We start from the raw sequence: 271,880 nt of genomic DNA, 5'->3' as shown, positions 1-271,880 counted from the left end.
CTCTCAGCATCCTGTTCTTAGCCCAGAAACTGTGTTTTTTTATAGAAGACCAAAATGATTGTGATGGATGGGAGAGCTCAAGCACCTCAAAATCCGTGTCCATCAAAGCTCGCTCATATCACTTCTCTTCTGGGTTTGCTCTCTTTTTTCATATTAGATAATATTAAAGGCTTTTTTTTTTGTCTCTAACAAAAGAATGAAATAAAAACAAACTTGGACAGGCAAAACCTGAGTTATCTAGAGCTTTATTACTCAGAAATGACTTTAAATGCCACCTCAGGAGTGAGCCCCTTCTACCCATGGAGACACCCCAGTTGTTTTGACTGTGGCTCTAGTGATGAATCCTATGTGCCTACAGTTCTAATTATTTATAAATATCATACATCTACTTCTAAAACTCTTACCTGGGTTGTATCAGGTGTCATCCAAGAAAGCTTTGACCCAGAGGCAAAACCGATTGCTCAGAATGAGTAGGGTTGTGGGAAAGAGGGGTCATCCACATCAAAGTCTGTTACTGTTCCTCAGCACTGAAAAAAATCCAGTGTGCATGCAGAGAAAAACAGTAAATCTGCAATAAAAAATGCACTTTTCAGATGGGCAGCTGCTTAATGCAGTGATTTTTGATTTTTTTTTTTTTTAAGATGCATGTGGAAGTAGTTTTGGTACAGCCCAGCAGGGATTAAAGGGTTAAAAATAGATAATTTATTTTCATGTAGAACAGCATGTCTTACAGGAATCAATTGCATCCAGGTTTTCTGAATATTTTTGCAATGCAATAATTCTTTTAAATTAGTTGGCAAATACATGAAGGGGGTTCCAAATGAAGGCACAAAAATTTATGAAATTGGTTGAGAACTGTAACCAGTTGTTTTTGTTTTTCAAAGAGAAGCAGATGAAAATGAGCATTAGTACATAGTAGTTGGAGGAATGTCTTAAAAAAGAATTAATTGTAGTTTCCCTTAGTCCTTTTAGGGCTTTCACTGAGCTACTGTATTTTGAGGCATTAATTATTTGTATTCATAAGAGTTAATTATTAAAAAAAATAGATGTAATTTGTGTTGGTGTCTTTAAGAACTTTTATGCCAATAGGCGGCACACAATGGCCCAACTTCTAAAATGGCAACCCCAAACTACAGATTTCTGTGTCCCCTGAAGTCTCCTCACACCTGATGCTGGGGCAGAGGAGGTTCATGGGGTGTTGCAGGTGTCCAGCAGCACCCAGTGGGACACACACTGGAGCCTGAGGAAACAACTTCAGTGGAAGCTGCTCTTGGAGCAGTGTGACAGCAGCCTGTGTCAAAAGCTGTGGAGGCCAGTCCTTCCTATGCGAAGCTCTGGAGTCGTTCCATGTTGGAGAAGGAAGGGTAAGAAAGGTAAGCTCAGAGATCCTGATCCTGCCATTCTGTGTTAATTTGTGGGGGGAATAAAAAAAAAACCTCTAAACTTTCCTTTTTTAGGTTAGAAGACATGTAGAAGAATAGTTTTACTCCTTTTTGGATTATCCAACAAAAGCAGCAATATCCAGAAAAGAGCAATTCCTTCTTTGCCTGAAGGCCTGTTTGTGGTGTTCTAGGCAACCACCCCCTTTTTGTGGTGCAGCACGCTGGTGTGAGGCCAGAGCTCACTGGTTTTACAAGGTGTGGTTGTGCAAGGCTTTGCGTGTGCGCAAATACACACCACGCAAGGTAAGGGCCTTCCTAATGAACAGACTTTCAAAGCTCTGCTTCCCTTAGAGCAAATAATTCTTTTGATTGCCTGAGCAGCAGAAGAGGCTTCAACATCTTTAAGATCATAGGAACATAGAGTGGTTTGGGCTGGAAGGGACCTTAAAGATTGCCTAGCTCCAACCCCCCTGCCATGGGCAAGGACACCTCCCAACAGACCAGGTTGCTCAAAGCCCCATCCAGCCTGGCTCCCACCTTGAGTTCATACCCTGTGTCCTCATCATTGGTGTGGAATGGTTCATGGTTTGACAGCTTCCCTGTAGAAGTGTAAAGACCACAGCAGAGGGAATGGCTGCATCTATTCATAGAATTTACAGAATCACAAGGTTGGAAGAGACCTTAAAGATCATCGAGTCCAACCCAGCCCCAACTCCTCAACTAAACCATGGCACCAAGTGCCACATCCAGGGAGGGTGACTCCACAGCCTCCCTGGGCAGACCATTCCAGAGCTTTGTCACTCTTTCTGTGAAAAACTTTCTATGCTGTATATGTATTTTAAATTCTGCTTTGGTCCTATTCTGAGTAAATCTTGACCTTTATTTTGAAACCCTATTTTTTAATTCAGATTTCCTTCTGTAAAAGACCATCAAAAGCTGAAAGATTACTGTCCCACAGTACAAGAGGAGGGATGCTGTTAGGTTTGCCAAACAACTATCACAAATATGCAGGAAATACAACATAAATTCATTTTTCTTCAAATGTTTTCTGCAGTCAAGATCCCAGGCTATTAGATTAACTCCAGGGACTATAAAACAATAACTTGAACTACAAGTCCCAGGACAGTAGCCAGGTTTCATGTGGTCTTCAGGGATGGGAACAAATAAACCCCACCAAAAATAATAACTTCCTTTCACCATTGAACATAGCGAACTCCACATGTCAGCTGGATTTCAGGGTCTATTAAGCAGTAAGAGAGGTCAATTCTTCTATCTAGAAGGTCATGAAATTGATGACCATTAAAACTTGATTCTTATCCAAATCCATTTGTAAAATTAATTTGCATACTTTCAAGGACATAAATTACTCTATAGGGACCTAGACTTGGAGGAAAACGTACGTTTCCTCCTTTCAGTCCTCAAAATGCTAAGACCACTGAGTATTGAAAAATATTAAAAGCTTCAGCCAATCTCCTGACTGAAGCTTGAGTCTACTTCTCAAACAGGAGCCAAACAGGGTTTCTGATGTTACAGACAGAATATACCTTTATTCCATATCATCGAATTGTATGAAAACCTAAAAGATTGTCCTTTGAACTTTGACTTCTGTCATTAAAATTTCCTTTGGTGTAACACCTGTCTTCTTTCACAGCCTGCTGTAGGCATACTTCTATTAACTGAGCCTTCTGCTGTATGTACCTATATTTTTTGTCATGATAAATTTTTTTCAAGTGGAAAATACTATGGAAAAGAATGAAAAGCAGATACTTTTTCTAAGCTTTTAGACATCCAGGTATTTTTTCCTAAATATGAAGCAATATATCTTACAGGAGACTCCATAGGGTATGGGTTTTCCAATAAGTTAAGATAGTCATTAAAATAAAAAACACAAATATTTTAGTAAGTGTTCTGTTTCCACTTTCAGTTCCTGAAAAAGACTTGGATAAATTGGCAGGGCATTTCTCTTCCCCAAGTCTCTTTTGTGCTCCAGCATGCACTCAGAATTAGTTCCTTTCCTCTAAAGAATAAAACCATCAATCTCTATGTCCTGCCACTTCAAATTCAAGCTGAATACTGAAGAGAAAAAAAAAATAGTGATTGGCAGAGCTTGGAGAGGGAGCCAGGAGTGCCAGCTCATCCAGCAGAAAATTTCATGTGAAACTATTCCTAGTCCAAGAAAACCAGACCAAAACTCTCACTTTAACATCCATCATTGATGGAAACAAAAGCTGTCGTGTATCTGAGTATGTTCCAACTTAATGAAGGGACAAGGAAAAAAAGAGGAACCCCCAGCTGTGACAGCACATATGAACAACATCTCTTCATGAGGGAAATAAAGCACCAAATTAAAATTTATGGCTTCCCAGTAGCATTACATACCCTGGGAACAGTGAATGTTTTGTTCCTTCCCAAAATGACAAGTGTTAAGATCATAAAATCAAACTCAACTGGAGTAGCAAATTGATTCTAGACAATCTAGTTCTTGCAGGCTATGTCATGCCGAGTGGAGTTGATGGTTGGTTGCCTAGGGTAGCAAAATATTAGGAATAACAGTATTTAGTGGCTGTTCCTCATGAGCATGCCTCCAAGAGGGGAGGAGGTGTGTTCATGTGTTACTGTGCTTAGCACAGCAGAAACCCTAGAACTGAGTCAGTCCTTAGTGTTGCCTTTCTAGCCAACTTTCCAAACAGCAATGAACTAATAGCATTTCCAAAGGTTAACATTTCTGTAACTTTGCCAAATGGTAGGGTCATGCCCTGTTTTTCTGCTTAATACAACTTCCCTCACTTTTTTTCTCATGACCTTTTCCCCACTATTTGCCACCATCCATTTTGGCCCTTTCCCATATTGCTACAGACCTCTAACATACTTCAATATTTGTGTTTTGCTCTGTCTGCAAGGAAGGGCTGCAGAGCTGCTCTAGCAGTAACTACTCTGCCTAAGCTGTAGCTGCTAACCATGCAACAAACAAGGCAAGGCTTTTCACGAGTATGGTGTTTTAATCTTTTTCCCTTGGATGTTATACAATATTTCTGATACAGCTGATGTGATTTCTCTGAGGCCCTAAAGAGATTTTGGCTTCTGTGCCTCTGTGCCATCTCCAGTCACAATAAAGCTGTTCAGTAGCACAAAATGCACTGAGGACAGATCAGGTATTTACTAAGTAGAGATGCCACTCTTAACAAAAAAAAAAAAAAAAAACCAACAAAAAAACCAAAAAAAAAACCAAAAAAAACCCAACCAAACAGACAAACAAAAAAAAAGACAGAAGAGATGATCCCTGCACAAAGATGTCACTCTTCTGTGAAGGACTCAGAAGAGATTGCCAATATTTACTGTACCCTTGTGTGGTTTGTTGGGCTCTATTATTCCCCAGTTCTCAAAGAAACTGATCTTCAGAACTAAATCCACTGTGACCATATTCTCTAGTTAGATGTCCAACTTGTTTGCATTTTTTAGAGCAAGGTGCATTTTTTGTAGCTCAACAGCCTCTGCAGGTGGCACAGCAGAACTCACACAGTGAGCAGGGGATGGCCCACAAGCTTTGTCCAGACTCTCATCTGCAGCCAGCAAACAGCTAAACATGCAGGGCTGAGGCTTACAGAAGAGACCTCTACTAACAGTTTTGCCATAGCAAGAGCTCACCCTGGGCAAGGGCTTTGTCCTCTCCAGACCCTTGGCTTTCTCACACTGTTTATTTCATGACATGATGGTCCTGCACGTGGTGTTTCCTGCACAGAAATGTACCAGGTGCAGGATTAATGAGTGACTGAGACAGTAACACCCAATCTCACATGCTCCTTAGGTGACATCCAAATTCCTGTAACTATCCAATTAACAACAGAAATTTCCTCCAGGACCTGGCCCTGTGTTGCATTCCATGGACATACTTCCATAGCAAATGTATGCCAGTACTGCCTGAAACTGCCTTCAGCTTGAAGTCCTGCTTGGACTGTTGGGGAAGGCAGGGAAAGGTCTGAGTAGTTTTTTCAATGAGGAGAGGGGTTTTTTCCTCCACTTCTTGCTCATGCAGTAATGACTGAACTTTGCTTCCTTTATTCTTGTGAATAAAATGTTTCAAAATACATAATCCCACCAAATTGCAGGCAACTGAAACACTAGGAAATCTGGAATCAGGAGGTGGCAGCTTCTTCAGGTTAGGGACTGAAAGTGAGGTTTCAACCTAAGCCTTTTCACCATGCTGGTCTCTGTTCTCACCCTAGGTTTTAATGTAAATCATTGCCTGAATCAGTTGCATGAAGCCAACATGAAGTGGCGCAATAGGAGAAGGAGATGTTGGCAAAGAAAAGGGTATTTTGGCTATCCCAATGGTAGGGTTGTCCACGGAAAATGCAGGAGAGGCAAAGGAATAGTACAGCATGATCATCTATAGGTGCTAATGGGTGGAGGGATCAAAAGGGAGAAACAAACTGAGAGGCTCAAGGTGCTGGGTGTGGTGTGAGGAGGGACTGTGACACAGCTGGCAGAGGATGTGCCTCTGAGACCAGGGGGATGTGTCAGAGGAAGGAGGTCCCTGCCCAGCTCCTCCAGGGCCATCCCAGCTGACCTGCTGGCCCCAATCCCACCTGGTGATGCTCCCAGCCCGGCCCCCCTCTGCACATCAGCTCCTCACCAAGGACAACAATCTTCCAGTTGCTTTTCAAACTCAGACTTGGGACTTGTATTTTAGCTTGAAGATAAACATTTTGAAAGCTGTCTTCTTTTCTCACAGTGCCGGCACAAGTTGTTTTTATTATCTTAGGAAAGCTTTTCTTGCCCAGGCCAATTTGTTCACTGTTTGTCTTGTGGAGCTGGCCTATAAACCAGCTTTTAGGGATTTATTTTATGACATTATCAAGAAAGCAATCTTTGAAAAAAACTAAATCACTTACAACAACACATTTTTCTTCTTTGCAAATGGCTTCATAGAAGCCAAATTATCCAAGCTGACCACCCAAACCTACTGGACAATGCTTACTCCAGATGAAAATGTTTAAGTTTAGTAATGTTTTAATCCTAAAATGTTTTAAGTGATGATTTAGGCAAGAAAAGAAAGTTCTTCCTGTAGGGGAGAAACAAGACTGTTGTTCAGAATTGCAAATTTTGGAGTCAGCAAAGCATGATAAATGCAGGGATATATAAGTCCTGCTCTTTGATAGACTTGTGTTGTTTTACAAACAGACACACACACACAAGCATGTACTCTTATTTAAAGAAAGAAAGCAATGGGCAGACAGAAAAGCAGAGAACATTCAACCCCCACATTTTATGACTGTTTTTTTCTGTACAGACTGAACCATGTGAGTGTTGATTGTTGACTTTTTTAAGAGATTACCTTTGAAAATTTTGACATTCACAATAAATGTGCTACTCATTTAGATTAATTCCGTTATCCTGAACTGTAACAAATATTTAATTTTCTTTTTTTTTCTCTGACATGTTTCTGTGTAATCCTTTTTTGACCTAATGCCAGTATTTTTCAGATGACTGTAATTTTACTGCTTTCCTACAGACAAAGGAAAAAGGCATGTCTTTCCCAAGTGCTCCTCAAAAAGTAAAGCAGGACTGTTGTAAGTAGAGGAGACTTCAATATTTACATTTTATCACTATTTGAAAGGAAATTTGATGGAGGAGAGAGTTCTGCTTTTAGTCAGAACATCCTTATATGTCTCATTTCTGAAGCACCTCTTCTGCACTAAGAAAATGCTGCCAGACTCTTAAAATACTACTCCTCAATCCAGAAAATTAAAGAAACCCATCAGAAATCTGGCTCTTTTCAGGGATCCATACATTTACTGTCATTATCATCTAGAGCCCCCCACCCATTTTCCTTGAGATGGTCTTAGATTTGTGACTGCTGATGCAACTGCCCTTAAAATCTCCACTCCCTCTCAGTTCCTGCATGTTTTGATCATCACTGATGATCACAGTCAGAAAGTAGAAGGTATTGACTCTATCAGCTCTGATTTTATATTCCACACCATGGGAATACCCAGGAGATCCTTGATCTCAGACTGTCCACGAATGCTTACAGCACACCAGCATGGGTTGTATTTGCACTGAGTTTAAACATTTCCTTCCCTAGGACAACAATTATAGTGCTATTTCCCATTCTGTGGTAAGTTAAAGCTGTGAATAACAATAGAGAGGTCTAACCACCCCCCTGCTGTCCAAGCAATCCTTGACCAACCTGGCAGCTTTAGGGAACAATGCAATTCTGCTCTCAGATGTTCTTGTGTCCCTGCCCTGGGAGAGCATTTCTCCACCTCTGCTCTGGGGACTACTCCTTTCTGCAAGACTTCAGAGAATGGTTTCTGAGATAATTCTAAAACAAAGCAACTCCCTACTACCTCCCCCATCCCAAAACTGCCCAAACTCTCACACCATGCTGTCACTACTTTCAAAGGGCAGCCTAATCTTCAGTTGGTTATTCATGAAAATTGCTACATTAAGACTGCTCGAACAGTCTGCAGCTTAATCCTCAAAAAAGCTAGTGGAACTTTGGATTAAGGAGCATGGGGAAACACTTCTTTGGAAGAGTCTGTTCACTATTTCATTTATTTGTGAAGACACAGAATACCTGCCTAATGTGTTGTCTGTACTCTTTAGAGTCAATGACAGATTGCAGTATCAGGCTTCCATCTTCCACCAGGTGCTTAATACTCATGAATGAAGCATACTAGATGCTACTGCTACTACTAATAAAACCAGCAGTTTAATATTAATTTACCGCACTCTTTTTGTCTAGTGGACACCACCTCAGATGTTGCTGAAGCCCTTACTACCACTGTTGCAGTAGGCCAGGTTGGCCTTTCCGACATAAATATCACTTCTGGAATATCTCAGCTACCATGTAGCCTCCAGTCAAATGCAAGTCTTCTGATTTCCTCACAGCTCCCCTTTAAAGAGAAGAGGTGGTTGTTGCTATGGACAGAAGTTCACATTACAGCTTTGTGGCTGCAGAAAGCCAAGACTGCACCTAACAGCTCCATCAGCCTGTGGAAATTGCTGTGCTGCTCCCAGTTAGTCTAGTCTGAGCACACTGTGGTGGATTTTGAATAAGGGGTAGGGTGAAAGAGAAGAGGGAGAGAAAGAGACTAAAGTGAGGGAGAGGAAAGAAGAGGGAGGGAATGAGGGTTGTCCAGGGTCCTGGGGGTGCCTTTTTATAGACAGTATTTTCCCGCCATGACCCTAAATTTATTGCATTTAATGCAAATTAGTTATTGTGAGCAGTCAGTTCTTTCTGACCTTTTTGGAAATGAGCCAGAGTACTCTGGGGGGGCAGATGTGTTCTTGATCCACTTCTACTGGATCTACCTTTGGTTGACAGTCCATGCCTACTTCTCAGTCTCATTCTCATGCTTGCACTCCACTGTGCTGTGCTTATTTCCAAGAGCCAGAACAAGAGCATTTGTCCCAGCAGAGTGCCGCCCTTCCTCTGTATGCCACCCTTGTCCAGACACATCCTGTTTTTTCTCACAGGCATGGTTATTACCAACAATTCTTGGCTGGCTCCATAACTATCTGGCTATCAGTGTTTGAGACATACAGATTGGCCCCTTATCTTCTGGCTTCCACAGCTGCCTTTTATCTAAGTGAATTATTTGCACTGCAGACACACCCAGCTGCCTCTGAGCACTCAAAAACGCTGCATATGAGGCTGGCCCAGAAGGATTCAGGACAGCACTGTAAGCAGAAGATGTCAAACACAAATGTGTGCAGAGGACTCAAACTGGTGCCCTGACTGCTGACAGCTCTGGTGCCTCTTTCATCACCAGGGACACAGCACTACTCCAAAGCCCTGCTGTGAAAGGCAAATGGAGGGCATGGGGAAGAGGCAACAGGGAGTTGTTGCTCCAGAAAGGAGGAGGCCAGGTTTTAGAGCTTAAAATAGATAGATAGATAGATAGATAGATAGATAGATAGATAGATAGATAGATAGATAGATAGATAGATAGATAGATAGATAGAGATAGACAGATACTTATTAGATACTTAATCTGATTTCAATTTTTTGGAAAAGGGAACCGGAAGACTGCCCTACCCACAAGCAGTGAGGGATTCAGGAGAGTCTCTTACCTGTACTAGGATACAATATTTTGTAACTGCAGGCCCATGCAAGGGTCTGAATGCCTCTCAGTAACCCCCCAGCTAACCCCAGCAGTTTGGTTATTAGGTATTAGACAGCTGGAGTTAAACACAGGGGCCCTGGTATCTGCTGTGGCTTCTGCACTCTGTGAGCACCAACATTTGCTGAAACAGAGTTAGGACCATTCCTGTAATTTTTTTGGACTCTATTCTTGTAGTTTGATGTTGAGATAACCCGTGCTTTAGTGAAGTGAATGTTGCACATTTTACCCTGTTCCATGCAGCCCAGCTGCCACCTCACTCTGCCAGTGGCTTGGTGGTTTAAAGCCACCATTTAGCATAACAAAATGAATTAACGTAGGCTTGAGTTTTGGCCAGATAAACATGATGCATTTTTAAGGTATGATTTTGTTTTGGCCAATGGTTAATGACATGTTTAAAAATGTGATATTATTTTGCATTAGAAAACGTTTTTATGCATCATAAACAACTAATTTAACTGAGTTTTAATTATATTTACTGCATGCTGCACAACTTTGGTTCTAAGAAAGAAATAATAAAAAGGTGCACTCTGAACACTGAGAGGCATGGAACCTGGCACTCTAACAACCACATGACAGGGAGAGTAAAATTAAATGTTAATCAGTGCCACCTAAGTATGCAGTTAACCACACATACCCATGAACATTTTTTTCTCCAATAACACATATATCAAGAAGAAAAATGTCCTAGTCTTGGGCACAGCTGGCAGCACTGCTTTGTTCTCTGCTGTAAATATCACATTTTGAGCTGATCATAAAAGTGCCAAATTTTTCCCATCTGAGAGGAAATTTTTCATATGAGGACTTTACCTCAGGGTGCTACTGATGGTTGTTTATAGTCAATGAATTTAAGAGTATGGTTTAAGTTCAGTGAAGGAGGTAGTGAAAACTGTTTGTTTCTTAGCAAAACAACAGCACTGGATTTAATTTCTTTTTAAAACAGAAGGAAAGAAGCATCTTGTCCTGATGGCAATATGAAGTGCTGCCACAGCACCCTCCAGACTGTTGCAGCAGAGTCAAGGCTGAGCAGAAGTGCTCTTTTCCCAATAGTCTGGCTCTTCCAGTTCCTCAAGACACTGCTAATAGTCTCCAGCTCAGACTGGGAAAGGATTTCAACTTGTACTTTTAAACAAAACATTCATATTAATGTTTTGACCACTAAGAGGTACCTGGAGCAGTGAGGACCCTGACCTCACTTAGGCCATAGAAAGCCATTTGTTTTGTAAAGTGCTGCATCCTTTGAAGCTGTGCCCACCTCTTGGGCCCAGGGCTGCAGGGCACCCTGCCCATGCAGCTGGTGGATGGGTGATGCATCCTTCATCTGCTTTGAGCAGTGGCCAAGGTGAGCAGAGGTTTCCCTTCACGGACAGTGATGGCCATGAGAGGATGCTCAGCATGTGCAGTGTAATGGTGCTGGCAGAGCTCTGCAGCATGATGGCAAGCAGCTTGGGGGAAATGCCATTTTTTACTCAGCATATTCTTTGCAAAATTACAGTTTGTTTGTGCTGTAAGTGTTTAGGAAATGTGTCTGGAAAGTACATGTGAGGGATGCTTCTGGAATTAAAGTGAGTACTTGTTTGACATAAGTGGGAAACATGAAAGGCTCAGCTCAGTCAAACGTGCAGCATCAGACCTTGGATCAGGGAGGAAGGGCTGATGTTCCGGTTGCTCCTTGACAAAATTACCCCAAGACTTCTCTCCTTTCCCTGCCCTTTCATGGGTGCCCTTTTGGGCTCCCAGCTGAAGACTTTGCTGACTGCAGCTGGAGCTTGAGGAAACGCAATAGACAGGAAAGTAAGAGTCTATTTATCCCTGGCAAAGCCTGCCTTTTTCTAGTTTCGATGGAAAAGAAGACGAAAGTCTACGGAGCACTTGAGTGAACAACAAATGGCACAAGAACAAATGCAGTGAAAGGGAATGCCAAGGTTGTCATCCCCCATCAGCAGTTTGGATGGGTTTGCTGCTCGGAGCAGCACGGGGGAGGCTGTGGGCCCTGGTGCAGGAAGCAGGTGGTTTGCTTTACCCAGAGCCATGCGTAATGGCCAGCGAGCTGCGCTGCACGCCAGCCAAGCTCCAGCAGATGGGCTGCAGTTTGCTCCTCTCAAGGATATTTTTCATGTTATGTGTGGAAAAGAGCAGTAACCCTTGTTTGTTATATGAGGCCTTGTAGGATTTTATTTGGAAGAAAGCCATTTTTGAGATTAAAAAAAAAAGCCATTAAAAATGTGAGTCACTGTAATCACTTTTAAAGTGCTCTGACAGGGCCTTTTGCAAAGACTTCACTATTAAAGGAAACTTTTTTTAAATGAAAAACTCTACCACAAATTATCTCAGGCTAATTGAGGTGATATTAGGGATCTTTTCATTTGAAAATTCAAAGAAAAACCACCCCAAACACCTCAGAGCACTGGATCCAAGCTATTTGCTGTGTAAAGCTGCCAGCAAAATAGCTGCATCTGTTCTGTGGCTTAACATGACACCTTGGGCTGTAAAAGCACCACAATATTCCCTCCACTGCAAAGGTATTTCAACTCCTATATCCCCCAAAGGGCTGGGGGACACTCATTCCTTGTTCAGAGAGAGGCAGGACCTGAAGCACAGGGTCCACCCAGGAGCTGGACCCTGTGGGGTGCCCTGGGAACCTCAGTGTGGGGAGATCCACAGGCTGAGTAAATTAATGGCTGATCACCTGAATGGTGATCCAAAGATGCCAGGGCTGGTATGCACATCCCACTACTCTTTGGGGTTTGGATGTCCCAGTCAGCATTGCCAGATGCTTGTGTCTTCTTGGAGGGAAGATGCCCAAAGTGCTGCTTTCAGAACACAGGCTCACTGTGAGGCTGTGAGCAGTGAGGGACAGAAAGAGCAGAAACCTTTTTGTCATATATTAGCATCTGTCAAATATCAGCATCTTTTCTCTCTGGTGCACCCTCACCATCCTTGAGAAGAGACCAGCTGACCTGGGCAGGGTCTCCCCACATTGAGGCACTCCTCCCAGTGTGGTATTTACTTACCACACCTCAAACAGTCACTGAATTAGTCACCCTCCTCCCAAATCTGGACTGAGCTCTCAAATCTCTCAGGTGCTGAAGAAAGGGCAGCTCTGTGATGTTGCTTGTTACCACTGCCAGGTACCACCATACCTGTGTCAGACCCTGGGCCAGAGGCTTTCAAAGCCTCTTGTTGTGCTGGACTTCCTGGAGACCTCTGGGCAGGGGCAACTACTCCTTGGGCCACCACCAACCTCAGCAATGAGTCAGAAATCAAATCACTGAAAAGAAGTGAGGTGGCTGCATCTCTGGGCATGCAAAACAGCCAACAATAAATTACAGTGTCAAAACAAAGCATAGGCACCTCCCTGGAGAGGTAGCAGGGCTGCAGCTGTGGGAAGTGGGGAAGCCAGGCATCCAACCATGGCATGCTGGGTCTCATCCTGTTCTGTGCTACTTCTTCAGTGCTGCTATGATCTGATTTTGACTTTGTGTTTGGCCAAATGCAGACGCTGGAAAAATGGAGAGAAAGCAGAAAACAACCACAGAAAATAATTTGAGGGCTGACAGAAATATCTGATGGTGAGAGACTTAGAAGGCTTGTCTCTAGCTTAGTGAAAAATCCATCATACTGTATTTTGCTAGAGGGACTTACTGAGTGCTTTAAACCACTGGCAAAAGGCAAATAGCTGCAAACTAAACAAGTTAAAATAGACATAAGGCAGAGTTTAAAAGCAAACAATGACTCATCACTAGTAAAAATTACTAATGGCATTGGTGGTTCCTCTGCTTTGACTAGTAGGAGAGGATGGGCTGTTTTCTTTTGTAGATGGGTCAAAGGGTTCACACAAGTGCTTGGAGGAGGTTGCCTGACTTGAACTGTAAAGGAGGCCAGGCCAGATGACATAAAGCTGCCTTCTTATATCAACAACCTTTGTTATTCCCAGTGCTGAATCAAGTCCTGCATCCACGCACCCGGAATCCCGGCAGCATTGTCGGGACGTGCTGTTTGTTCACTGTTAAATATTGTCAGCAAAAATAAACACATGGGTAACTGCAATGCTTGGTCATAGTAAATGATATTCCTCAGCCCTTTTGCATTGTAAAGCACAGAACAGCAGTTCTTGAAAAATCAATAGAAGGTCTAGCAGTTGTTGTATTCTATTGCTGTACAAGGTGTTACCAGCCACGACCTTCAGTGACAGGTAAAAGCTGCTTAATTGGCAGCCTCTGTGCCATGCAAGCATTCTCTCCTACTCTTGGCTGAGGGCATTGGAGAGCATTAAACAGCATAAGGCTCTGCACCATGCTATTGAAACTCAAGAAAAACTTTAATTTTTTTTTTTTTAATGGAGAGAAAACTCCTGATCTTGTGCTCATGTTGCTCTGGACTTATGCCCACAAGCTATCAGATGGAAGACAAATGACAGTGCTGTTATTTCAAGCAGTTTAATGATTCTGGCAAAAGACCTGGCAGCAGACTCCAAAGATTTCATCTAGGCAAGGCAATGCCTATTCCAAGAGTGGAAATCTTCAACTGGAGAGCTGGCAAGTGCATGTTTGTGCTGGAGGCTTAAATCAATCATTTCTATTTTTCCCAAAGTGATTTAGCAAAGTACAGAAATTGGCTCCTTCATCAATGGCCACAGGCCACCTTTCACATTTAAGGTATTAGTGCCATGGACTAGAGTGATATATTGACTCCATGTAAAGCAGTCAGTGTTAGCACCACCTGTTTAATCATTCCTTTACAGTAGCTGTAGTTTGAAAACTGTCAACAAGTGCCCTGTTGACACTGTCAAAAAGGAGCCCAGGAGACCACTGTACATTACTGGTCCCCTGGAGTAATTGCTCTGTGTTCATGCAAAACTTTCCTGCCACCACAACACATTTCTAAGTCTGCTGCCCAACAGCATCCCTCTCATTGCTACCTTGGGAACTGACAGATTCCCCTGGGACTGATGCCTGAATCCATTAGCAAGCAAAATACTGTTGGAGATTTGTACTATGAAATGCACTTTGAAAGTCTTGGACAAGCTTTAGGGGCCTAACTGCAAAACTGGGATTTAGATTAAATAAAAACCCTACTCAGCAGCCACCTAATCCTTTACTTAGGTCTGGAGATTCTTGAGATTCTGTGGATACCAAAACTGTCCATGCTTACTCTGTGGTAAGCAGGAAGCAAAGGGAATGTAATCTAAGACTGCAGGTTTACACAACTTCCTTGCTGAGCACTCTCTAGAAACACTTCTCAGGTGATGGGAATATTCTGGCAGTACTGTATCTTCTCATCTGAGCAATCCTGTGTTGTATGGACATCACACAGTCTAATTTCCCTAAAGGGAAGACCCAACTAGAGCTCTGCATGAAAGACAGTACATGCCCAAGAGGCATTGATATGATGCTCAAGGCATCCCATTTAGCATGTCTCAATGTGTTTATGTGCAGCCTCAGGGGCCAGATTGGCTACATGTGCTCTGAACAGATTTAGCACATGGCAAGAGGACAAGGATCCTTCCTACATGGTCAGGAGTCCTTAATATGTAGTGATGTATTTGCCAGTGCTGCCTCCTTTGATGTCATAACTAAAGGGTTACATCAGCCAGGTGCTTGGGTGGTGCCTCTACAAATTCCCCAGCTTCAAAAGGCTGAAGCATCTCCCATCTGCCAAGGGAATTTTGTATTTCCTCCCTGCTTCTCTAGGCAGAGAACAATCATCCTTCACTCCCAAACTGGTGGGAAATAAATAAAAAAGCAAAACCCAAACTAAAACCACAACAAAATTATATTAAATCACTATTTATTCACTGATGTCCCTGACTCTAGCCCAGAACCCAAAAACTCAGGATTTCTCAAACTCCTGAGAATGGAGACCACTAAACATTTCTTTATATTTTGTTCCTGAAATGGCCTTGGTTTGTAAATCTTCCAGCTTGGCTCTCCAGTAATAATTATGGTCCTTAGCCTCTATCTCCTTTAAGTTAGTTGCTAACACAGTCCAGCTGATTTCTGCAGAAGGAATGAACAAACAAATTTGAACAAGAAAAATGTCAAGCCTCAGAGGACACTAACAAAAGGGCACACTGACAGACAGGTCAGTCTAATCATCTGCACCCCAGTGTTATAAAAGGGAGATTTTTCTCTGCAAGCAACCATTGATCCTGTATAAAGAGGCCTGGAAGGAGATATTGCATGACTGAGAACAGTTTGAGTATAGAAGTCCATCCTTCCAGCATTGTTTACACACCTTATTGCAAACAGTCACTGAAAATAAAAAAATTAGCCCTCAGAATCCTTTATAGTCAGACACGTGTCCAGGCTTTTAGCTGACCTTGGGACACGGCTGATTGCCACAAGCTGCTATCCTAGCCCCACCTGGGGCCATTCATCACTCCATATACACAAGCCAATGAGTCTGGCACTTAAGAGACTTTCAGGAAGCTCTTAGCTGCTTTTGGGGCATGGTGATATAAGAAGAGTGATCTTAGCAGAATGCTTGGCATATAGAGAATCTCCTCAGAAGGAGAGAAATAATATTATGGTTCCCCCGAAGCAAGAAAGGTCTCACTCCCTCTCCCCCTTTTCACATCTGTCCCATCACATGTTCCAGTCTGGTTGGGTCAGCTCAGAGAGCCATCCCAGCAAGGAGAAGGGTGCAGATGCTTTCTACAGGATGGGTGAGCTGAACTGGCCCCAGGAAGCCACAGGACCTCACAGCTGGGAAAAGAGGATGAGCCTTTTGGCAGTGCTGATCCATTCAAGCAGCTTGCCAGGTGCATGAAACCACAGATTCAAAGCACAGAAACTCAAACTCTTATAAAGTTTGTCCTCTTTCCTTTGGTTTTAGGTGACCAGTGCCCTTTCATGCAAAATGTGAGTCTGCCAAAAGCTGGGCTGGAGTGAGTAGCAGGCAACCAGCCTACCAGGTGAACACCAGGCCTCTCCCAGGGGCAAACAGACAAATCCAGTCCAAACTTTGTTGTTTGCCAGCTGAAACTGTTGGTAAATGAATCCTGATATTTTACAGTAAAAATTAAACAGTCTTGCTCTGCTCCAGAGCTCCCATTTCCAGGCCCCTGGCCAGTTAATACTTCATCTCTTGCTGCAGCGTGACCAGCAGTGGAACAAGCACTAAATGAGTCCTGCTGGTCCCGGTCTGTCACAAATCCCAAGCTGGAGCCTGAGGCACCACGTGAGACACTTCCTGCCTACCACACCTTCTCCTGGTTTGATTTCTGCAGATCCCATGGAGGATCTGTTCAGGAAAATTCAGACTGCAGGCACAAGTTTTGCAGCTTATCTGGCCCACATTTTTGATGTCAGGAAAAGCACTGCAAAAAAAGAACTCGTTATTAAGGAGAAGGGCCCCAGAGATGTTGTTTTATTCCAGTGCAAAGGCTTTTCTTTTAGCAGGCATTTGTCTGTGGTGTTTGCAACCTAAGTATGGCAAGCAGAATCTGAAAACAACATTGGTTAGAAACTGATTCTTGAAACAAGTCATGTCCGTTTCTTGGCAGAGCAGTAACAAATTCTCATAACTGAGTTTTTCCAATCCTGTAATACATTAATTAGTTGGAATATGTTAACATCTCAAGGTTCATATCAAATCACAACTTTCAATTGCACATAATTTCTACCAGTGTTTTGGTCCACAAATTATTTTGAAATACACTAGAGATAAAATAAAACACTTTAACTCTTAAAATTTTTTAATAAACCCATAGGAAGAAAAAAAAACATTGTTCAAGAAGAAATCCAGTAATTTAAAATAAATAACTTTTGCCCCAGATTTTTACATTTGATTTATTGCTTTAAAGAGAAAATCCTACACCTGGTAGGTAACCTCTATTACCTCCTGCAGCCCTCCTGAGCCATGAAAACAGATTTCAGAAAGATGCCCAAGGCCATTAACTTAAAAAAAAGCAACAATACCAAATCCTTTCACCCATTTGTTTCCCAGGTCACAGAATGAAAACCTGTAGGCCTCTTATTTCTATCTTTAGCACATACTCTCACTTGAGACTTAGAAAGCAGCTTAAATTTGACTTGCAAAAGAAAGACAGGCATGTCCTTACTCCCTGGAGAAAGCATGTAAAAGTCATGTGCTTTTTTTATTTCAATCTTTAGAAACTTGAACTCAAGATGCTAGGCAGGAAAGGAAGGCCAAGCCAAGCAGGTGGTACCATAAGGTGCAGACACAGAGTCTTGTCCTGTGTCAGCTGGAAAAGCCCCATATTGAAAAGCAGCTTCACAAGTCCCCAAGTGCCATAGTTCCTGGGACATTGCTGCACACGAAATCCTGCAGCTCTGTGTGTGCTTTGCAGCATTTGGAATGAAACTGCCTTATGGATCTTCAGCTTAAAATTAAATAAACAATTACTTGGGGAAAAAAAATAGACCTGAAACAAAGTACACACAGTCTATGGCCCCTACCCATTACTGTCCCTACCCATAACTGCAGCTTAATTCAATCCTATAACAAGACATGAACATTTTTCAAGAGCACTTTCATTTGTTTATGCAGAGGATGTGACCAAAACCCCTGTGCTGGCTGAGGTGGATCAATGGTACCACACAGGGATAAGTGCACCCATGAGGAATTCCTTGAAGAAGCTTTTTTGATGGGATACTGGGACAGAGAGACAGCAAGATGTTCCAAATCTGAGCACAAAGCCTGTACTGTCATTGTTCCCATCACTGCTGGCTCTTCAAATCAGTGTGGAGACACAACCATTTAATGAAGAGAAAATTGCACAATTATGTTGACTCTTTGTGGTCCTGGTTTTTTACAGCCTTTCCTCATGCAGAATTACCAGTGGTAACAGGAGTTGCCCTACTTTTTTAGAGGTATTTTTCCAAGACATACCAAGAGAGGGACCCTGGCTACCCCACTTCCTCTGAAGAACCGTGCATTTTCTTCGCTAAAACCTTCTTGTGCTGAAAACAAAAGCTAAAACTCAGGCCAGACTATGCTAAAAGATCATAGAGCCCAGCCCAGTGCACAGGACTCCTCTGGGAGGATGTAAAATGTCAAGTACAGTGCCCTAATCCTGCCTGGGCTGGGCACCTCAAATGTGTCCCTGTGCCCACGTGCCTGTGTTCATGGCAAACACTGTCTTCCCACTGCTCACACAAGTACTGATTGCCTTGGAGGGTAAGAGAATTTATCTGATGGTAGGAGATAATCAGGATTGTTCTACACCCAATACAAAATTATTTTTGTTTTTTAGTAGACACAATTCTGTTTGTGTCTACTGCATAGATACTTACAGTTTTGACTCCTGAACAGGAAGAAAAGGGTTTAAAAGGGATTATATATATAGCAGAATACTTTGAAATCACTTACAAAAATTCTAATTTCTCACATTTGTCTTTAAACATTTACACAGATCTGAGGAGTTCCAAAGGGGAATTTTTATAATCCCGTTCTGTGCTCATTGCATTTAAAAGCAATTAAAACTCTAAAAATGTCCTCAAGAGGCATTGATACTAGGAGATTATTCCATTTCATTAATGGTGATTTGGTTTTTGTTAAGGCTTCCTTTATCTTTAGGACACATTTGGTACAATCATGGGACAAATTAATTAGGATTAAATAATACTATGTCTCATCAACATACAGGACTTCAATGTATACTTTAATATGTTCAATAAAAAGGTGCTACTGATCCTTGTTCCAGTGGTGTTCCTCCTGTTAATTGGCATGTAAAGTGCTTTCTTCTTTCAGCTTTGACTTTTCACCAAGTCATCTTCCTTATTCAGTGTGCCATAGCATGAACAATGAGAATCTGGTTGTATTTTGCCAGTCAGATTTTCTCCTAAGGAAATGTGGTGAGAGAAGGAAAAACAACAACTTTGTGAAGAATTTTAATAAAACAAATTCCCCACCAATCCATCATTTAAACATTCTTTGCTCCACTAATCATTGTTTTCATTTGACTGGTTGTAACAATAGCTTGGAAAAATCCTGAAAAATTCTTTGAAAAATCTGTTGGGAACAGGAATAGAAATCAAGTGAACAGTACATTTATTAAATATGACTAGAGCATATTTGTGACTCAATTCTCCTAGGTCATCCCATTATCTGAAACCTCATTTAAACAGAGACAGAAAAAAGCCCTACTTACCAGGAATATGTCCACAGTCAATAAAAGGGATTTGTAAATGCTCCTCTTTTTTATTTCTTGCAATTATAATCACACCAAGGAAAGACAGGAGACACCTGCAAAATAACAGTGGCATAGTATCATTAGAAACAGTTCACTGTATCTGAGATGAGAATTTCTTTCCATGTTTCTTTTTCAAGGACTTCCAAACCCAAGTTGCTGAGTTTATAAAGAAACACTTCTTCCTGCCAGCTCTGTAAATTTATTTTGGGCTTCTTTCAGTCTAGTTTTGCCTCCTGAAGCTTTATTATCAGTTCCAAAGACTCCACAGCCAAAATTACACTTCCAGCAATATATACCTAATCAGATGCCTGTGGGTGTGAGACCTCAATGTTTGAATCCCTGAGCAAATCTTCCCAGAGCATCCAAGTTAGCGTTCTAGCATGTGCAGTTTCATTAACAACTCAGTCTGGCTGTGGACAGTCAACATCTCTGTTGTTTTTCTTGTTTGATTGCGTGTCTCGGGGGCAGGCTGTAAGCCAGGAGCAGTGAAAAACTGCTATGGCTGGACACATCTTCTCTCTGCTGTGTGTTGGACACACAACCCCTAACTCCTTGCTGCCAAATACATGGTTGCTCTTTTCCATTTTTTGTGTCCTTTCCAGCAGTCAGACAAGATAGTGGCTGTGTGCACCTACTCCAGCCCAACTGCAGAAGATGAAGATGTTTGTAGCTATCAGCCCCATTTATTTGACAGCACTGTATGCAAGACACCTCCAGCAGTTCCAGGAGATCTTTTAAACATTTTGTGCCCATTATTATAACGGTCACCTCTCCCAAAAGTTGTTGTGGTGCTGATACCCAGGTTTCTGCTCTCACAACACCTAGGCCATTCTTCAAAAATACATTTAGCATGCTCTGAATTTTTCTGCAGGCACACTGTGTCTTTCTTGATATAGGCAGATGGGGGAGAGTTATTACAGTACTGCCTTGTAGGCAAGCAGCTCATATAATTGCCCATGCCTAGGGGCGGGAAAAAACAGCCAGACACACCAGGGGAAGGCAACATGGGAGGAGATGTCTCACAGCTGTAAAAGCACCCCCTGTAATTTGATATTTGGTGGAGAGCAGTGACTTCTCCTTCCTGCTGAAGGAACAGATGATGCTGGTTTTTCATTCCATCATGAGATTAGTAGTTCACAAGTGTCTCACATTTTTACATATTTGGATTCAAAGCCAGGCCTCCAAACTCCCAAAGCACAGACATCAATCTTTCCTTTAATGTTTTTTTTTATCCTACTATAATGGCTATTCCATAATACTTTAATAACAAGGCGGTTTCTGCTTACTGAGAAAAGAAGAGATTGCAGAAGGCAAAGCTGTTTCAGTACAAACCTTAGTGCAGATTTTAGGCTGATACACTCACCCGAACAGAAACATGAACACGCTCAGTAAAGCTGCACTTTGGAATTCCCGATAAAATATGACCCCTGGAATGTGACAGAAACAAGAATTGCAGATCTTGACTGGCTTCCAAGTGATATGAATTACAGCTGGGAGGGTCAGGAGAAGTGTCATGCTTAAACGGAGCAAAAAAAATCCCAAATAAGGTATTAATACACATTGTGATGTGTTCACTTTGTGTCCTATATTCCATAAGCTAGGCTTTCTCAAGATACTGCATAGGACTGGAGAAGATTTAGTCAATCAGGCTGGAACACATGCTGGGTTAGTAATTGCACAGATGCATGTATCTTTTGCATTGTCAGCAACAATTTCTGTGCAGGTCAAACTCGAGGTCTTACTCACAAGCAGTGACATACCAATACAGCTGAGAGGTTCTTCATGGACTTCGTTAAGCTACTCCAGCAGAGCATGTGGACATCTTAACTCCAATTGGGAACAGATTTTCAATAACTAACTGTGTCCCTGAGGTTTACTCCAAGTGAAGGGCTCCAGCAGCCAAGTTTGCCAAATCTTTCTGGCTGAAGGGATCGCTAGCTCTTTCTGCTCGCCCCGCTTCCAGGAATTAGTACCTCTGTAGTGGAGGTGACAGAACCAGATGTGTCTCTGGATCTCAGCTGCCCCTATTAACAGCCAAGTATATTAGCTTAAAACCACTGATGAGCAGAGCTTTGCTTAGAAATGCCAGTGGGACCCAGTGCAGCTGAAGTGTGACTGTGTCTTCAAAGGCTGTAACTAGGGATGGGGGAATCCTGACAGCGGGTACCTTCTACAAGCACCCCAGCAAGATTCAGCAGAGGTTGCTTTTCTAAGCCCTACACTGGTTTAACTAACCTGGTGCAAATGCATGTGTATCCACTCTCAAAGCTATTAAGCCATTCCTGAATAGGTACTTGATCTTATAAGGAGGCACCTGGCCAAATTCCCCATATGGTCACAGGAACACAACCCCCTTTTGGCACAAGTTTCTTCTCGGTCACAAAGTGTAGGTCTCTTCTAACACAGGTGTTGAGGCAATCTGTGCGTGAAGCTAACTCCCCTTCTCATTAATGGCAGCTCTGCATGAGAAACTCCTGCACAGCAATGACAGGAAAGCCCCCAGCGTGTGTTAAAATGAGTCATAAATGTTCTAACAACATGATCATTTTGGCTCATTGCTGATACAGCATCTTAGTCGTCCTCCCAGCTCATGTTCTTGCACTGCACACCATTTCCAAGATTTGCAGTCCCTCTTTAACAATGCTGAGTTCAAAGTTCTCACCCAGAATAAAATGTTAAATGCTTAAAAAGTTTTTGTAGTCATTTTATTTCCTTCACTTAACCCAGAATTCCACCTTCTGAAATGGAATATACGCTAACTACTATGAAGCACAGCTGGTTGTCATTTGAGTAGTTTGCCAGGCTGTTAAAATTACTCTACCAGTTCGTATAGGGAGAGACTGGTGTGCACATGGTAAATGCATTTACTGGATGTCAGTATGAGGCTAGGATAAATGCAGGTACTTCTAGTAAGCCAGTAAGGTACAGTGAATCACACATAATCTATTTTGGAAAGGTTAGAATTTGATTATTTTTATAGAATTATAGAATGATTTGGGTTGGGATGAACCTTAAAGATGATCTAGCTCTAACACTCTAAACACCTATGACTTAGGAAAAAATTATTTCTGTGAAGACAAATATGACGGGTTTGGGGTTCTATTCACAGGGTTCCTGTTCTTGAAAACCTGATGTTTAAAAAATCTTTCTGTAGAGGAAGAAGGTCAGAAACAAACCTGAAATGATGGCACTGGTGGTGAAGAACACAAAATTAATGGGGACAACTGCTGTTGCTTCATACAGATGCATTGCTTGATTCAAGAACCTGAAAGATAAGCATTATTGTATCTCATGCCTACAGGAGATCCCTTGCACTTTAAGTCAGGTTAGGCCACTTCTTGTCAGTTTAACAATAAGTGTGACCATTTCTTACCACAATAGCAAGTAGCCCTGGACAGCATACAGATACTGAATTTACTTTCTGGTTTTGACTCTGCAGAGTCAAAATGAATAGGTGAAAGCAAAAAGGTTGGCATGGATTCTTCTGGCCACAGGCTTTCAATGGACATATTTTTGAAGCATTGCTGGAAAAATTTTTTCTGCCACAGATAAGGGAGGAATGCTGGGGTATTATTGCTTATGATCTGCATTGGTTCTTGGAAGCAGTGCTGCCTGCAAGCAGCCAGGGACAAGTTGCTCTACTTCAAACAGGTTGTGTAAGGGTACATTGGCATCACGGACATGAACATGTGAGCTCTGGTAGGAACTGTTTCACTTTGCTGAAGTCCACATTGCTGCTACTGCTCACTCCAGCTTGACAGAAACACCTATTTGTATGTTTATCCATGCAATCACATCCAGAAACATTCTGTCCTGCAGGGAAAGTCCAGGAAGGTGGCTTCAAGCTCCTTGGGTTGGAAACTCTCAGCCCTGCTCTTCAGAAAAGCAACATGACCTCTCACCAGAACCATGAGCAAGAGTGTGCAGGACCACAGGAGCATGCATTGCACAGAGAGCTGCAGGACTGAGACACTGGCCAGGGAGCAGCCTGCACAGTCTGCAAAAAGGCAAAGTCATTAACCCACTTGTACAGAGACCACAGCTATCACCATTCACCCATAGAGTGATGAATCATGAGCTGACATCATGGATGCACCTGTAGATATTCTGCTATGTGAATGGTCATTTCAGAGAGAAAAATCAGGAGTCTGCAGACTATATTCAAGCCTGTAAAAAGAACCACACTTGAACATTTCTCTGGTGCAATATATGCGCACAGTAAAAATCCAAGCTTGGATCTGTTTTAGCCATTAAAATAATTGCGTGGTTATTTTAGCAACTGTTGAACAGTCTCCATGGTGCTTTAAAAATAAAGAAATCCTACATATCCACAGGATAGTCAGGATTTTGAAGTCATTGAAAACACCTCATTATTTTCTCCCATTTGCAACAAACTTGGTCACAGGGACTAAATCAGTGATAGCAAGGCCCGGTGTTGGATCCAGGAGATTGTTGGAGCACAGGCTGTTCTCAGCTAATGAATGACAGTCATATAAAATAAGAGAGCAAACAAATAAAATGAAAAATTTAGACTGACAGCACTGTCCCTGTTAGAAAATCCAAAAGAGTAGAGAGAAAGGGATGCTGAGCCCAGGGAATGAAATGGGCACGTTTCACTTCTGCTTTAATTTTGGCCAGCAAAAGAAAGAAAGAAAAAAAAAAAGAAAAAAGATGGAGAGGTTAATTCAGCAGCTTCTTATTTACCAAGCTCTTATTTCCTATTGTAAATGCCCTGAGCTGTTCTCCCAGAGAAGACAAGCTGGATGTAAATCACTTTATAATCTGTTACCAGGGAGTTCCTGAGTCAGCCATGGAGAGTCAGTGCATAATAATGCATGGACTTTCTGATTCCACATGGGAATGGTATGTTCTGCCATGAAAAAGCTGGGCTGGCTTTTCTACTGGAAAATAATCATGCAAGGAACTACTCAGGCTCACACTGGAGCAGTCTAGATGAGATTACTGAAGGCTGCTATCAGCACCAGAAGCAGAGGGACAGGCAGAAAGGGAACAGCCTCTGTTCAGCTGCAAGACATATTTTACCATGCTGCCACCCCCAGCAATCTGCACAGGCAGCATAAACCAATCACTTCACAGAGCAGGGGCCTGCAGGGGGAACTTGAAAGGTACAGTCAGGCAGGATAGCAAAGTGCAACATGCAGATTTAACAGAGGCAGGGAGAAAGTTGGGGTACACTCCCTTCTCCAGTCTGACTAGGGCCATAAAGCTGGGGAACAGACATGGATAATGAGAATAATCACGGTCATTTGATTATTCAGCAATAAAGATTTCTAAAAGTAACCCCCAAACGACTACATAAGCATAAATTTCACTTAGTGTGTTAAGACCTGTGCCAAAACTAGACAAGCAAATTTGGGAAGACCTTGTTGAAGGTGATAATGAGAGGAGGTGGTGTCCATAACAATCAATTACAAACTAAGAAATAAAGTTTAAATAAACAATTCAACCAGCTGGAGGCAATTTTTGCATCTGTCAGGGTTCTGCCAAAATTTGTTGCCTTAATTTGCAACTTGTATCTGGAATCATTATCAGTACCAAATAAAACTGACATATAAAACATGTATGAAGGTTAGTAGGTAAATAGAATCTCACTTACTTGATTTGGAAAGCACAAGAAGTTGCCATTAAAACACTCATGATATAGAAAATGGAGGAGGTTAGCTGCATTTTCCCCTTCACAGAAAGTGCTATCATGCTGGACACAGCCTTAACAGCAATGACAGTCAGGGATGCTGGAAGGGAAGGGAAGAGATTAGCAGGGCAGGACTCAGATTAGCACTTCAGTGCATCGCTGAGGGAGGACAAGGATCCAGGTCAGAGCCACAGGACTGATCACTTAAAATAAGACTGATGAAGGACTTGGGCACCTAAAACAAGTGTATGATTTGATAAATGCTTGCTAAGCTACTGTCTAAGCTCAGTGGCCTTAGATCTAAGTACACTTTGTGTTTTGCCTTTAAGTCTTTTTAGCTCACTGAACTCCCAGTTGAAGGTGGTACAACAGCCTCCACATCTTCCACACATACTTTATTTAGCTCCACATAGTTTATGTAGCTAATTTGGAGCCCATATTACAGTATTCAGGAGACATCTGAGAGGTCTGGCTATCTGTTCAAAGCAGTTAGGATGCCTCTTTATAGCAGCCTGCATGTGTCACTGGTAGCCTCAAATAACTCATCATCCTCAGGATTTCTCCTCTGAAACAGGAGCTGGACAAAGTTGACTTCTGGGAACACATCCCAAAGCACCTAACTCTCCCCATGCATTATATATATGAAGAGCAGACAAACAACACAGGGGTCTGCACTCAAGAGCCAGGCTCTTGAGACCATTTACTGGATTTATCCCACAGAAAGAGTATTTCAGCAGTGTATTGTCAATCCATTTAATCACTATCATTGTATCACCACAAACAAATTTCAGACAGCAAGCAATGGGTTTTATACATGTCACCAGTTCAGAGAGGTTTTGCAAGAGAAATCTTTCAGAAAAGGGGCTGAGAGTTTAGCTAAGAGTTACTTTAGATTTCCTTTTGGAGCTCTTGGTTTGTGGAAGCTAACCCAAGAAGTCTGAGATTCCTGCAAATAAAATGTAACAAATTCAAAAAACCCTGAAAAATTCAAGAGTCAGGCTGCAGAGATGACCTTTGAAGAAAGGTAATTAATTGTCAGGAGCAGCATCCCCCAGCTGAGATCCAGTTCCACCCTGGTGCAGAGCTGAGGAGTGTTGGATTTCAGTGGTCTGATTCATCCTCCTGTAACATTCAGATTGGCAAGAAGACCTGTGCTGTGCAAAAGGTTCAGGCCAAAGGTTGGGAGAAAAGGAGGGGGAAGAAGAATGAATGCAGGTTTGAGGGTTTGCTTGCAAGCATTTTTCTTATATAAAGTCCAAAAGTTCAGAGGGAGTTTAAGAGTGGCATACATCCTGTGATGATCCTGTTCACCACCATGAAATTCACTGTTCTCATGACAACCTTTCCCCCCAGCACTTCACTTCTCTCTCTGTAATGGAAACAGGTGAAGTGCTTTAACAAACACAGCTGTAAAACTGAGCAGAGGTCAAACACTGGCCTGCAGTAGTGCAAATGCTGTGATACAAAGTCAAGAAATACACTCAAGCCCCAACAAGACATCAACATAAAACTGAGATTTGAACTCTAACATGGGGAAGTTATTATTTTAAAAGAACATTTGCAGGAAAAAAATTAGTATTTTGAATTGTCATGCTAAGGGTAAAGATTGCTAATTTTTTTTTTCTGATGAAAGACCAGTTTCCACACCTTAAAATATTAACAAAACAGAAATGAAAGCACCAGGAGGTTTGGTTGGTTGGTTGGTTTCTATTCTTTGAGAAGTGAAATTATATTTTTCATTAAAGTAACTCCAAAACAAGTTTCAAACAAACAGGAGTTGTTTTCTCTGTCAGAATGACCTCCCCTCAAAGCTAGTGTGACAAATGATGTCACTTTCCAGCTGAAATCCCACTATAATCTGAAATGTTTTCCCCAAACTTATGATAACTGAGTGTATACATGAGGTAAAATGATTCTCACCAAATGAATTTGCAGAATTGTACTAAGCAAAACTTCATCAGATTTTGTGATCACCTCTGTATTTTCTTGATGGTGAAAGTAGCTTGCATATGCAGTGAAACACAAGGCTGCCCTCTCTGTAAAGAAACCTTTCCACATTTAATTTACATCATGGAGTATGAACACTGCACCAGGACTGTATCACCTTCCATGAGCACTCACCCCCTCAGCAGGCAGGACCTTGCAAGGGCAGTGCCTGTGTCACAGCTGGCAGCAAAGTAATGGACAATTTTTCAGTCTCTCCATCACTTCACTCAGCAGAAAGGTCAGAGACCAGAGTGGTCCAAGTGTAGATTTGTGGGGACTGCCAGGCTCCAGGACAGCTGCAGGAACCAGAGTCAGATGCAGTTCTGAGTCTCATGCTCAAGGGAAATGTCAGTATTTCAGAAGGTCCCGTGAGCCAGGATTTGCTTGTTTGTGTCTTTTTTAACAGAGCAGAAACAATGACACATTTTCCCTCAGGTTGCATAAGCTCACAAAAACCTCAGCACCCCCAGCTGAAAATGTATTTTTGGTTGGTTGCAGGCAGAGCAGCAGACTCTGCAGTTAGTGCCTGCCAGGGCACAGGTTTGCAGCCCTGCTGCCGCTCTGCGTGTCCCTCGTGTCCCTTTGCCACCAGGGCTGGCAGGACACAGGGCAGAGGCAGCAGGGCTGGCCAGACCCACTGCCCAGCTCCCCCAGGGCGTGCTCGGGGCAGCATCATGGTGGGCCAGCCCACAACTGCAGCAGTGATGTGGAGGAACACATCTGGAAATCTTCAGGCTTCCAGTTATGCAGGAGGAGGAGCTGGACCCAGTCCAGGACTGGCTGGACCTTTGCTCAGGAGTGCACAGTGCTCCACACTCCTCATAGCCATGCTGGGAGCTGCAGAGCAGCTCAGGAGAGCTTTGCCAAAGATCCAAGGCTCTGTGCTAGGAGCTGGTGGATAGCTACACTCATCTCTGCTAGGAGCTGGGGATAGCCACACTCATCTGTGCTAAGAGCTGGTGGATAGCCACTCTCAGCTGTGCCAGGAGCTGGGGCTAGCCACACTCAGCTGTGCTAGGAGCTGGGGATAGCCAGTCTCAGCTGTGCCTGGAGCTGGGGATGGCCACACTCATCTCTGCTAGGAGCTGGGGATAGCCACACTCAGCTGTGTAAGAGCTGGGGATAGCCACACTCAGCTGTGTAAGAGCTGGGGATAGCCACACTCAGCTGTGCTAGGAGCTGGGGATAGCCACACTCATCTGTGCTAGGAGCTGGGGATAGCCACACTCAGCTGTGCCTGGAGCTGGGGATAGCCACACTCATCTGTGCCTGGAGCTGAGGATGGCCACTCTCAGCTGTGCCAGGAGCTAGGGATAGCCACTCTCATCTGTGCCTGGAGCTGAGGATGGCCACTCTCAGCTGTGCCAGGAGCTAGGGATAGCCACTCTCATCTGTGCCTGGAGCTGGGGATAGCCACTCTCAGCTGTGCCTGGAGCTGGGGATAGCCACACTCAGCTGTGCTAGGAGCTGGGGATGGCCACACTCAGCTGTGCTAAGAGCTGGGGATAGCCACACTCAGCTGTGCCAGGAGCTGGGGATAGCCACACTCACACTTCCCTCCTCCAAACCAACAGCAGTTAGACCTAAGCCTCTGGGGGCTCTTCCATCTCTTCCTCATGCAGGGAGCAAGGAAATCCTGCAATGCTTCTGCAGAGCTACAGATCCTAATACTCCTAGGGCCTGGAAACCGACATAGGAAGACTGTCCCCAAAAAGTTGTTCTGGAAGTCTGAGTTTTTAGCTCAGTAAGAAACCACTCAGGGTTTTTACCCTGAAGGAAGGGAGTTAATAAATCTGTGAGGGTTTTTACATTCAGTTAAATCCAAATTTTGTACCTGGCAAACTTTAGTGAAATTCTATTTTATCAAAAACCCTCATGGTCATCTCCATTAGAAATGCAAGTCTTTGCAGACTGCAAGTCTTTGCACCCACTGAAATCAGAGAAAAAATAATTTGACTTCAATGGCACCTTCACTTCAACCAAAGACTTGTGTCCCAAGAGGGTTTCATGGAGAAATGACAAGACAAGGACAGGAGAATTTGTCACATGGAGAGGTGAAAATCCTAGATATAACCCTACAAGCATAGGAGATTTAGAGATGAACTCCTGCCATGTCTCAAAATGGATTCAAGTTTAACTTTATCGAAAGATGCCAATAAAATTATCTCCTCTATCTTCCCTGGTTATTGATTGTGGTGACAATGATAGAAAACAAACTTCAGTAGTCCACTGGGTTCTTGTTCTTCTTCAGGAAAGGTTGTAAAATATGAAATGTTGCATATGCAAATAGTCATAGATAATTAGAAGTTGTAGTACAGTCACAGCATATCACTGCACTTGTTTACAGAGCACTTAGAAGGTCTTCAGCTGCTCTGTTTTAGAGAACTGATTTTCACAGCCTGCTCTCCAAAGCAAAGTTTTGAGTAGTTCACTTTCCCAGGATATAAAAAACCTAAAGTTTTATTTAAAACAAGTTTCAGAATATCATTACACATAGCATATTAATATGAGGGTATCTGTGAAAAGAAATAGTCCCAGCAATAAGTGTAGAAACTATGTTTAAAAATCAGCTTTTCTCTTCAGAAAGAGACCACAGTAAAATCATGTGAAATGATTTCAATGACTCTTCTTCAAGCACACTGCTTTGAATCTTAAGTGTCTGGAGAGATGGAGTGACAAGGAATTATCACGTAACAGACAGGAACATTAAAGTGAATAATATGTTCTTACCCAGTAGAGCTACCATCATTAACAAAACCATGATGTGTTTCACAGCCTTTCTTTTGTAAAAATAGAGGAGAATGCAGAATATTAGAATTTCTAAAATCTGAAAATAAAAGAAAAGAAAGTTAGAGCTTTGAAACTATGTAACGAATGCTTCATTCAAAGTCTTTGAGATGTCACACTCATTTTTGCTGCTCTGTATGTTCAAAGCAAAGAATGCCTTTATAAAATATCTTCTGCTAAAAAACCCGATTGACAGTTCCCTGAGCTATCAAACAACTGTTGTCATTTATCTTTCCTGTTATAGCAAAAGTTAAACTTTGAGCATTTTTTATATCTTCAGTTTTTTGTTACCTCAGTCCAACTCCCTGGTAGTTGCAGGTAGTGGCAGGTAGTGCCAAGCAGCACCAGCTTTGACTGAACCAGGTCATCATAGCTGGCTCTGTCCATCACCCTTCTCTTGGTCCTCATCATTTCATCATCTCTTCTCTTGCTAAAGCTACAATAAAGCTCTACTGTCATCTCCTCCTGCTTAAAAGCAAACCAACCCACCAAGAAGACACATCTGAACGGAAACAGCCAAGCAAAATGATCAAAAGGCCACTGGAGTCCCTGATGACAGCTCTGGAAGGGGTGCACGGGTCTGTGTGCATGGCCACCCCTACCTCCTGGGGAACCCCAAGAGCAGCCATGGTGTATGGCCAGAGATGGCAGTCCCATGGCCAAACCCAGGGAGATAAATGATGTTTGCTTTTCAGGGCTGCTGTTTAAGTTTACTCAGCTCGTCAAGTCTCACATGCTAAGCTGGAAATCCAAACAATTAGTTCTCAGTGCTGCCCAGCAGCCTAACTATTCTTCTGTGGTTCTCTGCCACTTGGTGACCGACCTACAGGTCATCTTTAATCAGAAGACAAGGGAGAGTCTGTGACAATTAAGTTACACTGCAAGCAGAGTCCATGGCTCCTAACAGGGGCTCACACAGCTGGGGTGCCCCAGATTAAAATTGTTTTCTGAGAACTACCCAAAACAGACCTTAGGTTCATCCCTGATAGTGTGATGTGGTAGTGATAAATATGAAGTCCAGGAATGGGAAGGACATAGATTATATCAGCTTCACATACTCTGTTTAGAGGAAATGAAGGAACTTTATCTGCTTACAATCATCTTTGTTATTGCAACTAATCTCTACTGAGGTCTCCTCAAGCCCACATTTCATCAACATTTTTTAATAATCATGTTTTCCATGTTTCTAAGCTCTACCAGAAGGCACCAAAACAAAATACCACGTTGGCTGCCTCAAATGCTTTTCTGGCATATAGAGGATGGTCTTCTAGGCACTTCAAAAGAAAAGCAGAAGTGTTTTGAACCTGATTTTGCAGAGATTAAATATTAACAACCCAATTCTTACTATGCTTCTGTTTAGGGAAACCTAAGAGCTTCATCTATGATTTATGTCTTCTGTAGAGATTCCAAGTGCACATAAGCAAAAGAGAAAAAAACAAGCTAGGGTAGTCATTCTTGCTCAGACATAATTATGCTACTGCAGAGTCTCAGAAGGTGACTCAAAGTTGTCTTGTGGGAATTAGAGGCTACTCCTGCAGAATATACCAGTGGAGTGCCACATGGGGATGGTTTACCACCCACAGAGAGCATTTGGTACCATTGGAACTTTGTATTTCTCAGCAGACCACACTTTGGGGCTACTTTTAGAAAGATCATTGGACTGTGTTATACTTCTGTACTGTCTCCTAATTGTATATTTAGACTGGAAATTCTGCAGCTTCTGCTGTACTTTTTTATATCTCAACAGCCAACCTGTGCTAGGCATTTTACAACCAATTTTGAAGAGCTTGTTCCCTGCCCAAAGAGGATGTTTACAGCAGGGTTTGCTTGATCTTCCAGGAGCATACCAGGGTAATCAGGCTGATATCTCAGTCTCTTGTGGAGCCTTTTGCTTGTCCCCTTTCTTTGGTCAGAGGAAGCTCAACAAAGAAGAATGCACGGAACAGAAGGAACACATAAAGTTTTAAACATTATTGAGTCAAGATTTGCTGTGTATTTGCTCTGTCCTTCCCTACAATCTATGCTATACATGCAGATTTATATGCTGGCTGAGGTAGGGAAAAGAAATAAAAGAGAAAAAGTTCAGAGGTTTCTGAACCTACTATCTCCTCACAATGTCTCCTAAGAAGAATATAGCACAGTCTTCCTACACATTCAATTGTATTCTTGAAAACTTGTCTTGAAATTAAGTTCAAAAAGTCCTCAGGTGGGGAAAAGCCCTCTTCCAGGAACCTGTTGTTTTCAAGAAAATGTGAATGGTATATCACACAGAATTTTCTGGTGTCACTCAGTGTGGATAGGGAGTTTTCTCTCTCCACCATTTCTACATAAACGGGTGAATCAACAATTTAAAATCAGTCTCTAAAATGTCAGGCTCCTTTATCATCTATAAGTGGAACTGCATGGTAGAGGGTGATATTCAGTAGAAAAGAAAGAGCATTGATATCCCTATTTTGAACTCCCTCCTCTTACTCTGCTGATTGCATGGACTTCTTGAAGCTCTAATAGATGCTGAAGCTATCCTTACCGAGTACCCCAAAACTCTTGGGTATTGCCTTCAAAAGCCTCTCTACTGCCTGATTAAAAGTACATGTTGTGAGTTATACAGCATGAATATTAATTTTTTGCACTGAACTGAATCAGCATCTTCCAGGATCTTTTAAAGGGCACAAAAAATTGAAAGAGAGTTTAAAATGCACAGCAAATTAAAAGAGAGAATCAATGTGTTTTATGGTAGCATGTGATTTGTGCTTAATCAGTAGTTAATGGATAGTTAGATGCATGTAAAGTCTGCAAGTTGGCTAAAAGATTAAGGTCAAACTGCCTACTCAGTGGCTTCCTAACTGAGATTCCTACTAAGAAAAGCCTGGGCACTAAGACTCTAATTTGAGTGAGTCCTTATTCTGGGAAATAGTAACTGCTTCTGAAGCTCCTGTATTGCATTTTTACCTTCAGCTGGAGGAAAACATTTTCAGCTTTCCAGAGGAAAAGAGGGACAGAAATTCATCCTATTCACTCTGGTCTTGTTCCTGATGGTAATTAAATACATCAAAGAAGATATATGGTGTTTGAAGTTTGTTTAAAGATACTTTAACCAAAATGGTATTTTTGTATTTGAATTCTATCTCATGTTCAGATTAACCTAAGTGGCAGTGAAGTAGGGCATCCCTTTATATCTCAGCTCCATACAAAACTCCTTTCAGCCAGGCTTAACAACATGGGAATAAAACAGAGTGATATGAAAGACAAAACGTAGAACCAAGAACATAGATAGCCTAATTTTTAAAAGCACAATTCCACCACATTCCAGAAAAGCCCTGAAACCTATATGTACAGGCAGACAAGGTGGCATGAACACATATACAGGAAATTTAAACAGTACCAATATTCAGGTTTTCCCGGAAGTTCCCCAAATATCAAAATCTTTCCACTCTTGTTAATCCTGCACAATTGTGACTTTCCCCTGACATGAAGTTAAAAGTTATCTTTTGTCGCTGCACATTTTCAGTTTGGATTCAGTAGGATGATGAGGGACTTTCTCTCCTTTGAAAGTCACACAATTTATCTTCAGGAGCAGTTTTTCTACCACTAATTCATATTGCTATAAAAAGCCCAGTAACTCCAGCTTTTCTGAGTAAGGGAGTAGCATGAACCAGATACTCACTGAATATACCAAAAAAGGCCAGCTCACTAAGTAATTCTGCACTTGTCTTGCTGTGAGCTCTTGCAGTACATTTGGAGCAAATGTGACCAACAAATATATCCCTGTTATTGTCAGCGTTCCTCCTTTAAAGAAAAGGACACGTTACTTTGGCAATACAGTGCTTGGCAATCATGGTTATACTTGACTTCCATCTGATTAGGAAATAGTTTCTAGAAGAAAATTTAAGTCAATTGAAACAGATCTATACTTAGTCAATTGGATTGCCCTGCGTTTGTGGTCTTATCTAATCTAATTTTTACTAAAGGCTCAAAGAATTTTGGAAATGTGAAAAAAAGTTGTCAGTAAAGCCATGTGAATTAGGGTTCCAACTCAACAATGCAATTTCAAGTGTATCACAAAGGAGAATTAATCCTTTGTATTTCCCCAAGGCACAAAGTGCATCACACAAACTTAGCCTAAACTGAAAGGACAAGTTTCCTACTGGTGCAGTCAGCTAGATGACTAACCAGTGTAAATAAACATGACTGTGCCAGTCACTGTGGCCACAGAGATCTGCACAAGCCACCAACCTGCCCTTGAAGCATCAGGTGCAACACACATGTGCCACTCCAGTGCTCAAGTGAAGCTGTCATAGGGCCAAGATTCTGGCTGCTCCCTGTTGCATTTGCAGATCTATGAACTGTTTTATAAAAGGATGATTTGTAATAGACTGTTCAGCCACTAGGCTGCCAGGGCCCCATTTCAAGGTCGAACTTGCATTATTATGCTTTTAATAAAAATCTGCAAGTTCTGCCTTGTGGACATCTGCCTGTGACAAACACAGATGTTCGCTGAAGTATCAAGATAGAAGTGAGATAATCCTAAGACCATAAACTGTATTGGATTAAGGAAGATATTAGCTAATCAATTTTTTTTTCAAGTAATCTTTAAAATTCTTGGTAAACCTATAAATCGGTGAGGAATGCAGGGCTCAGGAATACAAAACAAAGCACATCCGGAGGGTTTTGTTGGCACTGCTATCTCAAACAGCTCCCTTGGAAAAGCAGAACTGTGTTATATTTATGTGCTTGCAAAACCATCACCATATTTCCCATCATACAGCTCATTCTTATGGAATGTAGCAACATTGTTAAATCCATCTTGCAAAGTCAAACTCACAGAAATAAAATAAATCAGCTGAACACCAGTTAAAGCAACACACAGTGTTTAAGGCCATAAGGGAAACATGATCAGTGAAGGGAGGGGGGATTTTGAATTTAGCAGCTGAGCTGGCAAACTTGGATTCCAAACCTAAATAAATCGTATATAGTATTCCTGGAACGATACTGAACAGATCTCTCCAACACATTCATGAGAACAGCTGTCCTCACTACAGTTTGGACAATCAAGCCTAGATTTTAGGAACCCACAGAAATATCAGGTGCCCTGCATCAGGTGCACTGTCCCAGTTGAGGTGGCTTGGTGTAGAGCCCAAACCCTGAAACCTTCTTTTCTCTCACTATTGCTGCCTTCAAGGGGAGCAGTCGTGATATGCAAAAAAATCTTGGACACAGGCAAACAGTTGACAGACTTTAACAGTGAAGACCACATTTCCCAGCTGAACACTTGAGAATATGATTATTTGTTTTTTGAAGTGATAAAACTAAAACCAAAGGGAAGTTATCACTTTAAATTGAGCTTGAATTTTTGTGTAATAGCTATGCAGTAGGAAAAAATATCTTATATTTGAATAAGTAACTCAATAACTTCCTTGATTTTATTAATTCTGTGTTGAACTCATAAAGATAATACTAAAGACAACCTCAGAGGCAAAAATAGAAAATGAAAATAAATTTGAGCAATAAGGGCACATAAGGAATGAGTTATGGTTGTAAGAGGATTTGGGAATACAGTCTTTTCCTCATGCATTGAAGATTCTCTTCCTTTTTATCACTTTTTCCCAATTTTGAAAGTATCTGCCTTGAAACACTTGCTTGGGAAGTGGGAGTGTGAAGGTGGGGGGCTGTGTGAGAGTTACAGCTTGCTAAGCATATGGCAGCACACATGTCTAAATTAGCAAATGCTTACTTACCCAATATATCAGCAGTCTTCATGGTCTTCTTTAGGAAAAAGACAGAAATAAATGCACTACCTAGAATAGATATATAAAGACTTTTATATATATACATATATTTGTTAGAATATCAAGTGCTATAGCAAAAACCTGCCTTGGGACAAATTTAAATATATCTCATGGGCATTGTTGTTGCACCATGCCATGATATAAACAGCCAGCAGTCCATTCCTGCAAGCCACCAAAACTCACTTTCTGTAAGATTTCAGATGTATCCAGCAGGCTCTTACGTGGTTGAAAAGATGCAATGCCCTTCTTATTTCCCACACAGGGACACTGCTTAAACTGGTCTGATTCAGTCATATGTGGAAATGTCAGGAAAACTGGGCACTGATCAACCTTACTGTTTCACTGCCCATTTGGCTACCAAGTCACTGTATGGACTTGCTCAAGGCAAATTGCATCATAGAGCAATAAAATTCTGCTTCTTTAGTCTTCAATGTATTAGAAGCTTATAAGCAAAGTAACAGCAGTACAATTGAGAAGAGGAAAGCCACTGCAAGAACTTAGTTCACTTAGTATGAACTAAGTGATCATGATGGCTGCAGACAGAGAGGGAGAAAACCCCACACATGTATGGGAGCACTCTCCATGGTCTTTCACAGTGACTTGCGCTGAGGAAGGAGAAAACTGTGAGTCCTAGAAATGATTTCTTGTTTTCTGAGAAACACTTTCTCTTGTGCAGCTCTTGCATCTGACCTCTGCCAGCTCCTAGTCCTGCCTCCTCAGGATGGGCAGCAGTGGGGGATGAGCAGCAGCAGTGGTTAGGGCACGTTTTGTGGTTAGCAGTGGTTAGGGCACGTTTTTAGCAGCTCAGTGTGGACATGTGCTGGAGAGGAAAGAAGGGCTTTGAACTTAGGTGGATGAGACTGGGAAGACATGGCTCTATCCCAGCATACAACATCTACCTCTAAAAAGAAGAAAAAGAGGCTGGATAAAAGAGATGAGTAAAGTCCTCTGTGAGAGGTGCATCAGCAATGTTAGATTCATTCAGAAACCTCAAAGGAAGGCTGCTCAGGAGGAACAGTGAAGGAACACACTTAAAAATTCATGGAATGCTGCTACTCTCTACTTCTCTACAGCTTGGTTTATTCTTGAAATAACAGTTCGACATTTTTACAACTATCTTTGCTTCTTTATCTCTATTGTTCTCATGGAAAACTTAATTCGTGGTTAGCTAGTACATGTACTCTAGAAAAATCTAGAGAGGTGCATACCAAGAGGTAAACAGAGAACTGGAATTCAGCATCAGGCCTCTGTTTTCCAGTCAGTAGAAAATCAGAGAGAGCAGAAGTCATAAAATTAAACTGTAGCAAGAGTGATGGGGATCTGTGCACACGAATAAGCACAATAAAAGGATCTTCAACTGAAAATGCCTCACTGAAATTAGGTTGCCTGATATGGTTTTCTTTATTCAATTTTAAAGGGATGACTTTGCTGGAGTGAAGACACTGATGGTATCCAGGCAACACTGGCAATAGAAGAGCTACCTAGGTTTAGAAAAAAGGGACAAAAACTGGTAAAGAAGCAGCAGCATCCAAGATAGTGCAGGAATTAATTACTGCTCTGTCTCCCTGCTCTCACAGCTTTTACAAATCCCACTTCAAACCACTCACCTAGATAGTCTCTGTCACAGCAAAGAGCTGCTGCTTAAAGCACAGATACCTCAGTGATTTTTTTGCTGTTCTGTTTGTTTGTTTGTTTGTTTTGAGTACTCCATGTCTGGACTCTCTGCCTTCAGCAGAGATCTAGTAAATGCAATTCCACTGTTGGCATCCAATTTGGGGTAAGATGAGTTATGCCCAAATGTCAGCTTACAGGGATCACAGCCTCTGAGGCTGGCAGTGGGCACAAGGAGTTGCTGGAATGCAGCCAGGCAATGAAACTTGTCCCTCTGCTTTAATAATGCATTCAAATGCAGCAAGCCCTGTCTCCAGAGATAGCTGGTACTGCACCAGAGATCATGAGCTTAACAGAATCTATGTATAATTAATACTCTATGAGGTAGAGCAATATGTAGAGGAATCTAAAAATAGGAGAGGTTTTAAGAACACATATTAGACCATCTGGGAGTAGAGAAAAAGCTGCAGTAGGAAGGGAGGCACAACACCAAGGTGAATGAGACCCAGGAGTTACTCTGAACACACAACACAGCTGTCTCTGGGGTAAGCTGCCAATGCTCCAGTTGCACTCAAGTGAAGAAGAAAAGGAAATGGGGTAAATAAAAGAGAATAAGCAGAGAACAGTTGCACAGACCTGATGAGATGCTAGAAGACATACATGACTGATCAGAAGCCTCACAAACTCTGGCTGTTACCTCCAGACCTAAACTTTAGGTAAGTTATGGTAGCATGGCCAAGAGACTGTGATATTTTAATTTGACTTTTGTTAGTTTTCTGGGGTCTAAGATCCCAGGTTTGACCTGGGATAGTCTTCCACATATATATCCTTCGAGGTAGGCTTGAATCAGATTAAAGCAAAGAATCCCAGAGCTGATTGTCTTGTTGCAGATGGGTCAAGAAGGAGGAGTACAAAAGGAGCCTTGGGAATGCAGGCTGGTGTTTGCCAGTTTTGCCTTCTGCTGGCTTTGCAGCCTTTTCTGGCTGGCAGGACAAATGACAGACATCAAAGTGCTCCCCAGGAGCCCAGTGAGAAATCCACAGCCCTCCCAGCTGCTCTGCTCCTCCTCCTGAGCTCCTTTGTGCTCCCACTCACAACCCTGGGTGCACTCAGTTGCTCAGGACATGAATTCCTCCCAAAGAGGCAGTTTAAGGCCAACACACACTCTCTGCTCTCCTCTCTGCAGGGTGGCCTCCAAGCTGATCCTGCTTTGAGCAGGAGCTTGGGTTAGGCACTTCCTGGGGTTCCTTCCAACCTGAGTTCTCCTAGGACTTGTGGACTCTTTGCAGGAGAGCAAGTGGGCATCCAGAGGCTAATAACCAGGCCTACCAGATATATGAATATAAGCCCTTACTGTATCCCAAATCCAGTTCTTAAATGCAGACCTACTGAAACTCCCCAGACTCTCCTCTCCTTTCCTACCCTCCCTCAAACCACATGTGAGGTGTCTTGCATCTTCCCACCTCTCCTCCTCTCTACCAGTGATGTTCTACCCCCACACTTTCCTCCTAGCCCACTTCCCCTTGATTTCACCCCATCACCACAGTGTAAGTTTAATTCCCTACCACTCAGCCCAAATTTTTCCTTTCCCATGCCAGAGTTCTTTTGCTCTTCCTTCACAGAAACTGTGCTTCCTCCTCCTCCATCACATTATACTGATGTGAGAAATAAATTATTGAACATTTTGTTTAAGTCTGTGAGTGAATAGACTGGGGAACTTGGGCAATTGCTGTGCTGCAAAGTATGAATACATCTTTGCAATGTTTTTTCTTTTTTGTTGTTTGCTTTCTTTTTTAAAAAAGAAACATAGAGACTGAGATCTGTGTCAAAGTGAGGAATAGTTTTCTTCTTGTTGTTTTTTCTTTGTTTTTTTTTTTTTTTAATTGGTTAGCAATAGAATACAACAATACAGAAACCCAGACAAAAGAATCGTGTCAAAGCTGGCAGTAGCTTGGGAACAAAACAAGCAATTTATCATTGTTCTGAAGCCTTGCTGGTTTTGAACCACTGGCTTTGGGAATGAACACATGGACAGCCCCAGGCCTGGATTATCAGCCTTCAAGACATCAAAGCAAAGCCTGGTCATCTGAGAAGACTTGTGTACTTTTGGGTGAATTAGAATAATTTTTTAGCTTTTTCACTAGTTATTAAGGTAAAACTTCCAAAAGTAGGCAGAGATCCAGCTCCCATTCCCAGTGACAATGGTAGCCTGCTAAATGAAGAGAAGGGCAGAAAATCTGTGAGATGATCTGTTAAGGATTAAAATCAGAGAACCAGCATCCTAAGGTAATCCTTGAGTTTGTTTCATGCCTTGAATGCATGCTTGTATTAATACCCATAATTTGAGAAATAAATAGGTACTGTAAAATGCTTGTATCTATACAAGAAAGCCTTTCTTAATGTTCATGAAACTCAACTGGAAAATATGATTTGCCACTACATCAAAATCATCATGATAAATAAAAACTGTTGGGTGGAAAAGGGAGGAAAGGGTTTGTTCAGGAACTTAATTGTTATCTAAAAATCTTCATCTTCTTATACATTAGCATAAACCAGGCTGGTTTACATTGATTATTGAATGAATATATTAATTATATATTGAATGATCGTATATTCACATATATTGAATAAATGTGTATTCATTGCAGCATGTGAGCTTCAGTGTAAATTGAAAAAAATGATAAAAAATTGAGGTTTTTTATGATATGCAATTAAGTGACTTGAGAAAGGGCTGTAATGGTGCTACACATAGCTCAGTCAGCTGCTCATTCTCTTAGGAGAGTGATCATTCACAATTATCTCCATATGTAGGTTTTCTCCAGCACAAATAGAAATAAAGAGCAGTGTGATGTGTGGGTTCTGCCACTAGCAGACAATGAATGGTGAGAATCCAGCTCACAAAATAACTCCTGTGTTTCCTAGACATGAAAGCTGCAGTTATGATTGGGTTGTGTTTGTTTCTTTAAGAAAGGGATAATACACAACAGAAATAAAAGATAGAAAACACATCCTGATTCATGGTATGTATTCTGTGTATTTTGTCCAATCCAGCCATAAAAAACTCAAGTGTGTGTGCATGATTTATTTTTCCTATGCAAAACTATTTCACTATAATTGACTATTGAGCTGTTTTCCTAATAGTCAAGCCATTTATGAATATGATCTTTTTACCTCTTGTTGTTACTGTCTAATTCTACACTAAATAGTTTTTGTAACAACTGTTCATAACAGTTATATACATATATAACTGTTTATAACAGTTAATAACAATATTATTATATTCTTTCTTTTCCTCTTTTCAAATCCCAGATGAGCTTTATGCACTATTTAAAAAGATTAGTGCTCTCCTTATAAATGCAAAGACTGCTTGCACTACTGTCTTCTCCAACAGTTTTCAAAAAAAATCCACAAAATTTCATATTTGCTTTAAATGTTAATTCTCTTAAGCTTAACAGATTCAGTCAGGCAAAGGCATTTAAATTCACCCATGCAGAAGAACACTTCACCAGTGGTCTGGATGGAATACCAAGAGAAGAGAACTAGATATAATTCAAAGATTATTGCACCTCTCTCAGTTTGAACAACAATATCTCACTTTGAGACCAAGCACTTACTCTGTATTATGCAACCTAAGGGTGTGCTTCCATCTAATCAAGCAGTTTAAGTTCACCCAGTTGATTTTGCCCTAAATCATTTGAGCAGTGCTCAAGTTATGAGGATGCAGTTGCTGGCAGTCACATTCCAAGATGTGACCTCAGAATATGCTTTTTATGAACAGACCCTCAGCCTGTCTTCCAAGCTGAAGTGGTTCAGGACCCTCCCAGTACTGAAAACTTGAAGATGCTGCAATCCATCCCCAAACAGAAGCTATTGTGGTCTGCCACAGAGTCAGGAAAATCTGGAGAGGCAATGAGTTACACAGTGCAATTCATTGCTGCAGCTCAAATGACACCTGGGAACAAATTCATTACATCTAACTGACTTCTAAAACCCATTCTTAGTTTATATGATGGAGATTAATGCTCCACTGAATACAAAGAAAGACATTACAGATACCTCTTGACAGCTGTCTTGCACACTGAACCTGTAACATTTCTAACATGATCAAAGATTAGTACTGGAAAAGTGGTGAACAAAACATGAAACATTTTTCCCCATCTGAGAAACTGCTCAAAAGAGAGACCATTAAAGTGAGCTTAATTCTGGAACCTGCATTATAGGACACATACATTGCAGAGAGAAGGAAAAACTCTGAATATCATTTTTCTTGCTTTTTCTAGACAAGTACAAATCAAGTATTTTAAAGAAGAGTTTAGTGAATATTTCCTAGATATCATTAGTGACAGAGTCCTCAGAATTCCAAGTTCTTGGGCCACAAAGATGTTACATTACAGTGAGTGGGAAAAATCCATTTCTACAAGAGTATCTGAGAATCTTCCCAAACTATCTCTTTCCTAGGACTGAAGCCCCCCATTGCTGTTTACAAGGAGCATATAAAAATGCAAAGGGATCTTAACAATGTCAGCCTGGGTGGAGCAAGTGTAAAACAACTCCCCACAGAATGGTGAACACTGCAGAGGAAATGGTCTCCAATGCCAATGACTTTTCCTCACCTTTCCCAACCCCAAGTCATTTCTGCAGACAAAAGCAAGATGATGAGCTAAAAACCACTGCAACCTAAAATTACCCAAGCTACGTGAAAAACATGAGTTTTACTTTTTAAGTATAGAAAGTTTCTTAATGATCACATCAAACATGTATTACTCCTCCACTTTTAAATTAAAAATTTACTAATTTCTCCTCTTGAAGAAAACAACTGCTGTCTTCTCAAACTATTTAAAACCCTGAACAGATGTAGAGCTTGCATCATTGCAACCACACACAGAAATACTTCCACTGTGTAAGAAGAAAAATATATTTTTTTTCTATCTCAAGTCTAAAAAAATATATATTTAAATCTCTTGGCACCATGCCAATTCATGATCTTTGGTGCTCTATTCTTTTTAAAATAAGACACTGGAACAATCCAGCTCAATAGAACGAGGCACAAAGTTTTCAGTATTTAATTGATACCGGGTTAAGTGCAAAATCCAGTTGGATGTAGTTAAATGTGGTGGCAGAGCATAATAGATGTTGGCTCCATCTATTTTAAGATGCTTCCCGTCTCAGAAGTCTGGAGATATATGATGGGTACAGCCCAAATCCATTCTGGGCAGAGACTCCAGTCTGCCTTCTCCTCCTCCAAACCCTGGTTTCCAAGCAAAGGAAACTCCCTGCAAACCCAGAGACCTGCAGAGAATCCCCTGGATGCCTGGACATACTGCAAAGCACATTTCTCCTCAGCACACCATATGTCCTGCATTTCCAATGGCACTGAGAGTCAGCCCTTACCATATGGGACATGTTGACACTGAATTTGGGAACAAAATGCTTCTCAGAAGGTTGGACTTGGGGTTCAGGTATGCATTTGGAGTTTGTTATTAAGTACTTAATTTGTTCATTTAAAAATAATTAATTTATGAAAGACATTCAACAATACCTCAAAAAAACCTGTGAGGTAGACTCTACAAAGGCCACTCCCACCACTTAAAAGTGGTCACAACTTAATGAGAAAACTATTTCTTGATCTTTTAAACTGGAAAACCTGCTGCCTAAACTACCCTTGGCCCAGTTGCTAGCAGATGATGCACACATGACTTGGGCAGTTCGTCATTGCCCTAAATGATGAACTCTTTTAAAATTGAAAGGATGCTCTCTCTCTGGCTTTAATTTCAGAAGACAGGAAAGTATCTTGTAGTAGGAAGTGTTACTGGGAAGTTATTGCTGTAATTGGCTGTCTGCATGATTTTGCTTGCTCTTCTTTAAGGGAATGTTAGCTAGACTAAATAAAATTTCAGATATTTCTATTGTTTGGGCTGTGAAATGGACACTGCCAGCTGATTTATGGGAATGGAATATAAGATATTAAAGTGCTTTCTGGAATCTTACAGAATAAGCGTTCTGGGACAGTTTAAAAAAATAAAATGGGTGAGAATTTTGGTAAGACATAACAGTTAGGAAAATAGTTTCTTGGTATTTATTGTAAGTGAGGGAAGTGTAGAATGAAGGAATCACCAGATGCAACACTTCTTCACTTTTTGCAAAAGCAAAGAAGGAATCAGCTCGGATAAAAATCAACCCTAAATGTGATCTCATCTTTTTCAGTTTAATAAATATTGGGATTTTTCTTCCTACTCACTGCTTTTTGCTTTTTCTTTCTAATTTTCTATAATTTTATTCAGCTTGGACAACAAATGAGATCAGCCAACGCTCTTTGATGTTCAGAGAAGTTCTGACAATGCCTACAATTTTTACAGATAACTACTGCCACCAAAATCACACTGGGATACATCATATTAAGTTACACTTTCATCTCAGGTAATATGTCATTCCTTTCTTTGAGAACTCTTTCCTACTATGATGAACTAACATGGTTTTATATCTGAAATTCTGCAATAGAATTAAGCATTGAAGGTTGCAGTAAATTGCCTGCAGTTTCCTTTTCCCTCTCTCTCTGCTAAATTGCACCTACATATTGTGAGCTGCTTCATTCCCTTACAGCTAAGCAGTCCACTGGGAAGGTATTTCATCTTTTCTACCTTCCCATGGAGAGTCACTCACTGCAGTGTCACTTCCAAGCATGTAACTGGTAGCTGGAGACCATGCAATGTAATCACTTGCCAATAGCAAGTAAATGAGCTCCAGCATATTCAGAACTGTTGAGATCTCTCAGTCCTGGATGATTCAGCTGTGGATGTGAAGTGACCAGGTTAAGGGATGTAGCTGCACCCTCTATTCCTGTTTTTACAGCTTCTGTGCAATATTGCCCTGTCTACCCTGCTTTACACTAGCACAACATAAGGACATATTTTCAAATGTGTGTTACTTTGTCAAAGAAACAGACATCTCATACCTGAGCACCTTAATAACAAAAACCCCTACATGAAGTAAAGAGTGAGATCCTGTCACTTCAGCTAAAGTCCAATTAATCTGTACATAAAGGAACAAATGAACATGTTTAATAATGTCCATAAATGTACTTAACATTTCTGGAAATTTCTAGGCCCTTTTTGTCACACACTGAAGAGTGTCAAGCAAGTTTGCCCACATCAACATGAATCATGGTGAACAGGCAGCAGAAACTACTTGGTGTGATGGTAACACAGAAAATGTGCTGTAGGTACTCAGGATCAGAGCACAGCTCTGAGCATGCAGCAGGATGCCAGTTCCCCTCTTTGGGAGCTTGCAGAACTGGCAACCCTTACAGCACTGGACAGGAGCTAGCAGAGCACAGTGACACAAAAGACAAAACCATGGAAAAAGAAATATATTAGAAGAGTCTTTGATTTAAGTAGACAGTTTTTGTCAAACTGTCAGCTCATGTAGTTATATGAATAATTTCTTTTCAAACCATGACATTAACATTTTCCTCTTGTGTTCCTGCTGCAGTTTCTGTGGTATCATTCCCCTAGCCAGAAGCAAGCAGCTAGAGTGAAGCACATACCTGAGCAAGAAATGGCAAATGGTCTCACCTATAACAGAAACAGATCCCAGTGGAGCCACCAGAGCGATGGGGGCGAGGGCATAGGCTGTGAAAGTGCCCAGCTCTGCCAGCCCCAGGAGGGCAATGCCACAGCACCACAGCTTGCTCCTGTAGCACGGCTTCGGCTCTGCCTGGCAAACCAGCCGGAGGTGAGCGCATTTCTAGAAAAGGAATTATCAGGAACAGGCATGAATAGAAAAACTTCCATTGTGTTCTTATGTCTGACAAAAGTGGCATAATTAGGGGGCTGTCAACTTCAAGTTCCAGGTGCATCAAGGTTTTCTTTTTAAACGTGACTTTGAGCTTGTTGCTGCAGAGCTTTGTGTTAACTCGGTGCTGCTTCAGATGCGCTTTCTTAGCCTGAAAAATGCTAAGTGAATACTAGCTAGTGCTTCCTAGGTATCACTGCACACATCTGCTCCTGTCTCAAAGCAAAGCTCAGCAGTTGTGCTCTGAATCTGGAAACACTCAAAGGCAGGAGACAGGGCAGAATCAGAACTGTGGCAACAAACCGGGACAGGGGGAACAGACAACAGGGTGTTCCTGTCTGTGAAACCTATCCTCACCACGAATATACTTTCAAAATGAAAAAGGTGGCACTTAGTCACACCTTCTGTAGGGAGGACTCTAAATTAATTAAATAGAATTTATGATTTGGCTACAGTCTCCTGTTTGACCTTAGAAGGAGATCAGAAGTAAAACATTATTTTCTAAAGAAAAAACAGTTGGCACAGGTATAACATATACTCAAGTAATACTTCATCAGCACTTCCTGTTACATGACGAAGGTATCATTGGCACAAGTTGTAATTGTTTTTTCTCTGGCTGTACAGCAAGAACATGTATATAGCAAGACAATTTGTCTTTGATCACACTGATCCTCTGAAACAGAGTCCAGGCAGTCTCCATCAAGAAAGTGTCATAACTGGGAATGATGCAATGTTTACCAAATTAATTCTGCAGATTATATTTTCCTTTTTCAAATTACTCTCCACCCTTTCTGCACATGGATCAAAAAAGGTGGAAATCAAATGATACAGTTATTACAGTACAAATGGTGGTAAAAGAAATTTTTTTTTTCTCCATCACTTGATATTTGATTTTAGAAGTCTCCCTGCAGAGCCCAGGGAGGTTGTAAAGGATTTTCCTCATACTCCCATTCTTCTCTGCAGGCTACTTGACAGAGCATGGGACAAACAGCAATGTCTGTAATAGCCCATAGTCTTCGTCAGTGCTCTTGTTGAGAAGATGTAGCACATTGTTGCAGCTTTGTGCTGTGGAACATGTTCAGGGGATGAAATTCTAGGAGAAAGTTTAGCCTTCCAAGAAGAAAAAGAGCAAAAGGAAATCAAACTTGTGCCACCCATCCAAAATGGATTTTCCATTTTTATAAACAAAGAAACAAAAAAAACCCAATAAAGATACAAATTAAATTAATAGTAAATAATACTAAATTATTATTCAAGAATACGAGTTTCTGCCAAAAATTAAATAGACAAATTCTTAACTGAATCCTGAGGGGTATTTTCACCCCAGATTCTTGTAGGATTAACTTTTGAAGACACAGTGAGATTGAAAAGGTGTGCAGCAAACACAGGAAGGTGAGCTCAGCAACTCCCCTACAGCCTTCTTTCTCCAGATGTCTGTCTTTGCACAGTGATGTGTGCAAATGGTATTTAGGTGGAGGCTGTTTACAACTCAGCTGAAATTGCAAATGATGAGCTGTTCTTTAGTAGACAACCTGCTAGAGGGAAGAGAAACAGGATAATGGACTACATGGTCAGAAAGGGACAGAACAAGAAAATTTAGCCTGCCCAGTTAATAGGATGTGAAAATAAATGTTGAGATTTAGGGAAAGTCGTTATTCATATTTAGAAGATATTGTTACTAAATGGAGAAAAACCCAATTTAAAGGATAAAAATAATCAGTTTAATTTTTCTGTCATATGGCAATGAGAACCATTGGGTTTCCCTAATCAACATTTAAAAAGATGATAGTTCAAATCCAGTAAGGGCTGTTATGATTACAAGTCAATGGAAGTATGCTTGTATGCCTTGGTACATCCCCTTGCAAAGCATCTACTTTGGCACCCAGTACCCTCAGCAGACAAAAGATATGAACTCTGAACAACCTCATTATTATGGCCAGACTTAATTTCCACTTCACCTTCACTTTTCTTCACTTCACCTTTACCTTTCCACTTCAACTTCAGAGGTTTTCCTAGAGCCTGTCCTAGCACTGTCACCACTTGTAGGTTGGAATTCCTGTTTGAAAGGCAGCAGTCATCTCAACTTGCCTACCTCCTCTGGCTAAACAGGTTTCTTTCTGTGGGATTCTCCAGCTAATGATGTTAAAATAGAAAGGAATCACGGAAGAACTGTGGTGGTTTGACAGGAAATATGTTTTCTGGGATGCTGTGGTCAGGCCAATGGGTGCTCAGATTTTAATATTGGCACCTAATGTGGCCATTGGGACATTGGATCTGCCTCTGAGCACACGGGGTTAAAGCAGGGCTCTGCCCTGGGAGGCTCTCTTGGGTTCCGGTCAGGGAAAGGTTCAGAGCTCCCCTGCCCGGCTGTGGGCTGGGCGGGGCAGGGGCAGCCATGGGGCCGGGTGAGGTAGGCCCAGGGGCAGCCATGGGGCCGGGTGAGGTAGGCCCAGGGGCAGCCATGGGGCCGGGTGAGGTAGGCCCAGGGGCAGCCATGGGGCCGGGTGAGGTAGGCCCAGGGGCAGCCATGGGGCCGGGTGAGGTAGGCCCAGGGGCAGCCATGGGGCCGGGTGAGGTAGGCCCAGGGGCAGCCATGGGGCCGGGTGAGGTAGGCCCAGGGGCAGCCATGCAGCCGGGTGAGGTAGGCCGGGCCCTGGACAGAAGGGAGGGGAAGGCCCCTGCAGGATGGAAGGGTGGAGGAGCACTGAGAGGCCCCTGCAGGATGGAAGGGTGGAGGAGCACTGAGAGGCATCGGACAGCCACCCCCCACCCCAGGAGAGACAGAGAGAGAGCCTGTGCCTGTGCTTGAGCCACCTTGAAATTTAATAGTGGACGGTGGAGAAGGAGAAGGGGAGGGGTGTGGCGAGAAGGTGCCCAGCTGGGCAGCCGTGGGAGTTCTGGACAGACAGAGCCTCAGATTTTTAACCCTTTTCTTGGATGATGGAAACTTTACAAATGCTGATCCTCCTGGAGCTGAATGAGAAGAGAGATAGAGATAAGAGGAAATGGGCCATGAGAGAAATAGAGAAGAACTCAGGTGGAAGAGATGATGGAGTAGCTTATGCTGGACTCTTTTTGTGTAGCCATGGACAGAGCCATGTTTCCTTGTGATACAGGGACTGCATTCTAGGGGGAGGCAATGCCTCAGGACCAAGAGGGTTTGGTGTGGGTACCCCCCAGCCCCAGGGGGTGAAAAATATGGGGGGGACAGATGTCCCAAAGTTGAGACTGTGCCTTTTTGGAGTGGGACGAAGCATCCTTAAAAGTCGACCCTAGAAGCAGCTCTGGTCCGTGTTCAGTGGTGAGAGCACTGGACATGAAAGGAAGAGGTCACCATTGGCACAAGAAGGACTCCTTCTCCTCTTGATGAACTGAGGATTGAGTGTTCTGAAGGGTGGTGCCGGACCGAGAGTCAATTATTTGGGGGATGTATTGGGAATTTGGTGGGGAGGAGGAGGAGATGTATTTGTGAAGTTTTCATTTTCCTTGTGTGTTTCTTTTTTTTTTCCCTTTCATTTGTAGTTTAGTTAATAATTTTTTTTTCCCAAGTGGGAGCCTGCTTTGCTTATTCCTGATCACATCTCACAGGAGAAACCAGGGAGAGGGTGTTCTCATAGGGGCACTGGCATTGTGCCAGTGTGAAACCATGACAAGAACCTTCTAGCTTTAATAAATCGGGTTACTATGAACAGAAACTTTCATATTCCACAACTTTCTGTTTCATTCTTTACAGAAAAAGCAAGAAGTAGCTTTATATGAGACCAGCACAACTTCTAAAATACTAGCTAGCAAAAATACTTCTTCTGAACAATTTACACAACAATGTCTTCTGTGCTTTAAAAACTTCTGTTAGAAGACCTCAAAATGCAACTAAGCCTACAAGATACAGACTATAATGAAAAATGTAACTTTCTACTGAGTATGTATTCTAATTATTAAAACAGAAAGTATTTTATAATTGACATCCTACAATGTTTTACCACAGTTGTAAGGACAACACCTTCCTTTACTTTTATGATTTAAATAGTGTTTACTCAGATTATTTTATCTTAATTGCAGAAGAAGAACTAAATTGGCCAAAGTTGTTTTGGGGTCCAATATTGTAAAAACCTGTATGTCTGTATGCATTTATGGAACAAGTCCTGAAGGAGATGACTCAGAAAGGTGCCCTCCTTGATCTGCTGCCTGTTAGCTCTCGTGGGTGACATGGTGACTGGCACCGTCTTGGCCACAGAGACCACGAAATAATCAAGCTTAGAATCCTTGTTGACAGGAGGAAAAGTACAGCAAAACCTCAGCTCTGGACATGAGGAGAGCAGACTTCAGGCTGTTCAGGGACCTAGTTAGAAAAGTCCCCTGGGAAAGGTTTCAGTAGTGCTGGGGTCTGCCAGTGCTGGTCACTTTTTAAACATCACCTCCTAAGGGCACAGGAGCAGCAATTCCCCAGTGTCAGAAGTCAAGCAGAAGGGTGGTTTGGTGTACAGGGATCTTCTTTTGGGTCTAAGGCAAAAAAGGAAGGTGTGTGCCCTGTGGAAGCAAGGTCAAGTGACCTGGAAGAATAAGAGATGCAGCTTGCCACTGTAGGGAAAAACTTGTGGCCAAAGCTCAACTTGAAGACAGACAGAAATGTGGAGGACAATAAAAATTGATTTTTCAGATATTTAATATCAAAAGGCAGCATAGAAATAACATCAGCCTGTTACAGGATGTGGATGGGCACCTCACAAACAGGGACATGGACAAGGCAGAGGTGTTTAATGCATCCTTTGCCTCTGGCTTCAACACAGATGATGGACCAAGGGGGTCTCAGTGGTCTGAGCTGGAGGACCATGGCTATCAGAATGATCAAATCCCAGGTGGTTCTGAACTTGTTCTGCTCCAGCTGGATCCCTACAAATCTATAGGGCCTGATGGGATTAATCCAAGAATCCTCAAAGAACTAGCTGATGTCATTGCAAAATCTCTCTTGATTTTGATCTCTCAGCTGACTGGAAGGTGGTGAACATTGTCCCAGTTTTCAAGAAGGGCAAGAAGGAGAACCCTGAAAAATTCCTGTCAGTCAGACAGGAATCAGAATTGAGACCTGTCAGTCTCAATTCAGTGCCACTAAAATAATGGAAAAGTTTATTTTGGGAGGTATTGAAAAACACCTTGATGTCAACACAGTCATTGGTCACAGCCAGCACAGCTTCATGAGGAGAAAGTTCTGCTTATCAAACCTGACTTCCTTCTGTAACAGGGTAACCCACCTCACTGATCTAGGAAAGCCAGTTAATGTAATCTTTTTGGACTTCAGCAAAGCTTTTGATACTGTCTCTTATAGTACCTTCCCTTAATCCCAGGTTCAGTGGGACCACAAGTGACTCACAGCTGGTGTTTCTTTCTGGCACATTGAAAGGAGGAGGACTTATGAATATTTCTTCTATTCCTGTATGACAATCACAGCACAGAACAGGTTGAGAGCTCCCAACAACTCCCAACTCCCAGCAATTATAGCAGGGCACTGCTAGATTATAGTTAATGAAAGAGAGAAGGTTTAATAAATGCAACAAAAGTTGCACTTTGAACTTCATCAAACCAAACTGCAATGTAAGTACTTGCTAAACATAAACAACTCTGAATAAAGAGAAACCATATCATACCTGTATATTCAAAGAGACACTGATGAGAAAATTTGAAGCAGCAGCAAGTAAAACTCCAAACAGCTGAGTCTGCAAATCACAAGGCAAAGAAATACAAAAATACTTATTAGTTTAAGAAGAACAATATAATGGTGGTTTTCTGATAGCACATCATGGCCCAATCCAAACCAAATTATTGTACTTCTCAGTCACTGAGTTCATGCTGCAGTGAGTAAAGTGGTAAGGAATACCTCTGCATAGTTGACTAGGGCTTAAGTAATAAACAAGTGGGAATGGAAAGGCATGCTGGTTTTGCTGTCCTTCAGTAGAAAACCTTCTTAAATCTCATGAAAGACAAAACTACACAGTTGAAAACCACAAACAGGGTTTTTCCCCCAAAAAAGGACCTAGTTTTCTACAATATCCAGAAGGAAAACCATCAGCAATCAAACCATTCCTACCAGAACACAATTATCTTACATGTTAACATATCCACTATTTGACAGGGCAGCCAGGAACGTAGGTGTCCTGAAAGTGTCTTTAATGTATTGTGTTATTTCATTAAAAAATTTCCTAATAAGACTGTCTAAATTTCACTAAGATTTGCAAGCTTTCTATGAAGCCAAGAAATTAAAAACACTCAAGCAGGATTCATTATTTTGGAAAGAAGTTGTTTAAAGATGCCATTTCAGCAAGGTCAAACAACATGTACTTGACAGAGCTCCCTGTCCACTGTCAAAATGTTCCAACACATTGCAAGCCATCCTAAGTGTATTAAAAACCCATTCAAGGTCACTTCTATAGTGCTGTGAGGATCCCCATTAGCTGGTAGAGAAGACAAACATAACCATCAGTTTTTATAAACAAGGTCATGGTAATATAACCCAGCATAACGACTGTTTCCAGGCTGTAAAGCAGCATCCAACTCTGTGCTTACAGCCTCATGTTTCATGATACTTACCCAAAAGGTCCCTGGGCAGCTCTGAACACGCAGCCCCAGAGACTGCTACCCTTCAACATTTATAAAGAGCAACATGATCTTCCAAAAGCACTTGGAGGGGGGATTGTTGTTGTGGTTAGATAGTTCCCAGACTAAGCAAAAGCATCCCCAAAAGTGTGAAGAAACAACAGCCTTATTACAAATCAAATATAATATTTAAGCCAAGCAGCAGAACCCAACTGTTTCCAGCCCCTCTGTTTCTGTAGTGGCTTGGAGCTGGCAGGAGAAGCCGACAACAGAACTGCTCTGAGAGAAGGGCTTGGCTGCCTGCCAGGTGTCACCAAGACATGACTGATGGGTCCAAAGGGATTCAGGGACAAGAAAGCAGCAAGGGAGTGCTGCTAACTATTACAGCATCAGTGCCATAGCTTGCATACAAGAAGCATCCAGTGAGAAGCATTACTCAAGATTTTAGCCCATAGCCTCTGATGCATGGCCACTGGAGGTCCTTCCCCTCTTGCATCCTCTCCCTGGGATCCTCCAGTGGGATCCAGCAGCATGTTCTGGGCTCTCACACACACACTGTGTTTTTCTTGCTCTGGGAACACCCCTCCCTGGAGCCTGGGACACCTCAGCACAGAGGTCCCTGCAGAGATCAGCACCCACTGTTACAGGGACACACAGCCTCCTTCCACTCTGGGGAAATGCTGCCACATGGACACCACCCTCTGCAGAAGCACAGGGGATGGGTTTTCCTTCCTTATGCCTTAATGCTGTAGCATCAAGTCCTGAGCACTGATCTTGCCCAAAGTTTGACCACTTCATCCTGCCCACACAGCAGCTTCAAAAAACAGCAACTAAATCAAAACTGTTTCTTGCTACCGAAGATTTGTACTTTTTAAATGACAACATGCTCCTTTGTGAGGAGGTGGAGAAGTGGCCTTGTCAGCCTTGTCATGAAGTGTTTAAGAAAAAGGAGACAGAAGGGAATAGAAAACAGAATCTGCCCCCTCATTTACCCCATCATTTTACTGCACTTACATTAGTAATTGTAACAAATCCCCACTACTCCCAGCTGAGAACTCAGTCTCTCTGTGGCTCTTGTTGTTCCAGAGGCTGATCCTATCGTTATGGCTGCATCTCTGGATGCAACCCCTTGCAGCTCCTTCCTCCCAGTATTCAGCTGGGGGTCACAAACCTTGCACAGGACTCAGTAGGCAACCAACACACCACAGAGAAAACACCATTGATGTGAAGCCAGACCACAAGAGGGTCTCCATCCAGCTCTTGAATGCAGCTGGTGAGCAGAGGATGAGGTCATGTGTTCCATTGGTCATCTAAAATAATGTGCTAAATCAGATCCATGTGTGGGTACTGATGATGACCTGAGTGTGTGCCTCTAGAGGCTGTGAATCAAATCTCCAGCAGTGGGTTTTCCAATGCCCTGCATCCTGGGTGTCCTCCCCAGAACAGCAACTGCTTTTGCACCACAGTGGTTGCTTCACCAGGTACCTGTGAGCTTGGCTCAGATATCACTGTGGGACGTGTAAGATTTCTATCACAATGACCTGCCTGTGTCTGAACAGAAACAATCTTACAAAGGTCAATTCTCTTCTTGGAAAAACACAGAATGGTTTGGGTTGGAAGGGAGCTTAAATATAATTTAATTCCAACCTCTCTGCCATGGGCAAGGACACCTTCTACCATGCTGGTCAAAGCCCCATCCAGCCTTGAACATTTCCAGGAATGGAGCATCCACAATTTCTCTGTGCAAACTGTTCCAGTGCCTCACCACCTCATTGTGAAAAGCTTCTTCCTTGTATCTAGTCTAAATCTACCAACTTTCAGCTTAAAATCCTTATCCTGTGACACTCCTCTGTGCCTAACTTAAGCAACCTCCTGGTCTGCACCCAAGGAAAAGCAATGCACGTGTACAGGCAGCAGGCCGGGCTCAAACCTCACCCCCATGGCTCAGGTCACCTTATGGCAATGACCACATGTTTCACCTGAGCATTGCTGTTGGCATATATACTGCAGGGCCTGCTCCAGGCTGACAGGGGCTCCTGAGCTCTGCTCAGCATGGGGATAGCACCATGCTTCCAAAGGCAGGGCTGGACACACCCCTGAAGATTGAGAGCAGAGCACAATGCCCTAAGGAGGTCAAACATCACATGGATCCATTCAGGGAGATGAGATGAAAGCACAGCAACACCCTGCTGCTACAGCATGGCAAAACTATCTCATGTGGGTTCATACCCACATGTGCTTATATTAAATTAAAAAATGGGGGGAAATGCAGTAAAGAGGAAAATTACATTGCAAACATCTCAAATCAGAGTGAATCAAATCAGCAGGCAATTTTTAATGAACCAGGGTTACCACATACAGCAGCACTCAGAGGAGAAAAAGCATATCTCAGGCTAGGAAAACCATTCATGAAAGACAACCTGCAACTGAAGACAGATCACAAAATTGTTGTACTGCCCTGAAAGCCACCAGAGCCCTTCTGTTCCCATCTTATCATGTGAAAGGCTTCATTATTTGTGCAGTGTCTGCCATTTAATGTCCTTCAGAGGCTAAAGGACTGGTGGAACAGCCAGTTTAATAAGTAATAAACATGATATTCTCTGAGTTTCCAGTTGTGATATCCAGTTGTGATATCATCCACAGCACTGCAGAGCTTCCCACACATAAGTCTCAAGACAAACCTCAGTTGGGGAATTCAGTTGCAGACACAACTTCAGAGCCATGGTACTGCTTCAGTCAACTAAGGACTTCTACAGGAAAGAGCTTTAAATATTCAAAACTGTTGGCATAAAATGTAAGTTTCTTCATCACTGAAACATCTGTCTGAGCATACAGGCCACTTTGTCAGACCCCAGATTTCAAACTGTTGACATATTCTTCCAGTGCTTCCAAATGCACGAGGCTTGTCAGAGAAACAACCTTAAGTTTTCCAGAAAGTAAAAAACAATATAGAAAATTATTTTACTTCACTTTAATATGTTTTGGAACGAGCCATTAAAGCCACCTACCCACTTTGAAGTCCTTCCTAGATAGCCCCTGAGCACACAGACCATGGACTGAGATTGTGGATCTGCCAGCATTTTACTTGGTAGCAAAGAGGCTTGAGGAATGCTTTCCTCTGGCCTGTTGTTCCCTCACTGCCCTGCTCGAGTTCCTGAAATAATGCATCTGTCACGGTCCGTCCTTACGAACGGGTGTCGTGGTGGTTCGTAGGGGTGACCTCAGGGTGCAAAAGAACCGGCACGGTACAAGGGGGTTTGCAGTAATAATCAAAACAAATGCACCTTTATTGAATGACCACAGCAAAATGCGACAGAGGGGTAAGGGAGAGAAAAAGATAGAGAAAGAGAGAGAAGAGAGAGAGAGGGGGATATAGCTACCAACATAGAGATGAAGTCCTTTGGTCCAGTCCAGTCAAGGATCCTCCTGTTACACTGGGGAGATCCCAAAATCTCTAGCTAACTCAGAGGTTTTTATTATTGAAAATTGTGAGGTGGGGGGGAAACAGATACACTAGGGAATAGCTGTAACAGGTAGTCTATGTTCTCAGCAGTAAATGAGAGCCATTGTTTTCTTGGTCCAGTGGTCACAACCTGCAGGCAAACATCTCGGTTTGGCCAGCTTGCCTCCCCCACACACCTCCCCCGGGCTGGGGGTTTCAGTCCCTGTCCTTGGAAGGAGGAGTGGGGCCTTTTCACATGGGAGTTTCATGTCTCAGTCCTTGATGGAAAGGCTTCTTACATCTCAGTCTGTCTGTCGCGGTGGTTGTAAAACAGGTGAGGGTCTGTGGGAGACCACCTGAACTCAGGAGAAGTCCAGCCAGGCCGAGAGGTGGGACCAAAGCTATTGTTGCAAAAAGGGCACGGTGCCCCTTCTTCTTCTCAGTGTAGCATACAGCAAAGACTCCTGTGAAAACAAGTAACTTAACCCAGTGCTTTCAGGTCTCAGGGCCTTTGGTGTGTGACTTTCTCCTTTAGAGCCAGAGATTCTAGACAGGGGGGGTCTTCTCTTCAGTGGTCCCCAAATGACGATCGTGAGGCAGATGAGGGAAAATTCAGACAGACTCACACCATCCAAAACATACCCCATTACCATTATGTTCTTTATCAGCCACATGCCAATGTTTAACACTAAAGGAGGGTCAAAATTCACAATTCAGAGCAAGGGCTTTAAACTGGTGACCCTGTGCAGTTTGTCAGGAGTGACACTCCCCTCTACAGGGGGTGCTGGGGTAAATGAGCTCAAGAAATGGCAAATTTGCCTCAAGCAAGGCACCGTCAGCACTCCCTGGCATTCCCACCCCAGCCACACGAGACTCCTGCACAAGCTGAGGTGTGGGGGAGGGAGGGTTGAACCATCAGCCAGGAGAAATCCATTTGTCACGTGGAGTGGCAGCACTATTTTGCTATTCCAAATAAGTGAGCAGCAGTGTGGCACTGGCTGGGTACGGTCCTGCTCCCAGCACTCAGGCAGGATCTGATGCTTGTTTACCAGAGAACCTTTTCACATCATTCTGACAGTATTTTAAAGTGACATTTTACATTCAAAGTCTCTATTTATTGTCAAAGTAAAATAAGGGGTTTATGGCAAATGAAAGCCAGGCTGAAATCTGTATCTTTGGCAATAATTCCACTAAGTTTATCACTTGCAGACTAAAATCTGCACTGGAGACTCAGTTATATGGTGAAATGCAATTTATCCATATTACATGTGTGTTTTCCTAAAGCACATTAAACTGCAGTTGCCAGGTCTGTGAAATGAAAACTTAGAAAAAGGAACATAATTTGCATGGACTAAAAGGTATATGCCATTATTTATGGAAACTTGCTATGCCTATAAATTGAACTGATGAGCAGAAAAAACCCCAAACACTTTAAATGTCTGTTGCCTGCTCACTCATCAAGGCTAGTTAAAGTGTTGCTCCTTTTTTATTGTTGATTCCTCTACGTATTTGTGATCTAAAGGTGTTCCCAACAAATTTAATGGTGTGTACTGTTTCAAAAGCTATGCACCATTTCCAATAACTGTGATTTTGTCAGACCTCAATGGATCTTAAAAAAAAAAAGAGAAAGGGGTGGAACATGTTCTAAACTTCCAATTATGAGTTAACTCTGAAGCAAGAGGAATTCAGAGTCCTTAACAAAAACCATATTTTTCAAAGAGCTACCATGTGGAATTGGGAGAGGCTTATCATTTAGCTATTATTATTCACAGAGCTCTGGCTGTACTCAGTACTTCACAGATGTATAAATAAAACAAGGTCCTTGTTCCAATGGTTTTCATAGTGCAATTAATATACTCAGATATCAGTTAAGGTCCATATGAAGTACTGAAGGACAGCTGAAATAAGAGTAAAAGGGCAATTACCAGTGTGGGAACCTGAAATGAAAATGCATTTGATTTTTTCATTGTGACATAAAGAAAAGGGGCATTGTTCAACATATGAGAAGGAGAGAGTTAAAAACATTTGGCATCATCATTGTTAGGAATAGAGAGAGGAGACTTGGTAACTACATTACCTCAGAAATTTAAAATTTATCTTTTTCCAGGAAAGTAACAAATTGCAAAGGCTGGAATGAGAGTCTGGTAAGTTATGAAAAGGTGGGGGAACTTCAGAGGATACAGCAGCTTCAGAAATGGGACTCTTTTATTTATTTATCTCTGGGTTTTAATCTCTTTCCTGAGATCCTAATTATATTCATCACTCTGATTATTTTAATTCATATACATAGCAGGTAGCAAACCAAGCTGGAGAATATGAATTGTGAAACAAAGTAACTAAAGTAACTTTTTATGTGCTTACTAAGGTTATATACAAACATATCCACCCACTGTATAGTTAACAAGCCTAGAATCATGGAGTTATTTAAGTTGAAAAAGACCTGTAAGATAATTCAGTCCAGCCATTAACCCAGTGCTGCCAAGTCCATCACCTAAACCCTAAGCACCACATCTACATGTCTTTTAAGCACCTTCAGGGATGGTGACTCAACCTCCTTCCTGGGCAGACTGTTCCAGTGTTTCAGAACCTTTTCTGGGAAGAAATTTTTCCTATTGTACTATTCAAACCTTCCCTGACACAACCTGAGGCCATTTCTTCTTGTTTTATCACTTGTTACTAGGGAGACAAGAATCACCCACCTCATCACAACCTACTTTCAGGTACTTTTAAGAGACCACTATGAGTAGCAAATTTTTTTTCCTTTTTGAAGAGTTAAAACTAAACCTGTCACTTCTACATTACAATTTCTTATTCTCAGGAATGAAATCTTAAAACTAGAAATAAATGAGAGAATGGAGAAGGGGCAGAATAGATTTTTACACTGTTTCCACGAGCAGCCTGTGATACTTTGGGACATTTTAGTTCCTAGGATATTTTGCTGCATAATCAAAGACCATTTCATGTTTTTAATAATGCCTGCTAGATTGAAAATAAAAACTTCTCCCATGACTGTATAAAAACATCAATCATAGCTGAAAACATCTTAATAAAAGATTTTCTCAAGTACCATCACATATCGTCTCCATGGCAACTACAGAAATTAAATACCAGGAAAAGCAAGAATAGGATTATAAACTTTTGCCAGTTTCCAGGTGACACAGGAGAAACAGGGAGGCAAAGTAGCACTGCCTGACCAGCTTCTCCCCCAGAATGGCCAGTTGGCTTGGGGATATGCTTCTATTGCTGCCTAGCAGCAGGCTTTCTGGATATCCCTGTCTGACCCAGGCTAACTCCTGGTCTACAAGGTAAGGTCCAAGCCTAGGAATATGAATCCCCAGAAGCTACAGTCTGGCTCACATTGAGAGGCTGTGCTGTTCCTATCACATGCTTAATGTGGCTCCATGGACCCCTAAACTGAGAGCTAAGGAGGAGACACAAGGCTTATGGCAAGCTGGAGGCAAGCTCAAAAGGGAGCTACCTGAACAATGAGTAAACAGAGCTGTTCAGTGTAACAGCAGGCAGGGCAGGGCACAAGGAGTACTCTCAGAGAGATGTCTCACTCTGCATGCACACACAACCTTGCTTGTACACACAAATGGGCCTCCAAGCCAAGCACTGAGAGCTCGCTCCCTCCTGTTATTGTAGTACAAGTCTTGCTAAAGTACAAATGAGCTATTTCTGACTCCACCTCAATCAGAAATAGAAAACCCTGAGAGAAAGGTAACCAGCTTAATACATTATTTAGCAAATCCTCAAAAGAATTTTTATATAAGAATCTCCCTTTACCAGTTGAGAGGAATGGCATGCCTCTTCCAAATGCACCTCTCCAGCATCACTTTCAAACAAAGGCAGGCTTGTCTCCCATCCTAACTCAAATAATCTTCTGTTAGCTGCAACTAACCCTTCCTTTGATCTTCACAGAAAAGGCTTCTCCATGTCACAACCTGAGTGCACATGCTCAGTTGTTGAAACAAAGTCACCCATGTCAGACAGGGGTAAACACAGGCAGGAAATCACAATGCTCCCAAGCCAGTGGCACTTCAGAAATATTCTAACAGGAATAACAACAGGGCAGGGAAAAAGAAAAGACCTGACTGCAATTAGAATGAAGTTGGATCCACCTGTTAAAAGAATTACTTGATTTTATGTCAGGGGAAGGAGCTGCCCTTCCAGTCTGCTGTTCCTGCAGAGGAGGGTTGCTCTTGCTTTCCTTCCTGCACCTCTCGCACTTGGCTCTCCTAGTTTGATTTCCAGAGTGTTAATCATTTACAGATAGTTCCTAATGCAAAAAAAATGAGTGGACTCCAGAAGGCAGAACCTTCTGCTTAGCAGCATTATTCATTTAAATATAAACAACTGCTAGATTATCAGTGGTGACCTAAAACAAGAGGTCCTGCACTGCCTGAAATATTCACACGTATATAGATGGGTGCATTCACATAAACACACAGCTGGATGCTTTTAATTTGCAGATACTTATGATAAAAAACCGTAAGATGAAAATCTTGGAATGAAAAAATAAACTCGAAAGAAATGGCCTCACATGCAAGTTTCTTGCAAGGGCCTGAGATATAGGTAGCAGGCTCATGTTTGCTCCACTGTCTCCCTGTGACACATTGCAGTTGTACATTTTGACATTTTACTGCAAACCAGTTTACTGGCAGTTTACAGGTTTAAAAAATAAAAAGTATTATTAGCATTTTGTAATTCATAGTGACTGCTGACATAAAGAGTAGGTGTTTAGTTCACAAAAATCCAAAGCATCTAGTTCATATCTGCCTTCTGCAAGAGGAAACTAAGACCAGTGTAGCTGAATGATCCCTTCTATGTACCTTTAACACCTTTTTATATGCTCTGTTGTACTTACAGAGATAACAAGGTGGTGATGCTTTTTCCCCTAGTTTTGAGCATTGTTGATGTTTCAGCAACTGTATCTTATGTGGATTCTCCAATACAGAACTTGCTGTCTCTTTTTTCTGCTATTTTAGCATTAGTATAGGATTTAATGATTATAGAGCTTCTTCTTGACAGGGATTACTATGGAAATGGGGTGAGGAAGATAAATTCCTTTTCAGGAATTGAAGAGATGAAGGAGAACTGAGTATCCTTTTCATGAGCCAGATGCTATTATCTCTCACATGCATGCTTTTTAAACCATGCACTGCTCTTCAGTTTGTCCTGGCAGCCTCAGATGTGTGGTTATCACAGCAGCCAGCAGCTCAGCCTCACACAGCTGGAGCCACTCTTCCAGCAAGATGGGGGAGAAAATTGGAAGGGTAAAAGTGCAAAAACTTGTGGGTTGAGATAGAGACAGTTTAATAAATAAAGCAAATGCTGCATGAGAAGCAAAGCAATGTCAGGAATTCATTCACTGCTTCCCATTGGTGTATAAGTGTTTAACCATTTCTACAGAAGCAAGGCTCTATCTTGAGTAATGGTTACCTAGGAGCACCAATGCCAAATGTCCCCTTTTTCCCTTCTTCCCCCTGCTTTATATGCTGAGGACAACCCCATATGGTATGGAATACTCCTCTGGTAACTTGGGGTCAACTGTCCCAGCTGTGTCCCCTTTCCTGCTTCTTGTGTCCCCTTCCCCTTCTTGCTTCCTGCTTCCCAGCCTACACATTGATGGGGCAGTATGAGGAACAGAGCCCACCTCAATGCTGTGCCAGCACTGCTCAGCAGTAACTAAACATCCTGATTGCTAGCAGTACTTTTTCATCATAACTCCAAAACACAGACCACACAAATTACTATGAAGAACATTAACTTTGGTGAAAAAAAGTACAATAGTCAAGAGATGGAGCTAGAGACTTGATCAGGTGAAAGCTGCTATTTGTTTGACAGAAGCTTCTGCAGACAGGAGGAGCTTTGCTCTTGGTCATCTTGACATGATGACTGAGTCATTGCTGCATGATAACAGACACAATGAAAACGTTCATGGTGCTTTAGTCACTGCTGAGAGCAAAAGACTGTTACTGAAAGAGAAACAAAGGAAAGAAAATAATGTGATAAGAAGTCAATAAATAAAAGAACCTTGAGACAATTACAAAGCAGAAAAAAATCCCCAAACCCACAACAATACCCCCAATAAAAATGGAAAAGAAACATTAAGAAATAGTAGGTTAGAATCATAAAGCAAAGTAAATGGAGTCACGATCTATTTACTCCCAAGCTGGAGCCCAAAAAATTAAACTAGGCTTTAACTGAGAATTAACTGTGTGGGTACAAGTCTGTTATGCACATAAACCCCATATTTTGGTTGTTTTTCACAGGAACATATTTACAGTGGAGATACCCTTGGCTGTTGAAGAAAAGGGCTTCAACTACAATCTGTGTCAGTGGGCAAAATTACTTTGTTTCCATTAGGATGACAGTCAAATCATCGAACATGTTAGCTAGGACTCAAGTGGAGGTTTCAGCTCCCATGAGGCTGATTTGGTTCTAGGGAATTAAATGGCAGCAAGAGGTAGACTTGTCCACAGAGGGACATGCACTTCTATGTTACTACCTCACCTCACCACCATGAAGTCCTGTCCAAGGAGCCAGTATTTGCTTTGCTCTGAGTCATTGTTTTTGTGTGTGGAGGGACTTCCTCCAAACCTTGCACTTCACCATAGACCTCTACATTACAGGCTGTTCTGCAAACCACAGCAGGATACAAAGGAAATATAGCCAGAGAGTGGCTGTGTGCCTCATCCAAGAGTTTAACAACTCTGTGACTTCTCACTATCATAGCTCCATAACCTCTCTTCATTTCCCCATTATGGGCAAAACAGTTCATATCACCAAATGGGGCCAAAGTTTCTAGCCTAGATGATGTAAATCAGCCATGAATGTCATCAAGGAGAGTGGAGCTATACCAGTATAACCTCAGTCCAAGCAGCACACACCTGTTCAGCTTGATGGCCACTATTTACTTTTGAGCACACTGCAAATATCCCTTCCTTAAGAGCTCTGCTCCAGGCCTGGTGTTGATTCACACACCACCTGGCTGTTCTTTGAAGCTGCTGGCTGCTTGTTTCAAAGTTCATATTAGTCAAAGCATGGGAAGCATATCTCCCCACTGCTCACATTAGTGAATGCCATTTTTTTGGGACAATCCATGGTGACATTATAAACATGAGCATAACAGTTTATACATGTCACCAAAACTCCAAATGAAATAATCACAGTCTTCAGTTGCCAGGTTAGTCAAAGGTCCCCACCTCCCTTATCACTGAAGTGCACAGTTGTTGTTTGTTCATCTTTATAAAGCCTTTTTTGGGTTTTTTTGATTCCTTCAAAGAGGACTTAATCAGATATGGCAGACTATGGAGACAAGCAAGGATAAGATTCGGACATTTTTTTATCAATGCCCAAAGCAGACTTCAGGACCATAGTAAAAGGATCATTCTTAAGCTCTGAAGAGCAATGCAGTCTTTGGATCACAAAATCTTAAAGGGCTGGTGTTACAGGTGAGATTTTACACGAAAGACAACTTTTATTTTAAAAATTATATCCATGAGTATTTTCCTGTCAATTTACCCAGACAAATTGCCTCATCAAGGAGTCAAATGAATGCTAAGGCAAATGGAGCACCAGAAGCACAGATTCAAGGCGGGAGCAACATTACTCCTTTGTGTGACAGCAATGTCCCAGATCCAAACAGCAACCTCGTGAAATCTCAGGAACAGACAGGTGTTGCATGAGCAGCCAGACTCTCACCCTACATCACTTTGCAACTCACAGACATGCTGTGAGACTCGAAAATCAACACAGTGGCCACAGCCAACTTAACTGAAAGTCATTACTTGTAGACTAGCCTAGAAGATGGGGACAGGAAGGGCAAAGCACTACACTGAGCCAGGCACGTCCAAAGGAGTGTAGGGATTCAGATTCAGGCCATGCCTGCTCTTTCCCACTCAATGCTGACTAAGGGAAGGGAAGGACTTGCCCTGCTCTGCTGGCTCCATAGTTTAAGCCCTCTAGTCAGTGCTAAGCTGGATATCAGACACAGCCCGCACTATGCACCCCATTTTTCTTCAACATTCCATTTTGAAGCAGTCTGAAGCAAAACTAAATTCTGCACTAGGTAGGATCTGTGTAATTAATGACTCAAGTTTCTTTGCATCTGTCTTCTGCACCCCACTTTCTGACAAATGACAATTGTATTGTAATGTTCCTTAGTGCCTAGAAATATCCTAATTAACATTATCACGCCTTTTAAAACAGATTAGTGTAATTACAAAGCTCCTGTTTAACTTGCAGTCACCTCAGTCATCAGTAAAAAAAAAAGAAAAAAATCAAATGCAAATGTTCTTTAATGTCCTCAGAAAAAAAATTAACACTCATTTTACCATAGCATTTGCTGGGACGGGAAGCATGGAGAACAGTCAGAGATTTGTGAAAAATAGCCCAATGAGAATCAGAAAACAGACACTCAGACAAGCTGTAGCTGGTGCTTAGCATGGCCCCAGCTCTGCCAGAGCATTCATTTCCAATGTCCTGCATAAGGTGTCCAGGAAGAGCTACCAAGACTTCTTCAAAATGAATTGTGAGCCATCAGCCTAAATAAAAGGGTTTTGCTCACCAGTTTCTGTTGTCTGTCAGGCAAGGAAACACTCCTGCAAGCAGCTCTGCCAGCAATGCTGAAGAGAAGAAAATGTCCAGAATAGATGGACTGTGAGCTCTCCCACCATCAGCATTTGCTTTGAGTGTGTGTGCCCCAAGCTCAGGATGTGGAGCTGGGTTGGTTTGCTGCTCTCTGCTGCCCAGCACCACGCTGGGCTTAGCAGGAAACTGCCACAGGCACATGGCTCTTTCCAGGCTTTGTAGGGGGAACCCAAGCAGGATACTAGAGGCCTGCCAATAGCACACACTAGGAAATTCTGCTCTGGGACCCTAAGAAGTGCCTGGTGGAAACCAGATAAGCAGGTCACTCCTCAAGCAGGCTGATAAAACTGCATACTGCCTCCAGTCTTTGGGCTACACCCCCATTGTCCCAGACCTGCTGCCCCATGTCCAGCCTCCTCTATATTCATAGGAATTCATGGTTTGCTCCCACTCTGCTTGCAGTGGTTGATGGAAAAAACCCCTATACTTCCCTATGGAATTTGAGAACTGGGATGATACAGACATGCTTATAGTGTTGTGGAAAAGGACAGGCAAGGGGTAATGCTTTCCCATATTTATTTCCCTTACCTTTGAGTCATGAGCAAGTTCCCAAGCAGCAGCTGATCTCCCTTTTTAAGCTGGAGGCTGCAGTCTATAAGCTGTTTGCTCATTTCCCATCAGAGATGTGATCTTTACATCTGCAGCTGATGTTCAGCACAGCAGAACAGATGTATGAGGTTAAAAAAAGATATGGGCAATATTTTCTAACCAGTGTTCAATTTTGCCCTCTTGTGTCAGCTTCTTGGTCACACTAAAGCTAATCAGAACACAACCCTCATCAGGTCAGACCTATAGCTCTGGCAGAGCCTGAGAGCTTGTGTGCAAGCTAGCCCAGGTGAGAGTCCTGCATTTATGAGCTAAAGCCACAAATTGTTTTCTAGCAGAAACTAGTTAAATGGGCATAAAACCATGGAAAGTTGCTGGATTCTTGACAGCAGAACAACACTGGAAAATCGTGCAATGCTTCTTGCTTCTAGCTGCAGTGGGCAGAAACTGAAATATAGGAGATTCCATCTGAACATAGGAAGAACTATTTTACTGTGAGGCTGACAGAGCACTGAAACAGGCTGCCCAGAGAGGTTGTAGAGTCTCCTTCTCTGGAATGACTCAAAAGCCTTTTGGACACAATTCTGAGTAATGTGCTCTAGTGGGCCCTGCTTGAGCAGGGAGGTTGAACCAGATGATCTCCAACCTTAGCCATTCTGTGATTCCTTCCAACCTCACCCATTCTATGGTCATGTGCTTCATTATAAGATTTAAGTTTTGAATTCCTCTATAAGAGATTAAAAAAGGTTGCATTTGAAAGGCTGAAGAAAGTCCTCTTCCTAAGTTTTGATTTATTAGGGCTGAAAATAACATACATTTCTGTAATACCTAAGAAATGGTATGCATTTTCTCCCAAACACATTTCCCAATAAGATAAAGGAAACTGAAACTGCATGAACTCTGAAATCTCACAGGTAAAGGACAACAGGATGACATGGAGTCAGTGTTTTGATACTCTTGTTTGCTTTCAGTGAAGAGTTTTAGAATAAAGAGCTGAAGGGATGGTGTTGAACAGGAAAAACTTCACTGCAGTCTTCACAGATGAGTATACCAGTAGAAAGCTGGGTGAGGACATTTGGCTCTACTTTCCCCATGCTCAGGGACTGGTTTACTGATTAACCTGTAAAAGGTAACATCTGCAGTGCATGAGGGAGCAGACTGGAGACTGAGGTATCCTACAGAGACAGAAAAAATAACAAAAAACCCCAGGAGGGTTTGCCTTCAACTTCAACAGACTTTCTCTTCCTTCCTGCAGAGGAAAGATGTCCTGATTGAAACCCACCTGTGCTGTGGCTATGCTGTCCTCTGACTCCCACCCACATTTCCTATGGACACCTTGACTTGCTTAGAGCTTTTCCTAATTGAAAGCCATGGTTGGAAATGCCATTGCTTAAGTATTTAAAATGTCCTGGTGATTGTTTGTAGGGATGTACCATGACAATATTTTTCTCTGGTGATGGTGCCAGCTGAAGAGACCCTCACTGTTTCTGGGGTGCTTTCTGAGCCAGGGCAAATGGAGAGAAAATCTTTTTCTCCATGGAGACAGCTTCCTGCCTTCCTGGCTTGGGTCCCTCATAGCACAGGTGAAGCAGTCCCATGGCATCAAAAGTACCAGCAGGCACTGGAAAAAATGGGACCACCTTGCTGAGGCTCAGTGGCACTAGACATCAAGCCCCGAGTTGAAGCACTGAAGATGTTTCTCTTGAACGGAATGAGATAAAAACCTCAATTGTAGCATTCCACACAAAATCTAGATTTCATCTATATGATAGAAGGCAGAGTATAAAAACCTCTACAAGAATCTGCTTAATCTGCGGGATTTCTTCTCACACCTGCTAGCAGCCACCACCGCTGGCTGATGAGACCCCACAGGGCATCAGGCACACACTCACCACCTGGCAGGCTCTGATGGACTCTGAGGGGACAAGAGGCCACAGGTCCATCTGAAGGAACTGTCAGCATTGTCAACCCCTAAATACAGAGCAGAAATTATTTATTCCTACAACCCACAACATAAGACAATCTTTCAAGGTGGCTGTCTGGGCAGCCAGTAATAACTCAGAGTCTATTAAGTGACAGGCAAAGAAGGAAAAAGAAGCAGAAGTGAAATAAATTTCTATCTCTGGCTCAGCTTCTGCACTTGAATAACTACACACAGTGTCTACATGCAACAGACATGTGAAATGCTGAGTTACAGAAGAGTTCTTATGGGGCTCTGAGTAACATGGTCGAGTGGAAGCTGTTCCTGCCCATGGCAGGGGGTTGGAACTAGCCAGCCTGCAAGGTCCCTTCCAACCCAAACTATACTATGATTCTATTTTATCTGAGCTCTCAGTGACTGTTCTCATCCAGATGTTTTGACCTACTCTGATAATACAAAGTCAAACCAAGATCAGTACTGTAGCTAATAATCTCAACTAATCCTGCAAATTGTTTTTGTCCATAAACAACAATATTGTAAATAAGTAAAAACCTATGAGAAGTCCTGAGGGAAATAAAAATGTATTACACTGAGGCAATTACATACACTTTCTATTAAGCAGACAAAGCCCACATGTTGTGGCTTCCTACACTCATTGCTCCAGCACACACAAAAATATTACGATATTAGTTTGCAGGAAATACTTCAGGTAACTAAGTACATATTTCATCAGATTTTACTGCCCCATTAAACACACTCATGTCCCAGAACACACCCTGCCTATACAGGGAGGGCTGTGGGAGCATGGCCTGGGTTTTGCTGATTTCAGAGATGCAGCTCCTCAGGCAGTATCAGCCAAGCTATATCAGCTGTGCTGAGGGCAAGGAGAAATGCTACCTCCACTGCTCTTCCCCATGGCCATGTGTGCCCCCTTCCACCCTTATGCCAACAGCTAGCATACAATCAGCCTGCTCAGGGACCTCTTGGAGAATAATCCCAATTAAATCAAAAGACAAAGAAACTAATTCCAACACAAAGCAGCATTATACTACACAGTCATATGGACACAGCCACTTAAAGTTTTCCAGGGAGCTGAGTGTTTACAGACATCACTGAAGGCCTAGTCCAGTGCCATGGATTTCCCTAAAGAATATATCAGATCTGCTGCTCCTGGGTGGATGTGTCTGATACCCATGTGGCACTAGGCAACCACAACTGGCAGCTGTGCCAAGTCCCTCATGTCTATGAGCTCTTGAAAGGGGATCTCACTCTTTCACCTCCTCATGGGGTTGAAGGGGCTGAAAAATACTCTCCCAAAAGTAATTCACCTCAGCTGTCCTGGGCTGCTCCCAGGCAGATCAGAGCCAGTGCAGTAATGGTCTCCTGTAGAGGGAGAAAACAAAGAGCTCCCTTTCAAACCAACAGGACAAAATTACCTCAAGAAAAGGGGAAGGGAAAGAGCCCCTGTGCAAAGACCTGAAAATGGGATGGTCCACTGAATCACAGGATAGCCACGAATGGGAGGAGGGAATTGTTTCTGAGGCTTCCAAAAATGTAAAATGTGAAAAAGGGGGTGGACAGAAGAATGTAACTGTTGGAAAAATTAGGGTTGGCATCAACACATGACCCATAGCTACCCATTACTGCTCCAAAGCTACAACTAAAGTAAATAAAAGAACAGAATATCAGTCTCACCCACAGACACCCAAGCAGCTCTAAAATACTATTAAAATACTATTACTATTATTAATACCCAGAAAACGACCACGTTTAAAAACAGCCATAGTCATGCAACAGCCCCAAGGAGTACAGGAGCAGGACTGGCAGGTTTTCCAAGCAAACAGAAACCCCCCACTTTGACATGCAGGTGGGTATCCCCATGCCAAGGGAATTCCCTGTTGCTGCCATCTTCTTGGCAGCTGGGCAAGCTCACAGCCTTGGGACCCCAATTCACAAACCCCACAGTAAAACCATTGGCTCCACATTCTTATCTCCCAGTAAGAGACCTCAGCTCTGGTCCTGAGAAGCACTGCCATCAGCCAGGATCCTGCTGCTCCAGGGACCTGTGCACAGGAATTCTCAGTTTTCCTTTGCTCTGAAAAATGCACCCTGCCAAATGGATATCCACCCAGCAGCAAATGCAGAATCCAGAGGGGACAGTTTCTGGGACCTTCTTCAGGCTATCACCTGCTACTGGGCTGCTCCTAGAAAAAGGGACCAGCTAGTTGCAAGCCTTTTATACACAATTTATATCAATACTTTCCATCATGACAAAGTGGTTTGCCTCTTATGTAGAGAAAGTCAAGAATGCTGGGTATCCTTCCATGCCTTCTAAACAAAAAGCAGAGAAAAGGTAAAGGGTTTAAGCAACCTCCAATTAATTTTTATTGGTAGCAGATGCTTCAAATTGCTAGCTCTTAGGGGCTGCTTCAGTCTCTCTTTTGCAGTTGCCTAAATCCATTGACAGCAGTGACAGAAACACAGATGACAAAAGCCAGTGCTGCTCTAGCAGAGAACAGAACAGCTCTGCCCAGTTCCTGCTCAGAAAGGACTGCTTGGAGAGGGAGCCAGGGCGGCACAGGCTGAACTATGGGGTGAGGAGGGAGCAGAGCCAGCAGCAAACAGGTGCTGGAATGGGTCTCTCCAGAGGACCCAGGAGAGAGGCTGAATTCAGTGCCCCTCTCCCCAAGCCCTGCTGCTGCTGGCACTTACCTTGTGTGTGCTGTACCAGGGCCCAGATAGGGGCCCGCTCCCAGATCCTGCTCCCCCAAAGGATTCATTCCAAGGTGCCTGGGATGATGTCCATGGCCCTGCCCTCAGGCCCCAGCCACTGGCCATGCCGTGCAATGTCACACCAGTGGGGAGGGGTGGCCCTGAGGAGAGGTGAACAGGACGTGGCACTCTCTTCCTGATGTGAGAAAGGCTCCTCACATCCTCTGCATGCAGATGTGTGCAGCCAGGGCTGCAATTGCTGGTGTGCACCAGGACACCCTTAGCTGGAGTAGTTGGAGCACAGGAGAGGAAGGGGACCTCGACAGAAGGTTTTGCTGCTCCTTCCCAGGGCATTCAGGTGCCTTTTTTTTGGTCTCTGACTTCCCCAATGCCCCACCCTCCTCTGAAGAGGCAGCCTGGGAATTTAACTCCTTCAAATCACTGCCTAAACCTAATGGTTAAGTATTAATTCCTCACTGCTAGATTGCAAAACTTAGAAGTTGTTGTTCCCAAAGGCAGATAGTCACTTACATAAATTCTTACTTATGTCCTGTATTTTTCTCTTCTAATTATTTCCTGAATAGTTTCTTTTCAGAGACTTCAGTCAATGGGTTAATTCTCAGTCTGTGGCTTTATTCTTTCATTCTTTTAGTTTTGATTTGATCATTTGTTTCTTCTGGGGAAAACAATGACTAAACAAGCTCATTAAAGGGAGTGTAAAGCAGGCAAGGTACAAGCTTGGCAGAATTACATAGGAGACAGAAGTAGGCCTCTCCAGAGAAGCACAGAAAGAAATATTAAGACAGCACATCTTCAGGCTGTTGACAATACAACTGCATGCAATCCAGAGAGCTCATCCTGTACCTTGGAGGAACCGACTTGCATTAATTCATTCCTTTGCTTAGCTGGGTTTGAAACCCAAAGTCCTGACAATTATTGCAGCAGACAAGGGTCAGTGGGCAATTATTCTGCTCCCTGCTATATTGGTTTTCTCCTACTCTTAAGAAGAACTGGCATTGATTTCTTAGTCCCAGTAGTGCTACCATCAGCAAGATGCATTGAGAGAGGACAAGTCAGCATGCAGGATAGCAGGCTGGGAGCTGAGCTTCCAGCAGGCAAGGAGATACAACCCCTAATAGAAATGAGCAGCAGCAAAGCTGACTGCCAGTATGATTAATTAGGTCAAAAATAGAAGAAACACACAATTACAGGAAAGAAACTGTAGCTAAATTAATACTTTCCAACTTGAACGCATAATATCTTAGCCACAAGGATTTATTTGAATCCGGACAGAAGGGGATTTAGAAAAGCCAGAAGTGGAAAGGTAATTCTTCAGTTAGATGATGGTATAACACCCCAAAATACAAAATCTTGTCTTATAGTAATAAATGTTTTGTTCATGCGTGTGGCCTAACTTGAAATACCAGTTTCTGTGATCACAGCTCCATTGAGTCCTTTGTAAATATTGGAATTAGCTGCAGCCATGTATATATAGGTATGATGGAAAAAAACAGCTACAGTATTTCATGGCTGTGTAAATTGCTGCAGATTATTTTTACAGTGTTGTGTAATTATTCTCTGCAGTCTAAGCTTACATTATAGAAAAAAATTCTAGGCAATCTTGGTTATGACTGCAAAATAACCAGTGCAGTGAAACTGGAGTGTAAACTGCTACAATGATATTTGCCCTGTCTAGAGAGAGTTGAAACAATAGCCCAGAGGGAAGTGTGAAAGGACCCATTCTTCTAACTGCAGTGCTAAACTAGAAGTCTGCTGACAATTTAAGTGTCAACATCAGCTACTTCAAGGCAAATCATTTGAGCAGAAACACCAGGCTAATGCTCTTATTTGTCATGCTCAATTTGCACTTGTTGTATAGCAGATCCTGGGATGAAGAGGAAAAGCAGCAGCGATTGTCAAAGGTTGCTGAGCTGAGGAAAGTTCTCCCATTCCTCACCCTTCTTCACACATTCACCTCTGCCCCAGCTCAAAATAGGGAGCAAAGAGGTTGATGCTCAGTCAGGCTGGAGAAATTGTCTTTGGTAGCCAAAAGACACAGTGGTCCCTATCAGCCTGCCAATGACTTTTTCAGTATGGTTCTCTGTTGCCAAAAATGCCCAGATTGGTAGGAGATTGAAAAGGAGTGTAAGGGGAGTGGGAGGAGAGGAGCAGCCCAAAATATCTCCTGGGGACAGTTGCTGTTGTTTTGCTTCATTCTTGTTGGTTCACTGCCTAAAATACAAATATGACTGTGGTTTTCTCTTGCATAAGAAAGCTATTGGAACAGGTTTTCTGTAATGCTGTCTACATGGAGCCCTTGTTGAAATGCTTTTAAAGTTGATCTAACAGTGACAGATCATTCTTCCACAGTTGGTTCCAGACATACCAACTCAGTCTAAACATGCCAGGGGCTCCTATGGCAACCTTTATTTATTGAAGATCTCTGATTGTCTTGCATATAAAACCATTATTCAGTTATTCTGATAATTTAACTTTACATTGTAAACCAGCCCTATTAAAATATTGAAGAATATTTTAAAAACTATTTCTGCTCAGTTACTACCCTCCACTAGGAAAAACAACTAAGTGTGTGCCAAAGTCCCTATATTTGTGCATTTCTATTTTCAGGCTAAAAGTGATGCTGAGGTGTTTTGCATAAAGGTATTAAGTCCTTAGGACTGGATCCTGAAATATCCTGAGGAAATGTCCCATGAAGTGGAAGCAGAAGATGGGATCTGCAAGATGTTTTAACTGAGAACATTACTCCCAGTTTTCAGTGGCACACAGCTGTGCTGGAAGTTTGTTCCCAAAGTCAAGTTCCATTTGAGGGCCCTTCAAATCAGGGGTGTATTCTTCCAGCTGGGCCAGCAGAATAGACTACAGCCACTTCAAAAACATGGAAATATAAGGCATTTTCAGTGGGTACTACAACACATTAGCAAGGTCACTTCACTGGGGATATGTGCAGAACACACCATGTACAAATCTCTGTCTGTGTATCTTTGGTTGTTGTATTTGTTGTACTGTGTGGTAGCTCAAAAAACTACCTCAAGAAAAGTATCTTCAGAAAGGTGACCTGACTGTCTGTTTTTACACATGGGCAAAGGCAATAGATGAGCAGATTTGTGTCTCTGTGGTGGCTGACCACATCAGTATCAGGACAGGACTGTTTCTCCCTGTGGGCAGCACCTCATTCCCTTGGAGTAGCACACAGCACAAGGCAGCACCTGTGAAGATGGAGTAGACACTTCTTGAGTTGATTTGCTGAGAAATCTCAAGGCTGGTTAAAGAGAGTAAGCTGCAGGTGTCAGTGTTTGACTCCTCTCATTCTATTGCCCGACATTTTTGGGTAGAAGAGAAGGGACTTCACAGCCTGGGAGATTACATCCACCTTCTCTTGTGCATCCCATCAAGTTTTTAACATCTTGGGATATTTCTGAGCAATGGAGATGCAAGAGACTGTTTTGGGTGTTCATTTCATGGATTCCCTCACTTGCATGCTGCATGGGCTAAGCATCAGTGGCTGTTAACAACAGATAATGTTCCTCTGTTTGGTCATGAGGATTTGGAGACTGTAATGGATGCTTTGTCAGCTTCAGGTTCAGATGATGTGGGACAGTGCCTGATCTGTGTGTGTGTGTCCCTGAACTCTGGCTTGTATGACATTGGGACCTCATAAACCAACAGAACAGGCAGGTTCCTAACCCTGGTTGCTTTAGCCTCTGGAAGTCGTCCATGAAGAGCTTGACCTGGTGCCCCTGCATTTGGGATATTCAATGCACTTGGGTGTCTGAAGAGGAAAGAAGAGGGCTTTTCATGTGTGTTTGCCCATGCCCCATCACTTCTCTGAGCTTACACTTTGCCATTTTAGATGAGCCGCAGTCTCAGCTGAGGAGTCCCTGTCCTTGACTACTCGGCTCTGGCCACAGTTACTGAGATTTCCCAGGACAGAAAATTAAAGAGTCAATGGTTTCTTTCTCTGCCAAATAGGTTTCCTTCTCTGCCAAATGGTTTCCTTCTCCCTTTGTCCAGGGTATTTAGGTGTTCCTGTGAGGACAGAGCCCTGGGTGATGGGAAGTTCAGTGTTGGGACAGATGGTTCCAGCAGGATGGTGCAGGAGAGAGTTGAAGACCTTGCTTTTACCCAGCTGCTAGTGCCAGATGAGTGCCAAAATGCTGAGCTTGAGCAGGATGATCAGACGTGTTTCTGAGTTAAATGTCTACAAGCAGGCTTTTGCTGGTCAATGTGTAAGTCTGTACCTGTGGGCTGGAGATCTGCCTGGAGTGGGTTGCAGGCAAGGAGTACTGTGTAATGGACAGTGCAGGACAATTCATGGAAGATGTGTACCAACAGTCAGTTGATTTTTATAAGCAGCTTTCATCTCCCTTCCCCCAGCATCTTTACAAGACCATGGTGCAAGTGTGTACTACTTCATATGCTAGCAATTACAGTCCTTTGGAAAGTTGCTTTCCATCTTGAAGTCTACAAATGTACAAAAAATAAAAGTTCTGGAATCAAGATGTATGTTAGAGACCTTGGAGAAGGCTTTTGTCCTTCCTTTCTGCATGGTGGATCAGTGAGAGATTTGTAGACTTTGGATGTTTTCATTTTTGCCTTCTAGACCCTACCAATTTAGGCTTAATCCTGATCCTTTTAAAATCAATGTCAAAGCTCCCACTGACTTCAAAAGAGACTGCCTCAGCTTTCAAATACTTTAAAGAATAATTTTAAGCAAACAAACCCAGAATGGACAAGAACTACATTTTCTCTCTCTATTAGGCATGCAACTTATTTTCTCTAATGTAAATGTTACCTGGAGAACTAAGCAGTGATGTGGTTTTTATTATTTCTTTAGGAGGCTACAGTACCCAAAGTATATTCCATACATACTTCTTCATTTAGGAGCCAAACATAGCTATGTAAAGTGAGCAGCTTGTTTACAGTAGGCTCTTATGTCTTGCTATCAAATTAGTGGCAAATCAGGACTGTAGTAAACAGAGGTCAAAGATCAAACACACAATTTCACATAAAATTCCAGACCATGTACACAAAATTTAAAATGCAAAATCTTCAAATCATAAGACCATCAACTGCTCTTAAAACTAATCAAAAGCAGGATAAGGACTGAAGGAAATGAAATTTAAACATGATTTTAATCCAACTTTTAATGGAACAGCTACATCATGGGTATCTTTTAACTATGACAGCTGATTCCATGCTACTTATTGCATAGCCTGAAACAAGGTTTTGCTAAATCCCTCTGGATATTCATACACACTGTTTTGTTTCTTTCTTTCCAATTTGAAATAAGGATAAAATAAATTTCAGAAGTGTTACCACCTAAGATTTTACAGCGGTTCTCTTCCTGCTAAAACCCATGGTAGTTTTGCATCACTTTCTTTTTAGTGCATTGTTTCTCTGTGTTCAGAAGAAGGAATGACAAGATGCCATGTTGTCCATTTTGTGACTGCATTTGAGCACAGTCAGGTGCCTTGGCTGATGGTCCCTGGGCTGATGGTCCTTTCCTTATCTGGGGGTCAGTGCTCACATACATGTCCCACAAGCGTTCCAGGACATGCCAGTCCCATACTAATGTGTTACAGTAAACCCCAGTCTGAAGTGGTCTGGGAGGAATGCTTCTCTGCAGCCAGCTAAGGGAAAGTAAGGATGCTGACTCCTTAAAACTGAAACATATTTGTTTAATGAAGATTTTGTTGCTGAATGCCACCAGATGTCAGCATACACTATATGATTAAAAGCAAGTGTCTAAGACCTCTGAGAAGTGAGCAGTTACAAAAATGCCTTTTGCCTCATGGAAATGATGAACCAGATCAGCTTTGCTGGGGCAAGAATTATGGCAGGGATTAGCTGGAAGAAATTGCCTGTGAGGTTTTGCTCAAATATCTGCTTACTTCTTCCGGCCTTGGAACGTGCCCATCTGCTCTGCCTTCAATCCTCCTCCCCATCCAGAGGTCTGTGAGAGGCCTGATTTGGTCCTGTCCTCAACATATAGCTTCATGGGGTTTCTTAGCATGGACCCAAAGGACCCAAAGACCTGCATCTTCCTCCAATCCAGGACAAGAGGGGAGAGGGGAATTTGCTGAGGATCCAGAATCCTGCTTTTCATATATGTAGTTAGGGAAGATACACCCCTACCCCAAATACTGCAGCAGTATCTGCTCTAGCTATGAATGAACATGAGAACTCACCAAGGAGTTGCGCACAGAGAGTGTTTTTCGATGACTTAGGGAAAAAATATGAACAGCGGGAAAATTGTGATGCAACTTTTTAATTCTCTGACATACTCCTTCCCACTCTGGAAAATGCCAGAAGGCCAAAACTGTTCTTTGGATGACCCAGTTTAATATCTGCTCAAATTTTCTACTTTAATATAGGTTTAATTATTTGAGGGTTGCATTTTTTCCTATTGAAACCAATGGCACAGCTCTTCAGAGTAAGGTAACCTGCTGCAAGGCTTCTTCCCTGCTTCTTATTACCTTGTGTCCTACAGCAGGACCTGTACTACAACCAAACATGCCAAATCCACACCCTGATGGCTTGATGATTTAAGTTCTGTACACGCATACACACACCTTGTGTGTATGTCTTCCTCTTCCTCCAGTCATATGCACCATTTAAAACAGCTAAAGCAACAAGGCCCCTTCAAAACAGCTTTCCCTAATGAGCATGTACAGAGCTGAAACCATTATTCCTAAGTTCTGCCCTAGGTCTGCCATTGTCCACACACATCCCAAGAAGTCACAAAACACTGGTCTATCAGAAAGTCCAAATAAGAAAGTCAGAACCCAAGGGACAACTGAGCAAAATGACATTCCTTTGGTGAGTCAAAAAGCCATACATCTGAGTTTCCCAAAACATGTCCTCTTTTTCTGTCTTGGAGTCTCAATTTAGTTTTGAGGATTTTACTGTATTTGGCTGACTTTCTGGGTGTACAGCAGCTTTATTTGAAGGTCCAGTACAACAGCTCCAAGTGCACTGGCACCCCTCCAGACTTCACAGCCGTGACTACTGTGCTGCAGCAGATAAATTCTGCTGGAGGCACGTGCTGTTGTCACCACACACCAACAGAGCAGATCCGATGCTTTGAGGCAACTTCAGAGGTTGCACATTCATAGAGAAGACACAAAAAGCACAGCGCTTCTGGACACTATCAACGCCATTGCCTGCTTGCTGTTCAGCTGCTTTGCTCCAGCTCAGCAAATGTGGTGTTTCCCAGGAGCACCAGATGTCCACACCAGAGGCACGTGTATGCAGATGGTCTGTGTAGCAAGCTCACTGCACGTGTGAATGCAGTAACACCCCTGAAACTCATGCAGTCCAAGGGCAAAAATCCATCAGCTCTTTCAGTTTGATCCATGGCATGAGCTGGATCAATCTGAGGATGGTCCTGCTTCAATAGAGTCTCAAAAGAAGGGCATGTCCTGCCTGTGTCTTATGTAAGTGGCCTGGCAGTAAGGGTAGGGGACAAGTAGTGGAGAGACTGCCTGGGGAGTGCCTGACTGCCTGGCTCTATCCATGGTTTAGGAAATCCCCCCTCTTTGGAGGGAATAAGGCAGGCACCTTGTTTCAAATCCCTGGAATATCCTTAAACAGGATTTGGGTGCCTACGTGCCTTTGAAGAGCTGACCTGTGCCTCAGAAACCTTATTCCACTGAATAGCCCACTGACTTCAGAGGAAGGAAACTGCATATTATAAAATCTGTATTCCAAAACCACACTGAAACCAGCCCTGGAGCCAGATACTTTATGTATTACAGCCTTGACAACGCTTACATATGGTGGCAGTGAACTGAAACAGAGTATGATAAGGTCTGATCTGGATTGAATCTGTTTTAAAAAATAGTGATTTAAAAATAAAAATTATGGTATTTTGGTAAATCCATAAAATCCCTGCAATATTAAACATAAAAAGTAAAATAACCTGAGGCAACCTCCGGGATAACTGGACTGAGAACACACTGGTTTCTTCCCTCCAAGAAATAAATTGTTAACATGAATATCACATATGTCTGTGAGTGTGCTGGAAGCAGGGGAAGAGCTGAACTATGTTTAATAACCAGTCAATTGATATCACAAACCTTGTATATACACAATATTCCTTGTTAAAATATTTGAAAAATTGGAAACAAGCTTTCTTCACATTACGAAGGACAAAACCCTTTTATGCCTCTGCATTTTAAATTAAGATCCAATAGGTTTATTTCCATAAGAGTTCTGTTTTCATAAATGAACTATTTTGTGTTCTAAGGACAGATAAGATATTCTGATTATAAACTAGCTTTTATAAATACCAAAGATCAAAGTCCCCCTTTTTTTTTTTTTTTGCTGTAACTACAGCAATACTCACTGTAGTGTTTTGGAAATGCTGCTTTCATCCTTGTAAAACCATTCAAGCAAGAAAAGAACATACAGATCTTCAGAGATGGAGATAACATTTGCAATTATTTGGAGAGAACAACAGTAAATAATAATAAATCAAGAACATGGTGATAGACTTCTTTTGCAGGGAACATCTTCAATGAGGTACATTGACACAGATGTTTCCTGAAAGAGCAAGTAGAGATCCCTGAAGCATTTGCTGCAGAAGTGCAGATGTTTGCTTTGGTGAGGAATACTATCACCCATGAAAGTAAACAGGATTTTGCAAGGGTATGTCCTGGGGGTGTATTACATTTTCTTCAGGGAAATGATGGATTTTAAGTACTTCATTGAAGAGGAACCTTACATTGTTAGTGGAGAAAAATACTTTTGACTGTGATGTGGGTTATTTTTTAGACACAGACCATTTTGTTAGAATATGTATTCAAGAAAATAGAATAGAAATAATATATATATATATATATATATAGAAAATACCTCCATCATGGACGTTTCATGAGTTTTAACTTTCTTTGGAGTAAGTATTTTCTTGCCAGAAATTTGGTTCCTTGTCTAGAGTCTGCAGAACATTCCTTTCTGTATTTATTATATTTTTTACGATATTATTATAATTTTAAGATTAATAGATTTTTTTAACCTTCGGCTGAATGACACTGTCCCTTTTTCAACTTAGAACATAAGGAACTGATCTTTCATTTGAAAATATATTTTTTATAATTAAAAAGCCATTGGTGATGCAGAGTTTACAGACTGTTTATGATCGTTTTGAACATGATGGAAAGAAAAATAAGAGCAGTTGAAATTGAAATCAAGCTATACCAGACAAGGAAACATATTATATAAGGAAAAGATTTAAATGATTTCAATCAAGAGTGGCTTATGTGTGTAGCACATGGAGAGGTTTTGGTGCTGCAGATCCTCCAATTCCTCATCCAGTCTTTGCACATGTGGAATAAATGGATTCCACCCAAATCTTGAGCCTGCAAGGTTTTCCTTTGCCCTGTAATATAATCTGCTAAGTGGAATAGGTTTTGTGAGTTTCTCTCAAAGGTTGGTGATCAAATCCCAGATGAACATGTGGGTGGGGAGAGACCATTTTCAGTCCATAGTAGAACAGGCTTTTCCAACTATTAGTAGAGTTTCATGCAGAAACCTACTCATCTCTTTATAAATCAAATGCAGCAATTCCTGTTATTTTAATAAGCACAACATGGAGTGTGCACAGATATCTCCACTTATTGCCATGGTTATATAGATCAGGTTTGTATCCACTGGTTTGCTAGCTCAGGACATGCTAACAGCAATGCATGACAGAAACCGTGGAGATTGCCTTTATAAATAGCTCAAATCCACACAGGAACTGTAAGCCAGAGGGAGTTCGTGGCTTTGACATTTTGAGGAGGTTTTATTTTTTTCCTTTTTTCCTAGAGGGTGATTTTAATGCTCTGAGAAATAGTATTTTGGAGTTTGCAGTGTATAACAGGCTTTCCATAACTCTTTACATTGAATGCAAGCTGTGTTTGTCATTTCTGTAAAGTCTTGTCTCAGCCCCTTGTCTTTTCTATTTTTATGCTATGTCAGGATGAATCTTTTGCATGTATACATCCCCCTTTTCCCCTCTATCCTGGGATATAGGAATGGCAAAGTAGAGATTATGCCCTTAAGCCTGAACACGGCTTCTGAGCCATCCTTTATAAATTACAGCATTATATGTAATCCCATCATTCTGGGATAGCATTTTTATTTAGCCTTGAGGTTGCTAATTTTGAAACTCCAAGTGTAGACAAAGACTACTGAAGAGAAGAAGAAAAAACCAATTCTAATTGCTAGTGAAAAGTATTGCACGGTTAGACAAGAAAACCCAGTAGCCAGGCAGGCACCAAGGCAGTGTCACAAGTCTTATTTTCCTAGTCAAAATATGGGTGTACATCCCTGGTGGCAAGAGGGAAGGGGATGTGGGGCACTCTGTCCTTCATCTGGCACTGCTGCATGGCAGGTTCTGCTGCAGCCTGCTGGGGAGGCTGCCTGGGGTGCTGCAGGGTGCAAGGATGGGGGTCGGGCACAGCCTGCTGGGTGGGATCTGACTGGATCTGTAGCGCTGCACAATCCTTCAGGTCTAAGTGGTCTAAAATAACCTTGAGCTATTTTTGTCTTGCATGTCGTCAGATGCAGATTTCCTACCATTAGCACTCATAGCAGTGGTAAAGCTGCTTGTAAAATGGAAATTTTTTTTTTGTAATCATGTTTTTTGTTTGTTTTTAAAATTAAACCTAATAAAAAGCAGAACTCAGTCTCAGGTTTCCAAATTAACATTTAAACACTGGCCAGGAAAGCACATCTTCCTACAAAAAAGAGAAAGAATAACGAAGAAAAGTAAATATCTAATTTGAAAAATGCCAAAGGAAAATATATTTGCCAGTCATTTTAGCTTTTGTAGATGACCCATCAGCCTCATGGGTTGCAAGTGTTCCCTGTGTGTGGTTTTAAATAGCATGTTGCAAGTATCAAGCTTTTGCAATAAATTGGTTCAATGCCAGTTGATCTATTATATGTTATCTGAAGTTGTAACTCCCAGAAAGAAAGGGGCACTTGGTGTTTGCAATTGTCAAAAATTTGCATTCTGGCAACACCAATTGAGACTCCACTGTACAAACATGGCAAAATGAGAATTATTTTCCCTAATAATGATTTTCACATGAAGCCCAAGAGCAACTTCTCTTTGCTCTGAGCAGTTTAATTCAGTGATCCAAGGCATTGAAAGCAGCTACTTCAGAATCATGTGAGCTCTCTGAGTGCAGTCTCATCATAAGCAGTTTTTTTGTTTAGGATTCCCCATGTGTAGCCCACTGTCTTGTGATGCATGCTTATTTTCCAGGACATGCTGATGCTGCTGAATTGTCAGAGAGAAATTCCTTCCTTTGCAAATGTAGTGTTGTCTTTGAAGTGGTTCAGTCTGTGCTGCTTCTCAGTAAAATTGTGTGTGATAATCACCACAAGAGAATTGAAAGGGAGGTGTTTTTAAACTAAGTACAGAAAGCTCCCAAAGAGATGGCTCGAATATTGTAGCCCTACAAGACCTAAACTCTTACTCACAATTTATGCTTCCTCTTTATTCAGTGGAGACTAATCATAGACAAAAACTTTGAATTTACTAGAGGTTTCATAGGCAAAGCTTTTTAGAAGAGGGGTGATTTTTCTTGTTTTGAGACTGTTAAAAAAGAAAGCATGATCTACTTTTTATAGGCTGTTAAAATCAGAAGCAAAACCACCAACCAAACAAAAAGCTTGTTGGCACTTAGAGGCAGCAAGCAGAGCATGCCTGCACCATGCCACTGGAATGATGCTGAGGCTGGGGCTCAGTCCTGTCCTGGCTGCAGCTGAGTCACCCACTGCCCAAGGAGCCACAAACTACACCAAGGTCAGCCCAGCCTGATGATGCTTGGCCTCCCCACAGCTGCCTGCCAGGTCTTGTTTATGGCAGGAAGTGACACTGTGGTAGTAGTCACCAGGAGTCTCCAGCAACATGTTCTAACATGATGTAATTTCCCAGTGAAAACTATCCCACTGATGCCTCTTTCCAGTTTCAAGACCAACAAACAACATTCATGTTGGGCTCAGTCCTAAGTGTTGCAAGAGTGTCCAAAGATGCCAGTGCAAGGAAGGTGCAAGCTCTTTTCTCATGTGCTTCAAATTCTATTTGATGCAACTGTAAAATGCCAGGTGAAACTTCACATCTGTTCTGCATCTGCATTAATTATGGCAGCTTTAAATGGATTCCATTAAGCCAGTGCACTTGTCACATTCAAGGTTGCAGCCTGCCTTTCTGGGGGCAGCTGTGGTTGCTGCCCTCCCCTCTGTAAGGACCCAAGGGAACATAAGCATCCCTGTCCTTCCAAGCAGGCAAACCCAAATCCTACTCTATGACTTAAGACAGTTAAAATTGTTGGCCTGAGCCAATCCCCAGGTCAGGCTCCAAAGCACATCTACCTGCATCCCCAGGAGCAAGCCACAGGGATGGAGGACATGAGCAGGTGCTGCTTCTTTTCCATCAACACAGCTGATCCTAAATAGGATGTCTGTCCCTGCAGAGGATGGGAAATTCACACTAAATACCCTCCAAGGGTGAGCAAAGCAAGGGAGAGCAGGGATCTTAGCTGCAACCTTCACCTAGGGAGTGAAGGCACTTACACATGTTACTTTATGATTTATAAGGTGTACACCAACACATACTGACATTCCCCCAACTCTTTAGCTTAGCTGGCCAGTGTGTTTAATGATTTCCCACAGGCAAAAGCAGATACTTCAAAATCACAGGATCTCAGCTTTACAAAAAATTGAACATTTACATGTGACAAAGAATCATCTGAGGACAGTATGGTGGGGGACAGAGAAGCCAAAGCAGGGGAGCATGGAAGGAACATGGAAAATCACCTAGATGTACTCAGCATCTTGCCATGTGGGTGCATTCTGCAGGAGGAAAAAGATATTACGGTAACAACAATAATAATACTTTGCAACAAGTATGGTGCAAGATTAAAGCAAGAACTGACCTCACCCTGTCCACAGGGAGACTAAGAGATTATCTGATCTGCTTGGTCTCATTTGTAATTTTTTTTTCCCTTACATAAAATTTAATTGACTACAACTGATTTAGACCTGAACAAATAAAAGCCAAAGTTGTTGCAATTACTTACTCCTCAAAAGAAAAACGAGAATCTAGAGTTAAGATCTTGGTTTAGGATTTTTTTCTCTCTCCTAGGTAATTGATAGGAAGCCCACATTTTGTGTCAGAACAATAGCACAGTAATATGACAATAAATATTTGTAGAACTGAGCCTTTTCATAAACCCCTTCCAAGCTAGGTGGCTCGCTGAACACATTCTCAGCACATAAGAGATTAATTTAGCCTTCCTTTTTCTTTTAGAGTTGGCAAGCAAAGGCACCACAGTCTGAAGTCCATACCTCTAGAGACAGCATGGTCTTGGAACACAACCATGATGTTAGCTGAAGAATTTAGGAAACATAAATTCCATAGCATTTGATACCACAACTCCTACATTTGGACTTCTTACACTTTGCAGCTAGGAGGGGCAATATATTTGTGTTTATGGTGGAAACACAGAAAACCTGGACTCAGAAAGGGGTGCTGTAAGAAAGGCTGGTGGTTGTATTTCAGCACTCTCCTACCCACAACTGCAAGTAAAATGCATCTCCTTTATACCTTATATGAATTCAGTGTCTCTTTGCCAGGCTGTAAGCATTGCTGCATCCTTGTGGGCCTTGCCTGATGCCCTGAGCTCGCTCCCTGCAGTGCTCACTGGCAGCAGGGAAAGCCAGGTGCAGGTATCCCCATCACCTGCAGTGCTGCTCTGCAGGGCTGTGGGCTCCACAGCCTCAGGTGATGTTTCCCCCTCCAATCCACTTTGATACTTCAGAGCTGACAGCAATGATCTCTCTTCAGCTGGTATCAGCAGGAGAGAAGGTAAATATACACAGAGTGAAAATCACTCACCTGCAAAATCTTAAGTGCTTGAATTAGATTTAAACACCTCTGCAGAGGAAAGAGTTTCCTCTGCAAATAGTGTCTCTCTTCAGGCAGCAAATACTGGTTTGACACCATCACATCTGACCACACAGCCACAGCTCACTTAGATCAGCCAGTCATATTGCCATGAGCTTGCTTCTCTCTAGAGGCACTTAACAGTCTTTACAGGACTAATTTTGTAATCAAACCCAGAGAAATTAATAGAAGGTAAAATATTTTCTCTATTTTGTCATAAAAGCATAATGACAAGGGAAAAATGTGCCACTGCTTGCAATATAGCTGGATTCAATACTGAGATTCTTTTAGGGCTTGATGGAAGCTTTATTTTAATCTAACAGCATCCTTGGAAAAGTGGGTGTTATTTGCTAAGTGGCTTTAAGTGGAATATTAATATTGAGATCTTTGTCTTGTTTGCAGAATTACCACCAATTTCTTATAGGTTGCAAAGGAGACAGTAGCAACTCATGTGTCCCACTGATCTTCTCGAAATTCATCTGTGTGCCTGCAGAGACATCATTAAAAATGCATGGTGCTGGAGGCTGCAGTGCCCAGGAACAAGCATGCACACCAAAGCCAGCAAAAGCTGCCTCTGAGTTAAGCCAGTGCATTGTATTTATTTTCTTTTATTGCTTACTCATTTACTAAGAGAGAGAACATTTGTCACTTGCTCAGTTTTTCCAGCGCTGCACCGTCTCTCCCTCTCTCTGCCGGTCTGTGTAGGACATACACGCTATCTCCTACACCCACTGAACTCCCAAGGTCTCTGAAATGCCTACGCCCTGCACAGCCACGAGAATGTTTTGGGGTTTTTTTTAAACTCTAGCAGATGCAGAGCCCCACCACACCAAGTGGGAGAGGCAGAGGACACCCAGTCCCCGGGGAGCGGAGGAAGCTGTAGGCAGTGCATCCTGCTCTGCAGAGAAAGCCTCCCGTGTCTCCCTCCTGCTGTTCTAAAAGCTGAGCTTGCCTTGATCTGTGGAAGGATATTTAAAATGCTGACACTATAAACAAGTCTGAGGGAGTCAAGATCAATAACACCACTAAAAGGAAGCTTCATCTCTTCATTCTTGCTGGGCAGCAGAGCAGCAAAGGTGAGAGCAGCAGCCGCTCCCTCCTCGCTGCTCAGGCAGAGGACAGGTGCCTGTCCCCTCCCCAGGGATGGCCTGTCTGCAGCAGCTCCTTCCAGGTCCCCTGCCCAAATCTCCTTCCACACCAGGGTACCCCTGGCCTGCTGCTCTCCTTTTGATCTTATGTTGGGATGACTGCAAAGCTGGCATTCAACAAAGATTTCTTGTGGTGGCCATCATGCCTCCCCACCAGGAGACAAAATCTCTCTTCAGAGACAAACCTCGTGCACACTCAGAGCCATGGAAAGGTCTGGGTCTCATGGATCTGTTCCCACTGCTTTCTCAGCAAGTCTCAGTGTTCTCCATGATGGGACCTCATATATTTATATTTACTTATGGCCCTACATTGTTTCATTTCCTGCTAGCTTCTCACTAACAGCCTGCTTTGATTTAACTCCATGCAAGCAGGATATTATCAGCCAGGAAAATCGAGAGGATCACGATATTGAGATACTGATATTTATGAAGCAAACAAAAGGCATCTATTTTTCCTCATTCTTTTCTCCTAGGTTTTCCAAATGCACCTTAACTTATAGCAGTAGTACAGTAAGGAAGAGTCTCAACATAAGGGAAGAACAAAGCCAGCCTACTGCCCCTTTCCAGTCTTTTAGGAAATGGCAATGTGAGAACTTCTGTGATCTTTCCTGGAGGTGAAAAGTTAAGCCTTAAGTCTTAGAGGAGTGCCCATTTATTACCTGATACTCTCAATGCCCACAGGATTTACAAAAATTGAACTGCAATTTTGATTCCTTCCTGCTTCAAAAATTGCCTTATTTTTGGAAAGAGGCATTCCTGCATTTATTTTGTCTTTATGTGATGGATTTTTCCCATCCTAAGTCTAGGACTTTGTGCTTGTCCTTATTGAATTTCACCTAATTGCTTTCAGACCATTTCTTAAATTTATCAAGATCATTTTAAATTCCTCTCCTGCCCCCCACAAAAGCTGCCAATGTGGTGGTCATGTGTGAATTTCACAAGTATGTTTGGTCTTCCATCATTCCAGTCATTATGAAAATGCAGGATGGTACCAAGCTTAGGACAGATTTCTATGAAGCCTCCTGTTTGTCAGGAAGTTATTAAGAACTGATTTCTGAGTACCTTTCTAATTACATTTTCTAAGTATTTGTGCACCCTTCCCAGTTTCAGCTAGGACAGACTGCTAAGTTTCTGCATGAGAACATTAGAAAAATATAAAAAATAGTACTAAAGTTGAGACACATCTACTTCCCCTTTTCCGTGATGTAGATTTCTTTTCAAAGAGGGATATACATTACTTTAACATGATCTGTTCTTGACAATTCCATGCTCCTGTTTCTTATGATATTTTTTTCTCTAGGTGCTCCTAAATATGTGCATTTATTTGAATAACTTTAAATCATTGCAAAGCTCTCTAAGTTGTAAATTTCCAGACCCTCTCTCCACCTCTCACCCTTTTTAAGGGCAGGTATTTTTATCTCTCTCAGCTCTGTCATATTGTCACCATTTGGATGTGACAATTTGGATGTCACAATGTAAATTGCTCCTGGTTATTGTTTGCTTTTGATAATTCTTTTTGTCTTCCAAGTTTTATTAAACTGTCCTGCATGAAATATCTAACTTATCACAATAAACCTCATACACATCCCCCCTGCTTTGTTCTAACACACTGTCCCTTTGTTACTATTAAAAGCACTGTGCATCCTTTTAAAATTTTGCATTTTTGTCTTTTTGGTAGGATTTCTTCACCTTCTACATCATCTTCATTCACTGCAACCTTTTTGGTTTGTTTGGATATTTTTTCAACTCTTGCAGTTGGCAACAGCTTTGGACCCTTCAGGTTTTTCCATAGTTCCCTTATCCTTATGGTTGCAGTTTCTATTCAGCTCCATAACATGCTCCTGTTTCTCCTTTTGTGATTTCCAGATGAAGAAGAGGTCTTAACACTCCTCCTGAGGGTAAGGAGGAGTAACCACAATTACTGAGGGTAAGGCACAGTAACCTCAATTTAAAAATTCAGCTGAATGGGGGGAGGATGGTGCTCTGAAGGATGGTCTGGCACTGCCCAGGAGTGAATCTATGTGTATTTGAACAGCTATGGCAAAGGAGTTGGGACAAAACCAGTTTGTAGGCCCAATAATATGTTTTAAAAGTAAAGTTGCATTTCAAGGTTCCCCCAGTGACCAGGCAGATGTGCAAGATGCTCCATAGCAATTTCTTTCCCATTGCCCTCATCAGGACAATGAAATGCTTTGGCTGCATCAGGGAACCGATCCAGTAGATACAAAAACATATTTTAGCAGAGGCTTTTCTTTGTATTTCTTGCTGATGTGGTCCAGAAGCAAACGACACAAAGCATGGAGCCAGTGGCACAGAGGCAGTGGTGGCACAGCTGGAGGCAGAGAACAGCAGGAACCTCTTAAATCCCCTGCCTGGTGGGACAGGCACTCCACCTGGCTCCCAAGGGGAGACCGACTTGCAGATCTGGAGAAAGCACCAGTGAAATGCCATGTAGAGCAGAACTGGTCAGGAATTTTTACTTAACTTATTTTTCCCCACAAAAAATTTACATTGTAAACTTTTGGCCAGAAACTTTCTTTTTTTGATGTTTTGTAACTAATTGAAATAGGATCGTTCATGGGGTTTTGGTTCAAAACCAGCTTTTTTCAATTGTAAATTAATTTATAAATTTAAAAATATGATAGCAACATCAGAGCTATTTCTAGATTATTATTCTGGCTGTGTAGATTAACAGAACTCTGTGGATTAATGGCTGCACCCTGAAAAAGAGAAGTGTGGTGCCTTTAGGATGGAATTTCTGTCTTCTTCCTTTCTCAAACACTAAATATTTATGCTTTTTTGAGGAGGAAATGTAGGATAGGCAGGACTGATTGCTGTGAGCCACAAAATATGCCAGGGTAAGCTGGATCAGAGTTCAGGAGCTAAACTTGACTTTTCTGGGCAGCGCCCTGATGAAATGGAAAACCTTCTGCTCTTCAGTGACTTTAAGATGAGCAGTAATAAAAACTTTAGCTTCAGGCAAAGCTGCCTAAACGTGCCACAGCAAAGAGGGGGACACAAACAAGAATTGATTAGCTGAGGGGAGTGACCAGTCAGTCAGTGATTTATCCTTGTAAAAAGAGGAATATAGACACACAGGGTAACTATTCTGCTTAACAGCATGCTAGATAGAGATAGGGAAGCTTTGCATGTGTCCTCAGCAGCATCCAATGGCTCAGTTAACTCCTGAGATATGTGACAGAGAAGTTATGGCAGGCTTTGGCCCTGCTGGAATGGGATGAATTTTAAGAAGTATAAAAGTCAAACAAGTTGCTGGTAGTTAAGATATGTTCCCAGGATGTAATCATGGAAAATTCCTTTCAAGAGCTGGTGTTTAGACCTCAGAAAATGCACAGCAAATTGCATTGTGATTTATTTGTCGGTGTCTTTATAGGCTGGGCGTTACTTTACCCCACAGCTGGAGTCAATTTTTAATATTTAAAAGTGGAAAGAAAGCAAAACCTAAACACATACAGATCTGTCTGTTTTAGATTGTGCTTTTCCCAAACATTACTGTTTAGAATTGAACCCTGAATAGATTTCTGCAGAGGCCAGCTGGCAACAGAGAATTAAAATAACTGGGACTGGGTAGACCATATAGAAAGACCTCCTAAACTGCCGTTAGCAGTTTCATAGGTATTCATAGTCACTGCAGAAATAAGTCTAATCTTTCCCTTTTCCTAATAAAGGACATAAGGGTCTATCTTTTTTCTTTTACCTTCATCTCTTTCTCACTCTTTTTGTCTTTCTCTTTTCCTGTCTCTTTCCTTCCCTCTTTCTTTCACTATTCCATTGCAAAGTGCTGTACCGAGTAGGTGTGGTACAGTGCATTCTTTAAATACAGCAGTTGTTGGTTACCATGAGAGCCTGTTGAAGAAACAGATAAATAGACTGAGAGAGATGATGATTTACATCACTCTTGAACCACACACATGCAAAGGAATTAATGGAGAAATAGATGACAAGAAATTTTCTGGTGCCCATCAGCTTTTACTCAGCTAATGAAGAAACAGCTGGAGTCAGAAACAGATCCTATTTCAAAGCCCATACTGTACCTACACTGGAAAATTCAGTCTCCTGTGGTTCATGCTCAAGCTTTGTTAGAAAGTTGTGCCTATCTTACTGCAGCATTAAATGAACTGACAGGCCAGTGCTTAAAGCATAGCTCCAAGGACCAGGATTTGGGAATTTTATTGCATGGTCTGCCAGCAAAGTGCCAAGTGATTTCAAAGCTTAGCACAAAAGTGAGTTACCATCATATGCAGATAATCATGGAATGACTAAGCCCCAGTAAGTGCCTGTACATGTGTTTATAACCTCAAAGGCTGCCACCAAAGACCAGGAAACAGCTCCACTTGGTCCACAGAGAAAGACAGTTAAGCTGGATCTGCTGTGGGCTGAGAGCAGAAGCACAGACACAGCTCAGCTGATGCACGTGAATTACCATCTCCTGTGTCTAAGTGCTGGGAAAAATCACTTTGCTTCTTCATCTGTCAACTACAAACTGCAATGGCATTGCCTGACTCACAAATGTACTGCTGCCATAGGCCTGGGTGAGGGCTCAGAGGCATTTGGAAATTTTTAGTTGCTGTATTATTACTGTGGATCTACTATACAAAAAACCAAAATTCACTAAGGCTATTCCCAACCTCCCTTGTTTCTCTTAGGGAGAGTTATCTGTGGAAGAGGCCACAGCTTCCAGATTCTCAGAGCCTCTCTGTGCTGTAGCAGAGTACACATGGAAACAAGACCATCCCAGCATGGCAAATCAGACGTCATGCACAATTTCAGTCTCCAAGTTGCTGGTGAGTGGCCCTGGCACCCCTGCAGAGAGCCATGGATATGTTTACCAACAAAAGGGCTCTGTAATATGCAACATATGGAGATAGAAAAAACAACTCTAATTGGGAAAGGCACAATCTCATTTGGTAACATTGTTGTACCTCTTAATAGTATTTTATTTATTCTCTCTTCCCTACTGAGTCATGGTGGATGCCAAAAGCCAGGACCACCAAGCAAATCTGGCTCCTTCCCCAAAATATGCCTTGCCTGAGCAGATTCACTCTGTGAAGGATTGCAGGGAGATGTTCTCCTTCAAAGATTTTTATATGATTGGAAGGGATGTTGTGAGATAGGCAAAGAATGCTTCCAGCTGAGAAAGGTTTTAGTTTCCTGCCTGTCTAGTCCAGAGCAAGAAACTTTTTGGCTGTCTTTGTGAAGCTGATGTCTGCAAACCACAAGGCATTTAGTTCAAACCTCAGCTGTGAAAATGTGCACAAAAGGAGCATTTTATTCAGCAGATGGGAGACATCTCTGTTTGAGGAAGGCAGCTAATTCAGGGTCTGGCCAGCAGCTGGCAGTCCTGGCAAATGATATATATTTTAAAATATCAATTCGTGGGATTTGACATCCCCATCATGAATTTTCACATCCCTTCTTTGAAGATCAGCGCAATTATGAAAGGTTTGCATTACAAACCTTTGAGGATGAGAAAGAATCCTCAGACCAACTCCTTGCTCTTAGGGGCATCTGGTCTGGACTGGTCAGGCTCTATCATGATGGGAATAGTTTATCTCTCAAAAATCTGTGGGAGGTGAGAAAGGTAGTACAGATTGCTGTAGTGGCTAATAGGAAACACCAGTGAGGAGGGCTCATTCCTCCATATCCTAGATTCTATGTGCATTCTTTGACAAGAAACACCTTACTCGCTCTAGAGGCTACCCTAGTCATAGAAAATATGCCAAGGAGTATTCCTGACAGAACTATACTTCATGGGAAAGTCTTTTGTTTCTACTCCTGCAAAGTTCCTGTTTGAAAAGTCTCTTATTCATTCAAGCTTTCACCAAATTAAACAAGCAAATCCCTGCCTGGATTCTGGGCAGTCTACACAAAAGCAGGGCCCCTCTCTTGGGTCTGTGATGCTGGGCCAGCCCAGAGAGCCGGGTCTGCCACGGGCTCTTGGCAGCTGGGATTTCTGCTTGGAGGAAGGGTCCAGATGGGGCTTCTGCTTGGAGGCAGGGTCCAGCTGGGATTTCTGCTTGGAGGCAGGGTCCAGATGGGGCTTCTGCTTGGAGGAAGGGTCCAGCTGGGGCTTCTGCTTGGAGGCAGGGTGGCTGTGCAGCGAGTGGCGCTGGCAGGCAGCCTTGGCCTGCAGGACAGAGAGGGGGTGCCAGGCAGCACATCCTGAGCCTGGACACCCAGGGACTCCAAAAAGGGAGAAGCTTGCAAGTTCTGCCTCAGAGAGGGTCTTGGCTCCCTGTGTCCAGGCAAGGATGCTGGGATCCCACAGAGCCTCAGGTGGAGCTGGCCAATTCCCAGCTGCACAGCCAGGACCTGGGAGGACTGAGACAAGCCCCAGTGATTCTGTCTACACAGGAAGATAGGAAGGTGGGACTATTGCAGCTCCTGAAAGTAACCAGGAAAGGCAAGGAAAAAAGTTTTTGGGCCAATTTGTTCCAAGACAGTGTTTTACAATTTTTTTTCCTCAGATTTTCTAGGTTTGGATTGCTTCTAGTGACACAACAAAACTCACATGCTAAAATGACTCGCAGTACTAAAATGAGGAATTTATTCCAAACTAAAGAGGCCACCTAAGAGAGATCATCCCCTTCCCTGGCATACACACAGACTTCTTATGAACTGCATCCCAGTGATATTTGCATGAGTTACGTGCTTGACTACGGAAAAGGAAATTAATAGACTTGGACTGGAGCTACCTTTTTTGTGAGAATGACACAAATATTGCCAAATTATTCCAAAATTTTCATGTCTATGCAGTAGTTCTCAAAATTGAAGAAATGAAAGAAAAACACTTTGTGGTGTGCAATGAGAGCACAGGAGATGGAAAAGTATACAACAAACAAGGAAAAATATATAAAAAATGAATTCAGACATAAATATAAAGGATTCTGTCTCTCTCAGGCCCCAACCCATTTGATTCACAGTGTGTGTGTGCCAACTCTTTTCATGTGCACTCTTTCAACTCTTTTTTTCTCTCTAGGGCAAGGGCAACACAGATGTAGAGCCTAAGAATAGGAGGATACTTTTACACCATGCAGCTGAATCTTGTGTGACACATAAAATCTCAGGAGCTGATCTCTGCATCATGTCTCAAACTTTTTGTTGAACACGTACCTATGGAGGCTTAACAACATAAACACCTCCCTAAATAAATTGCTCCAAAGTTAAATGCTCCCCAGTATCACAAATGTGTCTGCATGCATTTTCCTTGTTAGATATGTTTTTAAAATGGTGTGCCAAAGGAAAATATTTAAGGTAAGTTATCAAGTTTTGCTCAAGATTTAGATATAGCAATGTTCTCACCTCTCTGGTGTCTGAGAAGTTTTGACTTGGATACATTTCTGTAGAGAAAATATCAGAAAAATAAATATGGAACAGTTTTTTACTCTTGATGAAGAGCACAAGCAAAGGAGCTAGAAATGGATTTTGTAAGAACCTGAGTGGAGGCTCAGGGTCACTTTCCCCTCAGCTGTAAATAGTTGCCATGTGGTATAGGTGAGCCTTCCCAAAAAGCAGAAGACACCTCTATATAAGAGGCAGGGTCCCTGAAAATATGTCCTCATCAACAGAATGATTCAACAATATGCAGGGACAGGGCACTTCCAACAGCAGCAAAGAAATCAGCCTTCCCATTCCTGGCAAAATATGACTGAAGCACTTGGTGCTCTTGCTGAGTATGAAGCAAAGAGCATGAACCTTTAGAAACATCCTTTTGCTTTCCTGTGTCTGTTTTATGACACAAGTAAGGGGATGCCTAAGGGGTCTTAGCAACACTTTTATATTCCCTTTCAACAGTTTATTTTTAAATAGGGCCAAACAAGTGGTTGTCCATGTTTCAGTTATCAGGATTGGAAGCTATAAAGCACTGCAGCGCTTAAATTCCTGGATGAAATCTTGGCTGCACTTATTCATTGAGGCTTTTTCTATTTACTTCAACAGGGTGAGAACTGCACAGCTCTTACTTGCCTGAAACCACAGAGAGACTATCTGCACAGTTGGCTGCAGGAGGCTTTCACTGAGCTATTTCATGGGATTTGGGGATTGCTGCCTCATGAAAGGGATTCTTCATGGTTTCTCACTTGGTAGATCTGTGCTGTGTTTAAATTCTGCCATCAGATATGCAGGAATAAACTCCAAAGGGTGAGGTGTGAACATCTACCTCAGGGCAGAAATTGCTTCTTTTGATAAAAAAAATTCCACATGTTGTGTGGGAACTCCTGGACTTGTTGTTGGACACCCCCAAGCTGTGTCCTTCTTCTGTATTTGGGCAAAGAGCTGCCTACAGATGATTACTGCACCCTCCCACACCCCAGCAATACCTCCACAAAAGAGGTGTAGGCAGACCCTGCTGTGTCCAGGTACCTGGGGTGAATAATAAGGGACTGTGTCTGAGTCACATCACACAGCCTGGCCACCACTGCCTGTGGAGATGACTGGTGATGCTCCACTGCAGGGCTTCTTTTTGCTATTCTTTATTTAATGCTAACCCAATCTATGGGGCACATATATTCCAGGGACACTGCCTGTGAATGCAAATAGGATCTGCAAAGTGAGAGTTCCACTTTTCTGCATAGTGCTCCATTTTTTGAATTTATTGTCTTGCTGAATTACCAGTCATTGACAGTGTTTAAGAGCACCCAACTTATATATCAGATGCTCCAACAATACATCTCAAAATGTTTCACAAGGCAACAAGAATCTTTTTTATTTCTATAGCCCCTGGAATTTCCACATTTCCAATTTAGCTCACGGCTTTATATGATCTGATACAGGAGAAAAAGACAAAGAGAGAGGTCTTTGTCTGCTGCTGTAACCTAAGAGGACATCTGTGCTGTAACACACAGGAGAACCTGCAAGGAAGAGTTTGTGCAGCCAGGTCAGTGAAGAGAGAGCCAGCAGCTGTGTGGGCCCAGCCCCACACTCATGCACAGCTGCACTGAAACCGGCCTTGTCTTTGAGTAGGTGTAGAAAAAACTAAATTTCACCTACCTCCTTATGGCAGTGGGGGAGCCACAGAGGGTGATTCATAGGACCTAAATAAGGCAGTAAGCAGGCAGCTGCCTGGAGCTAGTCAATAGGAACATCAAGCACAGAAACACAAATGGAATTTAGCCCCAGTTGTCTAATATAAAAGATCTGCCAGGGACCAACTCACTGCTTGGGTGGTTCTTCTGATGGTAGTTTGTGGTTTCAGTTATTACTTTCAACAAAGGAATGAGGATAATAAAGATTTCTGAGTCTAATTTAATCTTGGGAGGCTTGTAAAAGTTATATTCTGTACCAGCTTTGTGTTAGGCACAATCCAGTGGCTTTTATTTGCCTTTATACCCTTGACTTCTGAAATATGCACAGTACGTAGAGATAGCAGATTCTACAAAAAAAAATACAAGGATGAAATTCACATTTATTCATTTATTCTGTGCTAAAACACCATATCAAAGGCCTGTCAGAAGAAAGTTTCTTGAAAACAAATCACCTCAGACAGAGCTGGATCAAAATTTTACTTTGCATTTAGAGTCAGACACTGAATCTAAAAAAAAAGGAAGAAAAAAAATCTGTACTCACATGACTAGCAAATAGGCCAGAACATTTTTTAGATAAATTATGCTCTTCTGTCAGCTATTGTGAAATGAGGAAAACCTACGCATGCTTGTAAATAGATCCCACTTAGATGGAAGGAGATCTCGAAATGCACTGTGACTCATACAGCATAAAGATGCAAGGATGGGTTGTACACTGCACAGGGCTGGAGTTTCTTTCAGCATTATATATTCACAGACATGTAGTTATACAGTGTTACAGAGGAGCATTGATAAGAGCCCTGAGGAAGGAGAGTGGCTGTTTACTGGGTGGATTTTGAGGAACAGAGATCCAATCATCATTTTACTTTCCTTCTCAGTAACTACTAATCAATCTGATAATTATTAACAAAATATTTTTAAAGCTCTGGATGGTCTAAATTTACAAAATAAGGAAGGAATATATATGGCCATCCTCAGAACACCATACTGCATATGAATCTGTTCACCAGTATAATATAGGACAGCTTTTCTTCTTCTGCTTCCTTATAGTTATGAATACTCAGAAATGAATTGCTTATAGGCTTAAGTGCATGCTAAGTGCTTTGCCCAGCTGCTGCTCTTCTTAAGTGCTTTGCTCCATCTCAGTTGACTTTGGGCTCAATTACTCATCTGTCTTCCCCATGATTTTGGCATTTAATCTCACAGTCAATGTCTACATGGCTCTGAAAGGGGATGGACTCAGCAGCCCCTGCATTCTGTATCACCTGGCTGCTACAGTGACCACTGGCCAGCCACTTCTGTTGGCTGCTGACCATGTGGATGTGTTTGGACTTGTATTCCAACATCTCCCAGAGCATTTGTGTGGCTTGAACCTCTGATCATGTCAAAAAGTGTAGGAGTAGGGGTGGCTGGCACAACCCTGCTGGATGGGAGTACCGATACTGCTGTTACAAGACAGTAGAAATGTAGTCCCAGACGCACAGATCTTATTTGAAGCTTGTTTGAGCTGGGAGACAGGAATTATTCATGACCTTCTGAGCATTTAGAGTATCAAATGAGTTCCACTTGTCAAATCCAAATATAACACTGATATATTTTATACATTTTTCACATTATTCCATAGTAATGAGAACTATAAACATCCTTTTTTAAGAACTGAAATATGAGATTTTTGGAACATGAATTTCTGGCAAATTTGGTAAGGAAGTTGCCTGGAGCACTGAATTTGGCCAATGAGTATATCTGCAGGCTTTTGAACCAGAATGGGGCAGCATCAGCAAAGATTACAGGGAAAAAACCAAAGAACTTTGCACACTTCTATCCTGGGAACCTGCTTTCAGCTCCATCCATCGATCAGGACATGCTTGAATGCTTCCTGTAACTGGGCTCCAAAGCAACACAAATCATTTGCTCCAAGGGAGGGAAGAAACTCCTGAGACCTCTGCAGCCTGAATCTTGAGCATCAAATGCTAACACCATTAATTCCTTCCAACTGAGTTAGCAAAGCCAGAGCTATGCAAACCCTTGTGCATGAGCAGCTCACACTGAACTCATTTCAGAATGCTGGGGCAAGTCTACTTGGAGGCCAGTAGTATTCACCAGGCAAGTCAGGCAGTGCCAATTATTCCCCATGCTGTGAATCAGAACACAGTCCTTATGTTACAGATTTCATGATCACAGCCCATGCTTGAAAAGGCTTAGAAATGCAAGGCACTGCTTACAGGCTCTGGCTCTGTGCAGGGTTTTGGTATGTGAAGAACACCTATTTTCATTGGAAGAGACTTGCCAGCAGCAACTGACAAATTCTGGCCCCCCTTAATTTTGTTTGCGTAAGGAAAATTTTAAATCTATTCTTTGACTTGGAAAATAACTGAGCATGAGTTTCTAATTCATCTTGCCCTTCAAGGAGACAAATTAATGAAGCCTGGTAATACATTAGTCCAACACTCTCTTTTCTCTTATTGACAAAAAAATATTTACATAAAAAGAGGTTAAAAAATGTTGTCTGCCCATTCAGCTGGTGCTTGCATTTCTTGAGTTACGAGGTGCATACATTGTGAGCCTGGAGGGATGCAGAATTCTGAGTGCATTTCAGTGCCTTCCACTCATTTTGCCATTGAGATATTTGCTGACAACCTAAAAGGGTGGAGGCACCTCTGCAGTTCTCTTTGGAAGCTTTTATGGTTTATTTTGTGTTTGTGTTGTATTCCAGGCACACAGCTGTAATTTTTCTACTGTTCTTTTGATATTATTACTGGCAGTGAGTTCATTTCCTTACCCAAACTGGTTGTGGCCTGTTTGTAGCCATCCCCTATGCTCACCACATTTCAGTGCCTGAAGAGACAACCCACAGTCTGCGCCTCTGTGCCTCCTGAGTGGAAAAGGGGAACACTCACCCAACAGCCCTACTTGCCCCTGTCACAGACAAGTGTCCTCTCTGGCCCCTGCAGGACTGTGCTGCCCAGGGACCATAGAGGTGGGCAGCAGAGATCCCACAATGTCCCTGCAGGGCAGGCAGGGCCACCAGCAGCTGCCACAGGGAGATCTGGCACAGCCACTAGCTGGGGACAAAAGTCACTTGTGTTTCCCCCAGGCCAGACATACCACTCATGGCCCATTGCTGGTGGACAGGGCTGCTGCCTCTGCCCAAGCCCATCCAGCAGGAGCAGCTCAGAGCCAGGGAAGCTGGCAAGGAGTCTCTGTCCTCTTTCACACCAGACCGTGTCACCCAGCTCGTGTTCCCAGACCTTTGCTGCGATTTCCGAGCCCCAAGGTCTGCGCGAGCTCCCCATGTGTCACCACTCGTGCGCTGGGGCCAGCTCGAGGAGGGGCTGGGTTTGGCTCCAGCCAGGGCCACAGCTGAGGCAGCCACACCCTGGCCTGCACCCAGCTGGCATGGAGCTGCTCCCCCAGTGTCCACAAGCACAGATCTGGCTGAGAGCCAGCATGCTCATACAGCCAGCCTGCTCTCTTACCTGGGCTGCTAGGAATGCCCGTGACAAGGTAGCTCACTCACCCAGGTTCCCCTGTTGCTTGCCATTTGGATTCTTGCCCCAGCATTTGACACACCCAAAGCTGTCAAACACTCAGGAGATATACTGGAAAAATAGAAGTAATTAAATTAGTTTAAGTTGGAGATTTTAAACAGATCAATCAAGGCCTTCACTGTCACTTTGTTTCTCCGTTGTCTGAGGCTGTGTGGGCTTCATATTCTGAGTCCTTTCTCTACTGTCCTTTCTTTTAAAGAAAGCCTAAGATTCTCACTCATACTTTCTTCTGCAGCTTTTAAAAAACCCCAAAACAGTAAACAAATTTAATGAGATTTGTGTTAAAATCAGTGTTGGCAGCACTGTCTCATTTGTTGAATTTTTCCATGACATGGAGTAACTTTGCTAACCCAGAATATGGAGAAAGATGTAGTTTATTCACAGAAGCACAGCCTGGTCACTAACTGCCCTTTATTCCAAGCTTTTATTATATTGTTAGATAAATTCCCTTGGCTGTCATATGGATGAGAAAAATGAACCTTTGCTTCATGGGTGCATAACTTCTTTGAGCAGATAAGCCACTAAGACCCATTGACATCATCCTGTCATAACCCCTCCAAACCTCTCCCACAGTCCTCACATCACATTTATAGTTGAGGAAAAGCTCTAAGCACCAGAGTTCCTCTGCACAGAGCTGAGCTCTCAGAAGAGCTACCACATTGATTTATACATATATATATATATATCCTGTATTTTCAACAGGAGGGTATCACATCCTCTAGAGAAGACAGCATTCAATGCTGAATATTCACTGTCAGCAACAGTACTTTTAAACTTTCTGTGAGGGGGAATTTTTTTTTAATTCCTCAGACTTTTCCTCGAGAAAGATAAATGAACTTGGTGTAAAATTTCCATATTTTAATAGCATCCATTTTATGTTCAGGCTCAGGACTTAGAATAATCAAGTTAGTTTCATTTTTGTTTATTGCTCATTTCTGCTCAATTTCCTCTCACTGCCTTTCCCACAGTAACCTAGCATGGCAGGGCTCACTCTGGCTGCAGATTCTACAGGAAAATGGTTAAATTGAGTTAAAATTTGTTTCACTAAAAATACACTCACAGTTCATACAAACCTATTTATTGATCCTCTTTTCGAATAGCTTTACCTGTGACCTAACTGAACTAGACTACAACCCTCAAAGCTTTAGATGATTTAGATTTTCCCAGATATTGCTTACTGTCTGTTTCTAATTCATATGTATGTTTCTGATCTATGACAACTGGCTGTTTTATTTTTAATATCATGGCTGCACATGAGCAATAAAGGGTGGCACTTCTTCAGAAACCCACAAACTAGCAATAAATTTCTTCAGTTACAAAGGAAAAGAGCAGAGCCTTACTGGCAAGGAGAAATCATCAAATCTGGGGGACAAAATTCAAAGTGAAGAAAAGGGTCTTCACATGGTTTGCAACACACATGCAAATATTTTTTGGCCACTCAAAAGTTTTTTGCATTTACCAGCCAAGTGCTACACAGCAAATTCCAGTTCCAGTGGTGCTAACAGAATAAGTCCAGCACTCCAAAGGTAGCCTAAAACTGGCTTAATGCAGCTGATTGCCTTCTGTGGTGGCATGACTGGCTGGGTAGATGAGGGGAGAGCAGTGGGTGTTGTCTTCCTCACCTTCATCAGGCCCTTGGCACTGCCTGCCATAACCCCCTCCTAGGCAAGCTCAGGAGCGTGTGCTGGGTGGGCAGAGGAGGTGGTTGGGCACTGCCTGGAGAGCAGAGCTCAGAGGCTGTGCTCAGACACAGGGCCTGGCTGGAGGCTGCAGCTCAGGGTGCTCCTGGGGTCAGTGCTGGGCCCAGCCTGTTCACCTCACTCACCATGACCTGGATGAAGGCACAGAGTGTCCCCTCAGCGGGTTTGCTGGTGGTTCCATAGTGAGAGGAGTGGCTGGTACCCCAGAGCCTTGTGCTGCTGTTCAGTGGCACCTGGACAGGCTGGAGAGAAGTTCAGGAAAGGCAAGTGCAGAGTCCTGCCCTGGGGAGGGATAAACAGGAAGGAATAAGCCCATGCACCAGCACAGACTGGGGCTGAGCTGCTGGAAACAGCTCTGTGGAGAAGGACCAGTGGGTCCTGTGGACAACAAAGTGTCCATGAGCCAGAAGTGTGTGTGCCTTGTGGCCAGCCTGGGGTGGCAGCAGGAGTGTGGCCAGCAGGCCAAGGGAGGTGATCCTGCCCCTCTACTCAGCCCTGGTGAGGCCACATCTGGGGAGCTGGGTCCAGTTCTGAACTCTCCAGTTCAAGAAATACAAGGAACTCCTGGAGCAGGTCCAGTGGAGGGCTGTGAAGAGATGGCTGGGAGGGGACCTTATAATTGCATCCAAGTATCTTAAGGGCAGGTATTAGGAGGATGGGAACAGATTCTTTTCAGCGGTGCCCAGTGACAGAACAAGGCACAGGCACAATATGAAATGCCAGTTGTTCTGTTCTGTCTAAATATGAGACAAAATATCATCACTGTGATAATACACTGTTCTAGGTAAGGGAAACAGAGGACACAGAGAACAGGCTGCCCAGAGAGGTTGTGGAGTCACCCTCTCTGGAGATATTCAAAACTCACCTGAAGTCAATCCAGTGCAGCCTGCTTTGGGTAAAGATGTTTTAGAAGGGAGGTTGGACTAGATGATCTCCAGAGATCCTTCCAACAGCAACCATAGGTTCCTTCCAACCCAAACCACTCTGTGATTGGAGAAGAACAGAGAAGGTCACATGGAGAGCTACGAAAATCTGCCTAAGTCTCTCTGGCTCTTAGAGAAGTAGAGGGCATTTCACAGGGAAAACTCTTTCACAAAAGGCAACCACAGATGAGAAGGTATTGTCCTGGGGCTAAACAGGTACCCAGAGGACAGCACAAGACTGTAAACCCCCATTGTGTGACCTTTTCCCAACTGAAGAGATGGTAAATAGCAGTGTCCTGCACAGTGGCACCGTGCCTGCCCAAGTGGAGTGAGACAAGCAGCTGGAGCACGATGGTGGCTGCAGCTGCTCTGGGTGGGCTCTGGAGGGGGAAGCTGAGCCTCAGCAGGTTCTGGGAGCTGCTGGCCATAAGCTCATGGCTAGGACCCCACCACCAAGACACACACCGAGCAGTTATTCTCTCTACAGAGTGGGGGGACATTACATTTTAAATTTCTAGCTCTGATCAAGGTTTATTCAGCAAGGTTGCAACTATATGAGAGTAAAGAGCAGTTCTATTCCAACAATCCCACTTTTTTTTTATCACATCTTGTCTGTAAAGGCAAAGTGTATTATAAATAATAGACTTCAGCTTTGGCAAGTTATTAGACCTAATGTTACACAATGCTCTGATGGTAGTGTTAGAAAATACCAATAAAGTGAAGACTAAGCTGCTGAGCAACCAACACATCACAGTGACACTGATTATCAAATCAGGCTGGCTTTATTAAGGCTCTGTCAGGCCGAGTGCTGAGTCTGGCACTGTTTGATATCTCCACTGGTGATCTGGAAGCATAAAATCATTGCTAATAAGATATTTGGTAACAGAAAAGTAAATAGTTGTGTGGGCTGGAAGTTATGCAAGACTGAGACTGTGCTCATTCTGTCTAAACACTCCTTAATACATTGTACACTGCTAAACAAGGAATGGAGACCAAATCTTTGAAGAGAGGAGGTATCCTAGTCTGGGGTGGGTGACTCAGAATTGCTCCCAGTAAAGAAATACCTTACCAGAAATTCCCTGTGCAATATTGAAGAGGAATTGATGGTGAGCAAAACTAACTGAAGTCTGACACAGAGTGTGGGCACCAAAACCATAATACTGTGTATCATCAACATTCTTTTTCTCAAGTTTTTTTGAAGGCTTCAGGAAAACTGAAGAGGATGCAAAGAAACATGAAAATATTGAAGGGCCAGGGAAAATGCTTAAAGTTGAGAGACTTAAAGAGATCAGCCTGATTTAAAAGAAAGAAAGAAAGAACTATTTTACAGGCATGTTAATGAAAGAAAATACACAGTCTGAAGGGGCACTTCTCATAGAAAAAAGCATAACAAGAACCATGAAGAGGAGATGAAGCCAAATGAATTCACACTGGAAATAAAGCACAGAGTCTTAGCAGTGAGAACAATTAACCAGTGGAAGCAAAAAAACTGGAAAGGAAGGATTTTCCATAATTTCTTCCTAATGTCCCCTGTTCAAGTCTGAATTTGCTTTTCTGCATGCTAAATTTTCGTTTATAAAAAAAAGCAGTTGGACTCAGACTCAGTGGGAAGTAATTGAAAATCTGGAGACAGACAAGAGGTCAGGCTCAACTGGCAGCCCCTTCCAGGCTTAGAAATCCCCTATGAACTGAGATGCTGTTCCCTATGAACAGCACCTATGAACTGAGCTGCTAAAAACTTTGTCTCAGCTCCTAACAAGTGTAATAAGAAGAGAGATGTTCTTGGAATGGATAACTTTAAGGGGTTTTTTCATCAGTAATACATATCACTTAATGGAATCTAAAATGAGGTGACAGATACCAACAAAAACATCACTGATTGAAATTGTTCAGATGTTTGTTATAAGCCTCTGCTGTTATATTTCTTTGTTTGTACATTTGCCAAAGGATTTCTTGGCATGCAAGAAGAGATTTTGTGCCTTTTTGTAAGAATGGGAAGAAAGCAGTGTTTTTATGTAGATGATGCAGACCATATTGATTGCAGTAGTCAATTTACTAGAGAAGCAAGTCCAAAATGCATGCCATGTAGTTGCTTAGGGATTATAGTCAGTTGTAATTTTTCTGCTAATTAAAGTTACTGTAGAAATAACAGTATTTCTATGTTGATTTTATTTCAAGAGCAATGAGATTGCATGTCTAGTGCACAGCTTTATTTGACAGAGAAGCTTGCATCTGTATTATATCACTGACAGCTAGAGCATTTGCATGCAGAATACTAGGGAAAGGTCATGATTACCTAGAGAAACATAAATGTGTATGCACTTACTGGCTTATTTGACTTGGAAGCTTATGCCTGGATATAGATGAGGAGTGTGTTGCCATAGGTAGGAATTTTTCTCAGAGAGGATTGTAATCAATTTGTAATTTTTAAAGAAAAGTATGAATGTATAGGCAATCTACAATTCTTGCCTTCAGCTGGCTTGCTGGTCTGTGTTGCATTATTTAAGCAGCAGCTGCCTGTGAAGATGCTGCTGATTCTGAAAGAGCAGGTTTTATGTCAACAGATTGAATAATAATACTGTGTTCAAGACTCTGCTTCCCACTCTGATCAGTCTGAATTCTTCAGGAAAAGAACATGTTCTTGTGTGTAGATACCATCTATGTCTCTCTTCTTTCAGTGGATAATAAAAAACATTTTCCCAAAGCTGGCTTCATCAGAAAATGTAGCAGCAATTGCACTGTAAGTCTCAAGCTCCAGAGAGGGGAAAAGTTCACCTCCCCTGGTAAAGCTCAGCACGCCTCTGAAATCATCCAGGCTCTCAGCTCTAACTGCCTTTCTCTCCCCCACATCACAAAAATAGCCTTTGAGTTCAAAATGATCACATACTCATCTTACATAAAATGTACAGGTTCCCAGAGAAGCTTGTGTCCTATTTGCTGAGGCATTTACAGAATTATTTCAATGCTTGCACATGATGGAAAAAAATCAGCACTTGTGTTAGAACTAAAGCAGAGGCTCATAATGATGAGAAACATAACATTAGAAATAATGATGGGAATTGCACTTTTACTGAGGGACCATTGAAAATACAAGTGAGCAAATGAAACCTAGTTGCAAAAGGAAGCTGGAGTTCCAGGTGTTATGCCTATATTGCCTAGCAAGCCTGGGCTTTCTTTGCTAGCCTGCCTGAGTTTCTGGTGTTGGATGTCCTGCAGGTCCACCTGCTCCCACTTTGCCTTCTGGAGTTAACTGAGTAGTTGTGCATTACCAACATCAAGGTGCAACTGCTCAGCTGGGGCAAGTGGCCACATGAGCACAGGATTTGCCACTGAATTAGTCTTCCAGCCTAGTGCCTTGCTTTAGGCATGACAGGGTTTCTCTGGCAAATATGTTCCTGGAGAGCACTCATGCCTGCAGCACTGCTGGTCATGAGGCTGTGGGAGGGTGCAGGAATCCCTTCACTGGAGCAGTCTTCTTCTCTGCCTGGTCTGGGTGGACTGCCAGGCTTAACTCTCAGGAAAATGCTCTGAAGAACCTTCCCCCATCAGAGGATTCCCTGTCTTCTTTCAGACCTTGTTTTTATTCACACAAATCTGTTTAAAACCAACTCTAAATCAGAAGTCATGTCAGCTTCCTGTTTCAAAAGAACTGAGATGTCCTAGGAGGTGGCAGTGCTAGTGCACTCACTGCATCTCAATGAGAGCCAGGCAGTGTGAGCCAGGCTGCTTGGGAATCACATTTTGTCCTCTGACACAGCCAGGACCCGTGTACTCAAGTCTTTTAGAGAGCCCAGCCCCAGAATGAAATCTCCTTGTTGGCTTTTCTGGAGACCAGGTGATTTTCCAGCTTCAATCCACACCCAATACTTTGAGAGGCAGTTGATTAGTCACAGAGAGGGAATAAACACTACTTACTATGTTGAAAAATCATCTTTTACCCTATATTGTCAAAAGAAAGAGGTTCCCAAGAACCAAATAGGAAATGTGATTTGCATTAAATGCAACCTATTAGTCCTCTTTAATTTAACTAGGAAAGACAGTATCCTGCTTTCAATGTTTCACTGTGGTTCAGATATTTATCCCAGTAAATCATAGCAGGGGGCTATTTAATCAGCAGAAACCAAGCTCAGAGTTTGCAAACAGACCTTAAAATAAAAAACATAGAAGTGGGTTAGACTGAGCAGGCAGCTTGGCATTCCTTAACACAGAGGCAATTTGTTTTCATAACTTCTGTAGCTACAGCCTCTCACCCCTCAGCAAATAAGCACCAATCAACCTGCAGGGAATCATTAGCTCAAAACAATTGCCAGCAGATTTCTTTCAGGTCTCGGGAGTGCTGAGAATTGCAAAGCTTATCATTATCATGCAGCATTCACTGCATCTTTAACCTTTCCAAAGGCAGCAGCAGAAAGCAACAGAGAGCCTTTCAAAAATCTTTTAATAGCTGCTTCCTCTGTATGTGTTTATAGTGACCATTGCTGTTGCAAAAAGCTTTCTAAAGTACTCCAGCCCTCCCTGGAGCAAAGGCTGGCTGGTGCTGGGCATTGTAATAGCAGCACATTGTTTCACAGGTGCAAAGTCATTCTAAAACCTTTCCTTTTCCTCCCTCTGGAGACCAGAGCTGGCTATAACTCTCCACATCAGCAGGCCAAGCCTGGTGTCATTCCTGCAGGTGTGGTTTCAGCACAGTGCAGGGGGATGGGAATGTGGGGCTGGGAATTGCACTGGCAGCTTGCTAAAGCTGAGTCTCTGCACTAGGGACTCTCTCATTAGAATCACCATGCTGGCTGAAGAGTAGCATTTTAATGACATTTGCAGATGTCACTCAAACCATGGGGGGCTTTACTAATTTAAACAGGGCATTTTGGCTACATGGCTTAGTGCACTTGATGCTCTGTGCCTTCCAAAGTGTGGTCCCTGAGAACATTTTTCCCTGGTGAACAAAAAAGTCCAAACCCTCCCTAGCAGCTGAGACTACTTAGTAAAACTGAGGATCAGGGACAGCAGGGACTAGTTAGTGGATTCTAATCTTCTGCTGTACTCTGGCTTCAAACTGAGTTGGAGAAGCTTAATACCATTTAATGCTTTAACTCCTAAAGAATTCACTAGAAGACAGAGCCCTCCACCCACCCCCTTACCTTAATATGCTTATTCATATCATGTGCTTATGTAGAGAGTAAAGCTGAAAATCTGCTCCCTAAAAGTAATGGAAATGTGATTTTTACACACTGTTATTCCCATGTAATTCAAGAACCAGGATCTCTGTGCAACATTTATGCTACCTGTGCCAAAAAGCATAAGTTCCTGGTCTCATAATTCCTCAGCTGATGGATCTGCAGATACAGCTTTTTTGGCACATGCTTTTTTTACACAGGACTGACAAAATCACCAGTATCCTTCATTCACAAAAGCAGTATCTTCAGACTGTAGGCCTTATAATTTGAAGCATCCTTACAGAAAGTCTGTGGTTCCACAAAGAGACTTCTGTTAAGGCCAAGAGATCCTGTTCTCATTTGTGATAATCAATACCTCCATCATTACAGTTGATGCCTTGAGAGGCTACCTAGAACAGAGGCTAGACAGTGTTAAAAGAATAAAGTAGATATTTATTTAAAGGCCTTCAAAGGTTTCACCTTGGGCAGTACAAGAGCCTGGCCCAGGCTACACCAAGATGGACACCAGATTATGAGTTTTCACACTTTTATAAGTTTTGGTCCATTTACATGTTGGGGTTAATTGTCCAGTTATAGCTTCAGGTTGTAAGTCCCATCCTCCCAGTTTGCTCTTCTCAATTTGCTGTTGTTGTTTTTTGGGCCTGAAGCTGCAACAGTGTCCTTGGTTCTCGGGCTGGAAAAGGGTTGTTTTGTCTAACTAAACTGTGAGGAGAATTGCTAGCGCTTTATATGAAGTTCAGGGTTATATACTAATGCAGTACAGAATCTGGATAATATGAAAGTTTAAACTTAAGGCATCACAGTGACACCTGTGAACAAAGCAACAGGAGGTCCATGATCTCTCTGCTCCACAACTCAGGCAACAGAAAACAACCCACCCATGCATTCAGTGGTGCAATGCAAGGTATGAAAATGCTCTTTTCATTCATTTCCATGCATGTTCATCCCAGCAGCTTCCTTGCCCAGCATTCCCAAACAGTGTGTCACAAGGTGACCAGTCCACTGCCTGTCCTCATGCAGTTGCAGGGAAAGAGACACAGAGCCTGATGCACTAGACCTGTTCACTGCTAACCTGACTTCCCAGCCATAGAGCAGTGGCAGAGGGTGAAAGGGTTAAAGTTTGCTTCTGTCTGAGCAACTTTTAAAATAATATCCTGGTCCCAACCATGCAGACATAAGGAAAGTGTACAGTTGTTTGTGGGTTAAGTGGAACACACTGTGCTGGAATTTAGACAGGCCCTCCTAGTTTCAGCCAGAAGCACCCAGACAGTTGCTGGCTTTGTGAAAATACTGCAGAGCTGACTTCCACCTCCCAGCCTGTTTTGTAGATATGACTAGTGGACATCAAGTTTTTGGGGAGGGCCCAAGAGACCACCCTTCTGTCTTGGTCAGTACAGATCAATCAGTAACTAATTCTGGCTTTTTATGAGTTTTTCATCCATACACTCCTTCACACTTTCCTGCTATTTTTTCTGTATTTTATTTCTAAAACATGACCTGTACCATGGAATTCTGCTTTAGGTTTGTTAAGTTTTTTTTACAGAGAATCAGAGCCCCTAACCCAAATCTTCTGGGGGGCTGTCACGAGAGCACAAGCAGCCCTAAGGGTCAGGGGTAGCACCCAGGGATGGAAAGTATCTTCAGAGGACCATCCAGCTGAGGCTGGGACTTATGGGATAATTAGAAGGACCACAGGTGGGAAAAGGGATGGACCATGGTTGTTTTGGAGAAATAAGCATGACTGCAGACAGGGATAAAAGGAGCTGGTTGCATGCAAACCTGTTGCTGGTCAGGATATTGTTGGGTGATGCCCTGCACCTGAGCAGCACAGTCTTTCTTGTCTTCCTATTAACCTCCATCTCTGTTTACCTGAAGGGGGAGGGACTCTTTTCCATATACATGAGTGTGCATTGACATCTAAGTGCCAGCAATTAGATTTGAACCACAAGTTACAAAGTCTCCTGTGCCTGGGGTGCCAACAACCCCAGCAAGGGAGGGAGTGTCCACACAACAATGTGTCATTGCTGGCTGTTGTCAGGCTGGACAAGCCAGCAGAAGGAAGTGGCCTGGAAGCCAAGTACCCAAGTGGCCATAAGCCTGGGCTGGATACATGCATATCTGTGAGGCCTGGAGTAACTGGCTACTGGCTATTGGAGGCACCAGGAGATCCAGGACAACTCTTGAAGAGACCATGGGCTCTCAGAGTCATGTGTGTGCAAGAACACGTGTGTGTGCAAGTGCTGGGCAGGAGGCAGCCGGAGACAAGAGGGTGCAAGGGTGAGTTGCTGGGTAGGCTTGGTGTCTGCCCTTCCTGGGGATCTGTGGTATACACAGGGGACTGGGGGGGACATGTGTGTGTCTGTGAGGGATGGACATGCTCCTGACCCTGGCCTACACTCTGCATATAAAACATCACCTGAGTAAGTAAATCGAAAAGCACCAGAGACTCTTCCTAGGAACTGAACTCAATCATAGTAACTGTAATGTAAGAATAATCCTCATCGTGCCCCGAGTCTGTGCCAACAAACACTCCTAAACAGTTTGAAGGCATGCTTTGGGATGTAGCTCAAGTTTAAGTTTGCGTGCAATCATCCTTTTTTGGAAGATAAGCAAACCTAAGGCCTCTCCTCTGCCAGCTAATTTCAGTGCCCAAAATTTAGCCTGCACACATTTAATTTAATGACAGAGCTGTAGGCACAGAACCACTGAGCATGGTGCCCCTGCACTAAAAACTTCTGGGTACCACCCTGCCTGAACTATGGTCACTGGCCCTTGTCCCTACCCAGCTCAATGCAGGATCAAACATTTGGTTACACCACCACACTCCAATAGGCATTGGCTCACACTTCTGCTCCCACTGAATCCCTCCATTCATTCCCCGGGTCTGGAAGGTTACACTTTTTCCTATACTACCCATCAGTTTTTCTTACTCAAGATCCATAAACACCCATGTACCCTGCTCACCTTGGAACTGCAAATCCTGTCTTTTCAAGTCCTCTACCCAGTAAACACTTGCAGCAAGTAGCCCATTAATGGGCTGATCACTGATCAGGTTGACCATGACTGTTATATTAGTTCTTTGAGCTGAAAGGCTTGAACTCTGCCCCAAGATAAGGAGCAAGAAGAGACTAGCAGGAGAGTAAGTTGTATTTCTTGTGGAAAGACAAGATACTTTTAACTTGCTTTTTCTCAGGTCTGATGTACTACAGAAAAATGAACAGAAACACCAAACTGTGGAGTGGAAAGGCTACACAGTGTTCCTCTTCACAATGCCACATCAGGCTTCAGTGATGCTCAGCCCCATCATGTGCCTGTTTCTCCTGAAAGATCTCAGTGATTCCCCTCAGTGTCTTCTCTGCCCCAATGTGTACCACTGAGCCACAGCTGTGGGGTGCCAACCATAGGTGATGGGGTGCAGAGGCTCCTCTTATCCAATCCTGCCTTCAGAGAACAGGGTGCTGCAGCCACACAACAGGTCCTCTATAGGTTCTGCTGGAGAGGACATCTTCACCATGTGAATCTCCCTCCTGCCTCCACCCTTCTAGATCTGCCACAATTAGTTTCTCAGAATTTTTCAATGGCAGTCTCTTTACTCCTGCTATAAATTTGAGTTGTTCCCTAGCAGATGGATTAAGTATTTGCTAGTAGGAGGTAGGTAAGAGTCAGCATTGCACAACAACCAGCTGGCCATCGTGACCCATATTTTACATTGTTAAGGGACTGGATTAATAAAAACAACAGGATGAATAAAATCAGCAAGTAAAGAGCACAGGGAAATGTCACTGCTTGTGTAAAAGGGAGCATGTCTCCCATCCCAAGTGATTGTGCTTTTTCTTAGGACTAGCATGAAAATCATTCCAGAGAGTCAGCAAAGGCTAAACCTTGCCAAACAAACATGGTCACTCCTCTTTTACTGACTTACAAAACCAGCTGATAAAGAGAATGAAGAAGCAGCCTACAGCCAGTCCAGAGAAAGCCTCAGTTACAAAATTACTTGAAAAATGAATGTAAGTTGGCTGGGAAATGAGCAGTGTCACAGAGATTGAACACAGGCTGTAAGTCCATAAACAAAGAGGAACAAAAGATAAACATGAACATAAAGAGCTGATGGGAGAATATCTGGGGCATGGATTGGGTGTGGGGAGGGGAGGAAAGGAGGACTAGAAATCTGCCCTAAGTCTGTTTTTATTTAATGTCTATTATGATCTGGAAGGAAGCAATAAACACCACATTCATTCAATTTATATTTGATGTAACAACTCCTATGAGTTAGAGAGGTGTTGTGTAAACTAATGGGGACAGACACAAACATAAAGAAAGTAAGACAGGCTGGAAATAACAAAACAACAGCCAAGTGGATGGGCACAAAGCAGTAGTCTGCAGGAGGAGGGTCAACCTCAAATGCAGACATGGAACTAGAGAAATGTGCTTAAAGAAGGGAGGCAGAAGGTCCTAATAACAGCAGAGACCAACAAACTGTGATCTTGTGGAGCAGACTCATCCCAAAGGAAGCAACGGGGTAAGTATCTGGACCTATTGATTTATGAGGAATTAAGTCAATGAGACGAGTTTGGCTGTACACAGCTGAGCAGGGAGCAGAGTGTGCTCAGGCGTTCGTGTTGAGACAATCTGCTGGAGGTGAGGAAATACCCTGGGGATGTCTATATATTTTGACAGTGTAAACATCACAAAGGAGGAGAAGGACTGATTTATGGGCTGAGGAGGAGCAAGGGTCAAAAAGAAGCTAAAAGAAATACAGGCTGATTCACGGTCAGGGTGAGGCATACTGCCCTGTGAAACAGCTACCTGAGGAGCGGCCTGACATTTCTTTCTCTGAATCCCTTAAAAGTAGATTGCACACAAACATATGAGAAAATAGTTTCCAGGAAACAGGTTTTTGTATTTGAGAGGAGAGACTGAATGGATGTAGAGGGCAATGGCAGCCTGGGTTTGTCTGCTAATGGGTCTTGTCTGTTGTAAAATCCTAAGTGAGCCTCTCTCTCTCCCCTAAACTGCCCTCACAGTAAAACTGCCTGTGAAGAAAAAAACCAAAACCAAACATAAAGCCAGGGGATAGCTGAAGCAAAAACAAGAGAAGAGAGAGGCCACAGAACTAAAGTGAATGGCCTTTCAGCAGGGAAAAAGATTCAGATCAGGGGCCCTAATACTTCACATCTTAGTGGCTGGATTATTCCACAGGTAAAAGAGAAACCTGAGCCCTCTGCTCCTTTCATCAGACTGAAGTTGAGCCCACACCTTCCAGCTGCCCAAAGACTGCCCTAACCACATAGCCTGGGAGAGGCTACCAAGGTTACCAATCCTCCCATCCCAGTGTCTTCCCCAGGAGACAGGAGGATGCTCAGAAAATCCAAAAAAAACATTCAGCAGAAGAAAAGGGTAGGGTGGCAGTGTGGACTGTGAACTTTAAAGCTGACTGCTCAGCACAATATGGATTTGTATGGCCCTGGAGGCAGGACTAGAAGCTAATGATTAAGAGGAACTTGGCTGGTAGACATGCAGATGGCTCAGGAATTTAGGCAACATGAGGCTTAAGAGGAAAGAGCAAGGAATTTTGAGGTGTAGTATTGGTTCCAGTGTAAGTTAATCTAGCACTAATTTCTTACAGGTTCATTGTTTTAAGATGTTAAGCCTCTCTCCTGTGCCAGATGAATGTCCAGAATATACTGGAAAATCAACCTTAATTTAGATAATTCTGTTCCCCAGAGAAGTAGCTACAATGCATTATCAAATGATATCTCATGCTTTGGGCTGAAGGGGAGAAAAAAAGAAATCTATTGAAAAACATGTTTCAAGCATGTGACACCAGGACTTGGCTTCCCAGCTGTCTGAAGAAGATAAGGACAAAAGTGAAAGTGAGGAGCATTTTAATAAATCACTGGTGAGGGAAACATTAGACTTGTCAGTAAGCTGTATTTCTTTACCTAGGTATTAGTCAGTGTTTTTGAAAAATCTCAGAAGCATATAAATAATTTTTTTAAACAAACAAAACCAATTACTCCTTACTACAGAAAGCTGTGAAGACACCTAAACTTCAGATCCTTCTGAGAAGGGAGAACTCTCACCATACAGAATCATAAAAGGTATTCAAACATGAGGTATTTCCACTTTGATTCTCTTTATTATACAGGCAGTCCATGAGTGAAATAGCCATTTCCAATTTTAATGCAAAGAATGGTTGGACAATATCTTCAGTAGGCAGGAGGTTAAGTGCCAGGGTCATGCTTTCCATAGATGGCTCCTGGAGGCATCAAATCACACAATAGCTAAGGCTGACAAGCACCCCTGGAGATCATCTAATCAGTCCCCTGCCCAAATCAGGGTCATGGGATGATGATCCTCTACCAGAGACTGAGACCTCACAACCTCTCTGGGCAGCTTGTAAAGGAAAGTCCTGCCCCATCTTCTTTACACTCCCTCCCTCGGGTATTTATACACGTGGATAAGGCTGCACGTCCAGGCTGAGCCACAGCTCTCACAGGCTGGTCTCGTATGTCACTGCTTGAGTCCCTCAGACATCTCAATGGCCCTTCACTGGACCAGCTCCATAATGTCCAAATCTCTCTGTACTGGGGACCCAGCAGTTCAGACAAACCTCACCAGTGCTTAGCTGAAGGGAAGGATCACCTTCCTCCTCCTCAGCCCGCTGGCAATGCTCTGCCTGGCGCAGCCCCAGCAGCTGTTGGCCTCTGTGCAGGGGCAGCGCTGGCCCAGGGCCACCCTCCCATCCAGCAGCCCCCCAGGGCCATTGCCCTCCCCTGCAGCTGCTCTGCAGGTGGCACCAGCCCCCAGCCCGTCCTGCTGCAGCCCACAGGTCTGGCACCAGGTTTAATCTCTTTGGAAATAAAGGGATCCTCTCAGTTCTGCACCCTTTACATGTGTGCTGTGGGACAGTCCCACTGATGAACATTTCTCTCTCGGCCCTGAGGACTGGGCAAGCAAAGAGGAGATTTCAGCTCCTCTTTGGAGGAAAGACTTTTTAATGGTAAGGAAAGTAAAGTGATGGAAAATCATGCACTCGTGAAAATTCTGTCACTGGAACTTAAACAAGTATCTAACAGGAAAATATTAGGCCTAGTTGATCCTGCTTTCAGGCAGAGGAGTGGATTTAATGAACTGTCAAGGCCTTTGCCATGGTTTTCTACTGCATCACTACACAAAAATAATGGCATTGATATTTGAAAAATCTTACCCTCTTATTCTAGGAATGGCACCTATCATCTCACACACTGTGAGACACAGATACTTATTCCAAAAAAGGCATTTTATGGTCTTCTCCTCTGCAGGATCATGTTGTTCTACAAACACTGACAAATTATCTTCCCAGTATTCCTGAAGTTGAGAAGAAAGTATTCTTCCATGTTTACTCATGGTCATTGAGTTAAAATTCCCAAAAGAAACCACAGACTCTAGCTTCTCATTTGAGATGCTCAAGAACAGATTTTTTTCAGCATCTAAAGCATATCTTCAAATTTCCCATAATCGTGAGTTTTCTGCATATCCCATATCAGATTCCAGTTGTCAGGGTTTCCAGAAAATCAGTTACCATCTGTGAAAAGTTGTTAAGTGACTAGCCCAGCATTACGTTTGGAATGAGGTGAAGTAGAATAACAACAAAATCCATAATAGCAACAAAATCCAATACCAAGAGAGCACTCAGTTTCCCAAACCACAGTACAATCCTTTCCTATTTTGAAGTCCTTGGCCATCACCCTCCAAATTCCACAGCTTCTGCAATAAGGTAACCATGATTCATCCCACAGCAGGTCCATCCTCTGCAGTGAGAGGAAAAAAAAGGCAAAGAAACCACTAATTTGTGGTCATGCAATTAGAAATTGGAAGATAATGTACACAGTGGACCTGAATTATTGCAGTTTTAGTTCTGGCATTCCTTAGCCTTGCTTGGCAATTATTATGGTCTTTTCTGAGTTGGCCTTGTTTTTTTGTTTTGGTTTTTTTTTTTTTTTTTTTTGTTTTGTTTTGTTTTTTTATCATTTCAAGGAGTTTCTTAAGCTTTTACAAAAGCAAACTGGAAAGACAAATTCTTCACATGGAACCAGCTGCTCCACAGCTGGGTAAACAGCGGAGCTGGAACTTTCATATCCTCATCACAGTTCAGCGGGTGAGAGGAGAGACAGGAGCAGTATAACTGCTGATACTGATACTCTGTTATCCTCACATGGTGTTAGCAGTTGCACGTCTTCAGACATGACTCGTGCATTCCAGAGGAAAAACATGGCACCTCTTTCCTTGAAAAAGGTAGTCCTTTCAGACAAATCTCCTGTTCTTACTCCAGCTTTCATCCCTCAGGTTTGCTTCATTTTATAGGTATACCAGCATATTGGCTTTCCTCCAGATATAAAAAACCCAAAGCAATGGTCTCCATAGATGTTAGGGCCAAATAACCCATAGTGGATTTGTAACTAGACAGGAAAGCTAAGTACCTTCTTTTTGTATCAGAGACATCATTCCTGTGCTGCTTTTCTAAATCTAAAATAAGACTGAAAGCATAGATCTCCATTCTGACCTTCTACAGGTTTTATATACTTCTAATAACCCTAAAGAGTTAATTTCAAATAAGTAACGGCACTATTATACATTTTTTAAAATTTATTTTAAAATGGCTGTTTTCCCATGTTAAAAATTCACAAATGTTGTAATACATATCTGTACATAAAGGCCCAACTCATTTCTTCTTTTTGGCAGTGTAAATCTCTTACCACAATCAAAGCCAACACAGAAGCACCAATAAAGCAATTAGATCTGAAGTACCTCTGGTTGTTTAATAACTTTAGACCTGTACATCAATGGGTCTCAGTCTTCTGGCTCTAAATAGCTAGATAACTAGAAGAAGTCTTATGCATTTCCCTGCAGAAGAAAAGAAGCTAAGATTGGAAGTATTGCATTTGGGATGTAGAAGCAAGAATCACAGGACCAATCAAGCAAAATAAATGATATTATTATTAGCATCATTTAGAAGCTGTGTGAAAGATGACAAGTTGAAAGGATGTGTTTAAACATGCCAAGCATGTTTGAGATATCTCAGGAGAATTTTATCCTCAGATACAAACTGATTAGATTTGTTATTTAGGGCTAGCTGGCCTACAGAGCAATTCAGTACACTCTAAGGCCAGAAGAAAGTATCAAATGAAAAAAAGACAAGTTTTTGTCTATTGATACTTTCAGCTCCAGTGATATATGTCATAAATCCATGTAACATCAGATGTTGACAATTTCTTTGTTTCTAGTGAGACTTCCTTAGACTAGTCTCATCCCTAAATGAGACTATTCTGAGGTAGGCTTTCAGCAAAGACCAGGGTTGGTGTAGCCCCTGAAGCAGCAGCAACAAGCAAAGGGATCAAAATCTGATGCCCTGATCCAGTTCAGTGCTATGGCAGAAACACCAGCCCTTGAATGGGAGCTAATGAAGCACATCTAATTGGTATTTGAATCACATCTCTGCCTCTTTTTACACCCTCAGCTGAGAAACTGAAATGCTCTACCTGCCACTATAAATTCTCAGGAAAATCTGCACTAATACTTAGGATTTTTTTATTTAATGTGATGAATGGTTGAGGCTGGCGAGTACCTCTGGGGAGCCTCCAGTCAATCCCCTGCCCAAACCAGGGTCATGTTGCCTGTGATTATGTTCAATCAGGTTTTGAATATCTCCACAACCTCTCTGGGCAGCCTGTGGCAACAGTTGACCACCCTTGCATTACATATTTTCTTATATTTTAGTAACTTTCCTGTGTTTCAGTTTTTTCCTACTTTCTCTAGTCCTGTCACCAAGAACCACTGTAAGATTCTGGCTGCATCTTTTATTCATCTCTTTACCCAGTCAGCCGTTTTATGCACAATCCCCTGGAGCCTTCTCTTTTCCAGACTGAGCAGCCCAAGTTCTCACAACTTCTCATATGCCAGATGCTCCAGTCCCCTAAACATCTCAATGGCCCTTCACTGGAGTCACCTGAGATACAACTATATCTCTTGCACTGGGAAGCGCAGACCTAGCAGACTGCAGTTCTTTGGAAGTCAGAAGATTCTTATTCTGCATCTATATGTACAGAAAATCAGAACTTTCCACTCTGGGAAATAATTTGCCACTTCCATGTATTTATTCTGTAACTCTTTCACAGGTAGAGTGTTGGAAGTTTTTCCAAAAAATACCTGATGAGATCTATTCCCTTGGAAAAGAGAAGGCCAAAGCCACATACCTGCCAGCTGCTCGTAGCAACTCTGAAGTTAGCTTTAGCATGCAGCCACAGCAGTGTGGTCAAAGTGGCACATGGCTCAGTAGAGAACATCAATTCAAGCACAGTTTGGGGGGAATGTCCAAATGTTGCCAACTTACCGTGAAGTCCAGCCTGGCCTGTCTCATACTATCATTATCCATGAGAACCAGGGAACAGCTAGAGTGAGACTGCCTCTCTGCATGTTAATTGGGCTATGTGAGCAGCTCCTCCATGTCTTCTTTCTCCTTGGGATGACCTGTGTTCTTGGGCCAGCCTCCAGGAAATCCCTGTGTCCTGAACAGAGAAACCTCACCACTGCCGTCCCTTCATCTTTGCCAGGTCGTGTCTCTGATACAAATCCACCCTGAATCTATAATCAACATAAAAGATACACAAAATGACTTTATTTAGTGATATTGGATCTGTAGATAAGAGTTTTCCTGGCTTAGTTGTTTGCCTTGTATTGCAACAAGACTACCTATCTAGAGAGTGTTTCTGTTACTAAAGGCATCACTGAGGAATGTTTAATTCTTAGCAGAACTCCAGTTCTTGTTTTACACAATCCAGATGATATAAATAAATAAACCATGAAACATTCAGGGAAGGCAAATCACCAGTCCATCAAAATACCTGATAAATTAGTTCAACAGACTGGACTACAGACATGTTCAGTGATTCATCATCACAAAGAGTAAATAAATTCCGATTAAGCAAAACTTGATTGAATCATGCTGAAGTTTGGCACTTAACAAAATAGATCAGTCTGAAGTCTTACTTTAGGAACACATAATCTCTTAAGATTTATGAGTGTTATTGCTGACCACATATGTTTCTATGTTCCTGTTTGCTATGTTGAGAAATGGATACTCAGAGTGTACAAAGGTTTGCCTGCTATTACATATTTTAATCTCCAAGAAACTCTTCTCCTTATTCGCCTTTTTAGGGTACAGAACAAACTTTTGCAATAGTAAACTTCCTGATTTCCTTCTCTGCCCCAGTAAAATTTCCCATTTCTTCCAGGTTGTTTTCCATTCCATCTGACCATTCAATTCGTTTTGCTAAAACAAATGTTGTGATATAGCCAAAATGCAAGAGCTGAACTAGGGCACTTAGTGTCACTGCATTAAAAGAGCTGAGAATTCTTTCCAATAGCTGGAACAATTTTCACACACTGAGCATTGTATTAATCTGTTGGTATCTGTAGATTAGGAACAACACATGCCTATGGATATCTTTTAAGCAACAAATTAAGCTACCTACTTTTTAGCAATAATTATCTTTGTTTAATGTTTATACTATGGCAATATCCAAGGTCACTGTCAGGGTGGAGATCCAGATGTGGTCTCCTGTGAGAATGGGAAGGTAAAGTCCTTTACAAAGCAAATTGAAAAATTATAACCACTTGAATGTCTGATGTCAAGTTCTCCTCTGGCGTAATACTAAAGCCCTCAAATATCTCTGCATTTGAGAATTTCTTTGTGCTATAAATATTGGCTAGGGATAGAGTTGGTATTATTAACCTTATTATACTAAGAGGTCTAATATGCAGAACAAGTTCCAGACTAACAGTGGTGAGTACTCTGTGTTCAGCCTTGGATGGCTATCATACTTTCCAGAATACTTAAAACAACAAATGGTGATGATTTTCCAGCCAACATCATGGATAGTGGGTCAACACTGTCAAAAGTTGATATTTATAATCTGAGTGTTATCACACAAGCAGCAAAATCTCATGTCCTTATCCAAGCAACTGCATGTATTTTCATCTGGAAACACTGATCTTCATCCATGCCCTTCATCCAGGTTTTACTAAAGGAAGTAGCACTGTGTTTGGAGGGCCCAAACATCAACATCCCAAGATGTCACACTTAGGGCTAGAATATGACTGAATTTTAAGTATGTTCAGTACAAGTCAAAGTATGCTCTACACAAATAGCCTCTATCGCTATAGGAAAAATAAAACAAACAAACAAACAAACAAACAACAACAACAACAACAACAAAACCCCCACACAACTGAAAAAAACACCCCCCCCAAAAAACCCCACAAAACCAAACAAACCACAGGAAGATTCATTTTGTATAAAAGTCTTGTCCTAAATTCTAAGTATTAGTGGTTACCATATAATCAGTGCTTACACACGTATATGTGGATGCCAACACAAAAATATTATTTTTCCTATTATGACCATACCCTGAAATAAGCCTGTCCATTGTTTCTTGTGAATTACAGAAGTAATATTCACTGAAGCAAACCTGCCTTTGGTGATGCCTATGCTCCAGCCCATCTGTAGGTCAGGAGGAACACTTTACAAGACAGCTTCTCCTGTCTGCTGGGGCTTGTTCAGACAGATGTTCTCTGACTACTCGTGTAGTCTCTGTGGTGCTAAGTTTAAATTTTAAACCCATTTAAATTAACCCAAACAATACTGCAAAGGGAGAGCCCAGTTGCATTTCCCCCACTACACCTGGGAAAAGACTGGCTGAAGTACATCTTATCATTGTTTTGTCTTAGCAACTGCAGAAAAACAATCTGCAGAGCATGCATTTATGGCAAGCACTCTCCAGAAAATACTTGCTCAAGATGACTTACAAAAGCAATGTCGCTTGACAGGGGGTTGCAGGAAATGAGAATGGGAGAACAAGGGACAGTGAAGCAGACCAGAAGGAAAGAAAAAGCCTGTGTGCCAGTGGCAAAGGCACTGCTGCTTCTCAAGCAGCTCTTATACCCAGGCACAGCAGCAATACATCTGCTCTACTTGTGGCAGATTGTGTGAGTCACAAATAGGATTTCACAGCCAGCAGCAAAGTTGTGAGCCATAAAACCCACTCCCTTCAATTACAGTGATCACCTCCCAGGGATATTGTAAGACCTGATCAACTGATATTTACAGAGTACTTTGAGATCCTGAGATAAAAGTCACTATAAAAGGCTACAGATTTTTCATAACGTTCACAGACCACCTGCTCAGACCAGAAGCATTCACTTTTAACATTGCTTGAGCCAGCTACCAATCTGATATCTCCACAGGAATTTCCTAAAACAGATGTGGCTGTCACATTTAATCTCTCTTTTACTAGGAACTCTAAAAAAAGAAACTCCTGGAAAAGGAAATAAAACAAACTGCATTAAAACTGATGGTGAGAAGAAGGCCCATAATTCTGTTCCCACAGCTCATGGATTCTCCATCTGTACCTTTCAGAAAGCTGCCATAGTGACTAACTCTGTGAGCTTCACAAATTAGACCTGACCTAGATTCAGTGAAGTCTTTGATCTGCAGCTGGTAAGTGTAATATTCTGACTGCAGTGACTTTCAGAATTGTTCCACAAAGCAGCAGCTTCAAAAGAAAAACAAATAAAACAAAATTCAGGTTTTCCTCACAACATGCTGGCCCTCACTTGACTGTTTACCAAATGAATCAGTCAGCAAACCAAATGGTGAAGTTTAAACCACTGCTGTTTTCTCATAATTCTATAGTATATGCTCTTGAAAAAAATTACTTCATTATTTCCTTTCACTCTTTATTATAGGAATAACAAACTCCAGGAGACTGAAGAAAAGCATGATTCTGGGAACCAGAGGGGGGTTATAATTAAGCATATTGTTAAGTGCTTTCTTGAATAGAGGTTAAAAATTTGAAGTTTAAAATCATGTTAGCTAAGGATAAAACAGTTCAGAGGCTTTTTTTATAAACTGATCTGAACCATATGAAACTCTTCAGAGCATGGATCTGGACTGGCATCCCTTCAGAATAAGGTTTCCCATGATGTTTTGGACTTTCTGCATTGTGTATAGAAACTGAGCACAGATGTCCCAACACGTTTCAGAAATTTTAAAACCTTTTGTTCCACGATAGCAATGGGAACAGTGGGAAACATTAATTACAGTCTTATTTGGTGATTCTTTTTTTTTTTATTTAATTGGCTTGTTCTTGCTTTAAATATGATCCAAAAATATCATAGTGAATCAAATCCAAAGGAAATAGTTTCTTTATCCTTTATCCAATAGTGAGAGGCCTCTTTATAACCAGAATCTTTTTGGAAGCATATAAGAATGTACATAGTCTCAATCAGATACTTAGGTAGGCAAGCCTGACCTTTAGGATAAATTACAGACCAAACTGCTTTTGAGATACATTTCAAGCAAAGTATTGCCATGGCAAAGTTACAGTAAATGACTCCAAGATAGACTGGTACTGCAAATAATTTGTTCATATTTCTAAAGAAGTGGAGGGCACCCATTCTAAACAATGGGACATAAGCATTATGCAGATTATGAAAAAGTTTTTAAATTCTTTTTTTGCTGTGTATGCAGTTGTTAAAGAATATAAGGTTAAGGCTGATTGTTTTTCAATAAACAGAATTTTAAAAACCCAAACCACTACCTCAATCCCAGTAGGGCTTGGTGCAGCACAAATCTTTCTCTTTGAGCTGTTACAAGAAAAAAAAAAAAAAAAAAAAAAGGGGTGAGGGGGAAAGAAAAAAAAAAGGTGCTGGAGGCAATAACAGAACAGAAATATATTTTGTTGGCAGCATATGATGGCCATATATCTTCCAGATAGTGTGCTACAAACATCTCAAGGGGAGATTGATTTACCTTTATCTCAGCTGGCAAACTCTGCACATGGTGGTTTATGAGGCAGTGGTGAATGGTTCACACAAACTGAGAGAAATTATTCACAGTGCCTGCTTTGGGAAGCTTCAGGAAGCCATTTAAGTGTGATGTGCTTTCACTTGCTCCTTTTTGGTGATGCTAGGCTGCATATAAATGGATATACCTGTACTGCCACTTTGGGACCACTCCTTTTCAGACCCACACTGCTATTTCCTTAGGCACCCAGGATCCTTAAGTTTCTTTGCACTTCAGAGGCAAACACTGCTCCTCTCTTGATGAAGCAACCAGCATGAATAAAGTAGATACTGAAGAATTGTGAACACCAGAGCCCTCAGGGCAACAACTAAATCCTTTACAAGTAGCACAAAGATAAAACAAAGGATCTGATATTGGGTGGCTTCATAAAAACAGACAATGGTAATATTTCATATTTAAGAAGCTGAGACCTTGTTTTAGAAGCCAGGAAACAGTAGCTTCTGAAGCTGTGCTCAGCTGCACAGATATTGGGATGCAGGAGGCTGGAGCCCCTGATGGTCCTCTGTGGTCAGAACTGGGCCTTAATTAAGTCAGCTCTCCAAAATCTTTCCAGTTAAATCTCTATGGCCTTATCTAAAGCTCCAATAAAGCTTTCTCTCAAGCCAGAATATGGCAATAGAGACCAGATATTGTATCATCAAGCTATTGTGTCATTGTTTGGGCAGTCAGGGAGGCACAGCAGTGGCAACTCACACATGGAAAGCAAAAAGCACATCTTCTGCCCTCTGCCTGTAGAAACAACCTTTTGGAGGTGCAGAGAATGCTGCCTTCCATTTCCTTTGCTTCTTTATTTTATCTCACTCATTGATCTAGCAGGTTTTCAGTTGCAAAAGAAATAATTTGGACAGATGAAGAGTAAGATTCTCTTACGCTCCTCTAATTTGTTTTAAGGTTAGTAAAGATGCTTATGATTCCAAGCTCTGCCTGGCCCCCTGCAGACTGGTCTCACACTCTGTGGATGTGCTGGCCATGAAATGATCAGTCTGCCCTTGCCAATCTCCCTAGTGATGAGGCTGGGCAGCAAAAGGCAAGGGCAGTGTGGCAGGTGTCATGCCTGGGTATGTGCTGTATGGGGTGACTAAATGGATGAAAAGATTTGGACACCCAGCAGAAACTCATCTAAGGAGTTCGGGTGGAGAGTTAATGGATTAAGAATTTGTGTTTGGCAGCAGAAGCAATCTCTTCTGGCTGTTACCAACACAATTTCAATGTTGTTCCTATTTATTTGAAAAACACAGGATTAGCTAAGAATCTCCTAGCACCAAACTCCCCCAAAAACGTGAGGAAGAAAGAAGGAGATAATACTGATCCACATGTAAGGCAATGGTAACAACATTGGAGCTGGCCCAGCATTGCAACACCTGGCCTGGAGGTTACAACCCTGTGTAAAGTATGGCATGGCCCTTTGCTGCTCAGTGCTGACAGTGAGAACAGTCTGTGAGGCTGGGTCACCCAGCTTGAGAGGCTACCTGCTTGCTGGTTTCATAATCAAAATCAGTTTTCCTCCCACACTGAAATAGCTGTAATCTAGGAGGGGCTTTCTCATATTCATGCTTTCTTTGAATACTATGTTTCCAAGTAAGAACTTGGATCCAAGTTCCAAATAAGTACGTTCGAAAAGCAAGCGAAATAACCTTCCAATGCTCCATGTCAGCTGACTGGCATAGCAGAACTAGGCATTTTAGTCACATTTTAGAACTAATAGCCATAACCTGCATCCAAGCAAGGTCCTCTTTCTCCCCACCTCCATTCAGACAAATATTAAAAAGCCCATGCCCATTGCTGTCTGCAACACGTGCCACTGTGAAAGTGACCATTGCACTGCATTTGGTCATTTTAACATCCAAAAATGCAGCTCTAATATCCCTTCTTTCCCATTGCTCATTGCAACTGGCAATGCTTACTGCTGCAGCTCAGCTGGAGTCTAGGGGTCTGTAGGTATGGCTCATCTCATCCATCTCAGACATCAGTTTCCAGTAGGGGACAGAAGGTTGAAATTCTACAACCTATCTAAAAGAAAACCACAATTATCTAATAATCTCTTTTTTTTTTCCCCTTGCATTCCATGATTCTGGGATGTAGTGCCTTAATTAAGGAAGACAATGCTCCCCACTGGGCTCGCAAAAGCAAATATTGCCACATGTCCCTCAGTCAAGAATCAGGTGGAGCAGACAGAAGTGACTAAAGAGGTCAACTCACAACAAAAGGCAGAATACCACAGTCATCACAGTAAAACTCCAATGCTCATGCAGTCACTGCACCACAAAATATCAGTATTTGCCACTCTGTTGAGGTGCTGTCAGACAAAATGAAATGTTTCATTCATGTTCAGTACATGGTTCAGTTTCTTCAGCTGACAGATGGTCTCTCTGTGGTCCACTGAGTTCCACTGTGTCACAGTCAAGGTCTGTTTTCAGACATGGCTATCACTGCCTTGTGAACTTAGAGCTTAGTAAAGTGACTCTCCTCCCTCCCCCATTTTATACTGCAAATGCCACAGAGCTTGTGCAAAGCCTTTGCCTCCTAAGAAAAGCAGGCATGTCAGTCAGGGCACTTACAGGGCAAGCAGACTCATAAACAAATGACACTTCTTTTCTGCCAGTGGTTATGAGGGTTTGAGGATGATGAAAAAAGCAGGGACAATCTCAGCTTTTGTTAGACTTCCAGTGAGAAAGGGCTGGCCACAGACTGACAGGAACCAAGCATCGTGAGGGTGGCTACCTAGCTGACATGGGGGAGGTAAGAACAAAGTTTGTTTGGAAGGATCCCTCTTCTGCAATGTTCTCTCTCAAATTTCTGTCAAATTGAGGCTGTACTCAGATTATTTGGATAAATATCCAGAAATGGATGTAGTCTTTATGAATTTGTTTAAATATATTTTCAACTTCATTCTTATACACTTGGCGATGCTCTGCAACAGTCCTTTTCTAGTATCTAGTGAGCATGATATGCAAAGCTATTTTTACTTCTTTTAAATACTGTGGCCAGTATTTACTCACTGGCCACAGTTAACAGTTGTGACAATAGAAATGCCCACACAGAAGGACCTCAGCCATCTTCGGAAAGAAAAACAGGTCTTACCTATTGATCTTAAACGAATACATTAAGACTCTGGGATTTTCCAATCTGTCTGGAACAAAAGGAAATAGTCAACAAGAATGTACATTTGAATCTGGCCCTGGGGACAGAGGGAAACCTTTCAGTAAATATGAAGTTCAGACTAAAGTTCTACCTTCAGTGTAATAGATGGTAGTGTCCTCAAGTTCAAAGTGAATCCACCACATCCACCATGCCAATAAAACTACTGACTTTGGTCCCATAACTTCCTTTAGACCCTATTGAGTATTTCATTAACACTTGTAGATTTAGTAGTTTTGGAGCAATTCCATTTCTTCCGAAGGTGACAATGCATCTCAGATGCAGTGTCGTGCCTGCAGGACAGAGTGCCACATGTCCCCAGCAGTGTTGGCTCACTGCAGTGGTGGCAGGGCAGCCAACAGGGACTGGGCAGGGGATGTTGTCTGAGGACATGGCTCCTCAGGCAGCAGCTTCCTACACTGAGTCAGTCAGGAGGACGGCAATAATTTCCACATTCCCTCACAGTTCAGGTCAGCACAAACCCCCTGCAGGGTGTATTGTCAAACACTGCAGTTGCTGTGTCTCCCCAGCCCTGAAGGGCACCTGTACCACACCGTGTTTTCACGCAGCACTGGCACCTTCTCATATTCCTTAAATAACGTGGTACCACGTGTACCAATTAAATAAGTCCTGTCTCTCTTTCTGACACTCTCAGTCAGAAACTATAACCACCAAACCCAAAGTTAGTTTAGTTTTTGTAACATTGCCCTAGGGTAATATGAATCACTCATTCATCTCCCCACTCCAACAGGCAATTCTTTCACATTTCCTTATGCTCCCAGCCCAGCCCCACCTCAGCACTGGTCTTGCATTCTCTACAGTCCAAGAAATGTCCACAAGACACTGTAAACAAAGTGTTGTTTTGTATTTATTTGGTGTATTACCAGTGCATCCCAAAATGTGCTCTTATCTGACACATCACAAGCTCATTTTGTGCAAAAATGACATACCTGATTTCTTTTGACATATCTTTTGCCTCAGATTACACCAGTTTTTTACAGCAATTTTTTCTGTATTTACTGCTGGGAAAGGCAAAAATATTAGGTCAGTAACAGTAACTCTTATATGTCCATGGAGCAGAGTGTGTCCTTTGCAAAAAAAAAAAAAAAATTAAAAAAAAAATCAGATGGATTTTGGATTACTAATTTGGGTGCTGGAATCATTTTAGCCTTATTGCCTTATTAGCAAAATGTTTGGACTGAGTCTATTAGCCCTAATTACAGGAGCAGTTATATGAGACCAGTGAGAGCTGTATCCCTATGTGTTTTTTAATGAGAAAATGCAACTTAGAAAAGTGACCAGCAATTTTTCCAAGATCAGAGATTGATAAATGAGTAATGAGACTGCCTATAACCTTTTTTCTCAGCCAAGTGACTTAGAAAGTGAGAACAATCCATAAAAGCTTGGAAATCCTCCAAATATATCTCCACTTAGTTTATTCTAAAGCAGCATTAGGGAAAAAATCTTTAATTTAAGTATAAGAGACAAAAGTAATTTATATTTTTACAAGTTTGCTGAGGATGTTTCAATATATTTAAAGCCCCCACCAGCCACCCAGGATAGCAGAGCTGTTGGAAAAGCATGGACATTGCTTGAATGCACTTCCAGCAGCAGCTCACTATTCCTTGTAATGTTACTGAGGAATGTGAGTTATTTTTGTTCTCCTAAGAGTGAGTGGGAAATGACAATAGAGAAGTTTCGTGATTTATCCAGGCCCTGGGGAACGTGGTGGGGCATCCAACTCAAAAATTTTGACGTGGTGGTTTCTCAGTCCTGTGTCCTGCTACCCCTTGCCCCAGGCATTAAAAGCCAGTATAATTAGAGCTCCCCAATGAGTAGCTCGCCAGCAGAGCTCTGAGAGGAGGCGGCTCTCACGAACGACCACAACAGCTACAGTGCCTCTGGGATGCAGGACAGCTGTCTCTCTGGGCATGAAACACCGCTGGTACAGGCAAAAGGGCAGGTGCCACTACATTTGCAAAGCCTCCTCCCTGCTACGTGCAGTCTCTGTCTCCTCCGTGCCACTCCCCAGCAGGGGAAGAGCTGGAGGGACCGGGCTGAGAGGCGCAGCACTTTCCCTGGCCAGGAGAGCAGCCTGGTGTCCGTAATTCCGTGTGGATTCAGCGTCCCCTGGGATGTCACCAGACACGCAGTGACGCATGCTGGGACACAGAGCCCTGACCCAGGGCATCTGTAGGAAAGGGAGGCAGGAGCCACTCACCAGCAGCAGAGCAAAGCAAAAACACACACCACCCGAGAAAAGGCGAGCAGAGAGACCATCTGTAGCATCCCTGAAGCACGGATCGTCGGAAGCATCTCCGGAGGGCTGAGGACGCTGTGGGTCCCCGCACACCGCCTTGGGAGTATCCCAGGAGGTGTGGAATGTGGCCACACAACGCACCAGCCTTGGTGGGATATGGTGGGGTGCCCACGACACCCCAGGTAGGAAAGCTGAGCAGGCTTTTGGAGACCTGGCCAGTGGCCTACACCAGGACTTATTTGCCCCATTTCATGTCTGTACTCAGTTTCCTAGGCTCTTAAAGGGCTGACCATTAATACTGGGGGTTCCTTGTAAATGAGGTTTACCTGTGGCTGGGCTTGGACGTTATAACCTCTCTTCCTCACCGAGGCTTTGAGGAACAAGCCGAAGGTGATGCATAGGGCTGGAGTGCTCAGGGCTCTGACAGGGCTGGGGGGGAAGCAAGAGAGGAGTCTTCATCCCCCTGTACACCCTCACCCTACAAAGCACTGACAGCAGTGCATCTCTGGGAGCCGGACTTCAGATGCGTGGGGTCACAAGGCAGCTGGCAGGAGACGATGTGGATTATCCCGGCACAAAGCACCTGTCTCGGAGCATCTGTACTCTGCTCAGCCGGCACTGCTCAGGGCGGGGTCAGGTGCGCAGGGATTGCCACGATCAGGCTTCCCCCCGAGAAACTCGGCCTCAGCCCGGGATCAGCAACAGAGGGGAGATTTCTTCCCTAGTCGCCTGCAGCGTGGGCAGGGACACTGCCATCGCTGCCCATGTAGCTGGACACTACTGCATGTGCGAGCACGAAAAGTGCACCCACCAAGAGCAGCAGCAGCGCAAGGTCAGCCCTCCCACCCCCGCCGCCCGAGGTGCCGCCGCTCACGATTTCCCCCCCGAAATGGCTGAAGGGATGTGTGAGGGGGTCGGGGTTCCCAGCAGGCGACTGAGGGGGTGGCGAGCGGCTGCAACACGCAGCTCCGCTCCCCTCACACCGAATTGCTCTGACTCTTGGTGTCCCCGTCTTTCCTGTTGTCAGTCTCGGCAGGGACCCTGCTCAGGCGCCACAGCGAGGACCCGCCGGTGCCATGGGCGGGCGGGATAGCGGCGCCCGCTGCCCCGGGCCCTTCCCGGCAGGGTGAGGGGGAGAGGGGCAGGGGCGGGCGACGCCCCTCGGCAGAAGGACCGCGGGTGCTCGGAGCCACTGCGGCCGTGGGTGGGCGTCCCCCGTCTCCCCTCGGGAGGTTGTGCCGCTCGGAGCCGGCGTGAAGCAGGATCGCGGCGGGGAGGAAACCCGAGTTTGCGGCGCCGCTGCCGCCGGTGCGCGGGGGCAAGAGCGAGCGGAGGCACCTCCGGCACACCGGCTCCGCCGGGCCGCCCCTCCGCAGCCCTGGTGGCCACCCACCCGGCCCGATCGCTGCCGGCGGGGTCGGGCCGGGGGTAGGTGGGAGCGGCGGGGGCGGGCGGCAGCCGCGGGGGTCGTCGCCATGACGAGCGGGCGTGCCGCCGCCTCCCGCCGCTGAGCGGGGCGGCCGCTGTCCCTTCAGCACCGCGCGGCCGGCGGGGCCGTCCTGCCCTGCCCTGCCCTGCCCTGCCCGGCACCGGCATTCCCCCGCTCCGGCATCCCCCGGCAGCAGCACCTCTCCGGCACCGGCATCCCCCGGCACCGGCATCCCCCAGCTCCGGCATCCCCCGGCAGCAGCACCACACCGGCACCGGCTTCCCCCGGCACCGGCAACCCCGGCAGCGAGGCGAGCCCTGGCGGCCCCCGCGGGCGGCGGCGATGGCGGGCGGGGGCCGGGGGCAGCAGGGCGCGCCGGCGGGGCGCCGCGGCCGCTGAGGCAGCAGGTAGGGCGGGCGCGGAGAGCCGCGGGGCCGGGCCGGGCGGGGCGGGCTCCCCGCGGGTCGGAGCGGAGCTCCGGCCCCTGAGGCGCGGCGTGGGACGGGACCCCGGGCTGCGGCGGGGGCTCCTTGTGTGGCGGGGCCGGGAGGGAATGAAAGGTCCGCGCGGCCCCGGTGGCACAAAGGCCGTGAGTAACGGGGGCTTGGTGGGAGCAACAGCCGCAGCCCAGGTGAAGGGCGAGGGGAGGGACAGGAGCCTGCCGCGGGAACAAAGGAGCCTCCCTCAAGGTCTTCATGGGGTGTGGGAGAAAAGAAAAGAGGGAAAAGGGGAGAAACGGGGGCAGAGGGAGAAAAAGGGAGGGAAAGTGAGTGAACAGAGAGAAAAGGGGGGCGAGGGAAAGGAGAGAAGGAGAGAGAGAGAGAAAAAGAAAAGAAAGAAGAGAAAAAGAAAAGAAAGAGGAGAAAAAGAAAAGAAAGAAAATGAAACATCAATAGGTGAACATGCTGTAGATTTGTTCATTTTGCCAACTTTCTGTGTAATTGTATCCTAGGTTTTCATTCCCTACCCACCTTTGGAAGGAGCTCACTATGACAGGGCAGAGTCTGAGGACATTATCTGAAGCGAATTTTGAAGACAATGAGATCAGCATCAACGTTGGAGGCTTTAAGAAAAAGATGAGATCCAACACATTATTAAGGTTCCCCGAGACCAGGCTGGGCAAATTGCTGAGCTGCCATTCAAAGGAGTCAATACTGGAGCTTTGTGATGACTATGATGACACCAAGAATGAATTTTATTTTGACAGGAACCCCGAGCTCTTTCCTTACGTGCTACATTTTTATAACACTGGCAAGCTCCATGTGATGGGTGAACTCTGTGTCTTTTCTTTCAGCCAGGAGATTGAATACTGGGGAATCAATGAATTCTTTATAGACTCCTGCTGCAGTTATAGCTACCATGGGAGGAAAATGGAGCCAGACCAAGAGAAATGGGAGGAACAAAGTGACCAGGAAAGTACGACATCTTCTTTTGATGAGATTTTGGCATTCTACAATGATGCCTCTAAATTTGACAAACAGCCCTTTGGAAACATCAGGAGGCAGCTCTGGCTTGCTTTGGATAATCCTGGGTACTCGGTTTTAAGCCGCATCTTCAGTGTCCTTTCCATAGTTGTGGTGTTGGGCTCCATTGTGACCATGTGCCTGAACAGCCTCCCAGACTTCCAGATTGTTGACAGCAACGGGAACACCGAGGAAGACCCTCGCTTTGAAATCGTGGAACATTTTGGTATTGCATGGTTCACTTTTGAACTGGTGGCAAGATTTGCAGTAGCTCCTGACTTTTTAAAATTTTTCAAGCATGCCCTGAATTTGATTGACCTAATGTCTATCCTTCCATTTTATATTACATTAATTGTCAACTTGGTGGTGGAAAGTAGTCCGACTTTAGCAAATTTAGGCAGAGTTGCACAAGTCCTGAGACTCATGAGGATTTTCCGCATATTAAAGCTTGCTAGACACTCCACTGGTCTCAGGTCTCTTGGAGCCACTCTGAAGTACAGCTACAGAGAGGTGGGGCTTCTTTTACTCTACCTCTCTGTTGGCATCTCCATTTTCTCAGTAGTGGCTTACACCATTGAGAAAGAAGACAATGAGGGGTTAGCCACCATCCCTGCCTGTTGGTGGTGGGCTACCGTTAGCATGACCACAGTTGGCTACGGGGACGTGGTGCCAGGGAGCACTGCTGGCAAGCTGACGGCCTCTGCATGCATCCTAGCTGGTATCCTAGTGGTAGTGCTTCCCATTACACTGATCTTTAATAAATTCTCCCACTTCTATAGGCGTCAGAAGCAGTTAGAGAGTGCCATGAGAAGCTGTGATTTTGGTGATGGCATGAAAGAAGTTCCATCTGTCAACTTGAGGGACTACTATGCTTATAAAGTTAAATCCCTTATGGCCAGTCTGACCAATATGAGCAGGAGTACCCCCAGTGAGCTGAGCCTGAATGATTCACTGCATTAGTGTACAAGTCTGACAGCAATTTGCATGAGAGCTATCAAGAGCTATGTTTATAAATGTTTTCCTATTTGTCTTTTTTTTTTCTAGAAGATAGTGTTGCTGACACTGCACTTTGCACTTGAGAAACTAAAGACATTTCTATTACAAGTTAACAGTTTGCACATTTTCATCCTGTTGCATAAGGGTACTAAATGCTGACTTTTCCATACAAATGTTACCACTTTCATGCCATTACTACTAGTGGTATAGTGATGATCTGTTGCTTTGTGCATTTTCTCATATGAGCAGAGAAATGAATGTACCCAAGTGGAATAAAAATTCTCAGCTGTGACATGAGTAATGAAAAAATCACCTATCACCTATACTGGTGTCTGTACTAGTATAAGACTTCCCATGCATTTTACAACAGTTTGAAACAGCCACCTGTGAGTCACTGACACGGGAACACTTCTACCTGTATTACTGACCAGTAATTCTGATCATCACTTGCCTGAAAACACCTCTGAGTTTGCTTATTCTTGAGTATGTGTGTTAAAATCTGTGTGTTCTTGTTCTAAAATGTTATGTATAATAATATTTTTCAGAATCTTCTGGGCATAGACCTTCCTCTGTTTCCAAGATTAGATCAATGCTGAGCCCTCTAAAAAAGGCCACCCCTCATTTTCAGATAGCTACATATTCAAAGACTACATTTCCACAAGTGAGTCTAGGAATGGAGGCCCATCTAGAGCTCTAGAATCCCATTTCCACAAGGGATCTGCTCACAGCTTGGTCCCAGTGCAGCTGCAAATGTGTTGTATCAGTGCATCAAAAAGGTTTTGAGATTAGACACATGAAGATGTGGGCTTTAAACAATTAGAAGCACCAATGAAAAACTTGGATTTGATTAATGAAGTGAAATATTCCCACATGAACAGTACAGGCAGCATTTTAGGAACTGACATTCATATACTGCAAAAAGACTAATTATAAAGATGCCATATGTGATGCTGAGATATAAAATCTAATTTTATCGATAAAGCTTGAAAGCAGGTGTTGATGACAGACAATTCCATTAAAATTTCTGCCAAGGAATCTCTAAGCAAAAAACCATTTTCACTCAGAAAGAAACTCTCAATTTACAGCTAAGGGAGAGTATAAGGGCCTAAGAAGGGAACAGATAAAGAGCTTAATACTGCACTATCTGTGGGTAGATCCTCCTACCCACTTCTGTGATGTAGTCAATTTTAATCCTTTCAAGGGCTGGCATGTACTTGTTTAAAAAAACAAAACAAAACACGAGAGAACAGATCATATGCGATTTCAAGAGTAATAATGAATCTGCATAGAGCTGGTTTTTGAGTGCTCAGTCTCCTCCCTTACGCAATTGTACGGAGATCAAACACTTGTAGTCAACAGGCAGAAGCCACTGCTGCCCTCTTTTTACATCTCTGCTAGAAAACAAACTACTGGCACTCAGTGGGCAGAACAGCATTTCTCTTCAGATCCTACTGCTTTTCCATCCCATTCATTACATATAATGTTCCAATTAATTTTTTTGTTAGTTTTACTTGTAAAGACTAGAGAGGTGCAGAAATTAAATTCAATCTAGTTAGAAGAAAAAATACTAAAGCTGAAATTGTCTTTTTGGAAGACTGTGTTTTTAAACCATGACAAAGGGTGGCTCAACCAACAAAATAAGGCAAATATGGTATGAATAGGTAATTGCCTTATTAAGGCTATTAGAGGTTGCAGCTTGGTCTGGATCCTTTGATGCCCTATCAGCTCCACTTAAAAAACAGAAAGCTGAGGATCACATTTCTGTTTGCCCAGTGATCTGTGACAGAATACACAGTGTGAAATAACTTACTCTCCCCCCCACCACCCTTTCTGTTGGACACCCTCCCCTCACATCAGTAGCTGATTTAGGCCATGAAGTGTGAGGGGAAAAGGTTATTTCCAACCTTACCAATTTTCAACACAGCCTGCACAAGTTATAAGTCAGTTGGCAAGCCATTGCTTGCTATCCCTGAGACTGAAAGTGTCATACACGTGGTCCTGAAGTTAGACCTAGATAACCTGAATTTGGTGACCAAACTTGAAACATTTTGCTAAGGTTTACACTTCTGCATAGGGCCGGTTCAATTCCATTTATGCAGACTCCCAGGCATAAATTCAGCATTGCTGTCCCCGATTCATACTGCGCATGTGTGAGCTGTGACACACCCACACCCAGCCACCTGGCACACGGAGCAGCGCGAGGTCACCCCTTGAACTGAAACACGGAGAAAGAAACAAGGGGAGGAAGAGGTGGGCATGGGCAGCACGTGCCCTCCAGTGGGGTTACATGCTGCAAGGGTTGCAAATTCTCTCACTGATGCAAAGGACACTGTAAACTCTGCTGGGTGGGGCCTTTGGAGAACTCAGCTCCAAGCAGTGGTTTTACCTGAATTTCATAAACAGTAGATTTACAGAGCTGAAAACCAGAGACTTTGAGAGCAGTTATTTGGTGAGACCTGTAGACTTGCCAAAGAGCCACAAATTCCCTCAGCTGTTGCTTGTTAAACATTGCAAAGGTTGGATTTAACTTTGCAACACATCATTTCAATAACCTATAGCTTATCTTATGTTCTAGATTTATTATTATTTGTAGGGCTGATGTTCCGTCATTTCTGCAAATATTGACTGGAACATGTTCAAATTGCATTTCACTAAAGAAAATGAAATACCCAAGGAATTCCAACTTTTATTGTACTGGTTGAAAGGAATTTTCATTATTGCATTTTTATATAAGTGCTTTTGATCAAAGACACTAAATAAATAAAGTACTGAAATTTAAGATGTTCTTATTATCATGGCAATTACTTTACACAGTGCACAGGAATTCCTTTCATAAACTTAACTGACCCCATGTTAAAAGTAGTCACATTTTTGCTCCCCCCTCCTCCTGAAGACCATTCCAGAGCTGTGCTGCTCTCCAAGGCTTGCACAACTTTTAGCACAATTTTATTAATGGCTGCTTTATACCAGTATTTTTTTTCTCTTTTGCCAACACTGTTCTTTAGCTTAAAAATTTCATTTTCCTCTTAGTGTATTTATAGACAGCAACCATATGGCCTTACATATGTATTTTCACAGGTTTATACCTCTCAAGCTTCCTTTTAGTTTTCTTTTTGCAAGTCCTGTTCTCCTGGCCACGCGAGGGGATGTAGCCCTTTTTTTGCATTACTCCTGCTTGGATTTATTAAGTTTGAGCATTGGACAGTACTGTACAGCAATTTTAATATTTGCTTATGATTAACAGAATTTTTTACTGAGCAGAATAATGATTTAAGAAACATTGCTGTCTTAGCTGCCCCCAAAATATCTAGGTAAGGAAGAACAGGGCACATCTTTCCTGCCATTTTATGAAGTAATGTCTATTCTAGGGCTCAGTGCAGTAAGTGCTGCAAAAACTTATCTCTCATTAAATAAAAGCTACAGGGAAATGTTTACATTACACTTTGAAGAAAAAATGCAATCTCTCCAAAGCTTCACAGGGGAGAAGAGACTTTTTGCACAGTCAGTACTTTTGCCAGACTTCCTCACTCACTGCTGTGTGAGAGCAGGGCATCTGCACTGCCACACACCACTGGGTCAGGACTGAAGGATGAGAGGACTCACTGACCACTTTCTCCAGAGCTGGTCAGGAATCTGCTCAGGATGGATGTGCAGTTTACTGAAGAACATTGCAGGAGCCTGTGCTCCTCCTGCCTGTGACAGTCACCTTTGTGGCACCAGTGAAAATGCCTACTCCCTTCCATCTGAGAGTTTTGTGTCTTTTAAATGAGAATTGTGGTAATATTTCAAATGAGGTAACTTGCTTTATTGCAAGGAATAAACTGTTAGAGAATCTGGATTTCTAGCACAAATCTAGGGTATTATAAGAGTCAGAGATGCCCTTGAGAAGCAAAATGTTACATTATGTTCCTGAGATATAAAATCTATATATAGATTGTGATTAAGCTTTTTATGTATGTTCAGATTTTGTATTATTGCCTGGTTTATTACTCATTTGCTTTCATCAGTTGCTAATTCTCTCTTTCCCTGCAGACTTTCCATTTTGAAAACAGACTGGTTTTTCCTTCCATGTTATATAGAGCATGGGCTACTTCACACTGCAAACTTAAAACCAAAAAACTTTGCATTTAGTTTTCCAAATTTAATACCTCCAGTATTTGTACCTTTTTGTATAGAACTTTACAAGACTGCAAGGAACTACTGTATCTGGTGCTCTTTGTACTGTGTGTCTTGTCCCAGTAGTGTGTAATGCACTAAATAACTCAGTTTTGTGCCACAAAATGGAAATTAAATGCATAAAAAATTATCTTTTACCAGAGATCTAGAACTGATTTAAGTTTCAGGACATTCTGAGTAAATATTATAATCAGAGAAGCCTGAGCCTCATTGTGCAAATAAGTTTTTTTAAACATGCACATCAGGCTCAATTTCTATTCTTAGAAATGCTCTTAATTGGTGGTTGTGGCGGGGAACCCACATTTTTCAGTTGAACAAACAGTACAAGCCTCTTGTTCTCTACCTGACAGATTAGGGACTAAACAACATACCACCAGCATTTGTAGGCACTAAATCAACTTGACACGACCTTTCATCTCTTCCAAAATAACCCCCATCCCTAGAGGCCCCAGCTGTGCACATATAAGCAGCAGAAAGCCCCTGGAGTAACTGCTCCTGCTGTGCTGGTTATCCATTTCCTCCCACAATACTCCTGACTTTAATCTACCTTTGATGGTGCTTTCAAACAACATTCAACCCAAGGCACCAGTCATATCCCTTGGTGAGGTGTTGTGCCAGAACTGTTCTTTTCTCATTATGTTATTCTTATTTTCTTTTCCAATTTATGCACCTGGCTTCCCATTAAGTTACATCAGAAATTAATTTGATCTCCTGTAACTAACTTTCAAGTTGCACACTATTCAGACAGGATAAAAGAATGTTCCCATCTGATTTCTGAAGCATTTTTTACTGATTCTGCCTTTTTACTGAAAAAAAAAAAATCGCTTCTCATCTGAGAATAATTTACAGGGTTAAAAATAGAGCAATGGGTAATACATTATTCAAAGCAACAGTTCTACAGAGCAATCATTGAAGCTGCTAAGAAACATAACTCTCATTAAAAATTGTGGATCTCTTCACCCCTCAGATATAAAATTATGGGTTGTCAAGTGGAGGAAGCAACCTCCAAACAGTCTAGAAAGTGTTTCCCAAGATCACATGACATTGCTGGCAAAGGTCTGGCTCTGGAATTTATTTGCCCTGCTGGAAATGAGGATGGAGAACCATCTCGCAGGTGTTGGGACTCACGCTGACCTCCCACTGCAGAAATTTGTTTGCCTGACATCGCCTCACCCTTTACACACAACCCTAAATCATGTAAGTCCTCACTTGGATAAACACATGAATTTGCCATAAGAGGCAGTGGCACAAATCCAGCATTTCAGCTTCACAGAAGTGCAAAGAAACATCAGCACCTCCCACTCTTGCTTTTTTTTTTTAAGGGTACTAATGGGCTCTGGCTTCTCACAAATCCCTGTTCAGATATAAACAGGGCTAAGTTTTTCAGGAATTGGACAGAGTGCTATAAATCTGACAATTCCTTCTATAGATCTAAAGCAGCCTAAGAGCTGTCCATTTTCAGATGCACGGTCCAACATCTGCTTGTGGATGTGCAGATGTTCTGTGTGGTGAAAAAGTCTGTGTACCTTTGAGCAGACAATTCCACTGATGACGCTGTTGACTTTCAAAGAAAACTCTTCATCTTACTTGGAAGATGAGTGGTACTCACATAGCAGCTCAGTTTCCTTGCCAGCAGCTGCTGTGCTGCCCATCCCAAGCCCTGTACCTCCTGCTTCACCCTCTCTGTCTGCCACAGCCTGATGTGGCTATTCCTGCAGCCTCCATGACATATGAGAAAAAGTGATGTGCTGGGGTTATAACACAGCCAAATGGGGCTTTGGAGTTCCTGAATTAGGAACATCATCCCCACTAACTTTCAGTAGAAATTATCCTTTCAAATTACTATGCTGTTTTTGAAATTCATGTTCCATCCCATTCTAGGAAATGTTCTGAATACTGACACCCTACCATAGCCCCCTTAAGGAACATCCATTTGATTACCATTAGGTAAATTCTAATTTATTTCCATTGTATCAGTGCCTAGGCATGTCAGACTATGAGCTAGCACCTCCCTGTGTTAGGTTTTCCAAGTATGGCAGAAGAGAAAATTGTGGTTAACTTTTGGGAAAAATCTACTCTCTACGTTATTTCATTCTTCTTTCCATACCAAGGTACACCTTCCTACTGCCACAGTTAGCATGATCATTTTTTAACATTTTGATCTCTTCCTATTGAGGGAAGAAGCCTTGGATGCATTTTTCTTTGGCGAGCTGGTTCTCAGCATTCCCTGTGGGAGCATGCTCTGAAGAAGACAGCTGAAAGCAGGGAAGAGGTGATGCCACTTGCAAGCACCTTCCAGAAGAGGGGCTTATCCCCATCCTACTCCCCTTATGTGTCTCCCCCTCTCTTGCAGGGTCATCTGAGAGGCAAGGCAGGCCCCACAACAGGGACCTCTCAACCAGCCAAAGTCAGGATGCAGCTCCTTCTCCAATCCTTCCTTCCTCAGCCTGGCAAGTGAACTACCAGGTCTGGAGGTTGATTTTTGCAAGGGACATCTCAGCTGCAGTACTGGAAATGCTTTATAATTAGAGGGAAATTTTGCTTATTCTTTTGATGGCAAAAATGCTTGGGCCTTCCTTATACATTGGTGAGGGCAGCCCCACTCCTGGCTCTCAAATTCCCCAGACTGGAACTGTACTGGTGCTCTCTCCAGTGCTACCAGTGCACTGCTGGAGAACACAAAGGATTCTGCCTCATGTGAGGCAGAGTAACACAGCACCGGCCCATCCACCAGTACACAAAAATACAAATATGCTTCCTCACACTCAGCAGGAGCCCCAGAGCACCAAAACAATTTAACATGCTGGGAAAGGAACAGAGGTGACAGGTGCATTTGATTTCCTTGGGAATCCCTTTAGATTCAGAGAAAGGTCAGTCTATACATACCAAGAATACAGAAGAAAAAGTCTTTGCTAGACAGTTAATGATACCTGAAACAAAACACCTGACAATTTTCCATCCTGAGAAAGCAGTATTATAAAGCAAAGTGCATCTTTTCATCTTGCCAGAGAAGATGAGAAGAAAGCCATAGGGAATGAAAAGTTAGTCTGTTTCAGTTCTGGGCTTTTAAAATAAAGCATTAATACAATGCAGCCCAGAAAAGAACAAACCTGAAGGGAAAACAAAGCTGCAACTGAACAGTGTTTCAATTCTTTCCTTGCAAAATGCACAGGGCAGTCATGTCTTGCATGGTCTCATTTAGAGATCTGGACCAAAAGTCAGAGCCCCCCTTCCAAAAGTTTCACCTTCAAATTTCTAAGCACAGCCAGGGGTGTTAGACATATCCTCACCTGGGTCAGCAGCATGGCACTCCAAACATGAGGTTGGCAGCTTGACAATACCGGGGAGGTAAGGCCATGCAGGTTCTGTCACTTGCTGTGATGAGGGAACACAGCAGCTGCCCATTCAGCCCTCGATCCACTGAGCAGGACAGAAGCTGGAAGACAGCTCAGAAATGCAGCACTAGTTCTTCTAAAAAAGCCTGAATGGTTACTCCTCATTCGAGAGCAAAGAGCTGAACTAAACAGTTCACATTAGTCAAACACTGTGCAAATAAGACTTTATCCTACTCTAGCTGAAAGATAGGACCAAACTGTTGAGGTTTTTGTGGAGGCAGTAACTGAAGACAAGTGCTATGAGATGTATAAACTTATGTCAGTTGATGGACTGAATAAATCAACACTAACTACACTTAAAAGGCTTCAAAATTATACCTATTCTTGGAATAAATTTGCATTAAAATTTGGGATGCAGGACTACTGTATTGCTGGTCCTATAATCCTAGACATCCTCAATTCCTTACTTTAATAATTACATATTTGGGGCTGTTTAAACATCTGCTTGTCAACAAAATTATAATTACACTAACTAGGAGAAACAGGCTTCTTGGGTTTGTTGAATCTAATAGAACACTGTTGCTATTGATTTTATCCACATTACATTGTGGAATGTAAACAGCCTCAAAAACAAATCTATTTTTATAAAAGCTGAGCAATCAGTGGTGGATGTGTTTCCTTAGCAGGAGAGAAACCCACATACCTATAGTGGGTTACCAAATTGCTTTTGGTGGTTTTAGAGTTTCTGATGGAATGAGAGACTCTTAGAATGAGTCAGAGAAATATTTCAGTTGTATTTATTGAAAATTTATTGAAATACTGAACCAGTACTCATCACATCAGAGAATTCTGTAAACTTTCTGAGGTAAATCGGATTTGGACTAAGCAATTGTATGTGCATATAAATTGGTGCAGTGCTGAACATTAATACAGTCACCCCATTATCTTCTGAACAGTCTCAAGTCCATTTTCTGTAAAGATCAACAAACAGGAAAAGCAAACCAAAATTTCTTCTGGATTTCAGGAAAAGTTATTTTATTAATTGTAATTACAAGTGAAGCATTTGACTTGTTTCTGCATTTTTAATACAAAACATTTCGAAAAATTCTAGTCTTTCAGCAGGAAAAAATGGTATATGACAAATAAATACGACTTACCTAGACTGAAATAACAGCTGCACTTTTAAAAGAATCTCATGCTTTTGGATATGGTTGCTATGAAAAATGGTACTACCACTTAATCCTTCCTCAAATAATCTCTGACCTCCATAATCTCTGGACTATGACACCTGTTTTCATGTGCGATGAGAGATCAAAAGGACACCTCTTGCTGTTAAGCCCATATACCCCACTGTACTGCAATAAAAATGAAATATCAATTGATGCATCACACAAGAGGTTTAGTGTCATATAAATCAACTCAAAAGCTTTTGGTATTCCTCTTTGATGTATTTGCTGCAAGGCTTTTTTTAACAGCAACCATGCAGGCCTTGGGAGCCAGGAGGAGTGCAAAGCAGCAGAAAGATCTGAATAGGGGAAAAGAAATAGTGCTAGAAACATCTGAGGGCCACAGCCACCTTCCCATGCATCAATCCTTCCAGTGACACCGAGGGAATGAAAGGAGGAATGTGGGGGTAGGGTGCTTGTTTCTGGGCACACCTGTATTCAGCAAAGGAACAGCTGTGGGAATTATCCTGGTCAGCTCCAAATACTGTCCAGAGGAGCAAAACAGGACTGGGAGGGCTGAGCTTTTCTCTGGGAGAAGCTAGGGAGAGATACTGCAATATCTGTCCTCAGAAGAAATATCCACAAGGAGAGAAAACCAGTTTTTAGTAAACAACATGTGGCTTAATTAATTTGACAGAGGAAAATATAAGCAGGTACATTAGCATGTGGCCATGTATATTTACAAATTTCATTTCTGTAGCTGTGATACCTAAAGAAAAAATTTTTAAGGATGCTGGGGTTTGCAGTGCCATGGTAAATGGTGAATGCCATTAATGTTTCCCCCCATTGTGACAGACAGAAAATCTGTATTTGAGCCCAGAATCAGATTACAGTTTAATTCCTTCCAGTGTCTTCTTGCTGCCTGGGCAGCTCCCTACTTAGTGCCCAGTTTATCCCCTCTGAATTTTCTGTGGCCTTTAGAAAGGCCTGTTTGCACCAAACAAGTACCAGCACCAGGCAATTTGCCAACAGCACGTGAAAAATTCCTGCTCCCACCATCACTTGTGGCAAAGCTAAAGCCAGCACCCACAGTAGGAACTTGGGAGGCTGAGGAATAGTGCTGATGCACTAAGAAAGGTCCTGGCACAGGGCATGGAGAGGTTGTTAGCTGAACTCTTCCACTGCACTGAGATCACTTCCTAAATATTTTTTGTACATCAATAAAAAATAGACACAAGGAACTTTATCTTTCCCAAGGGTCACGGGCCATGCTGCAGTCCAGCCAACCAAGTAAAGCAGCATCAAAAGCTGTTTGCCACCACAGCATGGCTTTGTCCCTGAGGTAACAGCTGGCTCCTCCAAGGCTTCCCAGAGCACAGGCCTTGATTTGAGCTCAGTGCTGCCCTGCTGGGGACCAACAGCTTCCAGTGTCACCCTGCTCTCAGAGCAGAGCGGGGCTCCCTGCCCTGGGTTGGTTCCTGGCGCTCTGCAGGATTCCCAGTGCCTGCAGCACGGCCCAGCAGGGAGAGGAGCAGGGGGACAGCAGCGGCTTCCAGCAGGGCACAACACTTACAGGACATCCTGAGCAGGGGCACAGCTCATCCAGCCCTCCAATAAAACCATCCCCATCCATGTCTGCCCAGAGCTCAAGCATGCAAAGTCTCTCCATGCACAGACAAATGATTGCCATCAGAAGCCTCTGTAACCCCAAAGAAAGGAGGAGAAAATGCCCCCATTTTGGTGACTTTGATTAGGTTCTTTTTCATTTTTATTTACTTGGCATTGTTATGGTATGTTTCCATTTATATAAAGCTTAAAAAAAATTAAAACTTCTATCTTTAAGCAGAAACAGGATGAATAAAACATGAACATCGAAGACAATAAACATTAATGGAAGAAAATCAGATGTGAAACATCAACACAGAGCAGTAAGTTGTACAGATGACTACCTGATTTGCTTTTTTCAGCCAACACATTTTTCCTCACATCCACAGTTAGCCTCATAAGCCACCTGGCCAGCTGCAGATGCCATATTCTTTTTCTTCTCTCCCCAAAGAAAACTTTTAAAAATTGTTTCTTTCACATTGTTTCTGTGACAAATACTACTCTTCTCCAATGCAGACGACTCTCTGAAGGCCTAGTGAAATGAAGTGTGAATCTGTCCTGAGGACTGTGTAGCAAATAATGGAAAAAAATATAAAGCATCTGTTGGTCTGGGACTAACAATTATTCTGAAAGATTTGCTCAGAATCTGAACATCCCATCCTTTCAAAGAAAGGAAAAACAGGACAGCTGAGACTTCAGTGATCTTTGAATAGAAAAAGAGAATAAAAGCTCTTGCTGACATTTGCATGTGCCCACTATGTCCAAAGGACACTTGGCTCAGGGGATGCTCCTAAAAAGTAATGCCCACATCCATTTTCCTGAGCAGGAGGAAGAGAAGGAGGAAAATATGGGGAATTTTCACATATGCTTTATAAACGCTAACAAATTAAACCAAATCAAAATGGATTAGAGCACACCATGTAAAAGATAGGCCCTTTCCAGAATGAATGCACTGAACAAAGAGGAGAAACACATTTTGTGAAAAAGTATTTCACAAATGCAACTTAATAACTTCACACTAAGTCATCAATGTAATTAGGCTTTCTCCAAAAAGCTTAAGCTATTAATTGGCTTATTAATATCCATTTGGCACAACACAATCATGAGAAACAACATGGGCTATGCAGGATGTGTCCAAGGCTTTCATTGTCAATAGTGGATATAACACTGCTGCATCACAGCCTGGCATGGAAATATCCCACAGCAAATTTCCCAGCCAGCTGCATGACACAGCCTCAAATTGCACCAGGGCAGGTCTTAATTTGGTATTGGGAAAAAATTCTTCACTGAAAAGATTGTCAGGCACTGGAACAGGCTGCCCAGGGAAGTGGTGGTGTCACTATCCCTGGAGGTATTGAAGACATGTGGATGCTGCACTTAGGGCCATGGTTTAGTGTGGGGTTTGCAGTGCTGGGTTCACACTGGACTCAATAATCTTAGATCTATTTCAAGCTAAATTATTTAACATGCATCACTGCCTTTGGAAACACAGAAAGAAATGTCACTGTAAACTGGACTCCAATTTAAGAATTTTCACGTATTTAAGAATGCAAAGAAATAAAGACTTTCTTACTTCATGAGGTCTTTCTGATGAGCTTTATAACCAGGTATACACTTAAGAAAAAGTAACCCTCATCATACCACACTGATAGAGCCATATGCAGAGCAAGTGCTTCACAGAAGTTGTACAGTACACATTCTGCTTGGAAGCACCAGTGCCTTTCTGTGGTGAGTCAGGCTATCTCATGTACCTGGGCAGGGATTCACTCACCATGAGCCGTATTTATATCTGAAAATTGAACACACTGAATGGAGAAGCAGCCCAAAGCCACTGTGCATGCTCATCAAAATACACTGTGCAATGCAGACAAGCTATTTTTTGCTGTAAATAAGTAGTAAATAATTACAATATCCAATAAATGTCAGATTAATTCAGATTAGCAGCAAATTTTTGTGACTTCAAACATACCGTGGTTCACTAAGGAGCATCAGTCATGAGTTCCTTTTACTGAAATGCATTTGTGGGCAAGTTATTAAGAGAATAATTTGAAAAAATCAGAAGAAACAGGCAATGGAATTATACTCCAGACATTAAATGCAGCCGCTTTTCTACTCAAGTCTATCCATTGCCTACTGGTTTTCTAGTATCATGAGAACAACAAAGGAACAACTCACACCCCTTATGTCCACTAGCACCTCCAAGTTTAAGAAGACAGCCAAGATATTTGGGTGATGCTCAGCTGTCTCAGAATTAGGCCTTCAGCAACATCCGATTGCAGAGAGAAGACTTCCACAGAGTACTGAGGATTTCTGGCCTGATCCATTTCCATGGGATCCTCAGACTTCTAATTCTTGCAGCACTGTTGTGATCTGGAAAAATCCTTTCCAGAGCTGACTTTGAGAGACGTGGGTTTCTGTGCTCACAGTGTTACAGAAAGGAAACAAAACATGAGGGATGACTACGGAAATGAACATTAATGATTATTATTAAGATCATTTTGCTTCAGTTAGAATGAACAAGTCAACAATTATACAGGAAAAATTAGCTTTTATTAAAAATGTTTAGTAATAAGCAATGATTTTCCAAAATTGTTTTAACTTACTAAACCTAAACATACAAAGTCAGAAGCAAACAAGAAATTGCTTGGTTAAAATCTTATTGAAGGTTAACTTGTCAGTAGTTCTATTAGATTTCCTGCAAGCCTTGCTTTTAAAATATCTTATTTATTGTTCTATTGGTTTTCTTTTACAGAGATGCTCATCCTCCAGTAGAGATGTGTAGTCAACAACATGGATGATTTGATTCATTTATATAAACAGAGGAAAGAAAAAATGAGTTGCATCCATCTCTGAGTACAATGTCGATGCTTGCAGAGGATTCAGAGGTCCACATGCCGGCTGCTGAAGCCCAAGGCAGCTCTTACACTGACTGCAGTTTGCACCATACCAGAATGGCAACATACCAATTTCATAGTAATTTATGAAAGTATTCTTTGGTCACAAACATCCTGTACCTACCCAGTTTACAGTGCATCAGATGCTACTTTTCACCCTTTTCAGTAGCTTGTTTTATTTGTTTTATTCATTCCATTCAGATTTTCCTCATACATGTATATTCCATTTCTGTGTGCATGCATGTGCACAAAGTCTGAGTTGTTTCTATGTGGACACATCAGGATAGAAAAAAAGGATGTCATTTACCTTCTGATAGCTATCAGATGTCAGACTGCAACAGCTCTAGTCTAAAACAGCCTTTTATTGGAGTCCCCACAGGATACACAGTTCATCTTTAGGGTACCACATTACTGAAGTTTTCAAAATACACAAAATAAGAAATTTGTGATCCTTTTATATTATTGTCTATTAGACTGTAAAGCCACATCACTCAAACTCAAAGTCTTATTTTTGGTGTGAAAAGTTTAAGATTGAGTAAGGGAAAATCTAGCTGCTGAGACTGCAAGTAAGAGTGTCTAGACAATGATACTTTGCTTAAAAGGCACACCAAGAAAAGGCAAGCTAGGTTCCTCTCCTGATGGTTTAAACCTGTTCTATATTTTCTCTTTTATATATATAGATATGAATATATATGTGTGTATATCTACACAAATCAATGTATGAACACACACCTTTGAGCTTTTGAGAACAGAAAGTTCAAGAAGTAGAAATTACTTTAAATAAATAAGAACCATAGTAATAGGGGGAAGTTGGTGCTGTTATTTTTTTCCTGCATTATGATTATAATCTAATGACACAGTGATATGTTTATACCATTTTTTACTTTACATCATTTAGTTGTATAAATGTGAGGCGTAGGACTACCAGGTGCATTTTATCTTGCCTAAAGTAATTTTTATGGATCTTCTGTGTTCTTACATTTTCACAAGGAATGGTCACTGCTCTAAGAAGTATGAAGAGAGTTGAGGATAAGGACGTTCTAATAATCACAATTAAGATTTATTTGCCTCTAGGGTTTACATGTCAGAGCATGGTGTGCATGCAAACACACAGAGAATGACAAGGACAGCGACGGCTGTATACGGCTCAAACCCAAGTACTGGTACCAGCATGGCTGCAGAATGCTGATCCTCTAAGAACTTTTTGTTTCCATTGGCATAAGCTTTGTGACATAATGCATCATTTCCAAAATTGGCACTATTCCATCTAAATGGTCCACATATGTTGACAATTAATGTTAAGAGGTATGAGATGATTACTAACTTCCAGAAAACATTTAACAGAAGATGCCCATACAGTAGTCACCATTAAAAGTTTAAGAGCCGAAGGCTGAATGTAAAGATCTTTTCAGCTGTATTGTTTAAAGAAGTATGACTACCACAGTGAAGTTATTTACATACAAGGCAATGATAGTAAAGATTTCAATACAGAACACAGCAGATTGTTTAGAGAGTGGATCACATTTTCTGCGAAGTCTGAAATATATCTTACAACGTTGTAAATTCTACCAATAGATATTCCACAACATAAACCAGACAAGAACTTATAAAAAGCTATTAAGAGCTTGGTCCTGCATTTCTGAGTCCCCAAAATCTACCAACAGAAGACTATAGGAATTTTGAATGTTTAGCAATTGCAGGACAAACCCCCAGAAAACTATTAAATGTTGCTTCTTTTCTGTACTTATTAAATATAAGTATTCAATTTATTTTCTTTGGTTTTTAAATTACTATCCCTTTGTAGCTACAATATGAAAACAAACAAACCCCAAAGCACTAATAATTCCCCTCTCCCCTCAAAACAGTGATTAAAAAAACCCCAAATTAAACAAAAAACATATCCAGAAAGTGTAGCTGTTACTTCATTATAAAACTACCGTGCAAAATAGAGGTTTATACTGGTCAGAATTGCAATAGCAATTGGAAGTTTACACTTAAGGAGTGACTGTAAGTATTGCTTCTCCTGAATAACAAAAATTAAAACTGATTAGGCACTTGTTTTCTTGTTTAATGACAGCTCACTTAGTGTGCGTACAAATGACAGAAATCCTCTCTCAAAGAATGCTCTGTAGTGTAACAACTGTACTGTACAACAGTCCCTGATTCAGGAGAGCAAAAAAACATGTGCCTATTACTTATTTTATTCCTAAATTTTACTGCTATGAGTGGACTGGATACATGTTCAAGTGCTGTCCTGAATCAGGATATGTGTTGAATTTGGAGTTTTAAAAGATATTACAGTGGTGAGCAGCTTTTCATTATACTACAATAGCAAGTTTATCTAATTTGACTCTGCTCTCCACAGTATTATTCTAATACTTCCCAACAGAAAACAGGCATAAAATAAATAAGATAACCAAAGATTACATAATAAATATGCTACTATGTGGGAGAAAAATATATTGTAATATAAGGCTCGGTAGTGTTGCACAATCAAGAAAACATTCCAGGTGCTCCAAAACACAACTCCCAATGTACAACACCAAGTTACCACTACCCACCTGAAAAAGATTGGGAAGTAACAGATTAAACTTCTATTACATTAAACATCTGAAAATGCAAACAAGTGGTAAAGTGTTTTGCTGCCTTTGCAGAACACCATATGAATATTCATGACTGCTGCAATTGTCACTGCTGATGAAGGAAAACTTAACAGATTGGATTTTTGAAAACTCTCATAATCAAATTCCTTCTGGATTACAAAGCTACCAGTGTCCACACTGACTCCTAGTATTATGTTTGAAAGGAAAACAAACTCAGAAATTTTGCTGCCTCCGTTTCTTTGCATCCATTGCATCTAGGATAGGTTGCCTCTTTGCAGTGTACCTCTGACGAAGCTCCTCAATTTCTCGTTCCATCATAGGGTCCAAAGCCTTTAGTCTCATCTGTAATTCTTCTAAACTCAGATTTTTTAACTGCAAAACAACAAAAACAATTCCACAAAAAATATTAGAAACCGTTTTCAACAAAAAAGAAAATCATTGCCTTTCATAAACCTTTAATTTACAGCTGCAGGGTTTTTACACACTTGGAGCGTATGTATACATATGGATATGACTGTTGATAAAGCCAAAAGCCTTACTGTGCTCCACAGTAAATAACAGCCTACGAAAGCAAACACACATAGTACATTTAATTGAAAATAAAAAAAAACCTTAGCAAACCTTGCAAATAAATCACAAATAAATACAAGACTGGAGTTTAACTCATTAGGCTGAAAAAAGCATGCCACAGAATACAAACATATATATATACACTCATATATATAACTTATATTGCATAATCAAGTACTTCTTATTGAACTTCATATAGAAGCCTGAAAAATACACTGCTGCTGTAAGTAATACTCTTGAGAGATATTTAGGGGTACTTTCTGATAAGAAGGACAAGGCATCTTCCTCGACAGACTGCTGTCAGAACTACTCAAAACAAATAATAGTGTTTTAAGTAATACATTAAATAATTTCCTGAATTCATGGGGGTTACCTTTGACCAAGTTATTTTCTCTCAAAAATATTTTCTCAGAATGTTTAACAGTCCATTACATTGCACTCATTTCAAGTGAGTGATCATACAACACATAAATGACTTCACTGCCTTACTTGCTGCTGCCAACAAAGGCTGGAGTCTTCTCAGATACTGGGGCATGTTGGGCACTATATATATATATATATATATATATATATATATATATCTATATATATATATATATATCTATATCTATATCTATATCTATATCTAAAATATGCTCCACCTGCTATTGCATGGAATCATCTGCATTTAAAATGTGTTCTTTGTCTGGCCTATGTGTTTTTTTCCTGATGTAATTTAGTGCCATTCTACATTTCTCTTTTGTTAGAATTGCCCATGTGCTATTCAGTCACATTATTCACCAGCATGAAAACAGTCAGCAAATTTAAAATAGCACATATAATTTCCTCTTACGAAAGGGATAATCTTTATTTTGTTTGCAAATGATCTGACATTGCAAACAAGCAAACAAGCACAGTACCTAACTCATGAGTAAAAAAACCCAAACTTTTCTGAATCAACTACCAATGAGTCAATGCTTCATTCATGAATCTAGGGCAGGCTTCTATCAACACAATCTGATCTGTTTTCCCTGAGGAATTAACTGCTACTTTTGATCTTTATTTTTATCAGCAATTGAGGCACATAAATTAGCAACACATACTGCTTGCTACATAGAGTCCAAATCCCAGCATTATGACTTCCACTAACAGACTACACTGCACATAGTAAACAAATAATTTAAAGTCATAATAAAGAGAGTGGGCATATCAGAAACGCGTAACAGAGCATATGGAAAAGATGCACATTCTCATGCAACATCATTTTAACCATAAGGTTCCTAATGAAGAAGGGGATTAAACCCCACATGTCAAAATATCTTCAAGGACTAAAGATCCCAAGATCTGTATGAGCCTTCAGACGTGCTCAGCAATGTTGGTCTTACAGAATCACAGAATATGCCAAGCTGGAAGGGACCCACAAGGATCATCTATGTCCAACTCCTGGCCCTGCACAGAACAGCCCCAAGAGTCCCATCAGGTGCCTGGGAACATTGTTCAAGTGGTTCTTTAACTCAGGCTCAGTACTGTGATCACTTCCCTGGGGAGCCCTTCCAGTGCCCAATCACCATCTGGGTGAAGAACCTTTTGAAATGTCCAACCTAAACCTCCCCTGACACAACTTCAGGCCATTCCCTCGAGTCTGTCACTGGGCACCACAAAGAGATTAGTGCCTGTTCCTCCTCTTTCACTCATGGGAAGTTGTAGATGGCAATGAGATCTCCCCTCAGTGTCCTCCAGGCTGAACAGACTAAGTGACTTCTGATGTTCTTCATATGGCTTCTTCCCCTCCAGACCCTTCACCACCTTCTTTGCTGCCCTCCTTATGACACTTTGTTTGCCCTTCCTTGCTTTCTTCCAAAGACTCTTCTTCTCCTTATGAAGGAAAGAGTTGCCTCCCAACGCATCAAATATCATCCATTTTATTGCACTCCTCCCATTTAACATATAAAAAAAAGATAGGGGAAAGGAATTCCTCACTCACCAAGAATTTTGCAGAAGAACACCTTTCCATTTTCAGAGGAAGAAAAGATTAAAACCCTGCACTATTCTCTTTAATTTTTAGCCCACTGATATACGTAGCTTGCATATGATGCACTTTTCCATGAAGATATTCTCTTAGAGGAGTTAAGTGTCAGAGACTTTAAGTATAATGGGAAGAGATGTCAGTGCCAACTCCACTGCTTAACTGATCCCAACAGAGCACAGATGAAAGGAGCAATAAACCCACGTGTGACAGAAATAATGTATTTAGCACGTGTGACAGGAATAATGCATTTGGGGCTCCACAGACCAGCAAATGCCTAAGGCAGACACTGAATAATCTTGTGTGTGTGTTTTGTGAGAACTGCCAGTGATGAAGTCCCTACCCACTCTTGGCCAGTCTGGACAGCCACTTATTCACTCTCAGTCACCACTGTAGACATCAAGCTTAAACGGCACAGAATAGACTCCAACTGATGTAATTACATAATTATTCTGCTCTGAAAAGCATTTTTTCATAAATTAGCAGAGAAGAATGTGGTGGGTGAGTTTTTATTTAAATTTCAATCAAGAAACTGAGCCAGGAAACAGAATTAACTACTCTTTAAAGATCACAGACAGCTGGGATGAATATTAAAATATAAAGAAAATTAGTTTTTTAAGCCAGAGACCAAGAAACTTTCAGAATTATCTCAGACATGTCTCCCAGGAGATCCAGATAGCCACAGTACTCATCTATATGAACAGCTGATACTCAGGACATTTAAAGGAAGGAAGTGGGAGAAAACAGAAGAGTAAGGAAGGTCTTACCTATCTGGCATCAAATGAGAAAACCACTTAATCAGCCACAGCTCAATCTGGGAAATTATGTGTGTGTGTCTGTGCACATACGTTTCCTTGACAGATTAAAAAATATATTTCTTTGACTTCTGTCTGTGCTATAGGTATTACCTCACAAACCCTAAAAGCCTGCAATAATCCAAACACTGAATGCAACAGCAAATATATCAAATAATATGTGTAGAAATATCTCAAACAAGATATTTCATTACTCCTATGTAATTTATTGCCCTGCATGAATAAATATTTTGGTTCAAATTCTTAAAGCAATAGGGCTCAGCATTCATTCACTTCCACTTGCAAACAGTTTCCAATTTAAACTGCCATAAATAATTCACCAAGTAGCTTGTAGCAGTAACTACTGGGGCTACTGGCATTAATGGGAGGGAGAGGGAAGCAGTCAGTAGCACAAGCTACAGGAATTCTGAAAGGATTTAAATTTTATTTCAGTAGCTTTTTAAAAGCTGTTAACTGTAACAAATTGTTACAATTACAATTGTAATCAGGATAGCATTTGTGTGACAATAACAGATAATTCCATTTCTGCCACTCCACGTAATGGACTGAATCATGTCCTTTCAGAGATCCAACACCCACAACCACACAAGAGACAGTAATTAGTGTCATGAAGGGCCACTTCCAAGACAGAGGTCTTAATGGAGTTTCTGGTAGCAGCATTTGCCTTCACTGGGACCCTTTATTTCACCAGATAATCACATTTGGGATTTGGGAAAGCAATAGTCCAAACTCCAACTTACAATGCCACACACAGACACAGCCTTTTAGAGCGAGTACACTTACCCAGTTTTCTAGAAGAAAGATTAGGTGTACAATGATAAAACTTTTCTCCTTAAAGATGTATTTGTTAACCTACTCATTAAAGAGATACAATGCATAAGGGAAGCAATTCAAACAAGGAAGTCAAACCATGCCAGAGCCATATGACATTAAATAATTTCTCCTCAAAGCTAATATATTCTCAAGACACAGTCATAGGCAAAGAAGCCTCACTGAAATTCCCTGCCTTGTTATGGCAAGGGAAATCAACTTTGCCTATGAAGAGACCAGACAACAGTCATCCTTATGGGACAAAAGCTCCCAGTGCTGCAAGCTGAGTGCCAGCAGCTCCTGCCTCCACCTTCTCCTCTCCCTGATCCGGGGGGAAATCCTGGTGGAAGGCAAACTTTCAGGAAGGAGTTCCATCGACCCAAGTTCCCAAGTGGCTGAAGTATCTTCCACCAGTACCAACCTAAGATGGGACAAATACAATAAAAGCATAACTAACCTTCTAACTGAACTACAATTTTCAGTTATTATCTTTGGAAAAGGCAACTCAGCCACACACTTGGGAGACCAGTAAGTCTGGGAACATAGTACACTTTATCTCAAACTTCCAGCAAATGGGACACTAATAATTTAATTCCTTCTTGTTCATTTTTCAACTTATTTGTAATAGGTTAGAGGCTTTTCCAGGAAAGGCCACATGTAGATGTTAAAAAGGAGCAGAACAGATAAGGAATCATTAGCAAGCTTTTTTTAATGTGACTGTCCTCATTACACTGGGATACAGTAAAAATCCAAAAGTTGAGGCAGCTCCAGGCATGAAGTGTTCCAGTTGCCATCAGAGCACAGGTCAGAGCTACAAGTGCTCCACAGACAGGCATGCTGCCCTTGTGGGAAGGTGGCAGGAGCCCCTGCTGATCACTCCAGGGGTTTAAAATAATCCAGCATGATCATGCAAGGTTTGCTGAGTACAAATTAACATGTCATCAGAAGAACACTTCTTGTTTTAGTGGGCTGACCCTGTCTGGATGCCAGGCACTCACTAAAGCTGCTCTGTCACTCCCACAACTGGACCTGTCACTCCCACACCTGAACAGGAGAGAGAAAATGTAACAAAGATTCACGAGCTGAGATAAGGTCTGGGAGAGACCACTCACCAAATTCTATCATGGTCCAAATAGAACTGAATCAGGGATACTAATTAAATTTACTTATAACAAAATCAGAGCAGGATAACAAGAAGTCAATTGGACTTCTGTTAAAACATCTTTCCTCAGTTAATCAGACTGTAGAAACACCTTCCCCCCACCCCTCCCTCCTTCCCAGCTGTATGTCCTTCCCCCACCAGTGGAGGGAGACAGGGAATGGACGTTTTGATCAGTATATCTCATGTTGCTTCTGCTGCTGCTCAGGTAGAGGTGTCCTTCTGCTGCTCCAGTGTGGAGTCCCTCCCATGGGAGACAGTCCTTCATAAACTTCCCCCATGTGGGTCCATCCCATGGGCATCAGCCTGCACAAACTGCTGCAATGTGAGTCACTCTTCCACAAGGTGTAGGCCTTCCAGGACAGGCTTCTCCAGCATCACAGGATCACAAGTCCTAGCAGGAAACCTGCTCCAGCATGGGCTCCTTTCTCCACAGGTCTGGAGGTCCCTACCAGGAGCCAGCTCCAGCACAGGCCTCCCACAGATTCACAGATCCCTTTCCAACATCCCCGTGCTCTCCACGGGCTGCAGGTGGATCTCTGCATTGCCACCTACCTCTGTGAACTGCAGGGGCACAGTCGCCTCACCAGAGGCTGCAGGGGAACCTCAGCTCCAGCGCCTGGAGCTGGAATCTCCTCCCTCACTTCTTCTCCCCTGACTTTGGTGTCTGCAGAGTTGTTGCTCCCACACAATCTTACTCTGCTCCTCTCTGGCCACAATTACCACTGGCAATACCTTTATTTTCCTTCTTAAATATGTTATCACAGAGGTGTTACCACCATTCCTGACTGGCTCGGCCTTGGCCAGCAGCAGGTCCAGAGCTGGCTGCCACTGGCTCTGCTGGATATGGGGGAAGCTTCTGGCAGCTTCTCACAGAAGCCACCCAGCTACCAAAACCTGGCCACACAAACACAATACACCTATGCCAAATCCATTCTTACTCTGGTCATTACTGGTTTCAGGTGACTGGTTTTTTTATGTGGCCTCAATGAGACACAAGGAACTTTTCTCTCACATAGTGATGCACTCACCTCCCAGAACCAAACTTCTGCAAGGGAAGTGCAACAAGTTTTACTTTTTTTGTCTTTTGGCCTAACTTCTCGCATCCCATATGGACTAGGTTTATTTGGATCACTATTTTCAGCAAACCAAAGAATAATTACTTGCAATCAATACTACTGCCTGCAGGAGGACCCACGCTGTATATTACATATTTTTTTTACAATCCTTGTCAAAATTCTGGCCAAAAGGGGCACTTGGAAAATAGGTGTGCATTCCTGTCTACAGACCTGAGTTCTGGGCAATAAGGTCAGAAGGAAGGACATAAAGTACAATCAAAAATGGACTCTCAGAAGTCGTGAAGTCAAAGAGTACAATGTAAGTCCTGACTACTGGATCCCACACATGTCCAGCATAGGAGCCAGAAGGATGGACCAAGGATCTGAGATACCTGGTGGTGTCTGCAGTCCATGGATTTAAGTGAGGGGGTCTGGAACTCAATAGCCACACTTGGCCAACTCATATCTGTAGCCATCCAAACTTTTCAGGAGGTGGAAGCCAAAGTTGTGGTGGATGTAGAACACTATAATCTTAATCCATTCTGGACAGCAAGAGAAGTAAATAAAACCTCTATGCCAATCATGTTTTCAATATGATAAAAGTAGATTCCATTATTAATTCCATAATGCATGAGTTACCATTGCAAACCTCCAGTCTATCAAAGTAAATTATGAAATACTGCTATTACGCTTGTGCACCAAAAACAAGCACATGCATTTTCAGGGTTTAAATTTTTAAGAAAACAGATATTCAACCAAAAAGTAATCTCTACCAAGTTTGTTGTGTTTACTTGAAAAAACAAATTCTTCCTAGCAACTGCTTAAATGAATCTTACATGCAACATGTTTATTAGGGGCCTTTGATTAAAAAATATGGATTATTAATACTATATTCTGAGTCATCTATTTTCCCATCTGCTAGCAATTCCTACAGTATGAATTATCAACAGAATGGCTAACAACTATTATTGCATCAATGGCAATTGCAAAAGGGGGTTGTCCACAGCACCTTCTAAGATTTAACCAGTGCATATCTTGGATTTTCTTGTGTGTTAGTGGTTTAAGATAACAGAAACTTTTCTGTCCAGCTATTCACTTCCCTCTGTCAAGTAGAGTTTTCTTTTCTCTAGTGGAATGAGCTCCACTTCAAACTCCTTTTGTTTACTGGTATAAAAAGTTAAACTTGAGTCAGAATCCAAAAGGTACAAGGTAGGCCTTTCTGCCCCATTTATCTCTACTACAAATTCACATCCAAAATCTGTCAATCTCAATAGTGAAAACATTGTCACACACTTGTGTGCAAGGAAATACTCCCCAGCTACTGCTGTCTGTTCAGCTGCTTCCAGGCAGCAACAGGAGGAGAACTACTTTATGTCTGCTTACCCAGCAAATCCTGCTGACCCTGCCTAAGCAGTGCCAGGTGAGGATGAGCTGTCTCAGGCACCCACTGGCCACACAGCAGAGCTCTGACTTGTTGCCATCCCCACCCCTGCTGTCACTGCAAATCAGTCTTGAGAAAAACTGGGATGGGGAATGGAACGAGGGCGTTTATTTCAGGGTGTCTGAAGAGCAAGAATGCTTGTTGCAATGCACAAAGTTATACAAATATAAAAAGGAAGTTATTTACTGTAACAATTTATAGGAGAGAAGGACTGACAACTGTCGAAAGCCAAAGTTCATTCCACAGGACTGCAGTAACCTTAAGCATCTTGGGGCGTAAAATAAGCACCCTAAGCATCCTCCTAACTGCACATATAAGAGAAAATTAAAGATAGAGAAGGTAATGTATTTTTAAAATGTTTTTCTAGGGATAAAATTGTATTTAACTTCTCCATTATTAATTCCTATTTTCACTAGCAGAATTCTCTCTGCTCTAACATTAAAGCTGAACGTAATTTTAGCAACACAAAGCTTAGTCAGTACCATCAATATTTTTCAGCTCTAGGAGACTTTTATCAGCTTCATAGAAAGTGACATTTCAATAGAAATCACCACTAGGAACAAAACAAACTTTTCTGCAGCATTAGTTCATACTGTCATTTGCATGTTTTTTTGAATAGCACTCAGGGCTCTCCTTTGAGCACTTTAAATACTGCCAGTACTAAAATTCAAAAATTATGAGCTGAGTCATTTATTTTCATTAAATTATCCTTAAAAATAGATTCCTAAAATAAGATGTTTTTAAGAGAAGGGAAGTGTCTTTTTATTTTCCCATTAATTTCTAAGTCATCAGGATGCAGATAAAATCTAAATATTTCTGCAATTAAAAAGGTTAAAAAGCTCAGGGGGAAAAAAAATCTAGTAGTCAAAAACTTCAATGAGCAATCCTGATTACTGGAACTGAAATCTAAGGAAAAGCACAGCTTATCATGAACAGCAGTGTAAAATTAGCAATAATGTCTACTGCAATATTACCCAGTTCCTGACAAAACAGTAAGGCAGTGTGCATTGATGCTTTAACATATCCTAAGCATTTCAAATATAGTTTATGTCAGTTTTACCTACTATAGCATGTGGTGTTCTTGGAGCTATTTAGGCATGTAGTTCTCACTAATACAAATAGAGCACCATGAAAGAGTCTGAACATGGGAAAATAAACTGAAGCAATGTATCTCAAAAACTCTGTAGCCAGTAAACATCCATTATAAGTATCTTCAAGGTCAAATCCTTAGTATCTCATGGAAAATGCAAAAAATAGATGTGTCTCTCTTTCCCATGCCATTTACAAAGGGTGTGTTGTTACACTACATGCTAGGGTCTACTGAGGCATGACACTTTAATTTGCTATCACCTTCTCTTTAGAATTTCATCATCCATCACAGATATTTTAAAAACTACTTTTAGAGTATCACAGGCAAAAATTCACAGTTTGGAATCCCTTAGAGAAAATCTTGGTGGCTTTTTATATCCTGTGATTTTCTATACCAGGAATCTCAAGCTTAATTGTACAGTTTGTCCTGAAGAATACTACAAATGTTTACAGAAGCTCCCAACAGAGTAAATAAGCTAAAGATGAGGAAAAACACTCCATCTGGATACTCACCATGCTGTTTAAACTTCATTACAAATATATCACACAGTGTTGATGGCAAAGTAGCTACTACACCTGATCTAAAACTATGCAGGATTCCCCCCCCCAGCCCCTTCAGCTTTTGCAAAAAAAAAAAAAAGAAAAAAAAAAAAAAAAAAGAGGAAGAAAAAAACCCAAAATAACACCCAAAACATCCTTTCAAATGTTTACCAAGCAAGGATATAAAGGTTTAAAAGGAAGAGTGACTCTTTATTTAAAGCCCGTAGCATAGCAAGTAAGTAGCATCAAAAAGTTAAAAGCATTTTATCTTTATTAATCTATAGCTCTCCAGGGCAAGTGCTTCTAAATAATCCTTCATCCTGAGCTCAGCTATCAGCAGGTATCTTACAGTGTCCTTGAAATATCACATTTCAGCTACTGCAGCTGTCATTCAGCTTCATAAACCCAAATGTTGCCCTCATATCCAAAAGCTTTTGCAAGTTAAGCCACTGCCTCCCTGACATCTGATTCTTCCATAAAAAGAGCATTAAAAAATATTCAGAAAAGAACAGTATTTTATTTTTGTAAAATTCTACTCGTCTACACATATGTGCATGCTGTATTAAGAACAAAGATATAAGCTACTAGGGATGAGAAACACTTGAAAAACCCCATTTGTTGAAGACACCAAAACATTGCAAAAATAAATTAAAAAATGAAAGATGCTCCTAGTTTTGCTAAAGTATTTTGTAAATACAAAAATATAGTGAAAAGTAAAGACATAAGTAACTTGAAGCAAAAGCCCTGAGGTTAAAAAAAGCTGTATTAAAAATCTAAAAATCATTGAATACATAATGATGTATTTTAAAGCTATTTTTCCTCAATAGTCCATTTAAGATTCTTTGTAAAAGAGAAAGAAAAATGGAAATTCATTTAATAGTGAGTTTTGACACACAATGCATGCACAGCAATAACCCTCAGACTGAGAAGAGCATTTAACCTGAAGAGCAATGTAAGAGGCTAAAAGAATTTTAAACATCAAACCTTAAGTGTCCTACTGAGGGATAATACATGAGAATCCCAATCTTCTGAGAAGCATAAAAGGTTGATAATCAAAACTAAACCAACAAAACTAAATATTCCTAACAGGAAAAGTCTGTTGGAAGAGACACTCAACCCCCAAACCCAAAATGTGCATGCGAATTTGTATCTTATTTTCTGGGAAACCTTGACTTAGCTATACTCTTTATAAGGAAAAAAAATCAGTTTAGTTTAGAACAGCTAATTCAGAAAGGACCAAGGAATAACAAATTATCTAAAATAAATGTAAAAATGATAGACATACTGTTTGCTGGGGTTTATTACATGCAGAAAGGTTTCTGGAAGTCATCCTATAGTCCAAAAACTCAGGGCAATTTATGAGCAACAAATGCCAGGTTCATTAATCACTGGAAGAAGGAAGAAAATACAGCAAAGGCAGCAAAAAACTCCAAAGAAAACTGAGGCATCAGTTGAAAGAGGCCTGCAAAACCTCAGAAATTGTGGAATCTGAACTTGCAGCAACTCAAAAAAGACTGGGCTAAGCAGAAAGATTTAACTGAGCTGTTAATCTCTGTTAGCAGGGAGGAGAAGAACCCTGCCTCAGGAAGGCCTGCAGGTTACCTTGGGAGAGGGATTGGAGGAGGATGAGAGCCAAGCACATCGAGCATGCTTAAACACCAACACAGAGCCCATGGATGCTGCACATAGGGACTGACTGCAGTGAACTGCAAGGGTAGAATCAATCCCCCAGCCTGTAGCATCTTTGCCAGACAGCACCAAGCTTTCTTTTCTGTACAACTTAAAAGATCAAAGAGAAGCACTGTTGGCTTTTAAAGAATGTGTTGAGACACATTTCCTCAAAAGTTCTTTATTCCTTCCTTAAACATTTTCTGGAAATCCTTTTTCCCCTGCCAGAACTACTTGACTACTATTTAATTTGGTGTGGTTCACAGTATTTAGCTTGATGTGGTTCACAGTTCTCCTACAAGATCTGGGTGCCCAGTAGCAGCATCCTGGCCCATGGTATACCAGATGAATGGTACTGTTCCACTCCTGCATGGCATTCAGCAGCTTCCTGAATCACAGGGGATGGAGATCTCATTTGCTGACACAAGTTTTAGTGTTATGAAAATTGATTTAAATTGTTCAGGCTTAAGAACTGAGCAGATTTTAAAAAATCTCTTTACACCAAAACAACAGTTTATTAACTGCTTCTGATGCTGCCTTCCACTGAAGTCCTATCTATAAATCATACCAATCAGGCACTACAGAGTTTCAGCTGGTTCCTTAAGGTGGATTTGGTTTTTCTTTTGTCAAAATGCACCAGCCCCATACTTGGAAAACACATAATAAATAAACACTATCAATGAACCTGATGAAATCCACTGCATGATGGGCTAAATCTAGCAGACATCTACTGGTTTGCTTTTAATCCAGACTAAATTAAATCTAAAATAAGTGAACAAATACAGAAAGGGATAATCTATGAATAACACCACTTAACTAGCAGCTTTTAAATAATATACAGGATCTCTTTTTTTACAAGCATGTAGTAGACCACTCTACTGCAAATAATATACAAAAAAAATCCCAAAAATACAGAACATGAAAATCACTGATAATCTGTCACGTCAGCACACATTAATCAAGAGTTCCATGTACCAACATACAACTAAAAGCAATGCTAAATTAAAAAAAACAGACCACTCATCTTAATGAACAAGAAATCCAGGGAATCCAGACACTGAACAGTACACTTAACCATAATCTAAATCTAGTCTCTAAAACACAATCCACCTTTGTGAGAAGTGTAGTGCTCACTCTCTATGAATTTAGAAACTACAGTTATTCACTAAGATTCAACGATTCAGTGGCATATTCATTTACTGAGTCCAGAACTGCCAAAATCATGTGCCAAAGAAATATTTTATTATCAAACATTTTGTCTGTGACTCAAGCATCAGTGTGATCAAGCCAACAATTAGCACAGCTCTTTCTTACCTTCACAGAACTCTCTCCTAGGAAGATCCAGAGAATATTTATCTATTTGCCTTCTCACAGACAACAGAGCAACACTAGTTTATTCAATTGGGTTTTTCATAATCTGCAGATAGAGTTTTGACTCACTATTTAAGGCTAACAGGTACTGTACAAGCTTTTGTGCCAATGCTGTTCATGAATCCCCATTCAAATTTAGAATGCTCACCACTCCCCTCCTGCACCTCTGGAGTGAATGATGATGATGACATAGTCCAAACTCAGGAATGGTACGAGCTCTGCAAACCCTCATCACGTGAAACACATCTCAGCTGAATATTTCTGGCCTCTCTGCTGGTATTCCAACCCATCTCTGGAATGATTATCTAGGGTTCAATTAAGGGCTCCATTTTCTAGGCTTAAAAATCCATTTTCTTTTTCCATAAAGAAAAAGAAAATAATCATAAAATCTTATCCATTGCAAAGTATATCAACATTGAAAACGCTGGTAATGTTCAAGTGCAGAACATTGGTAAACTTCTAGTGTCTGTAGCTTCTAGTTTAGAAACCTCTCAAGAAAAACTGTTGGGAATTCAATCCAGGATTTAGAATTGATTTTGTGTTTACAGATTGGAAACTGAAGTAGAAGCAAAGGCATCACCTATATTATTTCCAAACTTAACTATCAGGGCAGGAAATAATGTAAACTCCCATGCAGCACATTCCTAGACCACACAAAAAGCATAAGAAAAATGTGAGCTAGAAAAATGCATTCCTCCAATGCAAGGTGTCAGTACTCAAACAAAATCCATGCTCAATGCAGTCAGTTGCTATACAATTCACAGGCTCAGCTCTAAATAAAAGTATGATTAAAAGCCAAAAAAAGTGTATTTCAGTGTGCAGTGCTTTGACCATCTTCATAGCAGTGCCTTTCCAAAATAAAAGATGAAAATACAAACTCTGAGGTTATTAAATGCCCTCAAAATTTATTTAGAATACATCACTGGGGTTTCTGCTTACAGAACATCTATTCCTCTGTTTGAATAGTATCCTGCATTCAGAGATACAACACTGAAGATGGACAAAGTACAAATTTATAGGACTGGTCTTGTATTTAGAGTCATTGTTCAGTCTGTAAGAATAAAAAGAGGGTGAATAACTCCCTTATCACTGACAGATCTGATGGATATGCATGAGCTTAACCAGATGCAAGAAATATACGTGTCAAAAGACTGCCTATCTGTCCTGGACTTTAAATGTTAATTTAACAATGCACATGGGTTATTTCTTGTTCCAGTTATTGCACAAGTCTGGACATGAACACTAGGATTTACTGTGAAAAAAAACCCTACCCTCAGAAAGAAGTAAATATACAGCATACGTCATGGAATTGATACAAAAGAAATTCATCTTATGTGCCAGTAGGATGCAGGAATGGGAAAGGAAGGAATCATGAGTATCTTTACAACGTCTACATCCCATCACAAAGAGAAAAACTCAGATATTTTAAAACCTGACATTAACATATAGCAGCAAATGCTAAGAGCCTCAAAAATGTAATTATTTAAAGAATCCCCAGTACTAGTATCATCTCCCCTTGTCACCCAAAGAGAGAGATGTGTTTTCATTTGAAACTCAAATTATTTTCTGGGTGCATTCTATCAGTGACAGAGAAGTTGCTTTTGGCATTAAGCCACCATCTTCTGAAAAGCAGCCATGGTTTTGAATACAAACTGCCTTGTTGAACTACACCACATATTGAGTAGTGGACCCACTAACCAATTATTTTTTCTTGAAGAAACACAATGCCAGCTCAGGTCTGATGGAGGAAAAATGATACTTTTTCTGTTTAATGTCTAAAAAACTTGCATTCTTACAGTCTGAAATCAGAGTGCAATCCAAGTCTAGATGTCCCAACATCCTATCACCACAGAAATTCTGTTAGTAATTTAAGATTGCTATAGACATGAAGAAAGCAATGTCTTGTTGGGTTTTTTGACATCACTGAAAAGGTAAGGTTTTCATTATAATAGTCCTAACTTCATCTCACACACACACCTATGTGCATGAAGTTGAAAGTACAAATACTGTATAAACTATGAGAATTGACAATGCTGTAAAATCAAATACATTAGAGAAAGTGTAAAAAAAATTTTTGTCACAATAAATGTCAAATTCACCAAAGGCTCCATTAAAAGACACAAAATGCAAATAATGCATGCAAATAATGACTTCACAATATTTTTTTAAAATCCAAAACCTAGGAAGAGGTATTTTAAAATAGCAACATTACAAAGTTACATACAAAAAAATTTGTGGATCTGGCCCATCAGTTAATTTTGTAAAAGAAGTAACTGTGCTTCCATTTTCATTACTGATTCTGACTTTATACTGCATTTGCAGAAGTTTTAGATTCTTGCCCATTTCAATTTCAAACCATATTCCTCTTTCCTCCATCAGTATCTCTTATTGATTTAAATACAGTCTAAGAGAAAGATCCTGTTCTGTTCATTTTTAACATTAATGTCTCCAAATATCTTCCATTCTGGGAGTGTATTTATGCCATTTGATGGTCTGTATTACACAAGGAATCCTAGTAATTATGAACTAAATGCCTACCAATCTGGTTGGTGATGATGTTGTTAGAAAGCCAGTCACGATTACCAGATCCTGGCCATTAGAACAATAATAGCAAAGGAGTATTTTCAGCAATTTAACAGTTTCTCCTACTTCAACAAATGTATTCTATTTATACTTCCCTAAGTAGAACCACAGTGCATAATAAGTTGCCTAGAAGCAGCCACATTGCAAAACTATAAGGCTAATTAATTTATCACATTAATTTGCTTTATTATGCTGAAAATATTTCACCTCTTTCTCACCAATATATCATACAACATTTTGAAAGCAATATAATTTGAAAATTAACAGATTTAGTTTTAATGTTGCCATAACAACCATAGCAAATTGTGTAAGAAAATACCAAGCAATAAAGGATGAAATGCCATAGAAACAGATAAGAATAGAACAAGTTGTGTCAGTTCTAGCCTTAAGGAAAATTTTAGGCACAGAAAAGCTCATGGACAGAATTATGAAAAGGTGGAGAAACAGAAAAGGGCAGTTAATGTTGGAAAATTAAAAAATTAGTTGTATGGCATAGTGCCAGCGTCCTCCAACAGAGATTACATGCAGATTAGTTGAAACCTCTAAGAAAACTAAAGCACATTAGATAAAAATTCAGCACAGATTATGACAGAAACTTGTTTTACTTTTTGAGTTTTTTTTAATCTTCTGCTTATAACAATACTGCTGCAGTGTTGCACAATATAAATAGTCAAAAGCCCTCAAAACCTGAATACAGTAATAGCTAAATTGCTGCCAGTTTTACATGGTTTTCTAAAATTCCCTCCAGCAGAAGGAATTAACAATTGACTTAGGAAGTTATGAAGGAATTCAAATGTAGGACCTATTTTCCTGTAGGTCAACCCACTACTGCACTGAATAATGAATGTAAACATGAGATGATATCATTTCATCTCTGCTTCTCACCTTTCCAACGACCTTTCAGAGAAAACATCCTGGAGCCTGAATTTTGTTTAACATGGAAGTCATACAGGCTGGATAATATGACGTTCCTACCTATGAGCAAAACATCTTTAATGCATTTATTTCTCCTAAAATAAAAATGTTATACAGATATCTCTGTATCACAGCTAAAGTCAACACACAGAGCAGTCAAATGCAAAGTTTTGTGTACAAGAGAAGAAATAATATATTTACAGCTCTTTGTCTGAAGAATTAATAAAGCCAAAATCAAACCTTCCTCCAGTGAAACTTCATTTTGGATGGAGTACTGCCTTGTACTGAGAGCATAATCAAGGAAAACCACTTTCTTATTACACCTCTCTTGTTTCAAAGAAGGACAAAAAAGCAGATGGCATCAAAATGGAGCCCAAAGATGGTATATTTAAATTTGATACAGCAAACATATGGAAACCATTATATAAGGAAGGGAATTGTTGCATAAAATGTTCAGGTGAGAGGCACTTAATGAAAGACAAGAATCTTGGGAGCAGCATAAAAAAGGATAGAGACTGAAGAAAAAGCTTCATTCTACACAAAATCTGATCGAATCACAGGAGATAGCCAAAAAGGGCCAGTCCTGCTGTGTGAAACCCTCAGGCTACCTTACATGACAATCTACCAATTCTGCAACTGTAGGGTGAGCTGGGAGAGGGAGGAAGACAGGGGGGAGTTGGACATTTTTTGAGCATGACAAATTGACTCAGCTTGACTGATACATGGAAATAACAGAAATGAGCCAGTGTGCCCTTCTGTCATGCCTCAGTCTTTTCCTAGCTCCCATCTCCTGGGTATGCCACCCCTCTATCCCTGGCTCCAAGGTACTGAGGCCACATTCAACCTTTCAGCATGGTAAAGACAACAGCTGACTAGGGGCTTCAGGCTACAACCCATCCTCCAGCACAGGTAACCATTCTGGATCCCTCTTCTCAAGAGGCAAATTAGTAGTAGTAGTATTGAAACTTAGAGCAAATTAACTTCCTTTGAAACCTCCACCTTTGCTGGAGGTCAAATTTGGTCAATATGACTCAAAAGTTATCAGGATAAACAGCACAATAATAGAAGTTTCCTCAAGAAACGGATGAAAAAATATTATACAGCTAGATAGCACAAAAATAATCTTTGTACTGGGTGATTAAAAATTTGAAACACCAGTATGATTAAATTATTAGCAGAAAGCACATAGTAAGACTAAGTATCCCATTTTGGTAAGTATAGGTTGGGGGAGAGATCACAAAAATATAGGAAAGATGACTGGGCTTTTATGACAAAGTGAATAAAATTGATTTTATACAGTACAACTTCTAAATCATATAAAGTATTTCCCCCAAAGCTCTGGAACAGGATTAGTAGTTTCCTCAAATTCGGTCTGCGTGCAAAACTGTAAACAAGTCATTTAAATGCAAGAGTGGGGGATTCTGCAGGGCTGGGGTCAACCAACACAGCAGCTTTTCTCTTTCTGGTATTCACAGCACCTTAGAAGAAACACAGAGATGGTGTATCCTCAGCACATTTTAGGATTCACAGTATATCTGACAGCAAAATAACAATACCAATACCTATACCAAAAAATGGCACCACATCTGAAAACCCAACAAGTGAAAATGTAGTACCAGCAAGCAAAGCTTTTGTACCAGTTATTTCTTGTAGACTTAGAAAATGAAATTGTAAACTTTTTTCTTACTTCACAATATTCTTTAAATGCCAAACACCTACAATCATCAGTCATTTTCAGCGGACCACACAATAAACACTTTTGAAAACCTTTTTATAACATCATCTTACAATGCAACCTATTGCAATAGTTTCTTGTGTTCCTGTTTTTCTTCCCTGTTCCAATAGAACAAGAGCTGAGTATCATATTAATTTATTCTCTATATAAATTTTATCTTCTCACATTTATAAGAAGAATATGAATTAGGCCCAATTGTGGATGTAGATGGTGACCTACTCAAGTGCTGAAGATATACAACAATGAATTTTAAAGCACAATCTAACTTATCAATTGTTTTTCTAAAAAGCCCTCACACCCTTGAAGAGGAAGAAATAGCATCTTTGGAATAAAGGTTTCAGGTGTCACCTATTTGAATCCTAATGTTGCTTCAGTGTTACTACTGACATTCTGACTTGTTCAACTAACTGCTCAGGCAACCCTGGTTTAATTTGGAAGCATTCAAAATCTTCTCTCTCAGAAAAGCCTCCAGCAACTTGGCATCACATCTTCTCACCACTGTGCAAAAGCATTGCTTTATCAAAACTACAATAAATTTAAAAGCAGTATACAAACAGCAGAGTCCACAACTGTTGTGATAGCACTGATGAATATGTGACAACTCTAATACTTCAAAAAATGTTTTAATTAAAATGTCTCAGTGAAGCAATTGCTATTTTTACTTTTTACAATAGATTTTGATTATCATTAATAACAACACAACTAATTAAAATAAAAGCTTAAGTAACATTCACAGTTATGGGGAGATATTTCACCAGGAAGTGAATCCTTATTAGTAAATTTTCTGTCCAGTGAACTGAAAGGCATCTGCAGACCTATGGAATATAAAACACAGGGGAAAAGAAATCTGCAGGTATTGCAAAGTAAGTTACCACAGAGCCTACTAAAAGTCTCCAAACACGGAGATTCTGCAGCACCCCTAGGAAAACCTACCTTGCCCCTGAAATAATTGACACTTTTGAGTGATGAGGACTACACCATTCATCCAGTTTTACTTCATGTTATCCAGCATGTAACACTGAGGTCAGAAGGTGTTACTAAAACGAGCAGCTACCATTGATTATTGCCCACCTGAACTGGAAACCAAAGGCAGTGGGGAAAGGGAGGCTCTCACCCACCGGCACCCAGCACAGTACATGGTCCAGGACCACACAATGACTTATCACAGTGCTTATCCTGTAAGGCAGATGTCTTTTCCAAAAGCAAAGTTTGAAGTGTAGCCCAACTGTATTTAGATTCCCTGTATCACATCCTCATGACATTTGTGCTAATTTAAATGATTCAACTAATTCCAGGTGGCTGCTTTGAAAATTTAGAAATTAGAACAAATCTTACATGGCTATGGTTAGTGACAAAGCTCTGACTGAACATGGCTCAGCTTAACCTTTAAATATGTATACTCTAAAAGTAAGATATGACTTCTTAACAGAAGCCTCCCACAGACTAAAAGTAGAAGCCCTTCTATACTTTAAATGTGAAGTTGCCTGGTATAACCACTCTAGAAGGAAGAAATAGAAAGGAAATTTTGGTACAGAACAGTCAGGAAATACTCAATTAATGATTCCTATAGATAAGAACTTGTAAAGCACCAGTGTCAGCATGAGCCTATCATTTACCAAAATCAGTCTTAAGACATTTAACAAACTCTTGGCATGTCTCCTGTAGATTTCCCTAAACTGATACAAGTTTTGCTGTCTTTACAGCAAAATTCTCTTGCCTGCTTTACAGGTAGACATGGTTGCTATTAAGAAAGGTAGTAAAAATAACAATTTTTAGTCTATAATTTTGTCCTTAAAAATCAACATATGCTTTTTTAATGTATAAATGTAGCAAACAGTCAATAGCAACCACCACAGCAAGGAGAAAAACTCAAAGAATACATCAAGCGTATAAGACATTACTCAAACATAAAAAAGATATTCCATGTTCATGAATGCATCAAACATGACAATTCTACTTAAATTTCCTGAAATGTTAGTTGTGATCATGGACTGTCTGGCAATAGGTATCATGTGCTTAGGTGAGTATAAGGTGAAACAAAGCATGAAGTTTGATGGCATAATCAGACAAAAAAATACAAGTACTCCTGAAAAAACCCATATGGATAAGACAGGCAGCTTTCACTTAAATACCTGACACCTACTCAATTGTCAACCACCTGCATACAAAGTTCTTTGAAGCTTTAAAATACCATTTTACTTTCTTTCCTTCTTTCTTAAGAACAAAATATTCTTCAAGCTATTTCCCATTGTATCAAGCACAAACATGCTTTCATTTAACTTCAAAAATGAATAGGTCTTATTTTAATCTTTCATCTTTGCTCATTTGAAGAAACTTGTACTGTTGATAATAGGAAACAAACCAGATCTTACTTAAATTATGATTTAGGCTATATGTTTGTATCTTCTCAGGAACACTGCATTCCAGATTGATAGCTACGTGGGGTTTTCTTGGGGGTGGTGGCGGTGTTTGTTTTTCTTTCTTTTTTTTTTGTTTTGTTTTGTTTTTGGGGGTTTTTTGGTTTTTTTGTTTTTTGCTTTGTTTTGGTTTTGTTTATTTGCTTGCTTTGGGGTGTATTTAAATGTTTTCAAAGCAGTCAATCCTGCAAAAGCAGTCGGCAGGATCACCGGACTCCTGACGCAGTAGGTTTATTCATCAGGCACTCATTTTGATTTTTAGCTGAAAAACTCCAGTCTTCATTCCACAAATCATGGTTTGGGAATAGAGGATTCCCATGGCTCTGACACCAACAGCCACATTTGCAAAAGGGACTGCATATTCCCGGCTCCAGACCATGCCAGAGCCCCGCTGGATGCCAGGGGGGATGTCTGGAGGGGATGAACATGTGCAGGGTGGCCGTGAACGTCACCTCCTCCTGGCCTGGGCTGCAGGTACCACCCACCACAGCCAGAGCCACACAGCATTCCACCACCTTTGCTGCCTTTTTGGGAGACACTTCACCACTGACAGCCTAGAGCACTTGCTTTATTTTCTAAATTAACTGAAGGATTATCATGTAATAAGAATGCAGTGCAATTGTTTGGCAGCAGGTTCCAAGAAATGAATACTTTCGTGGATCCAAGGTTGTCAGGACAAACTGCAAAAATAATGAACTCATTTAAAGTAGAAAATAAGATTAAGGAACAAAAACACAGACAATAGGAATCAGGATTTATTATGTAGCTGTAAGCATGGAAAATGCAAATCCATGAAAAGAAATAAGGGTATCTTTAGAAAAATAAGCAGCCATCTAGACATGAAAGTAATGCCAAACATTATCACATTCCCATAGCTACAACTAAACCAGCCCAGCAACACCATGGTACTCCTTCTTCCTCATCTGAGAATTTAACAAGCTTAAGTTCTAGAAGAGATAATGGAATATGGACCAAAGATTAAGAATTATCCCCTCATGCTAAGTCATTTGTCACAGTTTCCAGGCTTGCTGAAATTCTGGTCCTACTTCTAAAGAAAAACAAATGGTAAAAGGAATTGTCCAGCTATTCTGTGTAAGTATTTTGAATTTCCTCCCTCAGGAAACAAGGTATAAGCATGAAGCTCAGTAACTTGCTTCTTGAGTTATACATGGCTGAGTGCTTTTTGCATATACATGGCTGGCTTCTCTTCTAAGACACTTCTCAGTCCCTAGTCCCTTTTAAACAGAGTGAATATACTGATACTCTCACTGAAAAGCATTTTCACTGTCTTTTCTTCAGACACTGTAGTCTGAAGAAAACATGGAACAAACAATCTACTTCTTTTAATTTTAACTGCATAGTAATATTCAAAATAGCAAAGTATAGATATTCCTTGTTTCACCTGAATTCAGTGAGGTAAACTTGTGATATTCCAAATTATGATATTTATAGCATGAACCCAATTTTCTTTAAAAAAAACCAAAACACTAAAACAAAACACAACCAAACAACACAAAACAACAACAGGGAAAAAACCAACCCACTCCCCAAGTAACCAAACCAAAACAACAAGAAGAAAAACAATCCCCAAAAGAAAATAACCCAAAAAACGTAACTCCCTGTAAACAGCCACAAAATCCCCAAGAGCCAAACACCTATCACTTCTGTAAGAACTAGCCTAAATAGCTTTGGGCTATTTCAATTTTTGTATGATAAATCTAAGGGATTTCATTTGCATATAGGAAACTAAAGAAACATACTTTATTTCTTTTCAACTCTTCCCAAAAATATACATGGTACGAAAAAAAACCTACTTCCATCTCTTGGGAGATGGAAGACCACAGAAGTCTCCCTGGATAAACCAAATTCCAAATTCCTCTGCCCTGGGCTGGTCAGATCCATAGTTCAAATCCACTCCAGCCCCCATAGAGGGGCCTCAGGGGAGGTCAGAGGTCCAGAAGCAATGAATATCATTATGAATTTTGCTTCCATTAAGGTTTGATTACTGTGTACAGTGGAGCAAATTTGCCACTGTTGTACTACACTAAGTATTTACAGTGCAACTCACTAATAAAAAAGTAGTCATTCCCTTTCAGCTATTTTTTGTGATGCTTTGAACAAGTTGCTCAGTACTGTGCCTGTCAGTGGAAGTTCACCCTAATAACAGACTGCTCCATAGGCTCTCCTACTATCCCTTTTCTCTTTTTTAAATCTATGCCATAAAATTATACATCATATATATTTTATTTCCATTCAAATTCAACACTATGCATGGGGATACATTTCTATGCTACAGGTACTTTAGTAAAAATCTGTGAGCAGTTTAATTTAAAAGCCATGGACAGCAACCTAAAGGAATTTTTGACCATGCAAAATGTTTTATAAACAGTTCCATGTGCGCTGTTCCTCTGGAGTCTCACTAGAGACGAATAATGACCTTGTATTTGGTTCTCATTTACTCTGAATTAGCCAAACCTCCTGGTTTTAATTACATACTTAATACACCTGGCATGGTCTAATTACAGAAAACAAAACATCATTTAAACAAAGGGTGACCTTGAACTTAGTCTATCAAAATAATGGTTAACTTTAAGTTTTCAGTTTTTAACGAACTGCCAAGACATGCAATAGTGATTTTCCAAATGTGATCATACACCTTTAGAGCAACAGACTTACTGCATTAGGAAACATCTGTACACACCCTTTATGGCTTTCCTCATTATTAATGCAAATCCCTCTTAGATTTCAATAGTGCTATAAACAGTTCTATAGGTAAACACCAAGTCTGCACTACTGATAAGTTTAATGTGTTAGACTACACCAGATCTAGATTTGCCAAGCAACAGCTTGAAGGAGCTGAAGCTGAACTACTTTTAGTGGTTTTGTATGAGTATTGCATCTATGAACAAAGGGAACACAATGTAATAGCCATGACAACATGCCACAAAAGAGGCAACAAAGGGTTCTAATACCAGAAACTTAGTTAAATACATTGGGGATTCTACTGTTGTAATGTGGTTACTTATCTGCTTGAAACTGAATATTTGCTTTAATTCCCTTTTCAGCTGTGTTGAAGAGTTTCAGTGACAGATTGGTTTTAGAACAATGTTTCAATATAATAATGAATTCATACATCTGATAATGTTTTTTAATTCTACTTGTGATCAAGTAATGCTAAGAAGCATATTTATTAAAGCATCTGGAATTTAAAGTCAACAGAATGTAATGCCTACTCAAAATTCAGTAAGGCCTAAAATTTCTGTAATATAACCAGATCATGTATAATTTTATATTGATTCTTGTTACAGCCCTTAAGCTTCCCACCTAAGCATGTCAGTGCAGCAAATGTGAAGTGGATTTGAGGTAAATTATGTGAAAAACAATATTAAGGAAGGACAGGAATTAGAATCTGAGCATGCTCAACAAAGATCTCCCAAACTATTGGCTATTACACAAAGAGCTGGCATTCAAAGATGTACTCATGGAATATTGGTCTACATTCCATACTGCTGACCACAGCATACTTTCAAAACAGAATACTCCAGCACATAAAGGCAGAGAAGTTGGTTATTAAAAATTTTGACAATGTTTCAGCATAGGAACACATTACTGTCACTGCTGACACTGCCAATGTTTTGTAAATAGATGACAAAGTTAGTGTTTTGCATGTATGTTAGGTCTGAATAGGTAGTATTTTTTGAAAACAATAATTCTTCACCAATTAATAGTTTCAACTAATTCATATAAAAGTATCCTATATAGATAAGCAAATATATTCAGGGTTGCCATGAATGTTGACAAACATCCATCACTTAATTTACTTGGCTGGCAAACTAGTAATAATAATGACTGTCTAAAGGAGAAAAGCATCCTAAACTTTTAATACCTCACTGACAGAATTTAATAAATCTATTAAGATAAATTAAAAAGTAAGAAAAGATTTTACAACATAAACCATGTATGTAGTAGACTGTGATTAAATAGTTATATATATCACTAATTATTTAACTGAAATGCAATACCATCCAAACAAGACTCCATTGCCTGACACAGACACATTGCAAACTGCCCAGGAAGGGATATGAGCTAAATGAGATTTGTCACTAAGTAATACATCTTTGAAAATGAAGATTTGAGATACATGGGAGTGAGAAGAATTTATACTACTTCACATGAAACCTGATGGCAGGACTCCTGTGTCTTATTCCAGCTCTGCTATGAACTCACTGTGAAATCACTCACTTTCTGTTTCTCTGTCATCATTCTCCTGACAACAGCATTTATTATTTTTTTCCCATTACGATATTATAATTAAGGAAGTCCTTGAATAAATACTCAGATCTGAATCCTTCTCACTGTGCTCTCTCAACCAAAAGGTCTCTGTCAGTGCAATTATGTTGTTTTAGCTCCATCAGAAAATCCTGTTTTCACAACATAGGCTATATGCCAAACACACAAACATGGCACCCGCTAACATACTACAAAATTAACGTCATAAATTCAAACAGTATTTCATTCTCTCAGATCTAGCATGGCTATGCTGCTTTGAAACGGAAATAATCCTGTCCATCAAACAATGTTAGTGACATAAACAACCTGGAGTAAACAGGCATGTTACATTAGCACAGAGGAATAAAATCAACACCAGCAGTTAAAAAGGTAAACTGGAAAAAAGCCTTGAGACTATGCAGGGCAAAATACTCTATAGCCGAGTTCTAACAAACTCTGAAATTAATGGACACAAATAATTAAAATACAGTTTAACTACAAATTGAAAACCATGATAGCTTCTCCTGAAGATTATTTCCCTAAATAGCAAAATAAAAATAAAAAAATCACCATTTCACAAGCATGATACGAGAAATTTAAAATAAATTTTTTTGTTCAATTAAATCTGATCCAAAAACTTGACATTATTTAGTCTCTGAATTGTTCAAAGCACATAGTTAATTATACTTCAAACGACAGCACAATATAGTTGTCAAAAATATTGCAAGAAAGGGAAATCTATAGTGAAAATAAGAATACAATCCTAAAAATGAGTGCAAATTCATCCCTATTACCTTTTCTTCCTTTATACTGGAACCAAAAGATGAACTTAAAAGTTTCAAACTCTGTTTCCTTAAGGTGGCATTCATACTTATAGAAGTGAACTTAATTAACCTATCTCAAGATGTTTAGTAGTAGATACTCTCTTCTCTAAAGCCCTTAATACCAGGAATAAGATCTCAATATAGTCCAAGGCAAAAATCACTCACTATAAAAAAGCATTCCTACAAACCACCAAATTACATGAATGACACACTGAGACTGAAGATAATGGGTCCATCTCTGCTTTCTACAATACATAAGTATTTTAATAATCCTGGCAGCATCCCTAAGGATAAATTCCTTGCTGTCTGCCAGTGGCTAACCTCTTCCTTCTGGGAGACCAATAATTTATTTACATGGTATCTACAAACAGCTTACACATGAAACAACAGAGGGCTTTTTTTTGGTTGGTTTTCATTTGGCAGTATTTTGTCTTTGTGTCAAAAAAAAAAAAAAAAGACTCAGCTCAAAAACCTTTTTCTGAGTCTGTCTAGAGTCTGTTCAACTGTAGGGAGAAAAAGTAGCTCTTTCAAGAAGATGACACACAGCCCAGCTAATCTCCCCTGGCTGCTGTCAAGGCATTTATAAGGGTTTTTACAAGGTTTTTACAAGGGTTTCTTGTGCTATGGTTCCACAGCCAGGGATGACTTGTCACAGTTTGAAATTAGTGTTCTGCTGAGAGATGTCCTGCACCAGGGAGCCAGCTATTCCCACCTGTGAACACTCCTGATGCACGTACAGAATCAACATATGGGGAACCAATCATATTCTTTAGTGCTACTGATCACTTGGTTGTGTTTCACGGATCTTCAAAGTAGACACAAATACCAAATCTTTTTAATAATTCCTGGGGTGGGTATTTAAACACTCATATATGTATTGTTCTAGTTGTACAGTATTCTTCTCCCTAAGGCAGACATGTAAGGGAAGATTTAGTAACTTGAGTAAGTTATTCTTCCTTAGAGGAGTAGGAATTGTTGAAGATTGTTCAAGGAGCTATGCATAAGATCATAAAATTTTAAACTGAAGATAAAAAAATATTATTTAGCTGACAGATCTATAAAACTGTGACACAGCCCCCCCAAGGAAAGTAAAGGAAGTACCTTTGACATGTTAAGCTAATCTGAAAAAAGTACCTGGTAGCACACTTACTTTAGTAGGGATACAGAAAAGATCATTGAGTAAGGAATGAAGGAATTAAAGAATTTTAATCTCTTTTTTTTCAGATTAATAATAGTTTAGACAAGAACTACCTCACTAAATAAAAACAATAGAGTAAAAGATAAGAAAAGAAACTACTGGAATCAATATTTAGTTGCTAATTTACAACCTCCCACATGTATTCAAATTCAAATTACCACGTGAACACATCCCAAGTACAAGGAGCTCAAAAACCACTGAAAGAATTAAACATTTTTCTCATTTTGGATATTATATTGGATATTACCAGTAGACTTGTGTGGTTTTGTGCTTAATGCTTTCTTTATGTAATGTCTCATTTAAAACATAAAGTGAAACTCCAGTTTATCTGAAATAAAAATTTTGAAAGACCACAAAAAACCATGATAGTCTACATAGATCATCTTTTATATCTTTTGCAAGAAAACTGTCTATTTATGATATTTTTGGACTTTTCTGTTTTTAATTTGAAGGAAGAAAATAACATGTACAATTCTTCCCCAACAACTCAATGAGTCAATTTTTTAGATTGTTCTGGAAAACTCCAAAGAGATAAGGTCAGAAAACAATAATCCTCAAGCAGGAATGTATTTAGATACACGTCTTTGGAAAAACTTTGCCTGCCCATAAATTAGCACCAGGAGCAAGTTTTCCTCAAATGCAAGGTGTTTTCCTGTAGCCATGATATTTACTGAAAAATCCCTTTCTTCAGGATTTTTCTCCTGAGAAGCTGAGAAGCCTCAGAGGAAAAGAAAAACAATAATTATCTCCTGGTGTGGAATGCAACAGGTGCTTCTTTGAGTTGTTTCTAAGTTGGTCCACGTTGGTTGTTTCTAATTAATGGCCAATCACAGTCAGCTGGCTCGGACTCTCTGAGAGTCAAGAGCTTTTGTTATCATTCTTTTCCATTCCTTGCTAGCCTTCTGATGAAATCCTTCCTTCTATTCTTTTACTATAGTTTTAGTATATCATTTTTCTTTTAATATAATATATATCATAAAAAAATAAATCAGTCTTCTGAAACATGGAGTCAACATTCTCATCTCTTCCCATGTCAGGGCTGCCTGCAAACTTCCACATTTTCCCAGTAACCCTGTCTACCCACAGTTTAGTGGCAGGTGCAGACTACTCTTTGAGACTCTGCAGATTTTTCCTGCAAGATAACTGAAGATAGACTCTTGACTAAAGAAGTGTTATTATAGACACAATTTGTACATCACAACATAAATAACACGGGCAAGCCACTTAATGCTTTGCTGAATTAGAGGTAGAAACCTCATACTAGCAAAGAAAGAGGGATGAGAGAGTCAAGGAGTGTCATTAGATATTCTTAGAGGGGCAAAGCCAGAGATAAACCTTACAGATATGAGAAAACTTAAACAGTTGATAGGTACAAATTATTGGCTAGAAAATCTTCAGAGTCCATACAGAAAAACATGATAAATCACAGTTGACAGGGATTCATTCATTAACTGGTACCACACAGTGTTGTGCTTACCATTTCTAGTGAATGAAAAGGTGGAATGAAGAGACAAAGTGCATCTGTTTGTATACCAGCAAGAGGAAACAAAAGGCAAGAAAAAAAAACCAAGGGTTAACAAGGTTTAAAAACAAGGTTTAAAACAAGGGTTGCAAATGCTCCCATTAGTCTTACACAGGAAAGTGCAGAACAGGTTTTGACTCTGTATTTGACTTAGAGAGTTATCAGGTGACTGGGATTTGACACCAATTCCAACAGAAACAAAGCAGCCTCTCAAAAAAAAACTCCAACCACCTTCTACTCAACTTCAAGAGCAATCTGCTTTCTAGCCTTTCTTTTTTTCATACTGTATGGCAATCCAAAGAATTTTAGTTTTAATCAAAATACTAATAGCTGCTGAAATAAGAGAATGTAAATGTCTTCCATAGTGATATTAATGTGTAAATGTGTAACTCAATATATTACACCAACTATTTACCTCCACAACTCTGCATCTCTAATATGGTTACAATTAGATTGTATTGCCATGGAGAATAACTGCAGTCCGAGCTTTCCTCTAATTTTGATTGCTGCTGAAGTTTCTCCATTCATCTTTGTCCCAGAATGCCTTGCTCCTGAACAGAAATCCCAGTTCTTCTAAATGCCCAAATAGAAAATCAAAACCATAAACCTGGCAGTAAGAGAACAAGCATTATAGTTTCCAGTGTTACTAGAAGACTTGCAGCCTCATGGTGGTTTTATTATTTTCATTTTCGTGCAATAGTGTGTGAAATTAACAACCCCAAAACTTAACTGAGTGGTTGCTATGCTAAGAACCACACATTTAGATGTAGGATTCCTCAAATGGAAGTTTTTTCTGAATTTACATTTTTTCTCTTTTAATTATTATTACTTCATTCCATTAGTGGATGAATGCAAAAGTATCCTTCCTGAAATTTGCTGTTTAATTCTCAACGGGCCTTTTCTCTTTTTTTAAAATAATAATATACAGCACCACCTAAAATAAGCTACTGAGCAGTAACCAGAATGTCCTTGAAATGTGATGCTCTATACACAAACCTAGAAAGATTGGGGTTTTTTGGTCTTTGAAATACTCATGACATGCTATGTCATGCTGTGGAGGTTGCATATGTGAGGTACCAACTGGTAAATGTGTGCCCTTCGTTCCTCACATCTAGAATCCCCAGCAACTTTTAATGAGACCTCATATGGAGTTAGGAATATACACATGAATGCAATTTCCTGAAGAAATTCCATTCCAAGCTGAACACACTGGTTTTGACTGATGAGGATATGAAGAACATTAAGGAAAGCAGTACTTAAGAACCACTGGAGCTGCACCATGCACGGAAGCCCCCGTTGATAGTTCCATGCTTACAAAAAAGCAAAAGCACATATGGAATTTATAGGGACAAATCTGCAATTCTCAGGGATAGACATATTTCTGATCTCAAAGCACACTTGTGCTCATGTAGATGTACATGAATCACACCTCTAGTCCTCCTGCAGTAGATCCTGACCCAGCATGCTACCACACTATCTCCTTGCAGGGAAATCACCACACACAGAGGCATTTTTGCCATCTCCTTGAAAAGCTGAACAATCTTTCTAAAATTTCTTGTCCACATTAGAAAAAATCCTGGTATCTCAGATGTGTGACTTTAGTAAGAACACAGGCAGGGTGATTTCTTGGCTTCAGTCACACATTGGAGGAATCACATAAAATGCAAACTTACACAGTTTTTTCCAACGTAAAGAAAGCCAGTATGACTCAAGATATATTTTCCTAAGTATGTGGCAATCACTAGAAAATATTATTTGAACTCAAAGAATTAAAAAATTGAAGAAGTGATCACACAGCCATGAGCTTAGAGGGATGATCCATAAGGGGATGTAAAGGTAACATTAAAGTCTCAATAAAATGCTGGTTCATTAGATCAGCCAGAGAACTCTTATTATATATTTTCCTATTGGGAAATTTTGCTTAAGAATACAATGAACTTGTTCCAGGAACAAGGTGTACCCCTAAAGAGTGCCCAAAGAAAAACTGCTTTTTTTGTTTTCAAAAAATTATTCTGACCAAGGGGAAGGAGACCTCCCCTTTAAAACATAGAGTACAAAGCTGGCCACCACCCACAGAAATTGCTTCACTTGGCTGTGGCTGTACATCTAGTGAACTTCTGAGCACTTTTTGATATGGCTGTTCTCAGAGGACCAGTGTAGGATCAGGAGACCTTCCACAATCTGGAGTAACACTTAAGGCATTAGGCAATGAAAGTCCCATGATAGTAAGCCCGAAAACCCAAAATTAGCTGTTATCATGGAGAAGAGATTGTAGAATAAAAGCTGCCTTCACAACGCTTGGGATAACTTAGGTCCTTTGAATATTATAACTTTCTAAGGATCACTAATAATCAACCCCAAAATTAGCTCAGCTGGTTAGAGCATGGTGCTAATAATGCCAAGGTTGCAAGTTTGATCCCCATATGGCCATTCACTTAAGAGTTGGAATCAATGATCCTTGTGGGTTCCTTCCAACTTGGAATATCTTGTAAATCTGTAAATTAAAGTTGCAGGAAAGAGATGAGTAAAATGACTGTGACTAGCAGATTAAAGAAGTATCTAAATAGGACCCTGCAGATAAACCAGACCACAATGAAAAATATTTATTCACCTAATAAAAAATATTTCCTCTTCATTAGCGGGGAAAAAATGGGCCCATTTAAGCATCTCAAGTCCCACAAAACTGGCTTGAGTATCTTTCTGAAGCCTGTTTACTCAAAATTCTCCAGGCCCCACTACTCAATATTATGAGGGTTAGTCAATATGAGTCTTATACAGATATATCAATTCCACATATAGTCACCTTTTCTGCAGAGCATAAAGATCTCATGCCTTCTTTTTTGTTCACAGAAATTATTGCCCTGATATGTTCTTGGCATTCTTGACATACAGAGGCTTAGACTCTTCCTACGACTCAAGTACCACACTGGAGAACATGGTGAGATGGGCCAGGTGGGACCAATTGCTTCAACCACAACTGCCCTTTGGGTGTATCTGAACAAAGCATGCCTGTCTCATGAACATCACCAGCTGTAAGACTGAGACATTCACCACTGTACCTACTTGCCAAGCACCTAGCTGTTGCAAAATACCAAGAAAGCTCCAAGCCAGCTCTGACAATCACAATTCTGAAGACAGCAAGTCACTCCAGTGAAGAGCCAAGAAAGGCATTCAGGCCACCCTGCAGCCCTTGTACTGCAGACAAGACCTTACTCTAAGAAGTTCCAGAGAAAGCTGACAACTTTAATGAGTAGGAATTTGGAAGCAGTACTTCTGTACATGTGTCACGGGGCAATTTGAGGACAGTTCCAAAAAAAGAAATGAAAAAGCAGCTAGACTGATTCTCTGTATCTGGCATGTGTGAGCAGTTATGTAGAAACTCACTGAAGTGATCTTAACTGTAGGACAGATGGTATTTGTGCTTTAGATCACTGAGGGGGAACCAGACCTGGCACTCTTTCCAATAAAGCGAGCATCTGCAATGGCACTTCTTAGTTACTGAGCTGTGACTGCATGACAGAAGTGCTGTATCAGGAAAAGAGAGAGAAGACCTGACACAGATCATGAAAACTTATTCTTATGTCAGAGATGAAGACGAGCTTCTAGCTATAGAAGACTCCTCTAATGAGTCTTAGCTGGTGAGGTGGGTTAAGTCTTGCTAACAGCCAAATGCCCACCCAAATGCTCACTCTGTCCCTTTTCTTATGAGACATGGGGGAGAAAATAGGATGAGAAAGCTTGTGTCTCAAAATAAATACAGGGAGATTGCTTACCATTTATCACTGCAGGCACAACATATTTGACATGGAGTAAATTTATTGCCAATATAAATAGATTTGTGTAGTGAGAACCAACCAACAGAAAACCACTGAAGCAACACCTGGTCTCTTTCCCTTCCCAAGCTTGACTCACTCCTTCATTACAGACTCTGCTACTCATAGCTACTACTCACCTAACAGCACAGAGGGATGGAGGGTGAACAGTTATGGTCAGTCAGCAAAAATTCCTTGTTGCCACTCCTTCCCTCCTCATAGTTCTCATAGAATCACAGAATGATTTCTGCTAGAAGAGATCTTTAAAGAACATCTGTAATACAACACCCTTGCCATAGGAAAGGGCATCTCCTACTAGATCAGGCTGCTCAAAGCCCCATCCAATATTTGAACACTTCCATGAAAGGAGCATCCACAAGTTCTCTGTGCAATCTGTTCCAGTGTCTCAGCAAACTTATAAAAAAATCTTTCCATTTGAAAATGCACTTGCAGCTCACTGAATCAGTTTAAAGTTATTGCACCTTGTCTTCCACTACAGGCCCTGGTAAAAAGTCTCTCTCCATCTTCTTTTAGAACTCCACCATAGATATTAAAAGGCCACAGTATGTCTTCCCCACAGCTTTCTCTTCTCCAGACTGAACAACCTCAACTCTTGCAGCCTTTTCTCTCTCTGATCATTTTTGTGTTCATCCTCTGGACCCAGTCCAACAAATCCACATCTTTCTTGCATTGAGAATTCCAAGGCTGGATGCAGCACTTCAGGTGAGGACTCATGAGAGCTGTCTAGAGGGGAAGAATCACCTCCCTGAACTTGCTGCCTGTGCTTTTTTATGCAGCTACAAATGGCTGTCTGAGCCACAAATGCAATATTCATAGAATCATTCAATGGTTTGGGTTCGAAGGGACATTTAAAGACCACATAACCCAACTCCCTTTTAAAAAAGCATTTTATGGCTACTTCCACTTTCATGAAAGCAGAAATAATTGATACATGATTTCACTTCTTACCTTATCAGTCCCTAGTCTCACATCAGCATGCATTGTAACACACCTACTGGGCAACTCCATCACATGTGCACTATTACACAAAGGCCAGCCTAGACTTTCTGCCACAACGACTGCTGGTCAAAGCCATTTGTGTCTTGTTCAGAGTAAAGCATTTGCTCATATTAATCCCAGCTCATGACCAGCAGAAAGACTAAGGTGATCCTCCTTGTTTTGTTGTATTCCCTGTTGCCTCCATCCAGGCTCCCAGTAATCTATTCCTCCTTTTGATTTCCTCTCTCTGCCAGTCAGCATAACTGATCTGGGTATCAGTAGTCAATAATTCAGTGCTTAGACCTAATTGATGTTGTGTAATGAAAGGCTTTTGTGTGTGCATGGAATAAGTGTTGCTTTTCTCCCTCCTTTTCCTTTATAAATTGATATGAAATTACATTCTGTGATTCTATATCTAAAATTGTGAAAGAATGTTAAGTCAAATACTTGAAACACATTAGGGAAGAACATCTTACGATTCCTTAGGCAACCTTAATTTTGCTTTTTTTCCTAATTATTGCACTGTAACACATTCTTTAATTACATGACTATGGGTTAAAACTTAGCTAAATAATGAGCCCATAAGGGGTCAAGTGATCATAAATGTATCGCTCCTTAACTTTTGACCTTAACTTTTGACCATTTGATTTTGGCATCTGAACACGGTTTTTTAACTTGTATTTGCATTTAGTGAGATTAGTTGAGAACCTTCCCAAATACTACTTTTTCCCACATAAAAAAACAAACTAAAGATCACAGATGAACATTCTCCTTCATATTTGGTATTATAATCTGCTTGTTAGAGGTGAAGGAAGACTTTCAATCCATGGCTCAACAAGAACAAGTCCAAAATAATGCCGATAGATTTGGGGAATAAAACAAAAAGCAGCTACCTAGAGTATTCTACTCTGTCATAGCTCCCACTCAGTAAGGCAAAGGCTCCAGTATTATTCTTAACTAAGGTGCTTTGCTGAGGTCCCAACTACTCCTTGAATTTGAAGAGCAGTAAAAACAAGGTCTTCCTCTTGAAATTTATGCTTAGCAAGAACGTACTTTTTTTTTAGACATGGGTCACATTACAACCACTCTTCTAACTCCGTAATATGAAAAATGCCCTAAATTGAAAATTATATTACACCTCTACTAACCAAACCTTTCTGTTATCATACTCTATGGCTGTCCATCTTCTAAGTGATAGTTCTCACAAGCAGCAGAGTACGCTCTGGATGCCAGGCAAAGTTCACTGCACTAATTTTAAATTTAGAACTGTAAAATAGTGTCTTGAACTGGCCATGTGCAAAATCCTCTCACCACCACATGTTATAATAGCAACAGCCAGAAGTAGAGGAATTTCAGATAGCAATTCACAGATTAGAACTGTCAGGTAATTTTTCAATTAATGTGTCTCAGCTCTGGAATTAATTTCTCCTTAACCTATGGTCTAACAGCTTATGTTTGCTGACTTCCACAACATGGGATATGAAACTGCAGAAGAAAATTACCATTGTATTTGGTGACAGGACAGTATGAAGACCACAATGTACTATCGCTCTTTGGAAGTGTTCTATTTTGGGAAGCAGCAATGAGATGTGCAAAGGAAGAAATTAACTGAAATCAAGCTAAATTAATTAACTGCTCAGCAGGGTTTGGAAAATATGTTTTCTAACGCATCTGTGCTAATTCTAGGGTAGCACAGGAATCTGTAAAAAAGGTGGGTGCAGGGAGCACACTTTGATGCTGGAAGCAATCCAGCCGCTCCACGCACACATGACTGCCGAACCTCTGAAACTTCACAGCGCTCATCCTCAGTGAGCCGCTGTTGCCATAGCAACCGCTCTTTAAAACATGGAAAACAGGTCAGGTAGTTTCAAACTAACCACTGTTTCCAATGTCACTATTTTCCTCTGTAGTTTTGAACTAGCCCACCTCTGAGATAATCACTGGGCTGTTGCTATAGAGTCATCAACCCACAGAGAGAAGAAAACAAGGCTCTTGAGTTTCACAGGGATGCGTAAGTAACATGGAGTTTGGCCTCCCTCCACCTACTGCTCTCCCTAAATCCCTTAGAAATCCCCTTCAGAGGTATCAGCTCTTTTCCATCTCCTTTTCTCTGCAAATATTCTTTACTCTGAAAGCTGTTTGGGACTTAAGATCTTTAGTTTTCTTTTTTTACATAAAAATGCACTGCAAAATTTTAGATTTAAATCCTGTTAACCGCTGAGTGTAAGCAAAAGATGAATTATTTGGCTGTAACATCATCCCTTCAAAAGGCCATAACAGTACTATTCAAAACTTTATGTAAGGAAGAACAATCACTGCAAACGAGGCCTTTAAATCCCATGACAAGAAAGAGAGGTCAAGACAAGTCATTGAGACAACAAATGAAACAGCTGAGCACATACACATCAAGCATGCACTATACAACCAGCACACTCCTGCCAATTCCTTCTCTGTTTCTCTAAAGTAGCACTGAAGGTGGACTGCACACAGTTGCTCACATCTTGCCAAATTTTAAGCCACAGAAAAAATATAAAAGGACAAGCCTTAGTTTCATTTTTTAATTTCATGTCTTTGTTATGTGAACCTGCTTGAATGTAGGTGTACTTACACAGGTCTCTTCATCTTGCCTCATAGTCGTATTTTAATAGTTAATAGAAACTCTTTAGACAAAAATAGTGATTAAATTTACAACTTTGCAAAAGCAAAACAAAAAGCCCATTTCATCCTATACACAGATATCACAAGCATCATGGAAATACCCTATTTCTATCTCTATGAACATTATCAGCATAACAGTTTGCATCTTTAAGTGGTTCTCCATCTCTGTAGAATGGAGCATCTCTGTGCTTTTTGTGTGTGGATGGCATTTAGAACCAAGGACTATAATTAATGGCAATCTTAAAGTAACCCAAATGAAAGCCTCCACTTCCATTCACACTTCAAGTAATTCTCCATGCCAAAAAGCACAATCTCCAAAGAGGACACAACAAAATAAAAGAGGCTGTCATTTCAGGACAAGTAATTTTTAGTAACAGAACTTCTTGCATCTAGGTAACTTTTTAGGGTAATTCGAAAGTTTGGTCTGTGTCTGTGAAGAACACTTTTTCCTCCATTCTTACTTGAAAGTATAATATTGAAATATAAAAAACAACTACATATACTGGACTGTATTGACACCAAGAGGGAAAAAAAATTAAACGTTTTTAGAAGGTTGCACCAAATTCACATCTACAAGCACTACAGCATGGTCATACAGCATCATATGGTCAAGGCTGGACAGATTACAGAGTTCCTGCTACTCAGCTGCAGACCTAACCTTGCCCGTCACCCTAGTCTGCTGCAATGCAAAGGAAGTTACATTTTTCAAAATGGTTTAAGATAACTTGTTTTAGTTCTCACTATGGCACACTAAAAATTGTCATGGAAATGAAGTCAGAGTGCTCAGCTGAGCATCAAGCAGCTTCTTGAAATAGCTATAGCCATGCTACCGTACCTTAAGAGCTGTCCTACTGAACAATTTTGTCCTGGAACATTTATGTCAACAAATTAGATGATCTGATTACCATTCTTATATCGGTACAATTCCTAATGTCAAACACAAATGTAAGTAATACCATGATCATTAGACAGAGGCCAGAAAAGTGTTAATTCTTCAAGTGTTTCTTTCTTAGGAATGGGGTGAATTTGCCCTAAACTAAGGAATGCTAAGAAAAACAGTCTAAGTTGTCAAATTTCTAACCCAAAATCTAAATGCAGTTTCACATTTAGGCACACAAATTAAAGTAGTTTCTTTAACAGCCTGAGCAGTGAAACTTAAGATTGACATCAGTAGGAGTTTTGCCACTGACTTTAGCAAGTATGAGATTAAGTCTTTGTGAAGAGTTTGCCAATAACCACAGTTTTGTATACGGGGCTTGCATAGCTTTATTTTTAAATTTTTACTCATGTAAAAATATAAAGTAGGTATAAAAACGTGTCAAATTTAATTTTTTGCTTTGTTGGATTTGTCATGTGTGTGGGTGTACCCTCCACATACCAGAGGATATCACATAGGGAGTTTTTTACCTTTTTAAGTACTGGTGCTGTCCATGAGGCACATGTCTGCCCAGGCACAAACAAACTATGTCTGCCCAGGCACATCAGTGAATGAAAAAAAAAGTCAAGTCTCCAAACAGTTTGATTACAAATTTACAATGCACACATCTTACCTTTTTCACCAAAAATAAAATTACTAGTTCACAGCAATGCTGCAACTCCCAATAAACAATAGTAAGTGTGGATTATAATGCATATTTAATCACAGATGTAATGTAAAAGAAGGACATTTGGATAATTTTAACATATACTTTTCATACATTAAAGTTATTCAGAAACTACAGAAATACAAATTTTGCTCTCAGGTTTCACAGAAGTTCCCTTTTATCTCTTAGTTATGCAAGTTGTAAGAAAAAAAAAATACACGTAAGGCAAAATATTTTGGACAATCCCTGGCCTTGATATATGTGCACTAAGACAAATCTAATCATATATCTGAAGATACTAAGTCAAAAATAACAAATAACTCCAAGTATTTGAGCCCACTGCTTCAAGTCAATGTGTTAGTGCACAAGTGTCTTTATTCAAATTCTACAAGATATTTGCAAACTAAAACCACACAGATTTTTTTCTGTTCCTCATAAAGCACAATAGTATTAAATGTCAGCCATTTACTTTCCAGCATTTTGTTTACGAGATATTGTTAATATCTATGCTTAATATAGAGTCTACACATGGTATTTACTGGCTGCTGATCAAAACACAAGGCACAGAAATCTAATGCAAGCATTGTGATTATTCAGAGTCAGCCACACAGTCACTAAGCTCATCCAATTTTTTTTTTTTCTGTTAAATTGCTAGAATCTTATTTGACAAAGATCCCATTTGAGTCCAAAAAAAAGGGATGGGGGCTGGCACAAAAAACCCTACTGATGAAAACGTCCCCTTCTTTACCAAACCTCATGATGAAGAAATTCTCTTTGAAAATAAGAAGCTATAAAAATTAACTTAAAACAATCTTCCAGTCACCCACTCTCCCGAGACAGGTTTTATTTTTAGTCCTTTTCATTAGCATTAATTATCATAGCAAAGAGCAGAAGAGCAGATTTTGTTTCCCAGTGGTAAATTTGCATGATACTGACATAGAGATGATTTCAAAGAATTCTACAGAAAGCCTGAGCTGGAACAAGCACTCCTTGGTGTGAACATTCAGTGTGGAGATCAGACATTATGCACAAAGGTGTGGCACACTGAGTCATGGAACATGAAAAACTCCTTGGATTAAATACCCTCCCTGTTTGGGGTTTTTTTAACTGTAAGGGAAAACAGAATAGAGACCTGAATCTGAATTGGTTTGATGGACAAAAAAGGAGCATTTAAAACTTGTCCAGCCACAACTGCCTTTTTACAAGTGTCTCAAAACTATGCACATTACTGAGCTATTACACAATGATCCTAAAGAAGTATATTAGTAGAGACAACTGGTTACTAAGGTAACAAGATGTTACTTTAAACCAGCAGCACTGTCCCAGCTCATCAGCTTCACTCATGTCTTTCCTTTGTTCTTTTTAAGCTATGCACAAATTACAGACTTGCTATATAACCAAATATATACATACTAGAGCTATGCTTCAGTTTCTCAACTCATTTTCCTCATTCAAGCTAATGAGGTAAAAAAGAAGGCATTAAGATGATGGAAGCATTTGAACTCTTTGGTGTGTAGTAGATTCATTCTTAACTCTATACAAAGAATTTGAAAGTTGGCTGAAAATTAAGTTTTGAAATGTTTTCTCACTAGAAACTATTTGTAAGTAAAAAACAACTGCACACTGAAATTTTTTGATGTGATAAAATAAGATGGCAGGGATCCTGTAAAGTTTTGGGAGGGAAAACCTGGTTAAGTCTTACTGACTGAATCTTGGCTGAAATTTTCCAGAGGAAGACTCATGTTTGGAAATAACAGTTGACTGCTAATGGCAAAATAGATTAAGGTTACTCAAGCTCTAGCTCCTCCAAAACACTGATGCTCCAAACAAACAAATTAAGTATGTCACTATCTGTGAGAGTTCAAGCTTGTAAAACATAAATGTTCTCAACATCTTTTATGATTACAAACACCAGGCATTAGCAGTAGTTGAAAAAGCCAGAGGAAATAAGGCCATCGGAAACATTTACAGGAGCGGGTCACCTACAACAATCCTCTGCTCCAAGTGGGATTAACTCCACCAAAACAGTTCCTGATGTGTTTATATAACCAGGTCTTCAACACTTACAACAATGGCAACTTCTGCAACCCTCCAATGCAGTCTGCTGTTGTACACAGTTATCCATTCTTCCTATATCCAACTTCAAATAAATTGCTGCAATTCAAGCCTGACCTCTTGCCTTGTCTTCAGAGTGTATGTCAATGATAAATAAAAGCCTTTTGTTCTGTTTAACATGTAAGAATGCAAAAAGCTTTTTGTACTAGAAGGGTGTTTCCTGTGCTTTTTTAAGATAGAAAAATTTCTATAATCTTTGTCAAACAGCACAATTCCCTTTCCAAAGCTGCTGAAGTATAGCACTGGCGCTTTGTTACACATGACTCAGTAGTCAGAGTAACAGCCTTATAATGGTCCTACAATTTAAGATAAACAGAAAGTATTGATCCTATATACAGCCTAAAAAATTACTGGGATTGATTTTCAATTATTTACTTACATACTAATAGAAGAAGGAATATATTCAAAAAGAAAGGATGCTGTATTCAATACCAGCTGGAGAAACACTCTGCTCAGGCATTGTATTTCCCCTTCTCTGCATGAAAAACAATTCTACTTTCATGGTGAGAATATACAAACAGAATTGAGTTAAAACAGTAAGTATTTGACTTATAGAGGTTTTTAAAAAGTGTAATAAGTTGCTCTGTTATCTTTGCCTATAAAATCTCAGCAACCAATACTACACTTCTGGTTTACATGTCAGGCTGGCAAAAACTCCCTTCCTGAACAGCAGCATGATAAACCTAACAAACCACAAAGTGCAAACCATCCTCTGTAGATTCCTAATACAAATACCTCTTCCATTGACTTACCCACACACATAACTTTCATTTTTTGTAAATAATCACCCAAGACACAAGAAGTTCCTCTAACAGCCACCTACTTTAAAAGGTACAGAAAATCTCCACTGCTGAGGTTCACAGTGTCCTCACAAAATGACCTAGACAAAGCATGTAATTTTCGTTAAATTCATTTTACAGTCTCTCCCCTTTTAGCCATGCCTGAACTGAGTGGAATGAAATTCTGTGTGGAAACTATCAGCACCAATAATATCTTTATCTCATGGGTGTATGGCCCATGCAAACACAGAAACCTAAGTTTCATATTTGCTAAGTTAAGAAAATATTCTTCCGGGCAGCATCTGAAAATGCTTCATGATATTCAACAACTAATTAAAAACAAAGCAAAAAGAATCTACATTAATACTTCATTTAAAATTTTCAAATCTTTGAAGAGAATCAGAAATTACTGAAAATAGATTAAATATGTTAATTCCCATTAATTAGAAAAAGAACTGTTCCAAATAAACTCATTCACTGCTTAAATAAAGTCAGCATAAATCCAGCCAAGATTTTGGACAAAGATGTATTTCCAATGAAGTTATCTCAGCTTAGCTTTATTAGTGAAGTTTTAATTTAATTCTAGATAGTCTTCAATCACTTTATGCTATTTAATTTTTTACAGAATCAATTGCAACATTTTACATTTGTAAATGTTAACTGAAGTCTCAGTATCTGCAGTACTACTATTCCAAAATTATTATATTCTAATGTATTTGTTCCTTTTGAAACCTAGGGAAATATTCTGCCTACAGTAACAGATGGCTTTTTATTTTTTTGTTGCTATTCCAGAATCTTTAAGTCACCCAAAATGCATCTACTTAAACATGATACTGCAGTTATTATGCAAAGCATGATCTACATGTTCACTGTTTAATATTTAACAATCTGGATACCATTCCTGTTTGGAAATAATTCTACTAGAGACAGAAATCATTACCCTAGCATTGCTATAATAAACAGATTTGCCTTTTTTACATTTTATTGTCTCATAACAAAAAGTAAATTACTCATTTAAAATGAAATAGCATATTTAATTAGTGCAAATGAAGTTTAGCAACTCATTCTGACTAATGTAAATTCAGAGGTTATCATCAATTAGGTTCATGTGAATCCTTTGTTAATATCATGTCCCACTCTAACACACATTACTAAGGGGCAGAAGGATTTACAGGGTAATTTTAAATCTTAATGAGATCTAAAATGTCATGATACAGTAAAAATATAAACAGCAGGTTATTTCACAGCATGTACACATTGCACATCCATCACAAGCTAAGGTTTATCTGGGTATCCCCACATAACAAAAATGTTAAAATTCACCTTTTCTTGGTGAAAACTAATTTCTATTATAAATGTTATACAACATAAAATCTTCAACTGAGAAAGACAATAAAAAAAATTAACCAAGCTGCTTTAACGGCACCCTGCAGGTAATACTACTCATTTAATACACAGCTCTCTCCAGCACGTACCTATTTCATGGGAAACATTCCCCATGGAAAGAACAAAGCTATCATAACAGCAACATGGCCACAGGAATACAAAATACCTACAAAAAACAGCTGTTTTTAAAAGGACTCGCCAGTCAGATGGGTGAAACAAATACATCATTTGCTCTCATTCTGATCCACACTGCTGACTTTTGAGCTAGAACTAAAAGTCAACAGTTAAGCTTCCTCATGAAAAAGCTGCTTATACCCTGCACTATTAACACTCCTAGGAATCTCATACCCACACATTACAGAGCTTTACTGCCTTTTTACTTATTCAATGAGATTATGCCACTATTCCTCACAATGAGTACTCTGTTGTTGATTACACTTACTGGCACCAAGGTTTGCCGTGCATAAAGCATCACTTAACCCCAAGTAAAACTGACAGAATTAAGATTTAAAATACTGCTTTAATTATGCCACCTGCCACGTCTCTTAAAAAGAATTAAAATGTGTAAGAGAACTGCCTATAGATTGGTAAAATTCATTGAAAGCAAAATTCCGCAATGATCCTCAGTGTCAGATACACATTAACAATTTAATATAAAAGCTGAAGTTTGAATAAACATTAGTTGAGGTTTTTTGAAAGAGCTGTATAACAAATCAGAGCTTCAACAGCTGCACTTCAAAGGCTGAAGTAGAAGCAAAACAAAACATTACAAGTACTTCCCCAGATATACATTTCCCTAATATTCACTGATATCAAAGGCCCATACTTTTAGGTTTGAGAATTAATCATGAGACATCAAAAACAGACAGCAGAATAACAGAAAATAAATATTAAAACCAGCAATTCTATACAAATTCCTACTCAAAGAAAATAAAATAATCAAAAGTGCTTGAACTTGAATGTTTTTGTTTGGTCATTGTTTCTTTTTAAAAAGTAAGAAGAAACGTAGTAGAAAAATTCCAAACAGCCCTTTTGCATGAAAAACAGCACTTTAAGTCCAGAGCAAATATAACAGTATAAATTTGGAATAATGTAATATTCAAGGTAAGTATACAGTAACTGAATTCAGTCTAGTTAAAGTTATTTGCAATATTCCTGATTCAATGCAATGTTTCTCGAAGGTCTGAAGTGACAATTTTTTCTTGTCAATTCCTGGAACGTGACATCAGTAACCAGCACAGACTGATCACAGAACTGAAGGCCCGCAGGACCAAAAGTCAGAGATAGACCTTAAATTCCCATATGGAATCAGTGAAAAAGAATTAAGATCAGCTTTTAAATTTCAAAACATATGTACTTCAGTAGGGGAAAAAACCAAACTATAAATACCTACTTATAGAACAAATAATGCTGCTAAAATTTACTTTTTTTTTAAAGCTCAGATTGATTCCCAAGCATGTTATTCTCTTGGAAAAGTCTTCTAGTTATATTTGTGTTGGCAAGTAGTTTTTAAAACATTTACATCAAGGCAGAAAACTATGCTCACACCAAGCCTTTCAAACCAGCCCTAGCGCTAAGTTCATTTGCCTTATTTTATATATTTGTTTATCCACATTATGAGAACAGTTTCCTGTATCAATTATTTACATTATCTAAACACATCAGCAAGTATGTAAGATTAACAGCTCTACACACATTACATGTATTTATACATTTCAACAAATAACTGTTTTATCAGACAGTACGATAGACTAAGAACAGGATAAAATATCACTGTGACCTAAAGCAAATATACTATTTGACCATAGGAATTAGTTCCCAGTTCTTCATGTTTCACCTTAAAATATACAGAAATAAGCAAACTAATTAGTTGCAGGGATTTATCAAGTTTGTTTTCACTTCCTTTTCCCTTCTCTTTCCCACCTCAATGCATTTCTTTTTCCTACTTTATGCTTGAACAGACATATACATTAATGAATTTGTAGGGTTTTCCATCCCATACACTTAAATGTTTCTTCTTAGCACGACCCTGTCATTCACCCTGGCTCACAAGTGAAGTGCTCACTGGCTGCCAGAACTGCCATGGTGTGTTTGGTTTACAAGGGTAAGAAATAAGTATCATTCTGCAAATGAGTTTGGTGACTTCTGGCTTACACAGCATCCTTGCTCTTCTACATAGGAAGTGGGAGTACTATTAGAATATACTAGTATTAAGTTGTATTTTGATAATTTATATTTCAGTATACTTCTTTAAATAAAATTAAGACTGTCATCATTTACAGTTTGGATATCTTTTTAGATCCCATTAAGGCTAATTTCAAACAAAACAGCACCGAATTATTTAGTTCAAAAAGTTTCCATCATTTATCCCTTTGATGAATCATTTAAAGACTTCATGTTAGCAACTGAAAACATTCATGTTGATCTCACAAAGAACAGAAAATATATTATCCATGCTGCCCACTGATTTATCCTTTGAGAAAGTCTCTTGCAGGCCACTTGCCAATACTGCCACTCACTGTCTAAAACATAAACAGAAGTGCTTCTAGAACATATAAGTAAATAATAATTGCCAGTGGTTCAAATCAGCAGGCAGTTAAAACCCATATCCTGTGCAACATCAGCTGGTAGCAGATGCTTTAGAGAAATGTATTTTTGAGTGGACTACTCTGAAGCAGTACATCCACTACTGAAGCATCTTCTTAAACTTTTTCTTAGGATGGTTTATCTCTTCTTCATGTTTAAAACAAAATACCATCACCCACACAGAGATCATACAAATAGTTACTCACTTTTTAAAAAATCCTATTTGGTTTTCAATCAGAATAATTTTGTAGCAACAAGCCTCACAGCACTGGCTTTCCAGGAGGCCAAGGACAAACTGCACATCACATAAATTCCAACAGACTCAGGAACAAACTGCCCAGGTAAGTTGTGGATGCCTCATTATTGGAAGTTTTCAAGGTTCCAGCTTTAAACAGCTAGTGAAAGATGACCACGTCCACAGCAGGAAAGCTGGACTAGATGACCTCTAAAGGTCCCTTCCTTTAGAGAGAACCATTCTAGGATTCTCAAGTCTCTACTTGCCAGTCTACCACCACTGGGAAGGTTTGCATATAAAACTCAGCAGTTCAGTTTCTGAAGATCAGAACTGCTTGGGTTTTGTTCTAGGACAAATTCCTATTTCAAGAAGGCAACTTCATTGTACAAGCAATGTCAACAAATTCCACATGATTATCCACGTGTATGAGTTGTCAATGAGTAGGTACTAACAGACTTATCATCTTAGCATTTACAAAAAGAATAATTTTTGCCTGCATTTCTTCACAAGTAATGGAAAAGACAGGATGAATTTAAAATTGTTCTAAAGGCAGCTTTATTGCCACTATAATAACCCCACTGAAACAATGGCCAGTTATTTTCCAGTGAATAGTGCAACTATTTTGTTAGTCAATCATCAGGATGCTAATTGCTGCATTTGATAGGAAAAAAAAAAAACCTAAAAAAATCCACCCAAACCAAAATCCAACTAAATCAAAACTCTCCAGCAGCAACAGCTTGTACTATGCTATTTAACTGGCTTTACCTCAGTAGTTTAAATTTAAGAGTCAGCTTTAAGTAGAAATGCAGCAAGTGAAAACTGGAAAGAAGATTCCCCGCCTACAGCTGTTACCTAAAATTAAACACAACATTTCTCTTGAAATCTCAAGTGTGCTTCAAAAAGGCACCATGTGATCATATTTAGCATTGTAGTTACAAACATTTCATCCACAACAGATAAACAAAGACTTCATTGAAACATGTTAAAAAATAAGCCAAGGTGAAAACCAGGTATAATTACTTACATAATTGTATAATTTCATTTTAAGTGCAACCTATAACTTAGGAACACTTTCTTTTTGATTCTGTTATAATTTGCGAGATAGGCAAAATGAAATAAACTACAAATATTTTGGAGGGTAAAAACTCCAACCTAAAATAGATGAACTTGTGTTAGGTAGAATAATTCTATGTAAAGAGATGTGTGCTATTGGAATGGTACCAATAAGATGACTTGTGCAAAACAGTAGGTGGTCTTAAACATCTCCAAGGGGATTGATTAAATGGCTCCAATCCAGTTTAAAATGCTTATCATTTTACAAGATAGCCAGCAAATATGACAACAATATTCCATGTCTATAGCAATTCTATTTTTTCTTAACAGTATTGGGTCAAATTTTAAAGTTGTGATACCACATGAATTTTAAGGAACCAAAACCATTTTTTTGAAAAGTAATTACAAGTAATTACAAGTAATTACAAAAAGTAATTACACCACTCCTCATTGAAAAGCCTGTGTTCATCAGGTGTACTTACTTCAACAACCAGGATGAGGCACAAAGATTAGATATCTGGACATTATTCTTGAGAGTTTATTTATTTTCTTTGTATTAATATAGTTATAGAAAGGTATTAACTATTTTTGGCACATATAAAATAAACTGCACACAAGAGAAAGTACTTACAAAATCAAAGTCTCCATCTTGAGGGACTTTCCAGTTATCAGGGAAAACGTTTTTGGATATGTGGAAAGGTTCATGCATGTTCTGATTACAGTTTTCAGGGCTTTTATTCTTGGAATCTTGTTTATCAAAGTAGTCCATGAAAGAAGGTCTTTGAACTTGTGGTGAAGTAGCGTTTCCTTAGTTGAAAGAAAACAGACAAAAAAGGTTAAAAACTATTCAAAGATTAAAGCATTAATGCACTATAGACTAGACTTCACTAATTAATTTTCCTGGGGTTTGCAGAAACTAATACAGTCATCTGTATGTGATGCAAGCATCTGTTTGTCCCCTGAGGATCTCTGGCATAAAAGCTCATAGTCAAAGTACGATATTTTTGAAGCAAGATATAATGTGGAGAAATGTTCAAGACATTTCAGCGTTGCACACACAAATAATAGGAGAAGTTACTTCATGCAGTATTAATTTGTTGTTATAGAGACTGAATAACATGAGGTGCTAAGCATCCCTCTGGGTGCTGAATCCCCCAACTTCGAGGCCTGGTCCACAGGCACTTGTAGAAAAGGAACAGAGTTTCACTAAAGGTGGGATTTAATAATTATTTAGAAAAAGAACTTGCAAAATACAGCTACATAAATTGTGTCTAGATGCTGCCTAATTTAATTCATTACCAATTAATATTCCCAGAAAATTACAGGATCACCCTCTATAGATGGTTGCAAAGTACCCTGTCCCCATATCCTGGGGGATTTTTTGTCATCATCAAACAGCTGCAAAAGCTTTATGAAGCAGACAGGGATCAGCATGAACTCCTGCTCTTTTACCCTTTTCACGAAACTAAAGGTAAAAAAATAAAATTTTCAGTCCTAAATTATTGAAATTTGTTTTCATTTGTGGGATTTCAAAGCAAATTCATTACTAAATAGCATAATAAATAAACATTAACTGTCACTTCAGAGACCATATTCTGCATAGCATTGATACATTAAATGTGTCATGTCACTTCCTGGAAGTGTAACACATTTGACATGAAGATATATAAAATACATTTCCACAAATGAAATATGAAACAGGACAAATAACTAAGACTGGGGAGTGGGAGGCACCTAACACCAAATCAGACAAAACTATACATTTAAATTACAAGCATAACAAATTAATGGGAATTTTAATTTTATGTATTTATTTTTACAAGTGAAAAGGAAAACTGAAATTATATTTTGAGCTTGTGTTTTACGTGGTTACTACGACTTGCTAATCTCCTTATCTGACTTTACACTTGTTTTTATTCATTCACTAAGTGGGTTTTTCCCCTCTCTTCCACTTCTTATTTCATCATCTCTTTCCATCTCCTCTGTCTAAAGATTTTCTAATTCATTCTAATTTTGCTGCATGGCTAACAGCAGCCTGATTTTTCATTAATGTTTATTTTTGTACTGCCATATTTTCACAGAATCATCAAGGCCAGAAGATACATTCAAGATCTTCTAGTCCAACCACTGACCTAGAAACACCACAACCATGGTGCCACAACCCCAAGTGCCACATTCAGACACTTCTTGACACTGCCAGGCATTCCAGAGATGTTGCCCCCACCACCTCCCTGGGCAGCCCATTCCAATGCTTACTTGCTTTTCCTGTAAAAAAAAAAGAATTCAAATATCTAATCTGAATCTCCCCTGGCAAAACCTAAGGCCATTTTCTCTCATTCTTTTGCTTGAGACATGGCACAAGAGACCAACCCCCAGCTGGCTACAACCAGGTCAGGTCGTTGTCGAGAGCAATAAGGTCACACCTGAGTCTCCCTTTCTCCAGGCTAAACAACCCCAGCTCCTCAAAGGACTTGTGCACCAGACCCTTCACCAGCTCCACTGCCCTTCTCTGGACACACTCCAACACCACAATGTCCTTCTTCAAATGAGGGGCACAAAACTGACCACAGGATTCAAGGTGTGGCCTCCCCAGGGCTCAGTAGAGGGGGCAATCACTGCCCTGGACCTACTGGCCACACTATTCTTGATAGAAGCCAAGACTGCATGTTGATTTATTGCTTCTTTTCTTTCTGCTACTTTGAAATTTTTCTGTTCCAGTAACATTTCTTCTGGCATTTTTTTAATGTGTGCTTCTACTATCATGCTCTAAGCTTTAGTGATTTTGACTTTAGCTGCTTCCCTTCAATTCCAAAATGATTCCTTCAGTCAATCTGTTATTTCCATACACACCTTCTTTTCCTCACATTTTTTCATGTACTTTTTTTCTAATCCCAGATCTCTACTCACCATATTTTAATTAGTAACAACTAATAATTCAGTGAACTAAACTCCAGGTTAAATTTAACTGACCAGACAGCAGACACCTCTTCTCTAGATAATCTCCCAAGTTTGCCCCCACTAAACTCAAGATCACTTGAAGCACATTCCTCTGGGACTGAGGAAGGGATGAGAAGTAAACAGCAGGGATAATAGCCAAATAACTACAGGAAAGAGCATATAGTCATAGAATGGGTTGAGTTGGAAAGGACCTTTAAAAACCATCTAATTCCAACTCCCTTTCCATGGGCAGGGATGCCTTCCACTAGATCAAGCTTCTCAAAGTCCCATCCAACCTGGCCTTGAACACTTCCAGGGATGGGGCATCCACAGCTTCTCTGGGCAACTTGTTCCAACATTTTAACACCCTTGTAGCAGATCATTTCTTCCCAATACCCACTCTAAACCTGCTCTCTCTCAGTTTAAAGCCATTATGCCTTGTCCTGTCACTACAGGCCATTGTCACAAGTCCCCCTCCAGCTCTCCTGTAGGCTCCCTGTTAAGTACTGCAAGGTCCTACAAAGTCTCCCCAGGAACTGATGCAGAGAATGAGTCTTCTCTTCTCCAGGCTGAACAGCCACAACTGTCTCAGCCAGTTTTCATATCAGAGGTGCTCCACCCCTCTGATCATTTTCATGGTCCTCCCCCTGGATTTACTCCAACAGCTCCATGTCCTTCTTGTTTTGGGGGTCCTAGGGCTGAACACAGTATTACAGGAGGAGTCTCATGAGAGCTGAGTAGGGCAGGAGAAAAATGGAAGAATCCAAATTTTAAAAAAAACACACATTTAGAAAACAGATCCAAAAGAAGATAGTAGCATGAAAGAGGTAGAATTAAAAACAGAAATACATTGCACTTTCTTAGTACAAACTGTTCATTACTTAGTGATTACTGCCCAAAATCCCTGAAACTGTTTGTACCAAAAAAGATAGGACACCACATTGCTGGCCTTTCACAATCAATTTTTTCTTGTTTTGAGATGGCTGTACTTAAGTTTCATCCCTGAGACATAGTTATAAACAAAAAGATTGCCAGTGTCTCTGTGCAAAACTCCAAGTACCAAAATGTTTGCCCATTACAGGTAAGGAAATCTCCATTCTCTCACATATAAGGCAATACTAAAGATTTTCCAAGCACTGCTCAGAATTTTTAAAACTATTCTGCTTGTAATTTTTAAAACTATTATAAATAATCTTCCTTATACATGTAATAGAAGACTACCTACACACAGAAAACAAACCAACCCCTCTGAATTCCTTGCTACCAAATGCATATTATGGAAATTGGGTCAACAGGACTGAAATTACTCCAAGGTAAGCAAAGAAAATTTATTTTTTTACTTTGAGAGTGTTTTTTATGTTTTGCTAAGTAAGAATTTAGACCTCACTTCTGATTTTAACTGAGCATACAGTCAGTTAGCCCAATTAAAACAGCAAGAGCTGCTTACCTTCACTGCAAATACAAAAACTCACACAGAAAACCAGAAATGTGACTGCAAAATGATGAGACCAGAGGTATTTCAACCTTTTTTTTTGTTTCTTCCTCCAATGTAAAAAACCCCGGAGAATTTATTTAGAGATTAATTTTTAAGGTTTTGTTTTATTTTTATAAATAAATAAATGAAAAAAGAGACACTGTTTCAATCTCTAGCTAACCTAACAGGTTCAGTTAGTGTTTCATAGGAATGGGTTGACATCTACCAGTTTAAAGGCCATGTGAAAGCTGCTATCTCTTTTCTATTTACATTAGAAAACACTCAGGATCTTTATGCCAGAGCAAAGTGATAAAGGTTGCACCTTTCTTTTTTCTCCCCAAAATAAAATCATTTTGGTCTGAAAGTACTTTTTTAAACTTTCATGAATAACAGAGTAATGTTATCGTCTCAAGCATCTTTCAAAAACCAAGAAAATTGGAAGTATAATACGAGAAGATTCCCTTAAGGACAATTAATTCACTAATCTATTCAGCCACAAAAAATCTGCAGCACAGTCAGTATCACTCCACACTTCCACTGAAAGCTTATTGTGCAATAGCCTGTTCTATTCTAGAAGGATCTGGATTTTTCAGTACTTCTAAATATTTGCTTTTCAATAAGCAATGATCATGTTTAAAAATGTTTTTCAGCATTCCAATATTTAAGAATATCTGTCTTCTACCATCCCTACAAGTTGCCTACTGCAAAGACAGCTTGGGAAAAAAGGCCATAACAAACAACAGTCAGAAACTGCTGGCAAGCCATAAAACACAGAGAGCACCACTGGTGCTGAAAACACTCTACCTCAGCAATACCCCGATAGGAACACAGCCAATAGGGATGTCCCCAAATAGTTATGCAAGCACATTTCTTCCAAAAAGTATCCTGAATAAAATGGATGAGGTAACAACACAACACCAACTCTATGACACTGTTTCAAAAACATATCACAAATAAAACAAATAATTCTCAACACACATTTCAAAATAAAGAGGAATGCACACTCCACTCTAATATGTTTTGGCAAAATTCCACTGATGTCATCTACCATGAAAAATTATTTTGCAGTGAAGCATTTCCAACAGAAAAGTATTATATTAATATCAAATTGATTTTAAACCAGTTTAAAAGTTCTGCTGTTTAAAAGTTCTGTTTAAAAGTTCTGCTGTTAGTTAACAAGAAAGGTCAGCAGATGAGGGTGACCATCTCCTACAGAAAGGAGACTCCCACTACAATTTCCTGGGAGGGCACAGGTGCTGGTATTTTGTTTGTTTGGCATTTTGGAGTGGAGAGTTTACAACATCCAGTAGAAAGTATATAAGTCTTTCTCTCACTCTGTGACTACCAGGACACTGGACCTCTTTGCAGCTGCATATCTATGGAGGAAAGCTTTCTTCCTTTTGCCCAAAGCCATGAGCTTGCACAGCCTTCTACATCCATCTACCACTCAACTGAGGAACATTTTCAGCTGCTTGGTGAAGTTAGGGATCTGGCTCTCCTGTCTGAAGTGCTTCTGTGAACATCTTGTCATTATCTTTTATTCCCTCAAAATACACTGCTCTGTCACTATTAAGAGTCAGAAGCTGTAAAGCAATCAGCTTTTCAGCCTTCTTTAGACCTGTACATACCTATGTGCTCTCACCCCTGCTGCAAAGGCTACCAGAGCTTATGCAACATCATACTCTACTCAGGTTTTGTATTCTGTACATTCCTACCACTACTCTCTCCCCTCACAAGGTGCCCTGCAACACAGTGGCAGTAATTCTGGGAAATGGGAGGCAGAAGCCTAGAATGTCAATTTGACCTCAGTCTCCAGGCAAATGCATCTAACAGTGAACTACCACATGAAAAGCAGCACAGTCACCTCCTTCAGCCATATTTTTAGCAGGAATTGTGACTGTATTTTATGAGTGGGAAAGTCCTGCTGCTAACATTCACCCATTAAGCAACCACCTCAAAGAATTAGAGGTCAGGCTACTGGGAACCACAAGGAAGCAGCAGTAGAAACTGTATCAGTTGCTTAGGCCAGAGCAGCTGGGATTCTACCACAGGACAGATCTAAGAAATGTTTGACTTCTGAGAGCTGTGTAACAAAGTGGTTACTGAGTTCACAGGTTTTGTATCACAGTGACTTATACACCCAAGCCTTCATTCAGCATCGGGCTTCATCCAGTCTTTTGTCTGTTGTATGATACACCTATTTACCAGAAGTAGTTGCAACTGGCATCTAAATGGAAAATCCACATAATTGTCAACTAGTTCAACTAGCTTCAAGCTGAAGCTTTCAGAGACTTTTTGAAGGACTATGAACCCAAGTTACAATTTTTAATGAGGAAAAGTATCTAGCACAAAACATTTCTTTGCTTCTTGAGAATAAGACTTGTAAAACTGGTTTAATAATTTTTGGGGTTTTTTACCCTCACTCCCTGGAAAAAAGAAAAAAATATTCAATGATACGACTATTATAATAATGGAATATTCTGAGTTGGACAGGACTCATCAGGATCATAGACTCCAACTCCTGGCCCTGAATAGGACACCCCAAGAATCACACCATGTGCCCAAGAGCATTGCTCAAACACTTCCCATCAATCCATTCCAGCCAAATTACACTTTATTTCTGGTTTTAGCAAAACAAAGAAAATCCACATTAAACTAGCATTCTGCAACAGCTCTCAAAAGCAGAATTGACAACAACATTATTTAAAAAGAAAAATTCCCATTTTAAAAATATACTACTACTAGTGACATAAATGAACAACTTTATTACCAGTCACAGAAAATGGCTTGAGAACCAATACAGACCTGTAAACATCTATCAGCTCTATACATATACACCTATATAGTACACCTATATATGGCACCAAGCAAACCATCTTACTGGGGGCACAGTAAACATGCCTGACTGAAAATACATCTGTGAAGTGTAAATACCTAGGCTACAGCAACACTGAAACCAGCCCATAATTGAGTTTCCTTACAAAACTCCTACTGAAATTAAGACATAAGCTGTTATAAAGCATGTTTCACCAGCTTTTGCTTGTCAGCTGAAACACCAGCTGAAGTAAGAGTTTTGAAGCACCAGTCCAGAGCTATCCAAGCATACACCTCATATCACAGAGGAGACTGACTTACAATATCAAACAGTCCCTTACCCTGGATGCTGAAATCACTAAAAATAATGAATAAACCAATTAATGAATTCTTCTATCAACATGTAGATTCCACAGCATGGTGCATGTCCCACTGTAATCAAAAATACCATTGTATTTAATAAGACAGGAGAGTAAGTGGTGGAACCAAACCTGTTGCCTGACAGCTGAATGATTAAACCATCGCTTGCCTCAGGCTATCTCCAGTTTGCCAACTTTGCTGGAGTTGTGCTGCTCAAAACAGTCATCTGGTGGCGGGGAGGGGGGAAGCACAGGGAAGGAAACCTGCTGTCCCAAAGATTATATTCTTATGTTTGATTAGAAGGAAGAATGCATTTAAGAATTATACTGACTAAACCTAAAATGTTCATGTCTTACAGGGCAAAAAGTAATAAAACAAAGCCTGATTACTTTTCTACATTCTAGCTGTCGAATGCCACCTTATGACTTCTCTGTCCTTGTCTTTTAATACATTCGTTACCAACCACAAACTATCTCTAAGTTCCACCAAAGACTGAAGCAACAGTTAGAAATCCACAAGAAACCCAAACTGCACCAAGAGACAACTTCTTTTCCAGCCCAATGCAGATAGCCAATATAAATTCAACAGGGCAAAAAAGAGAAGCAGGGGCATGTTAGTGAAAAAGAGAAAAGAGAATGACCACAGGTATGGTATTGTTGGTGCACCAGAAAGCCCTAACACTAAGCCTTGCTGAAACACCACAAGGGGAATGTGAGGAAGCTGGTCTGAACACCAGTCTCTCCACTGACATATGAAAAGGCTTCTACACAAAAACAAGTAAAACCCAGGCAACCGAACAAAAGAGGTAGTATTTCCATCATTCTCATCTCTCCTCTACTCTACGTTAAACTTTGTAAAGTTCCTCCCAACTCTCCTATGTTCTTCATTTTCTTTCCTCCATCCAGGTACGTACCACAGAGTCTCTGTTCACAGAGTCTCTGTTCAGAGCATGCACAGGCATACCAAGCAAGACAGGATAAATGTTGTTTATTACTAGACTGTATAATGTATGTTGGGGCAGAAGGACAGGCCTCTTTTTGTTCCAAATCCCAATTTTATCTGGGCACAATTCCCTATTTGTGAAAAAAATATGGTTTTAGTTATCTTCTGTCATGGCTCCCAGAGGCCTCTAAGCATGGGTACTTATAAATAAAAACATATTATTGTTTCTTATTTTGTCCTTGAGCAGGGAAACAAAAGGCAGAAGGAAACAAAACATGAAACTAAACACAACAGCAATTAAATGAGAAGTTTGTCATAAATATTTTGTGTCTCTAGGAAGGAAATGAAATCTCTCTTCCCTAGTTCACAAAGTTTATTTCTCCAACCTTCTTGCTTGCAATGTTCTGTTATTCAGCAGTATCAAAGAGCACTTTTAAGATACTAATTTTGATTTACTATAACCAAATCATGCAAACATCCAGAAAGTGCCTACTTTGCCTCTAAAGGTATATTGGAAAAAGCAACTAATCTCCAAAATCTCCTGTCTTTGTCGAGACAAAGAAACACAAAATCTGTGTCTGCCTTTCAGGGACATAAAGGATTTTTATGTTCCTTCCTGGTGACATTTCTTTAGGAAACTTGCTATTGCTCCTATTTCAGCCAATAGCACAACAATCAAAGAACCAGAGGACCAGCTACAGTGGACATGATTTATATTCATCTTTAGCTGAGAGATGTGGAGGTCCCATTCTTGAATTATTTCTAGTTTTTAATGTAAAAAATGCAAATAATGGGTGCCTAATGCAAAATACAAGAAATTTCAGCAAGTAAGTGGTGAAACCAAACCTGTGGCCTGACAGCTGAATGATTAAACCATCACTTGTCATGAAGCAAACTACCTCCAGTTTGCTGGATTTGCTTTGCTGCAGTTACAGGGCTCAAGACAGTCATCTACAGGACAGGATGGAGGGGAAGGAGAATAATCCCAAGATTAATCTTGTTTGAGAAGAAAAAAGAATGGGATTAAGACATATACTGATCAAATGTGAAGATGTAGAAAGGCAACTCTCTAACTACAGATTGTAACTGGAATCAATTAAAAATTGAAAATAACAGTACATTTTAAAAGCAATGTCCCCAGCAGACAAATAAAACACGGATTAAGAGATTGCAACGCAAACCCAATGCCACCCTTCTGATCTGTTTGGCCTAGCAACAGGAATTTCCTCTCAGCATATATAAAAACTGCATGGGTAGTGTGGTGCAATTTGGTAAACTACTTTCACAGAACTTACTTATAAAGACTGATTTGTCAAGCTGCAGAGAAACTGCACTAAAGCCTAATTCATAATACTTCCACCCTAAAAATTAATTCTAAATTTTTTCATACTATCTTTCCCCATTTTTTTTATCACACAGCTGAGAACTCTAAAGGAAAAACAAAATAAAACCCAAAACAAACCACAAAAAAGCCAAACAAGCAAGATCTACAAAACCCCTTTTTCCTTCCAACTTCCTGTACACGCAAAAAAGTTTCTGCTTTGCACTTCCAAATAATCTTGAGCAAATTACATCAGGTAATCTTGAGCAAATTACATCTACATGCAAACACAAATGCAGCTTTGTATTTGCTAGGAAACACTACAAACTTATTTATTTGGCACTGAATTCCACTCTTGAGATATCAGCTCTCTATATTACACACACACAACTTCCCACAGCCTCCCCTCCCTGCAACTGTCTGGAGTTAAATATTACATTGTGCCTCATGAAATCAGGCAGCTACAGCCTGAGTTAGAGTCATCTGTTGATGCTGCCTAATCATGCAAATAATTCTATTAAAATTCATGGACCTCAATCTGCAGTAGTCTTCAGCCAAACAATGAGCATATCAGCTAGTAAGTATGTAAATTAACTATTTTTAAAATGTGTATTTATAGATATTTCAGTATAAGTTATATTTTTATACATTAAACATTCACATTTCTTTTTCTCCTTGTTACATATTCCCTCACATGCTGCCAAAATCAATTAGAACTTTTTAGTTAGGTTTCAATAATCTTTTGATTGTTGCCTTAAATCAACCATTGTTGAATTACATTCCAAAAAATGTCCAAATAATAATTTGCTTAAAAAATACAGATCTGCTAAGTGATCATGAGTTACAAAATGCTTTTGCAGCAAAATATATTACTGATTGCTGACCCCAAAGAGAGTCATGATACATTCCCAGGACCACTGACATTGAAACAGCAGCACCTCACATAATACACCAGTTTAGCTCCAAGAAACTGGTCCAGCTGTATGTGGGACAGGAGACAAAAAGACAAGCAGTACAATTCACAGAAGGACAATTTGAGAGTCCTCTAGAGAAACTTAGCAAAGCACCAAAACCAGGCTTCTGCTTTGAATCTCCCACTGTAGTCAACTTTCTCTCTACAAATTACAGAGTGCTTAGAGACACAAAAACCCCTCTCCCTCTGTTTTAACCACAGAATTTGACTCTTTAAAGCCTTTCATGATACAACACTGTCATGCAGCATGAGAAAACACATTATTAGAAGAAAGCAAATTAACAACATACTTTTCATGGTCCCATCTTCCTCTTCATCATCATCACTGTTGATTACCATGGTCCCCAAGTCTGATTCTAACATGGTGCTGTTGTGCTCAATCATTGTCTGAGCACCCTCACTCATTGTGCTGGTGGCTCTCATGGTACCAGCGCTCTCTGAATTGGTCTTCACCATGGTGTGAGAGTCCAACTCATCTTCATCCTATGGGGAAACGATTACCAGGACACAGCAGATCATTAAAACAAAACAAAGGTAAGATGCAATTACTTATTGATTAATATTTTATCTTTTTGTGACCTAGCTGTACTGCTGTACTCCAGGCTTAAAACTTTAAAAGAAATCACAAAATAAAAAAAATCTTCCATATAAAGAAAAACACAAACTCTTCTCTCTCTCACAGATGCATAGCAGGGTAAGTTTAACATGGCCTACACATTCACTTTGCATTAGCATTCAGGTTTGAGTTATCTTTGTGATTTTCATGACCCACTTAATCTCTCTGAGTTCCAAAAATCATTACCACAATTTAGAGAAAGAGATTTTGCTGTTTTGCAAGGGACTGTCAACAAAGGGTGCTGAGCACCCTTAACTTAGGATCATGCCCAGTATCTGACATTACATACAGAGCCCAGATGATAGGTTCATGTTCAATTTAGCTATTAAACAATCTCCAACAGAATTTTTGAAGTCCCTCTCAGAAACAAAAAATCAACTTGACTTACTTCAAGTGTTTACTGCCATTTTAAAATCTTTGTTACAAATGTGAGTAAATAACTTGTTAATACCACACATAAAAATAGCCCTTGAGCACATACTTACCCACTAAGTGTGGGGGAGATAATATCAAGGAGACAGAAAGTAACATTTTGAACTGGTAAACAGTAATGTGTCAGGAATTTGAAACAGAGCACTAATGGCAATCCAGTTAATGAAACATGAAATTCATATGGAATATCAATATTTGAAAACACTAATGGGAAAACCCACTGGTTTCCAAAATCTGATTTTGATTATACACACAACATCACAGAATTTCAGGAGTAATGTGATGGACTGTGACTATACACATTTTCTATTTGAAAAAAATCTATTACTCAAGGTAAAAAAAAAAAATATTCTCATTTGTTGCTTAAATGTAAGCAATAATACTCATCACTATGAAGTTACTCTATGTCAAATTGTTGTTCTTTAAATACAATTGCTACTTTCATGAGTTCTATAACCATATATGCATCCATTTTCTCTATTGTGTCAAAATTTCATTAGAGTTCCTTGATAAATGAATTTTATCCCTGATTAACAAAATATTTTAGCTACATAGTTTGGAAGACTATTACATAACCCTTGCTTTTTTGGCTTTTTTTTTTTTTTAATTTACCCCTTACAAATAACATGTTGTTGCTACACAGAATCACAGAATTCTTTAATTTGGAAAAGATCCCTAAAATCATCAATCTGTTAATCTGGCACTGCCAAATCCACCACAAAATCATGACCCTAAATGTCACATCTACAAGACTTCTAAATACATTCAGGCTAATATGTAACATTAAAACAAGTCTTCACCCACTAACAAATTTCCCCTTTTTCCTAAATCTTGGCATTGCTTTATAGATTTTAAATGTTAAACTATGAAGTAACTAAGTGCAGGGGCTAGGGAGAACAGAGTCAGAATGCCAGAAGAAGTAAAGCCCAGACTCAGACCCCTGCAAGGTCTGGCACTTTCTGTTTCTCACTGAACTCACTCCCTGGCATGGCAGACAATTTGCCTCTCGCACAGACACATGAGCTGCATGCCCTGAGTGCCTGTTTCACTAAGGGCTGGTCTAGGTAGATACAGAAAATTGAGTGCAGTAATGCCAGCTCCTGAAAATTATTCTATTGTATCTCAACTAAGAGACACAATATCAGATTTAATTTTGATAGTCTGGCTAACAGCATACCATAATGAAGCCAGGATAGAGACTAAACAGATTTAAATAAAAGTTCCAAATATCAAAAGAATTATTATTTTCCAGATTATAATTTACAAAAATACTTGAATTCTTCATTTGCATTCTTTCAGTGTTTTTGGTTTTTTTTTTTTTTTTTTTTGTTGCATTCTATTTAACACCCTACCCTTAAAAAAATTGTGATATTCCCAAAGATACAGACAGCTTAGAGCTACAGCACTAGGCAACTGTGACAGTGAAAAAATGAGAATATTTTGGTACTGCTCCTCCTGGTGGCAGCTTCAATTTTCTTTACTATCTACCACCAAATGTTACTGTTAACCCCAGTATTTTCTATGAATTGCATTTTCCCACTTCTAAATAGGGTACTCAGAAAAAAAAGTAGTTTTGCATCGTATTTTAAAAGTGCCAGTACAGTTAACCTACAGGTGTTTCTTTCCGTACTGCAATACAACATAAAGCTGACACAACATACTGGTGTTTTGCCTATTAATCACTACAAATGTGGCATCTCTCACATAAAAATCTCTGAGTTTAAGGCACAGTTACATCTGATTTACAGACCAGGCTGACTAATATTAATATCCATATTAATATGCACTTGCAGTGCATATGGCCTTAAATTTACCTAAGCTGAAATAAGAAATTAAACAAACACTTTCCTGAGCTCAAAACTTTTATTGTACAATTAATGGGAAAAGGTGATGGCTAACAATATCAACAACTATGAAATGGAGTCCTAAATTACCATTTTCATAACTTCTGCTTAATTGAAAAAATATCTTTTATTTCTTCAGTCAAATCAACTACCTGGACTTGGCCCAAAGAATAGCATTTCATTTTCCAATCTGACTGCCAAAAGCCTTTGTCTTAGTATTGTCTCTCAGCAAAGAGAACAGTCATCTTTTAGCCCCTAGGAGAATAAGGATCACAAAAGCCCACCTTAGTACTAGAAGAACAGTAGTCATAAAAAGGGAAGTACACAATTTTGATGAATAGTGTTTTCCTTTTATCAGGAATGATGTACTGAGACAGAACAATATCAAACTTCTTGTGGCCTGTGCACAGCCCAGAATATTTAATTTTGGAGCTAACACAGATTGCTTCCAGAACTGTCATTCCAGTATTTCTCACAAATATTAGATTCTGCTAATATGGCAGTAGACTACACTGGTTCTGAAAATGTAACTTAATAAAAATATGCAGTGGATCCAAGTTATGGATGTGCACATTTACATGAGAGATGAAAGTGATTTCTTCATACAAATTCTGATTCGTGCTTTACAGTACATAAATATTGGTGTAGAATTTGTGATCTGTTGTTAAAAAGGTAAACACACTGATTAAATAAACACAATCGCAATTTTAAGCAGGAAAAAAAAGAGAAGTATTAAAGCTGAAGTGTCATGTTCTCATACTGTTTATGAAAACAGATACAAGAATCAAACAATAAAAACAACTAACTCTGGAGTTAAACTGTCTGCTGCTCTCCTGTGTACAAGTAATAAGCAACCAAACTTGTATTTGGAAGGGATTTCAATTACACCACTGTACAGCAAGAGAAGGTGAGGCACAAGGAAGAATTCTAAAATCTCTTGAAATGCTACAGAATAATAACAGACTACAGAAACTCTGAATAACATGATAATGTAAAGTACAAGTAAAGTACCAGCAAAAACCTGCAATCATATGAGACTAACCGTCCGGATCTCCTTATTTACCAGAATGATGTTATTAACAAAATCAACCCTTAAGAGCATAAAAATGCAATCACAGAGGTTTGATTATCAGGATAGAAAATTCAAAAAGACTTCAGCAGAAACCACACCCAAGACTCCATTATATACTTGTAAAATCAAAGACCTCATCACACAAGAAGTTTTCTCAGAGAAGTTGGCCTTGCAGACCATACCAGCGTCTACATCAGTACAGAAGTGAATGAGCCGAGGTGATAAAGATTAAAGGATTTTTCTGTTGCCTTTTAAATATCAGTAGGGATGAAGACTGATAAAAAACTAAACAAGAGAAGCAAATACAACAGCAGCTACTGCTAAAATCTCTCTGCCTGTGGTTTGGCATGTTAAAAGAACACTAGAGGGCAGCAAAGACGGCCAACTCGGCTAGGTATTAAAGGAAGATTTATTTACATGCTGGCAAAATTTAGTATCCTGTAAAATAATTTCATTTACTATTAACACCTCATCATCACCTTTGAAAAATGTAGCTGTAGTCACAGCTATCTTTTTTTAAATCACTGCAGTAGCTACATAAACACACAATTTAGTTTGGTCAAGCACAAGGATTTTGTAATAGCTCCTAACGTACAAAGCCAAACTTCAACCTGCGTATATGATTAATACTGAGCACACAAAGATTAGACCCATCAGTAAAACAGGTAAAAACTTAACTTTCAGCACACAGTCAAATCCACATTCAACAGGCATCTGTCACAAAACAGCACTTAAGCACATTTTCTACCTACAGGTAATGAAGCCTTGCTGCATGCTTGTACCTCCCCAGGTTTATTCTTCCTATAACCAGTTTCTGGCGCCACACTGCTGTGGGTTTTAACAATATGCTGTATTTCTAACTTCAGGACACCTAAAGAATTGCAATCAAATCTAATTAACACATATGTCAAGTGTTCTTTGGCATGAAGAAAAAATGGCAGGGAAAGAGAAAATTTTAACACTTTCATGTAAAATTACATGTATATATATAGACAAATATAGCTACAACATATACATGCCAACATATGAAAGAAACATGAAAGCAAATATAAAAACCTTCAGAAAAGTAAAGCACAGTGTATCAGATTTAAAATACAAAATAACTCATCTGATTCACTAGCTCCTTTGCAACAACACTAAAAATATTGTAAAAATATAAAGGAATAATTACAGCAATTATTTCTTAGAGTCTCAAAATACAGATGACATATTTTCATAATTAATATAGGATTAAAAAAATAACCCTTTGTCTGAATGAATAAATAATTCTACATATAGGAACAATTGATTATTGACAGTTGGCTTTGGTGTTGATAATTGTCAACCATCAAGTATCCAAGAAGAAAAAAGGGATCACTGAAGTAGTAATTCCTTGATTTAATATTCTAAAAGACTTCAACGTTTCTCAGATCATAGCAACATTAAAATGTAAAAGAAAAGGTACAGAGAGCTGCTTGTTAGCTCACTCCTTTAAAGGTCCACACAAACAAATATTTAGACATGTTTTCTGTAAGCTGCCAGGCAATGAGTTACTTTACATTCCCATAATATAGCTGCCCAGCCCCAGCATCCACTTCACATCACACTTCCAAAAATGCATGAGAAGAGATTGGTCATGTCTCATAATGCCTAAACTAACATTTAAACTTTGATATTGGGATTAACCTTCTGTAGAACACAACACTTATGGTTTTTGCTTAATTAAAAAAAGCTGTACAACTACCTCAGCACCTATCAAAACATGTCAGTTTGTCACAAGGCATTCTCATCACATGAGCAGTTCTCATAACAGGCATAAAATCAATTCTGAGCACGCTATTTATAATGATATATCTCTCAGGAAGGATACAGACATGAAGACTGTATTCAGCCTGGATAGCTATCTACAGGTCTATAATACAAAGTTTTGAACAGTAAAAAATATTTACAGTACAATTTACAACTTCTCATCCTATAAAATGTTCACAGACGGTGGTGAAAAAGAAAAAATTTTTAGGGGGGAAAGTGACTCTTCCTCACTTGAAGGACAACTGAATTGATCCTGAAAATTAAGTACATAATTGTGAAAACTTTGCATCTTATTATTTCTTCAAATCCACACAATCCATACTACTTCCAGTTAGGTAAGTCACTTTTAACTTGAGTGCCCATTACTATACAATAAGTGACTTTAAGAAGGTATTAAAGCACAAAAATGTATTCAAATGTAACTGTTAGGGTTAAACAGGTTTCCTAACATAAGAAACTTCACAGTCAGAACACTTTACACCTTCCTTCTTGATGGGTCTCAAATCATGCACTAGGGAGTAACAAGCTGAACTCCTCACAATTTACATAGGAAATTCCTGGGGGGTTAGATCAATAAATTCAAGCCCCTGACAGGTTAACTGAAACCATTCTTTTTCAATAGTATATGGACTCAATTCACTGCCCATGAGAGAACTTTAACCTCAATAGACTCTACTAACACCAATATTTGCTCTTGCTTTTAGATGTTGTTAAATATATATTTCTCAAAGTTCCAGTCTGTTTCTACAGGGAGGCTTTTACAGTAGTATGATTGGGAAAAAATCCATTTTTGAGATGTTATTTTTCAAAACTGAAGTGCCAAGTGGCTATTACTTTGCAACTGAACAGTGACTCCAATTCTAGACACAGTCTAAAACCATTTATACATATTAAAATATGAAGAAATACATTTATTACTTACTGTCACTACTACTACATAAGGTAACACATAAGGGACTGTCGTTAGCTCCTTCTAGGACTGTTGCCATCACTGCAGACTTATCAAGACCTGTATTATCATCTGAACTATAGGATCATGTAGTCATGTAAACCACATACAAGCAGCCCTGGATTTCTTATGGGATTCTGTGAAACTGATATATAAGGAAGAGGAATGTGCAAGGGTTATTTATCTTTATCCCTCCCTGAATGCTGGACTGCTGACTTCATCCACTACCAAACTGTATACCAACCATACCAAACTGGCACTTGTATTATCTGCCTTCCCTTTCCAAAAGCAAAATCATAAACACTCAGAAGTGCAGAAAGAATTGGTTTTCTCTTCTTCTGGCAGTTCCATAAACAAGTTCCAAATTAAATGAAAGACACAACCTTTGAGCTTATTGTCAAATTATACATTATTTTGAAGTGAAGTGTGGGGTTGGGGGATTGATTGTTTCCTTTTCTAAAATGACAAACACAAATACTGTAATGATTTCATTTTATTCTTCCAGATTTTTATCCTGGTTTCCTCTAATAATTTGTGGGTCTATTGATTAACCTCTGCCTGGTATGCTTACAAAACTAAAATCAGAATACCACTTACCGCAGGCTTCACTTACACCTAACCTGTTGTTCAGGAGTTTTCTACTATGCAGCACATGAGCAACATGCATTCAAGAAACATCTTACAGAGAATGTCTTTAATTGAAAAGAAAATGGTAACAGCTTCAAAGAATCACAGAATGTTTGGGATTGGAAAGGACATTAAAGACCATCTAGTACCAACTCCCCTACCACGGGCAGGGACACCTTCACCTAGATCAGACTGCTCCCATCCAACCTGACCTACAACACTTTATGAATAGGGCATCCACAGCTTCTCTGAGCGACCTGTTCTAGTGTTACACACCCTCTCCACAAAGAACTCCTCCTAATATCTAACCTCAATCTACTTTCCTTCAGATAAAAGCCATCACCCCTATAGTACATGCCCTTGAAAAATGTCCTTCAGCTTTCTTGTAGGCCCCCCTAGGCACTGGTACAAGTTTATGGTGCCGTTTCCTAGTTCGGATGAGTTCGCATTTCTGGCTGATCAGAACCTTTGGTGACAGCAACTGTAGAAGATTCTGGGTTAGCTCTCAAATGAAACTGGAATTTCTTACAATGATGTAAGAAATGCACTGCACTGAAACTGCTGGAAGACATAGGAAGTCTGTATTATAACCAAACAACTATTATAACCAAACCAGAACAAAATTTGTTCGGCATTGTAACACACAAAAGATATTCATAGGTCACTCCAAAAACTGTTTTTGTCAACAAGGAAATCCCTCCTCACTTCACCATCAATATTCTTCATTTCAAACACTTGTATGCTCACTTTTTCTATTAAAGCCAAGTATTTCAAAACTTTTTTCACTCACGGCTTCCTAAGCAACACAAAATTATTAGAGATACATTTACTGATTGCAAAAGCCACATTTACTACCAAATACCACCAGTTTTAATAACTGTTAAATATTTCATCCCAACTACAAATCTTGTCACAGATTATTTTCTTAAACCATAAAACTGTGGGAAAATTTAGGGAATTAAAAAAATCTCAATAGCATAAAAAAATACACAAAATTATTTTTTAAAGTAGGTATAAAAATCTTTTTTTACTTGATCTTTTTACAATGGGAAACTTGAAAATGTTTAATTCTTCAATATAAACTTAACAGCAAAAACACCTGGACATCCTCTTGTCCATTATAAGATATTCTTGCATGTGTCTTAATAGGCCTTGTAAAAATCATTTGGTGCTAATTATTAATATTAGTTAAACAATTACAGCCTGGAAGTCAGCATCCGCAGTGAAAAATAAAAAGGAGTACACAACATCATATAACAAAAGATGATAAAAGCATTCTGAAAGAACATATTGCTGAAGTTTTTACCAGACTCTATCATCCTTCTCTTTTTGTCATCTTAAAATCTCATCTACTGATCCCTCCACTGAAGGTAAATACTACAAAGCTTCATTTTCCAATTTCTCTCTTTCTGTCTTTCACTGTGCTGAAGTCATGCTCTTCTTTCTGTTTTTCTACTACCTTTCTTTTCTGAACTAGCTAGTCTCATTCACAAGTCCACTTTCATGGCTTTCTCCAATTCTGTCACTATTTAGTACTGAGAAGTCAGCTCTGCCTCAAATTTGCCTCTTCCCTTTCTCACCTGTGAAGTTTTTAAACCTTTACTCTTTTCTCACATCCTGTGCAATTACAGGCAGGGCTGCCTCTAGTCCTCTGCAAGTCTGGCCTTTGGAGCTCCTCTACATCATGATCACAAAAAAATTGAGCAAGGTATGCAAATGCTGAGCTGCCAACTGCTCTGACCTTCTGCCTTATATTGAAGAGCAATTTCTTCAAGCAGAGGTTGACCTCTGGCTCTTGGTTTGTTGTTGCTCATGCACTGTTATATGATTCATAGCCCCTAAAATTCTATTAGTGTAAGCTAAAAAATGACTTAGCATTTCTATGTATTACAACAGCACTCATTTTTAAGAGCAAACCAACCTTTTAACAATAGTGGCTAATTAGACAAATTAGGCACTGCATTAGACGAAGCTGCCAGGAGGTGCGGGGTAGTGAGGGATCTTTCCCTTCTGCTCCACACTGCTGACACCACACCTGGAGTGCTGGGACTACTTCTGGGCTCCTCAGTATGAGAGACATGGACACACCAGAGAGAGTTAACAAAGGGCCACAAAGATGATCAAGGGATTGGAGCATCTCTCCCAGGAGGAGAGACTGAGAGTTGCTCAACCTCGAGAACACAAAGCTCTAGGGGACCTCATCAGTATGTGTAAATATCTGAAGGGAAGGTGCAAAGATGATGAAGTCAGGCTCTTTTCAGTGGTGCCCAGTGATAGGAGCAGAGGCAATGGGCACATAATTAAAAGAAATTTTCCTGTGAACATCAGGAAATATTCTTTGTACCATGAGGGTGACGGAGCATTGGCACAAGCTACACAGGGAGGTTGTGGAGTTTCCTTCCTTGAGATATTCAAAATTTATCTGGACATGGTCCCAGGCAGCCAAACCTCGGTGGCCCTGCTTATGTAGGGGGATTGGACCAGATGACCTCTGCAGGTACCTGCCAATCTCAACCATTCTGTGATTCTGTTTTTTCAGCCCTCTAAACCAAAGATAGTCCTGTTACTTTCAGATTTGAGGCACTTATCTTCTGTACTTAATGACCAGCAGACTCTTGCTGTCTTTTTTACTATAACTTTTACTGTAACTTGTTCCCTTACAGCACCACAAAAGCTCATGGCAGAATTCCCAGCAACTACAATGGTAACACAAGTAACAGATTGCTGCCTCAATCCTGGATTTGAGGTTCTCTCACACTGAACACTAAATTGGGAGAAGTATGAAAGGAAGGAGTCTGGGGGGGTGGCAGAGTGGGGAGTGCAGTGTTAGGTTCTGACTTCTGTACCATGCAAGAACCATGAGGAGTTGCTAAATGGCGCCTCAGTTGAGGTGAACCAAACTTGTGTTACACCCTTCCATGCAGGAGAGGGAGAGGGAGGTATACACCACATCCTTAGCTGGCATAGACTGTGCCCAGCAATGTGATCTGAACCTCAGACTAAGTAATCAGATGTAATCAGATTTAATTTTGGGTTAATGCAAAAGACATCAACATTGCCCAAATAAGGACGATTAAAATAAGATTTTCCTTCCAGTTCAGAAGGAAATAGCACAGATGAAAGCAAGCTAGTAAAGATATCAGATTTTTATGTCAGTAATAAATCAGTAATCTTCAAAAGTCAACTATTCAATAAGTCAAGTCACAAACATCAACTCTGCATGTCAAGTCACACAGAGGGAAATTTCCTAATGTAACAAAAATAATCTCAGCCTTCCCTGCCTGTTTATTACTGAGTAAGCAAATACAATTCAGAGTAAACCACCTTTATAAAAATAAGCTATCAATATTCTTAGAACACACTCTTTGAACAGAAAAAAAATGCAGCCAACTACACTGATTATTGGATATATAAAAGATTGCACAGAATCTGCTTGAAAAGTAATCCTATAGATCATCACATATAGTGCTATGTGATGATCTATACATCATCACATAACACTCTGTAACAAGGATTCTACCATTTGCTATAGGACAAACTGCATTTACTGCACTGCTCTTTTCTGTTTGCTCAAAGCTGTAACATTCCAGTCTCCATCTTCTCTTTGTGCTCTTTTTGAATGACCATACACTGTATGTATGGTAGTACACTTCTTTGAAGCACATTCTGCTGCACTGCACAAGACTAACCTGAAATAAATTATGTAGGGAAGAATAATAATGTCAGGAACACAGACTTATTCTTAACACTGCCAAACAATTCTAAATGCAACCTACTTATCACACAACCTGCTTCTCTCCTCAAACATATGCTGACAATGTCACCTGAAGAATGAAGTGCTGTCACCATTTTCATGTTACTAGGCTCAAACCACACTGCAATCACTGCTTACTGAGTGTCATCATTAATTATTCTGTGCATTCTGGCTTAAACAAAAAACCAAAACACCAAGCAAAGTGCTCTGAACTAAAAACTAAACCACTTGTCTAGAAGTCCATCTGTGAAAGTAGAACCTTAAACAATTTTGAGGGTTTTAATATTAGTCTGAATAGCTGAAGTTGACATGGTTTCTTTTCCCACTTCCTAGAAAAGCTTTTTACTGAGACATTTCATGGAATAGTGCTGAAAGCTGGCTTATACAGCCTAATTCATAATTACAGAGTGGCATACTCAAAATTCATAGGCTTAAAACTACACCGAAAACTGATAAAAAAAGTATTTGAACACAACTACAGGAAGTAGGGGAAAACCAGCTACTTATCTGTAAAGTATAGGTGATTATAGGAAAAATGGGTACACACCGAATTTTCTTCCTCCTCTTCTAGCTCTCTCTGCTGCTCCTCGTGTCGCTTTGCCTTTATCTCCATTGCTTCGGTGATCAGGTCCCTTAAAATTGAAACTGGCTTAGCATTCTTAATAAATGTATGCTAGGGGGAAAAAAATCATTGAAATATGTAATATCATTAAAGCAGTTGTGCTTCAGATTTAATTACAAGTCCTACTCAACACCCCAGATTTCAGTGATAAACAGTATCATGCATTACACAGTAACCAAAATCTAAACCTACACAATATACACAGTATAGTATCTTTCAGCCCCTTAGTAACTAAAATTTTACTTTAGCTATTTTTAATAACTTCAAGCCTTGGGAAATGTAATCACTTAATAACTGTTTCATGATTGAGGATACAATTTTCCAAAGAAATCATGCAGAAAATTGTAAATAGAGTGGTGATGATCTGACATAGAAAACCAAACTTTTTCAGATATTCAGTTTCATAATTTAATTAATCTTAACAAATTGAGAGCATAAATTAATGGCTCTAACCAGAGCATCTGTGGCTGCTTACTTCAACAAACCTATACTTTAAATGTCATAAAATATTTCTTGATCTATGATGCTGAAAAGTGGAACAAGTAAAAAAACCCTTAACTTTTAGCAGGAAGTTTAATTTTTAATTCAAGGTCAATTAAAACATTACTTCTTAATTTAAGACAATATTTATTATACCATTTGCACATTTTGCTGCCTAATAAACACCTGCTGTTAGGAAAAAATCTGATTTTTGCATCATTATATGCAAATACAATTTAGGCAAAACACAACTAAGCACCTCATAAAAATATAAATATTTAAAAACTGTTCCATGAAGAACAGAATTGATGAAGCCTCATGCACTACATCTATTATCTATCTTCTCCCTTGATATATTAATTCTATTACTCTCTTTTTCATTCCAGGACTTCTGCTCAGAAGCAGTACTTTCATTTCTACTCAAACATTTTCACAGCATCTCCAGCTCCATCACATACGCTCCAATTCCAGCTGAGGAAAAGGACAACACTGACTCCTGATGAACAAACACAGTATCTGGTTTTCTGGTCAGTTAGCACGGGAAAGAAACTGTACACTGAAGCTTTTTTTGTTTGTTTCTCCTTACTTGCCCACATTAATGCAAGTCTCTTCTATCCAGCTGTCTGTATTCAGCTAACCATACAAACTTCACATCCTGAAGGTCTCAAGTACTGGTTCATACATCACACAGACACTTAAAACTTTCAATTTTTACTTACCTTGTGGTCTACATTTTTGTATTTTTCAATGTATAAAATTAAACATTCATAGCACGACCTACCAATTTCATAGCATGATCTACCAGTTTGACAGATTTATTACCAAAAAGTACTTCGCAAAATTTTTGTTCTCTTTGTAGTGGAGTTCACTGGAACTTAAAATTTAACAGCTGCTATTGCTAGCTCAACACAGAATATATCTAGCAGGAGAGTAATACAGGAAGTGAGAGCCTGGCATGCCCTGCCTTGCTCCAAAGGTCTACACTGCCAACTGTGGCTCACACAGGCAAGTGCCCACTTGGCTGAACTCAGCCCAGGAACAAACTCATGATACTGCATCAGACCTTTCTAGGACACAGAGCCACCTGCCTGCTCAATCTGACATGACCAGAAGGAAAGACTGAATATATCCCATGCATGGTCCACACAAAGGGGTAACCTGGGCTCAGTTCTGTTACTAAACACTTGTCTAAATCCTGAGATCTACTGAGGGCCTCAAATCACAAAGCAAGGATCCAATATTAATTGCAAGAACTAGCCCTAGACTATTTAATGATTAATTTTAGAAGCAGCAAAAAGAGAAATGAAATAGGGGCAGAGATACAGGAGCTAACAGAGAAAAGACTAAAAAGTGAAAAAGAAATAAGGCATAATAATAGTTAAAATAAGATTTTCGCTTACAAATTTTCACAACATTTTGTGTTTGAGGGAGAAAACCAAAACCCAAACATAAAATATGCTTTTCCTCAGTAACTTAAATACTGACCTGTAGCAGCTGGGTTGCTGTAGCTCTTTGTTCAGGATTTTTCACTAAGCATTTCTTCACAAAATCTGTGAATTCATCAGACCAGAGCTCTGGCTTCCGGAAGGTTGGAGGGGGATTAGTAGGAATCATAAAAATAGCCTAGATAAAAATCAAACAATAGCAAGTCTAAACAAAACACATCACCACAGCAGCTGAAGCCAAGCTAAAAAAAAGGAATTGCTTTATCCACCTTTCTTATCAGGCTAAGAATCTGGAAGACAAATTTTAAGTATGCAAGGATTTATACTCAGATCAAGATTCAGAAAGTAAATCCATCTGCTACTAATATAACTACTTCCCATTAGATTTTCTCTATTTAAACTGTATCCCATTGAGCACAAAACTCCTTATTTAATCTACTGCTGTACATTAATCTGAAGAGATGATTGTATTATTTCAAAAATTCTTAGCAGAAATTACAGCACTGCTTGTTTAAACACACATATAAAATTGCTGTGAACAGTCAAGTTCACCTTCTCCTCCCTTAAGTGAACTTAGTTTTATTTGAGAATTGCTTCGGAAATTTGGGAGGATTGCTATTTCCTTTTGCACTCATCATTCATAGCTTTAAAACTTGCTTGGCCAAGTAAGATTTAGATACACATGCTAAAAGACCTAAGGTAACACTAAAAGATGACAAATAAAATAATCAAGTAACAAGTCTTACAGTACTGAAAACTTACACAAAATTGAAAATGCACCATTTTACCTATATAACAAAAATTTCTTCTGTTGAGAACCATACGCAGACAGATTTTTCAACTGGGAAAAAATATTCATCCTCTATTTTAAAAAAGTTTGTCCTACTCTAAGATTATATCTATTGTGCCATTTTTTATATTATTATTTCCAGGTTTTCCTCTAAAAATACACACTTGCAGCAGGGGGAAAAACAGCCATACAACTATGACAGACTACTGCAAAATAATGAAAATTTTTGAACTTTTGTATGTAATAAATGCATCCAATATCATCACTTAAGACTTACACATGATAGCAACAGACTATTCAGAACTAGGTCTATTGACAAGAACAGGCTATTATTGTCTTCTAAACCCGGGTTCAATTCAACCACATTTTCCAAACTCACAGGGAGTGAAAGTTCTTCATTTGTTTTTCTATGAGCATAGGCAGAAATACAAACCCAGAAAAGGGGGAAAAACTGATTCTACACACTTTTAATATACTAGAAGCACTAGAAGCTTCAGCCTGTGTCTGAAACATAGGCAGAAGGTAGAGAGAACTTAATGAGATTTTATCCATAACTTCTAAAGAAGTCTGACTGGCCTTGAAAGTTGGTTGAACTCAATCAAACCCTCATTAGAAAATTCTTCTCATATTCTGAAGGAAAGTGGAATCCATGCAAAATGATGGAAAAACTGTTTACTACCATTTTAATGAAAAATTATTTCAGTACTGAATAGTTGCTAAACATTTACAAAATTTGCCATTTTGTTTAATAAAATTGTATGCTACAACAGCAGCTTTGTATTTTCAGTGGGCAGCCATGCCAAACAAGTATCTAGACTGAGATAGGAAACGTGGCACTCAGTAACTGGCCTTATCTAATTCACTTGTGATGCAAGATTAATTGTCAGTACACGTGAAGTACTTCTGGCAAAAAGCAGTGGCTAACAAATTCAGCAGTTTCTGTCCTTGAAATTAATGATCTCTTCTGAACTTTGAACTGATGACTTTTGATCTTATCTTCAGCTACTCTTAACAGCAAAATCTGCAGTAGCTATTGAAAACACACAGCTGTAAAAGAAGGCTACCAACTTCTGTTTATGTGGTGTCAAAATGGGTACCTCCTCTTTGATCATAAACATTGACCTCTCCCCCCACAGGTAAGCAATGATAAGTTACAGAGTCCTACTCAGCTCCACAGCTCTAGGAAAAATGTTTGCCTTGGCCAATTATTTTCATCAAATACAGAGCAGTTAAGAACCACGGCAAAGAACTGACTTCTTTGTCATTCACAAAGGACAATGAGAAGAAAGAGGAAATTAGTGAATCATTTTTTATGCCGGGCAACAAAAGCCACAAAAGGAGATATTCAAGTGTTAGGAGTTCTAAATCCACAGGTATGCTTTGTACGCTCATTGAAAACACCTACTTCAGAAATCTGTATATCTATGTAATGCCTAAACTGTAGGCTTTTTTAAATCCTACTATGCCACATATTAGCTGAAGAGAAAAAACAGATGCATTTTTGTAATACAAGAAACCATACAGAAATTACTTATTGTTCAGTCCAACTTGGTAATTATGCCATGCACTTGCTAGTGTGTGCTAGCTCCCTCCAGCTCTCATCACTCCATTCTATTAACCAACCTAAAATTCTGGGTTTCAATTCCATCTTCCCTCTCTACTACCTAATTTTGGCTTGCATATTTCTCAGCAGAAAAGTTAAGCTCCTTTCCTCTTTCAAAACAGTCTACGATTTAGCTTTCACTACCTTGTTTCCTTTCAAGAGGCTTGCAAAGCAATTACTGGAGAATTATAAAGCTAGTCCCAAATCTCCAGGAATGAAAATAAAACACTTATCTGACAGGAACTTATTCCTCATTTTTGCTTCCACTTCTTGTCCAAAAGGTAATTTCTATCCTAAAATAACTATATATTATTTTAAAACAAAACTAAGCTATTTCAATCACTCTGGGTGCCAATGGAAGCAGGAAATACTTGGGGTTTTTTCATGTTTCTTTCATCTTACCTTAGATTTCTCCAGTCCCTATGTTTTCCCAAACTATTACTTGTAGTATTTTTTTTACCTCCACTCCACTTGCAATTTTCTCAGAAGTTTCCCAGAGCTACTTGTTTTAGTGTAGCTCTCACAGTGGGGCTGAGGACAGTCTCATACAGCCAGTGTTAGACAAATGCTGCTAAAAAGAAACAGCAAATATAAGCTACTATCCACCCAACTACATGGGCTGAACTGGCAGTTCCAACTGCAGGAAATGTTAGGAGGAAATTGTTTAACAGATGGGGCAGGTTCTGACATACTTATAAAAGAGCTGAGGCTGATTCTTTTCTCTCTCCCACCCTCACCATCACCTTCCACATTGCCTTTAAATTTCTAAGACAGAAGGACAAATCTTACACAATTAACATAGCAAATATACAACCAAAGAATTAGATTGTATGACTCAGTCTTCAGTTTTAACCATTCAATCATCTTTAAAAAGAGAAAGAAATCTCTAAAGATGCAAGAAGGATCACCTTAATCTGTGTTTGTCTTCACCTGTGTATAATATAGAATCAATTTCAAATTTGTCCTGAACTGGTCCCTCCCCCTCTCAACCTTGAGCCCAATTCTACTTTGAATCATCTTTCACACATTGGTATGAGACAAATCCTTCACCTTGCAGTGAAACCAAAATTCAAGGCAGATTATAATATATGTATGATAAAAGATGGGGGGAAGAACAAATCATCCAGGGCAGCTTTTGGGGCCACTTCTGAATTGGGCACTGGACAATCCAACAGTTTCTACCATACCTGTTCCCAGGTAGCACTTCCATGCTCAATCACCAGCAGTTACAACTAAGTTGAATGAATACCAGACTGAGAACCAGGTCTTAAATGAGAGCAGAAATGCACAAGTCAGCCCAGGATTTTCTTTTTATTATTCTTAAAGGGCCTAGTATTTTAAATTAAGTCCAGGTTGAAAACAGGGGCTTTTTTCATATGAAGGTTCATTTACAGACAATTTTATTGGCATGAAAATATAATTATGGTGATGATGATGAATTAGGAAACGCCAAAAGAAAAATGAGATGCTCATATACCCCACATGGAAATTCCTAATCAGAAAATCCTTGCAGCTCATTCTTCTAGTCAGTCAGAGTAATATATCTGTATTTCACACAGCCCACAAACACATTAAGTGATCAACAGCAATTTTGTAGAGGTACCATGTCTTCTGGCTTTTAGTTCCCTGAATAACTTATCTCTTATTATTTAGCTGAAATAAGTTGCTTGTAATAAAAAGCGGAAAATCTCCCCAGTATCATAAATGCTACTGAAGAGGACAACAAAGACTTCTATATTGTGGTGATTTTATAATTTTCATGCTGTGAAGCTTCATTGCTAGTATCTACAGAGAAAAACTTTTTTATAAATAGGATAAGGATACATAACATCAGTTTGTGACTTCATTGTTTTTGGAACCACAATTATACTACTTAGTTCAGCAATAGGAAACAAACACCAAAACACATTTAAACTCTGTAACATTTCAGAGTACAAAAACCTATTTAAATCTGGCAGAGTTAAATATTGATTACTGCAAAATTTTAATAACTTTGGAAACAAAGAATCACCTGAAAGATACATTTTTCTCTTCTTTGTGAGGCACATCATAGAACCTCCGTCCTTTGTTGAACAGCTTTCAAAAAGACAACTACAACGCCATTGATTGAGTTGCACAACTCATCAGCTGTCTAAGAATGAAACATCAGCATGAAGAATGTGAAATACTAGCAGGATTCAAAACTGGATTTTCTTTGCTCAGCATGTTTTCTTGGTGTGGCTTTTTGAGGGTTTTTCTGTTTGTTTTGGTTTTATTCCTTCAGAACTACAATATTGCAACACAGTGAAAAATAAAAGTTACTGGACAACATCTCACGTGTTTAAAGTCAAGAAGGTCGGTTCCTAACGTGCTTCATAGTAGATAATAGATTTATTTGTTAGAAGCATCCTAAAAAATCACTGCTTCCTCCTCCCATCTGCAAACACAGATGTTGATGAAGATTATCTAGTGTACTCACACCTTTTGTGCAAAACTACAAACAGGTCTGCTTCCATCAAACATCTATCGCATCCCTGATCCAAGTTGATTCTGACTAGAATTATCAATACAGGATTAAATGCAGAAAGGGATAAGTGAAGCTTTAGTTCAGGCAAGTTCTGGACAAACAATATATGACAAAATTTTTCATTCTAATGAGGGGAAATATGTGTGACATTTAACATGCAATCTACTGTGCTTACTTTTATAGTTTTTAGTAATGGCCACCAACTAAACCATGTACACAATACTACTTAAAATTACATTTAAATGACTTTATTATAAAATTACATATATTAACACTAGGAGCACTTGAAAAATAAAATAAAACACTATAGGGAAAAAAACCAAACTGAATAAAACAAACCCCAACTGTTAACAGCCATTCACTATCATAAGCTTCTCTCTGGAATAATGACCTTCCAATGATCAAATCAAAGTATGATTCACTTAAGATGTAAAGTAATAAAGTAATAAACAGAGAGAAAAGATACATAATGGGAAGACTATTCTCACAATTAACAGCAAAGATGGGTTACTGAAAGATAAGCTATTTACATTGACTGCATATTTATTATTGCTAGTAAGCTCATAACATACTGACAGCATTACAACAGGTCAAGAATGTAAAGATACAGATCTGAAACATTTTGCAATAGTAAGTGCAATTGCAAATGTATTGAAAAGAATCAACCCTTGCCTCGTTAGCACCGTCACGCAACAGAACGGTGCCTTCAGATTCACCTCTGAGTGTACTCTTCCTACTGAGGGGGGAATTGGACTAATGAACCCTATGGGCCCCTTCCAAATTGACATATTCTTTGATGCCAAAAAATTGCTTTCAATTTCAAAAGAATATTACAGATCATTTGTTATGTGACAACAGCTTGAACAAGTTAGCATTCTATGGCCACAAGTTCCTTCAGTTTGGGGTCTTTCATAACTGGTTTTAAACACGCTTACTTACAAAACTGATTTTTAAGTCCCATCACATTTCCTAACTTCTACCATATCCTCCAGTGATATATTTAAAGGACAGAATTTCTTCTACTGGCTGCTATGTAATTATCAAGACAAAGAGTAAGTTCCCCCTGCTAACTCAGCTAAAAGGATCATGGTATCTGCATATACGCCTGTTCATTATCAAACCATTTTATCAGATGAGTAACAAAAATATTTATTACCACCAATCTGCTCCCAGAACTATCACCTCAGCATGCTGACTTAGTGCCAGTTGATTAATTTACGAGTTTATCTATTTCTTTTTTTCATTTTTCAAAGCTTTTTGAACTCTTACACCCATCACTTGTATTATCCAAAGATATCTGAAAGCTACTCAACAAAAAAAAAGTTGTATGAAAAGAAAGAACTGTGTTTATCTGCACTGACCTCCTTATGTTTGTTTCTTCCTTCTCCCCCTCCCTTCAAGCCCAGCAGACCTATCAGTATTTCTCCAGGTTTTATTCAAATATATTTAAATAATATTTGGGGAACTCTTCATTATTTTTGCCTGTTGTTTTTTACTATTATCTTGTTGCAGATTTCCATTTTCTATTCTGAAATGAATGTTTCAGTTTTTATGTCCAATTCAGTAGGGCTATTTTGATTTCCTAAGCTCAGGAAATCAAGAGCTCAGCTCTTCAACAGAAAATGTTCCTGAATTCTGTCATTCAATTGAATGTTGTCCTTTTAGTTTAGGGATGTAACCTTCAAGTTCCCATTTCATCTGCAAGGTGCAAGTCATTGATGTCAGTGACATTTCAAAAGAAAGAAGACACAGTCAGCAACCTGCTCCTCAAAATTCTTCCCTCCTTCAATTAAGATCCTTGAAAGGAGAGCAACAAATGCCTTTTCGAAGTCTGTAGAAATGAAAAACAAAGCATGGAAAAATCTGCAATTGTGTGGAGGTTTCTGAATCCTTCTTTGGTTTCACTGGGGTTTTTTGTTTTTTCCGTGTTTTTTTCTTTTTGGAGTGAGGGGGGCAAGTGTTTTAGATAAGTGAAATTTTTCAAGTGAAAACAAAAATAATTTCAGGCTACTCAAAATTTTGTGTTTACACTACCCAGTCAGCTACCAGTTTTGAATTTTTATTGACATCTACAGGTATTTTCAGAGGAAAATACCTAATGGCAAATAACCCCTTATAGGTACTAAAAGGTGTAAGTATGAAACATTTTATTGACAGGTTATACTGAAAGTTCACATCCACAATAATTAAAAGCCTACACATTTTTAGTATTCTTGGACATTAAAAAAAATTTGAACCCTGATGACTTAAAAAAATCCAAGCACTAGTGCAAAAAAAGACAGTGAAAGTCAGCAAATCTTACAAAAAAAACAGAAGTTTCAAATAGCTGAAAGGAACTGCAGCATTCAGACACCATCTAGGACAGTATTTCTAATAATTTCATTCAGCAAAAGGAAAACCTAAATGAGCTGAAATTTATTTCATTATTCTTATTCTGAAAAGTACCTTCAATTTCAGCACTGGGTGATCAAGATTCATTTTATCAGAGAGAGAAAGAAAAGAGGGGTGTACTGCATGTATGTATATGTGGGGTTTTTAAGGGTTTTTTTGAGGGGAGGAAGTGTTTGTGAATAAGGGGGTTGAGATAGGAAAAAAAAAGATATTAAACTACCTTTAGTTTAGAAAGAAGTATCTGTTGTAGTGGTTTAAACTTCTAATTGATTTTTTACTAAACACAGACTTGTAAAAACAGTATTTAAAAATACTGTTGTATAGGAGGAAATTTCCTTTTGATAGTGACGAGCAACACCTCCTCTTTGTGAGGAAATCAAAATCACTGTAACAGAGATATGGGGCCACTTCAGGCCACTGCCCAATTCAATTCAAACCCTCAGAATTCAACACTTATAGTGTCTCTCAGACTAAATCCTGCATTATGGCATATCCTTGCTCAAGAGCTAGGCACCTCACAGCCTAAAGGACAACATCTCCCAGCCACACAGGTGGCCAGGAATCAAAAGAGATGTCTTTGTGAATGTTGGTACCCCTCAGCCAGAAGCATCCTGCTATCCCATAATCACCACTATCACTCCCATCGCAGAATACATGAGATCAAGAACATAAACTTGAAACTGAACAACTTTTTTCAGCACTGAACTACTTTCTTATCAGTTACAGAACAAGGAAATGGTTCAGAAAGTGCACACGGTATAACAGAATCCAGGGAATACTCTGGTGATTAATTTAGTCTTCTTTCACCATAGTTTGTTTTACTCCTGATTCAGTACTATCCTGAAAATTCATATGCAATATGCATAGAAGGTTAAGTTTTTACCCAAATATGAAACTTACTTTCCCGCCAAGAAAACTTCGATGATAGACCTTAGTTTAGTAAAAAAATATTTTGTCTTCTTCCCACACTATTTTCTGCAGTTTCTGAGAAAACGAGGCAATGATTACATCCAGAGACATACTAACATTTAATGAGACAGGAAGTGGAAAAACTGCATTTGCAATTATATTTACTAGTAGAGGAATCAAGAAGTGAGTAACTTATATTTGTGAGAAAAAGCTGCAGCAAACTCACAGGACTTTAAATGTGAAATCTCTGACATAACCACACATAGTAGTAATGAAAGAAGGCATTCAAGAAATATGTGGCAGTTCTCCTTTATTTGGGGTATGTTAGACCTCCAGCAGCACTTTTGTGCTCAGTTTCAGGCATCAAACTTTCAGAGATGTGAATCGACCTCAGATGGTTTGAAACAGAGTAACTACAATGCTCAGATATTTAAAAAAGCACACTGTGCAAGAAAAGACTGAATGAATTAGGATTGCTCAGTCTAAAGAGGAGGATACAGTGAGAGATATGGTAACAGTCCCCAACATGTTAAATCCACTTCAAAGAGGGACAAAGTCTATAAAGAACCGAAGAGGAGCTAATGAGTTTAAATTTTAACAAGGAATATTCAAGTTACATGGTAGGAAAGTTGCCAATAAACTACCCAAGAAGTTCCAGAACTTGGTATTTTATTCTACAAAAAAATATAAACAAATGCAGTTTCAGAACTTCATTATCAAAATCATGTGTTTTGAAGATAATTTTCAGCACCACCACCTTCCCATTTGCCCTGTGCTCATATAAAATTAGGTTTAAAAATAAAGTATTTTAAAAAAGGGCTGGGGGGGATTATCATGTTTGGTCAGCCCAGGTACAGAAACAGAATGACCATGTTATGTTTAACACAAGAAACATGAAATACAAAGGAACAATGCCTTTCAACAGTGTTTGCTGCTTCCTACTTCACCTTTTACAATAACAGATGAACAGGTGACAGCAAAAGATGACCACCAGCACAAAGCAAAACAATTCATTCACCTGCAATATGCAAACTAAGAACTAAAATTAAACTAACAGATTACAAAATTCCAGACATTAAATGCCAGCACCTTACAGACATAATGAAAACAACTAATTAATTACAGATTTTGTAGTCTATGAAAGAGTAATTGAGTTCTTACATCTTAAAGCACAGTCTACTTTCATCAGAAGAATGAAAACCCCTCCTGTTTCTGCTACAGTGACTCTCAAGGTACTGAGAGAATACAAGACTCAATGGTGTTGCTTTCCCATCTACCAGGTACATACAAAAAACAGTGCTACTGTCCTTGCATTACTAGTGCTTCCAGCATTCTCCCTACTAGTTTCAAATAAATGTCATTTATATTGTAAAGCCTTAAATTTCATTGCTAGATTAGTGTAATAGCCACATTCTTTCCTGTAAGGAAATGTAGTTACTACAGTAAATATATTTTTGCTATTCCATAGGCCATGATGCAGTGGAAGGCATTACAAAGTAAAATCTGGACATGGGAATGTCCAAATGAAAAGAGAAGTACAACCAAGGCATAGTATTACTTTCATAATTACACTGATCTTACATTCTAAAAAACTAACACTCTTAAACCAAACTGAGTAGTACAAGATCATAGTCAGAGTTAAGATTAACATATAGTGCCAGAGCTGATACTTCAGTTCTTCAAGGCACTGTGTTAGCTTGGTATGTGTAAGCACTGCTCTCTGGTACAGGGTGTGAAAAATATAAACTGCATCATGGAATTTGAAAGTCTATTCAAAAGCCATGGAATTCCTACCAAATGACAGAGATAAAGCACTATACCAAATTCTGGACATGCTAGGTAAATCAGTTTTTAAAAAAATCTCTGAAACAGCACTGTGTCTGAGGAAACTGGAATTGTTAACAATTGCTCATGATTTAATAAGTGATATGATAAACATCCTCAGGAATATTCTTCCAAAAACAGAAAATGTTCTAAAGAGAAAATGTACACACAAGATTCAGATGCCATGTATCTTTTTTAAGAGACAGTAAAAAGTAAAATGAACTGTGAGCCAAAGTTAACTCTGTATCTTCAGTTTTATTTATCAAACTGAAAAATCTCTCCAACTTTCTCTTTTCCTGTATGAGACCAAAACTATGAGATGTTCTGTTTGTATTACAATTATACTAATTCAATGCAGGTCACTTGCATTTTACTGAATCCAGATGACATTTAGTAAGCTAAACACAGGCCAATTGGCTTTTTTTTTTTTAAGGTGGGGGCTGGTTGCCGCTGGGTAGGTCACACAGTGGCTACAGAACACAATTGCTTGAATTACAGTTTGACTTACATCAAACACAAAACTGAAGCTAAAAACTACCCTTTTTTTTCTGCATGCCTTCTAGATTTCCCATATTGAAATGTACTAATTTAAAAGTCACCTCTTTCCACCCTGAGGTGATAGATACGAACAGATTCAAAGTTTTTGTTTTTCCTGCTTTCTCTACTTAGTTTAAAAATATACATTTTTAATAGTCTAAGTAGTACAAACAATTTAGTTTCCACTTTATTTTTAATATCCCCAGTGGCTAACTAACCTTTTCAAGCCTGCTCATTTGAACATACCACAGTAAAAAAGAAAAACATAGCACCCTAGATTTACTGAGTACTAAAAATAAGCCTCTTCTACTTCTGCGACATCTGTATTCTCCAATCAACCCAAACTGCCATGTAATTAGCCATACAATAACTTTTACTGATAATGAAGAGAAACTAGTTCCAGAGGAGTAGGAAAACCCTCAAGCTTATCTCCAAGAAAGAAATAAACAATATGTCTTTCTTAATGCTTTAGTTGTGATCAAGGGCTGATTCTCCTTTGACAAAAACACTAGCTATAAAACAGTAGTTAAGATCTATGCTATTAAATAAAAAAAACAGTTTAGACTTAGTGCACCTGACTGCAAATCAGTTAGTGATATTCTTTCTAATCATGTCTGCTGGACCTTGGCATCTTTTCTTTCCCCCAGAAGTTATCCACCTCTCAAGCCCTATTATCAATTGCTAAAATAAAATGTAATGCATATTATAAAGTAGTAGCCTCATTATTTGTGTATTCTGTAACACCCTGAATTATACAAGTTAATTATTATTTGTATCATCTCAAGGTTTTGTATGCACCTCTTATTCCTACCAATATGATCTGCTACACTTTCAACAAATTTCACCCAACAGAGGAAAACAAAGCACAACACAACAGATTAATTAAATTGCATTACGCTAATGGCATCCAATGCTAATTAGATGTCCACTAGACTTGGTCATCTCTCACTCTACAGGATATCAAGGACACAGAAGAGAAAAATTCTTCATAATTAAGAAAAAAAAATCAGACCATAAGATATTTTGGAAGCCAGAAACATACAGACACTGAGAGAAAAGATCTGCAACAATGTGAACTGGCCTTGCCTCTATTTTTCTTTGCTTAAACCAAATTATAAACAAACCTGAAGAAAGATGAAAAGAATAGCAAGTATCTACAGTCAAGAGGCCTACATTATTTAGCCTGGAATATTTTTAACAATTTCATAAGTGTTTGGGTTGGGTTGGAGGCCTCTGTTTTACTGCCCTGTCCAAACACTTACTGATCATATTTTCATTTTTTGTTCCACCTCAAGGCATGTATCATAGCTTTTCTACAATGACTGACACTGCAGAGAAAAAAAACAAGTGAAAGCAAAGCCCTGTTACTACAGGTACACACAGAAATCACATTCCTTCACAAACTGTTTAGGAACAAAAATCTATAGCCTATATTGCTGAAAAAATTACAGGTTAGCAATTTGGCTGTTGCAATCACTCAAGTATGCAAACAATATAGCAATAGTTGAAGCACTGACCAGAAATGCTGATATTGTATAAATGGGCCATATCATACCCTTAATTTCTAACAGCTTGTCCCCAGTTTATCCAAAATACCTCAGGGCAGACAGGGGAAAGGATTTCTGAATGCAAGGGTTCTTCAAGACACAGCAGCCATATACAGTTACATGTAAATGGCCTTTCCTCTCCACAAACGATAGCAATCATACTCCTGGTTCCACCAGCAATATGGTAACTATTCACTGAGTAAACTGCATAGTTCACATGAAGCATCCCAAAAAGCATCTTCAAGATTCATCTTGCTTGAACAGCCTTTGAATAGCAGGATACTTTACAACATATATATGCAACTACCAAGTGAAGGCTTTGTAGATCTGAGAAACGTACACTTTGAAAATGGTGAAGAACTTGCATCTCTCTTGCTCTAATTGTATGTATTCATATTCCACTCAAGCAGCTTCACAGAAATTCCTCCATCCAGCCTAAGAGTATCTAGAAAGCTCCCTTAGAGCAGAGACAATAGAGGCAAGAAATATTCCTAAGCAAAGTAGGAAAATAAAGCATGAATGACATCTATGTTACCTGAGGGACACATGGAATTTGAAAGGAGTATCAGCTGGTAGACTCCCAGCATAAAAAAATAATAAGCTAATCCCTATAAAAGTCCACACAGAGTCACAAAGGTTATCAAACTCCTCCATTCCTCCTCAGATCCAAGGTCAACAAATAAGGAAGACTCTATTAAAAGGTGCAGATTGAAGGAAATTACTATGGATACAAGGATTTCTGAGGGACACCACAGTCACAGAGTGGTTGATACTGGAAGGGACCTCTGGAGGTCATCTTGTTCAATCCTCCTGACCAAGCAGGACCACTCAGAGGCAGATGCCAAGGACTATGTCCAGACAGCTTTTGAGTACCTAAAGTATGCTCCAGAACACTTCCTAGCTGAACAGGGCTCCTAGCACTCAAATAGAGAGGGACTGAGTTAGCAGTGCCTCATGGCAGCTAAAACATGGAGAAGTAACACAAGTAATAAAAATCCTAAAGGAAAAGCTTGACATGAAACAGGAAGAATCATTATTTCCTGTGGATTTCCAAGGCAAAAAGACCTCCTTTGGAAGTCCCCTATCTCAAAGGGTAGGTTTTGAAGCATTGTTCCAGACTCAAGTTTTCCTGAAAAGTGTCAAAAACTATTCCTGACAAATATTACACTCTTGAGCTTAAGGAACAAAGACCTTCACAGAGACTTGAACTTCACTTGACTTCTTTCTTTCTCAGGAGACTGATCCTCACCTGGGAAAAAACAATCCCTCTCACAGTATCATTCCTCTTGGTCATCTGCACATACAGTGTCCTCAGACCACAGAGGAGCTCCTATGTCTAAAGTTTCTGATGTGGAAGATGAGAGGTAGATGTCCTCACTGCTAGAACAGGACAAAGACTGAAGCTATACCAGGCAACCAGAGTCTCAGATAAATTCTCAAAATCACCTATAAGCTAGCACAGGGTGAATGCAAATTCCAGACATACAGCCCACTCATCCAGGCCAAAGCAATATGCTAGTATAAAACAGGGCCATCATACAACTCTGCATGAAGAATGCCATGGATTTCAGGAACACTCTTTCCTCTATCATTGTATTTAGAGCTTATGTCTTGTCTCTGCAGCCCTACGTATTTAGCTGAACACCAGACCGCACAGTGCACCCAAACTTATTTCAAATCAGAAATGAGAGCCATTGATTTGGAAGACAGCAAGAGCTGGAAAGCTGCTGAAGGCTATTGGTTCAAACTTCAGGCAGAGAAAGGCTGGGCACACTGCTTGAAGACACAGCACTCAACCTGAAAGCACCAAATGCAAGTCACAAAGCAAAGTTTCCCTAGAACAGACAGCAACACCAGAAAGTGCAGAGGGTGGTATCTTAATCACTCCTCCTGCAGTTTCTCTTGGCTACTTAAGGAACTATGGGGGGTGATGGACTGAAACAATGACTCAAAAGCAGCACAGCACACTCTAAAGGACCTTCCCTGTGGCAGAGCCCCAGGCACTGCATAACCAAGACTACCACCAAGTCCCAGGTCTAGTGAATTATTTTCTTTGTCCAAAAATGGATATGCCCACTGAAGAAGGAACTTGGCCTTCATAAGTTAAAGGGAACATAAAAGCATAACTAGGAATGGCATAAAGACAATTAAACAAGCCACCCAACCAAAATAAAGAGTGCTCACTTTGTAGAAATTATTCACTTACTTTAAACAAGCCTTTATTTAAAGCAGTAGCAAACTCCACAGTCAAGTCAAAGTCACCTGACATACAAAAGGAAAGGGAGATGGGAGATTGTTCCACCTTTTCTTTACACAGAAAAATAGAGGGACTATGAACATACCTGTTACAGACTGCTGGGCTATGTAATCCCTATGTTAGATTAACACAGGTAATGATTTAGAAGACAACAATATAAAGAGAAAAGTCAAGTGCTTGAGCTGAAATTCAAGCACACATTAAACTAATAAGCTGATCTTAAAAACAGCAACAAAAGTTTTAGATAGGATAAATACAGGATAAATTCCTTCAGAAATTCAAAGCCTGTAATCACATCTTTCATAAAAAAAAAACTGCTAGACTGAAAGTTTTCATGGGAATCTGCCTAGCAGTACAGATAAATACAGGATGATTTACCAGGTTCTCTGCCTAATTCCACTCCAAATGACCTATGTGACGTCCAATTGATCCAGAAAATGCATAAAAAGACTCATTTTCTACACAGTAGTTAAGCATTGCTTGGGCATGCACTCTTGGCAGTAAAACTGAGGGTGTCTTGGTTTAGTATCACATACAGCTTTAAGTCCACTGGAGTTCTTAGGTAAAAACATTTTGTGAAGGACTGTATAAAAATCAACAGTTTGCATTTATATGATCACCAAGGAGACATCTGCAAGCTGCTGAACAAACAATGCCTTCCAAGTGTTATTAAACATGGACACTAAAAAATAATTAAACAAATACTCATTTTCTGCATGACTGAAAAGAGTCATTTTTAACAGGGCATTATTTGCAAATATATAGAATGAAAGAACTCCTCTGTGTTTGTGTGCCTGTGTAACTCTGATTTATCTCTCAGAGCTCTCTGAGAGATAAATCAATATGCAAATATGTATTCCTGCATATAAAAAACTAAGCTCTTTCTTTATAGATATTGAGATATGTTTATGGATTTTATATATACACATATATTCCTCTCAAAGAACTAACTCCATAGATAAAGATATTTTAAAAAAACAACCCAGTAACAATAAAAATTTGTTTTCTTCATCTTCATTCAATGGAAGCAGGTTTCCACAAGTCTGGAAATAGCTTGCAATCATGGGGAAAAATACAAAGAATAAAATGCTCATTTTTGTCTGAAAATACTAAAGTTCCTGATCCCCTTCTAGATGCAAGTTTTTAACACCTACTGCTCTGCCTCTGAGAAAGATTTGCCTTTATTTCCCTAGCAAGGCTGTTTGTACTGGAGATGAAGCATAACTCTAGGTTACATGAGCACAAGGTACAGCAGTTAAGGAATGGTGAATTCTCAAAACACATCAGTCACGTCCATTAGCTACTCACATGCACACCCTGAACTCACTGGTTTTTCTCTTTAAGAAGCTGGTGTGCAAAGACAACAAAATACAAGTGAAACTACTACTACAGAAAAATCTGAAGATTTTTCAGAGCAGAGGCTCCCCCAGTGAAGGGATTGCCATGGCTGGGTTCTGATTTTCTCTGTGAAACAGAACTCCAATCTCTCAAGGAGGCTTCGCCAAGTTTCACTCCTGCGGCTTGACTTACCTTTTCTCTGCTTGCATGCTGGAGAGCTGCCCTTTGCCTGACCAAAGCACTGGGGACATGAAAGGAGGTGGAAGAGATGAAAATTTATGTGGAAATTGGGAAAAGAAAGAATATTCCTGAGCACATCTTGCCTGACCTAAACAATCCAGACTAAGTATCAAAATTTGGCTTTAACTTATGGTAGGGGACCAGCCAACCATTACTCGGGCTCTAAACAGGGCCACTTAAAACCTTCAGTTTCTAAAACAGATCCTTATACCTGCCAAATGGCAAAAAAATTTTTAACAACCACTGTTTATATATTAAAAACACTGATTAAAAATAAAAAATCCAACCACACATACTTAAACTGTCTGTAACAAGAAGTCAACTTCATTTTTTAGTGAATACTCAATCAATTTCTTTAGTTAAATTATAAATACACTTAATGATAAATTTAAGAAGAGAAAACATATAACTTAACTCCTAAATTTGCCAGAGGTTCTGTAAAGAACAGCATCCAAAACCAACACAGCTTACCTTTGCATATCACCCCACCAGCATTAGCTTTCTCTGCCATTTGGACTTAACACTCCATACATTCAAATGACTCCCTCAGTGAAAAAAAAGCCATCTTTGGTTGACCATCATTGGAATGGTTATTTGAAACTGGTAATCACACAATTCTTTCAATTCTTATCATATTACCAGTATTTTATGGGAAACAGATGTTAGCAGCACAACTTAGTAAGAATTACTGAACAACTTTTCTTCCAATTTCATAACAAATTAGGCAATGCTTAGTTGATGCATCTGAAAAAAGTTACAGAATTGCAAGCCCTAAGGCACAGGGCTGGTGTCATAATTTAAACCATCACCATCTGAAATGCAAAGGCATTAGAAACATAATGTTTTACTCTGTTAAACAAATTTCCCTTACAGATGAATTTGTTAATAAATTCTGAAGCCTCAATAGCAACCAAAAGCTCCCATTTCAACATCAAAAATCTAGCAGAGTTCTTACAAACATAATACTAAAATTCCCCAGATGTTTATAAATAAGTAGTGAAATACAAATAAATAATTAAATTCTTTTTTTTAACTAAAGCCCATCTTGGCCATAGCAATTATGAAATTATGATAGAGTTTTTGATTCCTATCATGAAAGCAAAACAAAGCTAGAGAAGGGAATAATGCAGAAGTCAAATCATCCTGTGTGTACACTACAGTAGCAGAGCCTAGGTAACAATTCGCAAATTTAAACACAAAGCAAGATATTTTCAGTGTCTGTTTTTAGCTCCTGATGTGCTGTCTTGGACCCTAGTAATTCAGTTTACTGCCTTTAAAGTCCCTCTGAGAGGCTATTTTTATAAATATAACTGTCAAAGGAAACCAATAAAGGTGGAGCCTTTTGTCAACTGCTGCTATTCTGGAGTGTGAAAGTTAGTTATTTTAGCAACATGCATCAAGAGCATCTTTTGATCAAAGTTGTGTTGCACAAGGCAAAAAAAGGGTCCTGTGTCAATGCCAGGTTTGGCAGTTTCCTTCTACTCACTATGTGTCTTCTCATAACTGTCATTAATTAAATGCCTAACAAATGTAATTATTATGTTCAGGATACACCTTCTTCTTTTGTTAACATTAAAGGTCAATTTTACAGAAAAAAAGTTCCCTTCAGGTGTGAAAGAAAGCTGAGCCAACAATGTTTTTGTTTTCTCAATACAGGTAAGGAGTTAAGGTAGCATCCCAACTAGACTATTAAAAAGCAGTAGGAAAAGAACATGGTCAGTATATGAAACAATACCTGGAAGACATATATGACTTAATGGCTTAAGAAAATGAACATTATACCTACTGACTTAATCTATAAGTACTAAGGGGTCAAGAACAAACTCTTATATTATGGGCATGTTAGTCTAGTTGATTTTTATCAAAGTTCTTTCCAGACAACACTAAAGCAGCTTTAGGAATCCTAATGCTAGATCAGAAACACCGCAGAAGATTACACTTCTCCACTTCTCCTGCAGTAAGTAACTTTAAAAAAAAAAACAACTAATAGGTTAAATTTTGCATCAGCTAACTTAATGCTGAACTGAACCTTAATCTAACCAGAACATGCACAAAGTCAACAAGCCAGCAGCAGAAATCCTGCAGCATATGCTTTAGCCCCTTGGTGAAATGCACTTCTGTGTCCACACTCAGTCCAGGCGCTGTGAATGAATTCTGCAGTAAAGGTTATGAATTACAGCCTGAAACAGAAGGCATCTTCCACACGGAGAGAGGTAAACATGGAAACAAGCTCAGAGGCCAGGCACATGACTTTGGGTACAGAGGCATGGCAGGGCAGTGCACTGCTCCTGAGCTGGAGCCACATCACATCCTGCCCTCAGCCAGCGCGGCAGTCGGAGAGAGCACCCCCCAACTTTTCAACACCCATCCAGACAGACAGACATATCCTCTGGCTTTCAGCCTGTCCTACTGCTCACCCAGGCCTACAGCAGTAAGACCTTTCTCAAGCACCATCAGCTTACCATAACATTTCCAGTCTAAAAAGAACCTTCCAGCTACTGCACACTCCACATATTTTCACACCAGGAAGTGGCAATGCAACCAGTTGCTCCACAGTCACAATTTATACATGACAATTCACACGACTGCTAGAAGGATCAAGTTCTAAGAAACTTTGTGCCAATTTCTCTAAATAATTTAATTACTCTGACTGTTTAACAACAGCATGTTTTACAAATTAGGAACTTGCATATGCTCATTTTCACCACAAGAATCAAATGCTAGCTACTTCTAAACATCAAAAAACACAGCTTGCACAAATTAGTCATATTATTCAGAGAAACAAACAAAAAGCAAGACATTTACAGTATGCACACAGTTGCTCCAGAGACACTCCTGGAGAAAACTGAAGGGGGACAGTACAGGCAAAGTTCACTTGTGTCTGGATGTACCTGCCCAGTGTAGAAGTGCCCTGTGTCCCAGGTTAGAGTTCATGATTATTACATTTCTTAAGGAACATCCCACTTGAAACAGATGACTGTTTAAACACATGCATGTCAGTTTGCCAACAAATCTTGTGCTGGCTGATGCTACCTGTTTTACATTTTCATAGCATGAGGAAAGGAGCAGCAGCAGAGAAAATACTGGGCTGCCATCTCTAATGCCTCCAGTCCCAGCAGCAGGACACTGGGAAGTACTGCACCACAGGTACCCATGAACTCCATCAGAGGTACTCTCTTTTCTGGGAACAGATTACTTCATTATCTTCCAAAACTATTCTAAGTTTCTGGGGGAGAGTGGAAAATGTAAGACATCTTAAACTTCTCAGACTGTCCAGTGTTCCTGTAACTATTACTAAAAATCTGAATTGCTCCACCAGAACAACAACATTTTCCTTATTTAATTGTCAATAGTATAGCACGGAGCTCAGAGGAGGAGCTCCTCACAGCAGATGAGGCTTCTGTCAGTAGAGTTTTTTAGGCAAGTAGGTAATGATAAGCAGTATTTGGAAGAATTATGTCCATGTTTGTGTTTCTGAAACACAAACTGATAATGTATTAAGATTTGTGGCATTTGGAACACCACATATGTAATTTTAATAAGGTGAATTCTCAGACATAGTAAAGAAGCACAGACAAAAGCAGAATCTGGAGGCAACACTCTTGTTGCTTTTGTTTCCTGCGGGAATGCAAATGACAACTTACATCTGGAACAAAACCCTGGATCCACACAGCTTTAAAAGCAGACAGATTGTGTTATCTAAAAACTATGAATTTTTGCTCTACTTTTCTGCAGCTAGTTATTACAGCTTTCAAACACACTTTTTGAGACAGTGTATCAAAAATACTTCCTGTATTTCAGTACATTTTAAAAACAGCAGAACAATAAAAACTGGCATTAGTACAGAAAACTCTAATTTAAAAAAAATCACAAATTGTATACCCAAATAATTTGAGTTAGTTTGTAAAGTACTGACTGTGTATTAAAGCTTTGTCTAAGTATTTAGTAAGTAAAATCAAAGGCTGAGCCAGGCTGATTTCATTCTTCTCTAAAACCAGGGTGGTCTACAGGCAATTTTTGATACCACTGGTGTTGCCAGGGAAACAAAATGAAAACAGGTGCCATCAAATACAAATTAAAGATTTACTTCTATTTTAAACCACCTTAAAACAAAGTTTCCATAAACTTAACTGATACTACTGCAAACTTGACAATACTTTACAACAAGAAAAGGATTATAAGTTGTCTTTAGACCATCAAGTTTTAACTGAAGCAAATTTAGACTGATTGGCAACCTTTCCTTTTAAATAAATAAATTTCTTCATTAAATATGCATCATCCTCTTTAAAAATTACCTAGTGTACATTTTAAGGCAATATAATACCATGACAGAAACATGGTACATGCAGTCTTAATAAGCTTTCTTTATTCCAAATTTTATCCACCTCCCAATCTAAGCAATTTTTTAGATTCTTTATGAAGTAAACAACCAGTATAGGCTCAAAGCATATAAAAATCTTCTGGTAAGTAGCAACAGAAGCTTAATATTTTCCTCCTAATTTGATTGTGGTTTTCCCCCACATATTAAAAAAAAAAAAAAACAAATATCACTTTAACTAAAACCCAAGTAAATACACTTCTGCTTTTAAAACTTGTAATAATGAGCTAAGAATTTGACAATACAGCAGTCAAGTCTCTAAAGCACTTCATCCAGGTCAAATAGCTATACTGCCAGAAAACATATTTTAAAAAAAGTGAACATACAATTCACTTCAATAAATAAATAAATATTAATTCAAGTTTCAAGACATTCATTTTAAGAATGTCTTAAAATTGTTTACCGAGTTCTTTTTTGGCTTAAAAAGACATTAGTTGTGTACAAAAAATTCAAACAGACATTTCAATTAAAAGCAATATACAGATTCCCTCCTCTTTAATGAAGCTAATTGCCAGATTGCATAAAAATTAACCTTGTATATTTAGTGCTAACCCTAGAACTTGAAAGATAATAGTAAAAAGAAAAGGAAGTATATTTGTAGCTAATATGTATAGGTCTTGACTTAAAAGTGGTATATTTGACAATATCCTGGAAGATATTACAGAATTGCTAATAAAATTAATTCTCCTAAATCTGTGCATAAACACCTTGCTGAACTATTTTCCACATCATAGTGAGAAACTGAATAAATTCAGCATACGACATGTACAAATAATGGAAAATTGTTGGGTTTTTTTAAATAACAATGGCTGTAAAGCTCATTAATAGAAAAGCCTTGTTATGATAAAATTGTCATTTTAGATTTAATGACTGTGGATGATTGCCTATTCCAAATAAAATTTTATTGAGATCTTCAAGTTGCAAACCAATTTTGCTTTGCCCTCTGATCTATGTTTACAATATTACTAACATCACAAATGAGCAAATCTATAGCAATTAAAAAACTTCTGAATAAGCTTTTTGGTAGAAGGTTGTCAGCTTGTTTGCTTTTAACATTTGCCCAGGAGAAAGCAGCCAGCTCAGCCACAGTGGGTACTGGTATCCTGTGCCATGCTACGTCTGCCGAACGCATTTCGGGCTTTACCCTCATTAACAGTTCTATCAAATAACCTTTAACAATGTTTACAGGCATAGGGCTTGAGCCAGTGCTCTCTCAAGTCATAAAGCATATTTTCTTTAATTTCATGGCTTCATTCCACCTCTGTTTACTGTTCCAATATCTTAGAAAAATAATTTTTCCAGGTCCAACATTTACCACCGAAGCATCTTGTAAATAAACAGGTAGCATCATGGTATGGGTCCTTTATTCAGATTAGCACTACTAAGAATCTGAATCACTCACAGAAGATGCACTGCATTACATGAAACTAACCAAGATCAAACTCCCTTTACAGTTATTTTTAGTTAAAAGTTTCAAGTTAACTCACTTGTGTGTAATTGTGAAATTACTGTACTGATCCTCCACTTACTTTGAAAGTGATTAATCAAAGTCAGAGAAAACCAACCATCAACTGAAGCATGTCTCAAATTTCCTATTCAGGGGAAAGTCTAAAAAGATGCACTAATTTAATTTAATTAAATCCTCATTTAGAAGCATGCAATAAATGTTTTCCATTTAATTCAAGTTAAACTCCAGTTCAAGTACAAATTTCAAATATTCTCTGCTTCTGCTACTTTATTACACATGACAGATTAACATTTCCTTTTTGCACATATGCACCAGCAAACCCAACATAATTTAAAACTGCAAGGAATTTATATTTTTAACAGTAATAAACATTAATTCTACTTCAAAAAATTCTAGTGACATAAAGAAAATTCTGGTGATGTGAAGGAGTGACAACTCATTCTCTAAGCTACAATCAAACATCTATGCTGGATTCTGCAACTACTCTTTAATTGCACTTTATTTATATTGCACTTTAATTATATAGTTTAATTGCACTATATAAACTTGCAGTTTACATAGTTTTAATTGCACTTTATTTATATAGTTTTGTTACATGAACTTTCAAGCCATCTCCTCACTGAAAAGAAAAGCAAGATAGAGAGATGCAAGAAAAAAGGAGGGTAAATAATAAAGGCAGGAAGACAACAATTACACACATCAGATTGTAGACTGTTTGAAAAGCTTTAATGTGAACAGGAATAGGATGCTATCATCCTCCAGTTTAATCACTAAGCACACCTCAAGTAATCTAGTGTTTTCACTGCAAATCAATGCTAATGCCTTATCATTAAAGAGTTCAATAAACCAGAGAGATCTATCAATCCTTTGTTTGGGAAGCCATGTGGCAGAACCTCTTTGAAAAGTTCCTTGGCCTATTAGGAAGAAAAATTTTACTATCTTTGAAGTTTTGCCAGAGAACAAATGGTATTTTTTCCTATCTTGCTTTCACAGTGGTATTATGAATCTTTCTTTCACATAAAATGGGCTGATGTTAAACATACAGTCCCTTTGCATAGCAAGCTGTCCAGTCTTGGAAACTGGATGCTGCCACGCTGGCACATCATTCCCTAGGAGGCTAAATACTCATCACTGAGTCTGGTAAAGTCAAGCAATGAACTGTTGATTGCAATTTAAGGAAATAAATAAAATATCACATGCTATATTTCATATGTTTTGCAACCAGATGCTTCTAAATTTGTCTTCAGTGTCTGAGGAGAATTCACACATCATTTCTTTTCAGTCCATTTATATATTTTGACTAAGCCATACCATAGGAATTTTCATTAAAATTCTATGCTGGGCACACTGAAAAACTGAAAGAAATCGTATTTCTGTATCACAAGAAACTAGACTATACCCCTAGAGCACTTCCCTGGGTTGACTTCCTCACTCATAAGAATTTTTCCCCTTCACCTCTACAGCAAGGCCATAGGAGGGCTGATCACAAACAAATAAGCAAATTAAATCCTTTGGAAATTCACTGCCTGCATTAATCCTGCAGGCATTACACATTAAAAAAAAACTTATGTTCAAAGGGTACTATGTCTGTAGCTATGACGAGCATTTCCATGAAAAATAAGAGCTTAAGGAAGAAAGCACTTGAAATCACCTTACATATATGAGTGAACATCAAACATATTTTAACTAAAATTATAAATTGTACTTTGAGTTTGGAGACCCATACACACTTTGAAATTAAAAAGAATTTAAAAAATCTACAGAGCAGGATCTCTGCACCTCCATGATCAGCTTGCCCAAGAGCCACAAGTGAAACTTTGACAGAAAATTATTTTTCTGTGGGACCACAATTTGCCCTTTATTTAGTTTTCAATTCACTACTAAAAATAACTCAACAACAATGAAAAGTAATGTCAAGCTGAAAAAAGTACCTAAAAACTCTTCTTTCTATCTAGTAAAAATGTCATTACTGTAATAGTTAACAGTTGCCTTAATTGTATTCCAGAAAATTTAGAAATCTATCTCCTCACATTAAGGTACATACAACAACCCATCAAAAACATGCATGCACCTAATTAAAGAATAATAGCTAATGAAATAAGTTATCAGTCCAATTGTTGTTACAATTATAGCAATTCTCCTGGTGATCAGTAGATTTATTATCTAGATATTAAGACTCCAGCGAACTCTATGCAAATATTTCACTTAGGTAGCACCTCGGGTATTTGCTCACAAAAAATGGAAACATGCACAGATATGCAAGTTCAAATGTACACAACCACTCACTTTATTCTGCCCAACATTTATCATCTTATTCCAGATGAGTTGAAAGGAGTCAAATCATGAACAGGACATTAGGATCTGGTCTGCACCTCAGCCTTTACTTACCACACCATCAGCAGTTCAGGCAAAGAGGTCTGTTCACACACTATAAAAATTGACCATTCATTTAAAATAAGTAAATACATTTATTTTGACAAGTAAATTAAGTGAATACACTTACTTTGACAAATAAAATAAATCTTGAATAAAAAAGCATTTAGCGCCTTTTTTTTTAATGTATTGCTTTGTCTGTTTTGGTTTTTGATTCATACAAAAATTCCTGCACAGCACTTATTCATATTTTGATCAGAGCAGGTGGATAGATTGTTTACTAATTTCAATTAGCAGCATATTTAATTAAAATTTAAAGCTTTCCTTTGTTAAGAACTCTTAAGTATGTCAACTTCCTTAGAGTTCAGTCCTGAAAAGTTGTTGAACAAAAAATGAAAACTACCAAAGATACAGATCAACACTGGTATTAGATCAGCTGCAATTGATCTGAACCACATACTACTACGACTACTACTCACTCCAGGCAAAAATGTTCCATATGCCATTAGAATATGTATTGTATTTCTCATGGTGATTTATGTGGAAAGCAATTCCTTTAAAACCGTTTTTTTTTCCTCAGTCTGTACAGAGAACGTACCTTATCTTCTGTTAGACAAATACAGTCTGGTGTAAACAATGCTTATGGGTTTTTTTCTTTAATAAAGTTGTAACACCTATTTGAAACTTTGGCTACAAACAGTACCAGAGGCAAATATATTATGAATCAAAACTTGACTTCAGCTGCATGCAAATTGAAGACCACTGGAAGTTTCCCTCCAAGAAGTTCTGCTGTATCACAGCAATAGCATTTAAAGATGGAAGAACAGAATGAGCTGGAGAAGGAGGAAGGCTTTGTGGGGGAACACTCAGCCATGAAAGGTCTAGAATTCTGTCTAATTTTATCAATATGCCCAACCAGAAAAAGCCTCAAAGGACAATTAGGACAGCTACAAAAATGCCAGTTTGTCCCTTAGGACAAGCATTTTTAAGGGTCAACTTCAGAAAAACTCTGCAGTTTCCTTTAATAATTACTAAGTTTTAATCATAATAAATTTACAGATGGCCAGCTAAGACTCTGGTTTTGCAACTACTGAAATCAACTTGGCTGATGCCCAAAAATAGATGAACAATTTCTTCTACCAGTACCACCCACACATTTTTGTCCCCACCTAGTTGAAGTACCCTGTTAACAATATAATTGAAAGCTACTTCTTGTTACTTGGTTAGTTTTCTGATCCAGCCTATCATGTGACCACCTAAACACTCATTCCAGCAGAAATGGATGTTGGAAATGCATGGAAACAGGCAGGAATACCACCCCTCTGCACCCACTGCCTGCATTTAGGTATGTATAAAGCAAATACAAAAATGCCATTTAAAGCCTAGAGAGGGCCAAAGGTCTTACAACAGCTCTTTGAAAACAGAACACATGCTCCTCCAATTCCTCTACTGTCACAGCCCTATCACATCAGTGCCTTGGGGTCCCCACAGCAAACACATGTTACTTGCACCTTAAAACAGCACAGCTCACTGTCATTCTTCCACAAGACTGTGAAGAGTAGTAAAATAATGAACAGTAATGTACAATCAAATATCCATATTTTAAACTCTTTAAATATTAGCTCACTCTATCTTGACACAGCAGGCAAGAAGACATCAAGTTACAAATTAACAGCATCTCATAGAAAGTTCTTAAAAGGTAAAGGACTTTTAGAAGTTAATTCAAAGTCTTTTGCAAAGATAAGCAAAAGCACTAAAAAAAGAAAACCATATAGTTTTACAAACCTAGTCTAATTTAAAAGCAGTAATGCTGAGATAAGATAGGTGAACTCCTAAAGAAAATAACAGAAATGAGATAACACCACATGTTGGAGAGAAGAAATGCAAGAGTGACTGTACAGAAAGACAGAAGTTGGTGGTTTTTTTCCTTTCCTCAATTTCTGGCACAAAAGGCATATAGAAAAGTGTCTTCTTAATGGCTGAAAAACTGGTCCCAATTTGACTGCCATGCTCCACATGACACCTCTTTTTTCTTAGAGCCCTACAGAGCAACAATTCTCACTTCAATCTCCAGTTTTAATGCAATATGTCGAGAATAAAAAAACGGGAAATTGTAGTTTGTTATAAGATACATCAGGAATAAAAGGTTATTACAAACAGATTAGTCCAGGGTGGAAATGACACAGGCTAAGCAGGAGGCATGGATAATCTGGGTAAGTGCCATGGAAAAATAAATATCATGATTGAACTTAAGGCAAATGGAAGCAGTTCAAATTGGCTTCCTCCAATTCACTGCAGAACATGTGATGCCCACATGTCCATTTCCAACAAACTTCACCATAAAGAAACAGAGACCAATACTGTGAAGTGTTGAAAAACACATCTAGCACCAGCTTCTTCCATGCCACAGCAATGTGAGTTACTGCAGCTGCCTGATAAGCATGAAAGAAAAGCGTTCGGGCTTTTTTAGTCTTTTTATTTCCTTGTCTTTTGTAAGAGAGCTACCAGCATTTATTTGAAGCACACCAACCTGTCAGTAACTGTTCACCTTGCAAAGAAGAAGAAATTTTATAAAACACACACGTTGCCATTTTACAGTTGTTCTAAAAGGCTCAAAAGCAGCAGCTCCCCTCAGCCCATTTCCTCTGTCCACTACATGCTCCTACAACTTCTCTGGCCCAGTTCTAGGAGGTTTCTATCACGTTAACTTTTCAGAACATCAGCTGCTTTATCCAACTCCATGTGAGGCCACAATAACATTAGTGTTTGCTTAACAGAAAGGTCAGGAACTCCTGGCTACAGACAAGATGCCTCTAACAGCAGCAGCCCACACTTAAATTGATCATAAAAATCTCAGCCTTGCAGGAATAACTGATCGCATCACTGTGTGAATATGAGGAAAAATTTTAGTAAGGGTGGCCTAGAGAAGGACCTCAAAAAGAGCCATGCTTACGTTTAAAGGCCAGCTTTATGGCAAAGTGTTATTAAAGCCAAATACCAGCAGCAGAAGGATCATATGAAAACAATGCAGCTTAAAGGATGTTCCACCAAAAAAATTCTTACATGACAATTTGAAATCATGGTTTGTTTAGCAAAGACAGAGGATATTTCACAAGCATGTTAACACTTTTTAGAAAAAGAGCAACTTTTTAGAAAAAGATCACAACTGTTACACTAAAACAACCCATTCTCTGTGCTCTCGTCACAGATTAAAAATAACAATTTTAGAAATACTAAGGATAGATATCACATGCAGAGGAGTGACTGAACAAAACAGTTAATGGTTTGAATTAAGTTTTTGAATTAAGTTTTGAATTTAAGTTTTTGAATTAAGTCTGGGGTAGGACATACATATTTTATCACTACAGGACAGCATATATGCTGCAGTCAATGGGGACATGGGAATTCAGCTGTTAAAACATCACTGCAGTTTCAGAGGAAGAGACTGAGTCTTGACCTAGAACCACAATGAAGTCCCCTTTAATTAGCTCCACTATAAATTGCTAACTGCTCATCACAGCAGAGCAATCAAAGGCAGATGCAGACACTGTTAGCCACATTAACCCTGGGTGCTGCACAGTCTGCTGCAATCAACATGCTTTTAGTCCTGCTAGATGGGTTAAATTATTTAGGTTTGAATGATTTTTTTTTTATCAGCAAATTCCTTGCTATTTCTAGCAGCTGTATCACCCTGTTTTAGGGCAACCTTGAGGACATCTCTATTTCTCCCTCCATTACAACTACCTGAAAATACTCCTCCTTTTAAAAAACCAGAAAATACACAGAGGTTCCACTTTTCATCATTAGCAAAAGCAGAAAAGGACTCTGACATCGAGTACTGAGACAGCCCATAATTCTTAGGTGAATAAAGCATTAAAACTACTGAGCTGGCAATTGCTCTTGACCTTTGAGCCTCAAACCAAGTGTGACAACTACAGCTCCTGTTGAACTCAAGTTTGCAGCAGGAAGAAGCGAAATAAATCTTAAGCTGTGCCAAGGGAAATATAGGTTGGATAGCAAGAAAAAATTTTTTACAGAAAGAGTGATAAAGTACTGGAATGGCCAGCCCAGGGAGCTGGTGGAGTCACCATCCCTGGATGTGTTTAAAGAAAGACTGGATGTGGCACTCAGTGCCATGGTTCAGTTCAGGTGTTAGGGCTTGGGTAGGACTTGATGATCTTGAAGGTCTTTTCCAAGCTTGTGAGAAATAGCATGGATGACACTTACAGTCAAATACACTATGACAGAAATACTTAACCAGAAAAAACCTGCTTCTTCTTCCCCCTCCCACCTGAAATTCCATTTTGCACCCCCCACTACTTCTTTCCCATCTGAAACTAGTAGAAATCTTTGGAGAAGTCAGAGTGTGGTTAAGCAGAGGAAGCTATGCTTGTTTGCATGGAATCTGCTATTTCCTCTCTGCCAAAACACTTGTTTAAAGAAGTCATGTAATATTTCTATTAAACTGTAAATACAGTTGACAAGGAAATGGCCTACTGGCAGTGCATTACCTTTGTGGCAGTGCCAACCAGCCTACAGCAAAATAGTGTGCATGGTAATTTCACTATGCATTCCCAGGCAACAAAATTGTGCCTTACATAAATACCACAGAACTCCAGCAACATCTAGGAAAAGCAATGAAAATTTGCCCAAGCTTTCATGCTTGCCTGTATCAATTCTGTATCATAACTAAAACAAAGCATCTACATATGGCCAAAAGTCCTGTGAAGCTGTATCATATGACACCAGAAAAACTATTGCAACTTAAATCTGTGTATTTCTTGTTAACCACTGTAACAACTCACTAATAAAAATTAAGAAAAACTGAAGGTATCAAATATACGAAAGAGTACTAACTACATACAAGCCCTTAAAAACCACAATGTAATTTAAACGTAATTCATTAACAAGAACACAGGCTGTATGTAATCCAGAATTGTGTTAGATTACATTGGCCTTTGATAGCATTCACTTGATTGCAAGAATTAAACAGATCCACAAGCATTCAAACATAATGACCTTTGATTTATAAGCAGCTATTGTCATGCACATAAAAATCCTCTCTGATAATGTAGTCCTCACCTTTCAACAACTGGTGCAACTACATACAGTGATGTTACTCAGATGTAATTAAGGAGTTTTTGTTAGAAGTATAACCAAAAATCCCAGGATGATCAAGTGTAGTTAATTTGTCATCAATTATTCTTCAAAATATTTTTACAGGTTATTTCACCTTAAATTCCCATCAAAATCCAGCTTCAGAGATACTTATTTTGTTCTCAGCTTTCACCTGAGTATTTTTAGTTTGAATTGTAATTTTAAAACAGTTAATTACATGGAAGAAAAATATGCTGCAGGAAAACTACTAAACTTTGCTTCCAAAATTATGTAATGTTTCTAAATGAAAATCACTCACTAGCTTTAACAGAAATTTCAGGAAACATCTCTCCTCCAAAGAGCACACACAACCAAAAATCAAGAACCTAACAAACAAAAATAGCACTAAATACACTCGAATTCAGATGTGCATCACCTTACAGTAGTTGTATAAGAACAGTACCTTCTCTTTCTATAGTGATGATTTCTTTCTGTTAAGATTCTCATACATGAGGCACCAGCAAAAGAAAACTGAATAAAATAATTTAATATGCACTACAATTTTGCGGCAAAATTTCTAAGATTCTTCTGGAGAAAGGTATGCTTAAAGCAACATAAAGTGCCTTCTTAATTCAAAATGGGTTTTAAACAATTGAAGAATGTAGCATCACTGCAATCAGCATAGCTGTTCTATAGCTTATTACAAAAGCAGCATTATAACAGCAGCACGACTAACAGCATCAAGTTATCCCTAGATAAACATTGATCCCCATTAGCTTCTCTAAGTAATTCCTTTGTAACTGCTACTCCTCATAAAGCAACTAATTCTATTTACATTTTATTTTGCAGAAAGTAAACTCATTCATTAAGAGACCTTAGGAGTCACTAATAAATAAAAGCTGTCAGGTGTAACTAATAATAATAATATTAGCACTACTCCCATAGGACAGTTCTGAATTCTTCTTTAGGTCATCTTTATTTCAAAACTGCCTTTCAAAAGCAGACTGAGTCTTGGTGATGCAAATCTCCAAGTGCAGTATGAAATAGATTCTATATATTACCTCAAAGCCAATTAAGAGCATCCTGATGCAGCTCCCTCTCAAGTGGAGATACAGAAAAAAAACCTTACAGAAATGTGTTAAAACACAGGCAAACTGGAGTCAAGAGGAAGCAATACAGAAAGTAAAAATTGTTAGTATTAAAATCTCTATTCATAAACTTACAGCTTTATGATTCCAGTATTAGGGGGTTTTGAATGTTTTGTGGGTTTGAGGGTTGTTTTTTTTTTAATACAAAAATAAAAAATGCCACCAACACACTTACCCTCATTGGGTGAATATCAGCATATGGAGGCTTTCCTTCAGCCATTTCTATTGAAGTTATACCAAGGGACCAGATGTCTGCCACACAGTTATAGCCAATCTCTTGTATGACTTCAGGAGCCATCCAAAATGGAGTTCCTATAACAGTATTACGTTTTGCCATTGTATCCTGTAATTATATTATTTATGACATTAAACCAGGGATGCTTATTTTCAGATTACTTTTATATCAATTCTATATTTCAAGTTAAATTATCCACCCAAAGGTCAAATGGTAGTGACTTCCAATTAAGACCAAACAGATTCAGCCCATCAGCCTACAGAGGCCAAAGAGGTGACAATAAACCTCACACTAAAATTTAAAGAGATCATCAGGAACTTGATGCACTGGGCTATAAAAACAAACAACTAAAAACTAAATAGCCCTGCTGCATGTTAAATACTCACCATGATAAAGAATGTTAGTTTTGCCACTACCACTAGTGACAGTGAGACTGCTCAGACACAAAATTCAAGGCAGAGGACAACGGTGAAAGAACAAGGTTGGGAGCACTATAGCATTTTAAAATTATCTTCCCACAGTTACTTACTGTTAACTGGCCAGCCACACCAAAATCAGCTAATTTTGCATGTCCCTCAGTGTTAAGAAGGATGTTTCCAGCTTTTATATCTCTATGTATTTTTCTCATAAAGTGCAAGTATTCAAGTCCTTTAAGAGTAGATTTCAAAATAGTTGCAATTTCATCTTCTGTTAGCTGCAAGAAAACATAAAACCACTTTCAGGTATACACATAGGGTCCATATATTTGACTTATTTAAATCATGATCATTTCGTAGTGATTATTGTAAGGAGCACAATGCTTGACTTTTTTTTTTTTTTAGCAGCCCAGAAAAACTTCCATTTTAAAGCTAAAAAAACCCCGAATAAAAAATAAATTATTAAATGCCAACTATAGAGAAAAAAAGGTGTTGTGTAGACTTGGCAGGTCAAAATGCTTCTCTTAACTCTAATATAGTGCAGAGTCACATGCTATCACAAATGCTACAATAAATTGCAAGTCAACTGGCAAAAAGATGACAGACGTTTCATTATGAAAGAAAACACAACAGAGTGAAAAAAACTGAGACATATTTTGTTTTATTGCTTCATAAATAACACCAACTCTTGAGTAAGTCATCAGCTAGCAGTTGTTTATTTTCATCACTTTCAATCAACAAAATAGGAACACAAGCTCCTGAACAAGCATTATCAGAGAAACAGCAAGAGTCTCTTTTTCAGGTACCAGACCCCCTTGAGAACACTTCTTCATCAACATTTGTTCTCAAATAAAAGCACAAACATGCACATAAAACTCATTCCATGTGATGCAACTGCTCAAGGAAATACAAAGAAATTATCCATACAACTGAAATGCCAATTAATTACAGTACACTGATGCTTCAATAGAAGAACTAAAATGAACTTCACATATTCTCAGAAATGCAAGAAACTGGAAAAGTGAAGATGAATACTCTGATTTGGCTGCAATTCTGGGTTGCATTTTTCCCCTCTTTCCTCTACTTTTCCAATCCTACACAGAAAATAAATTAAGCACTAGCAATTCCTTCCAGTTTCAGTTCAGAAAGTGTTAGTAGACATCCACACCTCCCTCCAAAAAGCAATCATCATCAAAAGCCCGTAAGAAACAAAAAACCCACTTGTGATCACTCTAAGCCAAAAGAATGAAAGAACAAAAAGGAAAAAAAACATTAGTCAGCAAGATTATCTGCACCTGAGCTGCTCACAAGTTTTAATTATTTAATAAACAGAACCACTTCCCTGTTGCAGCTTCTATCCAGTCTCACAAAACCTAGGTGTGGAGCCCAAGGGCACAGTTGCACATTTATTTAAACAGCAGTCCTAAGCTCCAGTCCCTCCTTTCCCTGCAACCTACAGCAGTAATTCACAGTATCTCAGCCCTCCTTCCACTGAACAACTATAGCAGACAGATCCTAGTTGAAAACAAATCTGTCTGCCAAATTATTTTTCCAACAAAACAGTTCCTGGATTCAACTCATGGCATAGTAAAGAAGGACAAAGCAAAGTAGCTGCTGCTCAAATTGGCATTGCTTTCAAAAAAGTGCATGTGTTGATATACCCCAAGAGTTCCAGAGACTTTTATAAACCTTTTCCTATGCAAGCAGAGGATGAAATTGACAGTGGTGTATTAGCTCCAAGCCAAGCACTTACCGCCTCTGCTGTGCATTATGCATTCCTTGCCCACCATTTATCTCTGAGATCTTTCACTGCTTCTATTCAGCAGCACACAGCTCAAAGCCTTCACTTGTGCTACTTTATGCTGACTGCTATGCTGCTTCAAAGGACTGCATGCCAGAAGAACTGAAAACCCTGTTACACACAGTTCAAATAACACAACTTTCCTGGCATTGTGCCATGGGAGTAAAACCATTTACCTGATCTGGAGTCAAGCAAGAAGGGACTTCAAATCAACTGTAAGATAAACTTAAGTGTGGTCAAAAAGATATTTGGAGAAAGAGACAATCCTCATTATGTGAGCTAAAAATTCTACAGTGAATCACTAAAACTGTGATGATCTGCAGACTCACACTTCAGGCAATTTAAACCCTGGCTATTGAACACTGTATCTCGAATGGTTTAAGACATGCTGAGTGTAACACTTTCTGCCCAAACTTTACCAAATCCACCCAATTTCAGAAACAATAAAATGTCCTGAATCTCCAAAGCCTTCCATGCAGCTAATCCTGAACATGCAACAGAAAATGACCCTTAGCACTGACAAATGTATAGCAAGATAAGCATACAACTTCCCTCCCACTTTCATCTAGAAACAAGTATTATGAAAAATGGTGCTTAGAGGACACAGCAGAGATCACTCTTCAATATGTTGTGCTTCTAAGGAGGCAAACACCTAGCTTTAGTTCTTGAAAAATTAACCACATGAAGATCTTTGGATCATCAGCTCGAGATGGAGAAGTGGTTTTGTAGCTGCGTGACAAAGTCCAGCTCTCAAAAGGAGAGGCTAATGGAAGACTGGAACCAAAAGCTGGCAAATAAGCTATGGAGTGAGAATCCAGCAAACCAAAAGAGAATCCTGGAGTACTGCAACCTGATGCACTATCTGGGGATCCTCAGCAAAGTAAAGCTCAACCATGACTAAATATTACAGAAGAACAAAGTATTTACACATCCAAATACACAAAGTGGTCAAAAAAGCCCAGAGAAGTGAATACCACCTCTAAGAAGTAGGCAGAGAGCACAAGTCATGTTTATCACAAACAGCAGTAACAGGAAAGCACAGGAAAAAAGAATGAAGAACAGATTTATGATGTTCCAAGACACATCGATTCCAGCTTGAGACATCCTAGATTTATCCACTTGTGCTTCATATAATCATCATATATATAACACGATGCAGTCACTAAAATCACTCCTGCTTATACTGTAGCTGAACATGGCCAAGTATGTACACAATAATACTTAGACAAAATGTTTGGCTTTAATACCTAATATTATTTAGAAGGATGCAATGAATTTCCAGCCTTACACAAGAAGCAAAGAAAGTACACTCAACCTTCCCTAGACAAAATTACCTTTTCAGAAAATAATGCACTGCCATATTGAACATTACCATGCAATCATCAGAAAAAAAGTATTTAAGAAAAAGATTTCAAAATCATTAATTTCATTATTTTTGTGCCATTTAAACTTTTTGCAGAACCCATACCATCTATGGATAACAGTGAAAGCATATAAATTACAAAGTTCTCCACATGTATACTTTTAAATCCAGAAACACTTTCTAACTATGCAGTATTGCATCTGAGCTATACTGCACAGTTAAATGCAGTACATAATTTCTTCCCTTATTGGATGCACTGAACATTGTTTTAAAAGTTCCATTATGTTGTTCCTGTAGACCACAACATCTTGTGCAGAGGTTTTTGCACACACTGATGGTATTTAAGTATTTTGTACACTGGCTGCCAAAAAGCAAATGGTATCCTGGGCTGCATGAGATAACATTGCCAGGAGGTGCAGGAAGGTGAGTGATCCTTCCTTTCTGCTCCACACTGCTGACACCACACCTGGAGTGCTGGGACCACTTCTGGACTGCTCAGTATAAGAGACATGGACACACCAGAGAGAGTTAACAAAGGGCCACAAAGATGATCAAGGGACTGGAGCATCTCTCCCAGGAGGAGAGACTGAGACTGCGACCATTCAGCCTGGAGAAGCTCAAGCTCACGGGGAATTTTTTAAATTTATGGGAATAACTGAAGGGAAGGTGCAAAGAGGATGAAGTCAGGCTCTTTTCAGTGGTGCCCAGTGACAGGAACCTCTCAAACACAGGAGGTTCCCTCTAAACAGCAGGAAACTTTTTACTGTGAGTGTGACTAAGCACTGGAACAGGTTACCCAGGGAAGTTGTGGAGTCTCCCTCCTTGAAAACCATGCAGAAATGGCCTTGGGCAGCCAACTCTAGATGGCCTTTCTTTAACAGGCTGGTTGGGCCAGGTGACCTCCAGAGGTCCATTCTAACATCAACCATTCAATGATTCTGTATTAGTAGAATTTACAACTCCATACAACAAAATTAGGTGCATTTTACATCAATTTGAATAAATCATGGGTGGTTTGTTTTAGCTGACTTGTCTATATTTAAAGTTTGAATATCATCCCAAAATAGACAAATTCTAAAATATATCACTACTAAAGAATAAGTAAGTTAGTTATCTGTCTGAACAACAAAAGGCAAGTGTGTGTTCCTAAGGAGGTAAAATCACTAGCTTTAGTTCTTGAAAAATTAGTGGCTGAGGTCCCTGCTGACTGAAAGCTAGGCAGTGTTATTCCAGTTTACAAAAAGGGCATGAGGGAAGACCCAGGAATCTATGCATATGTTAGTCTAATCTCAGTTTCTACAAAACTGATGGAGACCATCATACTAGGTACTACTGAAAGGCTTCGAAAGAACAATGAGATCATCAGGCACTGTCAACATGGGTTCACAGAGAGAAATCCTGTCTAATTTGATACCTTTCTATGATGAGGTCACCCATCCACTGGTTTTTAGTTAAGTAAGGCTTACTTACCTCATGGCATCCTTCTGCAAGATGAGCAGACACACAGTGAGCTGGAGGCTGAAGGGCAGGGCTCAAAGGGTTGTAGTGAATGGAGCTACATCTGGCTGGTGACCTGTCACCAGTGATGTACCCTCAATTCTAGGGCTAATTTTGTTCACTACTTTTATCAATAATCTGGATGCAGGAATTGAATGCACCATTAGTAAAGTTTGCTGAGGATACCAAAGTGGGAGATGCTGTTTGAACGAAAAGTCTTGCAGAGGGATTTGGACAGAATGGAGCACTGGGCAATGATGAACAGGATGAAACTGAACAAGCTTGAATGACAGATTCTACATCTGGGATGGGTAACACAGGGACAAGCATAAATTGAGAGAGCAATGGCTCAAGAGCAGCCCTGCAGGAAGGGATCTGTGTGTGCTGGTCAGCAGCAGGCTCAGCAGGAGCCAGCAATGCACCCTGGCAGCCCAGAGGACAAACCCCTTCCTGGGTGCATCAAACTCAGCATCCCCAGCTGGTGACAGAGGTGACTGCCCTGCTGTACAGCCTTGGTGCAGCCTCTCCTTGAGCTCTGTGTGCTGCTCTGGGCCCCACAGCTGAAGAATGAGGGTAAAGGATGAGAATGTGCCCAGAGGAGGGGAAATAATGATTTTTTTTTTAACGTGATAAAAAATAGCATACAGTTCTTCTTTACAGCATAGAGACTAGCTGACACACAAACTAATGCAAACCTGATGGAATTTGTGGAAATAAACAGAGGACACTTTTATAGCCTACCAATTGTTGGAAGTAACAAGGGACCAAAGTACATAAAAACAGATCCAAAGCTCCTACAACTATTCATTTATTCACAAAACCACAAATAAACTCTTAAAATCCACATCAAAACGCTTCCTAATTATGTCTCTTCCCTTCTTTAAATCAGAATCTGTCCTCATAAGCATGGTTAAAAGTCGCTCTCTAGGTAGTGCAGTGTCTGTGTCCCTACAAGCAACTTTCAACATACAAACAGCTAAGTACAGAACCAGACCATTACATGCTTTGTCACAGCAGACAACTTGCCATCTACTCAATACCCAGTACTCTCTAGTTCTAGAAGTAGTTTGATATTGACAGACATGCAATGCCATTGATAATCACCACACAGAACAATTAAAAGAAACAAAACTATTTCATATTAATATAAAACTATGTTCCAGTCAATGCAGCTATCCTGATCTAGATGTATGATTCTGACACTATTCTATTCCTGATCAATCTGTATGGGCAGTATTTTTCCTAAACAAGTTGGTCAATTTTATTCTGAGATTTTCCATGCACAGCATCATTCTTCCATCAGCACAGCTCTATACCTTGCACCTTAGTATAATCTCACAGTCATAATCTTTCTGCTTCATTTTTGATTTCTGTTAACATGAAGATCCTCACTTAAACCCTTGTGGAACATTTATCTCTTTGGTATCTTAGGCTAGTTCTAATCCTGTATGCTGTCCCTTTGACAGGTTGGGGCTACCCTCTAAATAAGAGTCAGCCATGGAAAGCTTCTAATCCTTCACCATCAAAACCATATGCAGATTATATATTAAAAAGAATGTGAATGATAAAGGTGAACAACTCTACAGCCTACATAAAATACAGTAGACATGAGGACAATCTTAAAAATCAAAACCTGGAGCAAAGCAGCAAATTCTAGTGTTCCACATCTATTAGGAGACTATAACAGACATCTAATTCACATATTTATATCTAACTGGCTATGGATGCCACACACAAGGGAGAATGAGGGTTTATCCAGTCCATCACACACCACCTAATCCATGCAGCTGTTGGGACAACTCATCCACAGGTTCTCTTGCACACATTCTCCTTCCTGAGGCCCCTCTAAAGGGGTCTGGGTCAGCTGAATTGTTTTAACTGACTAAGTCCATTCCCAGCTGCTCTTTTTACACTAATACATGCACATTAAATCTGATGCTTCCAGGAAGTATCAGATTACTGCATCTAAACACTCTGATTAGATTGAACACATTGGGTAGATCCACTCTCATGGCAAATAAAGGAGCCATTCTTCCACCAGAAGCTATGAAGCTCAAACATTTCACATCCTATCATCATCACACACCTCTCTCCTATTCTTCATTTACACAAAGACAAGGCTGGACTAAGAAAAAACCTGAGATTCAGGAGAGAAGGGCAAATAAGCTGGGAAGAAGAGATGACAGTTCCCACAATACCCTTCCCATTTGTAATATTTGACATCTCACTTAGGAAGTAGGCAGCAATCTTCAGAGAGAAAAAGAGTTGTTACAGTTCTAGCCTGAAGGAAGTTGCCACTACCTGTTACAAACTACACTGTCCTGAAATTGCTTTCCCTGAGCCTCCCTTTCAGGGAAGTTAGACCCTTTTTTGAGCAGATGTATATGCTATGAGTAAATACAGTGCTCTTCAAACAAAATCACAGCCTCTTGTCTTGGAGTAAAGTACCAAATCATGGCATTACTTAGGACAACAAGGTTTGGTCTAAGTCTGCCAGATAATCTTCACTTAATCCTAACTATCTAAGGAGACACCTCAATATTACAGTAATGGACAGAGTAAGAACTCACTGCCATAAAACCCAAGCTGCACATAAAATCATACAGAAAATATGCTGCAATAAATATAACTACAAACATTCACTGTACAGGTGATGATCAGTGTTAGTATTTTTAAGATTTGTTTTTCACTACATAATCCCAGTAACATAAATTTAACAATATTTAATGAGTATAATATGCAAGAGACCTCATCTTCTCTTTCCTTTAAATTAGCATTTTTGTACTGGATTATTAAAAGGTAGTGCTAACACATCAGTCTTCTATGTGTAGTTTGAAAATTACTACAGCCTAGCAGCTGTAGCATAAAATTACCTAAAACATACCTAGTGGCTCATAGGAAAAACTATTACAGGAAATCTCATGCTTAACATTAGCTAACATTAATACATAGACACAGGCAGATCAAGAACTGATCAGAATATGAAAGTCAGACTCTTCAGCCCTTCATTACCTAGTCCCAGCATCCTAGAAGATATCTATGAAGTACTGAGCCAGATATTGAGCACAACCTTAGAAGTAAAGCAGAAAAGTACAGAACCCCTTTAGCACTGCACTAAGTGCAGATTTTAACTATGATTCAGTAGCACATGATTTGGCAATGCTACACAGAGCTGTGATCAGCACCAATGTAGTTAGTTTGGTTGTGCAAAGTCCTCTTCTGACAAGAATAAGGTCAAGAACTGCACTGGAAGCCCTTAACACAGGTCTGCTAAAACAATACAACTGTATGCCTTTCTAACAGGAAGCACCTATCTGAGTTGCCACTGTTTAAAGCCAACTTTACCATCATAGGGAACACATCTGCTAACAGCTCACTTGGCTCACAAGGTACACAGCTGCGCATACCATCCCCACTGGGTCTCACAGCATCACCAAGAGAGACCTTGTACAATCTTATAAGCCAACAAAGAACTGGCTGAGCATAAAGGGCAACCTCCTAGAAGTATGAAAACAGTCTTTCCTGGCAGGCGAGGTAAGTAAATACAGCAGAAGGCCATCTTGAGCAAAGAGGGAGATGAGAACTCATAAGTGAGCTGAAGCACAGAAAATAAGGCATGCAAAGCACAAAAACAAATTACTAAAGATAAATAAAGAAGCACTGCCTGGATAGTAAAGAGCTGAATTACAAATGCCAAGAATAGGGTGGACTTGCATCTGGAGAAAAAAACCGGAGACAGGAAGAGGAGGGAGGGAGGGAGGGAGGGAGGGACTTTCTGTTGAGTGGTCAGTCTGTTAACAAGCTATGCAGAAATCTCCCAAACACGTTCCTTGCATCAGTCTTTAGCAGGGTTTCTCTGACTCTCAGTTGTCTCTGCCTAGTAGCAAAATGGAACAAGTTCGGAATTACTCTAGTAAATTGGACAAATACAAGCCCATAAGAACAGATAAGATACATCCAAAGGTGCCAAGAAGCTGGCTAATGTCAACTCAAGGCTACCTCTTATCAACTTTAAAAGATTACAGCAATGAGGGTGTCCCTTACAACACCATCATCTTCAAAATGGGCAAAAAGAAGGACCTGAGCAACTACAGGCTGATCAGCTCATTCTCAGACCCCAAGGTATTATGGGGTAAATCCACAGAGAAGCTAATTTTGTTTGTGTTTTTAGACACAAACAATAAAAAAGTGACTGGGAACAGCCAGCCAAGTTACCCAGAAGGAAATGATGCTAAATTAACCTGGTCACTTTCTTATGAGGGTGAAGAGAAAGCTGAGGATGTCATTTTGTCTGACTTTACCAAGGCTGCTGGCAGCCTCCAATCTATGTTTTTAACTAAATCTGGGGAATCATGGAGAAGATGTAGAGAAACAACCAGCTGGACTGCCAGGCTCAGCAGTGGTTCAACATGTAACCAAGAGCCAGCTCTAAGCAATATTCTCAGAGACTGATCATAGGGTGAATACTCCCAACATCTTGATCAACAACCTGAACAATGAGGAGGAACACACCTCATCGTGGTTTGTGGACGACATGAAACAAGGTGGAAACAGCCAATACACTACAGACAGGGCAGGGCTGCCATGTAGAGGGATCTCAACAAGCTGGAAGAATTAGCTTGACAACAAATACAGTAGTTCAACAACGGCAGAGTCCCACACCAGGAGAGAACCACCCCATGCCATGAGCAGTAGGGACTGAGAATCCACGTGGCAGGGAACATTCCTCCAGGAAAGGTTCTGGGTGGCCCCAGAAGACAAGCTGAACATCAGTCAGCAACATCAGCAATACACCCTAAACATAGACTGGCCTTCATTAGGAAAGCACAGTCAAGTCAAGTAAAAATCCCCCTCTATTTAGCATTTGTGAACACAAATCTGGAGCACAGTACCCTGTTCCAGGCTGCTATAAAAGAAAGGCTGACATATTGGAGAGTCCAGCTAGAACTGGACTATGAGGGGCTAGAACAAACCAAAACAATCCTCACTGAGCATACAAGAAGAAATTAAAGTTCTCGGGGCTAGAGAAAGAGACTGTTGAGTCTCACACTTTTCAGATTGTTAAAACTGATCTGAACAAGGTCCTAAATACTAACTGGACTTCCTTCCTTGGAAAAGTAGATTCACCTAGCTGACTTCCAGAGGTCTCTTTCAAATTAAAATTATCACTTATTCCAAATCAGTGGTACACTGTTCACCTCTTTCCTTACCACCTCTAAAACAGACATCCAAATTCAAAACAGTAGCCTTTCTTTTACCTGCAGTTTTTTGACATTTCATCTGCTTCCTCGCCACAATAATATATAGCAATAAACCCACCTAAACTTTAAAGACTCTTTTATTGTAAAATAAAATACACATGGAAGACCATAATGAAACTTGGCTCAACTCCTTGAATGGAGACAAATTTTATTGCCCAAATTACAACTTCATATGCAGAGAGGTTGACTCAAACTGGAAATACATTAAAAATTCAGCTGATATTTCTGTCTCTCCAACACAAACAATGATGGGGTTCTTTTGAGAGGAAGGAGCAGTGTGGGAAGGCAATAAGGTTAACTTCCACTCCTTACTACAATAGGAATAAGATTATGTGTGTTTTGTGATGCAAGTTATATACAGGGTACCAGTAGATGACTGATGAAACATTCATTTAAACAGCTACCTTTTATTGCAAGATTTTATTATAAATTTCTTCATATTCTATGTTTACACAGTCATTTCATTGTCTGAGCAACTTAAAACTGGCACTAACTGAAAATTATTTACAAGACGGGAAAAAAGCTGCTGCTTGCATTGAATAATTCTAACAATTTTTATTTGAAAAATTATTTGAGTGACTGACTTCAAACCACAGATGCAACTTCTGCTATTCTCCCAGAAGTTCCACAGATTTTCTGAAACATGGGTGAGGAAGCAAAGGAAATCTGTTGACTGTGCAACTAACCAGACTGTTCAGATCAGAAAAAATATGAAAATCCTACCTCCTCCTAAACATACCATAGCATTGCAGCATTGCTCATCTTTTAGCAGTGACCTGACAGCAAAGAGATCAGTAGCAAATATAAACATTGTGAAACCCAGGAAATACAACCATTAGAACTGAAGTAGTATTGTAAACTTTCTTCCAAGAAGTACATTTTTTAAAAGGAAGGTAGTTATATAATGCTGAGCATTTTAGTATTACATGGCTAGTTTTAAGACAGCCCATAAAATGAACTGCAACATTTTATGCACCTGTAGGAAATCACAGAAATATAGAAATCATCCAGGAATCAAATTCTTCTTAGAACTGACTGGTAGATGTTCATGTCACAAGATTAATAACAGTATTTCTTTTAATGGAAAGAGGAAGGTCAGATAAAGTTTGGGGAGAGATAATTCTGTCTTCAGAGCAATTGTTATAGTATTTTACAAAGAAACACAGGACTTCAGAGGATGTATAATTTAATAGCATATTAGTCCTCACTGAGTGAGCATGATCTGCTAACACTGTAGAAAAAGGGGAAGAGAGGACAGTTAGCGTATCCCAAAGCACATTTACCAGAGGATGCTGCATAGCCAATCTTTGTTTTGAAACTTCCCCATTTGCATGTAATACATACATAGTTATTTTGGAAATGGATGAATACCAGTGTAGCTCAAGTTTCTTTTTCTTTCATAAAAATTAGCCAACACATAACTTGCATCTTATTTCTGGCATACAAAGATTTTTCAGCTCAGGGAAAAAAATAATTTTCATGAGCAAACTTCCAAGCAGATAAACACAGTTTAATGCAACACTGAAAGAAAGATCTATCATTCTGAGAGTCAGTATTTTTAAGGAACTTACAATGCTACTCTAAAGAACTAAGGAAAAATAATTCCCAGCATTTATATAGCAGTCAATCATTCAGAGCCATAGTAAGGATTTTATTAGACAAGCACTGAATAATCTCAGCATTGCATTGCAGAAGCTAGTATAAGCTAACCTGCTTTGTAAGGCTAAACACAGAACAAGGCAACCAGGACATTTGTGATCAAGTCCTTTCCTCCTTTTCCTCAACCCGCAAAGTAGTTTAAGAATGTTGGCCTAAAGCTCAGTCTCTGAAGAGTAACACAGCTGATTAGCCCATTGAGTCAATTCATCACCTGAAAGGCCCACTGACAGAACATGGTCAGCAGCACAGCCAGGACTTGTCCATGGACATCAAGATGAGATAAGCAAGTGAGCCAGTGCAGAAGGAATTTCAATCTTTGTGTATGGACTGTCTGGGTATTAATTAATCCACGTGGGTTCAAATGAGGAAGTGATACTGCAATAGATGCTACTTAAAATGTACAAGAGGTACTCGGCCCTAGACAGCTGCTTTACAGCTAATAATCACATGAACTTTAGTGAAGCAAAGGCCTACAAATTGGAAATATTTTAACTGTGAAATTACTGAGAAACATGACTGCTTAAAACTGCAAAACAACACTCTTATGAGCAAAATGCCTTTAGTCCAGATAACAAAAGATTTACCCTGGAGCCCTATGGTAACATACAGAGAAAGAAAATCCAGCAGGACATTTAAATACAGCATCCAGAGATTTGGATACACTATTCACTCAAATTAGTAGAGCTTAAACACACAGAAAAAAAGTAATTAGCTAAGAAAACATGGCAGAAGCTAATCATTAGGAGTACATGAGGCATTACATATGTAAAAAGTGGCATGTAAAGGAAATAATTTTAGATACAAAATGAACAATCTCTGGGCCCAACTGCACACTGTACCTGCACAGCGATCCACTCCTACACTCGTGACTTAAAATACTGACCCAAGTAAGACAGGTTTGTCTGATAACCCTACAATATAGCCACTACCTGGTATGTTTCAGTCAGCTGAATTTGGTCCCCAAAGAGTCAGGATTAGAATGACTTAGTAATCATGATCAGTGGATGAGCAAATGCACCCTCAATAATTATTAGAGAGACAAGGATGGTTGTCTGTAAACACTCTCCCCTATGTTAAGGGCAACCAGTGAGTGTTGCTTCACACTGTAATTATCTCATCTATTGACACTGAAAGTCAGTCTCTGACATGCTCTTCCTTCCCTTTCCACAGTGCTCATTCCTTGCATCAGATGAAGCCACTGCGCTGCCACAGTAAGTCCAGAGTTAGCTCATGAGGGTGGGGAGGACAGAAGAGAGAGGAAGTTTCCCCATTCTATCATCAAGCTTATCGAAGATCACCCTGCAGCCACAGACAATCGCTGCATCTGAGGCATGGAAAAGGCAGGAGGAACACACCAATCAGGTTGGAGGACAGCAGCAGAACTGCCCTTCCTGGCAGCAGCCCACAGTCTGAATGCATAAGATACATGTACCTCCCAAACCAGTCTCTGAGAAAAGCAGACAAAACTAGATCTAAGCTTTGCTGCCCAGGACTGATGAACACCACACCCTGGATGAGCTAACAAGCACCATGGATTTGCTGAAGTGCTGCTAATCTGCCTGGCACATTAGAAGACTCCAGCAGAATCGAGGGGTCCATTTAACTTCAAATTAATGGCTCAGGCCTCTTGGACATGAACCTGCTCTTGCTAAGCTGAAAACTTCTCCATATGAATGGGCTCCAAACAGTCACTAAAAATTACCCTAACTTTGGATTCTGTTTCCCTCGGTTTTCTTTCCACTAGAACAGTGGAAAAAAGCCCAGTGTTGCTCGCTTTCTAGACAAACACAATTTTTGAAAAACAGAAACCACTAAAACAGAAGATGATTAATAAATTCTTAGTTTTAGAGACAAGCAACAAAGGCAAACACATATTAACGTTTCCTCTCCAAACAGGAGAAGAAATCCACCTTCTCCTATGACCTGACTTAATAATCATCCTAAAATAATTTAGGTTGGAAGAGATCTTTAAGATCAAGTCCAAATGATAATCCTAATGGCCATTGCACTAAAGGGTTCTTACTTCAACTCTCTTTATTTCTTTTCCTTAAATATGAGAAGCAGGAAATAAAGGAAACAAACTTTTCCTTGGCCCAACCACAGTCTTCATTTGACAATTTAAGAAAGTTACAGAATACATAACTCTATGTGTCTGACTATATTCAGTAAATATTCTGCTAAAATAAGAAACAACTCTCTCCTTGTTTGCAAGTATATATCTTTATTTTCTTATTACAAAACTATTTCTTATTTCCATTTAATGAATGAATAAATAAATAAATAAAATGTAAGGTCATCAACAGAATGCTCTCAGAAGTACTTTAAGCAGCCTCATTCCAGTAATAGTCACAAGCTTCCCACCACACAGTCTGAGTGATCAGGCCACTGTTCCACAAAGAGCAAGAGCATTCAAACACATCCAAAGCCTCTGCCTAAACATTCCAAAACTTTCAAGACAGAGGCATAGAAAGGGAGAAATTAAGGCGTTTGCTTTGCTTATTTTTTTTTTTTTATAGGCACTAGAACATTCCCTATTCTACACTAGAATGAAAATTCTGTCCAGCCTGGTAACCTTCCTGAATATAAGTACATGCCAAGTAAACTGTCATAGTTCTCTGCTGTGTCTTCCCAGAGATCTGAAGCACACGGACTTCCTGCTCCAGTCATTACCCATTTGAGTGCACAGTCATTTTTTCCTGGTCTTATTTAGCTGCCTTTTGAAAATCAACTCTCAGCACCTACACAAACTTCTGCAACTATACAGTGACCCTCATCATCATGTGCAAAGAAAAAAATTTTTACTTTGCATCTACTGTGATAAGTGAGCTCTTGTTTTGTAATAAACAGTAAGATACCCATATTTTACTTTCTTGGTGCTACACCTGGTTTTCAAAACCTTTCACCATGTTTCTCCCTCCAGGTACCTCTTCTCATCACAGAAATATTCAAATGCATCTGACTATCTGCTTCTAGAGAAATAGTCTTTACTTCTGATCACCCTTGTTACCTTCTTTAACTTCCATAGTTTTGTTGTGTCCTTGGTACCACTGTAACCTCTGACAACCACTTTACTTATTCATCTATTTCTGAAAGTTAAGCTCAAGCACTCATGAACCTCAATATAAAGGCTTTGCCTTCCTCACCAAGCCAAATTTATTTCTTCACATTTAGTTGTGCTTATTTTCTCAGTACCACAAAGCCTTGCAAGTCTTTGCCAGTTTCCACTGCTAGGAATACAACCTCTGTCACCAGTATTTCTACCCTCTTTGTGAAACAGGATAGCACAGATCCATTTCGTAGGCCAAAACACTCTCTTTCTTATATTTGAAACAATCACCCACCTGTGACAGAACTTCCCACTTACTCCAGATTACAGCTGTATTTGCTTGAAGACCTCTGGTGTGGAAGTCTGTCCATAAACCTTTCAGCACATCCAACCAACTTTACATCAGCCAGCATTAACTGTGTCCTTACCAACTCCTTCCCAGAACTCTTCTAGCCATGCACTCCATGACTTGCCTTTAAAAAAGCTTTATCATTGGTATCCATGCATTTACTGATTATTCTGTGTCTTAAAACAGAATTCATGCTATTTAATCATATGGACCTTAACAGCAGTAGAAGACATAGTTTGTCTGATCATCAGTATGCATTTGCTCCTAGACTCCAATATCCCTTCCCCTCAAATCTTTAATTCATCTACTATGTCAATATCCTACAACAGATCTAAGAAAAACTAGATAGCCCAATTTTATATAAGTACACACACACATTCATTTGGACACCTTTTTTAAAATAAAAATGCAAGCACTTTCTATCAATGCACAAACAAGTTTGCTCCTTTTTTTCTTTTCTTAAATTCTGTTTTAAATGGATTATGGTTTGTTTTGGTTTTTTAAATTCTCAAGTAGCTTGTGCCATTTCTTACAAGAGCTACTGATCCTTGGATAACATACAACAGCAAGAACACCAATTTTGAAGATTGCAGAACTCCAGCAATCTCACATTGGTTTTGTCTTTTCATCACTTCAACATCACAGGAGCCCCAACACAATCCACCTTCTCCAAAGGGGCTCCCTTTAGTCTCGACATCACCACAACTTCCTGATAAACCTGATTCCATTTTCTTTTATGTCTTGTTTTCTAAACATTGCTTTTCTCTCCTTTACTTTCCCCCTCTGCTCCCAAGTAAGGTGCAAGGAACATCTCAAGGAGTGTTTACAAAATGTGAAGCCCAGCAAATAGTGTCACCTCAGGGTACCTACTGGTAAAAAGAATACCTCATGTTACAGCTTATTACTGAAAACAATGGACTCAAAGGAATTCAAGGCTGCTTGACACCTACAACAAAACACTTTTCAGAGAAGCTGTTTCTTCATGCAAACTAACAATACCGGCTTCCCACAGGCTTCCTCTATATTATTGCTGTTATAAGTCCATGAAGACACTTCCATACAACCCTCATTTTGGTTTTCTCTCACATTCCTTAGTTGGCATCTTTTCCCCTCTCATTCCTTGAGTAATACCAGTTATTTCTCATGCTCCCTAACCACTGAGTGAGAGCAAGACAGTTATACACCTGTTTCCAAACTATGCAGCTACTAAGTGGCTGCTGACAGACTGTAAGGTAGAAGGGGTAGGGGAAAGAAGCCACAGCTTTGCCTTCTACAAAGCAGTAATTTTTAAGAAATTCCCAAGATCTTTGTATTTCAAAATGCATTTGCTTCTGCTGGTGACCAGACCAGAGAGGAATGCACAATGACAGTCAAACTGCATGAGCTTTTTTCCTGGGAAGCAAGGCACAGATAGGCCCCTTGGCATCAGCCAAGATCTTGTCTTGTAACTCCAGCTTTTATTCTGGCTTCCAAACTTAATTCACAAGTTGATTTTATGAACTTCTATCTATATTTTTTAAAAAAACAACTCACCGTTTTATTACGCAGTCTAATTATGTCCGAAACAGAGCCAGCTCCACAGTATTCCATAACAATCCACAGATCTGTGTTCTTAAAGTAGCTGCCATAGTACTTGACAACATAAGGACTAAATGGAAAAAAAAAGGTTAAATAGATGAATTCTTAGTAGAAGACAAAAAAAAAAAAATCACCAGCACACCTGTTGTTAAAAACTGTTTGACATAGCTAAAGAGAAAATGCAACCAAATACATTTTAAATTTGTAACTAGCTTAACTAATGCCCTTTTAGAGTAAATTATGATTACTTAATAAAATGATAAAGGCAATACTATGTATCTAAGTTTACCACAATCTTCAAATACAGACCAAGTTTTCCCAAACATCAGTCATCTGATAAAAAGCTTTGTTTTTCCCTCCTCTAAGACCTCTCTTGAATGCTTCTCTTCTTAGAAAGGCTGCCTTGTTTTCTTCTCTCCAGAGCAAAATCACATGGAAACTCAACCATGTTTTCCCAGTTTTGCAAGAATGAATTTATTTCAAGGACAGAACTAGACTTTCTTATTAAAGAGAATCTAGTGCTGGTTTGAAGCCTGCTGGATTTGCAAATGCTTTTTATACTCAAGCATCTCATGAGAAGTGATAGTATTGTCACAAACAGAAGGTACTGCTTTGCTACTCATCAGTTTGTCACTTAACATAATGCTTCCTTGGAGTCACTTGCATAAGAAAGACAGATAGACATGTGGTAAACATATAAAGAATCATCCTTCAGAAGTTATTAGATGGTGTATTTAGGGAAATACAAGACTGAAGGTTTGGGGTGGGGTTTTTGGCAGGAACTGAAACAAAGAAGGCTACAGTTTGATTGTCATCTATCACCCACAAAGTCAGGAAGTGAGATACTGAGATATCAGACAGTGGTTTCTCATCAGAACACCTATATTACGGGGTAGAATCAAACACCATTTTGTTTTGGAGCAAGGAACTGTATTTTAGGATCAGCATTTCTGGCAGCAACATTCTTCATAGAGACAACTGGTTGAGGACCAGAAGAAGAGAGGACCTATGGTTGCCTCCTGCAACACGGTATCTTTACAAAAAGACAGGTCAACACTATCAAAAAACTATTTCATTTAAGAGCAACTGTTAGCACTAAATGAATTTACCTTTTCAGAAGGAAAGGTGGGTCAGTCTCCTCCTAACTAGTCTAAACGTCCACCATTTACAAGCATGACACACTGATCTTGCTCCTTATAAATTCATGAAGTAAGGAAAGCTGTATTACTTCTAAAGAAAACCCACTGATTTTTGTGACCATCTCTTACCAGATTTACACTATGCCAGGATTCCCAGCAACAATTGGGTATTATTATCAATCAGGACAAGATGATCTTCTCAAAACATCAAGTGCTGCGAAATCTCAAAACACTGTTCATATTTGCCTAAAGACTGACACTAATAGGTTTGATTTTGAAGTTGTAGCCCAAAACTCCATAGACAACAGAAATAGCAAAGTAATTTCTGCATCCTTGCATTAAGGCTTCCTCTTTTACAAGACCTGCAATCATAAAATCTGTGAACAAGTGTAAGGTAACAAGCCACCAGCACTTTCACAAGACTGCTCACATTTTGAAAGGGATGCTCTCACAGGGAAATGGCAGCCAAGAAAATATTCTTCTGGAACTTAACTGCTAGCCATTCATCTTCTGCTAGAAATATCTTTATCAATCTTCTGAAACAGGCAGACAGAATTTCACAAAGCCCAAGACATTTAAAGGAAACAGTAACCTTTAGCCTTAAGAGTGCAAGTAAAGTGAAGCAAGCACGGAGAATTCTAAGCAGAGGCCAGTATTTCCTCTTTCAACAGTTTTTGTTATGTACACTATTTGTACTTCCTTCAATCCAAAGTAAGGAGAGAAGGAGATCGACAAAGTGGTTCCTTTAATTAAAAAAGTCTATGTTGGACAATTTACTTTCCATGAAAAAGTTGGCAGCTGCTTATATTTCAGCTATTTTCACAAGTAGAAATACATTTTCACATAGACTCTTAGAAAGGGAACAGAAATGTCATACCTACCTGTCACATTGTTGCATTATAGAGATTTCTTTAATTATTTCTTGAAGATCTGACTCCACAGGGACCTGTTTAATTGCTACAACTTGTCCAGATTCTTTGTGTATTGCTTTAAACACGCTACCATAAGACCTAAAAACGAGACAATTTTTTTAAAAAACAAGGCAAACTGCTCCTGATTTCCATTATGCACAAAAAGCCACAGAAGCCATATGTTCATGCAAAAGTGTGAGCATTTTTCAGGCTGCAAAAAGATCAGTTCTACCAAGACCTCAGGAAAGACAGAAGAATGCTTTGTCAAGACAGCAGAAATTTTTGTCAAGATTTAAGAGTTTCTAATTCCATTACAGGTGCAAGTACATTTGCTGCGTTAACAAACAACAGACATCAAAAATGCATAAATATATAATGGAAAGTGTAGAAATCTACCAATGCATGCATTTGCTTTAGTAGTAAAACTTGTCTGTAGAGGCATTTACAGTCACTCTCTCTGTAACTCAATATTCCAACATATGCTTTATGTATTGTTTCCCTCTGATCCTATGCCCCTGTAAATAGCTGTACTTACCCTTCACCAAGCTTCTCCAGAACATCAAAGACTTCTTCAGGCTGCTTAGTTAAACTATCTTCACTTAGCTTTTTCAGTTTGCTAAAAGAAAGACAGAAGTTATTTATTTTTGGGGGGGGAGAAAGAACTCCAGCAAATTTTCACACAAGCAAGCAGACAGAATAAATTATTACAAAGAAAAATATATTCAAATGAAAATAAAATACTTAATGTGTAACAGCAATCAAATTTTAATTAATCTTATATGATAGTTGGTTAAGTTATGACATTTTTTGTCACTATCACTTTCCCATTAATGTTTGCTCAATTCAACGCAGCATGGGACCAATTCACTCTTCAAACTACTTCCTTTGCTGAAATAGAAACAGACAAAGAATGCAGGAAAGTTTACCTTCCCTCAAAAAACAGCATGCAAACACATGCCCCGTACTGCTTAGGGGATGCCACACTGTTCTCTATTTATAAACCAGTCCTTCACCCACATGAAGTACTCAGTTTCTAAATTGTACCCCTCATCAGCCAGTGAATGACATCATTAAAAGCAGAATTCTGAAGTCAAGATGATTCTGGGAGTATATGGGAGCACTTCCCAGGTAGCAGCAGAAGACTGAAATTCCAAAAGCTGAGTACTGTAAGAGCTGTTGGGGCAGCTTCTCTTGCATCTCAGTAAACGCACACAGGGACAGGATGCAACGAAATCTCTAATTACATAACAGCACCGTATTTGCCCTTAGTTCTCTCTCATACAATCTCAAATCACTCAGTAACACCCTATGATTTCTTCCAGCACTTTGAACTCCCTTTTACCACCATTTGTTAGCCTTTACAAGCAGTCCTAGCCTTTCCCTGGTCTCTAGCATTGCCAGCTCTCCAGGCCCCCAGACTCCTGGCAAATCTCAAAACACAACTCGGCTGCAAGCTTTCACTAGAGCTAACAGTGAACACAGCACAGGAAAATATAACCACACACACATTGCACCAGGGATGGGGGGCTGCAACATGTAAATCCTTCACCATAAAGTTCTAGGGAATTCTGCTGCAAGACTGAAGTAACAAGTTGACTCCTACATGACAGCCTTCTTCTAATAAAGTAGAAGATGAGCTGAAGAAAAGCTGGTGCTGTAGTGTTAAATATAGCCAATGTATTCCATATGCAGGAGGAGGAAAAGGGGAATGAAAAAAAGGAAACTTTGAAGAACAGCAGATCATTAAGAACTTATGGAAAGTAAGTTATCCCACAATACTTTCTAGAAACAAATATGGAACAGGGGAAGGAAGAAGGGCATGGACAGAAAAGATTGACAAGTCTTAATAGTGGAAGAACAGTGATCTGAAAAAAAAAAACCCTTCATATTAGGAGATGCAATTCTGTGATAGACAAAATCAATAAAAATTAACGTGAGTGACCAATGAGGGAACTCATGAGTCAAAATAGATTTGTAATTGCCAACCATCTAAGTAAAAGCAAAGAATTTAAAGTAATTGTAAAAGCACACAAGTCATATGGATTGGTGTTAAACAAGGGTGCACACATTTATACATCAAGGAACAATTTCACAGATGTAGTAATTACATGAACACAAAAAGCATCCACAATCAGTAAGAAAAGGTGGACTAACTACAATAAAGACCATGCAGTTTGCTACAGCAAACAGTCAAGAAGCTGGAAAGCCTGTGTGTTTAGGGAAAATAAAACTCTTCACAGCAAAGGAAAGGCACAACTCATCAACATGGAGAAAAACAGCAAAAAAATTCAAATGAAAACAACTAAATAATGTCTGCAAAACTGCCCTACAAGAACAAAACTGTTTTCTTTTTCACTCTCTCTGCTGGCTAGACACTAGAAAGTGGAAAGACAGAACCTATACTTTGCAGAGAAAACATATATTTCATTACTGAAAAAGCGTATGTTGAGACAAATCAAAGAGGAAAAAATATTTTGCTGGTAGGTATTAAGGTAATAAATCATTCATTTTGTTTCTTTGTTCCAAATTTTTTCCTCTCTGAACAGAATATATGCAGCCTTAAAGACTGCATTCAAGAATAACTTGCTGCCATCATCCCCTTCTTGCCACCAAAAAACCCCATGCACAGTATGTTTATAATATAAGCAGAGCCTTGAAAAATAAAAAGCATAACCTTTAGCTGAGTCTCTCAGTCAAAGAGCTGTGTAACAAAAGACGTACTAAACAGAAAAGCAGAGGGCCTGAACTTTTTAGCAAGAAAAGAGAAAGTATACAGCACCCCTGACTGGAGATGCCCACAAGAAAACACTTCCACCTGCTCATTAACACCTGCTAAAATGAGAAAGAAGAAAAAAACGAAAAATGCATACCAAAAGGGTTCCAACAGCACCATTAATGGCAAAGCATTGTGAGTGTTTGAGAAGAGTTAGTGAAACAATCACTAACAGCCATAATCTGATCAAAACCAACATCACTGTCAAATAACCTTATCTGGAGTACTTGAGAAGCAACCAGGAGATTAAAAAAAAAATAAGCATTCTGTAGTTTTAAAATTATTTTCATATTATCCAATCCTGACACACACGTTACAGTACCAAATCACACTTAACACTAAGGCAGCTTAATACAAAGCCTATTTCCAGTGAGAAAGGTACTGGCCTCAGGAATGTCATCACCAAATACCCTGCTCAAAGCACCTCCCACTCCTTCACAAGCACTGTATCAGTTCAGATGCTGGGTCCGGTGTTCAAGTGGTAGCATCAACACCACAGGTCTTTGAACCATAGAAAAACCCTAATGACTCAGACATTCTAATGATTTCTGTTTCGGGATGTTTCAATAGAATATTCAGTTCCTGGAACTCCAGAACACCACGCGACACATCCTGAAGGGCTGCAGTGAAGACAGCACTTATGAAAACTCTGGGAGAAACGTGGAAGAAGGTGGTGACTGGTGTAACTGGCTGCAAAGCACCAGCAGCATACAAGAGGAGACCAGAAATAGTATCTTGTTGGTTAAAAGCAAGCAACAATCCTGGGACAGAGAAACACATCTAAGACTTCAGCATCAGCTCTTACTGGCAGGGGGAAGGGGGCAAGGTGAAGAGGGGGCAGGAGGCAAAAATGAAGAGACAAAGGGTACAAGAGCAATAGGAGAGAAGGACAGAATGTGTCTCACTCCTCTCTCCCTCATTGAGCCTCTACTTTCATAACACAAGCATTTAAAACAGAACAAATAAATCAGTAAATCCAGGCATTGCTTTATTCTGACCAAAGGATGCAAGTGCCATATGTGTGTGTGAGATATAGATCTCCATATATGAGAAAGTCCAAAGGAGATGCAAAGAAGTTGAGTATAAAACCTGGACAGAAAGTTGTTCTGGGTTATTTTTTTTCTCTAGAATCTAAAGTATGAGGTGGTGGTTATGAGCTATTTTAGAGGTCTTCCAGAAGGGAAGCTGTTCCTTAAATCAGAAGGACTAAGCAAACTACACTTCTGGGAAAGACCTGTGAAAATTATTTTCTTGTTCCAAGAAGGTTTGACTTTCCACATAACATCTAGTCTCTTAACAAGGAAAATACATCCTAGCAGATAATTATACTTTTATAAATCCAGTTTATATGAGAAAACATTAGTTCCTAGTCTGACCAGAATCTTATTTGCCATTGAGTACATCAGCAAAATTCTAGCAAAGGAAAACCTAAGAGGCACTCAATCCCAGCACAAAGAAAAATCTGAACTGCAACATGAAAGAGCAAGAGATTTCCTCCCCAAAAATGAAAGAAAAAGTATGACTACAGTACTCCACAGTCATTTTATATAGATTTCACAAAATAAATTGGTGGTATGCTATAGAGGTAGGGATAAAAAAAGTCCCTGAAAGTTCAAAAATAAAAATAAAGCTGGAATAAAGAATAGAAAGCCATCAATTACTGTCATGAGTTACAAAAACCTGGACAGCCCCTCCAAGAAACATGAATAAATGTGGTTTATTGTGCAGAAGAACTAGCACATTGAAACATTTAAAAAGAATGGCTGGGATCAATTATACTGATATATTAAAAGAGAAGGCAGCAGGAGAAATCACTGCAGTCATCTGAAGTAGAGGCAGCACGTGGAAGCCTTGAGACATTTGCTCTGCTTCACAGCACTCACACAAGGAGAAGCAAGATGAAGACAGTTAACACCATTGTGCTGTGTACTTACATTTAGCCTTCTGCCAATAAAGCCCAAACATTTTTGTCCCATCATTTTCAGGAGGAACTTGACAACTGCCAACGTGTCCACCGACACAAACATTAAAAAACAATTTTTTCACAAACAGTTCATATTCTAAGAACAAGTTCTTCCTCTTCTCACAAAACTTGAAACGTTGTGCTTTTCAGTGAACATTAAACTCAAGTTTTTTAAGAAAGGACTGGAAAACCTTCATTAACACTCCCCATGCCTGTTAAGCAGCCTTTCATTTGGCAGCAGCATGCAGGAGATAGGCATGATTAAAAACTAACTACTTGAGAAAATTCTGTCTATAACTACTTTGTTTTTCCCTTGTATGTAACCTGTATCATCACATGTGAGCTTGCCAACGATATAGAAAAACTAAACAATAACAACAAACAAAAATTACAACACTAAGAGGCAAATTTTGTAACTATTTCAAGAGCGAATCTTTCTAGTGAGAGAAAAAAAACTATAGAGCACATCTAAAGTACAGTTAAAGATTCAAGATGCAAGAAAACACTGTGTCAACTACTGCACAAATTGTTCAGCATAAAATCAGAACATCTACTCTAAATTATTTCTAAAATAGAAAGTATTCTGAAAAGAACTCTTCCTTAAAAGTCTTTTGTTACTGTTGCAGTGCAGTGCAGCATTACTCAAGGGAAAAAACTGAATTATTTTGACAGCACCTCCATTGAAAAGTCACAATGGCCTAGAATGTCATTTGAGCACCATCATTGCTGCTTTCTGGGCTGTATTACAGATTTATGCAACAGACAATTGCATTGTGTCCTTCTCTACAAGGAAGTGGAGATAAAAGTGCCCTATACCTGTAAGGCAACACTGGGATTCTAGGACATCCCTGCAGCTTTTTAGTGTACATATGAAATTCTTGCTACCTGTAAACAGATGCACCACAGATATGATACCAAGAGATCCCTCTCAGTAACTGCTCCTGGGAACAACAGGCACCAAAGCAAAGAATTCTGGTGTTCACATCTGTTTTGCCAAGTAAACATGGTCCATTTCACAGCACTACCGCATCTAAGGACAGCACCAAAAACTCAGTCCACAAAAAATAATCTGCATCTCTTCTGGACTTGCAGAAAAAGGGGGTAGCCTAGAATAGTTGGGAATACCAACAATTGGGAAACTGTACAAAACTGCCAATAAAGGAGATATTACGCACAGCCATAAAAAACTTGCTTCTAATCTTAAGAAATAACATGAGTTAATATTTTGCAAAAAACTGAGTACAGATTTTCCCTTCCACTAAAGAAACAAATCTGAGTTCTCATCACGAATTTCCAGAAATAAGCTTCAAAACCCATGTGGAATATAAAAACATGCCAGAGTTTAGACATTCCCAAATCTAGTTCTTTCTGACCTAATCCAAAAATTTAAAAATCTCTTAGTTTCAGTTATGCCAGCCACACACCTCCAGCTAGGCAATAAAGTTACAGCAAATGCCACATCCACCCCAAAACATTTGGCAGGTTATGCTAACTTCACAGTTTATTTTCTGTCCTGCGATACCACCAGTTCCCAAGGTTTCCACTGCTGCTGGTGACATTGATTACTCCCCAGACATTTCCATTTCTTTTCCTAAATTTTTGCTGGTGCCTCTCCTACTTCCTTTACTTGAGCCATGCAGCACTGTCAGCCTGAAAGTACAGTGTAGGCCTGTCCCTTCTTACCCCACTGCCTGCTAAAACCACCCTAGATAGTAACTACAAACCAATCAATTTTCAAAGTTTTCCACAGTAGGTACTGTCACTTGATGTGTTATTGGAGAAGTCCTCAGATGTTTAAGACTACATTCTTTTTAAGTCCTATCATCCTACAGGAAACTGCTTTTAAAGAATTTTTTCTGAATGGGGAATGTACAGGTCTTAAAGATGAATGCAAAAACTGATATCCTTTATTACAAATTTATATTGTGTCGTCCCTAGATTTTTTCATTATCTGGAAGTAAAACTAATATCAGAGCTCAAAGACAGTAAATACGTATGTCAACCAAATAATTACATTCTGTACACGACACAACTACAGTCTGTGTATTGTACAACTATATCTCATTCCAATAGAAATATATGATTAAACTTAAATTTAACACAAAGCAAAATTGTTTTATGCACTAAGAAGTCAAATGATAAATTATTTTTAAAAACGAGCACAGTAATTAATATAACCTGATAGCCTATATATTTGAGAAAATACATCTACTGTGGGAATATTCCTGGGTTTTGCCTCTTCCCACTCCCTGATTTGCAATTGCAACTATGCAACGCCCACCCCCACAAGCATCCATCCCTCCAGCAGCAGAGCACAAGGACACTTTCCAACGTGAAAAGAGAACGACTCATGTGTGCTCCTGCCACAGACCTGAAACATCGAGTGAGGGACCCTCAGGGCAGGGGACTCTGCTCGGCGACCAAGTTTCCCTCACTTCATGTTAAAATTGTTGTGAACTCAAGCAGCCCCCAGGGGTTCGCCTCCGTCGGGGCATTTACTGGAGGCTGTATTTCGGGGCATCCACCCTACAGAAGACTCTTCTCCACGTGACAGAGCCCTCCGGCCGCTAATCAAAGCTCAGCACCGTCCCTGTCCCACCGCCTCTTCAGACACCCCGGCACCGAGGCCTCATCCTGGCCGTGCCACTGCTCCCGGGCGGCGAAGGGGCCGCCGCGAAGGGTCCTTACCTCTTGGGCGCTGTCTGCTCCATGCCGTCGCCGCCGCGGCCCCCCGGGGCCGGTGACCGAGCCCCCGGGCCCCGCCGAACCCGCACAGCTCCGGAGCGACCTCACCGCTCCTCAACGCAGGGCCCACGCTCCCCACGGCTGCACTCCGGCTGCCGCCACTACCGCTACCTCCGGCCGCGGCGGGGGCCCGCCCCTCCGCGCCGCTGATTGGCTACAGCCGTGGTACAGCCAGCGCTGATAGAGTGGTGTGGATGTCGCTCAGAGCGGCGGTGGCAAGAAAGCCCCGCCCACCGCGAGACAAGCGGGCGCTGCCGCGCCGGCGGCAGGGGAAGATCATGGAGGCCGCGGTGTTGCCGAGCTCCCGGCGTGCCCCGCGCGGCCACGGCCCGCGGGGCACGCCGGGAGTTGTAGTCCTCCCGCGGAACCCGCCCCGCCCGCGGGGCTTTCCTGTGAGCCGGGCCGTACGCACCGGCACCCCCGCGGCACCGTTCCGCCCCCCCGCCTCGTCCACCGGCCGTGGGCGCTGCGCCATCGGGCA

At 40.0% G+C, this 271,880-nt stretch overlaps 3 protein-coding genes and 1 long non-coding RNA gene across 6 annotated transcripts; 2 read left to right on the top strand and 2 right to left on the bottom strand.

The window, feature by feature from the left end:
* Nucleotides 1-18,497: 18,497 nt before the first annotated feature.
* NIPAL2 (NIPA like domain containing 2) lies at nt 18,498-99,526 on the bottom strand. Its single transcript, XM_077187609.1, has 13 exons — nt 99,411-99,526; nt 98,671-98,827; nt 96,815-96,896; nt 50,927-50,995; nt 45,065-45,236; nt 35,832-35,891; nt 33,761-33,882; nt 30,040-30,136; nt 25,288-25,423; nt 22,847-22,935; nt 21,034-21,097; nt 19,629-19,723; nt 18,498-19,319 (listed from the first exon to the last, which is right to left on the bottom strand). The coding sequence occupies exons 2-13, from the start codon at nt 98,724-98,726 to the stop codon at nt 19,225-19,227; spliced, it is 1,137 nt and encodes a 378-aa protein (XP_077043724.1). The 5' UTR covers nt 98,727-98,827; nt 99,411-99,526; the 3' UTR covers nt 18,498-19,224.
* Nucleotides 42,450-60,600, top strand: LOC143695432 (uncharacterized). Its single transcript, XR_013184594.1, has 5 exons — nt 42,450-42,952; nt 43,775-43,910; nt 44,982-45,224; nt 57,422-57,458; nt 60,346-60,600. It is a non-coding gene; the product is annotated as an uncharacterized LOC143695432 (long non-coding RNA).
* A 26,227-nt stretch (nt 99,527-125,753) lies between the features above and the next one.
* Nucleotides 125,754-133,146, top strand: KCNS2 (potassium voltage-gated channel modifier subfamily S member 2). Of its 3 annotated transcripts, none has more exons than XM_077187601.1 (2): nt 125,754-125,777; nt 127,327-133,146. In XM_077187601.1, exon 2 carries the CDS (start codon nt 127,364-127,366, stop codon nt 128,795-128,797), a length of 1,434 nt encoding a protein of 477 aa, XP_077043716.1. In that variant the 5' UTR covers nt 125,754-125,777; nt 127,327-127,363; the 3' UTR covers nt 128,798-133,146. The 3 variants fall into 3 exon arrangements, with proteins under 3 accessions (XP_077043716.1, XP_054492311.1, XP_077043708.1); XM_054636336.2 differs by lacking the exon at nt 125,754-125,777 and adding an exon at nt 126,643-126,781; XM_077187593.1 differs by lacking the exon at nt 125,754-125,777 and adding an exon at nt 126,815-126,963.
* Nucleotides 133,147-144,474: 11,328 nt separating this feature from the next.
* Nucleotides 144,475-271,612, bottom strand: STK3 (serine/threonine kinase 3). The gene is made up of 11 exons (XM_054640889.2): nt 271,343-271,612; nt 264,454-264,534; nt 263,889-264,017; nt 261,824-261,938; nt 245,428-245,592; nt 244,839-245,006; nt 214,298-214,435; nt 212,258-212,383; nt 200,919-201,111; nt 190,439-190,614; nt 144,475-144,984 (listed from the first exon to the last, which is right to left on the bottom strand). The coding sequence occupies exons 1-11, from the start codon at nt 271,363-271,365 to the stop codon at nt 144,826-144,828; spliced, it is 1,473 nt and encodes a 490-aa protein (XP_054496864.1). The 5' UTR covers nt 271,366-271,612; the 3' UTR covers nt 144,475-144,825.
* Between the last annotated feature and the right edge of the window lie 268 nt (nt 271,613-271,880).

This window comes from Agelaius phoeniceus, chromosome 1 (genome assembly GCF_051311805.1).
Source record: "Agelaius phoeniceus isolate bAgePho1 chromosome 1, bAgePho1.hap1, whole genome shotgun sequence".
NCBI classification, from domain to species: Eukaryota; Metazoa; Chordata; class Aves; order Passeriformes; family Icteridae; genus Agelaius; species Agelaius phoeniceus.
Note: the sequence above shows the minus strand (reverse complement) of the source record. Positions and strands in the feature narration are given on the sequence as shown.

Bases quoted from the DNA above. Each gene is read 5' to 3' on its own strand.
- NIPAL2 (XM_077187609.1), bottom strand. From the start codon at position 98,726: ATGGAACCACCAGCAAACCCGCTGAGGGGACACTCTGTGCCTTCATCC. The intron at 96,897-98,670 runs GTGAGTGAGGTG...CTATTTTTCCAG, and splicing joins GTGCCTTCATCCAGGTCATG to TATATCTCCTGAGTGTTTGA. The intron at 50,996-96,814 runs GTGAGTGAGCTA...TGTGATTTGCAG, and splicing joins CAAGCAACAGGGGAACCTGG to ACTCAGCTGTTTGGAGTTTT.
- KCNS2 (XM_077187601.1), top strand. From the start codon at position 127,364: ATGACAGGGCAGAGTCTGAGGACATTATCTGAAGCGAATTTTGAAGAC.
- STK3 (XM_054640889.2), bottom strand. From the start codon at position 271,365: ATGGAGCAGACAGCGCCCAAGAG. The intron at 245,593-261,823 runs GTGAGTTGTTTT...GTTTTCTTGCAG, and splicing joins TTAGACTGCGTAATAAAACG to CTAACAGAAGATGAAATTGC. The intron at 212,384-214,297 runs GTCAGTATTTAA...TTTTCCCCCTAG, and splicing joins CAGCAACCCAGCTGCTACAG to CATACATTTATTAAGAATGC.